This window comes from Acanthochromis polyacanthus, chromosome 6, assembly GCF_021347895.1.
Source record: "Acanthochromis polyacanthus isolate Apoly-LR-REF ecotype Palm Island chromosome 6, KAUST_Apoly_ChrSc, whole genome shotgun sequence".
Taxonomy (NCBI): domain Eukaryota; kingdom Metazoa; phylum Chordata; class Actinopteri; family Pomacentridae; genus Acanthochromis; species Acanthochromis polyacanthus.
The window spans coordinates 39,198,662-39,480,115 of record NC_067118.1 but is presented as its reverse complement, the minus strand read 5'-3'; the positions used below and the strand labels follow the sequence as shown (position 1 = coordinate 39,480,115).

At 41.5% G+C, this 281,454-nt stretch overlaps 7 protein-coding genes across 10 annotated transcripts; 3 read left to right on the top strand and 4 right to left on the bottom strand.

The window, feature by feature from the left end:
* Nucleotides 1-1,266: 1,266 nt before the first annotated feature.
* Nucleotides 1,267-2,617, bottom strand: foxl2l (forkhead box L2-like). Its single transcript, XM_022216744.2, has one exon. It carries the CDS (start codon nt 2,397-2,399, stop codon nt 1,635-1,637), a length of 765 nt encoding a protein of 254 aa, XP_022072436.1. The 5' UTR covers nt 2,400-2,617; the 3' UTR covers nt 1,267-1,634.
* A 54,169-nt stretch (nt 2,618-56,786) lies between these two features.
* On the top strand, nt 56,787-58,713 carry her9 (hairy-related 9). 2 transcript variants are annotated; one of them, XM_022216743.2, is made up of 4 exons: nt 56,787-57,125; nt 57,267-57,362; nt 57,473-57,560; nt 57,678-58,713. In XM_022216743.2, the coding sequence occupies exons 1-4, from the start codon at nt 57,018-57,020 to the stop codon at nt 58,256-58,258; spliced, it is 873 nt and encodes a 290-aa protein (XP_022072435.1). In that variant the 5' UTR covers nt 56,787-57,017; the 3' UTR covers nt 58,259-58,713. The 2 variants fall into 2 exon arrangements, with proteins under 2 accessions (XP_022072435.1, XP_022072434.1); XM_022216742.2 differs by having other exon boundaries at nt 57,675-58,713.
* Nucleotides 58,714-139,697: 80,984 nt separating this feature from the next.
* noc2l (NOC2-like nucleolar associated transcriptional repressor) lies at nt 139,698-213,757 on the top strand. 2 transcript variants are annotated; one of them, XM_051949123.1, is made up of 18 exons: nt 139,698-139,799; nt 188,226-188,363; nt 188,478-188,661; nt 188,741-188,987; nt 190,653-190,743; nt 190,854-190,932; nt 191,100-191,210; nt 191,294-191,407; nt 192,337-192,525; nt 192,943-193,082; nt 195,181-195,292; nt 198,602-198,715; nt 201,665-201,766; nt 202,641-202,784; nt 207,468-207,581; nt 207,827-207,962; nt 209,870-209,977; nt 213,456-213,757. In XM_051949123.1, the coding sequence occupies exons 1-18, from the start codon at nt 139,753-139,755 to the stop codon at nt 213,590-213,592; spliced, it is 2,307 nt and encodes a 768-aa protein (XP_051805083.1). In that variant the 5' UTR covers nt 139,698-139,752; the 3' UTR covers nt 213,593-213,757. The 2 variants fall into 2 exon arrangements, with proteins under 2 accessions (XP_051805083.1, XP_022048343.2); XM_022192651.2 differs by lacking the exon at nt 139,698-139,799 and adding an exon at nt 187,241-187,373.
* Nucleotides 141,565-148,287, top strand: LOC127534311 (PPARGC1 and ESRR induced regulator, muscle 1). Its single transcript, XM_051949115.1, has 3 exons — nt 141,565-145,316; nt 146,813-146,929; nt 147,216-148,287. Exons 1-3 carry the CDS (start codon nt 141,584-141,586, stop codon nt 147,329-147,331), a joined length of 3,966 nt encoding a protein of 1,321 aa, XP_051805075.1. The 5' UTR covers nt 141,565-141,583; the 3' UTR covers nt 147,332-148,287.
* plekhn1 (pleckstrin homology domain containing, family N member 1) lies at nt 149,215-161,959 on the bottom strand. 2 transcript variants are annotated; one of them, XM_022192650.2, is made up of 16 exons: nt 161,758-161,959; nt 159,971-160,061; nt 159,625-159,786; nt 158,646-158,726; nt 158,058-158,148; nt 156,097-156,230; nt 155,416-155,565; nt 154,240-154,320; nt 154,073-154,148; nt 153,676-153,821; nt 153,208-153,360; nt 152,273-152,515; nt 151,648-151,803; nt 151,150-151,386; nt 150,870-150,930; nt 149,215-150,037 (listed from the first exon to the last, which is right to left on the bottom strand). In XM_022192650.2, exons 1-16 carry the CDS (start codon nt 161,829-161,831, stop codon nt 149,853-149,855), a joined length of 2,121 nt encoding a protein of 706 aa, XP_022048342.1. In that variant the 5' UTR covers nt 161,832-161,959; the 3' UTR covers nt 149,215-149,852. The 2 variants fall into 2 exon arrangements, with proteins under 2 accessions (XP_022048342.1, XP_022048341.1); XM_022192649.2 differs by having other exon boundaries at nt 151,150-151,389; nt 161,758-161,958.
* On the bottom strand, nt 170,319-187,003 carry klhl17 (kelch-like family member 17). The gene is given in 13 exon segments (XM_022192653.2): nt 170,319-172,878; nt 175,178-175,359; nt 175,500-175,573; nt 175,717-175,805; nt 175,989-176,156; nt 177,011-177,155; nt 177,642-177,855; nt 177,993-178,109; nt 182,500-182,721; nt 182,846-182,967; nt 183,686-183,950; nt 186,849-186,970; nt 186,973-187,003. Coding segments are annotated over 13 exon segments (1,980 nt in total). The 3' UTR covers nt 170,319-172,649.
* A 1,523-nt stretch (nt 213,758-215,280) lies between the features above and the next one.
* On the bottom strand, nt 215,281-280,963 carry samd11 (sterile alpha motif domain containing 11). The gene is given in 14 exon segments (XM_051949122.1): nt 215,281-217,048; nt 217,302-217,412; nt 218,811-218,944; nt 226,306-227,096; nt 227,554-227,632; nt 227,923-228,038; nt 232,763-232,916; nt 241,573-241,633; nt 241,635-241,738; nt 246,370-246,462; nt 253,943-254,052; nt 264,183-264,358; nt 278,586-278,677; nt 279,778-280,963. Coding segments are annotated over 14 exon segments (3,006 nt in total). The 5' UTR covers nt 280,478-280,963; the 3' UTR covers nt 215,281-216,763.
* Between the last annotated feature and the right edge of the window lie 491 nt (nt 280,964-281,454).

Genomic DNA, 281,454 nt, shown 5'->3' with positions numbered 1-281,454 from the left:
GTTTGTACTGTTTCTGTTGCAAGCTCTTCTCCCAGAAAACATTTAAACTAAGCAGTGATGGTGCTAATGACTGGAAAAACTGCAGTGACATACTCAAAACACACGAGAACGGGGGGGCGTCATTGAACATTTTCACCTAGGGCACCTGAAGGTCTAGGGCCGGACCTGTTTTGTGTTAATAAAGAACATAAGCTTTGATATTTATGACAACTATAACCAGAATTTTTGAAAAAATACCCATATTAAATGTTAAATGCACAAACTATTGTGCTGATAATGGAAAAATGCTGTGATTTTTAAAATAGGTCACACAAACTTTATTTTATTTTTGGATTTTCATGAAAATTTTCAAGTAAAACAAACATTTTTTTTAAAGGTTAAGACTTTTTTATTTATTTTTTTTTTTACAGTGAGCACATCTTTTAACCGGAAAATTAACAATATCAACACATTTCTTTAATGTAAATGAAGGAAATGTTTTACTGTAATTTTATGGTAGCATTCTGGCAACCACACCTGCCAGAATTTCACTGTATAAATAACTTTTCTTTTTTTTTTAGCAGTGTACAAGAAGTTAAAAGGGCAGAGATTTAAATGATAGTATGATTGAGTGATGATGAATATTTATGCAGAGTCATATATAGAGAGAATATGCTACTAGTAGATGAACATAGAACATATACATATATAGATAGATAGTCCAAATGGCTAAAAGTTGCTCATGGTGCACTGTATTTCCCTTTATCCATGCCAATATAGTTTTTTTCAGTTTACTTGCCTACTAAAGTTTGCATCAGTTCACACAGGTAAACTTTTTTTAAGTTAAAGGCAACATTTTGCAAATATGCTTTGCTGAACAAGGAAACGCTTTATATTCAAACCATAATGTGCAGACATTCTTACACAAAGTAGTTCTAACTTTTAAAATACTGATGATTAACACACATCTTAACGTTTTTCTTATATTTACAAGATCCATATATAATTGCCCTGAAACATTAGCTGTATTATCTCCTTGACCTATGAGCCTGTCAAATGGCACAGCAACACAACTCTTTTATTATTAATAGTAATAATAATAATAATAATAATAATAATAATAATAATAATAATAATTGCTCTTTATAAGAATAGTAAGAAGAATAAAGAGTAGGGTTAAGTCAAAAAAGGAGATCATGTGATGCAAAAATAACATTTTATTTCAAACAAACATGATGTATTTTACATCAAGTAAACATTCAGAATCGAATAAGGAAACTGGTCAGTGCTTCAATGTCATCAACGTCTATAGCAGCTCAGAGAAACCAAGAAAAGAAATAAATAACATGGGAACAAATGCATGGGCCTATTATAAAATAATAATAATAATAAAAAAGAAATGAAAACACAGGTTTGGCTACTTAAAACAAACAAAAGAGGCCTCGTATTTAAATCAACTGTCCTTTCGCAGTTCATACAAAACGCCAGAAGTGATGAGAGAAAATTCTTTGGCTTCTCTTCTTGAGCTTGGACAAAAACCAACAGCTTATTTTAACCAATCAGAAAATAATCGGCTTTACCTGACAAACACATCACAGCTGCACTGAAATGCTGGAACAGGTGAACCGTGAGTCTGTGAGCTGGACGTCAGGACCTCAGAGCCCGTACTGGTCCAGGAGATGAGCCAGCGGCGGCTCCGGCTGCCAGCCGAACGACGTCAACTGCTGGTAGTTACACGCCACAGACACGGTGCCTCCATCCGGGCTCATCGGCTGGGTCACTCCCCCGTACGGATATCCGTTGTGGGGCACCAGGACGGGCGGGTGTCGGTGGTAGGCGCCGTAAGGAGGGTGGTGGAAGTGCGGGGACTGGCAGTAGGAGCTCGGCGGACCGCTGGGAGACGCGCTCCGGCTCATGACCGGGGTGGTCGGATACCCGGCAGCCTGGGACGGACCGGGCGAGCACAGACTCCAGGAGCCGCTTACATACGGCGGCAGGTAAGGCACGCTGGGGGGTCTGTAGGGTCTTCTCACCCTCCTCCTCCGCCGGTAGTTCCCCTTCTCGAACATGTCCTCAAATGCGGGGTCCAGCATCCAGTAGTTGCCCTTCCGGTCTCCTCCACTCTCCCGGGGCACCTTGACGAAGCACTCATTCAGAGATAAGTTGTGCCGAATGCTGTTCTGCCAGCCTTTCTTGTTCAGCTCATAGTAGGGGAAGTTGGACACAATATACTGATAGATGCCGCTCAGGGTCTGTCTCTTGTGCTGGCTGTCCTTGATGGCCATGGCGATGAGAGCCACGTAGGAGTAGGGAGGCTTCCCCGGCTGTTGGCTGCTCTCTTCCGCGTCTCGGGGCTCAGAAGTGGACGAACTGGAGCCGATGTCTAGGAGCTGCACTCTCGGGTGTTCCTCTGCATCCATGGCTCAGGTAATCCGTCCGTGCGTCCTGCTGAGTGTCCAAAAAGAGCTGCTGTGTGCCGATAAGCAAGGCAGCGCTGGGAGTGTGTCCGCAGGTGCAAACACTCCTCCCACTGTGCACCAGAGCGCAGCTGTTTCTGGCGTTTTTCATCTCACCGATCCCTCAGACACTTCATGCTACTGTATGATACTATGTTGAGGTTGAACCAGGGGTCACAGCACCGTGTTTCGGCAGCAGTCAAAACATTCCCGCACGATCAAAGACACTCTGTTTAATGGCCAGTTTAAAAAAAAACACTTGAAAGATAAATGAACCTTTGCGCAACTGGTTTAGACCATTTAAAAATGCTTCAACCCACTTTAACATTTCAAATTCAGCAACAGAATATAGAATATATAGATCTAACCCATAGTAAACAAATAAGCAGTTTTTTTTTATTACAAGCCACAATAAAAGTGTGTAATTAAAGTCAAACATTGTAAAGGAACTAAAATTTGTGAGTTCCAAAGTCAAACAATGTAAAACGTCAAATTACTATTTGTAAAAGTATACATTTTTGATGTGAATTTACAGTTTTCATAATTTTTTCAGTGAAAATGGAAATTAACACTGTGATTTTACTAGATATTATCTGTAATTTAACATTACAGGGAAAATCTGTCAAGTAGCGTTTAAAAAATGATTTACAATTTTTTCAACCATAATTTTTCTTTCAACTAACAACAGATATCTGTAAAATAACTACTTTTCTCTCCAGCAAACAGTGTCATTTTACGGTCAAACATTTTTAAAATAACAAATTAGATGTTATTTGCAGTTTTGACCAGTTATTGTAAAGGTCAACATGTAAAATAATGCTTTATTCTGTGCCATTGCAAGTTATTCAGCATTACAAAACACTGAAAATCTGGAAAATAACAGCCACTTGTTTAAAAAAAATGCATCAAAAAATGTGTTTTTACAGCGTATCACTTGCAAGTACCTTTTTTTTTTTTTTTACAGCTTCATACAGTGTTTCAACTCCAAGGCACATGATGGCTGGGTTTTTCCAGCACTTAATATGCTACAGGCAGACAAGTATGAGGCGTGCAGGTATCAGAGCCCAGCATGCCACCCACACACACTGAAGCCTGAACAGCAGGCCTGTCTGTCCGCCGAGGACACTAGATAATGATCACCTGCTCTCACCAGACAGTCTGTCTCCCCTCCACTGATAACTGGGAAACACTGATTTCAAAAGGTGAGCAACCGGCGGAAAAACAAGTATGTCTCTGCAGAGGATTGGAGGGCATTTTGAGCTTTGTTATCACTGTAAAGCTATTAATTGGAGTTTCAGTCAGTACGTTTGTTAGGCTAATGTAGGGGTCAGTATATAAGTAAGGGACTTTTGAAGTCCATCGGATATATCTTGCATACATTTTTATTAAAAGTAAAAAAGCAAATGTTTTTTTATGATCATGTTTTTACAAATTCCATAATTATTTATTAAGGAAACAATCACTTATTAATAAAAAAAAGACTGGATATCACTAAAATATCACCTGAAAAACCATCCAAATTTAAAAACAACCACCTTCTAATTAGATAAACAATATAAAATTATGTTATTCAGAAATTGTTTTGATTTGATTCTTTTTAATAAGTTGAGATAATCATGACAGGTATTTCTTTTTTGGCAATATATCAAATTTTATACAGAAAGTAACAAATTGTATCTGTGTCCCATAAATTACTTTGCACTAAGTTCCCCATTACAAAAACACCTCTCCAGGAAGTGTGTTAATTCCAGATCACATGACCTGCTCCACATGATGTCATTTCCTCCTGAAGAAAAGACTGGCCAGACTCCAAGGCTTTCTGACTTATTTAATATAAAGCAGTCAACAGGTTTACTGCAATATCTTTATACATAACTTTCAATTTCAATTTTACTCAGTTGTATATATAATATTTAGAAGAATCTTTCTGTAAAAATGCCATGTTGTGTTTGGTTATAGGCGGCCATGTTGATTTTAGACCCAAAAGCAGAAAAGATATCAACTATGATACAAAAAGTCCCACAATTACACACGTGGACAAAATTGTTGGTACCCCTCAGTTAAAGAAGGAAAAACCCACAATTCTCACTGAAATCACTTGAAACTCACAAAAGTAACAATAAATAAAAATTTATTGAAAATTAAATAATCAAAAACAGCCATCACTTTTGAATTGTTGATTAACATAATTATTTAAAAAAACAAACTAATGAAACAGGCCTGGACAAAAATGATGGTACCTCTATGAAAGATTGAAAACTATTTGACCAGAGTGACATGATTAACTCAGGTGTGTCATTTAATTGACATCACAGGTGTTTCCAAACTCATAATCAGTCAGTCTGCCTATTTAAAGGGAGACAAGTAGTCACCCTGCTGTTTGGTGAAAAGGTGTGTACCACACTGAACATGGACAACAGAAAGCGAAGGAGAGAATTGTCCCAGGACATCCGAAAAAAAATGATAGACAAACATCTTAAAGGTAAAGGCTATAAGACCATCTCTAAACAGCTTGAAGTTCCTGTGACAACAGTGGCTCATATTATTCAGAAGTTCAAGACCCACGGGACAGTAGCCAACCTCCCTGGACGTGGCCGCAAGAGGAAAATTGATGACAAATTGAAGAGACGGATCGTTCGAATTGTATCCAAAGAGCCCAGAGCAACCTCCAAAGAAATTAAAGGTGAACTCCAAGGCCAAGGTACATCAGTGTCAGATCGCACCATTCGTCGTTGTTTGAGCCAAAGTGGACTTCATGGGAGACGACCAAGGAGGACACCACTGCTGAAAAAAACTCATAAAAAAGCGAGACTGGAATTTGCAAAAATGCATGTTGACAAGCCACAAAGCTTCTGGGAGAATGTCCTTTGGACAGATGAGACCAAACTGGAGCTTTTTGGTAAGGCACATCAACTCTATGTTCATAGACTCAAAAACCAAGCATACGAAGAAAAGAACACTGTCCCTACGGTGAAACATGGAGGAGGCTCAGTAATGTTTTGGGGCTGCTTTGCTGCATCTGGCACAGGGTGTCTTGAAAGTGTGCAAGGTACGATGAAATCTGAAGACTATCAAGGCATTCTGGAGAGAAATGTGCTGCCTAGTGTCAGAAAGCTTGGTCTCAGTCGCAGGTCATGGGTCTTCCAACGGGACAACGATCCAAAACACACAGCCAAAAACACCCAAGAATGGCTGAGAGAAAAGCGTTGGACTATTCTAAAGTGGCCTTCTATGAGCCCAGATCTGAATCCCATTGAACATATGTGGAAGGAGCTGAAACATGCCATTTGGAGAAGACACCCATCAAACCTGAGACAACTGGAGCTGTTTGCTCATGAGGAGTGGGCCAAAATACCTGTTGACAGCTGCAGAACGCTCATTGACAAATACAGAAATCGTTTAATTGCAGTGATTGCCTCAAAAGGTTGTGCAACAAAATATTAAGTTATGGGTACCATCATTTTTGTCCAGCCCTATTTCATTAGTTAGTTTTTTTTAAATAATTATGTTAATCGACAATTCAAAAGTAATGGCTGTTTTTGATTATTTAATTTTCAATAAATTTTTATTTATTGTTACTTTTGTGAGTTTCAAGTGATTTCAGTGAGAATTGTGGGTTTTTCCTTCTTTAACTGAGGGGTACCAACAATTTTGTCCACGTGTGTATATATTGACCCATAGGCACTGATACGTATTCAAAGATAACATCTCAAACATTTATTTTTTTAAATAAAGTTCAACACAACACAGATTTAATGTCACAAATTCAACTCTTATCCAAGTAGTACAACATTTTAACCTGATATTTCATGAGGAACCCTCAGAAATATACTTTATTATCCAATGAAACTTACCATGATGATATGATAAAGAAATTCAATTTTCTGTTTGTCTCAAAGGTACAGTCATAAAATATTAATATTTCATTAATCAAGAGCTCTGCTTCACTCAAATTAAACAACATTTAGTTAAACTGTCTGCAGTCAACAGATTATAACTGTGATAAAGCCACACTGAAACACTTGAATAAGTAAAGCATCAGATAATATGATCAAACACAAAGGAAACAAAGCTTCTTTTAGTTTTGATGTGACATATAAGGCTAACTGATACGTGGGTATTTAGAATCATGAGATCAAAATACGATCCAATGGTTAAAATCATTATTAAAACTAAAAGTAAGGAACGTTACGGGCCAGCATTCATTGTAAGCTGAATTATTTAACAGTGGTCTGTTTGTCTCATGCATGCGATCGAATATGAGAAATGTGGGTTCAGTTGCAGGATGTTTTTCTTCTCATTCCGTATCTTCTTTTACTTTTCCCGACTCTTGAACAATGATCCTCACACATGAGCAACAATTAACGCTGCTAGATTCCTATGTCTCAGCTCCTTTCTGATTTCTCAGTGCAAAAAAATTTAATAAGTAAAGATGACAAAAGGCGAGTGGATGTGGTTTTGCTCAGAGAGAGAAAGCTAGATTTACCTCCTGATGTGATGCGAGCGAAGCAAGGCGCCAGTCTAAACACAATCTGTGCAGCTGAAACTATCTGAAACTGAGGAAGAATGCAGCAAAACTGCCAAGAAAAAAAAGATCATGAGCGCCGGATTTAGACATTTAGACAACAGGAGAAATGAAAAATTACAGTTTAGAGCTTCAACTCTGATCCAGAACAACAAAACAAACTTAATTCAACTCTATCAGGAAACACCAAGTGATTAAAAGCAAACTTTAGAATGACACTTTTACAATGTGTTCACTTCAATTTAATTTAGTTTATTTAAAGATTGAAATTTAGATCTTTCTTCAGTATAGTTCCATAGTTTTATAAATTCTGTACAGTGTTTTTTCTTTCTGTTTCTACATCAGTTAAGGCCCTCAAAGTACATCTCTGAGATCTATGTGACTTTATTTTGAAGGATCAGTTTGTCCTAGATGTTCTCTGGTTATTTCTTGCTCATGAAGAGTTGTAACAAACAAGTCGCACAATTTCTGTTGCCGGAGAGGATAAGTTGACGATGTGCACTTTTACACACAGGCAAACCAGCAATTTAAAAATGCAAATCCTTGTAGTAACTGGTCAGAGACTAATGACCCAGAACTTAGCAAGGGAACTAAAAATAAGCAGCTCTGTATGCTGCTCTCTTTGTTGGTGTATTAAATGATCATATCAGCATGTCATTGTTGAAATCACGAGCAAAAACAATTGTATACTGTTGGTCAACTCAACAATTTTTAATGGAATTACATTAATCAGTGAATGTAAACAAATGCAATAAAGATAATATCTTGCTAATATGATTTTTCTGCTAATATTGCATGAACTAGAAAGTTACTAAGCTGAATGCTTGAGAATCGATTTCTAACTTCATGTTCTTCTTGTATTCAAATACTTTTTTTAACTGCAACTACTAGAAAAAAATTATTTCAGTAAAAGTAAAAGGTAAAAGTCCTGCATGAAAAATCCTACTTAAGTAAAAAGTTTAAACAGCAAAATGTGGCTGAAGTTACATGATATAATTATATTATTAATAATGAAGCAACTACTTTATATTCACTTTTTTTTTTTACAGGAAAATCAGATAAATTTGAGGATCATTTATATGACAGAAAAGTAGATAAACAAATCTATACAAATGTGTTTTCAAAGTTTTTTGACTTCTTCTCCAATCTTCGGTTTTCTGATGAGATGTTGACACCTTTAATCATTTACTAAAATGAAACCATGTTAGACATTTAGACAGGGGGGGATAAAACCTTTGTTTGCCATAGAAACCGTGAGATGTCTGAAATGTGACCGTGATCACAAGCTGCTTTTGTAAGCCACAACATGCTGTACTTTTAAGCTTTCTATATGATCCACTGTGTGATGTCTTCATCTTAAAAATAACTAAAGCTGTTAAATGAACTCAAATAAATGAGTACAAAGCATAATTGGTGGGTTTGTTGTTTGTTTCTTTGCTTGTTGGTTGGCTGGTTGGTTGGTTGGTTGGTTGGCTGGCTGGTTGGTTGGTTGGTTGGTTGGTTGGTTGGTTGGTTGGTTGGTTGGTTGGTTGGTTCTCGAGATGAATGGAAAATGTACTACTAATACCATTAATAAACAAACAGATGTGGACTGTTTTTAGGAGAAAAGTTGATTGTGATAACTGAAATTACACAGTAACTCATTTATTCAGTTCAATTCTTTTTTAGGTATTGACAAACCAACCAACCAATCAACCAACCAACCAATCAACCAACCAACCAACCAACCAACCAACCAACCAACCAACCAACCAACCATCCAACCAACCAACCAACCAACCAAACATCCAACCAACCAACCAACCAACCAACCAACCAACCAACCAACCAACCAACCAACCAACCAACCAACCAACCAACCAACCAACCAACCATCCAAACATCCAACCATCCAACCATTATTATCTTGTGACACTCTTCACTATCTTTTAGAAAGAAGTGTTTTACTATTTGACTAAACATAAACTTCAGTGCTGCAATACTTTAACACATTGAGAGGGGCTGCTCTTTCAAATACACACTTTTAATTTGCATTCTACAGATCAAATTGCTACCAATATGTGAATATAGTGTGTTTAGTAGTAATGTGCTTTTCCTTGAAATTGAGCGATTTTACATGGAATTATTGCTACACTTCTGAACAGTTCTGCCTGCACATGTTCTTGGCGAGTTACCAGCAGTCAGGATGAGCAGTTGATAAACAAAAATAAATAAACAGAGACCTTTCAACTTGCCACAATCAGAAACATCCTCACAGTCATACCACAAATACCTTCTATGCACAGACGGTGACTACAACAGAGCTGCACTGGCCTGGGACACCAGCCGCTTTCAACAGATCATGCAGCTCAACACCTTCGCTTCTCTTCCTCCTGCATGCTGACATGTGTGCAATGATTGAAGGCTGCGAGTTAGTCTATGTGAGAGTGTGTCATGAGCTTACAACAGTTACAAACCTGTTGAGGTTGAAACAACAGGATGCCTTGATTTTTCTAAATGAGATGAGTGATTGCCAGCTGCAGACTCGCAGCTCCATACTTTAAAGTTTTTTTTTTTGGTTTACACTCCTGGAAGCTCATTTCCTGTTAGAGCTGTTTCTTATTTTCATATTTTGACTTTTCACAGTGGGGCTGCACAGTGCTGTAGTGGTTAGCACTTTCGTCTTGCAACAAGAAGATCCCTGGTTCAAATCCCGGCCTGAGCCCAGGTTCTTTCTGCATGGAGTTTGCATGTTCTCCCTGTGCATGTGTGGGTTTTCTCCGGGTACTCCGGCTTCCTCCCACAGTCCAAAAATATGCTGAGGTTAATTGATCACTCTAAATTGTCCGTAGGTGTGAATGTGAGTGTGATTGTTTGTCTGTATATGTAGCCCTGCGACAGACTGGCGACCTGTCCAGGGTGTCCCCTTCACCCGAGTCAGCTGGGATAGACTCTCACTCTCTTGTCTTCTCCAATCCAACATGTTCCCTTCCATGCAACTTTGAAGTCAAAGACAAAGAAAATGTATCCCTTTATAATACTACCAGCACTGTGCTTGATGGTAGATATGATGTTCTTGGGGTTAAAGGCCTCACCATCTCTCCTCTCCTCCATATATCTGGTCATTGTGGTTAGGAAATTAATGATTTATTTCATCTGACCAATGAACTTTCCTCCAGAGGGCCTCTTCTTTGTCCACATCTAGACTTCAAGGTTTAAGGTGGTACTCCTAGAGGAAGAGCTTCCTTCTTGCACAGCAGCCTCTCAGCTCAACCATCCATCCATCCATTCACTATATACCGCTTTTCCTCACTAGGGTCGCGGGGGGTGCTGGAGTCTATCCCAGCTGATTCGGGCGAAGGCAGGGAACACCCTGGACAGGTCGCCAGCCTGTCGCAGGGCTTCTCTCAGCTCATGTCCATGTAAAACACACTTGACTGTGGACACTAACACCTCTGTTCAAGCAGCTTCCAATTCATTGCAGACCTACTGTTGGTGATTCTTGGCTGACTTTTGGCCATCCTGACCAATGTGTTACCAGGTTCTGTGGCATAACTGTGACAGTTTAGCAAACAGTGTCATGTAAATATGTACTTGTGTATCTTACTATGTAATATCTGATAAACCATTGAAGTTTATTGTTGTTTTTGTGCTATGCAATTTCAGTTCAGGTGGATTTTAGAACATACCGTGGAGATCTGATTACTGAATATAAACTACATGGAGAAAACAAACTAATGTCCTCAGAGGGACAAGCAGGTATGTAATCTGACTCGTCACCAGGCCACCTGCAAAGCTGCATCAGAGATAAAAGGAAATGACAGCATGTGCCGGGGATTCTGTCTAAACAGAAGCACATGTGGTCGACCACAGCCGACTGCTTTACTTACAGTAGTCATTTCAGGCACCACTCCCAGACCTCCCTAATCCGTGGATTACCAGAGGGCCTCTCCGTTAGTGACAGACCAAACAACTCCGGCTCTCAGACAGACCAAAAGTCAACATGACGTTAAAACAAATTCAAAACATATAAATGTAATGTCATGTACTGCCATCAGTGCATGTGGACATTCCACAGGTGGTAAATATGACCGTTTTTTCACTCATATGCCATTTCTTGGTGGCTAAATTCCCCTTCTAGGAGTGGCTCTCGCTCAGGTGATGATTTACTCAAGTTCCCGTTGACCTGATCTTCCTCCAACAATGCATCTTTTCGCAGGGTTCTACATGACTGCCTGTCAACCAGCCCTGTGCCAGTCTGGTCCTGCAACCCACATCTCCAGTGAAACCACTCCCAACCCCCAGTCAGCATTGCTGTACGTCTTTTCCACTTCATCAGATCTGTTGTTTGACGCACACATAGTTAATGCTACGAATGACTCTAAATATATCCTAATGGCAAAGGTTTTCTTAATGATGGACTGATGGAGATAAAATGTCTCAGCTTCAACTTTAAGGTTAAAAATAACATTGTGACACTCTCCTGTCAATTATCAAAATAAGGCAGTTGCCAAGATAAAGTCAGCACAGATTCCTCAGTGACAGATTACACAGTGGAAACTCAACTGTTGGTGGAATGATCATCATCCACACAGACTTAAAAAAAACTCAGTTTAACCTTTAATAGCCTCACAATGACACCCAAAGTATATATTACTCAATTTGTACTTTTCAAGCACCTTGTTGAGAAATCACTGGACAGAAACAACCTCACAAGTGTTTCTGTTTGACTTGTCTCCTCACCCCGGATCGGCCTGCTGCCGCATGTGCGCTCTCCGTTTAAAGGTTGTTCAACAAAGTCATGCTACAATACCCTTCGCTCTCTCCTCTTTCCACACAGCAGCTGGCAATACACAAGCTGATCTGAGATAGCAGTGAGGTTTGTGACATCTCATTGACAAATGATTTCTATCTAGCTCAGAGCCTCTCCCAGTTGGCAGGAGATGTGTGACTGAAGTCAGATCACATAAGGACACTGCCAAATACTAACCTTGCCTGAATGATCAGTCTGCATGTTCCCACTTGAAAATATGCGTTTTCTTACTTTGCATGGCTATCTTTTCACGTTTGTTACTTTTACTGCAGTAATGTTTTTGGTTCCATTATCCTGTAGGAAAGCTACCCTTTAAAAAAAAGAGCACATTAAAATATCCAAGATCCCAAAATTTGAACTCGTTGACTCAGTCTACATGATTCAAACACCAATGGGATCACATACAGGTTGTAAATACACAAACAAAAAGACATGTACGCTCCACTTATATTTACAAGATCACATGATTCACTAAAAATAGCAATTAGCACATGTGCTACGAACCTACTGCAGCCACTACAGGTCATGTGGTCCAGATTTTTCTTCCGTTATGCTTCTATTGTATTTACAAAATGCATTTCTATTATTATTCTTTTTGGGTATTTTTGCCTTTATTACATATGAGAGTGAGCGAGACAGGAAACATGGGTACAAGAGTGGGGGAATGACATGCAGTGAATTGCCAAGAGCTGGATTTGTACCCATGACTGCTGCGTCCCTGTTCATGGGCCGCCCGCCTAGCCAGCTGCCTAGCCAACAAATGGACTTCTTCCCTTTCCGGGGTCCAGTGGGGTTGGATGTGCGCATAACTCACACTGCTTGCTTTGAAAGTTGTGAGTTCAGTAACTGTCCATTTGTGCCATCTTGTGGACATGAACAAAAAAGACAACTACATTCAAGTTGAGGTACATTTCTTTAAGAGTATTGTTTGTACGTTTTTGGAATTGCTGGACAGATAATAGTTAAGAGGCAGATGAGGAAATAATGGGGAAAACACTGAGGTATGACAATGGACAATGATCCAAGGCCAGACTGGAATCATTTTCAGAGCAGTTTTGTGTTGAACCAGTGGGGATGTAATGCATTAATATAATCAGTACATTTGTCTGTAATGTATTGTTGTTTCTAATTTCAGCAATCAAATTATACTTACGAATAAGTTACAGTCAGTGCTTTCATTTTGAGGCAGTGTAGCTGCTGATTCTGTTAGATGTACAAATAAACCTTGTTCTGAGCACATTTGAAACAGCATTTCATTAAATAGCAAAAAAGAAATCTCTCGTGTATGTCCGTTTAATCAGGAGACGGATTTGTGTTGATATGTGGGCATGAGAAAGGTTTACTGGTGTGTTACCTAGCAACTATGTGATAAAGCATCTGAGGTGATGCTGTGAAGTAAGGCAAAAAAAAAAAAGTATTGTAGCAAGTTAGGTGTCCCTAAAGTCTGGACACATAGGCAAAAATATAGTTTTTCAAGAAATTACATTTTTAACAACATTTTATTCAACATAGTAATTATTTAATATATTGATTTTAATATATATTTGATAATTAATCAAATATATATGCAATATATATTTAATCTGTAGGGCCAAAACTATTATAGCTGAGATTTCCTTTGGACTCAGACTTTAGGGACACCCTGTAGATTGTAGAAATGGAGATTGAGTTTCATCGTTAGTAATTTTAATTAACAAGGATCATTGCCTTAAAAAAGTAATGCAATATAGAAATAACATCTTAACCTTTATTGATCAGCAGAGAGGAAATTCAGGGGCAAAACAGAAGCACAAATAAAAAGAGAATAAATTTTAATAAAGGACAAATAACTGAGAAAAATTAACAAAAAAAAACAAACAAAACTTAAAACTATACACCAGCAAGACAGGAAGACATAAAACACATTTTTAACAAAAATGTTCATGTCATAATTTTGTTTTTATTGGTACTGCAAAATTACAAACAAAATTGAATCAACAAAAATAAAATAATTAAAAACAAAACGTTTTTTCTGCTTCAGTTGCTCTTCAAAAGTCTGGCAGCAGGTGGCAGCAGACTGACACTCTTCAGGACTGCAGAGTAAACACATAAATCCTTCCAATTTTCGTGAAACCTGAAGACACTGACTGAGAAGATGTACTATTACATCTTTTTAGATTTTCTATATACCTGAAATTTAGTAAATACATTAAAAATAAATTTAAATGTAATGTAATGTTTTATGTTATGCAAACCGAGAAAATCTCCTGAAATATAATTAAAGATGGCCATAAATAGCAAACTAAGACACTCTGGAACCTAATAATAATGTGCATCTTATATATTTTACTTCCACAGGTTTGTTTTATCTTGTGGTATCATAGCAGTGAATGCATTGTTTAATCCTGTCCAGAATTGCACCATTTTTATGCCAATCTTAACCTGAGACCTCAAAAACAACAACTAAACATGCAGGCTGGATGATCCTTTCTGTGCTGATACACTGTGGGGTGTAAGCCGTCACAGAGGTCATTCATACAAGCATGCATTCAAGCCTGAAAACATCTCGGTGCTTGAGGAATGTTTTGTGTTATGCACCGTGGTGTTATGCACTCAGTCTGAATGCTCCTTGACTCGGTGAGAAGTTTGGTAAACAACACCCACCGTTGGACATGGTGACCCCCTAGCTTTCTCCATTCCAACACGTCCCATTCCAGATAACTTTGAAGTCAAAGACAAAAAGAGGAAAATGTATCCCTGGGGTCTTTGGAATTCATGTGAGGAGCCACAAAAACAACACTTCATCACGGGCACCATTCAGACTGGTGATCAGCAATATATGGGGAAATTCAAATGAGAAGCATTGTGTGAAGGGGGGAAAAGCCAAAGAGATTTGTCTCGTCCGTGGCCCCTTCCTCCTTTTTAACCATCTTCTCATGAGTGACTTTGATGTGGACAAGATGATTGAAAAACAAAGCGGCGTGGCTCGATTCAATCCCAGCGGAGAATAGGTTGGTGAGATGAGTGGGTGGGCAGGGGAAGGCGAGGGGGAGATGCAGTTTCATAAGAGACACACAAGAAAATCACATTTCAGCCAGTGTATCAATCTGCCAAGGAGAGGAGGGGAGGGCGAGGAGGAGATACGGAGCTGGGCGAAGCGAGCCGGGTGTGAGAAAAGGAGCTCCAGTTGATCTGTCTTTAGAAAAGGCCCCCCACTCTCCTGCTGGGTCCTGCTCAGCTCTTGTCCTCCTGGTACAATGCTGGTGTAGCCGCTGCCCCCCCAGGAACACCCCCAACTGCCCTCCATGTGCTGGAGCTGCACCGGCAGGCTGGACCTCAGACCCCAGCATATGGAGGCCAGACCAAGGTGGCTGCTGTCCAATGTGCTCCCCAGCTGGGACTCTGCTGGAGTGGGCAGCGAGGCCTCGTGCAGCCACATGCTCTCTGCTGGCTCTGTTCACCCACAAAATGAAAGTTTCTGATGAGCTCAGACAAGCTGATGACAGGCAGGATTATAGCACAGTCCACCCAAGCTGTGGGAAGAAAAGCAAATTCGGGTGATTCCATCTGATATCATCAGGGGGCTTCTGATGAAATGAAAATGAAAGATATGAGCATATTAAAAAAGAAATATTTACCATTTCAAAACTCCAGAAATCTGTTTCTAATTGACTAAAGCTTTACCAATACTTTTGTTTTTGTGGTACAACTTGTCATACCTGCTCAATCAATCATGAAACTTCAACTAAAATAACTTTCTGATCGAGTATTTCACATAAAAAAGTTTTATATTTGTTTTGCTTTATACTTATTGTTCAGAAAATATCACTAATTTACTTCTGCATTATCATTTTCTTTTGCCAATTTGCACTCAAAGATGGGAGTTTTTGTGAAAGCTTCAATTTATTTTTCATATTTCAACTCACTCATGATCAGAAATTCTTTGATCTACTTGTTCAGTGCTATAGATTCTGAAATAATTGCATGATGAGAAATAATGGTGAAAGTTTCAGGCTTTTATCTTTAATAGTTTCTGAGTTACCGTTGTTTAAGCATAGCTTCAAATTCAATGCAAAAAAAAAATGCGCTGAAAGAGGGAAGATGGGCATTTTCTAAATATACTTCATTTTGGAAAGTATTTATTATATCAAGGTAATATTTCACGAATCTGTTTATAAAGTCTGTACAAAATGTATAACATTTAATAATATAATACAGTAAAAAAATATATATAGTATAATCGGTAACATTTTAAAATGTCTCAAAATTCCTAGATTAATGTGAAATATTTAGTTGACTTGTTTCCAACTATGTTTAAAACACAGAAAAAGACATCATTTGTGGCTTTCTATTAGAATGACATGATATGAAATGAGTATTTTTGACTAAACATAACTTGATTAAAACTTAATACACTACTTCGTCTGCAACCAGGATTTCTGCTTGATCCACCAAAAACAACAATTCCCATAATTCCATGCTACTTCCTGACATCATCAAGTTTTGATTAAGAGGCAGAAATTGCATACCATGTCTTTAATATAACTCTGAATCATCTTGAATGAAAATGAAATGAAAAGAAAATACCAATAATGTTTGACAAAATAAAATAAATACTAACAGCTCCACATTCATGTTCATGTCGCCATCGCTGATACACAACCACAGCACCAGCTCTTAAAATTTAAGCCCCCAAAACACCTTTATTTACGCTTTCACACATTCAGAAAGCATCTTAGTGCTGTGAATGAAACTATGAACCAAAGTACACTTGTCGGTAGCAGTGAGAGCTTTAGTTTTTTGGCCCGTCCTCAACCCCTCGATTCTGACATGAACTAATGTTGACTCATGGCAGAATATGCGGTCATTCTGATGCTAATGGCAGCTTTAACCACCTACTTAACCACGTAGCCCTCCGTCTCTATACAGCTCCACTCAGCCTGATCCCAGTGTGTGTGTGTGTGTGTGTGTGTGTGTGTGTGTGTGTGTGTGTGTGTGTGTGTGTGTGTGTGTGTGTATGTGTGTGTGTGTGTGTAGAGAGAGAGAGTAAAGAGCAGAGACAAAAAAGGAAAAGTGACAAGACGAGTGCACCAGGAAAAAGTGCACGTTAACATCAGTTCAGTATAATACTACGGTAGTATTGGGATGTTCAGTACAAACAAGGCAAGCTGAAGACGCTTTTGTTCATCGTTTAGCATCTTAGCGCTTTGCTTCTGTCACACTCCGGACTGTTCAAAATGATTAACGATCAGAGCGACCGTGCCTGTTACCTGTCTGGGTGGTTTTGGCTGTCAGGCTTGTGTCGGCGGAGACAAGGGTCACCAGTTAGCGCTGCCTGTGACCTTTAAATAGCAGGGGGACGCTTGCTGCTTGGCCTGGCATGCCACAATACAGTGCCGGAGCAAGGACAGGTGGTCATTAAAACTGGTGTAATCCCTTCCATGAATATCTCTGGGGCAAGAAGACAGGAAGAGAAAAGAGAAGGAGGGAAAGACAAAGGGAAAGCGACAGATAGGGCAACAGGGGAAGAGAGGGAGAGTTGAGGTGGGGAGCGTTTGATGCTTGGACCGTGGGGCTCTTTAGCACAGTCTGCGGGCCGCGCTTCAGAGCGGATGTGTTAACAGTTTCAGGCTCAATGGAGGGAGAAATCCCCACAAAGGGAGGTGTACAAATATTGTGGGAAATCCGTCCGCTCTTTAATATTTCATGAAGGCCCACAATCTATTCATGGGACTCCATTCCTTTGGAGGGGCCCACATTCAGGCTCACTCCGCGGCCTCAATGGGCAGCCCTTAATTGAGTGCCCGCTCATTCTTCGTCTCCCTGGCAGATTGTTCCCCATGAAAGCCCCTGCCTCTTCATCCTCCTCTTCTTCTCCCTGAGAGTGGCCAAAGAAAAGGGGGCATGCCTTGCTGGTGGTGCATGTGGGAGGGTAAAGGGAGAAGAGGGGGGTAGGTGTGGATCAAATATGATAATGTGGCAAGAGGGGATGGTAGACCGCAGAGAGGCGGGGGTAGGGGGCTAATCCTCAGGGTGGGTGACGGATAGGGTGACTGCATTCCCCTAGATGGCAGGAGTGTGTATCGTAGCATGTCTGTGTTGGTGGGGGTCTGTGGTGAATGGTTTTATATGACTGTGTGACTGCATGGTGGGAGGGTTAACGCTGCGTGGCACAGGAGGCGCAAGTTTGTGTGAATTTGCCTTTAATTTCTGCCCCAATACTTCAAAAATTGGAAAGATTCTAAGGAAGATGGGATCCAAAACGTACAACCAGAACATGAAATAGAAGTTAGATGAATGTTTCTTTATAATCAGTAGCAGAGATCCATAGAGTCCATCCATTATCTATACACCACTTAACCGTCACTGACCCGTTTTAGTTTGAAAATGTAGGAAAAAATCTATATTTTCACAGTGAAACTTCTGATGTCCACATTTTCAACATTTTTGGAAAATCTTTGAACATTTTTTGGTGACAAAAAGAAATGTTAAAAATGTTTCTTCAGAACATTCACAAAAAAAAAACAACCAAAATCCAGTGAATTTCACTGGATGTTCTTTAAGAAAATAGAAGTTTTACTGATATATATATAATCACCTTAGATATTTTTTAGGATTTTTTTGAAAGATTTTTACTCAGTTTTTGAAATTATTTACAAGAATTTTCTTGCCAAACTTGTTTTAAAAAAAAAAAACAACTTTTAAGAAATTACTGGAATTTTCTTCCTGTAGGTTTTGCAAATTTTCAGTAATATGTTGAATTTTTTTGCAGAATTTTTGGATTTTTTTCGGACAAGGAAACAATATGTTTTGGTGCCCGTAAATGAGGACAGCAGGAGGGTTAATCCTCATTAGCGTCATGGGGGAAATGGAGTCTATCCCCGCTGACTTGGGGCAAAGACAGAGGACAACCTGGACAGGTCACCAGTCTATCGCAGGCCTACATATACAGACAACCCAATCACACTCGCATTTAGAGTTACCAATTAACCTGAGCATGTTTTTGGACTGTGGGAGGAAGCTGGAGTACCCGGAGAAAAGTCATACATGCACAGGGAAAACATGCAAACTCCATGCAGAAATATCAGGAAGGCTGGGATGTGAACCAGAGATCTTCTAGCTGCAAGGCAAAAGTGCTAACCACCAAGCCGCTGTGCAGCACCCGTGGAGCTTATGTGTAACTCAGATGGACACTCACACACAGTCATCTCATTGTCTTTTTGTGTTTGGCATTCTGTCTCTTTGGTATGAGCTGAAACTTCCATGTTCTGGGAGACCTGTTTGTACAAATATCTTTCAGTTTAGAGCAGGTGTTTCATGATTTAAGTCCCTTTCAGACATGGAATATAGAACACTGCTGGCTTCATCCGTTCATTAAAGTGACGGCATTCTGTCATTAAGACTTAGTATTCCATTGTTCTTCACATCCTCATTTAGACATACCCCTCACAATGCTAGAGAGATCTGCAGTACGCATGAGATATTTGTCATTCAGGCGACATTAGACATTACACCAAGTGATTCATAATACATCATAATGCAATAACAGAGCAAATCTAAACTAACAGCAGCATATCACAACAACTAAATAACTACCAGGGTAGCTTATTTCTATTTTATTAAATAGTAAAACTCAGGACTCAACCCCAAGGACAGCCGAGATGTAACAAGCTATTTCCCTGGGTTCATGTCTTGAGAGGTGCTTGTGGATCCTACTGCTGTCTGATGCTACAGGTATTTAATAGACAAAGGAAATAGCCCTAAACAGCTGGAAGCAACAAACTAAACTGTGATTCTGTGTGTGGCAGCTCACCTGTCTGATGTAAAGACATGTCAGTCCACACAGTGTCACTTTTCTTTGGAGGCAACAAACTTCAGCTCCTGTTAACATCTGGTGGAGAAAAGAAAAACTTGGATTACATGCAGTGTTTGTGTGTAGAATTAATGTTATCGAGTGCTTGTTATTGCAATTTGAAGTTTTTCTATTATGAACATTTAATGTTGTAACATAATAGATTTTATACTTTGTGAGCTCTCTCTTTGACGCACTAATATTGGTGCAAAAAGCCTTTTCTAAATCACTTGACACAACTCAGACTACTGTTACTTGTGTGTGTGCATTCATGAATGTGATGGTTCTGGTCAGACTTGTGCCATATTGGAAGTAAAGGTGACATAGAAATGTTGCTTGGTCCCATTCAGACCAGCTGTTTACATGTTCTGTTTGCTGTCATGTTACCAGAATGGGATGCATGTCTTTATGAAGCCCTTCAGTAAGTTTTCCAAAGTTTGAAAAACAAGGAACAGGTGGAGACAGGTGTATTGGAATCAGTTTATTGTTCCCCCTTTTGTAAACAGCCCACACTTTTATATCACCTCTCTACCTTAGTGGTACAAAAAATACACATCAATAGCAACAGCTCCCATTATTCACCCAGCTCTGTGGAGAGGACAGGGATCAAGCCACCAACCTTGTGATCAGTGGACAACCTGCTCTACCACCTGAGCTACAGCCTCAGTTTGGTTTTTAAAGGCATTAGAGGAGATTTAATTTCCTACGACTTTGAACGTAGCATGCGCATGCGCACATACAACCTCTCCCTCACCCCCCTCTAACCTCCCCCCTCTTAACATTTACGAAGAAACGCAACCCTCCAGAAACTTGCGTAGCACTCGTGAAGTTGTCTTTTACGGCTGGGTCCCCCTGGATCTTTATCTGCCATTATGTAAAAAAAGATGAGCAAAACAAGTCGCCAGCTAACTACGAAGCTATACCAAAGCAACACATACAGAAAACACGTAAGTCCAAGGCGTACGTAATCTACGTAACTAGGCCTGAGCCGGAAGATTTTTGATTGACAGGAAAGGGAGCAAAGCAAACGCCTCGGTCCGAGCGCATTGATTGGCTGATGTTTTTCAGGTCCTGCCATGTCCACAGTTATTATTATTATTATTTTTTTTATTCTTTTAGAGACCATACATACGAGTCCACTAAAGGTCAGTATATTCATTTTATGTGAATCAGACAAATTAAACAAAAAAAAAACCCATCCTCCATAATGCCTTTAAGCTTCAGTACCACCTGGTGCTAGCAGTAGCTTAGCAGCACTGGAAAGGAAGTGAGGTAACAGGAACAGGAAGTGCTGTTCAGGAAGTGCTTATCCATGGGATGTAATCAGAATGAGAACCACACAGCATCAGTCCTCTTAATTCTGTGCCTGAAAGTCCACAAACCAGCTTCATCTGTAAGTGATCAGCTATTTACAGTTATATCAGCGTGTTTCTGTTACTGTTTCCTGGGTTGTGTACAGCAACACATTAGTTTAAGGTGGCAATGTTCCCTGACTAACAGCCACAGAAAGTTTGGAAATGGGCTCTCAGATCAGATGCATTAGTAGTTGGTGCATATATAAATCGTCTTTGCTGTTGTGTTTTCATGTTTGTTTGCAGTTTTATAAAGAAATACATGTATTCCTGATTCAGTCCTGCCAAACACAACAAACCATCTGTTCCTTTGAAGTTGCAATGCAAGAGAATATACTGATAAGCTAGAGGTTTAGCTAAAAAAACAATACAAGTTTTATTCAGGAAATTTGACAGAAGAGGACATTTAGAAGGCAGGAGGAATCTAATGACTGACACTGAGGATTAGAATGGAAATGGAGGATTCATTTTTGCTGCTATGTGCTATAAGCTAGAGAGGCTAAGTTGTTTGAGTGCCTCTTTAAGTGCCTTGTTGTGACAGACTGAATTCAGTGCTGAATTATCTGGCAACTGCATGAACCCCAAGTAGTGAAGCTTATAGAATCTCATGTCATTCAGTTTGGCGTCTTGTCACTGATGCATACAATCTTTGCACTACATTCACCCAAATACTTTTTACCAAATCACTGCTACATGATTTGACTAATTTCTTTTGGTCATCTGTCATGCTACACAAAAAGCAAGTTTCAGATGTGAGGAGTTGAAAACCCTAATGAACCCTCGATTGAAAGAACTAAATTTGGTTGTAACAGTGAATCAGATCTCAGTGTTTTTCAAACAGTGTGGATGAAGACCTTGCACATGAATGTTAAGACTCCATCATAAATGTACACCTCATGCCTGCACTGAGTGCTTCATCCGGCCTAAGGCAGCCTCAGCGCTGTGGCTCAAGGTGGACGGCCAGCTGAGAGTGTGACCTGAGGGCTCGGCTGTAGTCAAGGATCCTACGGGCCTCCAGCTGCAGCTCGGGCGCCTGATCCCTGATTAAAGGTCATCCTGCTCCTTCTAAGGGCCTGTAAGACCCTGGGAGCCTGTTTCGCTCCCAGTGACTCCCCTTCAGCGCTCCGATGTGTGTCCAACAGGCTTATGCCGGCTCATGAGGGATGCAGAGAACCTGCAGAGAGGGGAAATCCTCCACAACACTAACCCACATTCACACACAAGCAAGGAGCTGCACACACAAACACTGGATGCATAATTTATCCTCATGGTATCACGCCTGGTATCCAGCCCAAGCTCCCCTGTGGTGGAGTGTGGCAAAGCCATGCTAAATGGATTCTGCAGAGGAAGAGATTTAAAGCTTTCATAGTGCTCAGTATGTTCCAGGCGGCCGCATCTAGGGGCTTTGATGGATTGTTCTCTGGTTCATTTCTGGATTTTCTGAAAGATATTGTAGTAGCTGCGACCCGCTCAGTGCTGCCAGGGTTAACTGATATTAGGATTTAATTCTGATTTCTGTTTGACTATGCTTATAAGTGATTTTTAAGGGGTCTGGCCACTCTTGTAGCTCTGAATCTGGTTGTGTTTTGACTCTTTTTCTTGTCTGAAAAAAATCCAAAAAATTAGCAAAAGTATTCTCCAAATTTCTGAAAATTTGCAAAACCTTCAGAAAGAAAATTCCAATAATTCCTTAAACATTTTGTGGTTTGTTTTATTTCTAAAAAAAAAATCCCCCAAATGTGGCAAGAAAATTCTTGTAAACATTTTCAAAAAATGAGTAAAATCTTCCAAAAAATCCCAAAAATATCTAATCAGTAAAACTTCTAATATTCTCTTTAAGAAAATTCACATAAAAATCAACCAAAATCCAGTGAATTTCGATGGATTTTGGTTGATTTTTGTGTGAACGCTCTTAAGAAACATTTTTAATGTTTCTTGTTTTCCACCAAAAAAATGTTCAAAGATTTCCCAAAAATGTTGAAAATGTGGACATCAGAAGTTTCACTGTGCAAATATATTTGTTATTTTTCCACATTTTCAAACTTTAAAATGGGTCAGTTTTGACGTGCAGGAAGACACGAGGGTTAAGACTGTTTTCTTTCTGCTTGGAATCTCATCCACACTCTGCTTAACTTTTATTTATCAAGATAAAGGAAAAATTTATGCAAACTAGCCCATCTTGCCTGCAGCGTACACATAACTTCTTTAATCATGATTGGAAAATGCAGCTGTGTTTTGAGTCTTCTGCTAGCCAACATAGTGTTAAACAGAAGCAATATTGGAACAGACCTGGAACTCACTGTTGTACGAGAGCAAGGAAAAGGGAAGGACTTGAGATGAATGTTCTAATATGATTGTACTGTGCTTGTTAACCTAACAAGTGTAGATGATTAAATTCGCCGACTTAATCCTTGGCTTCAGGAACACTCTAATCCAGTCATGTCCGGATGTGGGACACTTTCACCATGCCGCTCCACTGGGCCTTTGTATCAGCAGGTATTAACACCACAAGTGCCGCCTTAGACTGAGATGGGCACAAGATTAGGGAAGTACTGACCGGCTCGGCTGAGTGCTAGGAAGTGGGGTTTTATTCACCAGTGTATAACTTTGTGCGACTTATTTCTACAATTTGTTCTTAGAATCTATTACAATGGATCAAAGAACATTTTTTTGTTTGCATTTCAGCAACATTCAGACACATATCCTAATTCTGTTTTTACATATGTCCTCTTTGATGCTTTCCTGTTGATTATTCAGTCCCCAAAGGTGCATGTGAGCTTCATTTGTCCCATCACTGGTCTATAAATTAATTCTGCTAAGTGGCAGCACACAAGCCCCCTAATTATTTATACTTTTACTATTGGGCAGGGTGTCACTTAGATAAACAGAGCGGAGGTTCATCTCATCTGGTCCACAAAAACCCAGAGTGTGCCGCTAGCAATGGCTCCGCTGAACTCTGACCCTGATGGGTCACGGAGAGCATTTGTCCCTCGGTAATTGGACAGAAGGGCCCTTTCGCTCCTCATTTAACCTTTGGGGTCCAAATCTTTTTTCCCCCAACTACCATAACGTCCCTGGTCCTGACCCAGTGTTTTCAGGCCTATCTTTCCACCCCCATCACAGCCCTTTGAAAGCTGGAGAAAAGCTGGAGTGTGCTTGCCCTGTCAGAGACAATGGCAGAGTTAGTGACCCCTGACCCCTCAGACTGAGGCCTTTCTTTCCGGATCAGGCCGGGCCTTTCGCTACGGTAGGTTATTGCTCCACAGCTTGGCAACAGAAAGAGGGTAAACACTTGTTAAGATTCTTCTTCTGCCGGCTCACCCCCCAACTTCTTTTCACTTGCGGTCGCTCGGCTTATATTTTTCTTATTTGGGGGGTTTGCGGGTCTGTTTACGGACGGACAGGAGCTGACACAGGCTCTTGTTTGAGTTTCAGGCAGCAGCTTCATAATCCATCATTCTGACAGCTCTTTGTCATCAGTCCAAAGGGAAACAGGAGTCACAGTTGCTTTGAGCAGGGAGGGAAATGCACTGGGCAAAGTAATGTAAATGGTTTAGACATACATCTGCTTGTGCTTTGAAGAATTTGGATGCTTTGTGGAAAAAGCACATCTTTGGACAAAACCATTCTGTTTACAAGCTGTTACATAGAGGCAGCAAATGTGTAAAATGTGGCAAAGCATGAAAAAACAAATCGGTCTGGAATGATATTCACAGGAAGTTTTTAGCTTTATTATTCCAAACCTGAAGAAACCTCTTTAGTTAGTGTTAACGTCACCGTGTCATGTTTCTTGGATTGCAGAAAGTTTATCTGTGCTGTTTTAAAAACACCCATACAGACGTTTAACTGACTGTACTGGGGAATAGAATAGAAATACTTTATTGATCCCCGTTACATTAGCAAGCACAAAGATTAAAGTGAGCACCGCCACAAAAAATAGTTAACTGATAAATATATAGGGAGAGAGATCCAATAAAGTAATATTTGAAAAAAGAAATAAGAAGAATATACTCAAGTACAAAAATGCGCAATAAAATGAAAGTATACTACGCCCAGAAAAATTAATTCACGATGAAAAAAAGAAAAATTAAAAATGTTTCTTAAGAACATTCACAAAATATTAACCATAATCCAGTGAATTTTGCTGGATTTTAGTTGATTTTTTTTAATGTTCTTAAAGAACATATTAGAAGTTTTACTGATCTATATGTAATCACTTAAGATATTATTAGGATTTTTTTGAGAGATATTTAATTATTGTTTGAAAATATTTACAGGAATTTTGTTGCCACATTTGGGGGATTTTTTTAAATAAAGCTTTTAAGGGAAGTTTTTAAGGAATTATTGGATTTTTCTTCCTGAAGGTTTTGAAAATTTTCAAAAATTTGGGGATTTTTTTTTCTGAATTTTTAGATTTTTTTTCAGACAAGGAAACAGCATTTTTTGGTGTCCATGAATGAGGACAACAGGAGGGTTAATTCTGAGTTTCAAGTTTTTCAGGATATTTTCAGTGTGATTTTCTTTTTCTTTCTTTCTTTTTTTTACTCTAAATCCACCCAGAAGTACTTCCTTTCCTTAATCTCTTGAGTGCTGCCCTGAATCCTTGCGTATCACTGCGGTGTTGCCGTGGAGACCCTCCCTAACGCTGCGCTGGTCACTAAAGAGACGACCGACCTGGTGTGTCCAGATGCTGAGCATGCGGTCGCGGCCAAAGCAGCATCCTGTGAGGTGGCCGCAGACATATGGGCTGAAAAGGGAAGGACTCCTCTGGAGCTGCTGGCCTTCTCCTGGGGGACAGAAGCCCATTGTCCCGGCCCTGCCCTCCATGCCACTTAATGGTGCAGAACAGCATTGTACAGTATTGTAAACTGCTTTCTGCTGCTTTCTGCCCTGTCGGCTCCTCAATAGCAGGGCCCTCTCCCTCTTTCCCTCTCACTCCCTCTCACTCAGTGGGTGTTTTAGTGCCCTCTTCTTTCATCCCTTTCTTCGGACACCTCCCCCTTTGCTGCTTTTGCTGGGTTGCTCAGTGTTCTGTTGAGTGATGGTCTAATTGTCAAGGAACAATTAAGCCATCTGATTTCTCCCCTCTCCTCTGGTCATGTCTGCTTTGTTTTAGAACGGGGCTGCCTCGGTACAGGAAAGGGCTGGAGGTCACTTCAATATCTGTCTGGGCTTTAGTGTAAAACCCTCATGTGGTTGTAAATGAGTCAAAACTCCCCCGATAGATGACCATCTACAAATGATTAGCATTTTTCTTGCCGTTTACTATTTTCCTCTTAAATCAATTAATAATATTCATATGTGTTCTGACTTGTCAATTCTTGTGGAGAGTCAGATCTCCCAAAACGGAGAGAAAGGTGATTTATTGGCCCTTGTCTAATAATCAAAATACATTCAGGCCTCCTCCTTGTAGGTCCAGTAAATCTGTCTGTGCCTCTGTAGACACCAAGAAATATGCTCCTTTTTAATAGACAGGTGAAGCAAACAGCTGGGGGACAGCTTTGCCGGGGGGTGTCTGTACACTTTCTCCCCCGTCATTCCTATTGTTAATATAATGTCACATCTGTGACCCTGTCTGCTCCCTTCTCCCATTTTGTCTTTCATCCTCTTCTCTGCTCATACTTTCCGCTCAATTTCATACTGTCTGGGTTCCTCCCTACACGTGGAGGCAGGATGAGCAGACCCTCATGTCTAATCCTGTTTTAATTTGGCCCTCCTCCACAGACAGGCTGCTATTTTTCACAGCCCACAGTAAAAAACAGGCAATTTAAACTAAATTCTCAGACATTTGGATTGAGCCTATATATGTGCATAATTTTACTGATGTTTTCTCACCGTGTTTTCAGTCTGTTGGTTGAGTGATCACAGTTTTTGGTGAATGTTTTTCATAAAGATTGCAGCAGACTGAAGGAGCAACAAAACTTACAGGTCTGCAGTTCTCAACAATATCTTCAGAGCAGCTCAGCATAAAAAGAGAGTTTACAAATATGAAGAAAAATATGCAAAACTGAGAACAGAAAAAATGTGATTGTAGATAAGACGGATCATTGACGGTTTGGTGACTCAGATCCTGTGGCCTCTGTAGTCACCATATCTCAGCTTATTGAGCTGCTGTGTAAGATTTTGGACTGATGTTTTAGACCGCTCTCTTCTCCACAATCATCAAAACATCAAATGAGGGAACATAATTTTTTAAAAATGCTGTTGAAGCCTCCAGTAAAGAGCCATAGAGACTTGAAGAATCTTTGCAAAGGAGCACTGAAGTTATTTTTATTGCTAGAGTATCTTCCTAAAACACAGTTATGAATTTTTGTGGAATATGTTGCATTGTAAATACCGCAAAGTTGTGCCTGGATAAAATATGGCCCCATTTTGTTAAATATTATTACCACTATTGTGTTTTTAGAAAAGACAGATGCTGTGTAGTATGGGGTGTGTATGATACTGTAGTCAGGATAAACGTAGTTAAACACACATCCAAATGCTCTTCTTTAACCAAGTGCCTTGCTTTTGAGCCTTTAGCGGAGATAAAGAATAAAGTATATGTAATATTCCTCCCATTTCTAATCTCATTATTTTTGTGAAAAACAATGTGACTGAGAAGCTATATCCCCTGTAGTCACCATATCTCAACTTCAACACATTAATCATGAATCCATAACAGTTAAAATAATCTCAGCCAAACATTTTTAGCAAGTCAGTCCAAGTATTGGACTCAATTAAATCCAAGTCACATAGACCCATATCCTAGTCAAGTCGAGTATTTTGGGCAGATTGGTCAAGCAAGTCCAAGTCCCCAAAACTGGGACAAAAGTCTCCCTCGGCAGACTTTATTCTTATAAATTAAAAGTATAAAGTTATTATCAGAGACTTAAATCTCGACCACTTTTAGTTTCTTTTGTAATGTGGCCCAAACACTCCTCGTAACACAAAAAGATAACATAATTCAAGCGGCTAATACTAGCTAGCGCATGTTAGCTCCCGGCGCTAAATGTATTTTCTGAGATTAGAAATCCGATTTACCTTATCAGTGTCAGCCATCTTCTCTTCTCCTTTTCGTCCAGAGGAAAGCGGTAGAAAGATATCATTTTATTTACATCATTTCTATTGTTGCAACACGGGACACAACACAGCACCATTATATCGTTGGTTTGGTAGGACACGGAAGTGACGTTTTTGGACACGATGACGTAGTTACTAGCCATCCCCATTCACAACACTAGAAAAACTGAAAACACTAAATTTGGTAGTTTCCTAAAAAAGTACATTTATTTTAATAATCTGCACATAGAGACTACAGCAGTTTTGTATGAACATTGTGAGCAGATTTATTGGTGTAATACCTAAACAAAGTTGTGTGTGATTAGAGCATAAAATACTGTACTGTGCTGGCTCAGAGGCCTTGGGCAGAGATAATGAGTGACGTAGATATCTTCCTCCTTTCCTTTCGGCTTTTCCCTTCAGGGGTCGCCACAGCGAATCAATTGCCTCCATCTAACCCTGTCTTCTGCATCTTCTTCTCTCACACCAACTACCTTCATGTCCTCTTTAACCACATCCATAAACCTCCTCTTTGGTCTTCCTCTAGGCCTCCTGCCTGGCAGTGGGAAACTCAGCATCCTTCTACCAATATATTCACTCTCTCTCCTCTGGACATGTCCGAACCATCTCAGTCTGGCCTCTCTGACTTTATCTCCAAAGCCTCTAACATGTGCTGTCCCTCTGATGTACTCATTCCTGATCGTATCCATCCTGGTCACTCTCAAAGAGAACCTCAGCATCTTCAGTTCTGCTACCTCCAGCTCTGCCTCCTGTCTTTTCCTCAGGGACACTGTCTCAAGACCAAACAACATAGCTGGTCTCACCACAGTTTTGTAAAGCTTTCCTTTCATTTTAGCTGAAACTCTTCTATCACACATCACACCTGACACTTTTCTCCAGCCGTTCCAGCCTGCCTGTACACGCTTCTTCACCTCTTTTCCACACTCTCCATTGCTCTGTACTGTTGACCCTAAGTACTTAAAATCCTCCACCTTCTTGATCTCTTCCCCCTGTAACCTCACTCTTCCACTTGGGTCCCTCTCATTCACACACAGATACTCCGTCTTGCTGCGGCTAACCTTCATTCTTCTCCTTTCCAGGGCAAACCTCCACGCCTCCAGCTTCTCCTCCACCTGTTCCCTACTCTCACTTCAGATCACAATGTCATCTGCAAACATCATAGTCCATGGAGACTCCTGTCTAACCTCGTGACGTAGATATAATATCCTGATTTCTAATATCATTATCTTCTTGGTTCTACGGTTAAGAATGAATATATCTGATCACAACAACTATTCCACCTTCTGTTTGAACACGTATTGCTGCATAACAAACCAAAGCCAGCTTACAGTAACTCAAAGTATGAAACTCAGCAGCTGAGAATTCTCTTTCTTTACTGTCAGTCTGACTATTTTCACATCCCAGCTAGTGGTTAATGATCTGCCTGTGAGGGCTCGCTGTGTGACAGCAGTGCAGGCCACTGAGGTGCTAATGAGAGAAGAGGACGGCCCGGCCTCCCCTCCCACACATGCAGCTCTTTGTCTCTTCCTCTGCCCCCCATCATTAGCTTAATGTGGCCCTCTCCCTCCACTAAAAAAGGTCACTGCCAGTTTGGCAAGGGTTCACACATGCAAATCCCTGCCCAGTGCTAATGGAGGTAAATGAAAATTAATTGATTCTCATTCAAAGGCCCTTTCAGCTGCCCGCTCTCCCTCCATGTTTTCTTAATATGCAGACGTTGCCTCTTCAACAATACGCGCTCTCCCCTCCACAGTTCCAGCATATTGCGGTGGACTTTCCATTGCTATGCAGAGTGGACGAGACAAAAGGGAGCAGAGGAGGGACATGCTCCTGACACCTGGGCATGTATGAGATGAGTACGTTTACTCTCTGACCCAGATTAAAGGCCGGGGTGTGGTCTGCTTGTTAAACAGTTAAAAGGCCACTATTGCATGTCAGTCATGGGTCCAAGGACCACAGATCCGGCTTAACTTTTTCACCTGAATGCCGAGGAACGAATTCCCACAGATGATTTTGCACAACCAAATCAAATAATCTACCATATGCAGCTATAAAGAGTCAGATTTATTTAATCTAGTTGAATCTATAATGTGTTTCTTTTACACATGCACAGGTTGTCAGTTTGCTAATCCATCTTGGAATGCAGTTGCAGTTTTGGTGTTTAGTTTGGTGTGACAACTGTGTCATCTGACATTCTCATCATTCTGATAAATATGACTGACTTATAGGAGCAAATCTGGATTAAATTCTCACAAACAGAGCTTCACATGTACCTTGAACACATGAAACGCCTTCTGTCATGTAGTCAAGATATGCATGTATGCATGGAAAGTGAAAGTTGTGCATAGCCTTTATTATATATTTGTTTTTAGGCTTGTTGTAGTTTTGTATTGCTTCGTCCATGCCTCATTTGTATCTAGCTGCTGTAAATGTCCCTACTGAGGGATCAGTGTCTTAAAATGTTTAAAAAGCATTGAGCAAGACATTAAGCATCACTCCATTCACTCATCAGAGTATTTTTCAACCTGCATGTGGAACATTTCTTCTGTGGCTACATGAAACTACAAATTTCCAGCCTAAGTTCTGCTTTTAACAGAAGAAATGAGGTTTGAAAGAAGTGATGACGAAGAAGGCAAGGAGACGCTAATTAAAGAATCGTCATCCAGCATTTATTATTTGAGGCTTGATCCATAAAGAGCGGAATAAACTGGCCACTGCTGCACTGATTTTGACCGTTTGTTTTAAAGTTTTTCCCACCTGCTATGTTGAAGCGTAGTGTTAGAAGGAGCGATGACCTCTTTTAACCAGATCTTCTTTCTATTTGGTCTTGCTTGTGTGCCAATAGAGAGTGTGATGGACAAATTGGGACTGTACATGTTACAGTTTGTGCACAAAATTGGAAGAAAAAACACTAAAAATGACCATGTAGTCCGCTGAGAGATCAAAAACTTCATCTTTGTTTTGTGGCATCTTGAGATTTGATATCGGGCAACAAATCAGCCCCATCAATGCCCCTCGATAGCTATGATAATGAACTACGATGGATGGAGATGTGACATGTGGGAGATAAGGAGCTCCTGGTCTGTTTGTTTACCAATCAATCGATCAACCTCTGCTTTCCTTTTGTGATTAACCAAGCTTCCTCTGCCGCTTCTCCTTCTCTCCCCCCTCCATCCCTTGTGAGATTAGTGAAACATTAACCAGACGGGGGAGAAGCGATGGTGATGAAATGAGCCTGGAGGGATGATGCCGTTGTTTTCTTCCAATGGGACAATTGTTCCTCAGCCTGTAAACTGCTACCCGAGGTCATCCAAGGGGTCGCTCTTTCAGCTCCGCTTTAACTTTTGATGAGACAGAGGCTCATTATGCTGATATACGAGACAATATTAGACAAATACACCCCCTGTCAAAAGTTTTAGGACACTTTCTCATTCAAATAAAGTAGAACCTGTCCTACAACTTTTGACAGGGGGTGTATCTACCAAATTTGGTACACATATGCAGCACATCAGGCTGAACAAAAAAGTCAGTGACAGCCACATTCCAAACCCAACAGGAAGTGAGCTATTTTACATTGAATGTCAGATTTTGCCCGTTTTTCATATATTTCTAGAGGGAACTCCTCCTAGGGGGAAACTCCAATTCACCTCAAATTGGGCCGTTACATACAGGAGGCCTTAATGATCCAAAGTTATTAAAATCTTTTTCCAAAGTCAAAGGGCGTGTCTGTGGCGGCCCCTGGAATTTTGATCCTTCGCCATGAAATTTCAAATGCTGTGTAAATGCCCTGAACATGCTCCAATCTGCCTGAAACTTTACATGTATGATCAGAGTCCTGCCCTGATCACATCCATATGATGAAATACACCCCCTGTCAAAAGTTGTAGGACAGGTTCTACTTTATTTGAATGAGAAAGTGTCCTAAAACTTTTGACAGGGGGTGTATATGACTTTGGAGCTCGAAAGACTGAAAATAAATGAGTGATATTGAGGGTTTTTTTTTTTGAAGAAACATGGTGTTTTTTGTGGAATTCTACAATTTCATTTAGCTTTTATCCAAAGCGACGTACATCTGAGAGAAGATACAACACAACGAAGGATCTAGTCAAAACAACCTGGATAAGTGCCATAAAACACATTCAAGTGTGATAATAGGACCTTGGTGTCTATAGGCAGTATGGGCAGTAATAGGAATTTTTATTTGTTTATTTTTTGCTTTTCTGTCAAGTACAAAGGTGTTCAGGAATTCTTGACCATCTTGCGTGAAAGTCTCATTGCCGGATGATTTTTATAGAGCTCTGTGAAAATCACACACGGTGTTTATCTCCTTGAGTGGGAAAAAAACACATCCCGACCTCCCAGGAAGTGCCATTCATATAAAACTGAATGACATTCAGCAGCTCTGGCCGGTGACAGATAGCTTTACATCATTCCGCCGACCATACCGTGAGACCACAGCGCCCATCAATTTAACAAGCAAAAATGTACAAAAATGCAAGCCGCCCTCCCCAATCAAACACCGCCAACACGCACTCCTCCACCCCACTCCAGAGTTCACACATACAAAATCAGACAAAAACCAACACGTTTCAGAATCCCAAACCAATCAAACCCAATAAAACTAACAAAGCTGGGCAAGTTTTTTGAGTAGGCTATGAAAGAGAACGAGAGATGGCCCTACAATGAAAGCCAGTGAAAGGAGGGCCATTTGCTAAGCTATCATTCATGAGGTATGGGTCCCATGCCTGTACAAGCTTGCTCCCAGCTCCACACACTTGTTGCCATTGTGACACGCTGGCAGAGAGAAGCCTCTGTAGTCTCAGGGATCAATTCAAACCCTGACAACACCACACTAAACCAGGGTGCCATTTGTTCAGAGGAACCCCCTGAAACCCCTCTCTCCCCATCTGTCAGGGGGCCTCCGAGGCACTTTGTGTCTATGTGTAAGTGTGAATGTGAGTGGGTGGGAAAGAGGGAGTGGGAGAGGAGGTTAATCAAGATTTTGGATGTGGATGGGTGTGGGAGGAGGAGGAGGAGTGTGTGTATGTGTGCGTGAGAGAGTGAATGTGTGGTAGGGGAGCACGGTCATTATGCTGATTTTCCTTTTTCTTTCAAGACGTTAGAAGAATACTTTCTTTAACGTTCTCTTTTTTTTTTCCTCCTTCAACCGGCCAGTCTTCTGCCACCTATGCTGCCCACTTTTATGCTTCGGCAAGGGTGGTCAGAGGAACAGAAATCTGGGAATCAGGTCAATTATGGATGGTGGCTTGCTGATAAGAGTGAAAGAAGGCGAGGAGGAGAAAGAGGGTTTATCAGGGGAAGCGAGTGAGACTGCTGTTTTTTTATCTTTCCGTTGAATGCTGCCGGGTCGGTGCAGCAAGCCCGGCGTGACCCGGCCGGCCTGTTTTGTCAGATCTGTTGTGACGCTCCTAACTAGATCTGTTCTCACACAGACCTCCCCCTTGAGTGCCACATAAACTTCTCCTCTTTTTTTTTGAATGGCGCAGCTCCTTCCAGTAACTTCACATGCATCCGTGCACACCTGCAAATTCTCAGCTTTATTTTCTATTTGTGCCCGTGCCATTGACGACACAGAAAGGAAGCGACAAAGCAGGACAACTATTTGTTCTTTGCTTAATTAAGAAACCTGAAGGGTCCCTTTCAAACGCTTCCGTGCAGCAAAACCGCCTCAAAGCACAACTCCTGTTCAGTTCACACATCCGTGGCCCTAAAAACCAACCGGGCACTGTTTCCCGCTGACCGCAGTATTCGATTGGGGTTTATGTTGGTTCTAGCTCACAATGGGACAAGTGGTGACCTCTGGCCTTGGCACTGACCCCCTCTCTTCCAGGGGTTAGGTGCTGAGACAGATGTGGGTAAACTTCCCCATGCGAACAAGAGAATGGGGCCCGCTTGTTAAAAGACTCTGTTTTCTCGCTCGTCTTGGAGTAAGTAAACCTCAAAGTAGAAGGTGGGTCTAACTGGTGAAGGTCTTGGTGTGGACTTCAAATAGCAGTGGGCCAGCTGAAGAATACAATAGATATCAGTGAGGAAATGGGACACTCGTGAAAAGAGATGTGCTTCTAATTGGCAGGAAAAATGTGTAAATGCTTTAATCATTTGGTGCAGCGTTACAAATCCTTCTTCTGCACTGAAAAGTAGCAACACTTCTGGATGCACATTGTTGAAATTTATATTTTCCCGAAAGCTAAAGCACTAAATTAAGTAAAACTTCTTATAAAGATCATCTAAAATCAAACGCTTCTGTTGACTGACACCAGAATTTATAGTTGCTTTTATGATGCAACACCAGTAGGTGGCGCTCCAGGTCTGAAGGCTATAAACTGGCATGACAGAGTTTGATCCATCACAGACCTGCAGGCTAAATGAAACCTACCAAATGATCCCTCTGAAAGTAAATAATGGGAGTTATCCACTAACTGAAAGTTAAAGGTCATTTCTAGCTTTGGAAACACAAGATGTACTCTGTCATACTTATTCTTTAGCTTGTTATGTTACATTTGATGCTTAATTCTCAATATATTTGACACTTTCTTACACTCGATTTGTTTTTTTCCTGAAAGCCGAGTGTGATCTGAAACATGCATGTAGCAAAGGGTAAAATAGAACATCTGTTCATTTTTTCTTTATTGACCACTGATCTACTGCAGTTACTGTTTTTTCTTTTCATGTATTACTCTTATTAATAGTAGCAGTATTTGTAGAATGAAGTTTTGTATGAGAAACTTTCAATAAATAACTAAAAAAACGATTTTTGGAGTTGAAATGAGAAAAACTACACAAGTAAACTATATACAACAGACTAATATAGCATATCGATTACAAGTTATCAATAGATTTTCTGATATTGATCGTTCTTCACTTTTTTCTGTGCTTTTAAATTCCATACTTTATTGGTAATTTCTTAAAAACTCCAAATTCCGCTGTGTGTCTCCTGAATTTGTTGTGTGTTTGTGCCGTACAATGACAGTAAAGGCTTTCTGATTCTAAATTATGGAACATTTAGTCTGAGAAGTTGTCCTCAATTTGGCAAATGTTGAATAAGATAAGCGATTTTACTAAAAATATGTTTCACATTCGTAGTTTCTCTGATCCTTGTGACTCATTCAGATAAGTAATTCATGTTGGATTAGTCTAATCAAAATCAGAGTCACAGAGGTTTTATTGTGAAGTAGGTCTTCACATACAAGGAATTTGATTTTAGCAGTAACAAACAGATGAAAACAGTAATATATAGATTTAAAAGTGTCCCCAGTAAGTGTTTGTACTTTTTTGCTATTTCATACTGATTTGTATCTTTGTTATTCTTTATGGAGTCCCAAAAGTCAAAGAGTTCAATTCAATTCAATTCAATTTTATTTATATAGCGTCAATTACAGTCAACTCGTCTCAAGACGCTTTACAGAACCCAAATGCCTGACCCCCAGAGCAAGCCCAAAGGCGACAGTGGCAAGGAAAAACACCCTTTTAACAGGGAAGAAACCTCGAGCAGAACCCGGCTCTATATAGGGGGGACCCATCTGCCTGCTGGCCGGGCGGGTTGAGAAGGACAGAAGAGGGCAAGGGGGAGGGATGGGAGAAGAGGGAGGGGTGGGAAAGCAAGGAAAACACAACACACATTTGGATACATGCATGACAGGATATGTGACACAGACAAAGTATAAGCTAACATTGAAAACTGACTCATAATTTACTCTTATGATGTACGGCTCTGACATTAAACATACTCCATATATAGCTAGCAGTAAAATTCAAACAGTATGTAAGTTAGCATAACAGTATAGTGAAGGCGATGCAGAGTTGACTGGTGGAAAAAGGGAGTTGGAAGCAGAGGGCTGGAGGAAGGTCAGCAGCAGCATCCCACAGTGGACATGATGGAGACTGGACCAGCTGGTGGAACATCAACCGCAGATCTGAAGCATCCAGCTCTGGGACCAGGGACACTCGGAGAAATAGCACAGGGGGAAACAGAGTGAATGTACTGCAATAACGGTATACATATTAAATGTAAAGGTAGATAGAGAAGGGCTCAGTGCGTCAAGAAAAGTCCCCCAGCAGCCTAGGCCTATAGCAGCATGACTAGAGGCAGAACGAAGGGACGTCCAAGAAGGAGTCAGCTGTGCAAATGAAGACACAAGCCGAACCCCTGTGGGTCAGAGGAGCATTTTATGCCAAGAATGTGTGGCCAAATTTGTCTGACTGGCAAGTAACGCTGAATTTCTGGTTTTGGTTGCCTGGGTTATCACCACTCATTTTTACATGCCAGCAAAATGCCAAGCCAGAATTCCTCTGGCTCCTGTGTAATGAGCACTGCTGAAAGTAATAATTAAAAGCATCATAAGACCCGGATACCAATAGAGACAATGGCTGAGAAATGTAATAACAGGCTGTTTAAATCACCCCAAATGGGACAGCCTGGTTGGGTTCAGGGGAGACCTTTTCTTCAGCCCTGCAGACACAGTCTAAAAATGTGAGGGGTGTCAGCGAAGGCAGCATCTCTCCCAGTGTGTCAGTGGGAGGACAAGAGCCCCGAGTGTCCTGAGTGTGAACCTTTCATTTTTTCCCCGGCCGAAGAGTCATAAATGTCTTGTTCCTATTGTGTGAGAACTCATCTCGGACATTGTCCCCCCGGCTCTGCCCACCAGTAGCCAATAAGAGGAACATGGTCTCCTATCGAGCAGCAGTCTAGCATTCCTGGCATTTCCAGTCGGCTGTCTGGCATAAGGTCGGAAGAGACACCGTCAAGCAGAGAAACCTTGTTTTGGTCAGTCTTCCCGGTGAGGAGGCAGCAGTTGTCTCCACACTGGAATGCTTTTGTCTTCAGAGCGATTTCCAAAATGCAACCAAAACAATTCTACAATTCTACAATTTCATTTAGTAGACGCTTTTGTCCAAAGCAACGTACAACACAAGCAAGAATTCAGACATAAGGAAAAACCTGTAGTAAGTGCAAAAGTGCTTCAAGTGCGATTGGTCAAAGGTGTTGCCATCAAGTTGCAGAAGATTTGCCAACCCCCCATTTTTTTTGTTTTTTTGTTTTTTCAACTTTGTCAGCGCTAAATAAGTGCTGGGTTTTGGAAACATGCTTGTTTTTACCCCGATGCAGAGACAGAAGCAGTGATGCAACCAGCATCTGAAGTCTTATAACAGAACGGTAACAGCAAAGATGAGAGGCAGACTCTGGTCCTCACGTCTGAGGCATTTTTAATGTCACGATGCATTGTAAACGTTCATTTATGACTTTTAGCCACAGTTATTCATTGATTGGATGACAATAACAGTCAAATTTATCCACATTTTTGGTTGTTTGAATGTCCATCCATCCATCCATTCTCTATACACCGCTTTATCCCCACTAGGGTCATGGGGGGTGCTGGAGTCTATCCCAGCTGACTCGGGCGAAGGCAGGGGACACCCTGGACAGGTCACCAGTCTGTCACAGGGCTACATATACAGACGAACAATAACTCTCGCAATCGCACCTACGGGCAATTTAGAGTAACCAATTAACCTCAGCATATTTTTGGACTGTGGGAGGAAGCCAGAGTACCCGGAGAAAACCCACGCATGCACAGGGAGAGCATGCAAACTCCATGTAGAAAGATCCCAGGCCCACCCCGGGATTTGAACCGGGGATCTTCTTGCAGCAAGACGAAAGTGTGAACCACTGCTCCACTGGGCAGCCCTGTTTGAATGTCCCTAAAGCAAAAATGCATTTTTACACCAACATGATTGCACCAGATCATTCATCATACTGCAGGGGAGCCTCGTGGAGTCCAAAGATTGATGACTTTAAAATTGAGCACATATCTCTCAGTATAAATCAGCACTGTAACGACAAGGGGTCATACCTAAATGTAGTTTATTTTTTAAGAGACCAAAACAGTTGAAAACCAATGAAGCAGCTCTAAACAGATCACATATTTTCTGCTTTCAGTAGAAATGTGTTGTTATGGAGATATATTCATATTTACTGACTGGACAGCACATGTTGATCCAATAATGCGGTTTGTTTTCTGGCTGGTTTTCCTATTCAAGACCGTCCCTCACAGTCTAATATCTTTCATCGCTGGGGTTCCTTCCTGCCTCCGCTGGTTCAGTCCAAATTAAATAAGTAGACGAGAGATTCTGCAGCTTCCTGGGCTGTGTCAGAGTCCAGCATGAATTACAGTGAATGAATGAAGCGAGTCTCTGGCGGCCTGACGCTCCGTCCTGTAGCACAGCGAAGGCATCCGTCTAATCAGCAGTTCAGTGGGAGTCTGAGCTTCAATATGAGCTCAACAGTAATTCTCAAGGAGGTAACCAGGAGCTTTCTGGTCCTTCTTCCAGTATGAGGTTTTGATTGATAACTTTCGCAGTGGTGCCATGTTCCTGCCTTTTAACAACAGTTTCCATGAAAATAAAACATTTCTTTTGTCCTTTATAACACTCTTTGTCACAGAAAGCAGATTATGTAAAAATCTGTGAAGTTACTGGTTTCATCAGAGTAGTGAGAGTACTTTATGTTTTCCTTTTTAAACCCTACTTTCTATAGTGAAAGTGTAACGTTTTGCAAGCAATATGAAAACAAACAAAAAGTTGAACAGTGCAAACGCAAGATTTTCTCCACTGTAGCTTGTACTTATCCTGCAGTTACAGGTTTGTTTGAACAAAAAGCTGATCTTGGAGTGCTAACATGCTCACAGGAACAATGTCAGCATGCTGATTTTTAGCAGGTGGGTCAATATATAACTGTGGAACTTTTTGTATTATAGTTGACATTTTTCCTGTTTTCAGGCCTAAAATCAACATATAACCAAACACCACATGGTATTTTTACAGAAAGATTCTTCTAAATATTATATACGTATACAATTGAGTAAAATTGAAATTGAAAGTAATTTATAAAGATATTGCAGTAAACCTGTTGACTACTTTATATTAAATAAGTCAGAAAGCCTTGGAGTCTGGCCAGTCTTTTCTTCAGGAGGAAATGACATCATGTGGAGCAGGTCATGTGATCTGGAATTAACACACTTCCTTGAGAGGTGTTTTTGTGATGGGGAATTTAGCTGAAAGTGATTTCTAGGACACAGATACAATTTGTTATCTTCCATATAAAATTTGATATATTACCAAAAAAGAAATATCTTTCATAATTATCTCAACTTCATAAAAAGAACACAATCAAAACTATTTCTGAATAAGATCATTTTATATTGTTTAGCTAATTAGAAGGTGGTTGTTATTAAATTGGGACAGTTATTTAGTTGACATTGATATCCAGTCATTTTTTATTAATAAATGATTGTTTCCATAATAAATAATGATGGAATTTGTAAAGATATAATCTTAATGAACTTTTTTTTTAAATTTTTAATAAAAATGTTTGCAAGTTATATCCCATGGACTTCAAAAGTCTCTCAACTATATATAGACCCATGTATACTGATATAATGTATCATAGTAGCTTACAGACATGTTTTAATCATCACTGAGCACAAAATACAGTTGAGGCTATCATTGATTTAGCACTGATTTATTTGGCAAATTAAAAAGGAAGTGGAAGATAAAAAAATTAGATCTCCAAAGTTAGCACAAGTCATCCAGTCAATAGTAAAGATATTTTTCTCAAAACTAAGAATCTCAACCTCACACAGTAACATATTTATCTATATCATAGATAATTGTTTTACACTGAAAAGCGCCAAAATACACATAATCTCATGTAAAACTAAAGCTAGAAAACTGCTATATTTTCATTAGATGGTTATTTTCTTTTAATTTGCTGTATTTATATACATCACCAAAGAAGTCATTCTTTGGGGACCAAAGAGCAGCATTTCTGAACAAAATGTGATCTTAGTAGTTCCAGTTAAAATGTTTTATTCTGGACTAAAAGTATTAAACAGACCAACCAACAGACCAGCACATTTGAGTCCCTATGGCTAAAAGCCTTGTGTTTAATGAGATGACGGCATTGATATCTGAGAACAAGGTGACATCACCAAAGAGAAGTCTGTTTAAGTAAAGAAATATGAGCCGTTGGATGATCTGACAGGTTCTAACAAAAGCCCTGTTTGCTCAGCTAACAGATGGACTTTGTGGTTCGTCTTTGACTTTGTCATTCTGCAGTTGTTTTGTGCATCAAAGGACTAGTAATATTGGAACATTCGGGTGGGACTGCGTTCTCTCATACCTAAAACAACGTTTTTACATAATCTGGCTGAACTGTTGCAGCAGTTTACACAGGTATGATTTTTAATTTGATGAGCGCAATCTTGTTAGTAGCATTAGAAGCTGCACTATACAGGAATTCTCTTTTAATCCCACATATATGCACAGATCTGTCATGAGAGTTGTGGTCATCTGACTCGCAAAGATTTCCAACATTCCTCACAGATTCTAGTTCCATTTGCATTGGAGAAATCTCTGCCTTCCGTCAGTGAATCCTCGTCCTTGCTCGTGTTTGAGGGGGGAAAGTTGATGAGGGACATTAACTCTTACTTGCAGCCATAAAATAAAGTGTTAAAGGCAGCAACAGACCATGCAGTGTGTGTTGGTGAACCCCGGGGCCCAGTGCTTTACCGCTCTGGATTTAAAGTCTCGTTACTGAGAGATTATTAGACTTAATCTAGTAAAGAGGAGCGTGAAGTTCCGATCACCCCGAAGGCTTCTGAGCTCCTTGGGAAACAGCAGGGGAATTCATGTGAGCCGGCCATATGCTGCCCGCTCTCTGAAGGGGGGAGGAAGAAAGAGGTGTGGTCAGCTCTGAAGTGAAGCCCATTCAAACATCACCTGAGGCACTGAGCTGGCAGGTAGCGGTCACAGTGGTTTCATGTGCTGTTGATGGAGCAGGGGGTCACCCGCGGTGTGGATCTGGCTGAGCGTCGCCCCCGGGGCAGGTGGGAGCTGGACGGCAGCCGAGCAGCGAGACACAGAGGCCGATGGGCATCATGGGAGCTCTTTGAACTGCAGGCTGCAGGTGGAATGTGCTCAGTCAGCAGGTCACCTTCTTTTTTTCATCCTGCTTAAGGGGTGAGCCTGGAGAGTCAAGCTGATGCTAATTGTCCTTGATGTGGCGGTTTGTGACTGAGATTTACTAGTCATCATGACCAATCCATTGTTCATATTCATCACCGGCCACCCAGAGTCTTCCTCTTTGATCTGACAGACACTCACTGTAGCCCAGGACGAGAAGTCTTGCATTCATTTTCAAAAGTAGATGGTGGATGTGGGTTTAAATGAAGTGGATTTAATGTGTAGCCTGATACGGTGTGTGTTCAGAAGTATGGATCTGAAGGATTTAAAGAGCCCGGGGGCCACAGCTGCTGATTTCACTAACTGAATAAAACTGTTTCATTCAACACTAATTCATTTGACTGAGCGAATAAATGCAAAACAAACACCATCCTTTAAGGCATATCTGCTAAACAGAACTGTTCATTACACGGTAAAATAAAGACAAAAGGTTCCTGCCCCTGGCGTTTGGATGGAGGTGTTCTCAGAAACTAAAATTAACTTCTCAAACTTTATTTTGTCTGATTCATGAGGAGATTTTTTGTTTTGACTAGTTCCGACAGTTGAAAACACCACATCAGTGAACAAAGTGCTCCCTGTGTTCTTAATTATAGGTTGAGAATGTAATCATGTTGAGACCATGCTGTTTGTTTGGTCGGGGGGGGAGAAGAATGAGTAAATAAACAGCTTATGACAACTGATTGACTGTCTAGCACTAATTATGGCTTGATGTAGAAAAATAGACTTTCCCAATATAAATCTGTAGACCCACTAATTAGTATGATTTAAAAAATACAGTCATTGTAAAGAGGTTTTCCTTTGCATTAGCTGATTGGACATTAGAGGTTACTTCTTCAATTTTTTTGGGATTTGTTTTCTATTTCAGTTTAACCCTCTGAACCACAAGCAGTTTCTTGGTGTTTTTTTTAACCACTGAGGGGTAATTTTTCCTCTATAATATAAAATCCTGCACCTCTGTGGAAACAGCACAACCATGGCTTAAAGTAAGCATGTCTTCCATGCAGTGTAGCAGTTTTAAAATGACATAAATCAGTAAAAAACTAGAAACCCCAATTCCTTTGAGTACTTCTTTTACAAACAAATTTTAAAATCTAGATTAAAGATGTACAATTTTACTCCCCCAAGTCCCACAGGTTTTCTAAAACAGGGAGGCTTTACATAGTAAAGATATTTTACTGCTGACAGTTCTCGTTTGTTTCCGTACTTGTCTACTGTCTGCTTTATATGAACACTGCCTGCAGTTCATCCCAATTTACCTAAAATCAAAATTTTTGGTATGTCTGTTCGTCACAGCTGAGTGTTTTGTGGCTTATCAGTTGTTCTGAGGAGCCCACAATTTTAGGTTTTTTACTAAATCTGGAAAGAGTGAGTTTATTTATTTATTTTTTTATCAAATAGGGCATGTGCAACACATTGTTTTTGATGAAATTTACAATTTAAGGCTTTATTTTGGTTATTTTTTCCAAAGCAACTGCATGTCATGAATGATAAATCAATGCACAGACAGACAGAAAGCAGAAAATTTTAGGATTCTTAGTTTTCTCAACTTCTGGTTCTGATGAATTGTCTAATTTTGACCATTTTTAGACTATAAAATGACTTGAAAGCCTGCTGGCAGGTTTATCTGACTTTGACAACTAACACAGGTTAGTTGATGATAATCACAGCATAACCGGCTCATCCAATATGAAACAACTTTACGTGACCTCATTTGAATATCTGACTGCATAATGTACAAGAAACAGTGAAGTCTAAGATAACTCATTCGTAGATTCTTATTCATCAGGGAGGCGTTGCTGCAGATAAATTTGTCACTTTTGAACTCATTCTCACTTCACTTTTATTGCCTGAAACCTTTGCACAGTCCTCTATATTAAATTCCACTGACCAGGCCGTTGTTTAGCTACTGTGTCGTCAAACAGCCGCATGAATCCCAGGATGCAGTCTGCTCGGCTGGAGACGCACGACTCGGAAGACTTGCTGTTCTCTCAGAGGAATCTCTTTGTGTCTCCTCAGACCAGGGACGGCTGACCACAGGGGTCCAGACCATCAGAGTATCGCAGTCCGACACAGCAGCATACCTCAGCATCACCCCCCACCAAAAATACCAACAACTAACCGACAGAGTCAACAGTCACACAAAACAAACAGGGCTGGGATTTAACAGTCTGAATTTAAGAGCTCAGCGGCTGATGAGACGTTGAATTTGCATCAGACTTCAAACACATCGTCCGCAAAAGATGCTCGTTTCCATAATTGTTTTCCAGACTGTTTGTGGTGATATCAGTACAAACGATTATAAGCTGTCTGTCAGGCTTTTATACCAGGGAAGTGATAAAAAGCGGGGATCCTGGTGGGACGACAGACAGAGGTGTGCCTTAGCAGAGGGAACAATTAAACAGATTAGAGTGGATCAGCTCAGGACTGTTGGACTATCTGTAAACTGTGCTGCAGCGGCCCCGGCCCCGCTGTGGGCCACAACGCCGCTCACAGCCAGCAGATCAAGGCCTCGGCCCCCTCGGCTCCCCTGTTGCCCCCAGCCAGCCTCCAGGTGGGCGCTGCTAATGAGCCCCGGTCCTCGCTCCGGCGTGGGCCTCTTCTTCCCAGGGTTGGAGGGGGGCCGCAGAGGGGGCAGAGGGGGTCCGCTGACTGGGTCAGCACCAGGCAGGGGGCTGGGGATGGGACAAGGACGAGGAACACAAGAGCGAGGGCTGAAAATCACACTTTTCAGACCTTATTAATGGTGAGTTTGTATATGAGTGTGGGAAGATTGAGTGTGAGGGCCTTTGCGAGGAAAAAGGTGGTGCCACATGGTGCATTATGAAACAGAAGTCCATTTTGTGCTCTTTGATCTGTGTTTATTGTAATTGACCACACACTACTCCGCTTGTTTGCGTGCTGCGTGAATGGGCCAGGCGGTAGGTTCTCTTTGCCTTTACAGTGTGAGATATTCCAGAGTAAACAAGCCCTCCCTCGTCCGCGACGCGATACAACAGACTCGCAGTGACTAATGGGAGTGTTTGTCTGATGCTGCCAGCCTCCACTTTTGTTTCCTGGGCTTTTGATGTGATTGATATGAGTGTTTTCAAAGACACAAATCGTCTCCTCCGCAGTGTTTGGGCCAAAATAAAAGTTGAAGGGAGGGTACGCGCTGTGGAGTGTGTGAATCTCCACATCACAGGGCAGAGGAAGGGTGGCAGCGTTTGGGGTTTAGAGGCGGCTTTGATGCCGGGCTGATGTTGGAGGTGACCACAAACATGGAAATGCAGTAAGACTTCAGCCGGCCGGCGATACAATCAGATGACTTTAACAAAGACCGACATATACAAGAGCTTCCTTTACTGTTTAAGTCTCAACATGAAAACTAAAACTTCCATTAACTTGTCCTGGTAGTCCTGGTAGTCTGCGTTCTTCGTTTGACCTCTGGCCTGGTGCAGGAATGTGCTGAGTTCAGACTAAGTGAAGGATCAAGTCGAGGATCGGAGCTCAACCTGTGGTGAACTCAGCATCCATGAGGAAAAGTGGTTTTTTTCTAATTAGCCAGGTCAATATATCATTGAGGGGCTTTTGAAGTCCATGGGATATATCTTGCATACATTCTTATTAAAAGTTTAAAAAAAAAAAGATTTTTTTTATCTTCATTATGATTCTCAGTTTAATTTAATCTTCTCACTGTTGGTTTACTCACTGTTGAATTATCTTCTCCATTCTACCAACTACCTTATGCGCCTTATTTCCACCTTAAGCACCTTGTATTTACTGAGTGAACCTACATATGTTTACATACAACTGCACTTTGTATGTAATTTTGGCACTTTGTGTCCATAATTTTTCCATATATGTTCAGCAATGTGTAACTCAGCCAATCAGCGAAGATCACTCTACGTTACATCACGGCATCTGACCAATCAGCAGAGGCCTGGAACCAATCAAACTTTCTCTTTTCTTCTCTTTCTCTTTCTTCAAGACGGACTTATGGCTCGGTCCTCTTCCATATTTGCAGCTGAAACGTCAAAACTAACCATGGCTAGCTGACGAAATTCACAAATTTTACAGTTGAGTAGCTGTGCTAAGTGATGATATGTAGATTTCTTGGAGTGTTTTTTGCTAAACCGCTAACGGGCAAGGAACCACATACGGTAACTTCATTGAATTTTGAAAAATGTCACAAAAGTAAAGAAGTCTTCTGTCCTCCAAAGACATTTGAGGGTTGAAGTTTTGAATTGCAAAGGATTTCAATGAGTGCCCTTTAAAGGGATAAGAGTGACTGTAACTGAATAAGTAAAATAGAAATAGTAGTGATTAAATCAAGACGTTCTAATCTTCCACTGTTCTGTCACTTCTGGTGTCTACTATCTAGAGCTTAAAACATTATCAATTATTGTTTTCCAGACTGTGTTTCAGGTTAGCGTAGCCTTAGCCGCTGTGAGAGGAGCTAATGTTCCTGTTCATGACAACATCTTGTTTCCTCTTCAGTATTTTGCTGCTTGAGAAACATTTCAGACCACAGAGTGATGACAGACAGAGAGAAGAGGCTGATCAGACCTGAAGTAGAGCTTTAATTCGTCAATGATTAGCCAATAATTTACTGATTCTGATAAAACACTGGCCTTGATAATTGACCTGTCTGTTTAGAGACGCCAAAGGTGAAGCAATGATCGAGTTCTTGAGTGAAAGGATGAACAAGAGACTCAGATATATCACCTCTTGTTCAGGACTAAATGCCTCAGTCTGTACTGAACCACTGAGTCAGTGAAAGAATCCATATTTTGGGTGAAATGAGTCAAACAAATTGCGTCCCCCCCCAAAAAAAGGAGTCATTTCACTCATCTCTGGTCGCCCCAAGAAGATAAGAGCTGACTAAAGAAGACTTCTATTCTCACCTCTTTCTAACGCCGCAGCCCAAATAGATCTTATTTTCCAAACATACTTAACAGTAGGACTCCCAGAGAACTGTAAAGAAACTTTAAGGTTTCAATAATCCAGGCATAATGGCATAAAACTGTTTAATAATACCTCATTTTTGAAATATTCCCTATCTGATAATAAAAAGTCTGTAATAAATCTGTCAGCCACTGGTCGTCCCTCAGAATCAAGAATGGGCAAAGATTGCGGCTTTTTTTTTTTGGTTCTCGAACCTCCTTTATGTGTGTAAAAAAAGAGTTGGTTTTACTGGGGCTCCATTTCTGCACGTGTTGGATCTCCCGTGGTGCTGGTCAGTCAGAGTGGAAAACGTCTGTTTCATGGGTTCACACCAACGCCATAAAGGAGTCTTTGTCACCCGCGAGCAGGGTCATCTCTCTTTTCCACCGGCCAATAAACGTCCACATTCTCCACCTTTCTTATGATTTTGTTTAGCTCACGGGCCCCGAACAAAAGTGCAAAGGCTTGAATTATTCACAGCGAAATGAATAAAGGATTAATTTGCATTGATTTCGCTCCTCCATAAAAGCAGTCATTTTTTTGGGGAAGATAAACCAGAAAGCCAAGGATTTCTTCAACCAACAAAAGTGAACAAAAAGATCAATGGCGCCTTTTAATATGGTATATAATCAGGAGGAAAATCTCAAAATTGGTGCTTTGTGTTATATTAGTTTGAGAAATTTTCCACTTGGTCCGTGGGCCTGAGAATGACTGACTTTTGTGTGGAAATTACGCTTTTGGTTGGCCACAAATTAAGAAAACATCAGTCTAAATTTGAATTAATTTGGCCTGTGAAGTTTTGGAAGGGCTCTTTGTAAATCGAAACTGGCTGAAGAGTCAGTATGTTAATGCAGCAACAAACGCTCCTTTTTTTCCACATTGTTTGTCTGTTTGACTTATTCAGCCGCATTCAGACACAGCCTGTGAAAAATCCTGTCCTCCTTTTAGATGTGTTTGGTTTGGCTGGAATGGATTAGACACAAGCTCAATTTGAGCCAAAAGGGAGAAAAAAGCAGATTTTCTACCTAATTTTTCTGTGTGCTTTTTGGTTGTTTGCAATTACACTGACATTTAGCATAAAGGAAAAGGAATTTTGATGAGGGCATTTGTTTTAAAAGGTTTTATAGATGTAGTTTTGGCTCAGAAAGTTGCAGCACAGCTCTAATTTTCATGGCATATTAGAAACAGAGAAACAGAGCTGTCCATTTTTTGGCATCCTTTGTCTTTATTAACCCTCGTGTCGTCCTGTGAGTCAAAATTGACCCGTTTTAAAGTTTGAAAATGCGTGAAAAAACATATATTTTCACAGTAAAACTTCTGATGTCCACATTTTCAACATTTTTGGGAAATCTTTGAACATTTTTTGGTGGAAAAAAAGAAATGTTAATAGTGTTTCTTTAAGAACATTCATAAAAAATCAACCAAAATCCTGCAAATTTTGGTTGATTTTTTTTGTGTGAATGTTTTTAAAGAAAATATTAGAAATTTCACTGATCTATATGTAATTCACTTTATTTTTAGGATTTTTTTGAAGATTTTTACTCATTTTTTAAAAAATATTTACAGGAATTTTCTTGCCACATTTGGGGTTTTTTTTTCAATAAAACTTTTAAGGAATTATTGGAATTTTCTTCCTGAAGGTTTTGCAAACTTTCAGAAATTTGGGGAATTTTTTGCTGAATTTTTAGATTTTTTTCAGCCAAGGAAACAATATTTTTTGCCCATAAATGAGGATGGCTAAAACTATCTGACATCAGAAGGTTCAAAATCTGCTGTCTGTCGCGTGCAAAACAAGCCAGTAAGAATAACCAACAGGACAAATCAAGGCTAACAGGAGAATGTGCACATTGTTGCACTCAGGCAACATTTCTTTGACACTAAGTCGATTTTTTTAAATTTTCTTTGCCCTGCACGTTTGATCCTTTGTCTTTCCCTACCCACCCTCTGTTTTAAATCCAAGAGCCTGCATGCAGAGGGATGAGGGGGTTGCCAGTCCCATGGAGCGCAACCTTGTTCCCGAGTGCCCAAAAGGCCCATATCTGTCATAGCACATTCCACTGTGCAGCTATGAATGAAAGTGCTGTGGTGTGCCCAAGCTGCAAGTGTGGGGCTCAAAGGCCTGCTGAAATGCTGTAATGTAATTATGTGGACAGTCTCTCAGATCCATTAGCTTGAAATGGTGCTACGGCTCCCCCCATTCAGTCAGTGGGCCGCCGTGTCTTTTCTAAGGGGGGGCTCTGAAGTCATCTGAAAAGACCTCCTCTGTACTCATTGTGCTCATTGTCTTTGTCAGCCTGTTATTAGTGGGGGAATCAAGTTACGGCACTCGGCTGAAGACGACTTCAGAGATTTTACCGATACAGGTGGGGGGTATATTCTTAACCGGGTGTCTGTGCAAATCGATCAGAACAAATTTGAGGGAACAGAAATGATTTCGCTGCAGCATCGAGAGTTTTCTAAACTCTTGCCTGCTTTACTGATTCCCTCCAATCACTTTTCATGATCGAAACTGAATGATTTAAAGTGAATTATATCAAAGAGTACATGATTAATAAGGAATTAATAACTATGTATCTGTGTTGAAGACAAAGTTGTTTTTTAATTAAACATCATGGCTTTTGATAATCAAAATGAGCATTATAATTATATGACTACATCTTTTCATTCCAAAATAACCAAAACAATCTCTCAGGAAGCAAATCTAGGTACTTTAGCATATCTTAATTGCATATTTTCTCCATTTTACTAATAAAACATGTTTCACCAAGAAAAGAAAAGGTGCATTCAGTGCTCTATCACTTCAATTAGCAGTAAAAATGTAACAGCATCTGGACTTTCTTCAGAAGGAAAAAAATAATGAAATAAGTAAAACGGTCACGTCGTGGGAAATGTAAACGCTACAATCTTGTTTATTTCACTTAAAAACTACTTAACAAGTTGGCCATGAAAACAGGACTCTCGCCCAGGCAACTAGATAAAAGTGCAGATTGCATTAGCCTTGTAGTTTACAAAACATCTCTCAAACATTTATTTAGGAATCAAATTAAAGGTTCCAGCAATTTCTAAAATTCGATTTAGTGCTTTGTGTTTACCTAATCTCTGGCATTCACACAGACACCAGTGGAAATGTCCAAATGCGTCACTGCACAACTTTAAAGGCCTTTCCCATGTATTGCAGCCTAGTGACCCATTCTAAATAACCTATATCATTGGGGAACTGCTGTTTATAAAGGAGTCCATTGGGACCTCTGCTGAAAGCCTTTTTTTTGGGTGGAAGCCTGGATGAAAAGTGCAAAGAGGAGGATAAAGAAAAAGTATAGGACATGTCAGGACGCCTTTGGAAGGAAAACAAACTGCAGAGACCAATGTGAGTTGACTTAATCTGATTAGACTAACCTCATCAACAGCCCACTTAAAAGGGAGAAGAAAGCCCTGAATTGGGGCGAGAAGCAAGAGAAAAGGGTCTCTCTCTGTTCAGAAAGCCACAGAGGCTCAGTGAATGCACCACATTGTACTGGACATGCTGGTCTGCAGATGGCAAAACGACAACAAGCCGCTTGAAAAGTGAGGCAAATATAATTGATCTCAGGGTTTTTTTTTCCCCTTGCAGGTATGAAAACAGCTAAGGAAGTAATGAGATTAAGGAAGAATAAAATGAAAGTCCGTGAAAAAAATACCACTTTCCCTCACGTTTGTGGTGCAAACACGCAGCTTTTGAAGCCTTTCACTGAATGCACCCATCCCTGTAATGCCATGAGAAATATTTCCAAATTCATAGTAATTTATTCAGATTGTGACTTCTTAAAAAGCACCCTGCAGTCCTGGTAATACATCAAACACGGAATAATTGAGCAGGAAAATAGCTGTTTTAATGCCAGCACAATTGATGGGTGTAAAAAAGAATGTTTTTAATACATCTGGCCACTCCCAGATTTAGGAAATCCCCAGCAACAATGCACATGGAGTATCTTGGCAGCAGAAAAAGTCCCTTTAGATTGTGTGCCAAAAGGAGCACATATTTTTAACCTTAATTCTTTAATATTTAGCTTAATCACACTCTATAATGAAGCACCAGCCCCTTGTTTTTGGCGTTGTGCAAATCCCCCTGCTCAGAGTGTGTTGTGAATGCGGCAGCTGCAGGTGTCCTTTCACTCAGGAGCTTAGATCTGCTGCTGTTGGCATTCTGGCTTTGCTTGTTTCAGAAACCTCGCAGCTCTAACTGCTGCTGACGGGAGCTTTGAAGTCCTGCTGTCACCTCTGATGTGGAAACAGAACTTTAAATGACTGTGTCCTGATCGTCATCACGTATCTGGATGCACTTTGCGTCACAGCTGGTGCTTTGTTTAAGTAATAATTGTAAAACCACACTGAAAACACGCAGCATAATTAGTTTAAGTCCTACATTATAGCACTGCTTAGTTAAAATAATATAAAGGTCAATATGTAATTGAAGGACTTATGAAGTCCAAGGGATATATATATCTTGCATGCATTTTAATGAAACGTATAAAACTAATGCTTTTTAATGTTCATTATGATCATGTCTTTATAAATTCCATAATTATTTATTATGGAAACAATCACTTATTAATAAAAATGACTGGATATCACTAAAATGTCAACTAAATAACCATCCCAATTTAATAACAACCACCTTCTAATTAGATAAACAATAATACAATGAGCTGATTCATAAAAAGTTTTGTTTTTGTTATTTTTGTTAAGTTGAGATAATCAGGACAGAAATTTCTTTGGCAATATATCACATTTTACATGGAAAATAACAAGTCGTATCTGTGTCCTAGAAATCGCTTTCAACTAAGTTCCCCGTCACAAAAACACCTCTCCAGGAAGTGTGTTAATTCCAGATCACATGACCTGCTCCACATGATGTCATTTCCTCCTGAAGAAAAGACTGGCCAGACTCCAAGGCTTTCTGAGTTATTTAATATAAAGCAGCCAACAGGTTTACTATTATCTTTAGAAATAACTCAATTTCAATTTTACTCAATTGTGTATATAATATTTTAGAAGAATCTTTCTGTAAAAATGCCATGTGGTGTTTGGTTTTAGGCAGCCATGTTGGTTTTAGGCCTGAAAACAGCAAAAAATGTCAACTATGATACAAAAAGTCCCACAATTAAATACTGACCCAGAGGCAAAATTAGTGAAGTGTTTAATGCAGAAAAAGTCGGATTACTATAGCTGCCACTGAGGACACTGAGCTCATGTTTTATGCATGTTCTCTGAAAATTTGGGTTTTTATTTGACCTCTGGGGAGTTCTCTAAATAAAAACTTACACATGATGAGCATTCATGGCCTAATCCCTGAATTAGTTTTAGATTAATGACAAAATTAATGAATTATTCATTGACTCACCAGCAAAATTGTAGATTTTTAAATAATAATTAGTTCCTAATGGTAGGAAATTAAATGTTTAACACTATATTGAACATGAAATAATAATTAAATTTAATAAAGTTGCGACAAAACAGCGCAGGAAAAGGAGACAGCAGGGAGGAAGATGTGAATTATAAAAATGCTCAGGCTTAATATGTGCACGAATACAGGAAGTCAGTTGTATGGAACACTCAGAAGCAGCTTGGATGAACGCTGCAGGCTTGAAACAAGATGCACCGAGGCAGCACGAAGCCTGATCCACATCTGCACTCTTAATCCTTAAAACAATGAGTAAGTAGAGCGGTAAACCAGTAAAAGGCACAATATTTAGCAGAGAAGAAGAAGTATAAAGGAGTAAAAATTCAAAATACACAAATACCTTATTACCTTGGAACCTTATTTTTGTTTTTAGTCATGTGTCGTACTTACATCTTATCACTTTCTGACTAAACGCTGCATTTGTTATGCAATTTTGTTTTCTGAGCAATATCTGGCAAAAGAGTTGTAGTTTTGTTTCGTCTTACCTCAGATTTATACTTGTGTAGAAGTACTTTGTATCATACGAAAAAAGATCTAAACACATCTAATATTGTATTAAATTCTCTCCATTCTTGTTGAACACAGGGGAATAAGTGTTTGTTGCTCCAACATACGCATCTCTGCAACAGAAAGGATGTCATGAATCAACAAAGTAAAACTGCCATTATTATTCTATTTATCTGTTCACTTCTCATACATCTTGGATATTCATGTACCCTGCATACTTGCATGTACTTTTTATATTAGGGCGTCAATTCAGCTCTTACAGCTATTTCACTTGAACATTTTACATGGCGCTGCTTCTTTTGCACATCTGTTTTGGTGTTCAGCTGCATTTTGTTGGATTAGTTCTCTGTAAACAGACACTCAAGTGGAATCTAATCTAAAACTGGAAATAATAATGGGCAGATCTAGAGGGGAGTCACAGACCAGAAATCACAAGTCAGTAACGGGTCGCACGTCTGCGATGCACGGAGATGCTGAGGTTGTCGATGCTTCTACTCTGAAGGGTTCGGTGAAGTTGGTGGACATTTTAGACAACAGGATCACTTGTCAGACATCTAAAACATCGTGTGTCAGATTGTCAGTCATAACATGCTGTCTGAAACTGTTTCTTAAGAGGATAAATAGTGGAGTTGTGGGCATTGAAGTGCCTGGCTTTGGCCCCATCTGACAAACCAGCGTCTTGTTTTTTTCTTGTCATGTTTGGCATCGTGTCCTCTGAATAAAGCTGCATTTGAAGGTGGACTTTTATAATCACTGGTCAAAGGAGGATTTGTGTGCTGGTCACACTGTCTGATCATTGTCCTTTAAAGCCTCATCTGACAAGGATGTGGATTACCTCAACAGTCCAGAATTTCCTCGACTGATGAGCTGAAATAACATTTTGGCTAAATGTAGCCGACTCTAACACAGATTTTGAAGTTTCTACGTGCGAAAACAGCAGTTACACACTCCCTTTATAGTTTTGTTTAGTGTGTAAACTAAAGTAACATTTCCACAGTTGTAGCAGGATCCTGTTTTGTTACTCAAATATCTGCAGCATCTGAAACAAAGCCAAGGCCGCCTCACCAGGCCTTGTAGCTGCTCGGTGTCGGGCCTTCATTGAGGTAAACACATCTACCAGCACTTGATTGGGGAGTGTGTATAAAGGGATTGTCCAGGCAACACCAGCTAATACAGATATAATTGACTCTCCTTGTGCATTCTGTGCATGGATTTGGAGAAGTGCACGGACTCATTGTACAACAACAAATTAAGCAGGCAGCAGTCAAAGGGAGCTGCTGAGCATTCAGCGAATCCGGACAACAGCCTGAACTCTGCTAAATCTGCAAACACAGCTTCTCCCTCCGTTTGGCCACTTTCATCTCCCCCGACATCTCCTCCTGCAGACCTCTGCCTCATAAAGCTAAGTCAGAAAGCAAGTGCTTTTGGCTCTTGTCTGGCGAATTTTGATCGTCTATTAAAAAACGGCAGCTTGTGATCTCTGCATTCCTCAGGCCGATGTTGTCGGCGTCGGCTTTAATGATGCTCTAATGACGGAGTTGCACAAAAAGTTTCTTTCAGCTGAAGAGGAATTCTTGCTTTCTTTGTTGTCTGAGTCCGGATCTTTGAAATGCAAGGAGTGAAGAGGGGCGGAATTATTGATGGATAGGGTTTGAAATAGTTGTCAGACTTGTTCTGACTTCAGATCAGGTTCAACAGGTGCTACTCCACCTATACAGAATTAATAAACCAAAATCCCATTAACTCCACTGCTGCAGGGAGCAGTTGTGTAATCTGTGCGGACTTCTGTAGAATTAGATCTGCTTCATTTGGGCCGATCCGAAAGCAAATAAAGGCGATGTGAACCCAAGCACACACAGCTGGCCCTTGAGACTCAGGATCCTGGGTAAACAAGTGTCCGGCATGCCTCAGCAGAGCTCACCCATGGGGGGACATGAGCCACTGAACAATGACTGATACTCCACTATAGACTGGATTGATGCAGGGCTTAGCAAAGTTTTATTACATTTGGTCTGTTGCAATACACTGCGGGCCAGGAGAGGATCACAGACTTTGTCATCAGTTTTAAGATTACTATGACATCCTCGCCTCCTTAGAACTTGTAATGCTCCTTTTGTTGCTCCAGGCTCACGGACTTAACACGGAAATCTGTTAGAAGCTTGAATTCAGTTGCAGAATCATGAAGATTTACTGGCCACTGCTGCATTATCTGTGTTTTGCACTGATTTTAACCGCTTCAAATGTGACTTTTTACTCGTTTTTAAAATATCTATTAGTGTATTTAGTAGCATTTGTGAATACTGCTGCCTAGTAACTACTAATCATATAGTCATCACAGTTTCTTACTCCAATCCACTAGTTATTGTGTATCATCTATTTTGCAGCAACTTCAGACAAGTTCAGTGCCTTAACAGTCTTTTAAATTTTGTTTCCATTTAAGTAGCTTTGATGCCATTTAAATCATCTTGTTCCTCACTGTCTGACAGTATCAACCTAGCCCAGCTGTTAATTAACAGTATATATGAGATAAATACTCATGTGCATGCTGTCCTTTTCTGAAGCCAATTTAATCACATGAAAATTTTCTAGATGTATCATTTAAGTTTCAACATCGTCCAAACTAACATATCTGACATGTTTCTAGGTTTTATTTTAAACTTCTGTAGCTTGTTATGAAATTGAATTAAGGTATTGATGCAGGTAATAGATCTGAAAAGACTTTGCTGCAGTACAAGAAAATGTACAAAGAAAGACTAATTGAAATGAAATTGTAAACAATATTCATGCACCGCACCAAAATCTGAAAGCAGCATGCAAATGGTCTTCTTTTCTGACTTACAGCAACAGTTTTTAGTGTATTTATGCAGACAGTTGTAATACTTACTGACATACAGAGCATATATGAGTGTGTCCATGTTTTATTTGACACATTCATATAAATAACATGTATGTAGACATATTTGACATTTAAAAGACTTTCTTTTGGTGGGGACTTTTGGTAGAAACAAAGCATCAAGAGTACACATTTCTTTTTGTAATGATCTCATACTTTTTAAGTTTTACTTCTGTTCTTAATTTATAGTCAAATGCATGGTTAAAAACACTGTAGTTATATGCTGATTACATCCTTAAGTGAAAAATAAATAAATAAATATCATTTTGCATTTACTCCATTCCATTCTTGTAATAACTATGCTTTAATGCAGGTTTTACTCTTTCCTTTCGGCTGAGATGTGCCACCTTGTGGTCGATCTCAGGAACGTGACCACAAAAATGTCTTTTCCTTGTCTTTATATAGAGGCTTCTTAAAAATTAGATCTTATACTCGTTTATATACATAAAAAGATCAGTTAAGTTAAAGAACAAACTTGGAAATTCTGGGTACTCTTAAGGAAAGTATCTGCAGAGCACATATGACCACAAGAAAATCATACATCTCATGTAAAGCATCCACAAAAAATACAATTCTGCAGCAACACAACGTTAAAAATATAGTTTACCACTGAATTCATTCATGAAAGCTGTAACCTTGAGTACATGCACTGATATATTTTGTTAAACATCCTTTCATCTATCATATTAAGTTGGTTAACTTTTATAAAAGGAGTCACTAGATGGCGCCGTTCTCCTTTCACACTGCTTTAAACAACGCATCCACATCGTTGTGATGGAAAAGACATGCAGAGAATCAGATGTTGGAGTTCTGTGTTTTGATGGATACATATAAATCTAATACCTGCTTGCATTTTCTTCGAAATAGAATCTAATCTTGCCTTTATTATGTTGTGGTGACAAACTTTTAATGGCAATATTGGACACTGCTGGATTCTCCTGGAAACTTCAATCAATTATTTTATTTCAGTAGAACTAGACAGTGCACTGCAGGTTAAACTGAAAGCCCAAGCAGTCTAAATGTTCTCCAAATCTATTCTATTCTATTCTATTCTATTCTATTCTATTTTCGTTAAACATAATGCTTCCACAGCACCAGCCCTGACATTAAACGTTCCTCGGTCCGCAAGCTGTAATCTGCGAGTTTTGGCACGCGCTCTGCGTAGACCGGAGGAGACTGTGCGTGAATGGCACGCGGACAGATGTGCCCTCCTCCTCTTCCTCCTCCAGCCCCCTTTGAGCTGCTCCCGCGTCGGGATGATTGACACCGAGCTGTCTCGGCAGCCAATCAGAGCGCGCTTTGCTGTATTTGCATAAAGTGGCCTCACGCCATTGGCTCTTTGCGTGCTGCTGCAAACCGCCTCGCGTGCCATTACAGATGTCTTCTCCTTGGAGGCAGAGGAGGCTTAAAATAGATAAAGGCTTTATTTGTTTACAAGTATAGGGAGGGGACAACATATAAACATCCTAGAAATATATGTATCTATACAGTAATATTCACTCTTTAGCTTGGGCATGGCTTTTACGCACCGTTGGTACAATTTTACGCACGAACTAAACTGCAGCCAGAAAACAATGCGATCCTGTATTTCATGAAATGCACTGATTTCGCCACATAAACAACACCCTGTCAGAGTTTCGCTGCTGCCCGCACTGTAAAAGTCAATGCAGACCCCGCATTCACACTACAAACACACACACAACATTTTTCACGAGCAAGGAGCAAAGTTGGAAGCAAACATCCAGCGCATTCCCCCCTTATCACCTCACGGTCCGGCCCGGCCGCGGCTGCTCGCTCCGCTTTGTTGTTTGTCCCTGCAGGGCTGATTGAGCAGCGCGTGACTGACGGCCCGCGGGGGTGTTGTCCAATCAGCGGTCTGCCCCGCGCCCAATGGGTGAGTCCTCTCTGCGATTGGCTGAGGCGAGTGTGGGAAAGAATGCAGAGAGGGTTTCACACGAACTGGGAGCACGCGAGCCGTCTATAAGTAGCGCGGCGGCGTGTGTCGGCGGCAGAAGTGGAGAGTCGCTCCGCGCACGGCTCACCGCACGCTCCTGCTCTCATCACATGACAGCGCAGTGATCACAAGCGGCACAAACTGCATCGGTGGAACAGTCACATCTTCTATGACCTGCAGTGACTTTTTATTATTATTATTTCCCTCCTCCGCTTCCAAAGAGGATTTACTTCTTTCCGCGTCTTACTCAGTGTGATCAATAATGCCAGCTGATACGATGGAAAAGCAGACGGCATCTCCCATTGCCGGGGCTCCTGCAAACGGATCCCACACACCGGACAAACCGAAAAACGCCAGTGAGCACAGAAAAGTAAGGATTTTATTTGTTTATTTTTGAACTGTTGTGTGAGGAAGTTTTGTTTGAAAAGTTAGTCATTTTGATGCACAGTGCAAATCTATAGCTGTGATTGGTAAACAGCGCATTTATGTGGAATTGTTTTATTCTTTGCAGTCGTCCAAACCGATCATGGAAAAACGCAGAAGAGCAAGAATTAACGAAAGCCTGGGACAGCTGAAGACACTCATCCTGGACGCACTTAAGAAAGATGTAAGCGTTCTTTTCATCTCTTTAAATCAACACTTTATTCTCAATACGCGGTTATCTCGTCTCAAGTGTGACTTGAATATAAACTCAACTTTTCACGCTTCTTCTTGCAGAGCTCCAGACACTCCAAGTTGGAAAAAGCAGACATCCTGGAGATGACAGTGAAGCACTTGAGGAACCTGCAGCGCGTACAGATGAGCGGTAAGTTTATTTAATCAAACGAGACATTCTGAAGTCAAGACTTCGCAGAAAGAGTCCCGTAGCTCACATTTGTCACCGATATTCAACGTCTTTCTTTTTTTCCCTCTTTGCCAGCAGCGCTCTCAGCAGATGCCACTGTCCTGAGCAAATACAGAGCCGGATTCAACGAGTGCATGAACGAGGTCACCCGCTTCCTGTCCACCTCAGAGGGGGTGAACACGGAGGTGAGGTCGAGGCTCCTCAACCACCTGTCCAGCTGCATGAGCCAGATGATGTCCATGAACTACCCGCAGCAGGCCCCGTCCCAGCAGGCGCACCTAGCCCAGCCGCTCCACGTGCAGCTCCCATCCACTCTGCCCATCAGCGGGGCAGCTATGGCCTCCAAGCTCAGTCCTGCCGAGGCAGTCTCCCCCAAGGTCTTCGGTGGGTTCCAGCTGGTGCCTGCAACCGACGGACAGTTCGCTTTTTTGATCCCCAACCCGGCCTTTGCCTCAGCCACGGCCCCTGTCATCCCCCTTTACGCAAACGCAGGAGTGCCTGTTGCAGTTAACGCTAGTCCGGTTCACGGCAGCTCAGCACCGACTGCAGCATCACCGGTCCACGGCATGACGTCCTTCTCCGGGGGGTCCCAGGCGGTCAGCCCGGTGGGGGTCAGCACTGGCTCTGAGAGCAGCGAGCCTGTGTGGCGGCCTTGGTAGTTTCCGTGGTCAGAGACTCATGTGAAACCAGTTTGCATTATTTTTTTCAGTTTAGACTTTTAACTGACTGCACACACAACTGTTGCAGGGGGTCGAACCTGTGACTTTTCCGCTACTGGATGGTAACTCTAACCACTTAATACCCCCCCCAGTAGTTCTTGTTGTTTCGTTTTATGGAACAGAGGTTGCCTTAAATGGCTCAAGTTTTTTGTTTTTATATATAATATATTGTTGATTCCAACATTTGGATGTCGGTGGTAAACATGCAGATTGAAGATTTATAGAAATGTTTTTGTTATGAAGTACTTTTTATGAAAAGGTTTAGTTTTGTACAAAGGTCTTATTGATTGTTTTACCAAAGCTGTGTTTTATATTCTTTGTTGATTTGTGTTGAAAGGAAAAGCTGAAGTTGGGTGGTGACCCATTGTTTTAATAAATGAGATTTCAGAAAGTCATTTCTTGTCTAAAGCCTGTTTCTATCACATCCTTGTTGATTTGCTGTGCTTAATTCTGTCACTCTTAAGTTTTTTATGTCGTGCGTAAAAGTTACATTTAATGCATAAAAGTCACACTGAGAATTAGGTTACAGGATATAACTTTGAAACAGACACGCAGCGGTTATGATTAAGAGCAAAAGGATGCTGCAGTATATCGATTAAGTTCCCAACTTGAATTCCTTCATTGAATAATCTACTAGGTTCTAAGTGGCCACCTTGTCACCAGTTTGGTAGGAGCTCTTTACATCTGGCCCTTTGGAGAATGGTCCAGGGGACAATAGGAGTGTATTTTTCTATTGCTATAAAGGTAATTAAAAGTTTGAAAAGGGTCTCATCCTGTATGCAGCGGGAGCTTTAAGAAGTCTTAAACCCTATTCATGAGCCTGGGAAATGTGCTCGGGGGTTAATGTCACTAACAGATTGCCTCGGTGAAAGGAGAATATGGAAGGATCCTCGCTTTCTTTTGTGTATCAATTGTTCAGTTCCACTCCCAGTGGGCCTACACCTCAATAAAGGAGGGAACTTGGTCAGACTTTGCTCTCATGGCAGGGAACGTTGACAGAAACCAGAGCAGATAAATAAACCTGCTGCAAGGTGACGTGAAACTTGATATGGCCTCCCCACAATCACTTCATGTTTCTCACAGTAACTGACAAGATTATCTGAGTTGATCAGTTTCCAGTCATTCTGTAAACTACATCTGTGTAGGAGACTTTTCGTCACAGCTCTACTATTAAAGGTCTCCATCTCTGTCCAGCTTTCTGTTTATCCCTGGGTGTAAACTTATTTTCCGCCGGTTGGTGGGGTTCGGAACTGAGGGCAGTGTTCCCTGTCGGGGCATGGCGCTAGCCGTGTGTCAGCCACTTGCAGTCAGCGGGCCCCTCTACTTGGGATTAGGTTACAGGCGGTCAAAACCCCTCAACATTTAATACTCCACCGGCGCGCCTTGGGTGCGTACGGCTGGCACAGGCCAAGACGGCCTTTAAGTGTTTTTTAGCTCTGGCCACAGGGACATAAAAGATAAACAAATACCAGATCTTAACGCGTTTTTCAGTACTAAATATTGAGGCTGCATATTTAAATTATGTGCACACAATTATTCAGAAACCCAGGCTACAAATACAGCCTGAAACTTTCAGAGGTTGTGCAGAAAATAGTTTAATATGACATGTATTTATGTAAGAATAACAAAAAACATATGAATGCAATTATAAAAAGCAACTTTGCGGTGTGTTTTCTTTTTTTCCAGCATCCTGTCGTTGAGGACCAGTGATGGGTGTGTTTTTTTTAACTTGTACATCGCCTGATATTAATGTCCCATTTACAGTTGAAGTGCCATGGTAATTCGTGTACTTGCCTTCTCATTTTTACCCCCCTGGGTGCCCGTGCCCTGCCGATGACACCGACAGTAAATGGCGTACTGAAACCCCACTGTCAGTGACGCTTGAGCAGCTTCCTCTTGCAAGGAGGCATACTGAAACACCAGTTGGCAGCATGTGTGGGTTCTGCGGTTGTTCTACTGCCTTCGCGTCTGAGTTAATAGTTCAGAGATGCCTTTGTGGAGCTGAGGTCGTGAGAACCGAGCGAACTAGTCTGCCTGCGGCCGGGCACAGCGCCAGTCAGTAAATCCCCGCTGGCAGTCCGGGTCGTGCAGCCGCTCTGCGGAGGTGAGGAGGCGAACACACACACGCGTGGCCGCCAAGAAGGGCGCCTGGTCCGGTGTAAACATGAGGGACAGTGGGGGGGACGAGGCTCCAGCAGTGGAGCTACACTCCCAAGAGAAGTCAGCTGAGTCCAACTTATTTTTATGGCAACATATTGTAAACTGCAAATCAGGGCAAAGCTGCTGCGTCTCCTCTGGTTTGTTAGGAAATATGATAAGAAATGCCAAATTCGCACCGTCTGCACCGAAGAACCCTGAACAGAGCAGGCCCACATGAAGTTAAAAACAACTACAAGGGAAAAAAAGAACAAATTATTGCACTAAATAGAACAGAGAGGTCATAAAAAGCAGGCTGTTAGTTTGCAAATGAAAATAGTGCATCCACATCTGCAGACGCGCATTGTTTGTCTACACTGCTCAGCTTCCTGAGCTGCAGCTCCAACCTGCTGCATCGAGGCAATTTGGATCATCATTCTTATAAAACAGGCGGGAATCCTTCTCTGTTGATGAAAAGGATTCCTACAGAGGGCTGGATGTCCCTCAGGGATCTGCGCAATCACGTCCCATGGGAGAAGTCACTATTGAAGGGGGGCAGGGGTCATCAGAGGAGCCACAAATTATCATTCTCATTAGCGACTGAATGGAGGAACGCGCACAACGTTGCCGCCAAACTTTTAACATCAAGTCTCCCTCCAAAATCTCAGTAGCTATTGTTGCATTAGGCCTTGCTTAGGTGGCACTTAATGCCTTTTGTATGGAGTTTCTATTGCAGGATGCTACAGTTAGAGCTGCAGCTTTCAAACAGGCCTGCAGCATCTAATGATCTCCTCCAGTCTCCAGATTTTGCAACTTTTTCATCAGACAGGTGGCTGAAAATACACCTGACAGCTGTTTAAAAGCACATCCTGCACACATTTTATTCTAAAAGTCTTTCACTTTGTTGATTTCTTGACTGGGATTCAATGAGTCACATTCCTCAGGTTGACAATGGATTGTTTTCTGGATGAACCTTTAGGGAGGTGTCTTTAATGGAGCTCACATTGTTGAGCCGTCTTTAATTTCTAAACCTGTAACAGCCAATCCGGTGTCATGACGTGCCAAGAATGTTTTAATGACAGCCAAAGAATTAAACAGGTGATGATTTCCCTGTTTCGTTCTTCCTCACTGACCAAAGACTAAACATCAGTATATGTTCTTCCTTTTTAAGCCTGTATACTGCATTTGTTTGATTCTTCACAGCAGCTTGATCACTGGAACCACTCTGGACTCAGAATGTTGTTTTCTTTCATGAACATTAGCTGTGGATTTGATTAGTAGTGGATTATTTGAGAGACAGCTCAACTAGTCTGACTTTCACATGGATGTTTTGCTATATTTGCGTCTCTGTCTGCAGACGCTGCAGCTATAAGGACAGAAGGAAATGTTCTGCATGCTTTGGCTGCAGGTTCTGGTTGGAGAAAGGCGGGGCTGGAGGAGCGTGTACATGTGTCAGAGTGTGTGTGGACACTCCTACTTGCACCTGTTTTCTTGAGAATCGGAGAGGGTGGTGGTGGATAAGGACGAGGAAGCAGGCAGATTTAGAGGAGTGGTGAGATGATAAAAAAGGCGGCGAACCTTAGGAAAGAGCAAACTGGACACATGTGCAGGTGTTTGCTTTAAAAGGCACGAGGGGCAACGATGCACACAGCAACCCTGAAGATTAAGTAAACAGATTATGAGCTCATTTTTCTTCACTGTCACTTCGCATTTGACTCCCTGACACCTTATTAACAGGTGTTTACTTCTTATGCTTTGCCTGCTTCCTCCCTCCCACCGCCTGCACTTTTTTGGCTCCCTCCCAGCCTCCGTTCTGCCTTTGTATTTATAGAAAGGGACCACTTATCCCTGCGACTGGGTGTGAGGTGCTGGGTGTGTGCAGACGGAGGAGGTGAGGCAGGGTGGGCAGACGCACTGGGACGTGTCGAGCCTGATCGGATATCACAGGGTCCGGGTGCCGCGTGGGCTCCGTTGATCCTCACCGCTTGTCCACAGAACGTATTTCTGAGGCCAGGTTTTGCTTTTCAGCAGCTTCTTCAGTTTCATAGCATGAGGCCCGCGGCTTACAGCCTTTGCCACTGGTGCAGATTCCACAAGGGAAAGTAAAGGGTCCTCTTGACAGGCGTCATCCTGCAGACTCCTAGGTGGCCTTGAAGGAGCCCCGTCTTCATATCGGGACACATTTTATTTATGTTTTTATCTACCGAGGGGTTGTCCCTGTCTTTCCCCCGCTGCTTTAGCACCTGTTGCTCTATTTTTGCTCTGGTTCACAGTTCAGCAACACTAGTCTTAGAGGTAAATGCTTAACTAATGGTGGCCTAATGTGGAGGATGTGAACATGAAACGGCGCGGAGACAAAATGATGTTGACACCCATGGATTTTTTTTTAGAGCTTTAAAACAAATTTTCCAAGATAGCGTTCTCATATCTCAGGATAGCATTTCCTGGGATAGCATTTTTCTTGATCTAAGCATAGAGGAGATTATGTTTTCTGAAGCTCTCTGTGGCAGTTGTGATTTGGGGTTTTATAAATGAAACTGACATGACCCAACCAGATTCAAACATCAAGAAATTATTGTTTTTATTGTTGAAGTTTGAAGTTAAATACACATTTTTTGAACAAATTATGCCGTAATGACATATCTGTTGAACAAATAAGTTTATTTTTGGATCATGCAAATCTGTCAGTGCAAAACATCATAACAATGTTGCAAAATGAATAGAGTATAAATGGTATAATGATGGAAGTCTCATTGATAGATCATGCAGTCTGATCACTGTTGTAACAAATGTAAATGTGGATCAATCCAATCACTTTGGAAATGTAAAAATCAATGAGGTGACTCAATATCACCACCTAGTGTATGAAGCCTCCCAACGTGATACTGAAGTGTGTGTGTGTGTGTGTGTGTGTGTGTGTGTGTGTGTGTGCGTGTGTGAATCACTGTCTCAATACATGCCCTGGCTTGTCCTCAGTTTGACACTTGAGAGGCTCATGTACGGTTGTGTGAATCATGTGTCTGTTCAGGATGCCATCGTCTGTGTGTGCTGTTTGTGTGGGAGTGTGTTTCAGCCTCTTCCTCTCCTCTGTGTGTGTGTGTGTGTGTGTGTTGTGGGTGAAAGCTGCGTTTAAGTTGTGTGGTCGGGTGACTGTGAGAAACAGCCTTTGACCCATTTCACTGCTAGATCCTGCAAGATAAAGACAGTACATATGTGTTTTTGCAGCCACTGTGACGCTGGTCACCGTTGTTGGCTAACTGCTAGGGGAAGCGGCGTATCTTGAATATTGATTTCCACGCTTCTTTGCAAGTTCGTCTTTATTAGCCTCTCGTTTGTCAGTTTTTGCCGATAGAGAGTGATGTGGACGTGAGATTTACTGTTTGTGTTCGAAGACAAATGTGTATTTGCTGCAGTGCAACGTTGACAGAGTCGCAACACAAAGAGAAACGGTATTTATTTAGCATGGGAGTGTTCACACATTACCAATTAATTTCCCCCCTTTGTCTATACAAATGCACCAAACTGCACATCAGGTGTTGTTCAAGCTCAGTTTCAGTTTGGATAATCTTTGTCTCTTTACCAAAAGTGCAAAGGTGGCATCCTTCGCATTTTCCTATCAGATTATTAGTGGAAGATGAAGGAAACCCAGTCCTTGGTTTATATTTAGCAGATGAAATACAAGCATGTTTGTCAAAAGGATATTCTACTCTGGGATGTGTTGAAAAGCCTTCTTTCCTGATCAGCTATCCCAGAGCGCTGAGACCTGTGGTCCCCTCTGGGCCCTGGCTAAGCTAGGTGGTGACAGCCGCACTGTTGCAGGAGAATTATCACTTTAGCGCTGTAGAGAGGGGGGCATTGTCCCCTAAACAGGATGTCCTGGTGTCTGGTCTCATCTCACATGGGCTGTCCTTTGTGTGCCTCTCTGTCTCTGTGGATGTTGAGGCAAATCCTGAAAGCAGATGTGAGCAGGATTCCAAAAAAAAGTTTCACCTTTTTTTCCTTTTTGTGTCAGTAGATCAGCCTGTTTTGTCACTTTGTTTTTTTTAACCACCAAATTTTCCCACACATAGAAATTGGCGCAAAATGCCAAGCAGATACTGAAAATGTGGTGGAGCTCATGAGCTAACGTTAGTGTGTCAGTGTGTCGCATGTGGCAGCGAGTTAGAGATGAGCTCTTGTCTTTATTTCTTTTTTCTTTCTTCCTCCCTCGCCTCCTCTTTTCATGCCCTGGGAAGGTAAACACTCATCCTCTTTGCTCTTGTTTTTCTTGTGGTAACTGTTGAACAGTGTGTGTTCCACTCGTGGTTTTATTGCCTGGATTGTCATGCAAGAGGCAGCCGAGACAAGTGTCAATAAGTGGATGGGCTCATTGCAAACAAATGTGCTCAAAGAAAAAGAGAGAGAGAGCAGAGAATGCAGCTGGGTACACACGCACGCACACACTCGCACACACACACGCACACACACACACACACACACACACGCACACACACACGCACACACACACACACGCACACACACACACACGCGCACACACACACACACACGCACACACACACACACACACACACGCACACACACGTTCCTGTAGACTTAACTCTAATCGTAACTGCTACTTATCTAACCTTAACTCTCATCGTATCAAATCTTCCTGCTAAAATTTAAAGCTGTGTGTTACAGGGGCTTGCTTTTGTCTCCAAAAAGTAGGCGAGTCCCGACATTCTGACTGTTTGAACAGATTTACATCCTGACAACAAACGCATGCATAAACACACACAAACAAATGGCTTCTTAATACGAGTCCCAGTAGACATTAGTCAAACATCACTGCACAGCACAGGCAGTTGTCATTTACATTTTTTTAAAAATCCCTTTGGGACATAACGTTCTAGTAGAATGTCTTCTAGATCTATATAGGGCTGGGCACCAAGGGCAATTATCAGTGTCACATTTTGAAAGTAAAATTACCTTAATTTCTTTAAACGGTCACAATGCCCTGCAGCTTCTTTTTGCATGATTATCACACGTTCTTTTGAAATGACCTGGAACAGCCTTTATGACACAATCACCAGGTACTGTTAAAATACAGTAGTGAAGTGTTAAAGCGTAGGTGTACCTTCAGCCCTTCAGTGTGCTCAACCTCATTAAGCCTTCATTATACCCCCTTACAAACATGCGCACAGATGCCTACAGACACATATCATAACCGCTTTTTAAAGACTCTATTGCACAAACATGCAGTAGGTTGTGTTTATGTATTCTGTGCATGCACACTACTATGTGTTAATGTCTTCATAGTGTGGTCACTGACACAAACTTTGGGCTACTTGTGCTCATATGCAGAGCTCTCGTGGACTTGTGGAAATGACAAAATTCACATTATCAGATGCTAGGCAATGCAAATTTATTTACACACGTGGACAAAATTGTTGGTACCCCTCAGTTAAAGAAGGAAAAACCCACAATTCTCACTGAAATCACTTGAAACTCACAAAAGTAACAATAAATAAAAATTTATTGAAAATTAAATAATCAAAATCAGCCATCACTTTTGAATTGTTGATTAACATAATTATTTAAAAAAACAAACTAATGAAATAGGGCTGGACAAAAATGATGGTACCCATAACTTAATATTTTGTTGCACAACCTTTTGAGGCAATCACTGCAATTAAACGATTTCTGTATTTGTCAATGAGCGTTCTGCAGCTGTCAACAGGTATTTTGGCCCACTCCTCATGAGCAAACAGCTCCAGTTGTCTCAGGTTTGATGGGTGTCTTCTCCAAATGGCATGTTTCAGCTCCTTCCACATATGTTCAATGGGATTCAGATCTGGGCTCATAGAAGGCCACTTTAGAATAGTCCAACACTTTTCTCTCAGCCATTCTTGGGTGTTTTTGGCTGTGTGTTTTGGATGGTTGTCCTGTTGGAAGACCCATGACCTGCGACTGAGACCAAGCTTTCTGACACTAGGCAGCACATTTGTCTCCAGAATGCCTTGATAGTCTTCAGATTTCATCGTACCTTGCACACTTTCAAGACACCCTGTGCCAGATGCAGCAAAGCAGCCCCAAAACATTACTGAGCCTCCTCCATGTTTCACCGTAGGGACAGTGTTCTTTTCTTCGTATGCTTGGTTTTTGAGTCTATGAACATAGAGTTGATGTGCCTTACCAAAAAGCTCCAGTTTGGTCTCATCTGTCCAAAGGACATTCTCACAGAAGCTTTGTGGCTTGTTAACATGCATTTTTGCAAATTCCAGTCTCACTTTTTTATGAGTTTTTTTCAGCAGTGGTGTCCTCCTTGGTCGTCTCCCATGAAGTCCACTTTGGCTCAAACAACGACGAATGGTGCGATCTGACACTGATGTACCTTGGCCTTGGAGTTCACCTTTAATTTCTTTGGAGGTTGCTCTGGGCTCTTTGGATACAATTCCAACGATCCGTCTCTTCAATTTGTCATCAATTTTCCTCTTGCGGCCACGTCCAGGGAGGTTGGCTACTGTCCCGTGGGTCTCGAACTTCTGAATAATATGAGCCACTGTTGTCACAGGAACTTCAAGCTGTTTAGAGATGGTCTTATAGCCTTTACCTTTAAGATGTTTGTCTATCATTTTTTTTCGGATGTCCTGGGACAATTCTCTCCTTCGCTTTCTGTTGTCCATGTTCAGTGTGGTACACACCTTTTCACCAAACAGCAGGGTGACTACTTGTCTCCCTTTAAATAGGCAGACTGACTGATTATGAGTTTGGAAACACCTGTGATGTCAATTAAATGACACACCTGAGTTAATCATGTCACTCTGGTCAAATAGTTTTCAATCTTTTATAGAGGTACCATCATTTTTGTCCAGGCCTGTTTCATTAGTTTGTTTTTTTAAATAATTATGTTAATCAACAATTCAAAAGTGATGGCTGTTTTTGATTATTTAATTTTCAATAAATTTTTATTTATTGTTACTTTTGTGAGTTTCAAGTGATTTCAGTGAGAATTGTGGGTTTTTCCTTCTTTAACTGAGGGGTACCAACAATTTTGTCCACGTGTGTAGCTCAATTCAGGCACAAGATAATTCAAAGTGGTTTACAATGGCAAAGAAAGAGATTAAAATCATAGAAATAAAACATTTAAGCAATAAAATCAAAATAAAATTTTACAAGAATAAAACAAAGAAATTAAAACTCAGATACAATAAAATCACTTTAAAGTTACAGTGCAGTAACAGTAACAGTGCTGGGGTTAACCCTCCTGTTGTCCTCATTTACGGGCAACAAAAATTGTTCCGTTGTCTGAAAAAAATCCAAAAATTCAGCCAAAAAAATTCCCAAAATTTATTTTTAAAAAAAGTGTGCAAAATCTTCCAGAAGAAAATTCCAAAAATTCCTTTAAAATTTCCCGTAAAGTTTTATTTAAAAAAAAAGCCCACATTTGGCAAGAAATTAAAAAAATTAAAAAATAAATAAAAATTGTAAATATTTTCAAAAAATGAATAAAAATTTTCCTAAAAAGTCCTAAAAATATCTAAAGTGATTACATATATATCAGTAAAAGTTCTAATATTTTCTTGAAGAACATTCAGAAAAAAATCAACCAAAATCGAGTGAATTTCGCTGGATTTTGGTTGATTTTTTTGTGAACGTTCTTAAAGAAACATTTTTTTTTAGCATTTCTTTTTTCACACCAAAAATACTGAAAATGTGGAAGTTTTCACTGTGAAAATATAGATTTTTTTCCCACATTTTCAAACTTTAAAACAGTTCAATTTGACCCACAGGACAACACGAGGGTTAAGTCAATCAAAGGCAACAGTAAATAAATAGGTCTTTAACAAAGCGGCTCAGAGTTTTACGAGACCTGCAGTTTTCTGGAAGTTTGTTTCAGATCTGTGGAGAATTAAAACCTGAAAGCTGCTTCTTCATTTTTGGTTCTGCTACTGTACTCTTGTGTTCTTGCAGAAGAGGAAAGTGTAACTCCAGCCTTAAGCCCAACTCATGCTTTCTGTGTTTGCAAGTATCCACAAAGGTGCATGTGATGTGAACTTTGTCATCCACCCAAAACCACGAGGATGCTCTGCTGACATCCACAAGTAGCCCAAGATTTATGACCGTACAGAATGCAAGCATGCTGACTTCACATGCCCCAGAAAAACAAGTGATGCCTAAAACAAATGCTTGTCCTGAGGAGAGACTGTATGAGGAGATTCTGCGTCATCATTAAAAGAGTTGTAATTAAAGGAGCTGCTCCCAGACTTTGGAGGTTCCTTAATAAGGAATAATCACACTAAAATCCACCCAATCTGTAGCTATCTGCTGTAGACCACTTTAATTTAGTGATTCAGTAGCCTATGCATTAGTAGATAATGTAACTTATACAGTATTATATACAAAGAAAAGATCATCTTCATTTCACTTGTAGATTTTTTTTGTACAATAGACACAGTCACCTACTTTGGTTTATCCATCAAATGAGGTTTTTGCAGAACGCATAAACTGAAATAAGATTATTAATACTGCTCAATGTGAATTATAGGTCTGATAATCACCTGATTCTCACTTCCTGTTCTGAGCTGCATCGTCACATTGTGTTCGATCATCTTTGTGTTCTTTTCATTTGCATTCAAACCCCATAGAATCTTTGTTTTCGGTACATCTTGTGATCTGAATGTTGAAAATGGCAGAATGGCTCCTACCAGTGATGCATGGAGATCTCACAGAGCATCCCTATTAAAGCTTCTTGTCAGACTTCACATATTGACCCATGTGGTCTTTTCTTAGATACATTCACTGCTGTTTCAAAGTTTGGGGTCACCCAGACAATGTCATGTTTTCCATGAAAACTCACACTTTTATCCATGTGCTAACAAAACTGGACAAGGGTTTTCTAATCATCAATGAGCCTTTCAACACCATTAGCTAACACAATGTAGCATTAGAACGCAGGAGTGATGGTTGCTGGAAATGTTCCTCTGTACCCCTATGGAGATATTCCATTAAAAGATTCCAGCTGGAATAATCATTTACTACATTAACAATGTCTGGGCTGTACTTCTGATTCATTTAATATGATCTTCATTAACCCCTGTGTCGTCCTGGAGGTCAAATTGGCCCATTTTAACATTTGAAAATGTGGAAAAAATATATATTTTTATGTCCACATTTTCAACATTTTTGGAAAATTTTGGAACATTTTTTGGTAGAAAAAAAGAAATGTTAAAAAAAATGTTCCTTTAAGAACATTCACAAAAAAATCAACCAAAATCCAGCGAAATTCGCTGGATTTTGGTTGATTTTTTTGTGAATGTTCTTAAAGAAAATATCAGAAGTTTTACTGATATATATGTCATCACTTTAAATCTTTTTTGGATTTTTTTTGGAATATTTTTGCTCATTTTTTTTGAAAATAATTACAAGAATATTCTTGCCAAATTTGGGTTATATCTTTAAAAATCAAACTTTTAACTTTGGAATTTTCTTCCTGAAGATTTTGCGAATTTTTAGAAATTTTTGGAATTTTTTGGCAGAATTTTTGGATTTTTTTCAGACAAGGAAACACTATTTTTTTTAATTAACAGGAAGGTTAAACGAAACAGTTTTTCTTTCAAAAATTAAAAACATTTCTAAGTGACCCCAAACTTTTGAGCAGTATAGTGTATATTAGTTAAAAGTTACATCTGATGTAAATGGAAATTTCAAAACGCTTGATCTCTCAACACTTCCAGCCTCTCCTGCTCACATCCGTCACCCCGCCGTCATGCTCTTATCTCTGCTGATATAACAAACATCTTTTTAGTGGCACTTAGCGGTGGACTGACAGAAGGTAAACAGAGCCTCTGGTGGAACTCTGTCTGCTGCCGCTGATCGCTCTGGGATGGATCACCCGTCCAGCACAAGCACTCGTCTCCAGCCATGTTCCGCTCTCCAGAAGTGAAGAGACCGGGCCTCATGATGAATACACCCGTGATAAGATTAGCACGGGGCAAACACACACATGGGGCACCGTCTCGTATGTTATTCTTAGTCGTAGGCCATTCATGAAGGCATCCCTCCCTCTGTGAATGTCTGGTCGTGTGTCTCTCTCGTCATGTCTCCCTGTCTCCTTCTTTGTATGAGATGTTTGGGTCTCTCTAGTGCCAGTGTGACTGACCTGTCAGAATAAGTTAGAGTGTTGGTTCAATGGAATGACAAAAAACACATTTTCCCAGTTTCTCCTGGAGCTATGCAGACAGTTTAGGTTTTGCTCGCCAGTGAAATATCAGTATCTGATACGTCTGTCTCCACTTTATACAACAGAAGTGAATAGAATTCTGTTTTTTATACACACTGCATTGGAAATTGACATCCACAAGTTGTTTTGTTCAGACAAAGTGTCTCCGTTATTACTTTCTCTCACAAACCTTGAGTGAAAAACTTTCTCCCATGACGCTGTTTTTGTTTAAATACTACTAGGGTCAATAGAATGGTTAGTATGAAATATTTGTCTCACTTTAGACCACGTTGTATGTATTTGAGCGCTCTTCTTGATACAGTTATACTTTGCTTTTCTGCAGCTGCTGTTTGCATGCACAGAGCTACGACCTACGCAGGTTTTACCGATTTCACTGTAACTTGAATTAAGTAATTGGTGGGGAATAGTAGAGAGAAATGCTTGTTGTTTGGCAAATCATTAGCAGGTATTGAAAATGTAACAGTCACCTCATAAGTTTATGCATTAAATCAATAAATTATCAACTTTTGATATTAAGTTAGACTTTATTTATTTAGGAAATCTGTTTCACAAGAGACACCAAAGAACCTCCATGTACACAAGATCACATCAATGATTCACTTAAAACAAGCACCACACATACATACCAATTAATATTAATGGATATTATTGAAAATATAAGTTAGCAAGGGTTCACAGTGCAGTCATAAGCTGCAGACTGGAAGCCAGACTTTCCCAGTGCAGTGTTTGTATGAAGAGTTTTCAAATCAAATGTAGTTTCAAATCAAGTTGATTTCTGCAGAACATTCAAAACAACCTGGATTGACCACAGTGATGTATGTCAAGACATAGAAAAGACAAGATAGAAGTTATAAAATCTCAATTTAAAAAAGTAAAATAAGCAAACTAAAATTTCAAAAATGCATAAAATAGTTAAACAATGCAAAATGTTCTAATTGTAAGTTAAAGTAAATATAAGATACTCAATAATTTAAAGCATTGAAAACTAAATATAGTAAAAAAAAAAAACCCAAAGGCTTTAAAACATGTTTGTCTAAAAATGCCAATGGAGGACGAACTTTAAATTGCAAAAGTGAGACTGTTTCAAAGTTTTGGAGTTGCTACTGCAAAGACACAGAATTTACATGGATGCTAGCTCATGCAAGGACTTCATGAACACATAAAGTCCTTAGATTAGTTATGTTTTAATCTGCCAATCTTCTCTGTGTTGTGGTTTGTGGTTTGTGGTTCTGAACTAAAGAAAAAAAAAGCTGTATGTGTCAAATTCTCATAAATGAAGACACAGATGAACATCAGTGATGTCCATTCAGCTTTTTCACAGTGGTGAATGTGATTGTTTTCCTTTGTAATAAATCAGATCACACAGTGGTAAAGAGCGTCCAGTGGTTAAAAACTAGCAGCAGTTTTTAACCACAAAACAGTGCACTCAGTATTTGTAGAATGCTTCATCTGCTTTAGACAGCTTTAAGTGAAACAGAGATCAAAAAGCAGCTTGTAATCTGGAGGACAAGAAGCTTGAAGTTACGTACAAGATGGTATCATCAGCATAAAACTTTACTTTATCCTGAAGAGTTACGGTATTGGGAGTAGTGCAGGATGTGGAACAGTTGTTTGGTTTGGGCTGTTTCACTTCCCTTTGGATCTGTCTGGAAACCATCTTAGGTCAAACAAGACTTTATCTGTTGTTATCTTGGTCGACGGTTTGGCTAGCTAGATGGGCAGCTAACAGCCGAGCAGCAAAGTGGCTAATAGATCAACAGCGTTAGCATACAGGTCAGGATTCAGAGAGGTGAAATGTAAAGAAATCCAGCAATACAAGCATCAAGTTTAATATCTGACTTGGTTAATGTTATCGGTGATTCTGGCTCTGGTAGAGTTTGTTATTTGTTCTGTTCATCCAGAGAAAAGCAGCACAAAATATATTTCAATTTCAATGTTTATTAAGATCATTCATAAAAAAAATTAACCAAAATCCAGCGAATTTCGCTGGATTTTGGTAGATTTTTTTGTGAATGTTCTTAAAGAAAATATTAGAAGTTTTACTGATATGTTTGTAATCACTTTAGATATTTTTAGGATTTTTTGGGAAGATTTTTACTCATTTTGTAAAAATACTTACAAGAATTTTCTTGCCACTTGCCATTTGGTGATTTTTAAAAAAATAAAACTTATAAGGGAAACTTTTCAGGAAATATTGGAATTTCTTCCTGAAGGTTTTGCAATTTTTTTTATTTTTATTTTTTAGAAATTTGGGGAAATTTTTTTGCTGAATTTTTTGGATATTTTTCAGACAAGGAGACAATTTTTTTTGGTAAATGAGGACAACAGGAGGGTTAAATATACATTTTAAGCACCACAGGGAACATTTCAGTCTCCTCTAATGTAGCAAATGTTTCAGAGACATTTTAAAATGTAGACAAATTAAAACGAAACTTGTTGCAGCTTTAAGAAAAATATGGTGCCCTGCTTTTTTGCTTTTTTTTTTTGCCTTTTTGCGTGAACTGACCCTTTAAAGTGCCCAGATAGAAAGAAATCTTAAGGTTTGTCTGCGTGTGTGTGTGTTGGCGTGTGCGTGTTGTGATGTGTGTGTGTGTGTCAGATGCTCGGCCACCCCCTGCAGTGTCGTTCTCCGCTGACTGACAGCACCAGTCTGGCTGTACAATAGCTGATCTTTGCTCTGTGTCTCACTGTATAAACACTGAGTGGGACGGTTCCCTCATGCAGAACTCCAGTATTGATCACTTCTTTGAGATCTCACAGACACAGTCATTGTCCTCTGCCCCCTTTTCTCTCCTGCCAATCAATAGCTCTTTGTGTTGATTTTTACTCACTGACAAATCACTCTGCCCCGCTGCCTTTGTTAAGCTGTCAATCAAGAAGAAGGTGTTGCTGTATCTGATACTCAGTGGAGTGTGGGAAGAGTCCGATCAGTACTAAATAGCAGGAATTATCTGATCCTGATGGCTACAACTGCATACATCTTGTGCCAACATTTTTCATCTACAACATATTGAACATTAGACATTAACTCACTGAACCCAAAGACATTTTTACCACTGTCACATTTTTATTCAGTTTGGGCCCATTTTTCACTGCAGTATAAAATCCTGCATGTCAATGGAAACAGAACAATTCTGATTAGAAATAGAGAGAAGTGATTAATGTACGCAGCATAAAAATTTAAAAGCCATAAATCATTAAAAAAAGAAAGTCTCATTTCTTTGATTATTTTGCAAGTTCCCACAAGCGTCACCAATACTGAAAAAGCAGGATCTACATATTATAGATGTTTTACGACTTACTTTTTAAATTTATTTTCATTCGTCTCTGCTCTGCGTAAACACAGCCTGCAGTTCAATCAAAATGTCCTTGAATTTTTGCCACATCACCACAGCTGAATGCATTTAGGGTTCCAGTAAAGACGACAATTTTTTTTTGCGTGTTTTGCTTTTTTTTTTGTAATGGTAACAGTTCATTTTTGGTGAGTTTGTAAATAAGACTCATAGAGTAAGGTGCTTTCAACAAAATATCACTGTTTTCAGCTTAGATTTGGATACATTTCTCAACTAAATGCTAAAGATGAGTAGTTAGAGAAGTTTTTAAAAGCTGAAAAAGTGCTAACTATTTCTGTTTTGGCAATTTCTGGCTTTAATAAATGTAATAATAAAAAGATAACATGCCTGTGAAAGCTGTCGCTGGTTTTGGGGATCCAGACAGTTAAATGGAATATAAACTTTTCTAAGCCATAGAATATACACCATACACAATACACACGTCTTAGATTACACAAATCACATGCATTTAATTAATCAGATATTTTGACATTGTTTTGTACCTGTTAGTAGAAATCTACACCCTTCATGGACTACCCTACAAGAATCAAATTCTCCCCACAAAGCTAATTGCAAAATAACAGCTTGTACAATTATCTTCATCCTCTAGTTCTGACAATGCAGCGCCCATCATGCTGTCAGGAAATAAAAGTCGTGCGAGTCATTAAACCCCTTTGTCTAAATGAGGGATCTCTGTTCCTGGGAATGTGACCTGAGGCCCGGCAGAGCGAATCAGAGAGGCTTGATCTGAAGCTTTCACCTAATGACATTAACACACCACTAAGACTCATCACAGGGCGGAAATGAGTCAGTCTGATGAACCTGTTAGCTACTTGTTTTCGTGAAGCTGTCTGTTTTTAGCCCGTGTGGGGCATCTGTCTTTGTGTATGTGTATTCAAAAGTCTTTGAAACTGATGAGTGAGGAAGCTGTGAAGGCATTTCCACATTCTGGTCAGATTAAAGTTTTTTTTTTTGACACTAATACAGTCTGCATAGTGTTGATGTCCACATTTTCACCATTTTTGGGATTTTTTTTTAAACATTTTCTGGTGGGAAAAAAAGAGAAATGTTCAAAAAAATGTTTCTTTAAGAACATTCACACAAAAAAATCAACCAAAATCCAGCGAATTTCGCTGGATTTTGGTTGATTTTTTGTGTGAATGTTCTTAAGGAAAACATTAGAAATTTGTCCCAAAAAATTTGACATCATTTCACAGGGCAATAATTTTGGCAATTCTTGTTGAAATAAGCCCAAATTTTCACAGAATATACAGAAACAGATCAAGATTTTATATGTAATGTTTTATTTTTGTTCTGTTTTCACGTTGATCCATTTTGCGTCTTGGAATATGCTGATGTTGATGATGGTCTCCCAGATCCTTTAGCTCTGCATAACCAGCCTTCCTCTTTAAATTTTTGGTACCAAGTCCAAATTTGTTTGCAAGTTGGTGAATTTTTACAAATTTTGCATTGAAGGCACGCTGCACAGTCTTGGGTGACTGTGCGAGCGTTTTCCAAGACGCAAAATGACGTCTCTTTGGGAGTGAACGGCACGGCTCAACCTCAAAACTGAACAAAAATAAAAACATTAAATATAAAATCTTGATCTGTTTCTATACATTCTGTGAAAATTTGGTGTTATTTCAACTAGAATTGCCAAATATTATTGGATTGTGAAATGATGTAAAGTTTTTGGGACACCCTGCGTATATGTAAACACTTAAGATATTTTTATGATTTTTTTGGGAAGATTTTTAGTCATTTTTTGAAAATATTTACAAGAATTTTTGAAATAACACTTTTAAGGGAAACTTTTAAGGAATTATTGGATTTTTTCTTGAAGGTTTTTCCCAATTTTTCAAAAAATTTGGTGAATTTCTTTGCTTAATTTTTGGATTTTTTTTCAGATGATGAAATTATTATTCTTTGGTTCCCATAAATGAAGACAACAGGAGGGTTAATCACATTGCTATCAGATTATTTTTTTAGCATGTATTAACCTGGAGGACTCTGCTCTGCTTGTCACAAATCAGTTCCAGCAGCTTCTCACTGCCACTAACTCTCTCATGCCTTCATCATGTTTTGACAATTCATGGATACGTGCCATCATGGATGCACCTTGGCTTCCCAAAACGTGTTCATCCCATGCTGCAGCCCTATTCTTTCACATATGGCCTGCTGCCATGAGTCAGCAGCGGCGGTCAGAGGTTTCCACTCCTAGACACAACAGTCTATCCGGGAAAAAACAACTCTCTGATGCCTCAGTCTTCCTATATTGTCTGGGATGATTCCGAGTCGGGAGAGGCTTATTGTTTGGATGTCTTTGTAGTGCGGGGCCATTGCTGCGGAATGTGGGGATTTCCTCCCTCGCGGGTATTTTTAGATCTGTGTGAATTCAAGAGAGCTCCGCATAATGCTGTGCAGTGTGGGGTCCAAGGGTGGGGTCTGTACATTCATAGACATGTGTGGGAATCTGCATGTCTGCTCATCTGGTATAAAAAAGTTTGGACACACTTTCTCACTCAAATGAATGAGAAAGCGTGTCCAAACGTTTGACTGGTAGTGTGTATGTATGTGTGTGTGTGTGAAGTGTGGAATGAGGACCATCGGTGAAAATACTTCGGATGCCCCTCGACCTGTATTTCATTTGAAGTTTCACAGTATCTACCCAAGTTTTCCCGTCTGACAGCCCCAGATTGGCCTGTAAAGTGTCATCTGAAAACACGTCTAGTGTAGACTCTGCTTGTTCGCTGAAGTGTTTCGACGGGGTCTTCACCGGGTCACCTGGGGGTCCCTGACCTCCCAGGGTAATGTTCTTCTCCAGGTTTCTCTCTTTGACAGCAGTCAAAGGGGGCGTCCATGCAGGGGACGACTGGGCGGATGGTTGGGGTGAAATCAGGGAATAGACAGGTCATATCCAGAAGGACCTGTCACCTCCGAATCAAACCCAGAGAAGATGTTCTTCCGGGTCTCACTCACACCCTGTCAACTCAGCTGACATCAAGTGACACTTTGGCTTGACCTGTCTTCTCCAGAGTACACATTCGGTTGTCAGAAGCATTGTATGAATGGGTGTGTGTGGTTGTGTGTGGGTATTTGAGGGGGTAGATTCTTGTGGCATCATCTGTAGTTAACCACAGATTGTTCGCTGTCTCATTAGAAGAAACATCCAAAAACTGATAATCTGCAAGTTGCTGATCTGCTAACGAAACCAGTTTTACAAGACTAAGAATGGACTCTTGTGGTTCTGCGAATCAACATGTTAACAAGCTAACTGTGACAATCTTTACCATGTTCCCTATCTCAGTGTTAGCATGAGTACATTTGTATGATTTTGCAGACTTCATCAGAAAGCTACTGGACTCATTCATTTGAGTAAGGTTCCTGAAGACTTTTCGCTTCTCATTCAAGACTCTTCAGTTCTGAATAAGCCTCTTTGATGAGAGAAGTCCAGTTGTTTTCCTCTCACCCTCGTAGCACTACCATGACTCAGATGACTGAGAATCTACATGGATAGATTTTTGCAGACATTGAGAGGATTCACTAGATGAATTAAGAAATGATCATCAGCATCACTAGGCTTTACCTTGTGAAGAACCATGAATATATCCTGACATTTCTTAATGACAGTCTATCTAATAGTTGTTGAGATATTTCAGTGTGGACCAAATAAATGGACTTTTAAAGACAGTGAATTGAATTTTACAGTGTCAGTATCAGAATTTAGGGCTACAGTTAGCAATCCTTCACACTATCTGTTGATCTGTCGACTAGTTTTAGATTCTAATGATATAATAGCTGGTCTACAACCATCAGAACATTCTCATCCCTATTTCTTCAGATTCAAGGCCATGTTTTCACCAGATTTTAATTCTATGAAGCAACTTTGAAATAGTTGGCTTGACAAAACCAAAACTCCCATAGATTTTGAGTATTATGATGGGGTTGTCAACTTTTTTTGTTAACCAGGTTTTCTTCAACAAGATTACAGATATGACATATTAGATGTTAATAATATAAGAATTGCTGATTTAACCCTTACAAAGCTATGTTTCTCGAGAAGTACATATACTAAAACATATACTAAAACCACCTAATCCATAAAAATATCGATCAAGTCTTGCGAGGTCGCATTGTCATAGACGTTCGCCATGTAGAATTTCGGCCGGTACGCGGCCCCGATAAGAGCTTCATAATTGCGGCTTCGTTATTACGGCTCATACGGCTTTATCGTTTGAAATAAGCAAATTTGGGGCCAATGTTTATATCTTACCAAACATACGGGTGTGTGCATATTATATGTTAATTAGCCATCATAAACAAGTCACATGTGTTGAGTCGAGAATGTTCGGTTTCCGCTGTTTGTATGAGTAAGCGTGAACCGAGTATACTCGGTCCCGGCTTTTTAATGGTTAAACCACAAACTCTGAACAGAACCTCCTCTGGAGCAGGTTAGCTGAGCAGCATCACTTTTCATGGTGATGTAGCATCGTAAAGGAGCCAGTTTTATGACGCCAAAAACTGTGACTTTAGCAGAGCTGTCGTATTATCCTTACATTTTTATCATTTAGTTGTTTTGTATTTGATCTCTAATCAAGTAATCGATGGACCGTTTAGTTAATGGTGAGCTCTCAGTTTCTTGTTTTTGTGTCTTTGGCTAGTGTGAGAAACCAGATCCCTGTTTTTAGGTAGACATCGAGCATCTGCACTGCTTTAAGTGAATGTTGCCCCCATATGGATGAAAGCAACCCTCCTACCATGCAAAGCCTACAATGACATCACCACATATTTCTGTGGTGAGTAATGAAGCAGGTCGACTCTTAAATGTCTTGTTCACACACTGCTTATCTTTCCTAATGGAATTGGACCTCTTCTACCCACACGCCTGCTCTGTGAGGGATTTCCCCTTTGAACAATTGGTGGGTCTGTGCTGAAATCGGTGTAGATTAACTTTTATCTTAGCATCACGTGGCCTCCACTAGATTAAAAATCATATCTCACTAGTAAAGGTGAGATAGGAACGCAGACGGCCATACAGACAAACTAAAATAAACTTGTTTTAACTAGTGATATACCTTTATGCTTCTGAAAATAAGTAATATTTGTCTATAGTTTCATGTATACTCATTTTCCACAGAGTAACATGGTAAATCACCAAAGCATGTCATATCCACAATATTTAATAAACTTGCATGAACTCTGTAAGAAAGAGCGCATGTGCAAAGATAATAAACATGAAGAGCAGAAGTATGAAATCATTTTAAAAAAAGGAAAAATAAATCTTTTCCTCAAGATGTTCAGATCATCTTTTGCAGTTTACTTAAAATTTTAAGTCTCGCAATTGTGAATCTGAGAATCTATATTATATTACTACATTATTTTTTAAAAAGTATTTATGTAATAAACTAACATGCTTGAACAACCGTTTAAATTCCTTCCCAGTAGACATATCAGCAGCAGACGTAAACAGTCTCATACATGTGAAGTGTTGCAGGCGAGTTGAAGGAACTGGCATATGCTTCATTCCATTACTTCTTTAAGTTAATGCTTTTTGCCTCCATCTCTTCTCTTTCACCTTAAACAAAAAGAGGGGGCTTTAATGTCCGTATTAATGTAGAAGCAGGTGGTAAAGAAGCCTTTGTTAATCACTTAATGATGAATTCCCCCCACTTTACATGGTGGCTTTTTCTCCATCCGCTTGCTTCTTGTGCATGGGCTGCGGAAACTTTATAAAAAGTTTATCTTACCATGAAATGAGTAGGCACGGATAAATGGCTAACGTGGGGTTTTGTCTGTCAATGCAGTCGACCTATTGGGGGTCCACCGACTGGGCAGGTTTGGACCATATGTCATCATTCCGACCCTTTGTGTGGGCGTGTCTCTGTGGCAACCGCATCAGCTGCGGCCATTGTGTGCCGGGATTCAATGGCCCATATATTCATTGCAGGGCTGCCATGGGCCTCGCAACAGAAACAAATTGATACATACAAGCCCCAGCCCCATTTGGCTTGCATGACACATTTCGAATGGGCGAAAAAAGGACATTTTAGTCTGTTGAAAATCTTGAGAAAAGCTTGGTCTCCATAGCGACTGTGCAGTAAAAGCGGCCATGGGCCATTAAACTCCAATCAGATGTAAATTTGGGTTGCCCCCAGCCTCGAGGATGGAAAGCCCCCTTCACACAGTAGACACAAATTAAACAGTTTGTTTGCCAATTCACATGTCATCTTAATGAGTTTTTATTCGTTTGCCCTTTGTTTAAATGGAGAGAATTACAAACCGCCATTGATTTATAATATTGGACCACTTCAGCTGTCTGTACATCGACTGTCCATTATTCACCGTCAGTCAGGTGGTTAAAGAATACAAAGGACATTTTAAAACCTGTTAAAAAAAAAGTTAAACAAGAGCCAGAGGGACAATCATTGGATCAACCTTACAAGATAATTGAATCTTTAGGCCAAGTCAAGTATTTTTTTGCATGCTTTATAAGTTAGGAATTAATGAATTAATTAGTGCTATTCCAATGTTCTTATTATTTATTACAATCTAGATGTATATTGCACTGACGTAAGCGGTAAATCAGTGTGTCTCTGCCTGGATGACCTGTTAGGAGGTTGGAAAGGCAGACCTCATGTTTCCCTGTAATCAAATTTTCTGTCCAGGAACCAATGTTCTCTGCTCTGTCCCGCTGAAAGCCACTTCTGTTTCCAACACTGTAAACATGGCATGAGCAAGCGCTTCATGTCAGAATACATTATTATTATTATTATTCTCCAGAAAAATGCCCTGTAACACAGGAAGCAAGTTTTAATGGAAAACAAGCAGCCACGGGTGACACTGTCTCCAGGACAGGAAGCAATGTGCCCTTGTGATTGGGCAGAGAAAATATTTTGCTTGACTGGACGGCTGGAGGTTTGTCCGAGCTTGTCGTGCCACGAGGCTCGGCTCAGTAACAAATACAGGCTCTGATGTTATTGTAATAATCAGAATTATTATGTTTCACGTTGCCGGGCTTCAGTAAAAGTACAGGCCAACAAAAGGGGGGAAAATTACCGGAGGATACGTCTAGAGAATAAACACTTAGCTTGCTTTTTATTATCATGTATTATCACTAGGAGGGGCGAATTCCTCTGTGATATAATTCATATTAGCCGTAGGACATATGGCTCGACCTAAAAAAGTATTACAGCTTTTACTGGTACCCAGTGGTAATTACGGATAATAAATCATAATTATGAGTTACTGCTGTTGTAGAAAAGCATGCCGAGGAGCAACATTGCTGCAGAGAAACACGGGACAGAGAGTTACTGAACAATTTGAAATGTATGTCTGAGGATCAAACAGTTTGAACACAACGGCTTTGAAGCTGATTGATCAGTTTGACAAACCAGAAACACAGATGTAATGTGCAACAGGTTATGATTTGGATGTGACTTTCTCCACTTCTCTGCCAGAGTCATGGAAGCTACACTAATTGTTGCTTCTCCAAGTGGATCGCTGTCAGAGCATGTGAAAGGAAGAACAAAGAAAAGAGCAAAACCATGACTGCTTCTGATGTTAATGAGAAATAAGTGTGTGGTCCTGTTGTTCTGCCTGTTTTCAGGAGGCTGCCGCCGGCCTTCTTTTCTCTCGCCCGATACAGTAAGAGCTGCTCTGTTATGACAACACCGGACAGGCAGAGCACAGCGTGGGCTTCCACTGGCTCTGGACCAAGCTGACCTGGGCCCTGACATTACCAGTATAGCTGCAGCCTCCCTGTTGCTACGCCATTGTTGCACAGTGTGGCTAACGATGCCCCGTCTATCTGTTATGGTGTCTTCCACGCAGGGCAGGGCCAATGCTAATTTGACAAAGGGATGATTAACTACAGCAGCCACAGGAGCAAAACGCCTCATTTTCATGTCTTATTGTCTCCAGTGTCCAACCTCCCAGAGAGGTTTGACTGCTCTATTAACCACTAATGTCTCTTGGGGATATTTATACAGAAAAATGCTACTCAGGACTATGTACTGACTGACGATTGGGTGATTTTTAAATTCTGTCTGAAAAATAGTGAAACAAATTGCTGTCTATTTGGCTGCTCTAACATTTTTTTTTCTAAAATTGCTGAACGTGGCCACTTTCTAATCATAGATGCCATCATAGGTGAGTCCTCAAACAACTGTGAACAAATTCTCATTCAGACCACCCAGAGGATGGAAGACTCTTCCTTCTTCCAAGCTCCAACCAGGAACTAACAACCAATTTGAAGGAACTCATCACCATTGTAACTTTTAAAAACCGTATGAAAGATCTTGCAGCAACTACTTTTCACGCTTGTTTCAATGTAAATTCTTAATCCTGTGCTTTAATCTAGCATGCATTTTATTTATTTTGTTGAGTGAGTTAGTCTGTTTTTTAATTGTTGCAGTGTTGATGTCTCTCAGGCTGCTGTTTTGGCCAGGATTCCCTTGAAAAAGAGATCGTTGTATCTCAACGAGACCGACCTGGTTACCCATCGTGTTGTCTTAACATCCTGTACCCTCCCCTTATCCTAAGGGTCGAAGGTGACCCGCTCTCTAAAAATTAGCAGCTTAATTGAATTTTCAACCAAAAATTAATCTTACATGAAGAACCAACCTGTCATGCATGAAACGCTTAGGGAATGTCTGGGTTTTTTCCTCTTCAGAAGGCGGAAAGACTGTTTGTAATCAGTGGACTTCACTCGTTTTTATTACATCACACGTTATAACTGTTTTCTTTACAGAAGTAGAGGTTTATCATCACTAGTATATTGCTGCTAAAGGTACTGCACAGGTGTAAACATTATTTGTTTAGCAAGAGATAGTACCTTTATGTCCTAAGAAAGTACCAGAAATGTGCAGAAGGTAGCTTTAAATGCATTTTTAAAGGGAAACAACAGTATACTGTATACTATACAGTGAAATGGAAAACTAAAAAAGTCATCTGCAAAATACTAGTCTTCTCACATCTTTTGAATCATTTCTCCCACCACAAAGTGCAAAACCTACAACAATAATAAGAATTTCATTTTCAGAGAAGTTATCAAATCTCAAGTTGAAAGAAGGTCATTTCTGGGTTTTCTGTGCTATTAAAGACACAAACACAAGGATTAAATAAAGGCTAAATAAAAATAAAAATTTAGCCCACAACTCGACATGGGGGACGGAGAAATTGCTGGTTGCATTGAGGTGATGAGTTTGTGATGTTGCACGCCAGCAGGCCGAAGAGAAGTTAAAGTTCCAGTATCCTGCCATCATCAACTGAGACCACGAAAGCTGCTGCCACTCAGCAGAAGTTACACATAGCGTTGGTTTAAGTGTACATGCTTTTACCTGAAGAGGTTTTCTAGTTGGAAATCCATTTCCTGGAAATTAAAACCAACAAATTTTACAGTCAAATTACACAAAGATCAAATAAGTTGCTCAGGAACTATTTATGTTGGACTTTGGCAGAATGAGAGGGGCCACGAAAGAGGCAAAGAGAAAGACTGACAAGGAAGCAGGATGCTGTAGTGTCTGGCCGTCTGGTGTCCACACACAGCCTCGTCTTGTCCACTGGTGGCTGTGGAGGATTCATTAGGCTCCACGTTCACTCCCCCTTGCACATGAGTGACAGGTCCCTGCAGCCAGTATCATCCCTTCCTCTAAAGCTCCACAGATCATCCCACTGCTCTCTTGCCCATCTGGCTGCCTGAACCTAACAAGGGGTGTCCTCCAGCCATAAGGGTGCACAGAAAGAGGAGGAGAGAGGGAGAAAAATAGTTAAAGACTGGAAGATCCCATCAGATTCTCCGTGGTCCATGGGCTCCAATTATTCAGAGCTTATCTTTTCAGCTTGGCTGATCTCCAAATGAATAAAGTGCGGGCCGTATTACTGCCGGCCGGGTGCACCTCTAAAGAGGCTGAAGGAGGATCAGGGATGTGGGTTACGGTGTCAATCTGGCTCTGACCCCCAGGGTTAGGGAGGTGACGTTATGGAGTCACAGTGGCCAGGCATCCCCTTGTAGCACCTCCATTTAGAACCCGTCTGGATAAATGGAAAAGGGCAATCACATTAGAAGAGGTTTTCACCATTTTAAAGCAGAAAAAAAAAGAATGAAAGAAAGAAATCTCTAATCGCAAAGTGGGTGACTCTTGACTTTAAAATCAGCTCCGAGACGGTGGCTGGAAAAGGTAGAAGTCAGAGGGTTAAGCTGGCACAGTAAGTGTTGTGGTTTGTGTCAAGAGCTGCATCAAAAGCACTGAAACAGATGGCAGATACAGACTATTTAACTAAAAGGTGCATGACGAATGCTATGTTTTAGTGAACAATATTGGAAAACCGTCATAGAAAGATTTCTGAAAGCAAAGCATCCATAAGTAGGTTGTTTCCAAAACGCAGTGGCCTAATCAGGAGCATTAACTTTTGATAGCTCTCTGTAATTTACTGTGATTTGCTTTCACTGTGTTGGTGTTTGCATCTTAACATTTTCATCTTCACTTTCTGACTGATGCCAAGTGAAACCAAATGTGATCTTTTAATTTATGCTCACAGAGAGAAAAGATGAAACTTAAACCAGTAAAATCAGTGTTGGATCTACATCTAAATATAAAACACATTGTGGAGCTTTTTACAGCAAATATTTCCCCTTAACAAAATCTCTGCAGTCATCAGAGAGGACAGAACTCCACAAAGTTTTCCAGCATCGCTAGAACTGTACTCACAGTGTCAGAGGGTTTGCTGGATGTTGGGATTTTGCCACACCTCAGGGTTAAGTGAAGTGACACCCACTGGGCAAGTCCCACTCTGCACTTGGCGCTGAGCCGGGGCACAATGGGAGACTGGTGGTCCTCCATTTTTGCGGCGGCCCTTCCATCCCTGAGAATCTCCAACCCTCAGATCTACCGACAAGTGCTGCTGATCCCTCGCTTTTCTTCTGCCTTCATGGAGATGGCGGGGAGATTCTCATGCCACCGCACAATGCCTAAACAAGCGGGTATGTCTAATTCAATTAAGTCCACAAGGCTGTGCCAAGTGGGCCCTGGTCCCGTGTGACAGGGATAATGAGCGGGCAGAGAGGAGGACGAGGAGGAGGAGGAAGGTGGGGGCTCGGCGTTGGCTTGTATGGAGCTGAAGATAAAGTCTCGCACTCATTCAGATGTTCATACTTCATCCTTTTTATTTTCCACTCAGGGCTTTAATGTTTCCAGGATGACCCGGCTCATTTAGTGTTGAATGGAATATTTTGCATTCCAGCATTGCCGTGCAAATGGGCTCCATGAGGGACATCGAGGGACTGCGACCCCTGAATTCCACCAATTCAGCACTTAGAAACGTTTCCAAACCTGGACTCTTTCCTCCGCTGCTGCTGCTGCTGCTGCCGAGGACAGTTTTCCACACAAAAGGTGTGTGGAAGAAGGAAGATTAAAAGTCTTGACTCAACGAGTGACTCAATAAACACCTGGACAGAAAAGCTGTCTTTGTGATCCCTACAGCTCTTTATCCCCTCAAGTTTAACTAAGACTCTCAGACGTTGAGCTGCATATTTCCCCTTTGTTGCTAATGTTGTTACATAATTAGGGGCATTAAGATTAAGGATATAAAATCTTTCCTTTTCCATCTGTCGTATTTAGCTGTGACAGCGTTCTGGAAATTCCCAGCAAATAAAAAATGATTTCATTCAAAAAGTCAAGTTATTTATATTGCACATTTAAGTCAACAGCACAACAGCCCTTTATGGACTGTTTGAATTATTGATCAATCAGCGAAGTCTGGTGAAGTTATTATAGATTGACAAAATGTCGCTAATTAAATTTACTACTATTTTAAGGTTAAGCCACGTGGTTATGGTTAGGGAATGATTGTGGCTGGAATAAACTAATCCAAACCACCATCTTTTCATAACCCAAACCTGGTTGTTTTGGTTAAATCTAAAAAAAATGCACGATTATAGCAACGCCTGATCAGAAAAGACTGATTTAATAGTTTTGAAAGGCTTAAAAATCGGTGTTGTCCTTCTGATGGTGGTGTCAGAGCAGAAAAAAATGGAAAAACTGTGTTTTCTGTTGAGGATCTGTGTGTGCAGTTGTAGATTCCTGTACAACGAGAATGTCCCTCTAGGGTTTTATGGCATATTGTTAAAATTAAAACCATTAACTTTGAAAAAAAAAAAGCCTGTGTGTGTTTAGAAACCGTAATGACATCCACTTATCCAGTGTCAAAGAAGAACGCTGCTAACTAGCGTGGCAGTCATGGGTGACAAGGAGTCAGACGCTCCTTAAGAAAACCTGCTTTTCTGCATTTTCAACACTTTTGACTTTCAGCTGGGAACTATCTCAGACCTGAGAGGCTTTTAGTTTTGCTGAAAGTCTCCGAGGACTCCTGCTGCTCCACTGAGACCCTTGTCCCCCGACGGGCACAAAAAAGCCCCCTAAACGTTTGACTTTCTCACAGAAACAGCTTGCTAAATGGCATTTCTGTAATGGACTCCTGCTAGGGTTCATATGCGTTGTATAGCCACGTTGCACAAAGTTGAGTCAACACGATTACCATGAGAATGCCCCCAAAGAAAGGCCCAAAAAGGGGTTTTTTTTGAAAAAAAAATCTGAAACTATAGAATTCTTTGTTTTCCCCGAGAAAAAAAAAAGATGAAAATCAAAGACATCGATGGTCATTTTTTTTCTATCGGAAAAGTGCTGCCCAATGAATGTCTTATTTACATGCCAAAGGGAAGGTTTGTGGTTTTAAAAGGATGGGAAAGCAGGGGCCTCTATTATGGCGGCGCTGGTCGCAGAGGCCGTGGCTACCGCCGCAGCCTCCCTGCCAGGGAGCGGTTAACAAGGCCTCGGCTGAATTAAAGAATGGCAATGAGTTTTTAATTGGTGACACATTATATTTATCAAGCTGACAGCGGAGTGACTGCACTGGAGCCTTTCTTGTGTTGTCCTTGTGTGCGCATTACTTCCCCCAAGGTGCCCCTGCATGATACCCCCTGTCTGGTGGGGTCCCTCACGTGTGAAGAAAGAAGAAAAACATAATAATTGAGCATCAACTTGAATGATAACACTGAATTATTCATTAGGGTCTCTTAAAGTGCTGGATAAATCAACCCCCCTCTCTTCTTCTTCTTTTTTTAACAAAAGCTTCTCTTTGTCCCTCCGTCCAATCACGCCAGTTTAAGGCTTAGCATAAGGACAAATCCTTTTCAGTGCTTTTTGTCTGTCGTGACAGAAGTTCTGCTGCAGGGCCGGAAAAGTTATTAACAAGTGTTTAATATTTGGATGGGAGTGTTTGGTCACCTCTTCTATAATGGCGTTTATGTGTGGCCCTCCTATGCGCAGAGCAGCCGGTGAATTAACACTTAATAATGACACTCTGTGTTGCTAATGTGACCATATGCCATGAATGTATTTGAGTTTCAATAAAGTTCCATTATACAGCTTTTATTATCAGGATCAATGTTATTAAACACCCTTTTAAAATGTTCATTCACTCAACAGGCAACTGTCGTCTGCTGTTAGGCTAATTTAACGTTTAACTTTATGCACGCTGCATGGGAACTTTGAGGACCGACTCAGTCTTATGATATATTAGATGTTTATGTTTTATATAATGTCGCCCACTATACGCTATGACTTTTCCATAGATGTAAGTTTTCATAAAGCACCACAGACACAGTACAAGAGATTGGGGAGTTTGTAAGAAAATGTGAATGCTTTGATGATTCAGCATTCAGATTATAAAAGCTGATTTGTAAAACTTTCATATTGTAATGAAACTGAATTAAAATCAGTGCATAATCCTCCTCCAGATAAAAACTGAAAGCAAACAAAAACTGTTCAGGTGCATGAAAACGTGAGCGTAAAGACAGATTTGTTCAAATAAAGTGCACCTAGTGTAAAATGATAAGACATAAACACACATTTCTGTAAACATTTGCAGTGAATGTCTTTGTGTCATGTATGTGATGTGTGCTTAATGCCAGACACCAACTTAATTTAATTTCCTCAATAAATTCTACCCATCCCACCTGAGGAAGGAGGTCAGAACACTCCATCACTTCTTAAACTTCAAATTACTGGTTGCAAGAAACACAACATTGCGCTTCGTCCTCTGTTTAACTTTATACACCGCTTGTTTTCGACTAACAGCAGGTCCCCGACAGTTTTAGAAGAAATCCTTTTGTTGTGTTCAGGGCGTTCCTACAGCGAAGGGGGGTGAAGACTGGAGGTCCTGGTGATGCTCTTCAAAATACTCGTGAAAAGGGAGCAGGGGCGAAGAAGGCCTAATGAAATATTTAAGATTTAGGCTAAAAAGGGGCTCTGAAAAACGTAGCAACAAAGGGGTCGGCCGAGGGCCTCCATTGTCCCGGGACCTGGCGGAAGCAGGGGCCAGGCCGCTACAGATGTGAGGAGCCCATATTGAGGCGGGATGTGGAGGCTCTGCTCACAGCTGTGTCGCCGCACTCCCGCCCAGCCACCAGCCCCCTGCCTTTGTGAGCCTTTGTAAGGTCCACAGAGTGGCGATTTTACACCGAGCTGATTGCACAGCAACGGCTTTGTGTCGCCAACAAGAAGACCCTGCCCATTCCTGACCATCGGCGCTCACTCCCTCCTGCACCACAGAGTCACACATTCATCCCAATCCCATCAGCCCACACAACCTCGTAGCGTTTTATTATCTGAGGATGACAAGGTGATGAATCCCCTTCCCGTCGGCCAATATGAAGTGAGGCGAACAGTCTGGGGAGGGGAGATCTCTCCTCCTGGCTCCTCATGCAGGATCTGCCTATTTAGCGCTTAACTGCTTTTGATTAATGGAGAGTCCATTCTACAAAACATATGCCGTTTTCAGGGCCCAATGAGGGGATTGTATTTGCAGCTTATTTGGGTAAAGATGTCACAAGGTCACAGAGAGCCAGTTCAGCCACAGAATGAGTGAAACAAAGAAAGAAAGTGAGCTTTTGGGTTTGTAAAAGAGCACTCAGACATATATGTGGTGGAAAGCATGTGTTTAAGTCACTGGTTATGTGGTCAAAGAGAAAAAGAAGAGGAATTTTACCAAGCAACCATTCAGCGGTTTTGCCTTTTTCTGTGGATCAGACCGCAACATTTTTATTGACTGTTTGACATTAAGTCATTCTCTTTACTACACTGAAAGTAAATTAAGCCTAATTGGTCTTTTATTGCACAAACCTGCTGCAAACTGCACGTGCTTTCCCTCAGAGGTGACTTGATCCCTCAAATTTGAGTGAATCCTTCCTGAATGCTCGGCCGTTCCCTCTAAATCCCTCCGGTGTCACTCGGAGCTACAAGGCGAGTTCAGGCGTGAGCACAAAAAAGGGTTCAGCAGCTTAACACCAGCCTTAACACATGACTCACTCCATCCGGGCTCATAAAGTCTCCCTAATGGGGCTAATGTGGAGGACAATATGGCCATGCCCCGGAGAAACACTGGCTCAGGGGCTCAGAATAATGCAGCTCACTTGTAACAAATCAAAAAATATCTGTTAGTCTACAAGTTAAATCGGCAAAGTCATGTTTTGAATTCAGTGAAATGATGCAAATGCTGTTTCCTTGACTCAGTTAACTAAGACAAAGGAGGTAGCATGTTGCAGTGGCTGTAATCAATGGAAATGTTATGTAAGTAGGTGATCTTGGGCGGCAATATTACTTTTTAATGCCCTCTTGTTATTTTTCCTTACTTTTTCCTTACTTTCAAGCACCATTTGGAACCGGATCCATGCAAAGAAACATCTAAAATGTTACCATTATGCTTTTTTGCATGTACTCACACTATTCTACTTAATTTTTACAAATGCAGATATCTAAAATGTCAGTGTGTGGCTAAATGAAGAGGCTGAAAGGAGAATAGAAAACAAACAGCCAATCGAAAAGGAAAAAAAGAAAGAGAATTATCCTTTTAAATGCTCAAAGACCTAAATTCTTAATTCACAGCGCTATTTATTTATTTTTTACTAAAATACATTTTCAAATTCAGAGTCATTCTATTATTTATCTCTGAATTAATGTATTTTTAAACTACATGTGATTGAGGTTTATGTTCTTCACGTATATCCTTTTTTTAATTCAAACTACAATGATTCATATTTTATTCCTTTTACAATTACTCTTTTTTTATTGCCTATAAAGTATCAATTATATCTGTCATTTATTCTACTTTGTTTGGAGATTTATTTTTCAGTTTGTAAACAGATTTATTAGCATTTGTTTTTACTGTATAATAAAACTTTTAAAATGGCACGAATCCTGCATAAGTTACACCAAAACTGTCTGCATGGTTACACACCATTGAAAATAAGGGAGAAAATGTGCTTTTTGGGGAGTAAATTTGAATAAACTGGCTCTTTCATTCATAATTTAATGAGATCAGTGGCAAATTCATCTATTCCACAGGCTGGTTTTTGAGCGGTTTTTCATCCTGTGGTGCCAACAGGGGGCTGGATTGGGGTGACATCATTGAAGCTGGAAAGCTTTACCTTTAATGACCCCGCTATATTGTGTGTGTTGGGCCCTGAGAGTTATGGAGAGACTCATTCCACTGGGATGCTTAATAGCCGCTAATAGATCTGAGGCTGGTGGAGCAAGTCGGGCTGCACTCAGAGGCTGATGCAAACCAGATGCGGGCCTAACTAACCCGTTAGCCTCCTTGTTATTAAGCAGGGGGTTGCTAGCCGCTCTCCTCTCGGTTCGCCTCCCTCTTCTCCACAAAGACCTGTCACGTTTAATGGCCTGTTGGCTGAGTGGGCTCCTGTAGCCCTCTCCAGAAGAAAGCCCCGCGAAGAAAGGCTCGCGGTCAGCTAATGCAGCTTAATATTCTTTAAAAAGGTTCGGGGGACAATTAAGAGAGTGTTTCCCATGGTTCTCCCCCCAGCGGTTCGCCCATGCCTGTGCAGCAGCTCGCCTGTTTGATGGACTCTGAATGCATCTTATTGATGGGGGTCAGAGATTAGAAGCAGCCGTGCGAGTGGAGGAGGGTGAAAAGAGGCTCCCACACCGGCCTCAGTGTGGCCCAGACACACCCACAGATAACCGCTAACAGCTCCTCCACTTCTCTGTCTGAGAATCGTATTCATCTGAGCTCAATGAGTGACTGAGTGCTGCCTGTCCTCTCATACAAACTCACAGATTCCTCTCATTTTTTCAGCGTCACATCTTTCATCCCTTGCGACAAAAGTTTCAGAATGCTGTGCTGATGTATTTACTAACACCCTGAGAGGGTTTAGTTTTGTTCTAAAATGTTTTACCAACGTCCACTTTCAGTTCCTCTTAAGGGTGAAATAACATTCTGAAGAGTCCCATAAATATTTGTGGATGACATCGTTTTGCCCCCCAAAGTTCTTAACCCTCGTGTCGTCCTGCCAATCAAAACTGACCCGTTTTAAAGTTCAGAAAACAGAAATGTTAAAAATGTTTCTCAAGAACATTAACAAAAAAAATCAACCGAAATCCAGCAATTTGCTGGATTTTGGTTGATTTTTTGTGAATGTTCTTAAGAAAATATTAGAAATTTTACCGATTTAATCACTTTAGATATTTTTCAGATTTTTTGTAAGATTTTTACTCATTTTCTGAAAATATTTACAAGAATTTTTTTTGCCAAATTTGGGGCATTTTTATAAATAAAAATTTACTGGAAATTTTTATGGAGTTATTGGAATTTTCCTCCTGAAAGCTTTGCTAATTTTCAGAAATTTGGGGAATTTTTTTGCTGTATTTTTGGATATTTTTCAGACAAGGAAACAATATTTTTTGGTGCCCGTAAATGAGGACAACAGGAGGGTTAAAAGATTTTACAAGTGTTGTGTTCTTTCTCTGCTATTGCAAAACTTTGTGGGGTATTTTACAGAAGAACATTCATAATTTCTTACCTCAACAACATCCTCAGAATACTGCAGAACACAAAATGTTTGACCTTTTGGTTCTATATCACGTTACAGGAACGTTTTATTTAAAAAAAAATGTCGTCTGATGCCTCAGTGACATCTTGCAAATATTTATTTGACGTTTTTAAAGAATATATCACATTACAGGAATGTTTTATAGAAAAAACATTCTGTCATATGAGACCTTAATACTATCTTGCAAACATTTTTTTAACACATCACATTACAGGAATGTTTTATAAAAAAAAATTCTGTCATCTGAGGCATCAATAACATCTTACAAACATTTTTTTTAACATTGGTTTTGGATCTTGGCTTTATAACACAATATAACAACAACATCCTCCAAGCATCATCTGAATGTTTTAGGCAAAGGAACGATACTTGAAATCATGATTATCCTGAAAATATCCTCTGAACTTCACATTAAAACGCTTCTGTGTCAGAACTTGCAGCTAATGTTGACTAATCTTGTGAGAAACTGGAAAGCAAACGGACCCTCCTGCAAAACTCCAGGAGTGGCATGAGGACATCATGTTTCCTCACCTGTGTTTGTCCTCACATGTCCTATCCGTCATCCGGCTGGAGGAGATCTGCTCTGGCATGCAGCCGGCGTGCAGATGCCTCATGTCTGCATGTGTCGGGTCGTGACCTCAGCAGCAGAGTTACACTTAAACGTGCAGAGAAACCGCGCATTCTACCTGACAGACGAGGACGATACTCTGGCTCACTTTACTGTAACCTCCGCAGGCTGGGACGTGTCAATTTCTTCCACAAAGCAAAACAAACTAATAGGAAACACAAAAATTACTGCTGTCGATTTACCGCATCAGTGAACTGGTGTGACTCATGACAGCACGCCTTTCCAGTCACTTCACTCCTTCTGCACCTATTTATTTGATGGCATGTGTGCATTTGCAGCGATGCAAAGCTTTTAGATATTACGTCTGTGATACTGAAGTGTAGAAATAATCACATACTTTGGTTTTGTTCCCCCCCGATGCACCATTGTATGTTTATCTCATAGTGGAGATGCTCTGCTATAGGATGGTCCACCTAAAGCTGGAGCTGACCGTGCAGCAGCAATTAGAGGAGTGTTTTGGGTCAAGGAGAGAGCGAGGGTTTTGTTTGCCTCCATCTCATGATTGAATGGCCATGTATAGGAGCATGAAAAGAAAAGAAGCCAATTAAGTGAGGGGTGGTTTGATTTTTTTGTCCCGTGTTGTAATTAGGCCCAGGCTTTAAGAAAGTTCCTTCAAGTACCTTATGGGTTGTTTTGTTGGCCATATCATTAAGGACCAAAACGATCTGCCCAGGTGCTCACCGCCTGAATATGCCCGGAGATTATGTAAAGAAAAACTACCATCCACAAGCTTTTCGGAGCCTTGTAACACACTCTCCTGGCTCATACATGGCGGCATGAGTGGACTCCTTAAATTCTGCCAATCAAGCCTGTTCAAACAATGACAAACATGCTTTACGTTCGGCTGATCAGAGGAAATACACGGACTTGATGTACGTTGGAGTGGGGCTCCACGCTGAGTGCGTTCTTACAGAGATGCCCCGTAAAATGAGTGTAATTATTTTTGTTCCTTGGACGTTTTCAAAGGCACTTCAGAGCTTCAGTTACCTTTGATGGTGCAGAGCCAGGAAGTGAGTCACATGCAGCGGTTTGAAATGCACAGCTTCATTCACAACCGCATCCAGTCAACTAAAGTTTTTCCATCTCCACCGAGACAATTTTAGCACATCACTTTTTCCTTGCTGTCCTTCCTGACTCTTGAATGAAATGTTTGTCTGAAGTATACAGTAATTCATTCATCTGATCTTGTGTCTTTCCCTTACAGGCTGCATGTTAGAAATAATTAGTCGGTAACTTACTGTCTGACGGATGGATTCATTGATTTCCTGCTGACAGCTGATAGTGTTTCTACGGTTTTTCTCACACATAAAGTCCCAGCTGTGTGGAGCGATTAGCCAAATTGACCCACACCATGACAGACCAAACAGGAACCATTGGCATGCATATCTGACCAATTAATCAGATACCATGACCCCATAAACTCCCCACCCTGACACACACATGCTGACACACTCCCTGCTTCCTGACTCTGGGAAACCAAGAGTCCGGCAGCTGCTGTCAGAGTGGGCGGCTTGAGGGAGGGGGGTAGCCGAGGGGCATGGGAAGGATTTGAGTGTGCCACGTTAATAACTCACAAGTGGCCTCGGCCCGTGGTCACTCTGTCATTAATGTGCCACCGCGCTCCTGGCATCCGACCCCAGGGTAACATTCCTTAGTGTAATGGGCAGCAGCTGGACCGAGGTTTCCGGGAGGACAGCTGAGAACAAGCAGACCGTGGGGAACTCCCACCATTATCACCCCTCTGAGAATCCAACCTGCTGCCTTCCTCCCCTCTCATTAGTCCCTCCCAAACCAGGAAATCATTTCAGAGCAACTGTTTATGCAGAGGAAGACGAGACAGAAAAGCGTTTGTTTGGAGTAACACAGCCTACAAAGGTGGAAGAAGGCATACGTCTTGGTGAAACCTTAGCTGAGACTTCTTGTTGTTGGATTTCCTCACCATCTGGTGACAATAAATAGTTCTTGGGGAAAACTGTGTTGAAAATCCCGCATTTAGTCTCAGTTGTCTATTTGTTAAACAATGGAGATCCCTTTTCTTCAACTCCCCAAAACAGGTAGTCTATTTCAATGAGTTAAAACCTGACAGAAGTTTAAATGTCAAAGATATAACATTATCATCATCACATATGTGTTACTATACATAGATATATGTTTGATTAAGTGTGCTGATGCATAAACAGTGAAGCACACTTAATGTTATTCCTCAGGCTTATTCTTTTAGATTCTTCAGACACAATTTTCAGCCCTCAATTTGAGAAAACCCATACAAATTATATTGGTGTGCTATGACTTTTGGTAGTGATTCTTCATACTTTTTTTTTTTGCAAAATTCAAAACTGCACTAGAAAACCCTTATTGAAATGGTCGGACAACTGCCAAAACAAAGCCATCTTTCAAGCCCCGTTCTGGCGTATTTCACAGTAGAAACTTCATTCAGAAGGGCTTCAAATGTTGTTCTTTTAAATCCATGTTATGATATGTTTCATGGTTTTTGCCCAGCTGGAGTTAAAGTTTTATTTTTTTTTTGAAAATCCTGAATTTTGCCTCAGTGAGAGTGTGTGATGAAACCTGTTTTATTTTTCAAAATAAAATGTACTGATATGAATTTTACCTCGTGTGCAATTACAGCAGAACAGATTAAATAGCAAAAGCTGCATTGGCACACTCAAAGTTTCTTCAGAAATGTTCTTGTATGCATCTAGAATGCACAAAAACAACAGAGGTCTGTACACAGACCGAACCTTTCCTTCTCCTGAAAACACTGAGTTTGGAAAACTGACCCTGACAAAAAAGAAAGGAAAAAAAAAAACTCCACTGCGGTTTAACTCATTTGCCAGGAGTGTATTTTTTCAAAAGCACCTTCTTTCACTGTGCATGTGTACATAAGAAGTGGGGGCTGACACACAGACCTCGCTCTTGGCTGACGACCAGTGGCCGGAGCAGCGTTGGCAGCAGGATCGTGAGAAACAGGGGGGCGACACCCAAATGTCATCACAGCTGCAAAACTGCTGAGCATAAAAGCCAAATTACAGAAATATGCACCCCGAGGCCTCCCGACAATGAAAACAGAGGCGCGTTTGAGTGGCTGCTGCCCAAGGAGTGCAGTGGAAGTCGTCCTGCGTTATGTTTCGTGGGATTTACGATGAGCAAGAAACTCCAGATTCCACAGCTGCTGCCAGACATCAGGGCGCAGCGTTGGTGGCTGTGTGGGAATTCATACTGGTTCATCCTCGCTGTTATTGTTCATCCAGCCTGCTGCCCAATGAATGTGCCGTTCACATACTGTATGAGGGAGGAACTTTATGACGGTTATGCAGGCGTTTATCCGAATGACATGGATGCTTTGATTCACAGTAGCTTGGATGCCTCGATCTGCAGCGTGTATTATGAAGACTTTTTGGAGAAAGCAGTTATTTCTTGTTTTATCAAAGTGCAGTTGTGTTTTGCAATTAGAAGCTTGACACAGCGGCTCTTTGGCAGGAAGGCCTAATGCGGTTAGGAGGTCATGTAAACTTGTTGGGGGTGGATATATGTGTCAAAACAAATCCATGCTGCACTTCAGACTTTTCTTCTCTTGTCAGATCAAGCCGGACCAGTTCACAGATATATAGAGGAGACTGATTTTAAGTCCCTGAGCTGCCTCTGTTGTCTATATGAGCGTGGAGATTACATCAAATATTATTGTTCCAGGTTTCAACACTGCCAAAAATCGTCATTACATGCGGTAAAGAATACATAAGCTGTACAAGACTGCACTGTATGTTCTCAGTACCTATGCGACTAATGATTTTTGTACTTTATGGGATTGTAAAACACTGCAGCGATGCACTTTAGCCCTCTGTACGGGGTGATGTAAGAATTATTCCCATTTTATAAGGTGACTTATAGATTTGAACCTTTTAGAGTCTTGATCAAAATGTGTTAAATATGAAATTAACATTTATATTTAGCATTTATATTTATCATTTATGTCTGACATTTAATACATTTAACTATTTAAGATATTTCTAAGATGAGAAATATTGCAGTAAACGTTGTAAAAGGTCACCAGAAAAAATCACACTACTTGTTTGTACATGGTTTGAAGCTAAATGTGACAAATGTTGCTGTTTTTTTTAGCATGAGCTACTTTACAGACGGCACCCCATATAATATTAATGAATGCAACATAATACAATGAATCATATTCAGTGTTTCCTCTTTAGTCACTCAGTTGTCGTGCACCACAACAGCAAGAAAACTACCACTTCTACTTCTGCTATATCCATAAAACTCTGTAATATAGCCTTAAATGGAGTCCAAATACAATGTAGGAATAAATAGTTCATATTTTCAAATATTTTGACATTAGAACCACAACTTTAAGCATGTATTACATGCAAAAAGCAACAAATATTACTGTCTCAAGCACCACCGTTTTTTTTAATAGAGAAAACTTTTCTTCAGTAATTATAACAATGATAACAATGATGGCAAAACAAGTCATGACAAAAAGAAGAGTATGGTGTGGGACTTTTACCTTCCTTAATATTGAGGCTGCATGACTGCACGACTGTCCTAATCCAGCGATGCAGCAGCATCCCATTGTCTCCACTGCGCCGCTACTGCTAACTAGCACCCACACCAAGTGACTTGTACTGCTGGCCTGGCTGGTGTTCACGTCTGCTTTTAAAAACATCTTCTGTGTGCAACAATATACGACCAACTTTGCCGCTATCAAGGTACTGGTACGTCTCTGTGCTCTTATAATTTTTCATAGCCGCACCATCAACACCCAGGGATAGCACAAAGTAGTTAAAAATGTCGCCATATGAGATCTCCGGCCACTTTCTCATGTCATCAACCCACGCTGACATCGTCGATGGATGAGGGAACGCAAGACCATCCGTTCTCCTCATAAAACTTGCAGTTTGTTCCCATTTTAGAGCCCCTGGTGTCGCGTCTGTTGACATTTTGATGCTGTAACTCTGCGGAGCCGGCTACCCGGAAAGTGCTGACCGGAAGTGAGAAGACAAAATGCGGAACAACGAAGAATTAAAAGTGGGCGGGGCGAAATAAGGTGAATACCTCAAGAGGTGATAGTGAGTCGCCGTAGCGTCCAGACTGCGGATGAAGTGGATGAAGAAGTAGCGCTGAGTTAACATTCATATATGGAAGTAATTGATGCTAAAGTTAGCTGTTTATTTACACAGAGCAGTTAGAATAGCTGTACACTGATTAGCCACACCATTAAAATCACTGACAGGTCAACACTATTGATCACGTTCTTACAATGCAATGATCTGCAGGGAAACCTTGGGTCTTAGAATTCATATGGATGTTAGTTTTACACGTACCACCCAAGCACAAGCTCACCCCTTCATTGCAGTGACGCTTACCAACACCAGCGTTCTCCCCTTTAGCCGAACATTGCTCCCCACAACACCACAAAGACAGCTCAGAGAACACAACAAAGACCCCAAGACAGTGACCCAACTTCCAAACTCTTGAGATCTAAACCGAACTTGGTGTCCTTAAGATGCATCAAAGGAAGTCCAATCCTTAGTAGCTGCTACCCACAGGACCCAAAGTGTCCAGTGGCAACATCACAGGATGGGTCCCTTGTCCATTGCTCGATAAGTCAGCACTGTTTTGTTGGCATGAAGGGAAACTACACAATATTAGATAGGTAGACTTATTGTCGTGGCTCATTTGTGCACATGACTAGTTCAATTAGCTCATCCTGTAGATATCAGCAAAACTGAGACAATTAAATTTAGCAAACAAACCTACAGCGCCCCTAGAGGTCTGGCATGTGTTTTACAGCATTTCCATGCGTATCAAGTGCATTCGTATAGACGCATAGATTTTCTGAGACGCCTTCGTCTTTACGGCGTTTTGTCTTCGTGTGGACGGGGCCTAAGGGCTAATGCCACTGAAGAAGATTATAAGATAGCAGCGTTATCTTGACTGGCCCTCCTCAGTTTGGCACAGGCCAGAAAAACCAGATAGCTTACATCATAAAATCTTGATTTTGGCATTTTTATTTGATAATAATGAGAAAGACAGTGTACATGTCTGTTTTTCTAACCTCAGTGAAGTGAGTATTGTTGGGAATGTTAGAATGAGGACAGACTGGATGCTACATTGAGTTACAATCACCTCTAATTAAACTAAAATACTTACATTTTTCTTTACATTCTAAGCAGAAACTTCATATCTTAATGGTAGATCCAAATGCATCTGGAGCCCATTATATGTATATGCTCGGAGAAAAAAAAAACAAAAAACTTTTCATTACAAAAATGTACTTCTCCTATAGCTCTGTGTTTGCAGACATAATCCTGCAAAGTTAAAACAGCCACGGTGCTGCTGTCAGAAGAAATAATAGACATATGTGTGTATTTACATATACACAGGTGTGTGTCTGTGTGTTTGTGTATGCAAGCGTTACAACAGTAACACAGTATAGACCGGTGTTTATTTGCGCATAAGAGTGAAGCTGGGAAAGTTTGAGAGAGGCAGTAGCTGGGCGGGCGGCTGCAAAGGAGGTAGATTTGTGGTTTGGGTGAGTTTGGGGTGTTAGCTATGTGAGCTTAAGGAGGTGGATGAGGAGAAGGAGTGTGCGGCAAAGAGAGCGAGAGAGAGAGAGAGAGAGAGAGAGAGAGAGAGAGAGAGAGAGAGAGAGAGAGAGAGAGAGAGAGAGAGAGAGAGAGAGAGAGAGAGAGAGAGAGAGAGAGAGAGAGAGAGAGAGAGAGAGAGAGAGAGGGCCTGTGCTTGTGCCTTTCAAGGTGTGTTATTTGTTCAAGGCTGTCCAAACATTTACAGAGCGCTGGCAGTCCTGGAATGCAGAGGCAGGGCTGAGACTGAGAGCAGCAGTCGTGGGAAACCGCTGCTCTCCTCAACCTCTGCAGGCTCGTTCCCCCTCGGGCAGAGTGTCAACACAGACAGTGCCAGAGATGTGTGGGCCTGATAGTGACAGGTCCCGTCAGCAGCCACACACATGCACACGCACGCATGCACACACACATGCACACGCACACACACGTGCAGTTCCAGCAGGCACACAGCCGGGCTCATTGCCTCGCTTGCAGACTTCCACACATTAACAGACAGAGGCAGAAGCCAGAGGCAACCACTCTCCCACACACACACACACACACACACACACACACACACACACACACACACACACACACACACATTCATTTAATTGTTCATTCAGACACACATTTAATTCTTTAAGTCTTGCGAAAGATAAACAACGGACTTCAATATTTCACAACTGTTTTGACTCGGCTTTTGATTCCAGAAACTGTATTTTATTCCACCACGTGCACTTGAGTTTTGTCACGTCCTACATGTCCTCAACAAGCAAAAACTGTCCACCTCAAACTTACCACCTTATAAAGCTCAATCCATTGAGTGTCTGGAAGAAATGCAAGGAGGAATATATATACTATTGGTTTGTTCAGGTAAATTGAAATACAAACTCCAGAAAAAAGCACACTTCTTTGTGGTACCAGGATCAACAACGTGCAATGTGGACACATATAGTAGTATATTGTATTTGTTTCACCTTTTGTCAAATTGTGCATTTATTTAGCACTCCTGTTGTCCTCATTTACAGGCACCAAAAAATATTGTTTCCTTGTCTGAAAAAAATTCAAAAATTCAGCAAAAAATTCCCCAAATTTCTGAAAATTTGCAAAACCTTCAGGGAGAATATTCCAAAAATTCCTTAAAAGTTTCCCTGAAAAGTTTTATTTTAAAAAAATCCCCCAAATTTGGCAAGGAAATTCCAGTAAATATTTTCAAAAATGAGTAAAAATCTTCCAAAAAAATCCTAAAAATATCTAAAGTGATTACATATATATCAGTAAAGCTTCTAATATTTTCTTTAAGAACATTCACATTAAAATCAACCAAAATCCAGCGAATTTCGCTGGATTTTGGTTGATTTTAATGTGAATGTTCTTAAGACACATTTTTAACATTTTTTCCACCAAAAAATGTTCAAAGATTTCCCAAAAATGTTGAAAATGTGGACATCAGAAGTTTCACTGTGAAATTTTTATTATTTTCCCCCACATTTTCAAACTGTAAAACAGGTCTGCTTTGTCCCGCAGGACGACACGAGGGTTAACCTGAGTAAGGAAAGCAGAAATGGAACGTCTCAACAACCCACCTGTTATTGCTCCAGTCTGACCGAGGTGATGCAAACACGTCTCCAGGTGGGCCCCTGCTGGTGCCAAACACGAGAACCAAGCCTTGTTGAAACCCACACCAGGAAGTCAGCTGTCACTGCTGAAGCAACAACCTGCGATAAAGCGGCGACTTCAGAAAGCTACCCTCGAGTTCACGACGTCTCCGGGTGTAGAGCAAGTTCACTCGTATCTCGGTGTACCTGCTCTCCGTTCAGACACAAACACCTCACGTCCCAGGTGAGATAATGCGTGGCTGACTTGTTGAACCTCACACCTCGCGCTGACCTCACACGAGCAAATAAAACCCTAATTTTGCCACAGCCATGTTCCATTTCACACAGAAATACAGAGCGACACAGTTCACCTGTGTGAGTCAGTCTCTTTCCCTATGAATAGAGACAGAGCTGAAACCATGACAGTCTGCTCCACATGTTGTTATTTTAGTATTTGAATAGAACATTTATGTGGCAGCAGGAGACTGAGCCAGAAGGCCTGTGGTGTCACAGGTAGATTTAAACAATTCATAAAATATGGGGCAGCTCTGGAGCCATGAAACAGGTCAGCTAAACACCACTAAAATCAGGTCATGATGACTTAACATGGCATGAATAGAACCAAGCTGACCCCGAACAAGAGAAAAACTGAATACAAAAAAGGACACATGTACAGGCCGAAGAAAACACTGAAACACTACTGACTAAGCGACAAACTAAACAGAGCAGGGCAACATTTTTATCATTTCAAATCAACTAACACAAAGGTATCCCGACTATTAAAGAAGTAAAAAAAATCTCTGAGGTGGAAATCCCAGTTTCCCAGAAGATGTGATGAGCACTCAGAAGGGCCACATCCTGTTATTACCAGCTCTGGTTCAGACTGTGAATCTTCTACTCAGGCCTGCCAAGATGTCCTTCCAGCTGCAGCAACCTGCAACTCAACACTGGTACTTTAAAAGAAACACAAACAAGAAAAATTAAAGTCACTTAATTGTGTAGGAGTCCCCCTGGAAAAATGCACAAGAAACCAGGACTTATTATCTGTACATAAATGTCTTCTTGAGGGACTTTTTGTGTTAATTCAGGGGATGGTAATGATCAATCTTAACTGAATAATTGCTGTTAATAATCTAATTAAAATATGTTAAACCAGTAAGGCTGAAGATGATGGACATGCATGTCAAAAAATGTATTGTACTTTAGCTGCAGTACCTTTTGGTTCTACTGTTTATGATGGGAAACTGCAGCTCGTTTGGTTTGTTCAGTACAGAAGAAATGCTAATGCTGTAACTCATGTTGTTGAATGAGTAGTTTTGTGATTCAGCTGGGTTGTGTTCTGATTTTGATTCTTGTGGATGGGTGAGACAGTTTTCAGCGTATCTGTGCCCAAGAGCTTTGTGGGGTTTTACTTAGCAATGGGCCACCATGACAGAGACTTCTGCAGCGGTTAATGGACTCCAGCTGGCGCTAACATGCAGAAGGTGAGCTCAACATAACCTCAGTTATCATGTAACGTAATATTCCACCTTAGATTGCATATTTCTGAAAAATGCAGCCAGTCTGCCTTAAAACATTAATACAAGAAACACTTAATTAGGTCAAATGTAACTATTTTTACACAACTAAATGTTACAAATTAATGTAATAAGATACTTTGGTCAAACAAACTTAGTTTATGTTTTTTTAAACTGATAACATCCATTCACATTTGTTGGTTTTACGAGTAATTTTATGTTTTCTCAACTTGTTTTGTAGAACTTTAAATGTTTTTTTTATCAAAAAAAGAAGAGAAAACTTAATGATTAAACTTACAGCATGAAGTAAGTGGGGTTATTTATTCATTTTTTTTACACTAAGTTTAAGAACCTCAGATATATGTGCAAACAAAACTTTCTTAAATTGTGTAATTTAAGTTTTTAAGGCAACTTGGTCATAAATTATTTTTTTAGGTTGAACATTTGATTTTTGCAGTGTGATGTTGTATGAATCAGTCCAAGCTACTCTGTTTGTTTTTCATCAACATTTTTCCCTCCAATTTTTTTTTCCAGTATCTTCCACTGTGAGGAGATATTGAATTTGAGTTTGACAAAAAGTGTATTGGATTAGAATTTAATGCTCCGCCTTCAAGTACAAACCGTAAAGACAGATGTGTGAGAGCAGAAGCAACATTTAAATCATCGTGTGGCTGCAGATGCTGCCATCACAGTGACGGCTGTTTCCAACCACACTGACATCTTTAAAAGGGCTGTAAATATCAGGCTGTCCACATTAAAATGTCAGAAGGTAAAGAAAAAGACAGAACTGTCCTGAGAGCTTGCCAAAGATGGATATTAAATGTGTTTAGCTGTTTTCTGAAAGAATATGAAAAACTGAATAAGCGAAAAAGAGCTGAAATCAAATTGGATCAAAATGTTTTAGCTGTCAACAACGGCACCTTAGTGAGTACAGACAGCCAAAATAGAGAAATAAAGGAAAGAATCCTTCCCTTCTTACTTCTTAAAGCAGCAGTGATTGTGATAAGTTGTGTGGGAACCAACCAGCATCATTTGCCTATGTATTGGCAAAATAGCCACTGTTTGTGTACACATGACTTCAGGTTGGCCCAGCAGCTGCTCCACACAAAGGCAAAGTGATTGCTTCCAAACACAGACGCACAAGGTGTTCAACGACACCTCACATGTACGATACTTGCAGAGTCTGAAGGTATGACTAAGCTTAGTGAAACTTGCTCATCCTCCTCTTTGTCCTCGTGTCTGGCACACACACACACTTCCCAGCTCCTTGTGCCCTGCAGCTCCATACACCTGCCTGCACCGCCGCCGAGTGTCGTGTTTCAGCGATGAGGCAACGTCCAACCAATGAGCTGCGGTGAGAACGGTTAGGGAGTGTGGTGGGAACTCTCCTCCCATCTCGGCTCTCTCTACCTGGGAACCCAAGCGGCCTCAGGGAGGGGCCACCCGGCCGCCTGCTGTCTGAATGAACACCAAACAAAAACTCTCAGCAACAGGTGAGTTACACGAGTCACTGTTGGTTTTTCTATTCTTTATCCCTCCCCCATCACTTTTTTTCCCCATTCATGACTGGCACACTGCTTTACATTTTGGCAGGATTGAAAAAAAAGGACACAGAGAGAAACAAAACAGTCAAAGTGTGGGAACTTTTCCTTGTTCCTTTTTTCTTCTTCCAAGAGCTTTTATCAGTCTTAACTCTGCTTACACAGGTATTTGTACACCTGTGGCTCGGATTAGTGGCTCAGCTTCTTCATTGTGTGTAAAAATAAGCACTGTCAATTTTTTTTTAAATTCTAGCTTTCTGTGTGAAAACACATTTAATCCTGTGCTGAACAGCTGTTAAAGCTTGGATTTTCAAAGCCAACTGTATTCCTGTTTTACCTCAAACTGCTCGTGGACATCGAATGGAAGAACTGCTGATGAAGTTCTGTGCGTTCAGTGTTTTATGACTTTATGGCAGACTAAAAACACACTGAGTGAATCTGTCAGGTTGCTCTTGACAGTTGTTTAAAAGGCTGACTGCAGATTTTCTTCTCAGAACTGAATCCCTGTCGTAATAACACTTCCAGATGAGCCAATAAATCCAACAGTGCCTCCCTCAGTATAGAGAAGAGTAATGCTTTCTTGAAATAACATCCAGCCTTTGCATGCTCTGGTTGTTTGTGACTGAATGGGAAAAGGGTTTAGAGACGAGAAGAGGAACACAAGTTATTAGATGTACTTTTTTATTATTATTTTTTAACACCACTCACAAAACACAACATAAATTAAAGCTCAAATTTCATTAAATAATTTTACATTTTTTTAAATTAATAGTAGTAGTAATATATAAGACATTTTATATATGTGTGTTTAAAACATGTTTGAGCGGGTACCGGAGGCTCAGATACAGGAAATGAACGAGTAGACAGATTTGCAACAACAACGAATTTATTCACAGAACCAGGAAGACGACAAATAACAAAACAAACACAAAAGCTAATGTCAGCCCACTGTTGGTAACACCAAGGCAGGAGAACTAAATAAGGGAAATCTAACTAACAAAAACTAAGCAACCAGAACTCTGCATTAAAACCCTAAAGCTCAACCCAAACTGCTGTTAACTATAGGGAGCTAACACAGCCGCTATGCTAACCTAGGGAGATGAGTATAACCTGTGTCGTATGACACCAGGGCTGGGGGAACCTTGCTGCCTCTGGGGGGCTGACAACAGATGATTTTCCTTGACCCAGCGGAATCCATGGAGGACCAGGAGCAGACCAAGGAGCCAGACGAGTCAGGTAACCAAATGCAACATCCGGCATCAAACGACAACTGATGACGATTCTTATAGGACGCCAGGACCTGATTAGCTGGCCTCCACCTGCACATGATCTGCTGATGACCGATGACACACACCTGGACTCCTCATTAGCACAGCGCACACCTGTAGGAGAGAGAGAGCAAAGCCTAAGCTGTGGCTGTAACAAAACATGTGACTTTGCATGTTTTAACACCTTATTTTGGAAAGAAATTAACAAATTCTTGCCATCTGCAGATTGCACTTTAAAGAAAAGAGCCTTTATTTGTCACGTTGAGATAAAACGGAATAAAATGTTCCCTCTCCAGACTTTACAGCAGAGCCTGGAAGCTGTCTGATCTCAGACCAGCTCTGTGTCCCGGCAGGGCCATACATTCATCATGCCTGTTCGCCTGTAGCGGGAAAACAAAATACATGTAAATATAAGTAAACGGAGTGCGAGATCTCCCTGGTCGATAGAGTGTTTTGAATTTCATTATGCAACAAACTGTCCAGCCGTTATAAAGGAGGTCCGTGAAAAAGAAGTGATCGCTGGATGTGATAAAGATGAAATGTAATACTTTACGCCACCATGAATCTGATTGTAACGTCCACACTATTAGAAAGGCCGATAAGAGCATTTATGACTATTTGCTTGGTGTCATAAAGGGAAGTGGGCTGTTTGATTAATACGAGCAGCTGGCTGGCTCCAGGTTCAACACATCCTGATGTGGCATATAACTTACAGAGGTGGTAATGGGCCGGTTTATCTACTAAAATGTGATCTGTCACACATGTGAGATAAGCAGAATTATGACTAACACATTCTGCATTTCCCCCAAGTGTTGCGTTTGATGTGCACGCTGTGAAAATGTGGGTGAGTGATGCTTTTGTTTTCACCAAAGAAATATTCACTCGGCTGACAAGATGCTATCTGTTAATGTGGTTTATACAAAAGTGTAAAACTGGTTGGTTTCCTCATTCAATAAAACATATAAATCTTGCTCAGATTTACGCTGCAGGGATGGATTCTACTGAGACTTCACCCATTCAATCAGTGGATCAGCTCAGCAGTTTTTCTTTTACGTGCATTTTTTTTCAGTAGTCTTGCCAGTGAAACAAACCAGTAAAGGTTTAAGCCCCGTTGAATTTACCGCAGGATTAATAAAGTATCTATCTGTCTGTCCGTCCGTCCGTCCATCCGTCCATCCGTCCGTCCATCCATCTATCTATCTATCTATCTATCTATCTATCTATCTATCTATCTATCTATCTATCTATCTATCTATCTATCTATCTATCTATCTATCTATCTATCTATCTATCTATCTATCTAATTATAAATACTGTTGCACCTCGACTGTTTTTGCTGTGACTCATCCAGATTTCCACAACAGTTCCAACGACACAATCTAAAAATCTGTCGTGAGCGAACTGACAGCCATCTACGTTGGACTTGATCAGATGCTGCCACTCCAGTCGGAGGTCATCAGTGGTCAAAGCTTCCTCCTCCATTGTCTCTATTTACAGTCCATCCTCTTTAAACGGCGTTATTGATCTTGGCCTAGGTCGCGGAGGTTTGGCATTAAGGTGGGGTGGGGTGAGGATGCAGAGGAGGAAGCTTCCCCTGGGTGTCTCCAGTGCCAGCTTCCTCTGATTTAGCATTTGACCCTGCTCTTGGCTTTACTGCTCAATGCAGCAGCCTTATTTTCAGCACATAGTCAATGGCTGCTAATATTTAGAACCAAATCCCGTCGCTGCTCTTCAACAGAAGCTTAGAAATACTGTAAACAAACACACCTGAGCTACGTGAGGCCAAAGGTGTGGAGGTTCATTTTTATGTCATTCCTTTTCTCCATTTTCAACAGGTGATTGTTGTTATTTTATTGTCCAGTCCATTAGCGACACTGCTGCCATGAGCCGGGGCTGATAAACCATCTGGCTGGGCTCCTGAACAGATAGCAGCCTCTTAATGGAGTGAAAAAGTAAAAGCAATTAAAGCTGCAAGCAGCGTTGGATGGGTCCTCGCATCCTTGCTGGTCGGCGAGCCCATGCATGTCCACCAGGTGGCGTTTCGACCAAGAGTGCATGCCAAACTGTGAACTTGATGAAGGTTGGTCTCTGGTTACGCATGTAAAATTTCAGGCGGATAGGCGCATGTACAGGCTAGTCATGGAGCTTTTCCTATCCATCCACCAGGTGGCACTATGACTGAGAGTGTATTTTGGCCTATAGATGTGATCAGGATTGGTCTCTGATCACACATGTAAAGTTTCAAGCAGATCGGAGCATGTACAGGCTAGTTTTAGAGTATTTCCTTCCATCCAGTAGGCGGCGCTATGACTATGGCTTTAAATTAGCATGTGAATGTGATCAGGGCGGGACTCTGATCATACATGTAAAGTTTGAGACAGATCAGAATATGTACAGGCTAGTTATAGAGCATTTACTTCCATCCACCAGGTGGCACTATGATTATCTCTGTATATCAGCATCTGGATCTGATCAGGGCGGGACTCTGATCATACGTGTAAAGTTTGAGACAGATTGGAGCATGTTCAGGTTCAGTTACACAGCATTTCCTGGTTCATGGCGAATTGTAAATTTCCAGGGGTCGCCATTTCTACGCCCTCAGACTTTTGCGGAGCATTTTTTTTTTTTTTTTTAAATTCCTTTTTATTGAGCATCAACAGTATGATACATAATCACACAAACAGAAGAATCACAATGCCCGTGGTTATATTTTAACTTTTCTCCCACCCCCAAGAACATGTTGGACACCAATCCATAAAAAAACATATGATTAAATGAGATGAAACTGGATATGTAAAAGGAAAAAAAAAAAAAGAATATATATATATATCCACAAAAAATAAATAAATAAATAAAAGACAACCTATGCCTAGACTCACCAAGATTGAAGCTGTGCACTAGCCCCGACATGGTTTACATGGATTCAATCATAAACACAAATATTGATGCGAGATAGCCGCAGAGTGGTCATTAAGTGGGTACAATTTTAAGTTTATTTAGATGTTTCAACATTGGACCCCAGACAGTGAAGAATTTGTCCCTGGAACCCCTGAGGGTATATTTTATTTTCTCTAATTGTATGAACTGTGTCAGGTCGCTAAACCACAAAGATGCTTTCGGTGGATTTTTTGATTTCCAATGCAATAGTATTCTTCTACGTGCCAGCAGCGTCGTAAAAGCAATTATGTTTTTGTAACCTTCCCGTGTTTTCTATCTGAGGTACCAAATATGGTCATAGCTGCGTTGGGTTGAAGGTCTATATTCAATGCTTCTGACAATATTTTAAAGATGGCAGACCGATAGGTAGCCAGGGCTGGACACGACCAAAACATGTGTGTTAAATTAGCAGGAGAATTTTGACACCTGTCACAGCTTGCATCTGTGTTAGGGTAGATTCTAGCCAGTCTTGCTTTGGAGTAGTGAATGCGATGTAGAATCTTGAATTGTATAATACTTAATTTGGCGCAGGAAGTGCTGTCATTGACTCTTAGAAGAGCACTCTCCCAAGTGTCCTCTTCCAAGTCTTCCCCAGCTCATTCACCCAGTCTGCTCTGATCCTTGCCAGTGTTGTGTTTTTTAGGGAGGTCATACATTCACTAATCCTTGAGATAAGTCTTTTTGAATTGAATGGGGATTTCAACAGATCATCTAAACCAGAAGGTAATGTTATGTATGGAAAATTGGGATCCTGATGTTGAAGGAAGTGACGGACTTGGAAATATCGAAACAGGCTGGATTGAGGAAGGTCGAATTTATGCGATAGCTCATCAAAACTTGCAAAAATGGAGTTTATATACATATCCTTAAAATTATGAATGCCTCGTCTCTGCCAAAGTCTAAATTCCGAGTCTAACCTAGCTGGCTGGAAAAGGTGATTATTATGTATGGGACTTAGATAGAGAAGGTTTTTAAACCCAAAGTTCCGTCTAAGCTGAATCCATATTTTGAGAGTGTTTATGACTATAGGATTATTAGTGTACTGTAAGAAAGAGATGGGAAGATTGGAGGTGACCAGGGCTCTAAGAGAGGTGGAGATGCAAGATGCAGCTTCAAGCTGACACCAGTCTGCATCAGGTGTATTGAGCCAATACATAATTTTTTGGACATTTGAGGCCCAATAATAATGACAAAAATTTGGAAGGGCTAAACTACCTTGATTTCTGGGCCTCTGCAAGAGTTCTAATCGTATTCTAGGTTTCTTCCCGTCCCATATGAATGAAATTAAGGCCTTATCAATAGATTTAAAAAAGATTTAGGAAGATAAAGAGGAATACATTGGAACAGGTAAAGAAACTTGGGGAGCACATTCATTTTAATACAGTTCACTTTCCCCGCTAAGGATAGATGAAGTGGTTTCCATTTCTTCAGGTCTAATTTGACTTTATCAAATAGTAAACAAAAATTTTCTTGGAAGAGATTTGCATGTCCCGTGTAATATTAATGCCCAGATATTTAAAGCCATTTCTGGACATTTTGAATGGTAGAGTACCATCTTGTTTTGCGGAGCATTTTGATAACTTTTCATCAGGAAGGACTGTTGCATATACTGGCCAACTTTGAGGTCTCTCGGACTTACCCCGGATGATTTATTAATCAGAAAAAAATTACAGCTAATTCAAGATGGCTGACTTCCTGTTGGGTTTAGGGTGTGGCCGCGATTGACTTTTTGGTGTGTCCTGATGTGCTGCATATGAAATATTGTGGCTGTAGATGAAATGTCGTGGCAGTTGGCCTAATGACCACTTTTTCAATTTTACAGGGGGCGCTATGGAGCCATTTTGCCACACATGCCACTCACATAAAATATCAAATTTTTTCACCAGTCCTGATGTGCATGCAAAGTTTGACACATTTTGGGGTATGTTTAGGCCACCAAAGTGAAGTTTGAAAAGACGGGAGAAGAGTGAAGCAGAAGAAAAAGAAACCCTAGGGTTTCAATAAGGTCCTTCAGCACCGTCGGTGCTCGGACCCTAATTATCCTTCACTAGGGCTAAAGTCATTATTCTGCTGTCAAACTTGAGTCCACTGAATGTAAATAAAAGTTCCTCTTCTGGGATTAAGTTGAGCAGCTAAATAGCAGGTTCAGACCAGTACAGGCTTTTTTTAGCATGGACAAGTTAAGCTGTGGCGTGTAAAGGACTAACCTTGCCAGCAAGTTGATTTCTCGCGATATTTGTGAGTTCACAAATCTCTCAAGAAACCATCTTGCCCCGCTCCTGCATTCACTGTTCGTACAGAGCCAAGTTGGCACGGGCCAATCACGCAGCAGTATTCGTGTGTGGGGCGGGATATCCGGGTGTGAAGATGACACCAAACGGCAGTAGATCAAAACAAACATGGCAACGGAGGACAACGATCGCGTAGATGCTGCTGTTAAGTCAGTTTTAGCTGAATCTCCTATCGCTTCTTTGAAGGAAGAACAACGAGAGGCGCTTTACGCATTTCTTGATGGTAAAGATGTTTGTGCTTTTTTAGCTATGGGTTTTGGTAAGATTTTAATCTACCAATTGGCTCCGCTCGCTGTGAAGATCCCGCGATTGGCTAAAAACAAACCTGTCAGAGGCGGGACATACTGTTGCATTGTCCAATCCGTGCCTCTTTCCTCTGAACGGATTTACATGGAGCGGTCCCAGATTGATATTGTGGAGTACTATCAAGTACCCCACAATTATTAATCTGGCTATTGCCAGGTTAGTAAAGGACTCCTTAATGGTCAGTCTCTACAATAAAAATGGGAAACTGCTCGGTCAGGATCACTCTGGCTGCACTGAATGTACATTATATGATGTATGATCAACAGCTGGTGCTTCAGATCTATTTATTTATTCAGCTTACAATGAAAAATCATCTATCACGTCATTATGTCTGGGATGCAGTGATTTTTCTGAAGTGATTAGGATCTTTTTAATACTATTCTTTGCAATTCTGAAGTATAGAAAAGCTTTCGTTGGTACAATGCTGCTCCACCTCAAATCATCAGATTTTTTCAATAATTTCTGCTCGGCCAGTTGAGATTTTATACGAATATGATATAAATATTTATAAAAAATATCTGTGAAATGTTAAATATACATCAAATATATCCATTTTCTAAGATAACTATCATTATATTTTTTCTCACATTGAATTTTTATTGTTTCAACAACAATATCTCTTTATCTTTAATTATAAAAACTTGAAATTTTCCCTGTTTCGCATGATAACATTATTTCAGAATACATTATAACATGATACGATATATAATATTGTGGCCAAGTATTTCATATTTTAAAAAATATTGTATTTGTTTTGTTTTGGATTGTTTTTGATATGCAGCTACATATCACTACATGACTTCTGTATCAACATTTAAAAATAAAATCTGTGCTCAAAGATGGGATTTTACATGATAACTTCTTTGGTCATATATATTTAAACTCACCCATCATAATTTTATTTACGTGTCCATATTGCAGAGTCTGAGTCAGAGTCATGATGAGAAATAACGGTGAAAATCTCAGGTTATATCTTCAATAGTTCCTGAGATACTGTGGTACAAACATAACCTCACATTTCAATGTGCAGGACAATTCCCTAAAGGAACATAAAGCAAAACAAAAAGACATTTCAGCACAATTAAAAGCATTAAATAAAGAATAGAAAAATAAGATAAAACGCCACAGTGCTGTTTAAGATATTCAGATTTAAGAGTTTTATGGGAGTTTATTCCAAATCTGAGGTGTGCAAAAACTAAATAACTGTCTCAAAAAAACTAAAACGGTTTCTTTTTAACTTTAGGAACAGAAAAGGGACCTCTCAGACGACCTGAGAGGCGTGGATTGTTCACAACGTAGCAGCAGATCAGAGCTATATTTAACCCAAAAACCGTTCAGTGCTTTATTAACCAACAGCAGGATTTTAAAATAAAATCTTTGGCAGACAGCTAGACCTCAGAAGTGGAGCGATGTGATCCACTTTCTGGTCTTAATGCGGACACAAGCAGCAGCGGTCTGATTGATTTTTTTTTTAGAGAGATCCTGTTACAGTAGTTGAGTCGACTAAAAATAAATACATGCTGTCGAGATTCATGTCTGAGTCTGTGACCGCTCCGAGTTTTATAATGCCATGAGGATGAAATTCACTGCTCTGAAAGCTCGTCATGGTTGCAGTTATTTATTTATTGATGATGGTGAGGTGTTCAGTGTAAATGCAGGGTTCAGGCTTGAGATAATCTGGCAGTACTGTGCATATTCATGTGTTTTACTGGCTGGGTAAATACAACATACACCTGTTTTTTCTCAGCGTTTTCAGTGCTTCCGTGCATCTGGTCCTTAAAAGGTGATGAATCTGTTCTGCCTTCTGCATGACAACCGATGTTCAGTCGCCATTAAAAGTACAAAAAGCACAAAGATATCAGCCTTTGTGTATAAACGTGTGTCTGTGTGTGACTTCAGCCTTCAGCATCAATTGATCTGACAGGACGACAGACACCTAAGTGTGAAAGAATCTCCCCTCCTGTTTTACTGCAGCCCTCAACAGAGCCGCACTATCCACTCGACCACCCAATAAAAACAAGTAAAAGGCTGACATTGCACTTCATTTAACGCCGCATGCCCTTCCCTCTGCCTCCAGCTTCGGCCATTGTCATCCACGGGGACTTGGCTTTGTTGAGAGGTTCATGTTGTCCATAAACTAAAACTCCAGACAACAATAGATGGGCAGCTGTTTCCTGGGCAAGGCGATGTGTCCGACCAGCAGGTGCTTTCTCATGATGTCATTTTTTAATGTAGCTAATGTAGCTTGAGTTTCCAGGTGACAAATGTCATCCTGATGTTTCTCCTCCAGCAGAGCTAAATTCTCGAGTGACTCCGGCTTCATTCTTATTTTAGATTTTGGAAACTGATGGTTAATAAATATCTCAAATCAGCATCAAGATCTTCATACATTTCTCCACACTGACTCTCATGAGAAGCACTCTTGTTTGACATTAATCTTAATGTAAAATAGCTTGAACTGAGCTGAAATTCGAAGGTAGGAAGCCCTTTAAATCGACTCAGAGGTGAGTGTGTAAATGGCTCAGTTGATTTGGCCGGGCTGAGGAGGTTGTGCTCTCTTTAGAGGATCATTCACAGTGAGGTGTCAGGTTTTGGACTTGAATTTTGTCCTGCAGTTCCCAGGGGAACAGCGGGAAACAACTTCATCCTACATGCTGGCTGACATTTGACTCATTTGACGTTGTATCAGTTGTTACATTCACACAAAAATATCCATGCTTGATTCCCACTAAGCTGTTTGCACAGCTGCTAAAAATGAATGTTCCACTAATATTCCCTTTGGCTGTGGATATTCTGATTTTTTTTCTAAGTTTTCTGTCTATGGTGGACTTGTTTGACTCTGCAAACACTGTTTCCCTTTTTTTTCTTTCCTTTAGCCACCTTCCTGAACAAGTCAATATTGTGATGTTTGTGGATAATAAACAACCTGTTGATATCCAAGTCTTTCGTAAAAGGTGTGAGATTCTCTGTCTGACCAGAAATGTTGGCTTTTCTGTTGGAAATGCATCTCGTTTCGAGGTGTGCAAACTGTTGGCTGGTCGATTTGTGTTCAATATCCAGAGCTGATGGTAAATAGAGAAGCCAAACCCCCAGTTGAGACGAAGAATTTTCTGAAAAAGTCCCTGTTTGTGTTGTTTTCAAACTTTCCTTTAACTCCACAGTTGGTATCAGTAGCAGTGAAGACAAACATGCTCTATTCAAACCCTCAACTGCACTGCTTTCAAACTTCAGCCTGCTTTTCTTTACCTTTCTGACCGCTCCTTTCCCCTCCCTTTGTCCTGCGTCTTTCAGCCTTTGGTTTACAGCAGGTCCACGGGGGACAGAGACGTGTTTGCTCGTTCTCTCACCAGAAGGGGCTGGCAGAAAGCTGGCAATCAAAATGAGCAAATATGTTCATGCAAAGTCAACCTTCCTGAAGGGAGCTGTCAGTTGTTTGTTAGCGTAGAGGTGTAGGATGTGGAGGCCATGCTGTGACCACGCTTGCCCCCCTTTTACAACTATTGCATTTCTTTTATGTGTGCACACTCGCCACGGTGGCAGATGCTTTTCTCGCTACTTGCATTGTAGCTTTTATTCTCCTCACAAACGGACAATGCTCACACTTCCCAACGTGTCTCGGTTCAGTCTTCGTTGAAGAGGCACTTCAGAACTTTCCAGATATTGCGAGACGTTGTTATTTATTCCATTTGTAAGTTTTAAATCTCGTAGTTGTTGTGTATTAGGATGACTAATGACTGAATCTTAGCTTAAATCATGCAATCTTTGTATTTTATGGGGCATTTTTCTTCTCTAGAGGCACATTGTCAGCCACAAGGCAGCATACCTGCATCTGTCACAGATTTAGAAATGGAAAACCAGCATCATTCAGCAGTAATTCAGACTGAAAACAGACCCATTTTAAAGCAGCACACGTTCATGCTGATGTTTAAAGGCTCATCAGTCACCAAAATGCTCAACAATTTGTAAACAGGAGTTTATTACTTTACCAGGAACTGTGAGCTTGTACGTACAGCACGTGAGAACCTCGTGTGATGATTTTTATTCATTGTGTTGCAGCAAAACCTTGTGTCTGCTGGACGATTTTGAGTTGTTTTGCCTGAACCAGAGTCTCTTGTTCAACCCTTGGACTGATACCCTTAAAAAGGATTCAGTTTCCTTGTCATTGTACAGAGCACAACAAAATGCATTCTTGAGCGTCCAACATTCTGATCAATAGCCCAAAGCCTTATTTGCAAACCTCAAATGTTTTTTTCCACACAAGACTTTTTAAATATTAATGATTTTTGTGTCATTTAGACATTTTTACATAAATGTTCCTCAGTTTATTTATAACTCCTATTATGAAATAAATTTCAGCTTACATTGCTTTCAAATTTTGTCAAGGATCAGCATTTTAAGGAAGTCAGGACTGAAAATGAGCCTCAGGCATCACAGTTTTAAGCTTCATATCTTCCTTCTGTTCCTGAGTTTTGGCCAGAAAAGTGTTTTGGCAGAACGTGATGATGCCACGGTGGAGCTGACCTTTAACCTTTTCAGTATAAAAAGTAATGGCTTCGTCATTTCATACTATTAGACATTTCTTTGAAATTTTGTCATAATTAACAAGATAAGGTAAACTTTATTGATCCTTCACTGGGGAAATTCACATTACACCAGCTGGACAGAGATAAGGCTGAAAGAGAATTACAAAGTACAACAGGTCTAAAAAATGAAGTTAAAAAAAGGTCTACATAGACAATGCTAAAGACATGGTGAATCTACATATGGTTATGTACAGTATGAAATAGTGAAATTTACATATGGATAAATACAAGTATGCTATGGTGAGCTTCTATATGGATATGCACACATATGATGAATTTACATATATACAGGTATAGCATGGAGGATAATGTACCCACAATTCTGTTGTTGCAGTCAAAGAGCATTATTAGCGGAAAAGACCAGTGGTTAACATGATATTATTACATATGAAGAGCTGTAAGAGAACAGTGATGTAACCCACAACTTCTTGAGTTTTAAACAAAATGGTGTTATGTGACATCACAGCAACTTTTAACCTTTTACCATCAGAATATAATCAGTTCATCCTCGAGAACGTTTGAGCCAAATTTGAAGAAATCTCTTTAAGGTGTTTCTCACAAGAATAGGGCTGATGGACAAATAAACCAAAAACATAATGCCCACTCCCCACAGCTGCCACCAATATCAAAAGCTTGTTAGAGGATATGACAAATCTTTATTATTATTATCTTTAGTGCTCGTGGGCCTGGGATCTTTCTGCATGGAGTTTGCACGTTCTCCCTGTGCATGCGTGGGTTTTCTCCGGGTACTCCGGCTTCCTCCCACAGTCCAAAAACATGCTGAGGTTAACTGATTACTCTAAATTGCCCGTATGTGTGAATGTGAGTGTGATTGTTTGTCTGTATATGTAGCCCTGTGACAGACTGGTGACCTGTCCAGGGTGTCCCCTGCCTTCACCCGAGTCAGCTGAGATAGACTCCAGCACCCCCCATGACCCTAGTGAGGATAAAGCGGTGTATAAAGGATGGATGGATGGATGGAACTTTAGTGCTCGCTCAGCATGCATCATCAGGAATTATGCAAAGCAGTCCAGATAGTTTTCATAAATAAGTCATCTCATCTCATTAAGGTGTATTTTTTACAGCCTCTGCTACTCATGACCTTCAGCAACATGTTCTGCTTGATAAGACAACCAGAACTCTTATTCGTCTGACCCTCTCTGGAACTGACTGTGCGTGAATTGAAACCCAGCTGGTCTGCTGACACACTGGACCGGACGGTCTGACTGGTTCCTTTGTGTCCTGCAGCAGTAGAACAGGTCTGCTCCTGTCCATGAGGTCATCCAGGTCTCCAGTGGCTGAATCGACCCACTGACCTGACTAGAAGGAGAGCTTTAAAAGACAACACCACACTTGTTTCTCCTTTACAGACACACTCTAAACCAGATTTATTTAACTGTCTGTGCAGTGCAGTTGTTATCAAACCAGCAATTTTTATTCTCCTCTACATGAGCTGTTTGATCTGTTAAAGGTGAATTCAGAGATGTAATATTGCACCTACTCACACTGACAAGCAATAAAAATGTTGTTTGCTTGAAAAGTAAGGGGGCTGAGTAAACCTTGTTAGACTATTTTATGACACAGTTTAGAAACAAGTGTCTCTAAGTAAGTACATCGCACGCTTTTGCCACCTTTGTTGGCCCGCTGGTGCCCAGCAAAGGAAATGTGTCACCTCGCAGTAACGTGTGATTTCACACACACATGACGGCTAAGTAATCCTGCCGGCTAAGTAATCCATTAACAGTGGAAAAACAAATATACAGGAAGTCATTAGAGTGTCGGTTAATTCCAGGTTGAGACAATATACTTATCAGATGATACGAATCACAAAGTCAAACTGTTTACAAAAAAGACAGTTTGAAGTTTTTAGTGAAAAGATACCCCTTTATGTTCCTTCTTCCTCACTGCTTCGCGTTCCCTCCCTGTCTGCCCATGGAGGAAGTGACTCCTTGCAGCAGCGTAAAGGTCTGCCACCTAATAAAGTTTAAGGGGGAACAGGCAAAAGAAAGCAGGGAGGACCAGAGGAGAAAGCAAAGAGGAGGGTGTGAAAACACTCAAGAAGAACGGTTTTACGGCTCCACGTAAACTGACGTGATTTCAAAAAGAATCCCATATTCCTAGAGGGCTGAAAGAGAAAAGACAGAGCTGAGGGTAAAAGGAAGAAGAATGTACTGCTGGGTCATTCTGTGTGGTTTCACCAGATGTCATGATATCTACAGGTATGGCTCTAAACTAGACCTTGTGACACAAAAAGGGAATTACACTTTTTTGCTTTTCAGTACTTTAATTTGGGATACAAGTATTAGTAGTCATTCCAATGGTAGTATTCTGTATGTTTTGTTCTTTTTGAAATGTTAGTTGTTAAAGTTGACTACCTTCAAAAAGTGTAATGACATGTTGACACCCATTTGCAATACATACATGTAATTATAACATACGCATACAAATTACATGTACTAACTTGAATTCAGGGAGCTCTATAGTAGTTTATGGCTGATTAATTTAAAAATAACAACAATAATGTTGAATTTTACAGTATCAGTGCAGTGGGATTAAACATGTTCAAGTCAATTGTACAATGTCATGTTACAAGCAAAAGAACCTATACCTAAGTTATAACTTAGGTATACCGAAGTTATACCATTACACTTTTTGAAGGTAGTCACCTTTAACAACTAACATTTCAAAAAGAACAAAACATACATAATACTACCATTGGAATGACTACTAATACTGGTATCCCAATTTAAAATACTGAAAAGCAAAAAACGATTTTGACATCACCCATGCCATTTTGAGTAAGAATATCTCAGTAACTACAAATATAACCCTGCTGCTTTTTTACAGTGATAGAAGACAGATGGAACTGTCTTGTAGAAAAATTTGGGGTCTCTGGTACCTGTCCCACACTGAGATTTTTGCCACCAAAAATAGCCAATTAAAAATCTCGTCCAACTTTGTGAGCTCATATTTTCCAAACTGAGGTACCTAGAAAGCTCCAGTTTGCTAAGTTATCACACACGTTTGTGTAGAATGGAACCCAGGGGTGTTAGAATACTTCTGTGAAGTATTTCTAGTACTTTTAAGGTCCCAAACTCCACTCGTGAGTAGGTATCTCTTCATTTTTAGCATTTTTAGCAAGCCCCCATGGCCTGCAGAGTGTAGGGAAACACCTGGGGATGTTTGTGGGGCACTAGCTACATGCAGAGGCCTTGTTTACCAACTCACAGCTCTCTGGCATGTCTAGAGGCTGAGAAATAACCACTTAAAGATGAAAAAAAAAACGCTGGCGATGCTTTTTATAGCCGAAATTCTGAAAATTTCAGACCCCCACAACTCAGAAACTATTTGAGCTACAGACCTACAATTTTTCATAGAAAGTACTTTTGTGACTATCTAATGGCATGCAAATTTAAGACTAATTTGAAGATGGTGCAGCAACACCCCCAAGGAATATCTGGTAATTTCACCTGGAATGACCCTGCTGTAAAACAGCTGTTCTTCACTTTGACCCACTGAACCTCTGAACAACAGACACAGAAGTAAAATTTACACGTGGAGAGATCCTCAACACATGTGATGTTGAGGAGCGCAAAACATTGTCACATAATAAAATGTAGACATAATAAATAGCTTATTAAATACTCATATTTTTAATGTATGATTTGTGTATTCTATATTATATATACTTCCATCCATTATCTATACACCGTGTAATCCTCATTAGGGTCGTGGAGCGGCTGGAGTCTACCCCAGCTGACTTAGGACAACGTAGGGCAAAGGGCAGGGACACCTGGACAGGTAACACTTTATCACAGGGCTACACATACAAACATACAACTCACATTTACACGTATAGACAATTTAGAGTCACCAATTATCCTCAGCCTGTTTTTGGCCTGTGGGAGGAAGCCAGAGTACACAGAGAAAACCCACACATGCACACAGAGAACATACAAACTCCATGCAGAAAGATCGCTGGCCAGGGTGCAAACTTTGGATCTTCTAGCTGCAAGGTGACGGTCTAACCACCAATCCACTGTGCAGCCCTATAATATAGATGTATATCTATAATATAATTTTAATTGTTTGAATAATTTCTTATGTTACAAATGTCATGTGTTGATACTTATCTTTTGAAAATGCAAACACAGAATAATCACAGTCAGTTTGAGGCTCCCACTTATTTGTTCAGATCTTTATTAAAAAAACAACAACATTTGCATCATTTGCAGGCAACAGTGTCTGAAGGGATCAGAACAATTTGCTGTTTGTATCTGTCTTTGTCTTCTTAAGCTCCCTCTTCATCTCCACAACCCGGCCATTTTTAAGCCAGACCAGACCCTCTATCTGTGGGTTTTGTTCTATGAGCCTCCTGCTGGAAGCTGAGCCCTAAGACAAAGCCCTGTTTACACTAATGGCCCACTAGGCCTTTTGCCACAGAAACAAATAGCAGTGGGGGGAAGTCAATAGAATTTAACATTTTGACATTTTTCCTCCAGCTCTGAAAACCAATATTGACCCAGCTCCCCTGCATGGCTGTCTTTAGTCCAGGACCTTGGCATACAAATCAAGCCAATGCAGCCAGAACCGCAGGCAGCCAGTCGAGGGGTGAGGCCAACAATAGGCTGCCCAGGATGGGGCTCTCCCACTGGGCAGGCAGAGTGGCCACTGTCCCTGGTCTCAAGCTGGTCCACAGAGGCCTGATGTATGAAAGAGCTCATGCTATCCCGCCCGTTTTAATGATTCCATCCGAGCGGACCAATTGTGTCTGTACTCCAGACCCCGCTGGTGAGTGAGGTGGACAAGTAGAAGGGACAGTGGGGGCGCTCACATGTGCAGAGCAACCCCATAGCGGGCCAGTACTTCTCAAAGGCCAGATTACAATCAATTAGAGCCTAATGAGCGGGAAGCCGGACTTGTAACCTGTTGCAGCAGGGTAGTTGTTTAGAAAGCTCCCAGTTGGCAGACACATCAATAACATCTGAAATAGCTCCAGACTGAAAGCAAGACGCAGCAGGAAGCGCCTGAGTGCGTGGCCATCTATGTCTGAGTCCGGCTTCTGCAGCTTTTCTCAACCCGGCCATGTTGTGCAGACGGAACAGGAACAAACAGCAATACAACAGGTCACTTTAAAGCATACTTTGCTTTGTGTGTTTTTTGACTTCTGCTGACTCTTTTTTTAGTCATTCGGCCTTATTAACAAGGCTCATGGTAACAGCTGGGTGACCCGAGAGCTCATGCAGAGAGAGGTAACAAAAAAAAACCCATTAGAGGCATTCATAAACAAAGCAATCAACAGGTTGTGTTCTCCTTTCTAGCATGTGTGCGTGAGCCTGCCTGTGCCAGCGACTGTAAAAGGGAGGACTTAAGCTTTCACCAGAGAAAGGGCAGAGTGTGGGAGCATGTGTCTCGGCACGGCGGGGGAGCTCGTCCTCGGACCGATCTTACCTGCGGAGCCTCTTTCTCCACAGGGAAGCTTCTTTACATGGCAGGTTGGCCCACCGCGGGGGAACAGGGGATGGTCATATAAGAGAAGGTGAAACAGCAGGAGTAAAAGCGACGCTGTGGCCCGAGGTGAAATCAGGAGGCAGTTGAGCTGTTGAGCTGTGGGGGCAAGTGAATGTAGACGTCCTTTAAAATGCTCTCAAACAGGCTCATACCTGACACACCAACTGTGTGTTCGCAGCAATGTCAGACTCTCTACAATAAAGGTAACTAACCATCCACACATCCATTAGCTGTACAGTTGTATCCTATTGTGCCCAGATAAATAATACACTACCATGTCTACATAAAAGTGTGAGCTACCAGTATCTTTTCGTGTCGTCAAATGGAGAGGAGGCTGTACTTTTCAAACAGTCCTGACATCTGTTGGAAGATGATTATTGATTCCTACCAGCAGCCAGTTATGGTTTTAAGTGTGCTGTTTCTGTTTCTAAACCTTCCCAAACTGTGACAATCTGGTGTCAGATCAGAATTTTTGTTGTATTTGCATCTATAATTCTTCAGTCAAAGCAAGAGCCGATGCTGATGTACCTGAAGAGTGCCCATTTGTGTGTTTCTGCACATGATTACATGAAAACTGCTCAGTAGAATTTTATAAAACTTGGCGAAGAGGCTGCGTGTGCATACAGGAAAAATACATAACATTTTGGATTGAATTGTGGCAGAGAATGCACTTTCCAGGCACAGAGCTTTGGATGTCTTTTGAAGGCACCACTGAAAAACAAACCCTTGCTAGTTCATAACATAAGTCATCTCAACACACTTTACATAGTAAGGTGAAGATTTTACACAATTATAGTATTGATAGACACCCCACAAATCAAAAGATTCCCTTTTAGCAGCTCTTTTGTGACAGTGGGAAGAAAAAACTACCCTTTCGCTGGAAGAAGCCTCCAACAGAACCCACTGGGATGAGCGTAAAGAGAGAGACAGAAAAGCAAAGTAGATAAAACTCAAATAATGCACAAGAGAGCAATAAACAGCGGGGAGGTTGGTGAGGCCAGTAACTGCAGGTCAGAAATGGATGTTCTATTTGGAGGACCTGCTCACTGAGTTATAACATCTATTGTGGCATAAAATATAAAGACCCCGAATGAACCATTACAAACTTCCATTTGTTGTTTAATATAATTGCATTTTAAGCACAGTTTGACCCAGTTTTGTCTATTTTCTGAAAATGTGTGCTTTTGTGTAATCTGCTCTGTTCCATAGGTAATTATGTGATTCATTCTGTCACGATGCCCATACAAGCGCACAAACAATTTGTCAACAGAAATAGAACTCCTTGAATTACACTTGAGATATATTATGTTCAAAATACCTCCATATCTACTGTGGAGTGTACTTCATTTACTGTCCACCGATGTATCTGAGTGGGAAGGTGTATTCACTGGTGGCCCTAAAAATTTCACAGTGGAACGAAAAGGTTGGTCATTTCAGTTTTATGTCCAAGGGTGTGCAAATAAAATCTGTTATTAAAAAAAAAGTTCCATTTCTAAGCAAACAAAAAAAGTATGATATCCTATGAATGTATGTTGGCTAGAATTAACAATGAAGAGGACCATTTTAGGAGGGCCTGGGAACGTATTTTCTTGGAGGCAGGGCAAATGGAAAAACTGTTGACACAGTGTTGATGAATGCATATTTTGGTGGTTTGAGGGGAAATGTTGATTTACAGAGAGTCTTTGTATATGTAGATGGTTCTATACTGGAAATACTGTCGGTTCTTGGTGTCAATGTTTGTTTTTGTGTGTATGAATAAATAAAAACTTTAATAACAAAAAAAGTATGATATCTTTCACAATATCCGAAACAACTCATTCTTACCGGACTTAACAAAATTAGACTGAAATATTTAGTACATAAATCCTCACATAACAGCAACAAAATATGAGATAGCCTTGAAGTGAACTTCAGGAGACCATTAAACTCCACTCTGTTTAGCTCTGTTCCATTGTGTTCTGTTGTGCTGCCATGATTTTGGAAGATCTACAGTGAAAACCAGCAGCACGTTACACTCTTTTCCTCATTGGACTCACATTTTTTGTTAGCTGGCAGACCTCAACACCTCCACACATACTGCTCAACATGAACTCAGCTCATTATCTTTTAACTGTAAAACATGTAAAGGCCTCGACTGAAGCAGTAGCTGAGTATTTGCAATAACCGATCTTTGAGCCCAGAAGGCCGACGGAGACCGACTCTCTCCTTCCAGTGGGATGATATTAAAAAGACCTCACCACTTTAAATCTCCGTCTCCACATGCTCACCTTCCACTGTTGTGATTGATGTGGGAATGCTCACCAGCTCCAGCCGATCATGGTAATATATGATGCTGTTAGTTTCCTCATGGCAAGCGGTTGGGTAGCACCAGTCACCACTGTGCGGAAACACTTTTAATCAAGCAGAACCTACTGTGAGAGCCCGCGCCCCGCCCGGCTCCCCACCTGCCAAAACCGAGCAGTTCACCTCAGCAACCTCAAAGCGACGGCTAGTATTTAGTAATATCGTGTGGCGTGTCCAGCAGCTTCTACTATAATGTACCCACTGACAGCACTAACCTCTCACAGGCCTGCTACCCCCTTCTAAGGTTATATTACAACACAGTGGGAGCTCTGAGAGAGCAGAGGACGGGAAGCGGTGATTGTTTGGAAGTTCTCAAGACAAGCTGGCTTGTTCCCAGGCTACGGTGGGGGTAGGCTTTCTCCCAGCATGCCATGCTCTGTGTAGTTTGATTAAAACTGAAGTACACAGGGTTGCTCAAGTATATGGTTTTTGTTGGCGCATTTCTTCCAACTAGCCATCACCCCCAGCTTCTTGAGTCAGAAGTGCCCACACATAAAAGCTTGCATTTTGACCCTCCAGACCTTTTGTGGGTTTTCCCAGAGTCATTGTTCTAGGAAACATAGTGTAGGCGACACTTTTCAGAGCAAAACTGTGTTTGTGGTGAAAAATTATGCTGCGTGGCAGAACTGACAGCATGCGAAGGTAATTGTTCCGTGATGAAATACTGCAGGGCAAAGCAGGCCACAGTTTTGCAACATAAAGTATCGCTGTCTGGATCTGACGGAGACGACGCATATGTGGGAGATTACAGAGGGCTCGTTTGCGTAGGCGTCGACCAGAATTACAACGTTGTTACAGTCCACTGTGGTTTAACAGTCACAGAAGATGAGGACTGGCAGTGAACCCAGTTAGAGTAATGATGTCACCATCAGCAGAAGCATGGCCAAAAGCTGCAGGTGCTTCTTTCGCTCAGTTCCTCTTCATGATCACTGGTCTTGGATATTTAATTTGTTTCTTTAGTATCTTTAAACTTCCTCAAAACAAAAAGGTCCTTGGGTTGAATCCTGGTCCTGATCCATTCAGTGTGAAATCTAATTATTATTCGACAAAAACTGCATTTAATGTAGTGATGTGGGTCAATGACTGATGTGTTGCAGTATATTACATGCCATTTAAAGCCCCTTCACAAATGCAGATGATTGATTTTATCCATCTCTTAACATCCATCCATCCTCTATACACCGCATTATCCTCACTAGGGTCATGGGGGGTGCTGGAGCCTATCCCAGCTGACTCGGGTGAAGGCAGGGGACACCCTGGACAGGTCACCACTCTGTCACAGGGCTACATATACAGACACACAATCACACTCACATTCACACCTACGGACAATTTAGAGTAACCAATTAACCTCAGCATATTTTTGGACTGTGGGAGGAAGCTGGAGTACCCGGAGAAAACCCACGCATGCACAGAGAGAACATGCAAACTCCATGCAGAAGGATCCCAGGCCCAGGCTGGGATTTGAACCGGGGATGTTCTTGCTGCAAGGCTAAAGTGCTAACCAGTACACCACTGTGCAGCCATGCAATTTAAGTGATGACATTTATTTCACTGTACAAGATGCTTAAAATAAGTCTGTTCACTGTTATCAATTCCTCCTTCATTACAATCCCACGTGATTTTCTCTTCTTCTTTCTCGTAAGGATCGTACATCAGTGACCATATTACACAATACAGAAATTTTCCAAAATGTCTACATACTTTGCATCATCTCAAATATTCCCGGTTGTTGGTTCTTAATTGTCAACTCATGGCATGATCACTTCAAATGATTTCTAACTTAACTACAATGACTGTTTCATATCATACCAAAAATACTAGCAGCTGGGTGGAAAAAGCTTCTCAGTTTAGAGATAATGATTTCTGATGTTACGTGAGCACAAAATCAAGCAATAATTTCATCTGATCAAAAATAAGGTTTACACCATTTGTCTGAATCCAGCTTTGCTTGCAGGAACATCCACAAACACGTAACACAGCAGAAGTAGTTAATCAAGGCTAATTATCCAGAGTGATGCCAAGACTAATAGTGGAGGTAAACGGCTCAAAAAGGGCAAATGCAGGGCAGCTTCTGAGTCGACATAACGGGAGGCTTCCTTGTTCTTCCCATTCTGTCGACAGTGTGTGGATGCATCATAAGCCTGAGTCAGTCTGCAGTCCTGACAGTCGGAGCTGATTATTCTGCAGTGTGAAAGGTTTGCAGCTCTGAGAGGTTTTAGGAGCTGGCGACATTAGTAACACCGACCTCTGACCGTTTGCTTTTGTTGTGCCTTATTGAGTAAGGAAACGCATCGGCCAATGCTTCTTATTACCCTTTCTGTTATGGCAACTACCGAGCAAATAAGCTTCAACTTGCCTCTTGTTACCTAAGCTCTCCATTTGGCCTCTGGCGTCATACAAGTGAAGAGTCTCTTTCCTTGGAGAGCTGCACTCCCCGAGACCCAGGCGAGCACAGGAGCACTTGTCAGGGACCTGCCGTATTGTAGCATGAATGGTGCGGCCTCAATGCAAATTCTTCCACACTCTCAGGCGGCAAAGGCCAGCATTGACTGACTGGTTGTGTTAATTTAGCTGCCTTTCAGTCCTACTTGATCCACAGTCTTCTGGACCTCAATGGTAAAAGAGTTAAAAACATCTGAAGTGTCAGCGCAAGAATGCACCATTCAGGCCTGAAGCGACGCATCACGAACAAATGTCAGGCAACAAACAACCAGCTGTGGTTAAACAAACCTGGGAGGTAAGCAGCTACAGTTTACCTCACTGCTCATTTCTAACCTCACGAATGGTTTCAGAGCAGAGTCATTTTAACACGTTGGGGGATCTGCATCAACAGGAAGCAAACAATCTGCTGATTTGAGGGAGGAAATATGCAGCTGTTAAACCACAAATGGAGTCGCGGAGTGACGGTTTTTAATTTTTATTTTTCCTGTGCCCTCTTTTGCTCTTTCTGCCCAATGGCAAATCTGCATAGAGGCTCAGAATGAGGTTACGCAGGGGATGGCCCGTGTGCCCTCAACAGCCCAACGCCCACTCTCGCCAGCCGGCTGACTCAGATCCAGAGGGCATCCAGGGTACAACACACAGACAAGGCATTTAACTCTGAAATTGGTTTGTGTAGACGCCCGTGCAGAGGCTGTACAAGCCCAGTTGTGATTTACAGGCTGCTTTTGACAAGGTTGCAACCTGTGCCGTACGCCTTTTCCTTACTGGGGAGGAGACACCCTGAAAACTGACTTCATGTTCGTGTTGCAGCCCAGATCTAAAGATAACGCTTTTACAAGGGGCGAGGTGCCTCTTATGAGCCCATTACTTCATGGGTGCAGAATCTCATCTGACTGCTGAAAAATGACATTAGAATCATTTTAAACTCGGAGAACATACACAGAGCCGAATAAAGCTTATTCTTCACTGTCTGTGTCTGTTTATTTTCATGGAGTTTTGCTTTTGGCCACCTGATAAAACAGAGTCCAATATTAAACATCCGTATAGTTTTGTTTTTGGCCTCCAGCAGGAAATATGATTCCTACTAAATGCTCCACTGTGTTCACCAGTTATCTGCTGTCTGGCCTTTGGCACTGAGCAGCCAAAAAGGGGTTACATAGGGCTTTCTCACTGAAAACAACTTCTGTTGCTGGAGACAAAGACTGAACTAGAAAAGGAAACTTGTGGAACCCAGTCTGCCTCCTAATTCGTCACATTCTGCCGCTTTGTCAGTACGCCTTGGCATCACATTTAAATGCACAATTTTTCGAGGCAAAAAACAGCCCAATACACATCAGTGAAACTCAGAAATAGCCAAATATTCTCTACTGTTGTTGTGACTGTTACTCCTTTTTAGGCGACGAAATGCCTGCCTTGTAACATGTGGTTGTTGTTGTGAAAGTCTGTATTTTAACCAAAAACCATGATCTTTGCTTAATCTTAACCAAGCAGTTTTGGCGCCAAAACGGAAGTAAGCAGCAAGTGAAAGCGAGACTCAAAATGAAGTAAAATATAGTGAACGGGACACGATTCTCATACTCCTCCTCTAAATTTTTGAAGCTCTTTTAAACTGGCGAAACATCTCCGCGTGTATTGTCGTCAAATATTAACCTGGATGGCACAGACGTCAAACAGGATTTAGTCCATATCTCTCAGACAGAAGCAGCTTTGACGAAATTGCAGGATTTGACATCCTGGTAATGAGAACGATAGTGAGTTGTGAGCTGTAAAACAACACACTAAAAGAAATGAAAGTGCTCAGAGTTTAGAGGAGAATCCACAGAGCCACGTGATTTCTAATATGAGAAACTTCTTACGTATTACCAATAATCACCTGATCCATTTTTAATAGACAAAAATCAGTTAAACTATTGATTTATGACAGCTTTAAACCCACTGTAACTAATTTCTTGAGCACTCTACGGCAGTGAAAACAAGCTGGGAATGCAAAACTGACATATCATTCATCACCATGGCAAACTTAAGAGCAAACAGTTCCTATTAACACATGGTAAAGCTGTATTTAATGTTGCTGTTGTGTCCCAGTGAAGGGGATTTTAACTACTTGCTTTTAGGTTGTTTACATCAGTAACAATTCATCCTTCCTTATCATAAAAAAATTCACAAGTGAAATCAGCAAAGTAGCCAGAAAAGACTTCTGTGAAATGGAAACACTCAATGGAAGTACTTCAACTGTGTGGTTATGTAGTCATTTATGCTCTTGCGCATAAAGAATGAGAAGGTTTTCTTTTCATTTACTGTGTTTTTTGCACCTCCTTGACTGTTGAATTGTACTGTCGCCTTAATATGCAAGTCACAGCTTTGCAAACAACATGTATACGCTGACACTTAAAATAGCCTTTCATGTTTGTTGGTGCGTGGTGCTTTCTGTACAGATGGCCTGTAAAAGTTATTCAGGTGGTGAGAAGTGGTAATAAACGAGGTCAGATGGTTGTGTCATGATATGTTACCCGCTGGCTGTGGTGAGGGCGGCACAGAAGCCTAAGCGAGCGATGAGACGGTCGACAGACAGCTCAGCAGCGCTCTGAAGACCTGTGTGGAGACTTACAGGAGGTGAGTGATGCACTGAGATGCGATTGGTCTCACCACTTCCTATTGTTCCCCCTGTCTCTGATAACCTCCGTGACCCAGGCCAAAGGAAGGAAGGCCGTCGCTCGGTTTGTGGCGGTGGGCTTGTCAGCTCTTTGTCCTCTGATAACTTATTAACCCACAGAGTCCTCTGAGGGAAGAATGATTTCTCACATGGCTCGCCGTATGGTTAACTGAGAGTAAACAGCTTGTCGGGTTGTTTCTCTGCAGAGACGCAGCGACATTGACAAGGATGACGAGATACTCTTCTAGGAGAATGAAAACAAACAACATTAAATTCCATACTTACATTTCAGATAGCTTTTTTTTAAATCAGATGCTTGAAAAGCAGTTTGATAGAAGGCAAACAGTATATAATCTGCGAGGATATCTTGAATTTAAAGTTCCGTTGGTGTGTTCAACTAGAAAATGTATGTGTGTGTCGGTGAAAGGGGTCTGGCTCTGGAATGGTATGAAGAAAGATTATAGGCAATGCCCTACTCTGCACAGTTTTAAAAAAAAGTATAAAGAGAGAATTTTTCTGCAATATTGTGTTGAGGAGGGGCATTAAATGTTGTTTAGTTATATAATAACGGATCTGGTTGTTGCTAATTGTCACTGTTGTCATTGTTCATTTTAGTTATAAACTGCATTGTATTGCATTTCTTTTTTTCTTCTTGTTTCTTCTGTTTTTCATGTATGACTGCACTTTATAAAGCATCCTACAGTGTATATGGGAAAAGGTGGATTAATGTATGTACACTAATCAAGGTCAAGTTATTGACTGATGTTACACGCCATTTTCGCCATTTGTAGGTGTTGTTATTGATATTGATTGATGACTTCACCTCTGGACTTCTTTTCTTTTTCAAAAACTGGACTGGGAGGTGCTGCAGGCAGCGGTTGGTTGTATGGGGGGGTAGGCGTAAATAAGCTTCAGCTTCAGCCTACTCCTTTTATTTTTAGCTAGATATGTATTTAAATGTTGTAAATCTTTAAACTGGCTAATGTAAATTGCTCAAACGAAATAAATCACATAATCAATCAATCAATCAATCAATAGATTGATTCTTTGGTCTACATCTGTAAAGATAGTTTTGACTTGCAACATGACTTCTAATTGATTCTGAACAATTCATCATATTATAAGATAACATCATGAAGTAGTAAAGGAAACAGAGAGAAATTCAACTGCCATCATGAGGGTTCTTCAAAAAGTTTAGCCTCACACAGAATTAAGGCATTAACTCATTATTTCACAGCAAAACTGTATAATATTATGCCTGATAAAACTCAAATGTTTGAAGCAATCAAAGAAAACAGGAGAGGGAAGCTTTGAGCTGTCTGCTGTTGCTCCAGGACGATGCATCCGTCCACACAGCTCAGGTCGTGGAAGCAGCTAAATGTGGCTTTAAACTGTTGCTTGATGCATCTCACTGACCCAAACTGCACTGTCTGACTTCTGTCTGTTTCCCAAACTGAAATCCCACTTGTGTGGTCGCCATATTCAGAGTGATGGTGACGTCATGCATGCTTTTGAGGAGAATCTGAAGGTTCAAGATATGACCTTCTTCTTTAAAGGGGTACTGATGCTTTGATTGAAGTTGAAGAACACAAATAATGCAAGAACAATCTTCCTCCTGTGACGTTTCTGGTGAGGCTGAGAACTTTACCCTCCTTAGAGCTGGTCTTTGCTTTGATTCGGTGCATGTACGCAGTCCAACAGATAATGCTGATATTGTCACAGTCACAAGCTGTGTGAGCAGTCATGCACTAATTAACCCAGCTGATGAGGCCTGCGGGGTGAATGCGGTCGGGGCAGACGGAGATGAGGACACACCAGAGTCAGACAGGGTCACTCAGCACCTCAGGCACTGATGTCATGTGTCTGCTGCCTTAAATCGTGCACTGTTCAGCTTCGCTTAAGTGTAGGTCGCACTTGGCCTTCTTTTCAATCCCTTCAGCTGTTTCACTTCAGAGGCAGAAGAAGCAAAAATGGACCAAATTGTTTCACGTGCAAAGAGTCAAACTGCCTAAAGTCTGGAAAGCTGAAGGAAGAATTCAACCGGCTGTGTGGAGATCTAAAAATACCTTTGCTCCAGCTCATGTGTGAAAATGTGGTTGAATGCCTCTTGGAGAAAGGGAGGGAAGCAGTGGAGATGGAACCAATATGTGTCATTAGTTAGTGTGGCAGACCATGAAAGCATCACTTGTGCAGCATTAAGTTCTCACCCAGTTTCTCATCAAAAACAACACGTAGAGCACAGATGCTGATCTTAAAGCAGTTTATCTTCCACAGATCTCAGACAAAGCCAACTGTACTGTCACTGTCATGCTCGCTTACATGTCCATAGAGATTTAACTGGAACAGCTACGAAAGCTGTAAAAGTACAATGAAATGATCGAGGGAATATTGTTTTGAGTCATCCGATTTCAGCGCTGATGGTATTATAGTTATTTAATATGTTCTCAGGAGAAATGCAGGGGGAGCCCGTAACGCTACAAGGGATTAGGAGAACTTCTTTCTCAGCTGGAACCTTTAGAAAAAGGGTGAAACAACACAAATCAAACTGTCATTGTTCGTTTGAGAGAATTGATATATTTTGCTGCAATTTACAATAATTCAGTAGAGCTTATTTGGATTTTTGGAGGTCACCTTTGAATCAAGGAATACATGCATTTTACATCATTGTGCGCCTAGAAATTCTGCACTAATTCTCTGTTTACAGCAGTGACACATCATGACTTACAACTATGCAAATACAGTGTGTGTAATCATAGCTTTTAATTACTTCACTACTGTTGTAGCACACAGTGTAATTGTAAAATGTAGTGGTGTAATTTAAATTACATTTTTTTTGTTAAATGAGAGATAACTTGCATAACTACAGACATTGTGAAAACAACGTAGTTGAATTTTGAAATATATATATATATATATATATATATATATATATATACACACACACACACACACACACACACACACATATATATATTCATTGATGTCATTACTTTTGCACATGCTTTCCACATCTTCTCAATTAAACATTAAAAAAGCAAAAAAAGAAAGAAAAGAGATTACACATGATTACATTTTAGCAATCCTGCTGCCAGATACTACAGGATTTTTATCTTATTTATTTTTGCTTTGTGTTTGTTTGTGTTTTTTAAATGAAGCCAACAACAACTTTTAATCGTTTTTAAAAACTTTTTTTACAGTGTAGAAGAGGTCTAATTAGGCAAATAAAGTAACCCACTCGTGTGTGTTTAAACGGAGGTTGTGTAGCAGCATTTTAGATAACCGAAAGTTATCTAAAATTCCTCTTTGGAGCTTCTAAAGTATGATTTTATTATTATTATTAATAATAATGATAACAGTTAATGCATTGGTGAAGCACAGAGGAAGTTAAAATGAACTACATCCTGTCAAGGCGACATTCTGCCGCTATACAGGTGCCACTTCTACAAATACGGAGCTTTATTAGATTTAGAGAAGATTTTTCAGTGTTGTATTGTTACTTTAACTTAAGTGAAAGACAAGAATGAACACATAAAATTTCAAATGCCAGTGTGGTGTAGCTGGACTCAGTTTGCTGCTAAACGGTGGTTGCCGTCCGCCATCTTGTGGTGAACATGAAGAACCGCATCCATCAATGGAGGTTATCAAGGTCGTCTCGCCGTTAAAAACTAAATTACCTTCGTGTTTTCACGCTGAATTGTCTCTTACGACAAACAGTTCACGATCTAATGTAATGTACCACAGTGTGATAAGGTCGTCGGTTTATCGTGAGTGTAAATAATGAGGCCTGTGGGAGTTATCACTCCAAAATGAGCTAATTCTGTTCATCAACGTCGCCCGGGGCTCCGTCTTATTGCTGCAGAACAGACTTTCTGACATGATCCCCAAACAAGTCGATGCGCTGACACTGCTGCGACATTTGAGGTGAGGACAATGATGTTTTGACGTTTTACCTGATCACATGTCACTATTATCTGGACGTTTACTAATCCTCCTGCAGGCGAGATTACAGCCCTGCTAAAGCTCAGTGTGGGGCCAGACTAGTTCCTGGTGTTAACAGTCTATTATCTTAATTATTCAGTTGAAATTTAACTGACGCTCATAAACCGTCACGTTGAACTGATTGAATTCAAATTAGGCTGAAGTGGAACCTAAAAACTTGTTGAACAGAAAATAAAACTGAGAGGTAATTAACTTAAGTGTATCATGGAGTGAGTTTAAAAAAAGGGAGCAAGAGATGATTAGTTCTCAATATATCTTCACTTTTTGAATTTGTGTAATTTTCTGTCAAAGTTATTGAGTCACATCTCTACTGAAAAAAATCTTAATATATTCATAGACACTTCCTGGTGTTTAATTATTACTCTTTAAAACTAATATATACTGTTTTGTAGAACTTTTTTCACCATTATCTCATTGGATTTTTAACTGACACGTACAAAAACTGTCATCTTAATTCAAATTAGACCTTGAGGAGATCAGAAAAACTAACTGTGGTGCTTTTGTTAGTATTTGCTTTAAAATCACCAATGTAACAGAAAATCTGTGACAACTTGAGCAGAAAACTAAATCAAGAGGTAATGAAGTCCAGTCTGTCCCTGTTACTGAAGCACATTTTCACTTTAGGAGAAAACGTTCAGTGAAACCCATTAAAATAACATCTCAAACAGAGGCTATTAACTAATATGTTGGATGATTGCCAACATATTTCTAAACACAGCCTAGTTTCTAATAATTAGTTAATTCTTTTACTCCTATTTACTGTTTAATGCAGGGGTGTCAAACTCATTTTAGTTCAGGGGCCACATTCAGCCCAATTTGATCTTAAGTGTCCCGCACCAGTAAAATCAGAGCATAATAACCTATAAACTCCCATGTTTTCCTTTGTTTTAGTTCGTAAAAGTACATTCTAAAAATGTTCACGTTTAAGGAATTATCTGTTTCCAAAACATTACGAACAACCTGAAATTTCTGAAGAAAAATAAGTTCAATTTCAAAAACATGCCTCAGTTTATCAATTACACGTTACAACTTGCAGATAACAGTGGATCTGCAAAGACACAAAACATTTTGTCACAGGTATCTGGAACTAATGGAGTGATATAGTTTATTACTTTTTGATCAAAATGACATAAGTCAGACAAAAACGGGATAAAAAACAATGAATGAAGTCAAACACAAACTGATAAAAATAAAGCAAAAACAAAAGGAAGACAAAAAAGAAACACAAGACGACAAAAATGAGAAACAAAACAACAAAAATGAGAGACAAATGGCGAAAGTCACACAAAAAACAAAAACTAGACAAAATATGACAAAAACAAGGCACAAAAGAGCAATGAGCAATATAATATCTTTCTTTATGATCAAAACAACTTGTCATGGTCTAGAAATTATTTTAAATTCATAGTTTTACAAATTTACAGTTTGCAGTTAATGCCTTCTCTGTAATTTTTACACTTTACAAAGTTGTCCCACAGGCCGGTTTTGGCCCATGGGCCCCATATTTGACACCTATGGGGTGTCAAACATGGGGCCCATCCATCCTCTATACACCGCTTTATCCTCACTAGGGTCACGGGGGGGGGGGTGCTGGAGTCTATCCCAGCTGACTCGGGTGAAGGCAGGGGACACCCTGGACAGGTCACCAGTCTGTCACAGGGCTACATATACAGACACACAATCACACTCACATTCACACCTACGGCAATTTCGAGTAACCAATTAACCTCAGCATATTTTTGGACAGTGGGAGGAAGCCGGAGTACCCGGAGAAAACCCACACATGCACAGGGAGAACATGCAATTCCATGCAGAAAGATCCCAGGCCCAGGCTGGGTTTTGAACCGGGGAGCTTCTTGCTGCAAGGGGAAAGTGCTAACCTGTACACCACTGTGTAGCCCCTTCATTATCTCATTCTTTACTAATTTCTAACTCTTCACAGTCAAACCTTCCTTTAATCAGGCAACATCAACCTGTGTGGCATTTGGAAACAGCCTGTACGCTTTCTAAACAGTCTCCAAAGGCCCAAAATACAACTCTTTGTCTTTGGTTTGCGACCCTTTGCTGTAATTAAGACTTTGCGCCCCTGTTGGACACAAAAGATGCCACCTGCCGAGGATGCCTGGTGATGGGACACAAACTCCTTCTCTGTTTGAACATCGTGTCACCGAGCTGCTGCTGCTGAATGTGTTTGTTTACTGGGCTTTGTTTAATTAATGCTGAATGGCCAAGGCTGGCGTTGTAAACAATTAGGGAGAAATTCTGTCGCATTAGAGGCTGTGAAAGATTCCAATCTTAACTCCGCGAAACTGACTCATAAGAGGTAATCCTGTTGATGGAAACAGAATCCCACCCGTGTCAAAACGGCCCGCTGCCCCAGGTGCAGCCTCCACACAGGCCCTGGCTTGTCTCCTTTTATTACAGCTGATGAATTGAGAGGACCCTCTTGGGCATGCAGCCCAGGCTGTGGTTTGACTAATTAGAGGGTCTGTTTTCTCATAAACATCTATAGCGATGAAAACTAGGCAAATAAAGGCTGTAGTTACAGCCTGTGAAAATGTGAGATGTGAATTCTGCTGACCACAAATTCTGCAGAGCGACACTGTGGAGGGAAAGCTGGCTGCAGTTTTCCACATTCTGACTGTAGATGCAAACTTGGACTCCATTCAGTTTATTTGTAGAAGCACTGTCAACAAGCAGCTTTTTCTAAATTGCCAATAAGGATCCACCACCATTAATTAGTACATTCAACTGCAATTAAGGCACATTAGGCATCTGTTAAGTGCAGTTTAACAGCTGATAATGAGCTCGGGACTGATTGTTATCTCAGTATCTTTAAGTGTCAGTGACATTTTGACAGCAAGGATGCTCCCGTAATCACATTGTCTTTACTAACTCTTACTGATAGCTGTAAACAAAGACTCAGGCTTCCCTCAGATAAGAAACCCTCCCTAATGGTGGATTTTACATTCATGAGAAAATACATTGTGGTTTTTATCCTGACATCTGTGCTGTAAATTCAACTAGCTAAGACTTTAAATGTCTCTCAGTGCCCCCCATAATGTTCCTTTTTTAACTTAATTGAATTTGTATTGTCACAATAGATGTAAATGAGCAGCAGATACATATCAGGACTGCAGATTCAGTTAACATTTAAGCTGTAAAATGCAGAGTTTTGGTTGCTGCTTTCTATTATTGCATAATTTAAAAAGTGTTTTAGAAGTAGTAACTAATAGTGTTATTTTTTCTTCCTGAGTTTTTGGGTTGCCAGATTGGAGAAAATCCCAGTTAAATGGAGTATCCTAAACTCTTTAAACCATAAGGAAACCTTCTCAAACAGTCTTCCACCTTCTGGAAAAAAGTCACAAAACATCCATTAATTAATGACTTTTTAATGCTTATAGTTCCATATTTGGTGCCCTGTTTTAGTATAAGCCTTTGGTGATGTCATACTTAGTTGTAGGTGCAGACCTGATGTTTGTCTTTGATCTGGCAACCAAAAGATGCCCTTATTGAGCCACAAAGCCTAAATAAATGATGTATTCGGGCTTTGTGGCTTTAAGATCCCCACCAACTATATTTTAACACAATAGTACATTAATTTGAATAACTACCGTCACATTAAAAATTCTCATAACTATGTCCATTCACAGTGAAAGTGTACTGAGGTCACATTTGTTTAGGGTGACCATATTCTGTTTCTCTGAAAGGAGGACACACTTCCAGCTCGCGTGCGAAAAATTTTCAGTCCCCCCCATTTTTAGGGGTTTTCCGTGGGTCAGGGGGCTTTCTGTGCTTCAAACTCAGTTAAACAGATATTCTGAATTCCCCAGAAAAGAACACTTTACCTGGATATACAGAAAAATAGCCCAAAACACTCACAAACAGTTGCTTTATAAATAATATATTTATTAATTTAAAGCAATTCTCCTAAACAATATAATCAGTCACATACAAATATGGCATGCTCTAGTCTTTAATAGTTATTGACTCAAGTTGTGTAGGAACACATGTATTCAGATATTTAACAAAATAAGAAATAATCATCTCTCTTAAGTCTGACATTTACACCTTAGTTAGGAAAAGTGAGGGAGAGTACCATTCTTCAAAATAACCTCCCAATTATCAATTATGTAAAAATAGAAATAATGCCTCAAAATATTAAACAAAAAGAAAAAAGAGAGGTAGCCTATTCTTCAATGTTCAGTTAGCCCATTCTTCAAATAATGTGTCTAATGGCAAATGAAAAAAATATAGAAATAATGCCTCAAGTCAACAGTCCTTTTTTTCCTTCTTTTTCCTTTTCTTATTAGCTACAGAGACATAAGTCCTAGCTTTGCAGACTGTACATTCTGCCTCCCATTTGACACGACCCGGACGAAAACAGGGGTACTTTTTTCGCATTTCATCAGTGAAATGACATTTGCGTTTCGGTATTTTCTTTCGGTTCGAGTGTTCTCTCGCAATGTGCCTACCTGCCTGTCAGCCTGGGAGGAGTGAGTGAGTGTGGAGCGTTCCGGGGTTCGGCTCAAACTCCGCCTCTCAGAGCGTGTTTCCAAAAGAATCATTCAACGTGAATGGTAACCGACTTATTAATATTTATGTCCGTCGGATTACCAGCCAATCACGAAGCGCGTTCATCAGCCGGCTCATTAATATTTATGTTCGGCTCATTAATATTTATGATAAGGGAAAGTGCCGTATCCGTAGGCCACGGGCTACGGGTACGGGTCCGTATCTGTAGACACTACCATGATAAATACACTGGTCTGTGACACGCTCAAGCTAGGCAAGATCAAAAACCCGGACATTTGAAGGACTTTATAAACGCCGGCCGGACAGGCCGGACAGCCTCTCAAAAGAGGACATGTCCCGGCAAAAGAGGACGTATGGTCACCCTACATTTGTTGCATGTTGGACCTCGACCAGCTTCCAAACACGTTAGGTTATTGATTAAACCCCTAAAAAGTGTCTCTTTGTGTCAGAGTTACAGAGAGCTGCACACTGTTCCATTAACTGGACAGTAACTAAACATGTCCGCTTCATGAACACGGCTGTGATGGTCGCTCTTGCAGAACGTTCTAACCGTGATGTTGGTAACCCTAGTAACAACTGTAGTTTAAGTTGAAACACTTCATGTTAGGATCTTGCCCTGGCCCCTGTCCTTCTTCCCCCTTTCTTCCTCTTTTTCCTCCTTTCTTGTTTCCTGATCTGTTTTGGTTTTGTCCTGCCTTTTTGGTTCCCTGTCTGTCACCTCTCCCTCATGTCTCTCTCTCTCCCTGACACTCGCCCTCCTGCTCTACCTGCACTCTACCTACTGATTACCCCAATGACTGTCAGCTGCAGTAATTAATAAACTCAGCTCACCTGTCCACAAGCTCTCTTCACTATTGAAACCCTGCTCAGTCACTGTCGGACCATAGAAGCTGTTTCCCCACCAAACCTGCCACCTCTGGACTGCTACATGGACTCTTATGCCCCCCCCCCCCACCTCCCTTTAGCTTAGTTGTTGCTTCAGTTTTGTAGATTAGTGTTTTGGAGTTCTTAGGGTTTTGCTTGTACAGTTTTTGGTAGTTTGATTTAGTTCTGTCCATCCATTTATGTATTGGTTGATTATTTGGTTTAATAAATCTCCTGTTATTTGCTTGTCAGCCTGTTTCTGTGTGTCTACGTTTGGGTTCTCCTGCAACACTTCACCCTCATATTGTACATACAAAAACACAAACATAACACATAATCTAGCTTTTCAAATGGCACACTCATCATAGTGCACACATTTAGTTTTCTGTTGTATATTAAGCATTGTTTTATTAAGTTGTACAACTCTTGTTTTACTGGTGCTGGGTTATCCTATGTTCTACGACTGGTCATCTGGCTGGTTTCGGCCAAAAAAGAGGCGTACTGTAATATTTCATTGCACCACCTTTATCTTTGAGAACGACACATTTGCTGTGGCATCGATAACCTTCTGCAGTGTCACGGCATTTATTTCTGTCCAGAGTTGCGTTAATTTTCTGCCAAGATCTTGCATTGATAAGTCGGACCACTTCTTCTCCAGCACATCCCAAAGATTCTCAGTGGGTCTGAGGTCTGGACTCTGTGGAGGACAATCCACGTGTGAAAATGATCTCATGTTTCCTGAACCACTCCTTAACAATGTGAGCCCCATGAATCCTGGCATCGTCCTCAGAGAAGAAAAACTCCATCAATAGAAAGACCTGTTTTTTTTTTTTTTTTTAAAGTATACTTAGGTCAGGGGTGTCAAGATCTGTTCCTGGAGGGCCACTATCCTGCATGTTTTAGATGTTTCCCTCTTCCAACACAGCTGATTCAAATGATCAGGCTCGTTATCAGGCTTCTGCTGAGCTTGACGATAAGCTGATCATTTGAATCAGGTGTGTTGGAAGAAGGAAACATCTAAAACATGCAGGATAGTGGCCCTCCAGGAACTGAGTTTGACACCCCTGACTTAGGTAGTCAACTGACCTCATTCTTTGGGAACATAATGTTGCTGGACCTGACCAACCCCAAATCATAACCCTAACCCCCACAGGTTTCTAGGTACTAGCCATGAAGAGTGCATCACTTAATCTGCCTCTCTTCTTACCCTGATGCCCCCCTCACTTTGGAACAGGGTAAATCTGGACTCGTCAGACCACATGACGGATCACGTTTCTTCCTGGAAGACGATGGTTCATCACTATCCCGATTTTAATAATGCATTGGACGGTTCTTAACCTGAGTTTAGTAGTTTCAGAAATCTCCTTAGTTGTTTTCTTTGCTTGATGCAGGCCAATAATTTGATCCTGAGATAGATTAACATCCTTTCCATGACCACAGGATATGTCAAGAAATGAGAAGCTCCTCACTCCATGAGCTAGGGTTAAATAAATTGTCATCACTGCAGTAGTTATTCAATTGAATCCTCCTACTTATTTGCTTAATTAAATCCAGGTGGCTACTTTCTTTTTGGACAGGCTGTGTGTATCCCCCTTTTGTTCAGTGTTTTTCCGAGTTTGTTTGATCAGTGCATTTATTTATTGTTGCTTATAGCCTTTGTTAAGCTACTTTCTTTTGACCCTTTTTATGTGCCCAAATTTATTGTTGGTTGTCACTTTGTCATTTTTTGGGGGTGAACTGAAAGTCCTGTTTTTGAACTCCTCGTGCTTTGCTGCTCGCTCGCACAGGTCTGGACTGCACCAAGACGTCAACAGATAGGCACACAATGTAACTGTACTTTGAACAGTGATTCAAGAAGTGTTTTTTCCCCAATTCTGCACCAAAACTGTTTCAAAAGCATCACGGAAAGCACAGTTTGTGTGCCAAAATTGCAGACCTTGCTCATTCGATTTGCTCTGCCGTTTCACATCTATCACAAACTGAAATGTCAAAATAATTTTTCACATTTTTTTCTCAAATTATCACAACCCAATAATAAATGTAATTACATTTTTTTTGTTTTTTGAGTCCTAAGCAATCAGACAATTTGAAAAGATCTGATTTTCTACCCTCTCCAATGAAATCTGATTTTTTTTTTTGTCTTTATTTCTGCTGTTCAGGTTCAGAAGAGTCACAAGTCTCATGTGAGCTCCAGTTTCTTCTCTCAGCCTCTCCTGCAGTGTCTGGAATCTACCCGCCATGGGAAAGACTTGGATCCTGTCATCCCATAATGACGCACCAGTGAGGTATCAGCTGACTGACACACACCTCACATGACACCCATATCTGCTGAGGGACTGCTTTTGTAGCTGCTGCCAGCAACGCTACTGCAGGCATTGCTGGGTTTAGAGCTCATGATCAGTTATTTCATCACAAATCATGATGAATACAATTGTCTCAAAACAAACATGAATAACTTTTAATACAGATTTCACCAGTATGCTGCTAAACACAACAATAGCAAAAACTAAAACTACTGTGTAACCAGTTTAGCAGTTTGCTAGTGGAATAACTATTTAAAGTCCTGAAATGTTATACCTCTGTTGGAGACTGCTGCTGTAAGAACACTGTGTGTATTACGTGATCAGAAGTACCACTCTATATTTATCAAATCATGGGGCATGCCGTGCTGCATGTAAAAGAACGCCCACCAAAAGGACATTCAGCATGTTGCTTGCTGGGACACTGACCTTCATCTCCTGCAGACCAGAATCACAACTGAAGCACAACAGGTAGGAAGCATGTTTGGATGTGCAAGCACAACAAGACCGGTAAAAATACAATAAAAACTAATACTTTCTATATACGTATATATTTATCTAATACCATTACTTGCTGTTTTCAGTCTAAATATTTTCACTTAGCTTAATTGTTGATAGAGAGACGAGATTTAGTTTGCGTTATATTATGTTCCATTGTACCGCATAGCTAGATATTATAGCTAGTTGTTGCATTGCATTTATATCAGTTACATACTTGAAATTGTGCTGAAAAAAGGACGTTGTGATAAAATCGCTGTGCATGTTTTTTAATTGCACGAGTGGCTTTATCTGCTAATTGATTTAACTTATTCCAGCCTAGGTTTTGTATTCATGCTTTTAATATGGCTCATCTAATGCTTTGCAGAAAAATTAGTTTATAACGTTTATCATCAATTTTTAAATTACTTCACAAATGCACAATTATCTCAGTTTAATTTTTAATCATTCACATTTTAGTTGTTGTCTCGGGAATAAATAAAAAATTACACAATATTAAATTTTTGTTTTGCTCTGGTGATTGGATGACGTCATTCGGGCCCATGGGGAGAAATGTACAGCCAGACATGGACCCAGTAGTGTAGTCAGATTATCTGTGTAACACATCTGACCATACAATAGATTATTTGCTATTCTGTTTTGGAGTGTGGAGATGTAAGTGACCATTACTCAAAGACTGCAGCTTATAGGTCTGATTAATCAGAGCAGCAGCCGCAAATGCTTTTCTGAGGAAACATACGCAAATAAATGAATGACTTCAACAATTATGGTATAGAAAAGACAACTTTGTTATAATAATGTTAGAGATAATGTATTGTTGTGAGCAATTTTTCAAATACCGAACATATTGTATAGCTGATAGATTATTGGTTGTTATATGAGTCTGTAGCTCCCCTGACTGCTAATGGTACACTCCAATCACAAGCACAGAATATGTTGTATATGGAAAATTTGAATCGAGAATCATTGTTTTGTTTATGAATCCAATTCTCAAACAACTCAAATATAGCAAACAAAAATTAGACTGAGAGACTGATCTGTTTGTGGACTAATTTTAAAAAAAAAGGATAATAAAGGTTTCAATTCTGTTCTTTATTTAATTGATTTTAATTAGTTACCTGTGCCAGAATATGCTTATTTGGTGTTTGCGTTGAGAACTATATAATGCTAAAGCTACCTGAAATGAATTAGTCTTCTTTTAAAAATGACTATTCTTATGTTACAGCGCTTATTTTTCATTTTTTTGCAGGTTGTATTGAGCCCAAGTCAAAATGGAGGACTTTGAATACAGCGTGGAGATCTGTGACCGTGACTGGGAATGCTTCTTTGCAGAATGTGAGGAATGTAATCTGCTTCCTCCTTCATTGGCAGGTGTGGATGACTCGGGGATGAGCGACATTGACGATACAGGAGCCGTTCTTGCTAAAAGGGCTCAGAGAGCCGAGCTAACAGCAGGCTTTTCAGAGGCTGACCGCCCTATTGATGGACCCCCACACTGCGAGGGTTCTCCTGTGGATCATTACCTCAGCAAACACAGCGTTGGTGGAATGGAGAGCGTCCTCTCGGGCAGCGAGGAGGACTTACACCTGCAGTCTGTCAATATTTTCTTTGAAAGGCTGAAAAGTTTCACAGAGGCTGAGCAGCCCTCAGAGCTAAGCCAAGAGAGAAATGGAAAAAACAGAGAGGCAATACAAGAGGAGCACCGGTGTAGTGATGGGCAGAGTGCCAGTGGAAGTGCTTTGCCAGAAAACATCCCCAAGTTAAACTTTCTGCCTGCCAGGGGTGAAGCAGCAGTTGGCAGTGAGACGTCGAAGCCTCTCGACACCATCAGGAGCATAAATACAATGGAAAAAGTCGAGGCTGAGTCCAACGTTTCTCCAAAACCTGCAGCCAATAACTCAGAGCTCAGGACTAACAAATCAGCTGCAATAGAGTTATTCATCAGAGATGAAGCCTGCACAGAAACCAGAGTAAATGAGGTAATACATCAGTCTCATGACTCACCAGGCAGGGTCGTCTGCTCAGAAACAGCACACACTCACAGTGAGGAAACGTGTGCGCCTCTGGATGACGTAAAGCAGCAAGTTCTGCTGGCACCTCTCAGTGTAGATAATATTAAATGGGGGGAAGACCAAACCTTTAATGTGTTACAGTCAGATGGAGCAAGTACAAACAAAACAGTGAGCCAAGAATCATCCCCGTCTGCCTCTATCAAAAGAAAAAGGAGAAAGAAGAGGCGGCTCAGTGTGGAGCAGGGTGAGGGGGGGATTGGATCTGAGAGGCAGGTTTCATTAAAGCAGAGTGATTCAGAAGAGGAGCGGTATGCTTTAAGACGAGGAACAGGTCTGTGCTTATCTGAGGATTTTAATCCATTTTATGTAAATGAACCGCACAAAAACCCTCTCAGTCCTTATTCAGTCACCAGCAGTTCCCCAGTGGGTATATATGCTCAGGATGTAAAAGGAAATGATCTTTTTCACTCTTCTTCTCTATGTGACAGCGTAGTTAGACAGAAAAGGTGTACAGCAACAGGCTCTGCTGAAAATATATCAACTAACAATAGGTCGGTATCCCCGCTGAGTCAAACTGATCACAATTTGATTTCTGTGCCAAACAGCAGTGCTAATGTAGCAAGAAATTTACAGCCTCACAGCAAGTTACAGGTAGAAGAATTGGCAGGACTGAATACATATCCTGGAATCCCAGTTTCAATTAGTGAAGGAGTAACTGCGTCAGATGTAACCAGAGAAAGTCAAAGACAGAACGTCAAAGCAGGGGCTGTCCAGCAGCCTGATGAAATGAGACATTCTGTCAGTGGCTGTGAAAATGATCTAAATCTAAAATGTTCTCCAGCAGAGGTCGAATCAGGAGCTCACAGTCTGTTATCGTGTGTAGAGTCAAATGCTCCTGCTGTGGAAGTCAGCCAAAATGACAAACTATCTGCTGCTATGTCAGTCCTGGCCAGAGAAGCTGGAAATTCTGGCAGGGACGAGCACACACTGTGTCAAAAGGAGGCTGAGCCCCAACAACAGCTGGAAACTGACTGTCACAACACAGACCAATATAGCACCCCACTGGAAAAGACTCAGTTTTCTGTGTCTGCAACTGCTGGGATTATTTCTCACGCTCTGAACACAAAACCTCAGCAGTTCAAAGCCGAAGCGTGTCCATTCCAAGATGACATTTCCAGTGAAGTGACCTGCACTAATTTGACTTCAGATTGTATTCATGCACTGTCAGATAAAAGCTGTTTGTCTAAAAGTCCGTCCAGCTTAGAAATAGATAATACTGTAGCGCAAACAGAAGTTCAAACTTTGTCTAAATTTGATATTTTACCAGAGAAAAACTCAAAAGCTGAGAGAACTCAATCAGCAGCATCACAAATGAGGGTTTTAGCAAGTAATGATCAGACGGAAACCACATTCTCCCCGTCTGAAGACTTACCAACAAGTCCTTCAGATGTCACGCATGTGTCGTCCTGTTGTACTCTGGATACAGAATCTCTCATGTCACTCTCAAATGAAGGTTTCACCGACATGTCTGCAAGTTCTTGTTCATCTGTCAGCGAGCACGATTCTGAATGTCGAGGAGAAAAGAAAGCACTAATCTTGGCGAAGCACATGGAAGAAGATGCTACATCTGAACCCAGAAGTAAACCAGGATCAGAGTGCGACCTGTTGGCTGGAAGAGTAGATGCCGTCACAGCGTCCAAAGCTGAATGTAAACCTGAAAAGGAAGTACACTCAGTGTTTGCCATGTCTTCTTTTTGGAGTGAGATGGAAAAGCTGACGATAAATGACATTTTGGGTTTACGAATGAGCAGCAAGAAGAGAGCCCTCCCACCTCTGCAGGAAAGTGAGGAAAGTAATATGTTTGCGATGACGGACTCCGGCTTTTTTACGCCACTGGATGATTTCAAGCCCGAGCAAAGCAACGAGGACACATCCAGTGTTCTTGGTTCTGTAGGACCAAGTTTACATTCTTCCCCTTTGAATAGTGTGATGTGGGAGAGTGAACCTGTCCCGGTGAGGCGAGGTGCAGATATTTACCCAGAAAATATGATGTTGACATCTATGGCTGACACTTCCCAAGCTGTCATCTCTGAAAGAACTCAAACGGGCGTCAGAAAGATTTACAAAAATGTCAGTGTGCAAAATTTACACGCCCTGGAATCTGAGTCTTTCAGCTACAGACAGAAAGGTGACACTTTACAAACCTTAGATGAAGGAGAATCGGAGCATTTCACTGAGGGATTTGTGCCTAAGCAAGAAAGAGACGCTGCCTCCTTGTCAGACACATACCACGTCTCTCTCACAGATATATTTCAGTACTTCTTTGGAGGAAAACAGTCTGTTCCCAGCCAGTCAGCTACAGATAACATAACCGCCTTCTACACTGATGGAGATTCTGTCCCTGAAACATATGATCACTTTTTTTCAGAGTTTGATACAGAAACATTCTTCTACCCTCTCATCACAGATGAAGATAAGGCCACAGACAAACCAGTTCCCATCTTTTCCTACTCTCGCTCAGCTAATAGAAATCTGCAGTACCCAGAGGCTTATGATTATTTCTTTGCATCATCATCGTCTGATGATTCCTCTGTGGAATCTGATGATGAAGAGAACAGCAAACCTGTTAGGGTGGTATCCAGATTCAGCCATAATGCAAGCTCAGCACCAATTTCAACGGACATATATGAGAATTTTTTCACAGATAACGACGTCAGACAGAATTTCTTCTGGAAAACGACACTCTCCTTCAGGAGCCTTAATTTTACAGCATCTACAGGCCAGATGTCGACATCAAATTCTCTGTCTCCTGTACCTGTGAAGCCAAGTAGCAGATCCCTTCCAAGGACTGTTTCTCCACTTAATGCACTGGGAAATCAAGATGTGGCAATTCCAGATCCACTGCTGTATCACTTGGAGGAAAGGATCTCCAGACAGCTGACGCATCGGCCTTTCAGATACGAAGATTTGCAAACGACCGTTTCAAATCCAAGTAAGTCGTTTTTAAGACAGTGATGCAAACATTAACTATAAAACGACTACTCAGTGACTTTTACCTTTTGCCGTTACCATTTACTGCAGTTTCCAGTGGTAGAATAAGTGTTCAGGTATCCTTTACTGGAATTAAAGTTTGTTTGTTTTTTTCCCCCCTCATCCTCGCCACTCTCCATTCAAGTATCCTGGCTCTCAGGAGGTGTTTAGATATCAGTGTTGATGGGTATCTAGACAGCTGATACAGAATCACAAAGCACAGCTTTTACAGGGTTCCAGATACTTTCTGCAAATTAAAACCAAGATGTTTCCATTTGTTGTGCATAAAAGATACATTTTTCACATTTCTGCTTCTGGACATTTTAAGGAAAAACAGTAAAACTAAAGGGACAAGATGATGTGATAATATAAGCAGGAGTGTAGCACCATGACTAAATCTTAAAATGCAAGATTGGACTTGAGACAAGTGTTGTTTATGCCTTCATCCTTTTTTATACCCACTAATTCAGATCAAGCCTATTCTAGTCTGGGCTAGGTGAGGTGAGACAAATCAATTTGGTTTTACATACACCGCCAATGAGATGTTTAAGTCTTCTCTTGCACAAAACTCACATTTGAAGCAGTTCTTAGGTGCTTTACATCCTGTTGAAATAGTTTAAAAAAAAACAGTACATTTCATCAACATCGAGTGATTACTATCCTTGGTTAGACCACTTTAAGTCCTTTTGTGCAACTCTAATTTGCGTCACTACCCTAATTTTAATGAGATGTCTCTGAAAACATCATGAAGATTGGCGGTAGTGTCTTTGTTAAACCAGTCTTTGTTAGGTATATGTACGTATAACTTTCGTTTAAACAATATGTCATATTTGTATTCCTCACATGTGGTCACTTATAATGTAGGACACGTTAGCCAGTCAGCTGTTACAGTCATGACCGGGACGGATTCTCTTTCCTCAGCTGTCAGACGACACTGACTGACTGCAGGCACGTAGTGATGAAGCCAAGAGGGATGGTAGTACGTGATAACTCGACTTCACTCAATGAGTGTCTTCTCTAAGCTGCCAGGAGGGCGCAGTAATTCATGATGGGCTGTGAAGGAAAATGAAATGACCTCGTCTTCAGCAGGCTTTATGCATACATAAATCCCTTTTCTTAAGCTTTAATTAGGTAGTAACTCATAACCTGCTAATATGACATCTGTTATTCAGGGCTCATCTTTAAGAATTATTTTTAAGGCCACAAAAGTCACATTTTCAGTGACCAGTGGCATCAAGCAGCCTTGTTTGTTTACAGAACGGTAGACTGTGCATGAGTTAGCCGACAAAAGAGGAAGTCCTGACATTATTGGAAGCCTAACAGCTGCTGACAGTTCATTACCGATTGTAATGTCCCTGAATTCCCAGTGGGCTTCTTTGTGAAAATGTAATAATTGTTATCTTTTGTGTTGTCTGTTCATGAACAGCTTCATGATTGAAATGTTTCCTATCTGTACAGGGTTGGATGCCTCACTGCTGCCCCTTAAACAGTCAGATATGTGTCTGGTTTGTATTGCATTTGCTTCATGGGTGCTGAAGACTGCAAATCCACAGGTTGGAGATGCCTGGAAGGCTGGTATGTATGATCATTTGGAGTGTTAATGTAATTTAATACTATAGAAAACCTGCAAATCTTGCTTTTTGATTGTTCGTTCAGTCACTGTCTCTATCTGTGCAGTGTTAGAATTTGATATTGAAATTAGTACATTTGAGTTTGTTTAAGGACTGCAAGGATGATGCTGTAAAATCAATAAATATTGGCATACAATTAGCAGAACACTTCAATAGAATCCTCCTCAGGAACGTAAAGAAATTTAAGAGTCTTGTGACTAATGTGATGACTTTTGTTTGCATTTTCACAGTTCTGCTGGCGAATGTAAGCGCTCTGTCAGCCATCCGATACCTGCGAAAGTACGTCAAAGTGAAGGCAGCAGCCGGTGAGACGAAACCGCATCAAGCTACACTGACTGATTCTTGATCAGATTCCTTCTGGCTCTGAATACGTCATGATTGAAATGATTCATTTTTCCATGAAGACCTGAAGTGAGCTGTTGCAGGACCTGAGTGCTTGAGAAATTTCGATGGGTTGTTACATGTTTAGTTTCATTCATCCTAATAGTTGTTTTATTCTTGTTCATGAGCAAGGACCATCAATCAATCAGATGTGCAAGATTGTTTTTAAATGAGAAGTAAGATAAGCGACCTGCAGTACGGAAAGGCTTAGATGAGGATCAGTGGCAGTTCCTGAGCTGACAGACCCCCAGCAGAAAAGGAAAGAGTCAGAAGTAGAGGGATGGAAGGTGGGGCATGGCAAGAACAAACAGGTGTGTAGGGTAGGTAGGCATTTATAGGCATATGGCAAGAAGGGTAGAGTTAGAGGTGTGGTCCTTCTCCTAAACTTCAGATAAAGATGTTACCTCTAAATTCTTATAATTTGACCCCTTAAACATCTGAAAGCATACATATAAAAATATAAAATGACCAAAGTCAAGATGAGACACGTTTAGGTGAAAGACGGCTTTCGAGATCTGTAAATAATGTATAAGTATGTACTGAAGAGAGACTAGAGGCAGCTTTACTCAGAGCTGTACAGACTTGAGATGATAGATGGGCGTGTGATAAATGGATTAACTTGAGGCACGTGCAGGATGTAATTTTATGTTGCAGATGCTTATATGCGCAGTTTCTTTCTGACAATTATTTCACAAATGTATTGCACAGGTGCAATATTTAGCACTGCAATTCAACAACACTCCCTTAAAAACATGTAACTTATTTTGGGGACAGCATGCTGTGCCAGTATCGGTTGTATATTATGTTCAGGGCATTTTATTGTCATGATGGGTCAGTTATAGATGACTGTTCAGTATTGTCATGTGGGTTACACTGAGTTCTTTGTCTGTCAATTTAACTACAGTAAACTGTCTCTTTGAATTGTGTGCTTAGTGTGTCATTCAAAATGAATTTAAACCCTCCAAACACTAGAGGGCGACATAAACTCATGTAAGGACCTGAACTGGAGGGCCAAAATTGTGAGCTGCAGTTTTTTAGATGATTAGCAAAAAAAATATTTTTTACTACAAGCACCCAGATTTTCACTTCAGGCTTCTAATTAATGTAATAAATTACTAAGATGTGCGTAGTCAACCTGCCTAAGTTGTCAGAGAAGAGCCTGCCAAGAATTTCTATTAAAGGATCAAATTTTTCTTCAGCAGATGGCAAAATTGAGTTAGAAAATGTAACAGACAGTCCTCTCACAAACACTCATTTAGATTTTGGTGCATATGGATAATCGAATACATATTTATCTAAAATCCTTTGCTAAGTCCTACACAGATTTCAAAGGAATGTTGTCTGATCAAAAGGGCTCTTAGTTTCCCTTTAAAGTAGTAATGCAGCATGTCTTAACATTCACGAACTGTTCCTTTAATTTAGGTGCATAGATGCCGAATAATATGTCTCATAAGATTTTGACAATGCTCTGTGCAAATGAAGGAAAAAGGCATGGTGCAGCCTGTGGGGCCTTCTTTGTGTGCAGATGTTAAATTTAATGATATGGTTTGATTTTTTTTTTTTTTTACATTAACTGGTTTGAGTAAAATGATGAACTTAAAAAACTTGAGCTCTGCTTTGGCACAATTGCTCAACATGCAGTTAAGAAAATAGAAAATAGTCAAGAAGATAAAGCCGAAGATAATATAAGAGTTAAAAGTGTTGTTAATCTGTTTTTCTATGTTCTGATGGAATTCTAACAGTTTAATGAACTGTTAACTACTTTTTCTTTTTCAAAAAATTAGTCAATATACTTATTTCCTATACATCTGTACATACAAGAGTATCAAGACTGCATCAGACACAAACTGGTTGATAATTTTTTAGTTTTATTTGCAAATATAAATAAACACCTCAAACAAAATGGAAGAAAGTCACACGGGTATCAGTACTGTACAGTACTACTAGTAATATTAGCACCTTTAAGGCAGTCACTTGAATCTACATCTATTCGCCTTGAGTGTAATATAATAAATGTACAACATTTACAAAAATATACATACATTCTCTACTATAACAAGCCCTGATGGAATGCTTTTTATAGCTTCAATTCGAAACAAAAGGAAACGTATAACAGTAAGCAAAATAGACAGCCTGTTAGAAAATCCTTTAACTCTTAGAAAACCGGAGGTACAACATATTAAACCTTTGACAGTACAATACAATAAAAATAACATTAAAGTTCTGCTCTTTTCTTCTTGAATGCTACATATATCAGACCTCTGTGGTTTTTCACGTTCATATTGTTTTACTACTTGCCATTTCCTTTCATACCTGCATTTTCTGCTCGACTACCTCACCTCTAACAAAGCAGTTCCTGGGATTTGTCAGTTCCTACTGTACACAACAGCAGCAACACCGGCTGTGCTTGTTGGCTTTTATTATCCCTCTGATAGAGATCTGTTGTTTGCACACGTCCAGACGAGTGCCGGCGCTATTGTTTTGTTTTATGACCATCTCTGCTGGGTTGCCATGGCACCAAGGCCTCTGGCCCCAAAGTCTAATCCCGTCCAGTGTGTCGAAATTCCAGACCTTGGCTGAATCATTCCAGTATCACAGTCGAAGTCCCAAATGTTGTCATAGTCAATTTCCTGGTCATCTGGTTCTGTGGGTTCGAGGTACGAATGGTGATCTATAGGATGAAAGAAGATTCACACGCTTTAAGTTTCAAGCCATGAAAGACAAAGCTCACTCTGACTGAATAAACTTGCACACAGTCCCACAGTTAATCATAGCGCGATTTGCATTGTCACATAATATAGTCGGTTACTGTAAAACCAGTAGGGTAGCATGCCACTGTTACTGCACCTTCACTTGCTATTTATGTTCAGAGTGTATAAAAACGTGCAACCCGTCAAATGAAATCGTTGCACATCTAAGAAATAATCTACAATCAGATAATGGCTAGGGTTGTTTCGTATGCGATAAGAACCTTTAGATTGGTGTGTCCAGTTGTGTGCTATCACTCACAGCGGAGGAGTGAATCCGGTCTATGAAACAGTATTCTCTTACACTAAGGACATCCGGCCAAGTGGCGTTCGGAGCTGCACTAAGCTCCATTTCATTGTCACATTTGCTGCACCTGCGATTCTGTAACCTTTGACCTTCTGTCTACCTGCTGACAGACTGAAGAGTTCAGTCAATCCGAATGCATGCAGTGTTAGATTTATGGTGTAATGGAGAGCAAGCAATGCGCTGTGTCCTTGGTGGTATTTAGGAAGGCGGCTCACTGTGCTGACTTTCATAACTCACAGTTGTGTGGAAATATGATCCTGTAGTGTTTAAAATTTGAAATTTGTTGCTTCATAGAACTCTAAATTTATCCAGCTCTGCCAGGATATTAACACTCTGCATGTGACAAGATCAAACATCTTTAAGGTAAAGATGTTTTTATCAGGGCTTGAACACTCTTGAACACGTAACAGAGGAATGTTTCATCAAGTTTACATGCTTTCAATTCTTACCTGGTGAGTAACCATAAGGCATCTGAGCGTTGTTCCTCACGGAGCTCGACGGGAGGAGTATCTGCCAACAGATGTGAAAACAGAGTAAGTTACTTCCCGCGATCAACTACAACAAACACTCTCATGTTTCCCGAAATGTTTTATCTGAAACACCTGTTCACATATCACCTGCGGCACAAGCGCATATACTTCCTTTACCACCATGGAGTATTTCACTCTGTACCACAGCATTCCAAGAAGCTGGAGTGTTCTGAGAGATGAGTGTATCTGTGCTTCTCACCTGCTCTGGCACTTGGCTGGGCAGAGGCAGCAGCTTTAGCCTTGCCACGGCTTCTGCTCTCTGCTCTGCTTGGCTTTGAGGCGTCTCCATCTCCAGGCCCAGAGCCTGACCCAGGGAGTTGGTCAGGACCAGGCTTCTCCTGCAGCGTTTGCCCATGGGAGGGGTGTGGAGCTGGAAGGAGGAGGGCAGGAGCTCCTGCTGGTGGTGTAGAAAGTGGATCGGTTCATTCCAGCTCTGCTGCTAAAGAACAGATTGGGACATTTAAGAGGAGTGCTGCTATAAGCTTGTAAAGTAGGAGTGATATTAAGGATTTGGCTAAATTTGGCAGTTAAGGTTTTTCTATGTTCTGGACCTGCTTTCTTGTGATTTTACAAAAAAAACAAACATGACCATAGTGGTATGTGGGTACATTTATATATGTGTTTGCACAGCTCTGTATCACACAGGCTGCACAGGTGTAAATTGAAGCAATGGATCCAGTATCATTGACCCACTTACCACCGGCCTGGCCTCATCCAGAGTGTTGATTTCAGGGCTGCAGGGCTCATCATACAGAGGCGACAAGGGTTGTCGTGGGGCGCACATGTCTGAGTGGCGCTGGGGGGTGTTGAGGGAGTTGCTCAAGGATGTCTGTGGAGTACTCCAGCTGTTAGACTGAGGATTTAAACAGAAACGACAGTTAGTTTACACCATGAGAGGAAAGACACATCAATCACCAAGTTCACCTCCGTCTTTCGATTTGTCACACTTCAAGTCATAGACGCAGTAAACAATTACATAATCTACAAATAACATTGGCCTTTACGATATGATTAATAAAGTCATATCTTGGGTCACTGCCAGATATGATCTTAAACAGTGGCACAGCAGAGATATATAAAGATAAGTACAGTAAATGTTTTTATAATTGAGATTTAATTCCTTGCGCAATTGAGTGGCTCAATCTTTCAACTTCAGTTTGTATAAATGCCACTGTTACTCTGTTAACGCCATACACATGGTGACCCTCTCAGCCCACTGCTTGGTGCATCTATTTTAGTTACTGTGCACATGACATGTAAAATAAGTCAACAGTCTCAAAGGGAATATTCAGTTATCAAGTTAAGACGTCAGACTGGATTACCTTGACAAGCGGGGCTTTCTCCACCCGAAGTGGGTTGACACGATGTAGGCCAGAGTAGGGTGTGCTGTACATCTGCGACAGCACTGAGCTCTCTGCTGGCTGCAGGTAGGAGCTGTGCTGGGGGGAGGAGTAGCGCTGTGACAAAGGTCGAATGTCACGCTCGGGCCTGGTGTGGGAGGACATGCTGTTGGTTCTGCTGCCCAGCCGGGCAGTCTCAGTTGAGGAGGGACGGCTGGAGCTGTACTGTAGGGAGAAACAATGACACCCAGAGAAGAAGTCAGCAGAGAGTTGTGTTTTTTTTACAACAGAGACTTTAACACCTGAGTCCTATGGGAGAAAACAAACTGTCTTCACTCTACAACACTAGTTTTCTTGTGTTTTTTTAGCAAGCAGAGCATGTGAGAAAAAAGTTTCCATTAATTTAATTGGTAGAGTGGTAGCTCAGATCTGAAGGTGAACAGCAACATTTCGTCTGGGCACTCAGCCCTCTCCACTTTAAGATAATTGGATGGGCAGACGGCCTGCATGGCCCCTCTCCTGGGGGAGTTTGGTCAGATGTCCTGATAATGCTGAGTGCTTCAGTACTTCTCAAAGAGTCTGAAGTTAACAGGCAAACTTTTCACTCCTCAAGCAGAATCTCAGAGTTTCTTATTTCTCCGCATTTAGAAGTTGTTTTGATGGTTCAATGTTTCGCAAAAAATGAGCTTGAGGATCAACACCTGAGTATTTGTAACAGGAGCGCTTTGGTCTGTAGACATTGCTTAATAATTAACTGTGCTAAAGAAAGGTGTTGCTGCTCAGCTCCACCAAAACAAACAAGTCTTTTATAGCGGTCTACAATACCTTGCTACCATATTTAAACCTGGGTCAATATTGTAGTGTTACTGTGTTTGATTAGGTTTATTATTTTAAGAACATGTAAACAGCTGACTTACACAGAGGGGCTCAGAGTATCCGGGGGAGAGAGGGTTCTCCTCATGAACTGGTAACTGAAGGTTTAGGGACCCATGTCCACTTGTTGACTGGCTGAATTTATGATGATCTATTTTTCTTTGACTGTTTCCACTCCATCTGTCAAACTGTGGGGCCTGGAGATAAAAGGACACAAAAACTTGATTAAAAATTCAGCTGCAAGCAAAGTCTTTTTATAGACTTCTACTGAACTGGTAGTTGTAATTGTAGTAGAGGTGGATGAAGTCAGTTCATAATCATTCTCCATGTAAATTTACAAAACAGGTGAGGCCAGATTGTCTGTCTCCTTTATCACATTTCCTCATACTTAACTTCACACCACCTGCAGGATCACAGAAGATATCGCTCTATAGTTATATATAGTTATGGATCATTAGCAGCTGTGAGTAACATCATTTTCTGCCTGTGAACAGAAGCAAACGAAGCCTCACCTCCTTGTTGGTCGGCGTGTAGATGATGTCATACACGGGGGGCGGGGGACTGAGAACGGGCACGTCAGCAGCTTTGAAATGCTGGATCCAGTCACAGAACTCAGTCCTATCCAGACAGGAGACCACTATGGGGTTGATCAGCTTCCCTGAGAAGAGAAGAGGGGAGGACAAAGGCCGTCATTTGGTCCACTTGCTCACTGGAATGTGCCATAGCAAGATTGTTATTCAGCAGGGATAAAACCCACTCATTCATGGAGGGGTTACACTCTGTGACGCGAGCAGTGTCACGGAAAAGGCCATGTTGCATCAAACATACGCAAGAATGTACTCATTAAAATCCCTTTAACATGTTAGTTTAAATGACAACATGGAAACGAGACTGATTCAGTGTATTTACCTTCAATCATAAAAGTGTTAGGCTTGACGTCTTGACAAGGCGTGGTCACCGTAATCATGTTGAGCGGAAGTTTTCCCTGTAATCACAATGACTCTTTAGCACACCTTCCTGATGCAAACACTCAATATACTGGAAGAACAGCTCAGGATGTGATAAAAGTTTGGTACCTTATAGAAGAGTCCATCATTTTCTTCTGATAGGATGATCAGGGTTGATGGATACATCACCAGTAGTCTGTCACTCTGTTCCTGTGGACATACGATCACAGTTAGCATTACGCAGTGTGTGTGACATGTAAATACTTGTATCTAGTTGCAAAGTTCTTTCATTCCAGTTTAACACTTTTCTACCATCTATTGTTTTATTATCTTGTGTCAAAGGGTACATTAGATAAAAATCAGTTTCAGTCAGAACTTTTTAGGGCTGCATGATGGTTTAGTTCCTTGTTAAGGGTTTCTGTTTTTTAAACTTTCGGCAAGTTTTGATACTGTGCAAGACAGACAGGCACCAAATGCATCTAAAGGTAAGAAGGCAAGTGCTGATAACCCTAGTGGAGATAAGACTATGGCTAGCACAAGGTACAAAGGTAACCGTGGGACCTGGTGCAAACTTGAAGCAAAAATGCCACTCTTATCCTTTAATACTGTGTTGTGAGGCATGCTTTAAATCCCAGTAAGAGCTTCAGTCAAACCAGTTAGCGGGGCATTTAAAGGTGCGGCAGACTGAGAGTTTATGTTTCCTCTCTCTCTTTGGGAGGGTGTGTCCGGACAGACAGCTGACATTCCAGCTGTGAGGTGAGTCGAGTCACTGCGTGAGCCCAGCAAATGCCTCTCACACACCCAGGCCCTAAATCTCACACACTTCAATCGGGCTGCCGCCGTTTCCCACAGTGAATTAATTGCAGATTTTCATGCAAGCTGTGTCATGACTACTGTTTTTATTGGCTGCAACGTGAAGCTATATTAGCATCGTTTGTTTGTGTTCATGTCTGCTTTGATTTGCATGGAGTCCTTTTTCATCAGGTGGCTGCAGGTATTTGACACTGTTGTGCACTGTGTCAGAAAATAATGATAATAGGAGACGTGCAATTTGCCAAAATACGGCCTCCGCCCTCTTCACTCACTCCTTACATTGTGTTGAGGTAATGTGTGCATTGCCCAATTAGAAAACTATGTGTGAGTCACCTGGATTTAGAGCTGCCTTTATTCACAATGTGAAAAATTCCCAGGGTTTGCAAACATGTATGTATCATGAGTTACAGTCTGCTGTACTGTACATTTCCATAAATGGTGAAACGACAAGGACTAATGATTCATTCCTGATAAGTTGCAGTGATGTCGTACCTGACAAGGCAGGTGTTGTAGTCGGACTTTCGTTACATAGGTGATGGGGCCCAGGCTGTCCCGCTGAGAACCCTCCCACTCGTAGATGGGTTCTCTGTTGATAGAGTTTCTCAGTTCCTCTCTTCCCTCAGCAGTCTTGTCCTTGTTTAGCTACAGTAAGCACACAGGGGGTTACAGGAGTTAGAAACATCACAAAGTAAATATGAAGAGCTCTGCCCTTAAGTAAAGTTAAACATGTTGATTTGGCCTCTTTCCCTGGAATGCCACTAATGTTTCTTCATCTAAAATGCTTCTAATCTTGAGGCTTATAAAGGAATCAGGAGCTCATTTGTTTTCTTCTCTCGTGACACATCTAGGTTCATGTGTTTCGTCAACCTTCTCCCAACCTGTGGGTGTAGAGTCAGCACTTTGTGCAGATGTGAGGGTTAGTTTGATGCAGCCCACGATGAGGTCAAGGCCGCTCCCTAGTATCCAGGCCTCAGGGAGAGGCAGCAGTGGCTACTGACTCACCAAATTTATACACTCACACACATCCTGCCTCATCAGAAGTGGCTAATTCACCAGGTGCATTAAAAAAGCTAAAATAAAGAGTTTAAATTTGGAAACAAAAAGCCACGAGAACTTTTTATGCAGCCTGATGTATCTACTTCCAAACACCAAAAATGGTGTTGCTGAACTTACTTTGACTCTGGTGTAGTTTTCAGGTGCGATTGCAGTTCCTCCATTAGCCTCAATGTTTTCTTTCAGCAGGCCAAACCAAAGGTCCATCTCTTCTTGGTTGGCGCAGTAGACAATGATGGGGTTAAGACTGACACCTGCAGGGTGTAAAGGTCACAAGGTTAGTAAGGGAAAGTGTCACCCAGGTTTCTCTTTCTAAGCTTTTTTTCCATAAAGCTTTTTGTCACGTTAGCACATCCTTACAGTTCACACTCTTGGAAGTTATGAAACAAATACACTAAACGTTAACATATGTTCAGGACAGTAAACCACATTTAAGACCTATTACAGAAAAGCCCCTTTGACCTGCTGTGTTTGGCATTTAAAGACTGTAAGAGAGTCTCCCTCCCACAAACTGCTAAACCCAGGAGAAATGAACCTTAGATGAAGAGAGCTGGACTCTAACTCTATCAGTCCCACACATACCAGAGATAACCAGCACAGATAGTCTGTTTCATCCCAACCCTGTGGCTTTGTACTGTAATTGTCCGGAATCACGGGCTGTCGACTGCTCCTTAATCATCAGCTACTTTGGACTCATCTGTTGACTTTTCTTTTCATTCCAGCTCTTGATTTTAGACATTGACCACAGCACTCCCTCACAAAGTTGTCGTTTTACTCCCTATAAAAGTGTTGTTTTTTTTCTTTTACAGTTCAAGCAAGGCGAGCATTGTGAAAACTCTCATTCAAAGTTTCGTTCACTTTACAGAGGTCATTAACTATTGTTTAAAGTAATTATCCGTTATTATCTAACTTTCATAGCCGCATTAATTCAGACCATGTGAAAGCTTCCAGGAATTTTCACACATCCGCTTGTGATGTATTTGCTTCGTCACCCTCTAACTCACCAATACCACATTTTTTGGCTCGGTGTGAGGAAGAAACTGGACTCGCAGAGGAAATCTCTACCTCACATCTCTTACTTGACTCAGAATTTCGTCACGCTTCGTCCGCATGTTTCCTGTCAGTGATGCCTCCCATAAAGTAAATAAAGTTTTGCACTGAACAATGAATAGAACGGAAATATAATACCTTGAAATAGCAAACTTGATCTGGGAAATTGCTAAATCAATTCCATGAGAAAACAACCAAAGTGGGTCAATATTGTGACAGCAGAGATTTCGGTAAGATAGACGTACAAACACAGAAACCTTACACCTTTGTGAATGGGATGGACTTTCCACACATTGGATTGTTTTTTTGCTCAGTAATTTAACATTAATCCCTGACTTTTTGTTTCCCACGCAAGGACCAAAGCTATTTAATCTTCATGAAAAAAATCTAAAGTTCAAAAGCTAAGTGGCATTTCTAACAGGCATTAACCTGAGCAGTTTTTGGAATGTGACCATAGATTATATGCGGTGACACGGCTAAGAGCGGTAGCTGGACTTTCCTGCACGACAGCTGGACTGACTGAAGTGCACCTGTTGTCTAACAAGCTGGGCCTTTAAGGCTGCTTTGGCCCTCTGACCGAGGGTGAAGGGGGTCCAGCTCTAGTTAGTCTTTGCTTTGAGTGGAGGTGAAGAGGTGAGGGGGCCGGTCGCGGCACCTTTGAATCACTGGAATGTGTTAACATAGGAAATGCTGCAGCCTTAAATAGTGTGTGTTTTCTAGGCTTTTTTTTTTTTTAAAGTGAGGAGAATTTTTACTTTGATCCATAACTGATGAGAGACAAACATAGTAGCCCACCAGTAGAGGGACAAAATATAAATAGTGACAGATTTTGAGCATTAAATTAAGTTAGATAAAAAGTATTCTTGCTTCTTTTCTAGTGTGGCCACCTTTGTTGACCCACTGGTTTACAAAGCTCTTGCCAGGTTCAGTCTGAGTGATTGATTAGCTGATTCAATGCAGCCAGTAAAACAAAACAGGTTATTAAGACATACCAGGGCACGGTGCCAACACTATAGTGAAGATAAACTTACCGTTTATCTGAAAGGCGAATTCCTGGGGTTGGCTGTGATTGCAGTTCTGTTGCAAGTTGCAGATGGTGAGTTCTTTCAACGGAAGAGTCCCCTAAACACAAAACAACACAAAAGTTCAATCATGCTTCCTTGGACAAAAACATCCTTTTATTCAAAAACTAAATGTAGTCATTCCCCTCGACGTTATGCTCGATTTAAGCTCTAAACTTTAACCAAAAATTAATCATCATGACACCGAGATCAGCCTTGTAAGCCAATGACGTATTGATGTCTGCCCTTCATATACCACCATCTATAATCTGACTAATACTGTATACAGGTGCTTAGCGGTCTCTTTTTGACGCAGAGTTGAGTTTTCAGCAGCTGCAGTGAAGCGATGATTAATGGCTGCTCACGCTTTATGAGACAAGTGAGGTAATAGAATCATACTTTGTTTACCAACATAAGGCTGGTTGGCAAGGTACGGCTGTCAGATGGTATGCTGACATAACAAAAAAACGGATAAAAAAATAAGAGCTGACATAGTGATAAACTATATATTTGAAAGAAGAGACGAGACTGCGTTGAGTTAAAAAAAAAAAATTCTACCTGGTACGTCAATCCAGTTGTGTTGTTGGAGACAAAATGAAGGTGTGTCTGGAAGAGATCCAGGTAGCAGTCATGTATGTCCTGCAGAGAGAGTAGGAGAAGGTGAGAGGTATGTTTGAAATGTCATGCGATACAAATTTAAATTTAGAATCTGTGAAACCTGCTGGTTTAGTGTTGATGAACTGAAACTTCGCATGCACATACAGACATGAAGATTCATGTTACCCTCAGGTTTAATTTCTTTTTTGATGTTTCTGTCGTGAGGAGTCAAAGATTGCAACCGCACAGTAATCTGCAGAATAGTTATTATTTAAACGTCAGCAAAGAACTATGTCAGACAGATATTACAGTTTTTTGTACTGTAACATTTTGTTCTTGTATCGTTTGCTGATTCACAGAGCGCTGACGGGAAATTTGATTTTGCGGCTTTAAGTTCTTCTATGCTGCAATATGTTCTCCTGCCACTGTGTTGTTACTCCATCCATCAATGTTTTCTCTTCACTTTTTGACAGAGTTGTTGTGTCACTGCTTTGATAAAGTGCTGTTCCCACCGTGTGGAGCCGGCACATCCTCTATCAGTACGTGGGATCAGAGGAACTCTCTCTACCCTGAGGTTTTCTCTCGGAGATGTTTCGCAACCGCAGCAGAAACAAGCATGTCCAAACACAGGCTGCGGTCCGCTTTGTGGAAAACTGATTGGATTATTCACAGGCAGCCACCACGTCAAAGCCAGCAGCTAGTTTCAGTCTGCTTGGTGGCTGCAGAGCAACATCCTGTTCCTCTCCACCTGTTTTTCTTTGGCTTTGACACTCACAGGGTTCACATTGATGACTTGCATGATGTGTCACTGTAGGCTTGGTCATTGTTTGAAACCTCATTTACCACAGAGAGGATTACACAGCCTTATCTTTGTTTTCTTATTGTTGCTTTCCTGGGATTTCAACATGCAGCTTGTCAGAAGTTGTTTTGCTTCACTCACCTGGCAGTGGAGGAAACGGAAACGGACTTTGGAGCTGTGAATCATCCGTCCGTAATTCTTCACATTGATGCTGCTCTTTTTCCATCCGCTGGCCGGGTCGTAAGGAAACGGAGGATCCCATTTTATGTTCTCTATCGTCTGCAGATCTTTGGGGGACATTTCCTGCAACCAGTCATATTGTTAGTAAAGATGATGAATAAACCCTTGAGGCCTGGTGTTAAAATCATAAGAGAGGCTGCAATAAAAGTCTAATGGCACACACTCATAGAAGAGCAGCTCTCTTTGGTGTGCAGATGGTTGAATTCCATGTTATTGCCATGTCCTACGAGCTGAAAGAGTTTCTTACCTTCCTGGGGGTGACCGTGCACAGGATATTGATGATGCTGTTGGACTTCTCCTGTCCCTCTTGGGGATTCTTCTTGCGAAACAGGCGACTGCTACAAGTGATAGAAGAAATCCATGTGTTAGTCCTCACTCTCCATTGTTTACCATCTATTCCATGTTTGCTGTTTAGTTAATTGCAGTGTCAACAAGAACCTTTTCCTGTTTATGGGAGTTCACTCTTGTCTACTGTTGTCAGATGGACAGATGACCTAAAATGTCGTTTGCTTGACTGTTTTGCACTTTAAATTCAGAGTAGAGTTTTTACAGCAGATTGACGTTTAATCAAATTGTGTGTTTCCTCCTAAAAATCAATCCGAGTTCCTTCCTTTGTCCTTTTTCCATCAATGCCAGCTATTTAATGATAAGAACAATCAGGTCTTGTCTTCCTGATAGCGAGGATATGCATAGGAAAATCACCATTGAATGTCCCTCTTTGTTTTGCATGACCCTCATCTGTTACCATTAATGTCACAACTTTATGAGGAAGCTGCAAAGATAAGGCCCGGGGACTGCTTTTACAAGTGCAGCTTGTAGTTTATCTGCTTATCTGTACATATGTGTGCCAGTGTCCTCGGTGCAACAGCGCAGGCTTTTGTTTTCATGGTGGGAATCAAGGACTGTCTATTCAGGAAGTCCATGTTCAGCATTAATCACTAATCAGTGTCTGGTGAAAGATGCTGTTCCATTTAATCTCTTTGTAAAATTTACTCGTACACGGAGAAAAATATAATTAGCACACACTCCCGTGCAATTTGCAGTTGAAATGTGAAAGAGGAATGCATTGTAGATAATAGGCAGGTAGTGGATTTGCACACCCAGCATTCTCCAAGTCCCTGCTGTGGCATTCAGCACCACTCATTCCCCTTCTCTGTGGGGAATACCTGAGCCTGGCCTGATTCACCGACACAAAGACTTAGTAGGGTACACATGAAACAGGAACACTGAATGTATTGTTCGAGCTGAACCATCGATCCGTCTTGGAAGGTGTGTCAGTGTTCCAGGTTCAGCCGTTAATTTTTTAAAGCTAACGTCGCCTCAACTCTGTTTTTATATGAAAACTAAAATGTGCATGGCACGTTTGACAAAACCAGACCCTGAATCATTACACAGCACAGGACAGAAGAGTGGAGTTGAGGCTAATTAGAAGCAGATGTGTTAGTCCAGTGGAGGTGGCTGTACCAAGTGCAACATGCCCAGGCATATAATCCTGGAGGATTAAAGAAAATTGGAGAGAAAACCAAGTATAACGCAATAATGTCAGACATTTCCTGTGTTCATGTTCAAAGCCTCCAGGACAGATCAGTACAAGCCATTATCTTGTATATCATTAATCATAAACCAGATCTTATTTAATAACTGTAATTGTGATCATGATAATAAATGGGGTCAGGTCCTCATTTTTTTTTTTTTTGGAGGGAAACAAGATTCAGTGACAGCTGGCAGATCGTCTTCACAGAGATGCAAAGAGGAGGCAAATGGTAACTGGATCATTGACACCGTTGGCCAGACGGGCACCGCTGAAGCACGACTTTGGGACTGTCCTGTATTACCATATGATCCTCACCCCGGCCTCACGAAATTCACAGCCTCTGTTTAACCCCACTGCTCAAACCCCGAAGAAATACCAAGAATTCTTTCCACCTGAAACACGCTGTCTAAAATAACTAACTACCGTCAAGTTCATGACATGTGCTCCGTGTACTCTCTGACACAAGTACAGAATACCTGCACAGGCTGAGCTGTTCCTACCTGTTTCTGCGTATGAAGCTCTTGCTGGAGAACCTGAAGTTGTGCTGGGGGACACATGACATGCTGCTCCCCATGCTGCTGTGCTCTGTGGGGCTTTGCGCTGTTCAGTAGAATAAAGTGTACTCCCTCTGTGATGGTTGACTGTAAATCCAAGAGTGCAGTGTGCTCCCCGCTCAAGTCTGACTTGTACTGAGTGAGAAGTGGGCAGGGTGAGGGCTGTATGTGTCTGCGTAGAAGGGGTGGAGTTAGTGTGTGTGATGAATAAGCAGCAGGACCTCTGAGTGAGTAGCCTCTGTCTGCTAATTCAATCCCAACAATGAAGGCAAGGGGTTCAGGCAGAAGTGTGCCATTTCACACCTTCCAGGAGCCAAATGGAGCTCATTGTCTGGCCCCAAATGCAATCAGTGGTCACTAAACACAGTAGATGGTGTGCGTCAATCAGAAGGGAAGATGGGAACTTCTCCTGACATGTCCAGACATGAAAATGCCTCCACACTTAAGTATTCTATTTCTTACTTGCCCTGATACTTTCAACACATTTTGAAACTGAAGTATCTGGGATGCATTGTATTACAGTAAGTGTGGCTGCAGTTTCTGTTTCGTAGTTTTGAAATGAACCACAATGCGTTTCATATGTTTAACCTGACGAGGTGAACGTGTCTGGTGTCACATTGTTTTCAAACATGAGCTTCTGTGTCAGTGAGATATGAGCAGAGGATGGTTTAAACAGGATGCTTCTGAAGTCAAAGGCCAAAATTTTCATAAGGCAAGAAGAGTATGCAAACGTATCTTGTTTGCATTTTAGGTAGTTCTCCCTAAATACAGTACCCACCACCTGAAAGTAAGCACAAGACTTAAATAAACCATTTGATTTTTAAATCGGCGTGTCTTTTCCTCACATATCTTATGATGTATTAGAATAAAATAAGGCATCCGTTTTAAAGTAAACTGTGGAGTCAGTCACATTAGCCTTTTTACTTTCACATTTAGACATTTAGGAATTAGGCCGATAATAGTTGGTTTTACGTTGCAACATTCATGACTCACACTATTAAACATGTAATTTTCCAGAGCAGATTTTCTTTAAGTGGACAGTGACAAGCAGTCAAATCAATCAGACGCAGAAGTCAAACCCTCGTGATCACGTTGAGCTGGCTCATTAATGAGGTCATTGTCTGCGATGAGCTGCTGCGATCTCGTCTCAAAACAAGATGTGTGCTAATGCGGTTTGCCAGTTAATCCCAACCTGTTGAACCAGTTGTTAAAACGGATACACCTGAGGCACCAACAGTCATCAGCAGCTTCCCTGTAGAGCTGGTGCCGCTTCCAGCCTCCGACATCGTTCTCTAAAACCCCGTTTGAGTGGTCGAATAATTTTATCAACAAAAACAGACTTTCATTGAATGCGAATGAAGTTAATATAGCATCTTGGTGAGAGACAGACAAGATTTAAGGGAGACCAGATAAGGAAGGGGTTCAGATAAGGAAAAACTTTTAACTGGGAGAAAAATGAATCTCAGGAGGAGCCGTTTCAAGTAATGTGAATTTGGGTGGCAGTTGCTGAGCCACATTCCCTTAACACATTCCCTAACCTTCCAGGTATGCAATGTATCACAAGGAAAAGCATCAACTGACATTTTATTTTGGGGGTGGGTGCTTCAACGTTTTATATTAAATTACTAGTTAGGAGCATGAATCTGTACCAATGTCTACTATCAATTTATGTACGATTCCCTATTTATTTTAAACACATTTTCAGTTTTTACTGAAACATTTTTGCAGTAGCATTCACCAGAAACGATTCAAAGAGAACCAAGGGAAACTGACTACGTCTTTATTTTTAGACATTTTGGATTGTAAGCCTGTCTGTGACAATCCTTACCTTTCAACTCACTGTGTATATTTTTGGATTAGTTAAAGCAATGAGAATATTCTACTGAGTAATCCACTAGATTACTCTGTGATTAGTGAAATTCTGCCAAAAAAAAATGTAATCATACACACTACCATTCAGAAAATTTGAGGTCACCCAAGCAATTTCATGTTTCCCATGAAAACTCCCACTTTTATTCATGTGCTAATATAATTCCACAAGGGTTTTCTAACCATCAATGAGCCTTTCAACACCATTAGCTAACACAATGTAGCATAAGAACACAGGAGTGATGGTTGCTGGGAATGTTCCTCTGTACCCCTATGTTGTACCTATGTTCCATTAAAAATCAGCCGTTTCCTGCCAGAGTAATCATTTACCACATTAACAATATCTTGACTGTATCTCTGATGAATTTAGTGTTATCTTCATTTTAAAAAAAACTGCCTTTATTTAAAAAATATGGACATTTCTTAGTGATCACAAGCTTTTGAACTGCAGTGTACATCCACACAAAAAGCCCCTTTATCTTCATGTTTCCATCATCATGGAAAACCAGGAGATGCACCTGATAATGTGTACCGTCACAAAAGTGACTCACCTGTCTCACCAGCCAGGAAAAAAAAACAGGATTTTCTTTTCACTGTACGCTCCCACAGTATAATGCTTGTGTTTGAATATCATCCAGCCTTTGCCAGTGTTATTCTTTCCCAAGAATTTCATCATCCATTGTACAACAAGGCCACATTATAAACACATAAAGGCGAGATAGATACAAATATTTCCTGTGAGCTTTTAGGTCCTACTTTAAATTTCCCACCAGTTGTGTTTCCCTGATTTCTCAAGAACATGGAAGGATTAGAAAGACAGTCACAGTTTCCAGACTGTCATTACTCAACAATCATTGCAGTTAGAGGGACAAAACGTCTTCTTGCTGAAATTATCAAGATTTCCAACCCTCCTGGCCGTAGCTGATTACATAGATATGAAATACAGTGATCTGATAAGATGTGGTCTAAAGCCCCAAAGCATGAAAGAAAATTTCAGTCTAATGGGATCCACTTTGATGACTGAATTGGTGAGCATTTCATCATTCTTGTAAATTTCTGAGACTCCAACAAGCAGATAGTGTTATTCGTCACTAATTTCAGTAGTTTTGTACAATCGAGTACGGCATCAAAAGTACCTTTAAGGAGAAACTGGTACAAACTGTGCTGTTTTCCTAATTCTATTTAATTCTATTCTATTTTCATTGTGTGAGAGGCAGCACTTAAACTCTTGTGTTGCCAAAAAATGTATGCAGGGTTTTTCCCGTACAGAGGAATTTTTAGCACGCTTAAAAAAGTTGTTCTTTCCCAGAAGGAAATCACTAATGTCAACATGAGAGGAAATGAGAATAAGAAATCCAATTTCATTAAATGAGGCTTTTTTACTCCAACATAATGAACATTTTAGTTTGTCAAATGAAAAAATAACAGGAAGATACATAGATTTCTGTCAAATAAGGTAACACAGAATCATTGCCTTTACTGTATGAAGAATGATCGTGTTTACCGCTGTGCAGAGTCACCCTGTAAATGTCTATTGTGAGTCAGGAAAACCCCTGGTATGTGGCCTCGTGCAAAGTATCTTGTTTTAAGCAGCAATTACAGGACACATGTGGCTACGGCACTTAGTTTTAGTAGCAGCCACATTGCGGGTATGTTGAATTTACTACAGAACATTTTCATCCTACAGGTTGTGCCTCATTGCTTGGCTAGAAGAGGAAATACTGAGAGATTTACCAAAAGAAACATCTAAAGCGCTTTTCAAATGAGTGGTTTCCCAACAATAGCCTATATAGTTGCTCACTGAAATTAGCAATAGTATTATTTAATGTTTTAGTTTTTTTCCCAATATGTGCTTATCAAAAATATATGTTACACTGATCTCCTCTATTTTACTCGATCTGCGTCACATCTGATCAAAAGTTCGTCTTGTTCCCTCCATGTGTGGTGGGTTGAACTTTGGCTCTCCCCGAGAAGTCACTCATTTGTGTTTATCCAGACTCGGTGGGTGTCAGCAGCGGTGCTAAAGTCACACCTCAGGCCACTAAAACGGAGTCTGGATATGAGGCCCCCAACATCGGGTGTCCAACAGAAAATCTGAGGTGCCAAAGTTCTCACACGCGACCACCATTAAGGAATCTTAATTGGACCACGGCACTCCTTTGAAGGCAAGATCAGTCTAAGTCAGGCCCTGTCCACACGAAGACGAAACGCTGAACAGCTTCAAAAACGATCGCCATAAAGACGAAGGCATCTCAGAAAATGTGTGCGTCTACACGAATGCACTCAATACGCGTGGAAACGCTGGAAAACACATGCCAGACCTCTGGGGGCGTTGTAACGATATGACGGAAACACGCGCAAACAGAAGAAAAAAACTGTGGGCATACGCACTTGCAGCAAAAGTTGTAAACCGAGAGCTTCATCAGCACATTTGCTACACTGTACGCTACCATTGTTGTTGTTGTGGCCGCGTGTGGCGCATGCGTGTCAATGAAGTTATGAAACTGCGCATGTGTGTCAATGAAGATACGAAACTATGACGCAAGCGTTTCTGAAAAGCAGCGGATCGCCCGTACACACGGAGCTGCATAAACAGCGTTTCAAAATCTTTCCACTCTGGAACCCGTTTTCAAAAATGATCGTTTACAGACCCCCAAAACGCCGTCTTCGTGTGGATGATACGCAGATTCGGCAAGAAACTTGTGCGTTTAGACCTCGTTTCGTCTTCGTATGGATGGGGCCTCAGACTAACAGTTTTGATTCAAAATTAAGTTGCTCCCTGTTTTTGTCACGTTTAATAAAATTAGAGTAAACAGGACATTTTTTTATTTATTTATTATATAGACATAAATACACAGTATGAACATTGGTGCTCACTCTTTGATTTGACCTTTAACTTACTAATTTTATTCACTTTCATTTACTTCTGTGGAAAACAGCCGTGAGTCAGAGGGATGAGTTTGAACAGCATGTTGGATAGGTTTTGTATTCCTTGGAACTGTTGGCATGGGGAAAAAAAAAAAACGTCGTGAGAAGGTGCCCTGGTGCCCACCTGTAGCGCCTTTGGGCTTTACTTGGATTTATGACCCAGTAATCTACTCCAGGCTCTGAGCTGCCATTTTCATTATTTTTTTTAAAATCAAGTCCGACAAATCTACCATACTTCCAAAAGAATGCATGTGTTGTTTAAACATAAGAAATTCTATGTTGTATATAAATAAGTAATTTGCAACCGCATGATCAAAAAACTGTTTTGTAGAGACAGTCAGAGGTAGTTTTGCCAAACAAATACCGCAAATTGTTGAGGTTTTGTTGCTATTTAAGGGCACTTACTGTGTTTGTGACTCCAACAGGGCTTTAAAAATGAATTTACTCTCCTATTTACTTATACTTTTTTCATTCATTTTATCATCTACTCCCTCATTTTCCTGTTTTTGGATCTTGGCCTACATTTATGCATGTACCCTATTTCATCTTCTGGGATGTGTGTCTCTCTGTAAGTGACCTTAGATCTGAATATCTTATAAAAATGGTTTTGTAAGGCTTGTTAAACCACTTTCATCAGCTGGAACTATAACTTAAGTCATGTATGTAGCACTTCCCTTTGAATTGTGACCTACAGTGGTTGCTGTCAGTGTCTGTAAGTCAGAGTTATAAATAGTTTTGATGGTGTTGACAGATTTGTATGAATTTTAGATCTTACGTAGCCAGTCAAAAAGTGTATGGGCCTTTCACTGTAGGCGCAGTGGTTGAGTTGACACTTGCAGAGAGTGACAGCATCTCCATGGCCCGATAAGGCCTGTGCAGAGGCTGACACTAGGGGAAAGAGGAGAGGCTGCAGTGGTAGGAATGCTGGGAGGACAGACCGCCCCCCAGATCAGCTGCAGCAGCTCTTCCACAGTGAGCACATTCATGTAGACAGGTTGTAAACTCATCAGCATCTTCATAGCAGCGGAGGTGACCGATAGCCGCAGCAGAGACACAAATACAACTTTCCGTGTATCAATCAAATCCTACAGCGTACGCTTACACACACATAGAAGTTACCCGCTGTGTCTTCAACGGCGGACCGATTCTTTTGTTTCTTTTTTAGAAAAAAGTTAAATAGTACACTAGATCCTGAATCGGTGTGTAGCTGGGGTTTGGAAACTAGTAGTGACTATCTTTAGTATTATTAAACGTAATCATGCTCTAAGTATTAGAACAGTTTCCATATTTAGGGGCTTTTGGGAATGTAAACAGAACATGTAATGTTGCCATGGAGTCACTGTATTAGCAGTGGGTTACAACTTGACTCCTGTTTTCTTACGCTCTGTATTTGCTTAGATATTGTCAAACTGTCACCATTAAAACTAAATTAAATTTAAAAAGTGGCTACTGTTTCCAGTGTACCCATGAATATACATACAGTTGTCTCTGGATCATGCTAATGTTGAAGAAAAAGCAAACAAACCTGATCTTTTGCTGCGATTTTGTTTCTTCTTCAACATTTATTTATAATTGACATGTGAGGTAATTTCCACCTAAAGTGAAGGTCACATTGGATCTTAAAATTTTTATTTCCTGTGCTCAGATTTGACTGACTATGGGTCTGGCTTGGAAGGAGGATGAACATTAATGCAAATTGTAGTTCATGCTTCATGTCTCTTCCTCTGTGCTCCCTTCAACCGGAGCTCCTTCAGTTTTTTTTAAAAACATCCGGTCTATAGAAATTCTCTCCGCATTATTCAGAGTTCCTCTGTTGTCCATCCGGCTGCTGTGTACAGTCCAAAGAATTTTTACAACTATATGCATCACTTCCTTGTTGCGTGATCAACATTACTGAAAGCACTAAAACCAGCAGCCACCCAGTTAAATATAGGTTAAATATACATGAATGCTTATGTAACAGCCTGAGCCTGTAAATGAACAATAAAGGTTACCCTGGGTAATGTCTGGAGAACTTCCAGCCAACTTTGTGTTAATCTGGTGTTAATTGTCACCATTAATGTCTGTGTAACCAATAAGATTTGATGCTATTTTTTTATGACAAGAACATAATTTTTTAAGCCACTTTAAAGTTTTCTTTAAACAATTACGCTTCCAAGTTGTCTTTCATAAATTGTAGTGAATACTGCAATCCAAACATGCCATTATATATATGACCGTATTTAAAGTTACTTTGCCCTGTTGGTATTACTGAAAAGAAACCCGCACATGCGCATTTATATTAAAAATATACGGTTAAAAACTGATTAGCCTGGTTTAGTGTCAGTTTTTATTTTTTAACACTTGTGCAGATTAAACAATAGGGCTATAACATGTTAAGGAATGACCTTCAGTGGTGCTGTTTTTCCAGTCTTTTTGCTCATCTAAGCCAACTGATGGCTCTCTGGAGCTTAATCTTTATTCTACACTTACCGATGTTTATTTTTATTTACAGATTTAAAAGAAAATACATAAAAACGTCAAAAGTACAAAACAGGCTCATTTACATGTTAGGCATGAAATAAACTCTGAATAATCACAAGTAGTTCTTTGTTATTTTATAGATGAAATGGTTCAAGTTTAATACTGTTAATTTAATAATTTATGTGTCTGTGTCTCATTTATTTATTTATATTAGTTATATTTAATTGCTTTTACACATATAAATGTCCTTTATTAAACATTAGAAAGCCAACAAATACATGTGATTTCATATATAATTAAGCTTATAAAATAATTTTAATTACGGAAAGTTGTTGTATTTTTATAAGATGGTTATTTTCCGCTATTTTGCTGTATCTGTTGGTGCCCACCTGCTGAAAATTTTATTTTTATTTATTCTATACAGTGCAATACAATTTATTTACCTTATTCTTGGCAGGAAAACAAGTAAGCGTGTTTATTCAAGTGTCAAATTATTCCTTTAGCATTCTGAATATTTGTGGTTTATGCAAACGCTTAACATCCGACACTGTATAAACAGTGTTCAGCATATCGGCAACCATGATGCGTTTCTGTTTTTATAATCTGCCACAAGCAGAGCAAAGCCTCAGCAAACACGTACAGATGGTTCTTCCTGTGTTGTCCTTGGAATATACTGTTAAATGAGCTCTACTTGCAGTTGTAGCCTTTGTTACTGTCTTTGAAAAAGCTGTTGGTGTTTTGCATTTTGCAAATGTGGCCTGTACTTGTAGGTGTTTGTAGAGAGCAGTAGTTCACGGGGCTGAGCGAGCGCAGAGGCAAGCCACAGGTGTGAATGCCATGTGACTGAGGTCAAGAAGGGTAAAGTGAGAGTGTTCAGCTGTCTGCTTAGATCACAGTGAAAGAGGAGCATGTTGGGAAGGTACCAAGGAACTGTGTGTAGTAAGCCTAGCAACAAACTTTGATAGCAACACAACTTTTAGTATGTGTGTCTGTATGCATTTTTATTGGGAGTTTAGTTGCTTGGCTGAACCGCAGTGACGTATAGCGAGCGTGAGATTTACACAGTATTTACAGGTGGGGAGATAAAGCCTGCAACTTTTCAGTAACTGGATATGTATTCTGTGTGTGTGTGTGTGTGTGTGTGTGTGTGTGTGTGTGTGTGTGTGTGTGTGTGTGTGTGTGTGTGTGTGTGTGTGTGTGTGTGTGTGTGTGTGTGTGTGTGTGTGTGTTCAAACACACCAGGAAAGTTATATCACATCTGAAAACATCTTTATTTCATTTTTTTAAAGTGTATAGTATTGCTTCATTTCGCAATAGTGCAAAATTCAACATTTTAAAGTCCATCATAAATAGCAAACATAAATAAACAATTATCACAACATTAAACACAAACTAAAAAAAAAAAAAAAGCTACAGTCACGTTGAAATTGCACAAATGGATTTAAGATAGCTTGAGCTTTTTTTTAAAATTTACATTTCGATCCACAGAACGGAGGCCAAAGTCTTATGTGGTTATGTGCGCCTTTGTCTTAAAGTCTGTCCCTGACTCACATCGACTTTACGGTTTAACGGCATCCTCTTAAGGCCATCACAGCTCCCATTCTACTGCGTCCACTCTTACACACAAATGAAACATAAGGTAGTTTTAGATAAACAGAACCGGATCAACAAAATCCTTCAAAATAAGGAGAAACGGCAACTTCTCAGAAGTCTGGAATGGTTATCACTGCACTGCACATGAACTAAAGTGAACCCAGACTCACAGTTGAGTCAAAAACAAAAAAGAGTCAAAGCAATATATTTATTTTAGACATAGCAGGTTGACTGGCAACTTTCCCAATTCACTCAACACAGGTTCTACAGCCAGTATGTTAGTGGTTACCTGGAGTTGCTTCTATTTTAACTTAATTGAAATGGAGTTGGATCAATTTCAACAATGAGGTAACAAAACACCGATGGACGATGACAGCACCAAGTGTCAGCAACATTACTCATTAGTGTCATGTGTTGATATATTCACGGTAAACTAGTAATTGTTGCTTTGATGTAAATGTAAGCTATCACATGTCAGAAAAACTACGTCCCCCTCCGTGTTTTTATTTGACTGAGAAGTAGAATTAAAGATAATAGAGCGTTCTTTCTTTAGCTGCTCAACAGGTTTGCAGGAAACTAAAGCCGTTTTCATAAATGTAGCGGACGTAAGGTATCGTGTGAGGTCATGCTTGTGGCAGTGAAGAAACATTAAGAAATGCAAATGAAATGCTGCACGTCAAAATGCAACAGTCAGTCCTCTTAACCAGGAGAAACTCTGAATGCACACAGATTCAACAGCTACCGCTCTCACACCGAGACATTCTCTTTGTCATTTCCACTGACGATATGCACATCACATCTAAATAAGTATATTAAAAACAATCTTAAATAGGCATAGGTCTGATCTGTTTCCTTCTCTAAGCATCTTTAAAACAGAATATATTAGAATTTATACATTTTTTTATAAATACATATACTTCAACATAACTCTCTATTTATATATATATATATATATATAAAAAGGATTCAAACTCATTTACAGTTCTGCTTTTCTATGTTGTTGGTGTCCATGCTTTCTTGCAGTATGAGAAGGGTGTATAGCATTGCCTGTTACTGCCACCTAGTGTGGCATAGCAGCACTACGACGGTTTTTTTCCTATCTTTTTGGGAATCGGTGCCAATACGTAAACATGCATGGTACAACCACTAAAAAGCTACATTCCAAAAGTAAACTTTCTCTTTTTTTTATACATTATTGCAAAAAAAAAAAAAACTCCTGACATCAAAGAAAAACTTTGCAGAGGACAACATCAAACCAAAAAACATTTACATCACACATAACAGAATTGAAAGGCCCACCATGTTTCACGACAAGTGTGTCAAACACTGCAGTGGTGTGGAAAAAAAGTGTGGTTTGAGGAAAGACTGCTCAATGTTCACACATCTTTTTCCAGGAATATCTTGAAGAGAGTGGCAGCTGGTATCTGTACGGTGGAGTTAAAGCATCCAGACCAGATATAGTGAAGTCCAGAATTAATGGTACCATGGTCAATAGCAGCCACATTTGATAATAAGAACATTATTTAATTTTTTAAAGGATGTTGCGGATATTATTTATTTTTTGTCTTTTATGAAAAATCAATCAGGCTTGAGAGGTTCATCTTCATCCATATCAACTCAATTTCTTGGCATTCATCAATATTTCTACAACAATAGTGTATTAAAGAAAAAGAGGAGAGGAGTTACTTGTGGAATATTTCATTTTTTTAAAACTTGCTAGTTTGTTTTAGATCGAAATTCATCATTTATGTTGTGTATTTTGTCAAATGTAGCTAGCTAAATTTCACCAGAGTGCCACTAATTCTGAAGCGCACCGTGCCAAGCCAAGAGCCTCATTCACATCCACCTTTCTACATACATTTACCTGTCCACTCCCAACGCTCTTCCTCTTCTTCCTCGTCTCAAACCGAGCAGTTGCGTCTCTTCCCAGAGCCAGTCTGGGCGGTAGCAGCAGAGGCTGAGGTCAGCCAAACGGTGACCCCGTGTCAAAGACTGGTGGAGGAAACCGAGAGGGTGGGCGAGGAGGGAGGCGGGAAGTTCAGAAGCTCCAACACGGCGACGCCTACGCTGCTCCGCCGCGTGAACATGCACGAGGCTGCAACCCATTTGTTGCTGCGTGGGTTGTATTTTTCAATGGAGTTGAGACTAGAGCTGCCGTCGTTACCTCCCACTGCGTATAACCAGCCATCCATAGCCACCAGATCATGAGTGCTCCTAGGGAGACAAATAAAAAATAAATCGAATTCAGTATCTAAATTCTGCATGTGCTGTATTGTCGTATTTTTAATACAGCATATTAAGATCAAATTTTCCATGTCTTATCTGGAGCTAGTAGTAATCTCTATTCCTTCTGCATAGACAGAGTGCAAATAAAAGCCCGCACCTGTTTATTTACACTGAATCTAGCACTGTCAAATTATCCAAATGTAGTTGACTATTACCAATTTAATTGTATTTTTCTGTTTATTTCGTGCCCTCCATTAGTTTTAGATTAGCGGTATTAGCATCTTTGACAGACACATTTTTCCTGCAAATCCGCCAAATTGCCTCCTTCAAGTTATTAAGTTAAAACCAAAATGTGCCCTCAGGCTTGCTGTGGTGTTTTGGCTTTGCAACTAAATCCAATTTTATGTCAATAGATGCTCATTGAAATGCAGTTGGTGGAATATTAGAAGTTAAGCGCCTTAAGATAAACATTAAACCGGGGGAAGAGGACGGGAGTGCAAACGGTGGAAAGCAACCTGGAAGTAGTGATTGAAACATGACATTTCTGTTAGTTTCATGTGGCTGAATGGAAACAGTTCAAGAAAGATTATGAAAAATGATTGTCGCTGCCTAAAAGAACTGCAGTCATGTAATATTTACGAAAGGCCTAATTGGATACAGTGTGGGTTTTGTGTTATATTCACAAAAAACAATTCTATAACATGAACATTATCAAAAATTAGATTAAAACACTGAAAGATGACAGCAGAGATGAGATGTAAGCTACATTTTAATTGTAAAAATACTAAAAAGGAGACCAAGGACTCCATTAATATTACAATAACAAATCAATTCCTCACATCCTACACAGTTTATGTGTAGTTATTAGAACAAAACTGTTTTAATCCTCATTTTCAAAAGTCCTAATCGTGACAAAAGGGGATTATTTTCGCCAACACAGTTATTTTCACACTGGCGTGGGTGTGAGTGGCTTTGGAGGCGTGACAGATTAGTGGTCAATACGGTGTGATATCTTGCACTGTGTAAATGGAGTCTCTCAGCAACTGGATAAGAAAAGCACTCAGAGCCACACAGCTGATTAATGCCATGGGTTATTCATGGAGCTGCACAGTCAACTGTTGTCAGGTTTTCCTGCTCCTACAACATACTGACTCACAGGCAGCCAAGTGTGTGTGTGCTTGGTGTTTGTGTCTGTCTCTCGTAGCCCTGGGAACACAGTGAATCTGCTGATGTGATCACAAATCCAGGACTGCTACAGCTCTAAATCTCCCTCCACGGTGCAGATTCTGTTACAATACAATGGCGTGAATGATAATGACTTGCAAGACAAGTTTCGGCTTTCATCTTTTAAGAAATTTTAAAAAACAGCGACTGGTTTGGAAAATAGGTCATTTGATGTTTATGCCTTAAGAAGGTTTAGCTGGTAAAGAAGACGTCCTAATGCCCCGAATCCCTCGCTTTGAACAGTGAAGATTTACCACAGAGCTAAATAATTCAAGCCGGGGTTCCCTTTTTTTGTGATTTTAGATCATACATGTGCTGGCTTCACCGTCCCTCTGACTCCCACTCCTCCTTATTTCCCTCCTATCTTCATGCCTTTCTGTCTGTCCGGTGCATGCAAATGTGCACTGGACACGACAATAGGAGCTGATCTTTGGTGCTTCTTAAATAAAGACCAGCTGAATTGATATCCTCTCCGCAAGATTTTACATTTGATAAAAACACAAAAAGGAGACTAAAACCTAGAGAGTCTTTTAAATATTCAGCATGTCATCACCGTGAGTTGAACCTCTGCACATGGAGGAGTAGAACTGGGTCATCCTGAAGGCTTAGTCGGTTGAGGTGCGTCTTGTTTAATTAAATTCCCTGGACTGATTCCAGGTCATTTGTCATCTCCTCTATTGTATTTTTGCTCTCTGAAGTGCACGACTTCCAAAATAAATTAATAAAAAATGCTGTTTCACAAACATAACAGACTGCCTTTGAAACATTCTGCACAGACTAGAAGAATTTAGGGAAATATTTACCATTGCAGTATTAAAAACAGAAAAACATTTGACAACAAGTTACTTTCTTACATGCTCTTGTGTCTTGACTAGAAGGTCCTGCAGATCATGCGCTTATTTCTGCAGAGCTCATATCTGCTGTTTGTTGTTTTTACAGCTACAAATGTAAAAATGTTTTCCCCGGTGTGCAGGTTAGCTTCACTCCTTTCCTTACTAGAATTCCTCTGAAAGGTCACTGGACCTAAACTTGTCTGCTCTGTTAGTACTAATACGAGGCTAACCTGCGTATGTTCATGGGGGATACTCCCTCCCAGGTGTTGGTCTTGGGGTTGAACCTCTCCACAGAGTTCAGACAGCTGGTGCCGTCGTTGCCTCCTGCGACGTACAACATGCCGTCCAGCACGGCCACCCCGGCACTGCTGCGCCGACTCAGCATGTTGGCGATGGCTGTCCATGTGTTGCTCTGTTCGTCCAATCAACAGAGGGAGCATTGGTCAGACAATCACGCTCTAGATTCACCCGTAGTGTGTGGTTTTGAATGCAAACACTGAGCTGATATAAACACAGAAACAGCTTATGGTGATAAATTTAACAGCAGTTTACCTGGGGGTCATATTTCTCCACTGTTGCGAGATGCGAGGAGCTGTCGTAACCTCCCACTGCATACAAGCTGCCATCTGGAGGAGAAAAGGGAGTAAACAGTGAGAATGTAAATATTAGCAGTGGCACACCAAGGTGGTACCTCCCTCCTGATTTCAGATATTAAAATGTAGATGGTGAACTGTAAATATTTAGTAGAACAGCTTGTTTGTGTTCCCACCCAGAGTTGCAACTCGTACGTATCTCCTGCGAGTGCTCATGGCAGCAATTGAGGTCCACGTGCTGGTGAGAGGATCATAACGCTCTGCACTGAAAGAAAAGAAAGAGGCTTGCATTCACAGTAATGACCCTTCAAGGCTGCTTTTTAGACCTCAAGATGATCAACTAAGGATCAACAGGATGAGATGACGAAAATGAGCAAACTTTGGCTTAAATTGAAGATCAACATGTTCAGCATTCATCCGCAAAAATTAAAAAAATATATGTCTTTACCTATTAAGACAGGAAGCTCCATCATAACCTCCAGCAGCATACAGCAGGCCATGCAGGACAGCTACACCCAAACAGCTCCGTCGTGTTCCCATGGAAACCTCCGGTTGCCAGGCGTTGGTGATGGGGTCATAAGACTCCACGGTTGCAAGGTCTGAGGTGCCATCATAGCTGTGGACATGTGGATTGAAATAACTCAGAAAAGGCTTGAATTGAAGCTTGTGACCTTGAATTGTCTAAATAAATATGCAATCCATAGTGAACAGGCAGGTTAGAGGGGCATTCTGCATTTCGGAAAATCTCTCACAGCTTATCAGAAATTCATTTTTTGGTCTTTATTTGGTTTTATTGGATTGGTTAGTAGAGAGGCAGACAGGAAAGTAGAGAAAAGAATTTGGGGGAAGACCTGCAGTAAAGGTTCGTGAGCTGGAATCAAACCCATGACAGCTGCATCGGGGTCATGGGTATATACTGCATAATATAAGCCCTGTTTATGGCTCGCCTGCTCAACCAGTTACGCTGCCTGGGCACTCCATTCAAGTTCATTTTACATGTAAATTATTTACATGTTCCACCTGCCAACGCTCCCTCTCAGGTGTAGTTCAAATCACAAGTCACGGCATGAGGTGGAGTCCCAGATGAAGTAAAGTTTCAAAGGTTAACACTATCGTTATCATTGTCTCACCGGACATAGGATGCAAGTATAAACATGCCATTTTCCACTTACTGTCAGGCAACTTTCTTTTCCTTCCAATGTCCATGTTTCTACTTTCTTTTGCTAGCAACCGACCACACTGAAAAAGTTTTGCTTGTCTCCCTGTTTGCAAATATTCCATCTACCACTGTTTTCAGGAAAAACTGAAACTGCATCATTTGCTTAGCTCCACCCACACCAGCTGTGATTGGTTTGAAGACACACAAACAAGCCAGAGCATTTGTTTTTATCCCCCATAGCAGAGTAATAGTCTGATGGAGCCAGATCATTACCTTCAACAGAATGTAAGACTATGGTTAGCATCACTCACCCTCCAACAGCATAGAGCCTGTTTCCGATGGCTGCCACGCCCACCCGTGCCCGCCGAGTGGACATGGACGCCACCATGTGCCAGCGGTCTGTCCTGGTGTCATACGCCTCACAGTCTCCATGGATGGCAAACAGGCTGCCACCCCCTAGAACACACAACCAAACATAAGTATGGATGAATAAATGTTTTAACGTAGAGCAAAAATGTAAATATTATAAGGAACGTTTTGATCTTGGTCAGAGAAAGCCATTATTTGAGAGGATTTTTTCCCAAGTTGTGGGGTTTTAGACAGTGAAAGTCAAATATGTTTATAGTCCTTCCAAATGACCATGCTGGAAGGCAGAGTGAAAAGCTGTCTGGCATAGAGAGGGAGGAGACGTAATTTAATTTACTAAGGGGCAACAGTGCAAAGTAAGTCTGAATGTGACATTGTTGGTTTTGGAAAGCTACAGCTAAAGGTTGATACAAACCCCACTGCCCTGTTAGAAAGCTGTGGGGAGTTGGGAGGGTTCCAGCACTTCTGACCATCCAACATCCAGTTCAGACAAACTATAAATCACATGCGAAATTTTAATCTAACTGATGTGCGGTCTAAGTGTACCCTAATGGGTACCTTTAGGAGGACACTGACCAACCGCGAAGAGCACAGGACTGGCGCCCTCACAGCGTCGAGGGCGCGTCCGGCTGTTGCTCAGGACTCCCCTCTGCTCAGGCATCAGGTGGTACTTTAGAGCCTCGATCAGCAGGTCCTTGCACTCCGAATGGTGACGCACCAGCAGCTCCGTATCAACGTTGCTCATCAGAAAGTCTCGCCTCAACAGTGGCAGCCGCACGCACTTCATCAGCTGACAGGGGGACAGAAGGAGGGTGGGCGGTGATTTTAGGTCAAAGGGAAAGGAGAAACTGTGATGGAGATGTTGTGCAGGGTCAAAAATAAACAAGAGCTGAGAATTCTTCTCAGTTGACACAAGGAAAGACTTACCCAAGGTACGTGTTGCCTGCGTCCGTCTATATCATGTTTCACCCAACTCAACACGGCTCGGTACACTTCTTCTTCAGATGGCACATTGAGATTGTCACTGGAGATCAAATCCAGGACCTGGACGGAGAGAACAAAGCAGATAGGTGGAGTCATTGTATACCGTGGCTTATAAGAGCAATCTTTTAAAATTCAGTATCTCGGTGCTTTTAATTCAGCTTCGACCATCAAATGGCACACAGAAGCATTTGCTGCTGAGGAAAGAACAACAAATGAGGCAGCAGTATTCTGGCCCAATATGTCAACACGTAGGAAGTAAACTGCAGTGGCCACAGACCGAATTAGTCACTGCATGTTGTACCTGATCTTGCCTGCTGAACTATTGCTTCTCTTCCTTCCTCCTCTCCTCTGTCTCCTCTGAATTTGCTTGATTTGTTTGCATCATTTCAAAATGACACTCAAACATAAATAATCAATTCAAAATAAAGTGTCATTTTGATGCAGACACACATAAATGCTTGTGGTGTTATCTTACAGTCTGTGTGAGTAATTGCGCTTTGATATATTTCAGGAACCACTACTTGTGCATGAGTATATCTGTGCACAATGAATGCTGCAGTCTGAGTGGCTGCCTGGCACTGTTCCCAGCTCAACCCAAAGCTGGTAGAGGTGGGTGGGGCCAGAGCCGCCAGCTGCTGCTGCTGCTGCTGCTGCTGCTGCTGTCTTGCCTGGCTGGATCAGGGCAACAGTTAGCAGCCCTCCAGGAACAGCTTCTACTAATCCACAGTCACACAGAGAAATACTGCCTTTGCCCCACCCTGCAGTCCCTCTTACCTCCGCATGCACATACTGCATCAAATCATCTCTAACAAAAGTGTGTAGAAGAAATAGAAAATAAAAATTGTCTATCTTTTAGTGCATTAAATGTCCTTGTATTATAGCAGAGCAGCAAGAATGAGAGAAATATGAATGACAAAGGTTTCGGGTATGTCAGGGTGTCTTCATACACGCAGTAATTAGGGTGTATCCATCGCACATTGTCTTCAAAATGTCATGCAAGTGATGCTGCACAAGTAAAAGATCACCAAAGACGGCCAGTCACAATCCTGCCATGTCTTCCCACTTCCTTCACAGAACATGGAAAGAAATATGGGGCATATTTCACAGCTCTGTGATCTCAGAATCCTTTGGAGCAGTCAGTACATAAATCCAGATCTGGTGCAGATTTATGGCAGGGACAGGGCAGCTGCACACAGAGTGGGGCGGTAAGCCAAAGGAAAGACGGAGAGAGAAGAATGGAAATGAAGAAAATTGTCTATTTTTAATCTGCCTTTATGCAGCTTAACTTTCACTGTTTTAATGGACTGTGCCCACACACTCACATTGCAAACTCAGTCTCACGGCTTTGAAGGCCACAGAATGAGGGAAGCTTAGCGTTTTATTCTCATGGAGCTTCACTTTAGTGCTGTGGGAATTGCTCTTCGGAGAGGTGCAAAGATAATGGGAAAGTGATGCTGGCAGCTGTTTGTCACTTCCTTTCACTGCCCGTTTAATTCACCGTCACCTGTTAAGGCTCTACGGGCGTCTGCTTGAAAAAGATGTCATTTCATATAAGAACATACATAGTTATGGGGCCGTTTCTTGACATATGTTCATACCGCAGGAGCTTTCCTCAGGGAACAGCATCATTTTGAATTAGGGCCTGAATTTACTTCCAGCTAGATGGTTTTATGGTGCATTCCAGTTGAAGCAGTAAGTCAGAACTTTTGATTTCTCAGTTGGAAATTTCAACCGAAACACCCCTCTGTGGAGTCTGATTTCTAATTTGGAAAGTCGGAGAAAGCTGTCGTATTACATTGTTTTGGACACTTCTGTTTTTTTTCCCTATTTAAATCAACTACAAACAAGTACTATGCAACTTCTATCTTTAGACATGCTGCTACGGTATTTTTCATGTGCAAATACCACATAATGTGTTGCTATTAACTAATATTACAACAATAACAATGGTTGACCCTAAAACAAAGGTTTCCTGCAGGTGTACACCCTGGTTTCCCTATTCGTTGTATTGGAACACGATCGACTCATGTTGTACGTCATTCCCAGCGATTTCTGAGGTCAATGGAACGCTTTATTATTAGTTTGTATTGCTAGCATTTTTTAGAGTTATACACCCAGCACGCTGAAAATCCTGCAGTTGCAAACATTGTGGTTTGATTCTAGTTTGTGGCCGACAATAATCAGGAGGGATCGTCTGAGAGATTTTACGACTGATGAATCTCTAAGGTTTGCTGCCCAGTTTTTGCAAAGGATGACATTCAGAGGAAATTTGGCCCAGTCTCAATGACTAAACCCTCACAGACTTAACTGACGTCATGGCTGCAGTGTTGGATGTAGGAGTTCATGAGGGCTTGAAATGGTATAAAAAAGGAGGAAGTGGACTGACTGTTGCTTAAGAGCAACACCTTGTCATTTTAAAAAGAATAAAAGTGAATTTAGACCTATGTTTGATACATAACAGTGTTGAAAAGTCTGTGTTGGAGCCTTTATGCACATGAAGATTTGACAGCGGGCCAGCCCTGAGCCCTCACACTTAACAGGAATGTGCCTCAAAGTTCATGAATCTTTGATTGTGGTGATTGGGGATAGGTGTTTGAGACCATCATGGTTTGTACAAGTCAGCGGAGTGCTTTGTTTAATCTTCCCAGGTTGTGGCTCTACTGTAAAGTCATATTTCCTCCATGTGACAGTTCTAGACATTAGCTCTTAGAAAAGGTAATAAAACTCAAAAACCACCAGTTGAAAATAATGCTCCATTTTTAGGAACATCCTGGTCATTACACACCTTCACACTAAGATGCAGCCAGTATAACCACGGTCTGATGGGTTGGGTGTCTAGCAGCTGGATGGATCTGTGTTGTAAACTTGCATGGTAAAAATCTATTTTTATTGTTTTTTTGTAGCTGATATAACCTTGAAAGTGTAAAGTAGAAGCTGTTAAAATACGAAAATGTTTACCTCTACTATTTCTCAAACCTTCCCGCAACTAGATAGGCTCCCAGGATTTGAAAGATTCAGGGGACATGTGAGACTTTCATTAGTTTGCTGAAAAGGGACCCAATATGGAACCTTCAAGTGAAGGTTAACCTGACAATTTGGTAGTCAAACTAGCAGGGCAAGGCAAGTTTATTTGAATAGCATCTTTCAACAACAAGGCAGTTTAATGTTATTTACATAAAAGGCATTAAAGGTTTGAGTGAAACTACACACAAGATGATAAAAGGCACATTTAAATCCAATGTAAATAACTCACATAAAATGACGAATGAACAAGAAGCTAAAACCAATAAAACATTCAAATAAATTTAGAGTGCAGTTACAGTGCAAGGAGAAATATGAATAAATAATCCCGGTAGTAAAAGGCAGTGGCCAAACGAAAAGCCATGACTGAAAACAACTAAGAGTTGGAGCAGACCTCAAGCCTTCTGGGAGTTTATGCCAGATATGTGGAGCATAAAAAGTAAAGGCTGCATTCTGTGCTTAGATTTCACTGCAGAAACAGAAAGCAAACATGTCCTAGATAAATCTGAGAAGTCTGGAGCTTACTGACAAACTTCAGGCCCCCTTTGACTAGAGGATAAATGTATATGTTGGGCTTTGAAAGGATGGATGAATAAATGTAAGCTACACTTTCCCTTAAACCTTGGTATTGTTATATCGGTAACAGTAAAGCAGAAAAGCCAAGACAGCGATCCTTATTGATACCTCAGAGCGGTTAAACAGTGCTGTTCACTCTATAAACAGAGCAGCAGCTGTGGAAATGTCACCAGCTCTGCCTAATTACCACTTCCAGGACAGGAACCACAGTGTTGCCACTGCTGAGCCCAGCTGATGAATAAGTGATGGTCTGGCTAAGTCGATGTGCCAGATAAAGTAGATCATAGCTGCAGAGTGGAATGATAAAACCACCAGAGACGGTGATTGAGGCAACAAGGAGGGAAAGAGGAGAGGTTTTGTGTTTAAAAATGCAACAATATGCTTGTGGCCAAAAAAAAAAAAAAACGTGACTGATCTGGACAGTGGCAGCTGATAAACAATATCTAGGTACAAAATTTGCTGCATTGCTCTGTGGTGTTTATGGTTTGGCATATTTTTAAGCAATTGGATGCATTAATCAAGCTGAAGTGAGGGAAGCACCAAGCTGTGAACCCAAAGGTCAATAACTGTCATGGATTTGGAATAAACAACATTTTAAAGTAAAATGACTCTCGACAGTTCTCACAAAGTAATCCAAATGAGGAAATGTCTACGGGCCACTGGCTTTCACACACAAACTTCCACATTGTAACACTGCCAAGTTCATGGTAAACAAATTACTAGTATGACCGACAAACAGAGGAAGCAGTTTCCTGTGGGCACTTTTACCGACAGCGGTTTACTTCCCATCACTTTTTTTAAAGCACCAGTTTGCAGAGGTCACAACAGGAGACAGAAGAAGCATCAGCCCTACCTGTTTCAGTGGCAGCAGCATGAACTCCTCTGTCTTGGACACCTCCACAAAGTGCTGCAGGACATACTTGTGTGCTGACTTGAGCAGGTCGCTGCAGGAGTGTGTGTCAGCGAAGCCTCTGATGCCCAGGCAGTTAGAAGGGTCCAGCTGGCTGAGGAGGAACTTACAGCAGGCGTCCCGCACCCCATTGAGCTGCAGCAGGCTTGCTGCTGGGAGCAACGTCTAAGAGGAGGGCAGTTACAAGTGGAAATGCACTGAGTCTGTGGAGTCTTTGTGCTTTATAGGGGTCAAATTACAAGTCTAACTTAACAGTAATGCTTGTGGACCTTAAAAACTTCCACTATACCTGCACGTTGCCTTCTCCGACCACAATCTCTGCTGTGTAGGCGTATTGGACCAACTGCTCCAAAGCCTGAGGATCTATGTCGTGAAGGGTCACGTGGGTCTGCCTGCTTTCAGACATCTCATCTGCATGACCACACAGAACGAGAGCATTTTTCCTACAAGTTAGAACCAATAAAACTCTGCCTCCCTGTTCAGTCATCCCGACACGCAGCTTCTCCTAATATTTACAACGCCGCTGCCAAATGTCAGCAGAGCTCGTTTGTTGCCGTCCATTTAATCAGTTGTTTTAACTGTGTGAGATCTTTGAAATTCCTGAATTCATACACGCTCGCCCACCCCGATTCCTGCTGTTCTCTGTTTTGATGGTCAAATGTTTCATCTAGTGTTAGCTATCAGACTCAAACACATCCACTGATCTTTTCAGGTAAAATGAGCTAATTAGTGACCGGGTCAGACGAGAGGAAGTCCGGCAGCTGAGTCTCCAGTTAATCGACTGTCTAGAGACACATTGTGCCCTCACAAAGATCCAGTGTTGGGAGGAAATCTGAGACTCACACACCTCGTCTGACCACCTGTGTCCCAGAGAGGAATAAGAGGAAGGAAGCAATGATGTTGAAAGGATGAAGTGGCATTCGCTGTACGCGCACACACACACACACACACACAAGTTCTTATGCCATCAAACTCAAAGCAACACAACAAAATGATGTGCAGTCAGACATTAAGAGCCTAAAACATCTGAGGATTACCAGATGCAGATTTTTTGGGGATTTCAGGCATGAAAACAGGCAGAATGTGTGACATTTAATTAGACAAAGTGGACAAGATGGACAGGACTTACTGGTAAACATAGCGTGGAAGTAGGGGCTGCAGGATGCCAGCACCACTTTGTGCGCCTTGATTTCTTTGTTGGAGACATGAAGCACAATGTCACACAGCAGACCACGCTGTCGCATCCTGTTCATGGACACGAACGAGTCGTGGTAGTGGCGCTTCGAATTATGCGAGATGCTGTGGCCATCACGGTTGAGCAGCTGCATGCCCCCTTCCATCATGGTGCCGGATGTGGCGGTCGTGGCCTCGTGCCTGGGCCGCGCTCTGGGCAACTGAAACGTGAAGAAAACCATTTTGACATCAGTGAAAACCAGTATCAGTGTGTTGACCATAATCATCTCTTATCATCAAAAAAGTTTTAGGAGCCAAGTTTATCTGTAAAAAGGCAGGTGTTACGAGAGGCGTCCTGAGCAATCATTGTATTTATTGTTCCAGTTATAGCAGCCATCCTGTCAGCTATGACAGGAAGCCCTACTGGCACGATAGAAATCTGACTGCAGTCACAAAGCATAGTAGGATGGCTGGCCTCATTATCTGACAGTCAGTGTCAGGACTGATTAGACGTCAGTGTGACAATTAGAGTCAAAAGCTGAACATTCTTAGTTAATGTGGAATTGAATCATTGCAGGAAATTCATCTGTTGGACTGTCTTGATTTTTCTGATTGCAGTTTCTCCAGTCTAGCCACTTTAATTGCACCAAGATTAGCCGTGAACTCCCCTCACCCTGCTCTCGAATGAACACCCTTCAGAACGTTGCATAACCGTCATCATGCAACGTTTTAGAAGTTATCTGATGAATATTTAGGTTTCACTAAGAAACCGCTGGGATGATTTAAAGCAAAACTAAATCAGAAGAAGCCAAAAACACATGACAGGAATTTTAATCACATAATGCTGAATTTGATGCCGAAAAGTGCAGAAAACCAGGCTTCTGAGCTTTAGCAGAACTTTAACTTTGGCTGACTGGTGTGGAACAACTGCTCAACGATATAAGCTTAATTAACAGGAATGATGCCCTGATCATGAGGCGAGCCGGCCGCTAAATATGGGAGCGGATCCAACAAAAGAACTACTCTTTAGCGGCCCCACCTCCACAACTACTTACATTCTATACGGTGGATGGCCTGAAACAAACTCATCACATGACAAACATGACAGCTACACAACACACAAACACTTTATGGTTCTACTTAATGTACTCAATAATCCACATATGTACAACGCTGATGCTAAACTGACACATTTACATTTTTATTGTTGTCTATTTGTTCATTTTTCTCCTCTTGTTTGCAAATTTATGTGTACATTTTGTACTTTGGTATTTCTCGTCTTGCTTCTTCCACGTCTCATCTGTATCTAGCTCCTATAACATCAATTTCCCAGGTGAGGGGTCATTAAAGTTTATCTTAAAAAACTTCACTAGAAAATAAAAATAAATGAATAAAAAGAAGGTTTGAAAAGTGTTTATAAGGCAAGGTAATATCCAAAGGAAAGCCTTTACAATGAAAATTAGTTTTATCCCGAAGTGGATAAAAAAGACCATTCCATGACACGTAGCCTGCAATTTTGAGCGAGCGTGTACTAGAGGGTTATAAAAAAAAATCCACACTCTTGTAGCAATGCTTGATTTTTTATTTTGAATTCATTTTTCATGCCTGCAAAGAGATGTATATGGAAATTACTCAAGCTTAAGACTGTCAAAACAAATTTCATCAGTGGAGAATATTGACTACATTAAAGTCCAAGACAACACAACATTCAAAACTGAAACAACATATTACTGATCCTGATGAAGTTCACTTTCTCACATCAGTCACACACACAATTCACAGAGTATTTGTGCATCATCACAGTGTTGTCATCTGCTCTGAAGCTCTCTTTCAAACACATAGTGTCCACTGTCCCACTGAGCACCATCTCAAATGTCATCCCAGCTGCCTGGCGACTAGCTTCAGGTCCCATTTTCCACAACACAATGGACCATAAAAACACACCAGCCATGGCCCTGTATGAGGGAACAATCTGTTCTCCTGCCCAAGGGAATAACAGGAGACAATGCTGCAAATTGAGACATGGATACACAGGAGGTTGAGACAGATGTGACAGCACAATTGGCACAGTGAAAGCTAACAGAGGAAAGCACTTCATCCCAGGATTGTGTCTCCTCTCCTCTCTGGTTCAGAACCTTGGCTGGCATCCACAACTCCTTGACAGCAGTGCACACACAGTCTCCGTGGACACACACATGTTTTGGGGCAGAAGGATGCTTCTTTTTATATATGAGGCTCCTGGTGTGATGAGAGGAAACCCCAACCCCCACTCCATCTATTTTAAATAAGAGCAGCTATCAGCTGCAGCAGCGGCAATAGAATGGATGAATGTGTAATTTCTTTACCGGTGGCTGTGTTGCGGTTATCCTTGGATACGGTGTCTTCCTCGAAGTGACGGCAGGTAAATCAACAGCTGTCGCAGTCAGATTGGTTTAAAATTGGTACCATCGCCCGGCTCTCTGTCCACATTCTGACTCTAACATACGAAATATGAAGAAAGCCTCTGTTTTGTGCTGTATGTGGTTGACGTCAATGCAAAAAAAAGCCTGCATGAAAGCTGACAGCGGTTTAAGGTGGAGCTGTAGCTGCTGGAGGAGGAAGTGGCAACGCTGCTCATGGTGTTGAAATTTCAAGCACCGGGAAAGAAGAGACGAATATTAAATACACTCCAAGTTATTTTATTTGTGCGCAAAGTTGATGGTAACAATTTATGGTCCTTTTTCATTAGACATGACATACACGACCTTAAGTGTCCGCTTTTGTCTAGCCAGAGTACGGAAGTGCGTTCGATAAATTGGTCTGCTCTTCCACGAAGGGCGGGGCTTCATACTAAAGTGCTTTGATTGGTCAAAACCTGAACCATACTCCACTTCGGTTGACCCAAACAACAAATCAAACACCCACCGACTCACTGACTCGAACTCAGCATTCAATAACATATAAATCCTGCTGTTATTTCCGTCTACCGAAGAGCAATATCAATGTCTTTATGAGTCTAATGCCTAACTAAAGTAAATGTCACGGTTGTTTAAATCACAATTAATAGTCTCCGTGTGTGCTAGCAAGAACAGCTAATGTTAGCTAAGTCTGACAGAAAAATCAAACCGGACAGCACTCACCACCAGCCGTCGTCGGTGTCGATTTGACAGCAGTGATTTCCTCCGGTTTGTGAGCTTGCCCAGCTTTGTGGTGGTGTAAAGTAACGGACAAAAAATGAAAACGGAAAACTCCCGGGGTCTCCAGCTCCGTGTGTCCCGTGAATGCAGCTGATCATTGAATTTAAAGCTCACGTGTAGCATCAAAACACTGCTTGTTCTTGTACGTACGGCGTTGACAGTGAAAATTTCGAGGGTGGTGTGAACGCCTCGCCGCCGGCTTGTTTTCTTATTCTGATTTAATTATGCGTTACATGTGAGCAGTTTTTGTGCTTTAATTTATTGTAAAACGCTAAATTAATACATTTATTCAGCATCGGGTCATAATAAAAGTGATTTTTTTCGTTTATACAGTAAAAAATGCTAATCCATCACTTCGCTCAGTAGCCGTGAAACATAAAACCAATTCCGTCGTTTTGCACCGAGGGATTCTGGGTAATGTGGAATAGTGTCACGTTTGGAATCCAGCATGGCAGCGAAACAGAAAAGGTGTGTGGCCAGTTTCTTTTTATTTAGCTACATATAATGAAAATGTACTTTTATTTAACGGCGCTGTTAAAAGTTAAACTGTTGACAAGTCTGTCGTGAAATTTGCGAGGCCAGTAAGGTTATTATTGAAGCGGTATGTTTATGTTTTAACCATGGTGTTAGCATGGAGCTAACTTAAACGCCAGCTACATGTTAAGTTTGTTTTCTGTTCGTCGTGAATAATCATTTAACAGGTGTTAAACGACGTTTGCAGCTAAGAAGGGAACTAAACAATAATATTTGTGAACTGACGCTGTTTACTGTACAACTTGTTGACCACACACATGGAGTCATGAAGAAATGATTAGGCCACCCTTGTTTTCTTAAATTTCTTTTTCATTTTAATGGCAGGTACAACTAACGGCACATTTGTTTGGAGAAATATAATGATAGCAACAAAAATAGCTCGTAGGAGTTTAATTTAAGAGCTGATATCTAGACATTTTCTTTGGTTTTCTTGATAAAAAAATCACTTAAGTTCTTACATCAATAGCTATGACATTGTACTGCCAACAACAGCTTTTTGGCATTCCATGTTTTCTTTTCTGTATGTTTTAGTCACATAATACACACAGGAGTTAGTACTTGATTGTATAACCAGTGTTTTTGATGACTGCATCTATGCGCCTTGGCATGCTCTCCATTTACTCTTTGGTCATGCTCATTGTGTTCTTCAGGTAATATGCCTTTAGTGGTCCTAGGCATCGAAATGAACAATAAATTGAAACAAACAAAGGTGGTCTAGTATTTTTTTCCATGACTGTACATATATGTTAACTTATTTAAGTTGTTGAAATGTTGTCTTTCCTGTAGGAAACTAGAAGACCTCACTGTAGATGAGTTCCTGCTTTCAGGGTTCGACTCTGCAGATGAAGATGAATCTGAAGAAGAGACCCCTAAACTGAAGGGGCCCAAAAAGAAGGAAAAATTGAAGTCTGCAGCCTCTAATATGTGAGTCCTTTGTTAATGCATAGTAACACACTGTATCACTGCTGGGATGACAATGAGAATAACACCAAGCTTTTCAGTTTCAGTTATAACACTGGTGTATTTCTTTATTTACAGAGATGATAAGAAAAAAGGTAAGGCCTCTCAACACAAGGAGCAGCTGTCCAGATTAAAGAGCAAAGATCCAGAGTTCTACAAATTTCTGCAAGACAACGACCAGACGCTTCTAAATTTTGACGACACCGACAGCTCTGAGGATGAGGACGAGAAGAAATACCACAAATTACCATCTGCCCTGCAGGTAATCCAACTTCTGGTGTATGTGGTCATGAGTCCTGTTGAGAAGTGAAGATGTTAATACTCAGATGTTTTGCATGTAGGAGGCCAGCTCTGATGACGACGATGATGATGATGATGAAGAGCGTCAGAGAGGTTCGAAGAAATCCAAGCAGGAGGTGGAGACTATCAAAGTCACAGATAAAATGATTGAAGACTGGAAAGCTGCTCTGAAGAAAGAACCGACTCCTCGTCTCTTCAGAGAAGTCACCCAGGCCTTTAAGGCTGCTGTCGCCACGACGAAGGGTGAAGGAGGTGCTCAGTGTCGCTACAAAGTGGCCGACAGTTCAGGTAGGTCCTGTTCTTGGTTGGGCACACCAATCTCTCTCAGTGACACGGTGCTATGCAGAATGGTCTGGCTGCACCTCATTGTCTTACAGAGGGGAAAAAGCTTTGCTCCAGTGTTTTTCTTTAAACTAATCACATGCATATTTGACAGAGCTCAACTAAGGACTCAGCAATCATGACAGGGGAATTATTTAGTGGAACACTTTTATGTGCCATTTTGCTTTGGCAAAACTTGAAATTTTCAGTGTGGTATGTTGGAGGTTGCAGTTTGTAGACAGCAGAAAGGTAATAGACAGTCAAATGAGATGTGTGGCCAGTGGCAGGCTTAGACCTGAGGGGTATACTACGAAGCAAGTTCAGCGTAGAAGCCCCAGACTTTACGAGTATTGCAAAGTTGGCCTTTCTGCTTCAAACTCTGTGCACGTTTACATAAGAGGGTACTTAATGCATCATTTGACGCTTCTTCTGCACAAAATAAAATGATCGTGTGCAGCACAGTTTTGTCGCCCCCTAGAGCTTTTAGGTAACACCAAATGAAGGTAAAAAGCAAAACTGTGTTTAAATGGTCAAAAATAACAAGGAAAGGCATAGATTTCTGTCAAATAAGGAAACAAATGATCGACTCATTGTCTTCACTGTACATGGACTGATCTCACTGTTTAAGATAGTCACTCCCAAAGACCCGTTTTAATCCAGAAAAATCCCAGACGGGCCAAACATTCTCTGATTCCTTATTTTAAATTGTGAGCATTTGCAGTGTGCTTTTATTTTTCTTCTGTAAATTGAGCATTTTGGGGCTTTTGACTGTTGTTTGGACAAATCAAACAATTTTAGGACATCACTTTGATTTCAGAGAAACTATCAGAGCCATTCACTATTTCCTGACTTTGTGGAGACTAAATGGAAGAAAAAGATTTATTATGAAAATCCTCAACATATTTAGCGCTCTCTGAGACATTTTTGATGTGCACTCAGTATCAAAAATGATAGTCGAGCTATATAACACACCTAGGGTGACATGAAAATTTCATGTTCAGTATTGATGATTATCTCAATATAATACCACTAATTAGCAAGGAAATGCTCCATGTGTTTGTTAGATCTAAAGGTTAAATAATATGTTTTTGTGAATAAAACCCTGAATGTAAATATGTTTTTTTTACAAGAAAAAATCCACTGGGAGTCTTTTATCTAAAAGTAACATTTTCAATTTGCGAATAAACCTAAAGAATATAAAATAAAGGCTTTATGGTTCTAAACTGTCACTTATTTTGTGAATTAATAACTTGATTGTCTTCACAGCCAACACACACCAACAGTAACAGATAATACTTTTAAATGACAGACAGAAGATTGGGATGTTTAGCTGCACATAATTAGAAAAATAATGAACAAAATTATATAATTTACCAAAGTGTGACTGATAGTGACAAACATATTGGTATCCTAATAAAGATCTTTTTAAAATATGTCCTAGCAGTTCACAAATCTTTGCAGTAAACATTTTGTTCAGTATTGGTGCAGTTTGAAGGAGGACATTATTGTGTTAGACATGCAATTTTAATATTCAAGCCTTGTATTATTATAATTATAATAATATACAAAATATTTAGAAATGTTGCATCCTTTGTAAATATGCATTAATAATCTTTTTTGTTCTTTCTGCAGTGTTCAATGCTTTGGTCCTGTTCTGCATCAAAGATATTCATGTGACCATGCAGAGGATGCTCAACCTGAAGCCGGATAAAGACCAGAAAAAGTATGAAGCAAGCATTACATCTGCAGATCTCATCTTTTTGCTTATAATCTCAGTGTAGCTGTGGAACGGCTGCTCACTCCCTGCTCTGTTTTTCCTCTGTTTGATGTCAGACTAGTGTTCCCTTCATCAAGTCCAAAATGGCAGAAGAATCAGATTGACATCAAGATGTATCTCAGTGGAGTTGTTCAGGTTGGTTTTCTGTCCGACTTGTTTTCCTGTGAGGCAGATATCATGATACACAGTAAATAAAGAACACAGAGATGTTTTCTGTCTTTGAGAGAGCCGAATGCCTGCCCTAATGTTTTCTTCCTCTTCCACCTTTGCGTCCTGAAAAAAACCATCCTCTCCACCTGTAGCTGTTGTCCTGTCTAACGGAAGCTACGGTCATCACTGCTGTCCTGAAGCACGCCAACCAGCTCGTACCGTATTACCTTTGTCTACCCAAACAGTGTCGTCACCTGGTTAAGGTAAGTGGTTATGAAATGTGACAGATAGTGGTCTCTCAGTGTGTTGTTGTTTTTTTTAACCCTCTTAATATTTTTGTGTACAGCAATTACTGAAGCAGTGGAGCACAGGGGAGGAGACGAGTCGGGTTCTCGCCTTCCTGGCCCTCAACAAAATCTGCAGACACAAGCAGGAAACGTATCTTAACCCTATTCTCAAGGTGAGCGGCTTGAATGAAAAGCTAGACAGCGAATCTGAATCTAAAATGGACCAGAAGAGGGAATTTGCTCGGTCAAGTCAAAACGCAATCACAAGGAGTTCACCTTCGTGTCGTCCTGCGGGTCAAAATTGACCCGTTTTAAAGTTTGAAAATGTGGAAAAAATATGAAGAGTTCATTTGCAAAACAGAACTCCGTTTTGATACATTTTCGGAAAGCTTTTTTTTAATTGTTTACTTGAGATAAAATCAATCCAACTGAAGTTGAGTGGATTTGACTCAGTAGAAAATACATGACATAATAGAGAAAAATACATTATTAGTGTTATTATTATTATCTCAAGTAAACAATAAAAAATTTGTTTTGAGTTTTCTGAAAATTTATAAAACGGAGTTACCTGTTTTTTCAAATGAACTCTTCATATATATTTTCACAGTGAAACTTCTGATGTTCACATTTTCAGCATTTTTGGAAAATCTTTGAACATTTTTTGGTGGAAATAAAGAAATGTTAAAAATGTTTCTTTAAGAAAAAGAAAATAGTTTTACTGATATATAAGTAATCACTTTAGATATTTTTAGGATTTTTTTTGAAGATTTTTACTAATTTTTTAAAAAAATATTTACAAGAATTTTCTTGCCAAAATTGGGGGATTTTTAAAAAACTTTTAAAGAATTATTGGAATTTTCTTCCTGAAGGTTTGCAAATTTTCAGTAATTTGGGGAATTTTTTGCTGACTTTTTAGTTTGTTTTTTTTTCCAGACAAGGAAACAATATTTTTTGCTGCCTGTAAATGAAGTCAACAAGAGGGTTTATGTGTTTTCTTTTTTTGTCATTTAAATCCACATCTGGACTTTACAGCCAGCGCCAAGTTGTTTTTCTCTACAACATTTTGTTCCACTCTCAGGATGGTTTTTCTTTCTGTTTGCAGCAAATGTACATTTCCTATGTACAAAATTGCAAGTTCACGTCCCCCAACGCGCTGCCGATGATCAACTTCATGCAGAGAACTCTCACAGAGATGTACGCGCTGGACACACAGGCCACCTATCAGCACGCCTTCATCTACATCCGACAGCTGGCCATCCACCTCAGAAATGCCATGACCATGAAGAAGAAGGTTGGTGTTTAGCAAGTGTGTGTTTTTGTTCACTGAGATGATCTACGGATGTGCTTTTGAAAAGGCGCACAAAGGCTGTTGCTTCTAGTTCTGCTAGATGACAGGAACACAGCTACTGGAATATTCTTCTTCTGTTATTTTGTGTTTTAATTTAGGAGCTATTCTTGTAGGTATATAAACTATCAGTAAATGTTTGCTTTCTGGGTGCTCATGTGGAGGGAACTTAGAAATATGACTGGAGACATACAGAACAGTATGCTTTAATAAACTTGATGCATGTTAAGTCAAGGACAAAGTTTGATTTTTATTGAGTTGATATTGATTTAAACATCTGTGCTGAGTGTGGCTCTAAAGTAAAAAGACAGCACAAAGCTGATACACCAGCCTGATGTTTGTGTTTTGATTGATTGCAAACAGGAAACCTACCAGTCGGTGTATAACTGGCAGTACATCCACTGTCTGTACCTGTGGTGTCGAGTCCTCAGCACCCTGCACCCCAGTGATGTGCTCCAACCTCTGATCTATCCGCTCTGCCAAGTCATAATTGGTACTATCAAGTGAGTATGCAATTTTATTATGTAACCTGGAGCACATGTTGGACCATATGCAGGAAAAATGTGCAAAAATTTCAGTTTCTTGCTTCATCCGTCTACCGCTTTAAGCACATAATCCATTATAAAGTGTTTACCATGACGTCTGGCACCACACGGTCAGGTAATGCTAGTTTTGATTGAAAGTTCTGCATCTGCAGTAATTAGTGTTAAGTTCAGGTTTATTGTCAGGAAGGTTTATTTGAAAATGTGAGTGTAACCTTTGACTTATCGTTGTGAAATCAGTACCTCCTGTAGCTCTTTCCTTATAATCTGGCAGTCTAAATCTGTTGTACAATTTTAAATCCGACAGTTTTTGGTGATGTTGGGAGATCTCGTTAGCATTGAAAGTGCTTTTTAAAGCAGCCGCAGTGCCCACAGTCAAATGAATTGACAAGAACTGAGAACAATGCGTCTCATGTTGCAACAACACAGTTTGAATGACACACGCATTGCCGGCAAAAGGTGACAAATAAGAAAATGGTGTGCAGCCCACAGGACTGCAGCGGCGCTAACACTTGGTGGGTGGGGATGGATAATTATAAAAGTGAGGAGATATATCAAGACTGAGTAAGATTATTGCATATTAAAAATGCATTATAGAGAATATAAAGCTGTAAAAAAAAGGAGCTTTAAAGTAATGTAGAACGTTATTCACAAAGTTATTTTTCAGATGCACAAAAACTCGAACAGGACTGAGCCATCAGTGCATTTCTCTGTCACTATGCTATTGTAATTAAATTGCTATTTATTTATATAATTGCTAATGTTTGCATACCAGCTGTCTGTGTTTTAAAGATGTCTTTTGGTCCCTGCTGTATGTATTTACCTGAATCTTTGGATTCACAGCCAACAGTAGTGGTGACAGAAGTGTAAATCAGTCATTTGTTCATCATTTGCTACCTTCCAAACTTGTGGCAGAGAAAGTTGTGGTTGCTGCCGGGCCTTTGTTTTTAAATGTGCTGTCTAACATACGGCCTGTGGGCCAAAACCGGCCCGTCAGAGGGTCCAATCCGGCCTGCGAGATGATTTTGTAAAGTGTAAGAATGACAGAGAAGACACTGACTGCAAATTGTAAATTTGTAAAACTATAAATTTAAAATAATTTCTAGACCTTGAGAAATTGTTTTGACCATAAAATACTATGTTGCCAATGGTTCTTTTGCCATTTTGTGTCTCATTTTTGTAATATTGTAACTTCTTTTTGTCTGGCTTGTGTTGCTTGTCTTTTTTGTCATTTTGTTTCTCGTTTTTGTCATTTGTGTAATTTTTTGGTCTCGTTTTTGTCATTTTTTTGTCTCGCCTGTGTCATTTGTCCATTTTTTTTTGTCGCTTTGTAACTTTTTGTCTCTTTTTTGTTTTGTTTCTTGTCGTTTGTCTTTTTTGTCATTTTGTTTCTCGTTTTTGTCGTTTGTGTAGTTTTTTGGTTTCGTTTTTGTCGTTTTTTTGGTCTTTTTTTGTCTCGCCTGTGTCATTTGTCCATTTTTTTTGTCGCTTTGTAACTTTTTGTCAAATTTTTTGTCTCTTTTTTTGTTTTGTTTCTTGTCGTTTGTCTCATTGTTTGTTGTTTAGTGTCTCGTTTATGTCATTTTGTCTTTTTTTTGTCTGACTTGTCATTTGATCTTAAAGTACAATACTATATCATTCAGTTCCAGACACCTGTGGCTAAACGTTTTGTGCCTTTGTAGAAACACTGTGAACTGTAAGTTGTAATGTGGAAATGATAGACTGAGCCATAATGTTGTTGAAACTGAACTTATTTTTCCTTAAAAATTTCAGGTTGTTCATCATGTTTTGTAAAAAGATAATTCCTTAAATGTGAAAATTTACAGAACGTGCCATTTTGCACTAAAACAAAGGAAAAATTTGGCATTGTGGTTATTTCTAGGTTACTATGCTCTGATTTTACGTGTCCGGCCTACTTGAGATCACATTGGGCTGAATGTGGCCCCCGGACGAAGATGAGTTTGACAGCCCTGGTCTGACATATTTGTGAGAAACCCCCACGTGGCTGTGCATGTTGCCACCAGCAGGGGGAGACACTGACCACTGTTTTGTCTTTCAGATTGGTGCCCACAGCAAGATACTACCCTCTGAGGATGCACTGTTGCAGAGCCCTCACCCTCCTGTCTAGCAGCACCAAAACATTTGTCCCTGTTCTGCCTTTCCTCGTGGAGGTAAGACTTCATGTCATCTCCGGTTACGACCGAGTAGAGCTGACGAAATCAGTGCAGCTTCAAGAGAGTTAAGTTTCCGACAGCTTCAGTCTGAAATCTTTCACACCAGTGCACAGCTGGAAGCTCTCAAATGGTTTAGCGTTTTCTGCAAACAACAGTCAGTTGGTTGACTTCGCCACAAATGGAAACGGTGCATAGGTAGATGTGATGAAATGTTCCGTCGGTGGTTTGCTGTGGAAAAACATCAGTGGCATGCGAGATGCATTTCGGTCTCAACGGCCACAACTGTAGGAGCTCAGGAGGAAACATATCGAAGGGTAGAAGGGAGCGAGAGGCACCTTTTGTTATCAGACCAATCACAGGTCACCAACTGACAGCGTTTTCTCTGGGTCAGGTGTTAATCACGTGTTTCTGCGGTGTGTGTGTTTGTGTGTCTTTCGTGTGTGAACGTGCGCAAGTGTTTATGCATGCTGTGCGGCTTTGTTGTGGTTTGCTGGAGGAGAGCAGCGCGCTGGTGACAGCGGCTGGTTCGTCCTGCTGGGAGTGGTCAGTGCCTGCATGTATATATATGTGCATGTTTGTGTGTGCATGCAGCAGTTTGACCAAAGTGATAAAGGCACGGTTGTGGTTTACACTCTGGTCCTAACACGCTGTGCAGATCACATCCTTTCTGCCTATGGCCCACTCCCCACCTTCCCCCCCCCCCCCCCCCCCCACTCTGAGCCCCCTCCCCTAAACCCCCAACAGCAAGCTGTGTTTATTTGTGACGCACAATACTTCCTGTGTTTTTTCTCCTTTACTGTTCCTCTTGTTAAAGGCAGGCTGAGGTACGCTGCTACTGTTTTAATTAGAGCTACAGAAACAGCCCCTTCCTCCTGTGTGTCTGTGCCTGTGTGTGTTCTCGTATCTCCGAGGGGGGTGTATGATTTGGAGCTTCCTGCTTCAGTAGCTGTGCATGTTGTGTGTGCATTGTGTGTGTGTGTGTAGTGCACGCGTATGCATGTGTGTGAGCGCACCAGGGTTGGCCCATGCCTTCCCACTTCCCCCTGGCTCCCCCACAGACCGCCACCACATCCTATGTTTGTACAGACAGCACCGGCCAGGAGCGTTGCTGAGCTTCGCACACAGAGAACATTAACGACCACACACACACACACACACACACACACACACACTCGCTCACACTTGCACGCACACAAATGCACAGAGATACGGGGAGTCAGAAATAGCTTGATACACAAATACAAGACAGAAATTCACTTGCGCACTGTGGGCAGATGTGAAAGCTAAAGCTTGTAGACAAATAGCCCACACGTTGGCTGGAATGTACTTTCACAGACTAAGATAGAAATGTGTCATCTCAGTAGCACTGCAGTATTTAAAATGAGCTGTGTCTAATGGTAATTGTCAAAACACTGTCAGCGTTCGGCGGATGAAATGTGTTCTGTAGCTGTCATGTCTCTGAAGAATAGGAAGAGGGATATAGATTTATTTTTATGTACACAAAATCCGACTAAAGACGCTGGTATGCGATGAAATTTTCATTAAAAAGTTTATTAATCACATAGTTTACTGCTTACTGATTGGTTTTGATATTTGTAGGCCATCATATGTACATTTTTTATAGATTAGATCAGTATGTGACGTGATTGGATATTGGAGACAACAGGTAGATGATGAGTATCTAAAAACTGTCTGTTGTTAAAGCTCTGAAACCCAAACCCTGTCAGTAGGCTCTAAAAATCATGTTAGTTTTTTTTAAAATCCTACTATTCTATTCTATGTATCAGAGCCAGACACTATAGGAACAGATTTAATTGTTCTTTTTTCCAACGGTTCTTCATCTAATATTTAGGGCTGGACCCGAATGTCCGAATATTCGTTTGCTACGGCGGTATCTGGATATTAATTTTGGTATCCGAATATTTCACTTTGGCTCATCTCGGCTCCTCCATACCTGTTTCTTACCATCACCCGAATGGCGGGGTTGCTGCCGACTCTGACGTCACGCTTCACTTCGTTGCATAAACACAAGACAAGCTGCTGAAGACCTCCGCTGTTTGTGAATTCTTCAGTTTAACTGAAGACAAAACGAAGGCAACATTTGGACCCGGGAGACCAGACGAAGGGATCTGAATATTCGGGCCGTCTCCGGACGTTACTGGGCGGAATGAATATTCATGTCTTTAATAGGGCCTGAATATTCGGAGACCAGAATCCACTATTTGGGTCAGCCCTACTAATAATCTGTGACCTGTTGTGCAATTTTGAAAAAAATCTTCACCCTAAAATCATGATATTTCATTCATATCACTTAATTTAATTATTTGCTGTAAATAAATTACTTGCTTAAATTAGATTATATATGTATATAAAATTATATAGGGGGAAGGGGCTGTTTCTGTTTCTGTAGTTCTAATTAAAAATTATATATATATATAAAAAAATCTGTGTTTTTTTTGCACAACTGTGAAGCCATGACTGACTCAGTTGCAACCATCAGTTATGTTACAATAATTCAGTGACTTTTCAGCTGAACTGCAGCCTGTGTTTACATTGAGCAGATAGAAGACAAGGGTGTAAACAACAAAAAGAAGAGAGGTCCGAGGCCGTCCATGAATTAATAAAGGACTTTTAGGAACTCGGAGTGCCTCGGACCTCTCTTCTTTTTACTGATTGAATGGATTTTTTCCACTAGATCCTGAAGAGCACCCGTTATACCTCTCTTTATCCACTGATGCACTCAGCTTTTGCCTGTTTTTAAGGATGTAAACAAATTCAAAATGTAAATCGTGGAATATATATATAGTGTGTAGTATCACAGGCATTTTCTTCTGTTTTGGGAACACCTGCAGACACTTGGAAAAAATGTTGTATACCCATATTTTAGGTGTTTTCAGTTTTTGTAAAATTAATAATTAGAGAAATTCAACCTCTGTATTTACTTTATTAATGATACATGGCATTTTTCCATTTTTTTAACTTGAGGCATTTTTGAGTTCTCTCTACTCATGGTCATTGGTTGCGGTGCTTTTATAGAAGCGCAGAACTTTATATTTCAGTGAAAAATGAGCCCACAGCGAGTTAAACGGAAACAAAGAACGCTTAGAGACTGCTTGGTGTCTGGTGGGTTAAAATGCAACCCAAAACAGAAAACAAGGTTTAAAATATTATTAATAAATCACTACTTGTACTTGCTTTGGGTTCTGGGTTCATGTTTTATTCTGTTGTCTGAAGATACCGTACATCATACTGTTCCACTCAAAGGATCGGAGTTCAGTTTTGCCATTTTGTGCATTTCTTTTATAGATCTTCCAGCAGGTTGACTTCAACAAGAAACCTGGACGAATGAGTAAGAAACCCATCAACTTTGCAGTCATCCTGAAGCTGAACAAGGTCAACCTCATGGAGAAAGCTTACAAGGTGAGTTTTACTGTGAACGTCGGTGTAGCTGCAGATTATTTCCTTCAGAGCTGGGAAAAGAGCACATGGTGTTTGCTGCCGTATGTGTCTTTACTGCACCGAGAAGGAGCAGCTGATTAGATGAGTGCTTCAAGTCTTGGTTATTTTCATGCCGCCCTGTGACACCGCGTGTTAGCTGGCGTGTGTGCATAAGGGGATTGAGGGCAACGCTGAAAGCCCCTTGTCGGGACTCTAAAACTGGCCCTGAGTCGCCACGCTCGGTGCTGCAGCCAAGAGGATTGTAGCACGGCTCTCTGGGATTATCCCCCGCTCTCCGCTCGCTAGGACTGTTTTCACTGCTGTCACCTGGGCAGCTGCCATGATCCCCTGCCTCGTAAAGTCTCTGCAGGCCCGACCGAGTGATCTGCCTGAAACCCGAACACTTCTTAGGTCACAGAGGCAAGAAAAGTTTGCATTTTTACCGACAAAGAGAGGCAGCTGGATTTGTAGCGCTGTGGATGGCGTGTTCGCCTCTTCTGGCCGAGGGGTTATTCTTTGATCACATCTGTATTAACGGATGATTTACACTGTTGTGCTGCGTGTCTTGGCTCTTCAGTTGGCACCACAATGGTTTTGTAGTGTTTGTTGATAGAGAATATAACATAAAGGGAATTAAAGAAGGGATAAATTTCTTAGTGTAGCGTGTTTGTCAGTTTGATTTTGTTGTCTATGAATCTCTTATTTAGTTAAACCTAGCTCCTAGTAATCACATTAAATTGCTCTTTTGTTTGTCTTCATTCATTCAGTTTAACATTACAACACAAGTTTTTGGAGCTGTGAATTATTTTAGTAGAGGCGGGAATCTTTGGGCACCTCACGATTCGATAATTACAATTCAGGGGCTATGATTCAATTCTGCAACGATTATTGATGCATCTTTCTGTATATTGATGCACTTTTTCATAACGCACATTTCTTTTTGCCTCACTAAATAAGCATTCATATTTTATTTAAGCATGACGCGGGTTACATAGAACGGGGCTCTTATGTAGTTCGCTTCCGCCGTCGACGTTGTAGAAGCCGAAGCGTTTCCACACGTCTGGTTTTAAATTAGAAGGAGCTATTCAGATCTCACAGCGAGGTGGGTGGTGCTCAGTCATGTTTGTTGATGCGTACCACGCTTAGTAGTTCCGCATTTTTTTTAGAACCTTCTGTATTACTTTAATTAACAGATGTAATCGAAAGTTGGACGTTTGTGAAGCGATTCAGATTCGTCCACGTCTGAATCGCGGTGCATCTAAGAATTGGAAGTTTCCTCCACCCCCAATTACACAGGGGAACACTTTTTCAGTAACTTTGAGTTGCATTGGATATTTTAACTGATTCTGAAGGAGTTTTAGGCGCTGATTTCAAATCTGAAATTAGTTTTTCTCTACAAGCTCTAGTTTGTATGCAATTTGAGGTTAATGAAATTGTACAAATGTGAACTTACGTAAACCTCTTCCCCAGGCTGAACTGAATGATTCAGTGCAGGATTTGGGTCTTACAAAGAAAGCAGCAGAGCTTTTGGCATCAAGATTACAAGGCAGAAATCTTGTTGATCACTCTGTTAAAGTATCATATTTCAGAAAGTGTGACCAGCTTTTTGTGACCTTCTTTTCAGAAGACAGACAGTTTGTTTACTGCCATGACATCCCAGGGCTTGTCAAAGAACTGGGTATACCTTACTGTAGTCCTGTAGCCTAGCCATGCTAAACCCATGTTTCTGATGGCACAAGGGCCTAGGGAAGCTCGACAGGGAGGGAGGCGGGCTAAAATGTTGTCTATCAAATCCCTCTGCAGCAATTGGGTAGGTATACAACCAATCAACGCAACGAATAGGCTGACGTAGTTCCGAGAGCACGGGCAGATTGTGGCTAAGTCCCATTAGCTTCCCAACCAACGGAGCCGCGGAGCCAACTGGTATATTAAGGATTTGCCATATCCCGTCGGCATAAGTCCAAATACGTCTTTCTTCTCAATGAAACACTTCAGTGCCGTCCTTTGTTTATCTTTCAAGTTGAATTTTAGCTTCAAATCTTTAAGGGCTGTGGCCAAAGCCGAGTCGAAAGATAACTGTTTATTGTGCGCCGGTTGTTTCTGTCAGAATCGTCACGCCTCTGTCGTCACTTCGTTACGCCTGCCTTCTGACTCTACACTTCATGGTGATTGGTCCGGACAGTTTTAGGAGAATCCAGTCTTGAGCCTTATGGAGGGTAACTAGACCCACCCTGGCAGAGAATTAAATTCGTTGCCGTGGGTTGTCTAGCGCGGCTAGGCTAATAGTCCTGCTGAATGGAGACTCTTTTTAGATGGTTCAAAACGCAGTCTAAAGTGTGTTCTTTTACATTAAAAAATAAATAAAAATGTCAAATTGCATAAAATCTGTAGCTTGCAGACAAAAACCGACTTCAGATTTGAAATCAGCACACTCAAATTGACTATAGGAAAGTCCTTTTTTTAAATGCAACAAAATGAGTGTTCCCCAGTGTTATCAGTGAACACACTTTGTTGTGGCAGTTGATTTCTTATTTTTTCAAAAATCTCACATGTGGGCAGAAATATTAGACGAATTAGAAGACCTTATAATGTATTGGTATTAGGGCTGGACCCAAATATCCGAATATTCATTCGCTACGGCGGTATCCGGATATAATATTTGTTCCGGATATTCGGATATTCGTCTTTAATAGGGCCTGAATATCCGGAGACCAGAAACCACTATTCGGGCCAGCCCTAATTGGTATATTGATCCAAAACCAGAGATTTAGGTGTTCATTGTAGACGTGTTAGCTGTTAGCACAGATGTTCTTGATTTGCTTTGCTCTCTGAATTCAACTACAGCGAAAAGGAAAGTCATAACCTTAATTTTGGACATCAGTGTAAAGTGTGAATATTGTTTGTAAGTTTTGCTGTCCTGCTGTATTTTAGGACGGACTGATCGACCAGCTGTATGACCTGATACTAGAATACTTCCACACTCAGGCCAGCTCCATCGGCTTCCCTGAACTCGCTCTGCCCACCATTATTCAGGTAATGCAACCATTAAAGCTGATCTGGGAATGGACTCAAGTGTTTTAGACCTGCAGAAATGAAATTACTTAAGCTTCATCGTATCCTCTAAAATTTTACAGGATAAACGCGGGAGTCACAATTAAATTGACTGCCTGATGCTGAAGTAAAATAAAGACGCAGCGACACTCGATATCATTTCCAGAGTTTAAATCCTAAACAGATGATTCAGGATTTGCCAGACTGAGGTTACGTCCACTCTGATACGTTTTCACCATTTTAAAATAATTCGCGAGTGATTTAGCAGTGTGTAATTTAAAGCAATTTACATCAGTACTGACATTCCTGATTATGCATATCACACAGTAATTCACATTCTTTGGACATTAGAAAATACAATGGAAGAAAAACACTGATGGCAAAAAGTATGATGAGGAAGTTTCTTCTCTTTGATTGACAGTGAGGAGGAACATAGTCTGGGAGTCGTGGTCACGTAATAGGGATGTGGTCAATCACGGAAGGACAGTTGGAGACTAATACAATCCAATCAGGAAGAGAACGTGGGTGTTTGCGTCATCATTTCCAAAAGTCACAGTCTCTGACTGTCCAGACTGAAATGCAATTCCTGACTAAGATGCGGTCAGCTGTGTCTATCAAAGTCTCAGTGTAGGGGTCCTAAAATGCCTGGTTAGAGTGGATTTAGACACAGATGTGGGGAAATTTATTTTCTAAAATGAAAACATAGTGATGTAAATGTCGCTGAAGCTGCCTGCCTCAGGGGAAACGGCCACAAACCCCCTCCTGCTCTGCCTGAATGCATCACATGGGCTGACAGGCTCATCCTTTCTGCTGTTTCCTTCTTTTCTCATGCCCCCACCCTTCCATGTTCCTGCAGCTGAAAGCATTCCTGAAGGAATGCAAAGTGGCCAATTACTCCAAGCCGGTGCGCCAGCTGTTGGAGAAGGTACAGGAGAACAGCAGCTACATCACAGGACGGAGACAGAAGGCCGCCTTCGGAGTGGCTGATGCCGCCGCTGTGGTGAGTGTGTGTGTGTGTGTGTGTGTGTGTGTGTGTGTGTGTGTGTGTGTGTGTGTGTTCTTGTACTTGCTACATGGTGAGTACCATTTTCTGCATTTAACTATCAAAGTGGGGACATTTTTACAAAGTGAGGACATTTTGGCCGGTCCTCACTTTGAAACAGCCATGTTTGAGGGTGAAGACCTGTTTTTAGAGAACAGGTATGAATTGAGGTTTGGTTAAGGTTAGGGTAAGGATTAAGTTTAGGCAATCAGTTGTGATGGTTAAGGTTAGGGTAAGGCTCTAGGAAATGCATTACGCCTATGGATGTCCTCACTAAGATAGAAGTACAAACGTGTGTGTGTGTGTGTGTGTGTGTGTGTGTGTGTGTGTGTGTGTGTGTGTGTGTGTGTGTGTGTGTGTGTGTGTGAAAGACAGAGGCTGCCTTGTAGGCTGCATTTGCAAAATTTTACCTTTTCTGTACATGTGTTTTTCTCTTTCTTTGGCTTTACTGTTTCCTGATGTTAAGTTAGAAAATTAGTTGTAAATACAGGGAGGGGCTCTTCCATCAAAACACAAAATTGTATAAAATTTTCCCAGTATGGCAAGGGCTTATTTGGTCTGTTTTTGTTTCCCTTAAACCCCGGCGTTACCAGCTTTTATGCCCATGTACAGATATTCAGTAGGTCATCTCAGCTGCAGGAACACCGCTGGTGAAATCTGTAATAGCAGGTAGCTGTTGTCGTCACGGCTTTAAGTATGTAGCATTCAGGCGGTTATTATCTGGCACATTTAAAGCATTTGGTGCCGAAACATTTGCAGAAAGAGAAAGCTCGTTGCAGAGAAACAAAGTAAAAGCCTTTGCTGGATAACGCTGCAAAGTGTGCTGAGATATAATGTATATATTCAAGTAATCTGAAGGTGATTATAGCAGTGAAGAGGCAGAAACATCATAGGGGAGTGAGCTGTCATGCGTATATGCTCTGTGCTGTCAAGTCCTGCTGCAGGTTTGACCATTTCTCGGGTCAGCTAACTGTCAGACTCAATGCACAAACATTTATAGACGTTTACACTAAATTTAAAGCGCTTAAAAAATACTTATCGCCGGTGACTGTAAATAGGTAAAGTACATCATTTCCTTCTAAACTACCAGCAACAAAAAAGAAAAAAAGTTAAACACTCTACATTCCAAACAAACAGGTGAACAGGTTGGACTTAAGGATGTTTTTTCTCAGATTGCAGGTTACAGAATCAATAGAAGTATTGTAAACTAGAAAAGCTCTTGGAGAGCGCAGTGTTCCACCAAGGCTGCTCAGTCGTTGTATGATTTGGGACGGATAAGTCAGCAGGATCGCAGTCATGTGATCGTCAGCAGGAGGCTGATGTAGTGTTGTCATGGTTACAGTGCTGCTATCGTGAAATGATACAGAAATCCTTAACAAATCTGGACTATAAGCCGCATCACTGCCAAAATCTAATAATCACTTGGTCCTCGTGTCATTTCTGACCTTCCTGAAAATTTCATCCAAATCCATTAGTCTGTTTTTGAGTAATGTTGCACACAGACAGACAAATAGAAAAACAGAAGGGCAAACGGACGGCAATCATCACATAACTCCACCACGTTTCTTGGCGGAATAATGTTTGTAATTATAAAAGCAGCAGAAGGAAAGTGAAATTACATATCGCATGGTCATTGCAGTATTTCACCTTTTTAAAAATGTTTGTTTTCAGTGTACAACAGTAAGAAAACCATGGAAAATAAGTTTTGTTTTACATTTTTCTCGAGCACAAACTATACAAATTCACAGATTGTTGTGTTTAAAGGAAAAAGCTGTTTATTAACCAATTGCTTTTTAATCTGTAAGCGTGCTGTGTCGGATCAAATTCGGTGCGTTAGGCCAATGTCACAGCAAACTCTTGGGCTGCTTTTTGTTGCCTGTCTGCCTCTAGATACAAATTAGCCTGACATAATGTAAAACATGTTGAAATGTAGCAAAATGACACCAAAGTGTTTTAAAGTGTTGACGTTATTGGCAACATTTCAAACTGTCAGTTGTTTCTTCGAAGTACTTCTGGTCACCAAAAGACAGAAACAGCTCAGTCGCTTGCAGATGGACACAAATAAGATGTCGTTATTGAATGTTGCAGAAGCATGTTTTAAACGACTCGTAAAGCCTGTATGGATTTAACTATTTTGTCATTATGGAAGTCAATTTTGTATCGTTAGCTCCATATTTAATATCTAGCAGGCCATAAGACAATACATTTCCAACACTGGTTAGAATAAATTACAGCCCTGCTGAGTAATAATTATTGGTTCTTGTAACCATGTTTTATGATTTACCACATCATATATGACATTATCAGTTTTATTGCTGTTTCTTTCCATTGAGAGTTTCATTACACTGAGACTAATCATTTTAATTTGCTGCAAGGCGCTTTATTAATTGACTTTAATGACCTTATGTGACCCGGATTCCACCTATTTGTCAAATTTAAAAGCTGTCAGACTACTTGGTATGTTTATGCTGGTGTTACCTCAAAAGTTAACTCTGAAGAAGCTGCACGCTGTTTGAAAGTAGCGCTAACACAATTCTAACACATTATGTTGATACAACGGTTTTTATGCCCAAATTAGTGCCACTCATTTACTCAGTTCAGCGTTAATTTATCACTGTATGATTGCTTTAACCCGTTTATTTAGAAAGTTTAGTCTTTGAGTAAATGTGACATTTAATATAAAACACCGATTCACTGCTTTTTATGTAGACGAGAACTCAAACTGATGTTTCATAACTGATATAAGTGTTCAGCAGTAACAGACAAAAACTCTGATTGGAAATTAATTAGGCTTGGAAGTGAGTGTACCCTAATAGTCTCTCTAGCTAATACATAAATCAGACCTAATGAGGAGTTGTTAGCTGTCATCTTTTGGTGAGGTGGTACAAGTTTTGATGGCTATATTAGGTTTACAAAAATAGATGCTCAACAACCAGCTGACTTGATCTACTTGACTTGAATAGTCATACATGTTTGCAGATGTTTCTGGCACAATATAGCAGTTGTTTCTACAGCTGCATGTTTTTTTTAATTACTTCCATTGAAACGCTGATGTTTTCTGTGCTGTTTGTCTGCAAGAACCACAAAGCCAACTTTCAAAAAACTTGGAGGGTCAAAGCACGAGCCCTTTCTGTTCTGGTGTGGATCTAGATATATATATATATATATATATATATATATATATATATATATATATATGTATACTATATTTAAAGGACTTTGACCTTGGTGGAGGGCTGCACTCTGCAGGTGTACTTGTAGTTGTTGCTGTTATCACTCATTCTCAGGTGGTGTCTTACCTGAACATTCTAGAAAAGCCCCACAGAGCAGAGAGTTCTAGTTGCAGGGCAAAGATAGCTTTCTACTGAATGACAAAAACAAGACCGGAAACTTTCCTTTTGGGCCCTGGTCCAGTAAAGGTCGGTGCTGCAGGCCGTCGGACTGCAGAGTGTGAACCGCTACAGGCAACTGTTAATGGAGGATACTTCCCTGTATAAACTCTAAGAACGACCCTGTGGTTATTCAAAGCTCTTATGGGCCTTTGAACCAGAGGCGCCGCTACTCTAATGAGCAGCCATTAGTGTGTGACAGAGAGATTCTCTTGTCTCTGTTGACTTGCTCTTGTTGTGTTACCTGTCTACACACACATGCATGTTTCTATGTGGCTTTGCTTCCATGGAGTCTTGATGTGTACTGCTGATGAATATTTAAGAGCATTTAAGGATGAAATTAAAGAGGACGGTCTTTGTGTAATTTTTGCTGATGAGATTGTGTGTGTGTGTGTGTGCACGTCGAAGTCTGTGTGTTAACTGAGAACAACAGACAGACAGACAGCATGGCACCGTGCCAGCGCCTGTCGCCACGGCTCTCTGCTCAGCGGAGGCTGTCACCATGGCATCGACTCCCTGGTATCGTGGCAGCAGTAGAGGTGTCACCGCAGGCGAAGGAGAAGGGACGGCCCTGCTGCTGCCGCTGTGGAAAGGCCACGGCCCCCCTCCGGCCACCAGCCCCCCACTGACATGTCACCCAAACTGAGAACTAGCCTAATTAATGCTGCCCTGCGTCCATCCAGGTTGCACTCTGGTGTTGCTTGTCTTTCTTTCCTTCATTCGTACACAGAAATATTTAGTTTTGTTTGTCTGAAACTAATCTAGAAGAAGCGTTTCTTTTTCCTGTTCTGTCTCGTTCTTTGCGCATACATGTCACCCATCTTAATAGCTGCACAGCAAATTGTGGTAAATGTGTTAAGCTAACGGGCGCAGGAGGCCACGGTCTGTTCGCTCTATTGAATTTGTTGGTCAGATAATGCGATTGGGCCTAATCAATATCATCCACAAAGACCTTTAGGGCCTGGAGAAGATCTCCCCTTTCAGACTCCTTCAGCCTGTTTGTTTTCTGCATCCTCTGACTCCCTTCACTGTCTCGACAGTCTGTCTCTGGTCAGTTGATGTGAAGTTGCAGTTGAAAGCCACATAAAATAAGATGATTTTCGAGCGTGAGTGAACCTGTTGAAAGGCTTGTCTTACTGGGTTCTGAAACAAAGCCTGAATCTTCAGGCTTAAGAGGCTTTTTGTTACTTACCTGTCCTGTCCTCACCTGTACGTACATTCACCGTCAAATATTCTGATCACTTTCTGTCAGGCGGCTTGGGAGAAGCAGGTCCACGAGGAGGGGACTCCGCTCAGCAGGTACTACAGCCAATGGAAGAAGCTGAGGGAGAAGGAGATCCAGCTGGAGATCTCTGGCAAAGAAAGGGTAATTATCCAGACAAAAAAAATTCTAACATTTGCCTCATCCTCCCCAATCATAATGAATCACTTCTGGTGTTTTCTTTTATGAATGTCAGTGTTAACCACAAGATTTGCTCTTTTACATAAATCATGAAACAGTCATGCTGTATAGTAGAACGTTTTACTGGCAGAACAATTGTTTTGTGAGGATCATCAACGCCATCAAAGCAAGCTTGTGCGCTAACTCTGCCAATTTTGTGTTTTGTGAAGATGGAGGATCTGGACCTCCCTGAGATCAAACGGAAGAAGATTCAAGAGAAGAAGGCAGAGGACAAGAAGGAGTTCAAGGATCTGTTCCAGTCTGACAGCGACTCAGACGGAGATGATGCAGGACTCAAAATGAAAGGCAAGCTACTTCTCACATACAACTTCTCCTCAGACTTTGAAACTGGCCTGTAAAGGAGGCAATTTGTGGCCTAGTGCTGCAGCAGGCTGTGATAATCTCCTGTCTTGGCCTCTAGGGGGCTGTATTTTCTTGCTACAGTGCAAAAGCAAAGTTAAGAGGTGATGACAGTTCAGCCTGATTTTTCTGCTCTTATCTGTTCATGTGACACTCACTATCTGTAAAGATTCGGCTACATGAAGCAGATCACCTGCAGCGTGGTTACCGCGGGGCCTTCAGATATTAAAACATGCACAGATGCTGTTTCTGTGGAAATGAAAATTAAATCCCAAATCAAATCTCTGCTTATCAGATAGTTTGGTTCGCTCTCCGCCAAGAGCAGCCGTCGGCTTGTTCATCTTTTAACCCCCGCAAGCCTCTTCGTCTCGGGGTCATCCACAGGTCACAGGCAGCTGCAACCTCGCTTTTACAGCTTTACACTCGGACACGCTCCAAGCAGAATAAAGCCCTCCGCAAGGTCACAGAGAAAAGGAGTAGGCGGCAGGGGGATTTTTTTAATGCATCTGGACTTCATTGTAGGGAGAGTCCCCACAAACGGATGGGCAGCTGCCGGCAAGCGCCCCCCACCCTCCTCCTCCTCTTTCGTTCGTCTTTCCACCCTTCGTGCGCACACACGAACCGAAACCCCCCCAACAGGAAGTACAGGCTTGGATCCCAGCGGGGGTTCCTAATTCAAACCAGCCCACTGGAACAGCCAGAGGTGGCCGCTCCCACTCCTCTCTCTCTCTCTTTTTTCTTCTCTCTTTCATTCTACCTCTCTCGCTCTCTCTTTTTCTGGCTCTGCAGACTTCAACCAGCTGCCCCCGCATGTCCTCGCAACACGTGCGCGCACACACACGCATATCTACTGTGGATAGCACACAAATGCACTGCCGCCACCTCGTCGTCCAGTCTCGCAGAGCCAAACGCTTTTGGGCAGCTCACCAAAGCTCTTTGTGGCCTCACACACTCCCGGAAAGAGGGGGAGTTTTGAGAGGAGGGGGCTGATGATTTAGATTGATGCTTGCGTGTGCGTGCGCTGTCAGCGTGCGGTGGCAGTAAGTCATCCAGGTCATTTAGGGGCAACCTCGAAGGTACTACCGAAATCTGCTCGCACCATGTGAGCAGCAGAGTGGGAGAGGGCGACAACGTGCATTTCATCTTAACTCCAGAAGGGAAGGGAAGAACCTGATGTTTGAATAGATGTGTGTGTGTGTGTGTGTGTGTGTGTGTGTGCTTACTGTATAACTATGTGTGTGTTGGTAGTGTAGCACACAGAGGAAGTAGCTCTGTTTTGCTTCTCTCTCTCCTCCACGCCCCCAGCCTCTCATCACACCTCAACTTCAAAGCCCGTGGACCCGAGTTGTCCCTTTGGCTAGACAACACACACACACACACACACACACACACACACACACACACACACACACACACACACACACACACACACTGTACTTTGACGATAGCGCAACACAATTTCAGACAAACTCTCAACTTCTTTCCTGCGCGCACACACACACACACACACACACACACACACACACGCACTCTGCCATCATCATCGTAGCTGTGGAACCTGCCTGCTATCTCCATTTGCTATATTTAGGCCGTGAGCATAAGATGTCTGAAATTGCCGGTAGTAAACTGTCATGGGTGTTTGTGCAGCAGCAGCGGCGCCTGTAATCGACTCTCAGTTCCATCTCAGGAGGAAATAGACACTTCCAGCTGCCTCTGATACCTGGCCCACATATCCACGTCTCCAAAGTCCTCAGACGTCAGCAATGCACCAGTGCAAACTTGGGAATGACTGAAGAAAGTAACACTTGACAAAATTCGGTGCAATGTAAGGTTTTTCCTCTGTCTCTTCTCAGGTAAGAAGAGCAGCCGTGCGTCAGACGACGACGATGATGAGGATGATAATGATTTGGAAGATCTGTCTGACCTAAGCGATGACGAGGGGATGGAGGGAGGAGAATCAGGTTGGTACAACATCAGAGTCCAAAGAGAAACATACTAGTATCTCACGCTTGAACAATTTTCAGATATTTAAAATTTTATTCTTGTGGACTGTTTTCCCAAGTTTTATGCTATACGTACGACAAAAATGAAAAACCCCAGGGCAATATGACTTAAATATGAAAGTACCGAGAAGTGTTTCACAGGTTGAACAGTAAAATATAAAAATAAATAAAATCCAACGGTTTAACCATCGTGTCTTCCTGCAGGTCAAAATTTACCCAATTTAAAGTTTGAAAATGCGTGGGGAAAAAAATTATTTTCACAGTATAAGTTTTGATGTCCACATTTTCAACATTTTTGGGAAATCTTTTAACATTTTTTGGTGGGGAAAAAAATAAACGTCAAAAATGACATATATGTAATTATTTTAGATATTTTTTTGGAAGATTTTTACTCATTTTTTGAAAATATTTACAAGAATTTTCATGTCAAATTTGCGGGATTTTTTAAAAATAAATCTTTTAAGGAATTATTGGAATCTTCTTCCTGAAGGTTTTGCAAATTTTTCAGAAATTTTGGGATTTTTTTTTTCTGAATTTTGGGATTTTTTTCAAACAAGGAAACAATATTTTTTGGTGTCCATTAATAAGGACAACAGGAGGGTTAAAGTTACTGTATTAATACAAACACTGCAGTAGAAATTCAATGCGACAAAAATCAGTACGCCTTTCAGTACTGAGATCCAGATATTTTACTTGTTCAATACTGCATGTGACCATCTTTCCTTGATGACAGACTCAATCCTCCTTGGCAGCGATGATTCCAGTGTTGCTCAAATTTCAGAAGAGATATTCTGCCATTCCTCAAAAACAGTTTTTTAAGCTGCTCTTTGCTGAAGGGGTTGAGTTGCTCTATCTTTCTCTTTAAAATACCTGGAAGGTGTTCTGTTGGATTCCAGTCAGACAACATGCTTGGCCAGGTCATAGTTTAAGTTTTATTGTTCTGTAGAAACTCCTCTCATTTTAGCAGCGCGCTTTGGATTGTTATCGTGCAGGAATATTCCTCTTCTGTCAGGTTTATGGAGCCAGTTTTTTGGCAAATCTACAGGTATAAGTGATTCCATCTCTAAAAGTCAACTCTCCGACCCTTTTCGCCCACATGCAGCCTCATATGATCGCACTCCCACTTATGTGCTTCACTGTCAGGACTGTGCAGTCACTATACCAGGTTCAGCCGAACATCCTGGGTCCCATCTGAGCCCAACAAATTTATCTTGATCTCATTTGACGAAAGAGTCTGCTTCCAATATTCATCAGGCCCCTATAATGTTTTTTATAGCAAACTTTCATCTTGTATTTTTGTGCCAAAGAGGAAGCAAGGGTTTATGTCTGTGTAGGTTCTCATTCATCCAGGTCATGGTTATCCAAAGTAGTTAAATAAATCCACTGGACTTTAAGAAAGTTCCTTGAAGATGTTTCACCTCTCATCCAAGAGGCTTCTTCAGTTCTGGTGGTGGTTGGTGTTGCCTCAGCTTTTAAACCTCTGTGAGGTGTGTCCAGGGCTGTTATTCCAACGACCCAAAACCAAAACTCATCTGACTACTCAACGATGGTCGTTGTATCGGTGAGAGTCGTTGAAATGATGTCACTGGGCCCTCGTGTTCAACGACTCTCACCGATACAACGACCATCGTTGAGTAGTCAGATGAGTTTTGGTTTTGGGTCGTTGGAATAATAGCCCTGGACACACCTCACAGAGGTTTAAAAGCTGAGGCAACACCAACCACCACCAGAACTGAAGAAGCCTCTTGGATGAGAGGTGAAACGTCTTCAAGGAACTTTCTTAAAGTCCAGTGGGTTGATTTAAACTACTTTGGATAAGCAAGGGTTTCTTTTTGGGCACCATCTACAGATGATGTTTTCCACTGTATTTCACACTATCTGAGCAGAAATATCAATTATCATTTCTAACCCTCGTACCAAGTCCGAAGCAGCTGCCTGTTGGAATTTTTTGAACAGATTGTGATCGTAGCAGAGTGTTTATGGTGTCATTTTATAAGGACGGTCACTGAAGCTCACTGTGCCTCCTGATTAATGATGGAACCGTTTTCAACTTTCTGGCTTTGATTTTCACTTGGTCACTGATGCTCCTGTGTTCTGTTCCGTCTTTGTGAAGTCTCATGATCAGATTTTTGGGTTTATCTATCGAATTCTTTTTTTATATGGAGTCCTGATGCAGACATGCAGATCAACACGGATCATAGGACCAGAACTGAGAAAGTTGTGGTGTTCAGAAGTCATTAAAAAAAAATCTTCATGCAGTTAGGCTAATTGGAAATTCCAAATGTACTCAATTTTGTTTTGTCGTCACAATTTTTCTAACTTGTCTGTCAGTGATCATGGAAATATTTACTTTTGTAGCATTGAATTTCTACTTGGTGTCTTGTATTTTCAGTGAAGTCTTTCTAAAGTATTCATTTCAGTTTTCATCGGAGCAGATAATCTGCTTGTCAACTTAAAATAATACAATTACTGAGAGGTTTTACCGTTTTGAATGACTTGACATTTAGTTGGTGTTTTACTGGGTGTTCTATCCGTACATACAGACTCATTAGAATGGAAGCTGGATGGTACTAGGGCTAAAACTTTTGTAGAGCTGCCGAATTAGATCATTAATCAGTTTGTCAATTGGCAGAAAATTAATTTGCGTGTTTTAATAAATGATTAATTGTTTTTGTAATATTTCGAGCATGAGTCAGATATCTGATTTTAGCTTCTCCGATCGGAATTTCTAATTTTGTTGGCTTTTATCTCATTAAAACTAAACAAGCAATTAAAAAATGTCACTTTTTAATCTGGAAAACTGTGAAACACATTTTCTTGCTGTCTGAAATTACAGACAGATCTATCAATAATGAAAATTATTTGTTGCAGCCCTGAACATTTGCATAAAAATGAGCAATTTGTACCCTGAAATGAAAACTATGTGCGTCAATTCAGTCCATAGAATGAATAAATTCTGTACAAACGGGAATGAACACAACAGGAACATGTACTATTCTGCTAAATAAATATAAAGGATATCAAATAAAAAGACATCTGTTTAACAAACTAAACCCGAAATATATCAGTTCAGGGAAGTCTAAAAGCCAAAGCAAAGATCGAATGGTATTTATTAAATGAAATAAATTTGATAACCTGCTTTCTTTGGATGAGTGGGTGATAAGTGATGTTGTGGTGAGAATATTTAAGTCCAATTGTGTATTTGTCACAAATTTAAGTCCTCCTTTGGCCGCCCATGAGTGGAGGCTGATGTATGAACAAATTATAAATATAGCATAGTAGTAAAGCACAACTGTAATCGGATAAAGTAGATCTTCATTGTTTCATTTGGCTGAATCTCATTTATGTCCATACATTATACCTCCTGATACCCGCCTGGTTTGATGTTTCCATGTGGCTGAATGTGAAGTAACCGTGATTCCTGTCTGTATTCCAGATGATGACGATGAGGAGGAGGAAGGAAATAAAAAGACCTCCAAGACTCCTCAGCCGCTGTCCTCCTCTGCTCTGATAAAACTGGCAGAGGGAGACGAGGATGTGGTTGAAGACCTGGAGCTGTCTGACGATGACTAAGACTCATGGATGTTTAGTGTTCTCCACCTTTACCATCTAGATTTACAGTATTTTTGGACTTCTTGCTATTTTCTTTGCTTTGGAATTTTGTATTGCTCCACATGTACAGTACAAATAAGTTCACGATGTAATTTTATTAAATACAAAAAGGCCCGAGTTCAAGAATCCTAATCGTCTTTTCTTGATTATTTCTTTTAAGGTGCTAATGAACTGAAGCGTGCATATGTGCATGCTAATGGACGGTTGCACCTGAAACGAGTCATTTGTGTCCTCTGTGCTTGTGCACACCTGTAGGCACCCTCAGGCTCAGGAAGAACGGGCTATTTGGAGGGGAGCTGTGAGCCTGGCTGAGCCGGGCCGAGCCAGGCTGGGCCGGCCAAGAGGAGGGGGTACAGAGAGGCGGGTGTTGAGCCCCGAGGCAGCAGTGCTGTGCCAGGCTGGCAAGGTGGCGTCTGATGCTGTGCCAAGACTCTCTGCCCAGGTGGTAGAGCAGCAACACAGGCTGGTCTGTTTCTGTGCCAACTCCTCACCCACCCCCTGCCCAGTCCACTGTCTTCTCTGCCTGTGTGTTCACATGCTCATATGCGCCTTTCCTACTCCAACTTCCCCCATTTTCTTTCTTTACTTCACTGCACCGTTTTCCAAAAATGCAACACGAAACTGAAGGTGATTCTGGCCTTTTGTTGGGTGAACAATTACTGCACGCATTCACTGGTGTACGACACAGAAGAGGTATTTAACCCTCCTGTTGTCCTCATTTACGGGCACCAAAAAATATTGTTTCCTTGTTTGGAAAAAATCCAAAAATTCAGCAAAAAAAAAAAAAAAATCCTCAAATTTATGAAAATTTGCTAAACTTTCAGAAAATTCTAATTTTCAGTAAGTTTTATTTTTAAAAAAAATACCCCAAATTTGGCAAGAAAATTCTTGTAAATATTTTCAAAAAATTAAAAAAAAATCTTAAAAATATCAAAAGTGATTTCATATTCATCAGTAAAATTTCTGATAATTTCTTTAAGAACATTCACATAAAAATCAACCAAAATCCAGCGAATTTCGCTGGATTTTGGTTGATTTTTATGTGAATGTTCTTAAACATTTATTCCACCGAAAAATGTTCAAAATGTGGACATCAGAAGTTTCATTGTGAAAATATATTTTTCCCAAATTTTCAAACGGGTCAGTTTTGACCCGCAGGACGACACGAGGGTTAATGTGACCGTAAACGCCACAAAGGGGAGAGTTGATTTGAGAAGCACTTCTGTGTCATCACATTTCCTCTGCAGTAGTTTTCAGTGAATTCAGAAGTTTCTGGTGCAGAAGCCCGCCTAAAGCGAGGGGAAGTCCCAGCAGAGGGTGCAGAGCGTACAGCTTTGAAGGAGGAAGGTAAGCGTGAGTGAGGGCTGCTCCTGTGTGTATGTATGTGTGGGGGTATATGAGGAGGGTCAGGTTTACCCCCACAGGCAGGGAGGCCTTGGCCCGCGGCTGAACCTCACGCTCTGACAGCTGGTGTTGACCTGAACTGTGCCCCCCATGGGTCGCCTCCCCCTCAAACACACACACACCAGGAGACCATGCACACCCTCCTGCACATTTTTAAGGAAGAAGCACAAACACCTGAGGAGGAGGATGTGTACATTTGTCTGACGCAAGCACACAAACACACGAGAAAAACGGAAAGCAGAGCGGTTTCTTTAGGATTTATTTCACCTGTGTGGTGAATAGAAAAATAGGATGAAGACAAAACTTCTGAAGGGAAATCTAGAGACCATTTTTTTAATTCATTGCTTGCGTAGTTAAAAAAAAAAAAATCCATAACAAATTTGAAACATTTGCATTAAGAGCTTTGTGCCTTTCTTTTCCCTGCAACCAAGAGAAAACAAAAGTATCTTTGGAATCCATCTTAAGGGCTAATTTTAATACATATCATAATCTGCTTTATCTACTACATCAAAAGTCCTATAAATATTTTTGTCCTCATATTTATATGCTGAAGTAGCATTCGAGATTGGAGCGTCTTTTTTTTTTTTAATATTACACTTTTTTAAAAATGGCAGAACAAAAATTATGAACAAAAGTACCACCAAAGTTCAGCAAGTCACATTTTTCAGTAAAGAAAATCTTATTCGTGCAACTACATTTAACAAAAAGTAAAAGTACCACGTATGTAACCTTCAGGATATTTTCATCTTAAGCATGATTCTGTACAATTTTGCATGTTTTTCCTACCTCCCACAGTAGTCAACACAAACGTACAATGACATAAGCCATACACACCCATAGCCGCCATCGAGGCTTCTGCATTTCAGCAACATTTAAGCCTTTGTATGTCAGTAAATGACAGCTCTACCTGTGTCACCTCAAATAGAGTCCATCATGTGAGGCACTAGCCTAGCATTCCCCTGTTGAACCAGTCTTTCTCTGAGACCATTAATGCAAAAAGAAGCAGACACATTGTGAATTCCAATTCCACACATCCGGTCATCTTTGGTATCGGGACAGTGGAATGCATAGTTGCAGTGATAAGAGGGAGCTGGTCAGATCTAGTGCTGCTCAGCATATGTTTCAACTCCAGCCGCTAAAAAGACAGCGCCACGCTGCTGTTTGGCCTCGGGAAACACGCGAGAAGGAGGGAGGGGGGGAGGAGGGGAGAGGCGTCTCTTTTTAATTCCTGGGCTCTGCAGGGCTTGTGGTGAGAGCAGTCAGAGAGATAGAGACAAGAGAAACAAAGTGAGTGAGCAGAGCTTCCTCCAGCCCAGGAAGGAAGGAAGAGTTTCCGCTAGCGTCTGACTGTCTGACTTGCAAGAATGTCGCATTTGTGGCAGGGCTTTGCTCCTTTTTTTGGCAGGCTGTCTGTGACCAGCTGTCTCCTTTTCCTCCTTTTTCTCTTTCTCTGTTCCTCTGTCGCTTCACGTTTCTCCCTTCCAACCCAGTTTCTTTGGATTCTGCTCGGCTGCAGCCGCTGCAGAGAAACTCAGCTGATTGGTTTGCCGGATACGGTCCATTATCGTCCAGTTGTCTTTTATTCCAGGCTAATATTTTCCCATAAATTTCAGCTTTATTGCCCCAAGGTGGGGGGAGTCTGATAAATGGGGCCCCGGGAGTCAGTCTGATTTAAGTTACCGCCTTTATCCACGATGCTTGAGACAGGTAGCCCCTGCCTGTACGCCCCTACGAGGGAGTTTTGGCCTCGTATCTTCCCGCTACGGCTGAGCTGTTGCCGTTTTCTTGCTTGGGTGAGGAGCACCCTGGGGTGGGACCGCTGTAGGGAGAGGAGCTGCTGCTGGTGGAGGTAGGTCGGTGTGGCAGGGACAGCGAGAGCGGCAGCGGGGTGTCGGACGGCGTGGTCAGGGTGTCCCGATCCCGATCTGGGGGTCGCAAGGCCGCAGAGGGTGGAAACGGGAACGCCAACGGGAATCCTGTCATGTAGAAGAGCCTGCCGACACGACGCGCCACCTGAGGAGACGGAGAGGAGATCACATGACTGTCAGTTCGACCTGCGGAGCTTCCTGCGATGGAACTAATGTTGTGTTGTGAAGAGAGAAGAGGAGAGGCTGCAGTCTGTGGGGCAGGCTAGTTGAGGGGGATCAGCTACGCTATGCTAGCAGTTTGCCTCGGCCCTACAGACGGAAACGCACATTCGGACACACACGGCTCCACGCAGTCATACACAAAAACACACACACTCGCAGGACTGTGGTGTGTGTACCTGTGAGCGGATCTTGAGCGCGGGCCCCAGCTTTAGTCCCATGGTGGTGAGCAGGTGCTCCTCAGTGAGCAGCGGCAATGTCTCTCCATCAATGGCCTGCTCCCGAAACACCTGGCAGAGACACAGCCGCTTCAGCCACAGCCCCGGACATACGCACAAACACAGAAACATCCGACACACAATCCTACACATCCAGACGCACACAAACTACACAACGGTGACTCTATTCCAAAATGTTACATACCCACTCTGAGAGAAACAAACTGAAGATTGTCATTCAAAATTTAGGAATGTGGATGATCTGGTAGTGGCATGTGTGTTCTAATAAGGTTCAATGTTTGTTTGTTTTTTTGTTCGTGCATGTAAAGTGTTACTGTCGATTAATAATTTATCCTGTGTGACTCCAGTATGAGATGAGAGGGAAAAATTCTAGTTTTGTTCCGTGCAAAAATGACTTAAGTTCATCTGAAGCCAATAAGAGGGAATTTCGTACTGAGAGAAGTGTATTTTTATATTGACATGAAGCATTTTCCCCACCATCTCTTGTACTGGAGTCACGTTAAGCAGGAATCACTTCACATGGCAGCAGTATTGCCATGTGAGTATAGGTTTTAACCCTCCTGTTGTCCTGTGGGTCAAAATCGACCTGTTGTAAAGTTTAAAATATATATATATATATATATATATTTTCACAGTGAAACTTCTGATGTCAACATTTTTGGGAAATCTTTAAACATTTCCTGAGTGGAAACCAAGACAAAGTTTAAGAAAAAATTTAAGAACATTCACAAGAAAATAGACCAAAATCCAGCAAAATTTGCTGGATTTTGGTCTATTTTTTTGTGAATGTTCAAGAAAATATTCAAAGTTTTACTGATAAATATGTAATCACTTCAGATATTTTTAGAATTTTTTTGGGGGAAAATTTTGACTTATTTTTTAAAAATATTCACAACAATTTTCTTGTGAAATTTGGGGGATTTAAAAAAAAACTTTTAAGGAAATATTGGAATTTTCTTCCTGAAAGTTTAACAAATTTTTAGAAATTCTGGGAATTGTTTTGCTGATTTTTTGGATTTTTTTTCAGACAAGTAAGCAATATTTTTTGGTGTCTGTAAATGAGGACAACAGGAGGGTTAAGACTGGAAATCTAACATATTTGAAAATACTTCGGGATGAACGGGATGGTTCATTTTGGAATAATATTCAGCTATATACGCACAAAAACGTTTCATTCACACAAGCTACACATTTACACCTACATGCACTGTTAACTCGGCCTCATTCACACAAAAGCCCACACATATGGCTGAAATCGTGACCGTTCATGCAGCCACACGCATTCACTTGGAAAAAAATAGTTTAGTGCTTCTACCTAAACAGAGAGATGCCTTTGAAAAATACTACAGTAGGTTGGGAGTATGCATTTTATCTGTACTTGTGTGGTTAGTAGTCAGCCTGCCCCTGGCCTCCATCCCCTTCTCTCTCTCTTTCTCTCTATGTTCTCACCTGTGTGTATTCAGCACATCCAGCCAGGCTGCTTATGAAGCCACACACATCCTCCACACTCCACTTGCTGATGTCCTCCGTGGGGTTTGCTGTGGCCGAGTCTTCGCCATCCATGAAAAGACCTCCCAAAGAGCCTGAAGAAAGCAGCAGCGGATGAAAATCATTTGTCAGTATATACATCAGTTACAGAGCGGTTGTGTGTTTAAAATATTTTCTGCTGTATGATAGAAAAACAGAAAATGTCTTGAGTTAATCTTATAGTTTATCATTGGAGCCTGTCAAAGAAGAATTTCTGTCACCATTTGGGACAGACAATAAAGTCTATCTGTCTCTGTCTGAGTTCTTTTCCAGTTTATTGTGTCTAAAATTTCACAAAAAACATCATAGTTTAGTATGTCGTCCAAAATATGAGAAAAACAGAGTTTAGTATTTGGTCCAAAATATGACTAAAAACATCATAGTATGCAGTCAAAAAGTATGACCAAAAATGTAATAGTTTAATATGCCATCCAAAATATGACCAAAAACATCATAGTTTAGTATGTCGTCCAAAATATGAGAAAAACAGAGTTTAGTATTTGGTCCAAAATATGACTAAAAACATCATAGTATGCAGTCAAAAAGTATGACCAAAAATGTAATAGTTTAATATGCCATCCAAAATATGACCAAAAACATCATAGTTTATGTCGTCCAAAATATGAGAAAAACATAGTTTAGTATTTGGTCCAAAATATGACCAAAAACGTCATAGTATGCAGTCAAAAAGTATGACCAAAAACGTAATAGTTTAATATGTCGTCCAAAATATGACCAAAAATGTCATAGTTTAGCATGTCGTCCAAAATGTGACCAAAAACGTCATAGTTTAGTACGTCGTCCGAAATATGACCAAAAATGTCATAGTTTAGTATGTCGTCCACAATATGACCAAAAACATCATAGTTTAGTATGCCATCCAAAATGTGACGAAAAACGTCATAGTTTTGTATGTCGTCCGAAATATGACCAAAAATGTCAGAGTTTAGTGTGTCGTCCAAAATGTGACTAAAACGTCATAGTTTAGTATGTCGTCCAAAATGTGACCAAAAATGTCATTGTTTAGTATGCCATCCAAAATATGACCAAAAATGTCATAATTTAGTATGTCATCCAAAATGTGACCAAAAACGTCATAGTTTAGTATGTCGTCCGAAATATGACCAAAAATGTCAGAGTTTAGTGTGTCGTCCAAAATGTGACTAAAACGTCATAGTTTAGTATGTCGTCCAAAATATGACCAAAAATGTCATAATTTAGTATGTCGTCCAAAATGTGACCAAAAATGTAATAGTTTAGTTTGTCGTCCGAAATATGACCAAAAACGTCATTGTTTAGTATGCCATCCAAAATATGACCAAAAATGTCATAATTTAGTATGTCATCCAAAATGTGACCAAAAACGTCATAGTTTAGTATGTCGTCCGAAATATGACCAAAAACATCATAGTTTAGTATGTCGTCCAAAATATGACCAAAAATGTCATAATTTAGTATGTCGTCCAAAATGTGACCAAAAATGTCATAGTTTAGTATGTCGTCCGAAATATGACCAAAAATGTCAGAGTTTAGTGTGTCGTCCAAAATGTGACTAAAACGTCATAGTTTAGTATGTCGTCCAAAATATGACCAAAAATGTAATAGTTTAGTTTGTCGTCCGAAATATGACCAAAAACGTCATTGTTTAGTATGCCATCCAAAATATGACCAAAAATGTCATAATTTAGTATGTCATCCAAAATGTGACCAAAAACGTCATAGTTTAGTATGTCGTCCGAAATATGACCAAAAACATCATAGTTTAGTATGTCGTCCAAAATATGAGAAAAACATAGTTTAGTATTTGGTCCAAAATATGACCAAAAACGTCATAGTATGCAGTCAAAAAGTATGACCAAAAACGTAATAGTTTAATATGTCGTCCAAAATATGACCAAAAATGTCATAGTTTAGCATGTCGTCCAAAATATGGAAAAAACGTCATAGTTGAGTACGTCGTCCGAAATATGACCAAAAATGTCATTGTTTAGTATGTCGTCCAAAATGTGACCAAAAACGTCGTAGTTTAGTACGTCGTCCGAAATATGACCAAAAATGTCATAGTTTAGTATGTCGTTCAAAATATGGAAAAAAAAGTCATAGTTTAGTATGTCGTCCACAATATGACCAAAAACATCATAGTTTAGTATGCCATCCAAAATGTGACGAAAAACGTCATAGTTTTGTATGTCGTCCGAAATATGACCAAAAATGTCAGAGTTTAGTGTGTCGTCCAAAATGTGACTAAAACGTCATAGTTTAGTATGTCGTCCAAAATATGACCAAAAATGTCATAATTTAGTATGTCGTCCAAAATGTGACCAAAAATGTAATAGTTTAGTTTGTCGTCCGAAATATGACCAAAAACGTCATTGTTTAGTATGCCATCCAAAATATGACCAAAAATGTCATAATTTAGTATGTCGTCCAAAATGTGACCAAAAATGTAATAGTTTAGTTTGTCGTCCGAAATATGACCAAAAACGTCATTGTTTAGTATGCCATCCAAAATATGACCAAAAATGTCATAATTTAGTATGTCATCCAAAATGTGACCAAAAACGTCATAGTTTAGTATGTCGTCCGAAATATGACCAAAAACATCATAGTTTATGTCGTCCAAAATATGAGAAAAACATAGTTTAGTATTTGGTCCAAAATATGACCAAAAACGTCATAGTATGCAGTCAAAAAGTATGACCAAAAACGTAATAGTTTAATATGTCGTCCAAAATATGACCAAAAATGTCATAGTTTAGCATGTCGTCCAAAATATGGAAAAAACGTCATAGTTGAGTACGTCGTCCGAAATATGACCAAAAATGTCATTGTTTAGTATGTCGTCCAAAATGTGACCAAAAACGTCATAGTTTAGTACGTCGTCCGAAATATGACCAAAAATGTCATAGTTTAGTATGTCGTTCAAAATATGGAAAAAAAGTCATAGTTTAGTATGTCGTCCACAATATGACCAAAAACATCATAGTTTAGTATGCCATCCAAAATGTGACGAAAAACGTCATAGTTTTGTATGTCGTCCGAAATATGACCAAAAATGTCAGAGTTTAGTGTGTCGTCCAAAATGTGACTAAAACGTCATAATTTAGTATGTCGTCCAAAATATGACCAAAAATGTCATAATTTAGTATGTCGTCCAAAATGTGACCAAAAATGTAATAGTTTAGTTTGTCGTCCGAAATATGACCAAAAACGTCATTGTTTAGTATGCCATCCAAAATATGACCAAAAATGTCATAATTTAGTATGTCATCCAAAATGTGACCAAAAACGTCATAGTTTAGTATGTCGTCCGAAATATGACCAAAAATGTCATAGTTTAGTATGTCGTCCGAAATATGGAAAAAAACATTATAGTTTAGTATGTCGTCCAAAATATGGAAAAAACGTCATAGTTTAGTATGTCATCCAAAATATGACCAAAAACGTCATTGTTTAGTATGTCGTTCAAAATATGGAAAAAAACGTCATAGTTTAGTATGTCGTCCACAATATGACCAAAAATGTCATAATTTAGTATGTCGTCCAAAATGTGACCAAAAATGTAATAGTTTAGTTTGTCGTCCGAAATATGACCAAAAACGTCATTGTTTAGTATGCCATCCAAAATATGACCAAAAATGTCATAATTTAGTATGTCATCCAAAATGTGACCAAAAACGTCATAGTTTAGTATGTCGTCCGAAATATGACCAAAAATGTCATAGTTTAGTATGTCGTCCGAAATATGGAAAAAACATTATAGTTTAGTATGTCGTCCAAAATATGGAAAAAACGTCATAGTTTAGTATGTCATCCAAAATATGACCAAAAACGTCATTGTTTAGTATGTCGTTCAAAATATGGAAAAAAAAGTCATAGTTTAGTATGTCGTCCACAATATGACCAAAAACATCATAGTTTAGTATGCCATCCAAAATGTGACGAAAAACGTCATAGTTTTGTATGTCGTCCGAAATATGACCAAAAATGTCAGAGTTTAGTGTGTCGTCCAAAATGTGACTAAAACGTCATAGTTTAGTATGTCGTCCAAAATATGACCAAAAATGTCATAATTTAGTATGTCTTCCAAAATGTGACCAAAAATGTAATAGTTTAGTTTGTCGTCTGAAATATGACCAAAAACGTCATTGTTTAGTATGCCATCCAAAATATGACCAAAAATGTCATAATTTAGTATGTCATCCAAAATGTGACCAAAAACGTCATAGTTTAGTATGTCGTCCGAAATATGACCAAAAATGTCATAGTTTAGTATGTCGTCCGAAATATGGAAAAAACATTATAGTTTAGTATGTCGTCCAAAATATGGAAAAAACGTCATAGTTTAGTATGTCATCCAAAATATGACCAAAAACGTCATTGTTTAGTATGTCGTTCAAAATATGGAAAAAAACGTCATAGTTTAGTATGTCGTCCGAAATATGGAAAAAACATTATAGTTTCGCATGCCGTCCAAAATATGACCAAAAATGTCATAGTTTAGTATGTCGTTCAAAATATGGAAAAAAAAGTCATAGTTTAGTATGTCGTCCACAATATGACCAAAAACATCATAGTTTAGTATGTCGTCCAAAATATGGAAAAAACGTCATAGTTTAGTATGTCGTCCGAAATATGGAAAAAACATTATAGTTTCGCATGCCGTCCAAAATATGACCAAAAATGTCATAGTTTAGTATGTCGTTCAAAATATGGAAAAAAAAGTCATAGTTTAGTATGTCGTCCACAATATGACCAAAAACATCATAGTTTAGTATGTCGTCCAAAATATGGAAAAAACGTCATAGTTTAGTATGTCGTCCAAAATATGACCAAAAATGTCATAGAAAACTATGACATTTTTGGTCATATTTTGGACGACATACTAAACTATGACCAAAAATGTCATAGTTTAGTATGTCGTCCAAAATATGCCCAAAAACATCATAGTTTAGTATGTCGTCCAAAAACATCATAGTTTAGTATGTCGTCCAAAGTATGTCGTCCAAAATATGACCAAAAATGTCATAGTTTAGTATCTCGTCCAAAATGTGACAAAAACATCATAGTTTAGTATGTCGTCCAAAATATGACCAAAAACATCATCGTTTAGTATGTTGTCCGGAAACGGACAAAAACGGGGGCCTGTATAGCTCAATGGGTTAAGCAGGCGCCCCGTCTATTGGGGCCGATCATTGACACAGTGGTCGATTCCCGCTTGCGGCCCTTTGCTGTATGTTCTTCTCCCCCATTTCCTGTCTCTTTTGCACTTCAACTACAAAATATAGCTGAAAATCGACCTTAAATTAACTAAAAATGGACAAAAAGTCATAGTTTAGTATGTCGTCTAAAAATGGACAAAAAATGTCATAGTTTAGTATTTCATCCGAAAACGTACAAAAAACGTCATAGTTTCGTATGTCGTCCAAAAATGTAGAACAAACGTCATTTCTTTGGCCGAAAATGGACAAAAATGTCATAGTTTCGTATGTCGTCCGAAAATGGACAAAAACATCATAGTTTAGTATGTGGTCTGAAAATGGACAAAAACGTCATTGTTTAGTATGTGGTCCGAAAATGGACAAAAAACGTCATTTCTTTGTCCGAAAATGGACAAAAACATCATAGTTTAGTATGTTGTCCCGAAATGGACAAAAACTTCATAATTTCGTATGTCGTCCGAAAATGGACAAAAAAACGTCAGTTTAGTATGTCGTCCGAAAATGGACCAAAAAAGGTCATAGTTTAGTATGTCGTCCGAAAAAGGACAAAAAACGTCATAGTTTAGTATGTCGTCCGAAAATGGACAAAAAAACGTCATAGTTTCGTTTGTCGTCCGAAAATGGACAAATAATGTCATAGTTTAGTATGTGTCCGAAAATGTGACCAAAAACATGATAGTTTAGTATTTTGTCCAAACATGGCCAAAAACATCATAGTTTCGTATGTCGTCCAAAATTTGAAATATTACTCAAAAATGGACTCACAGATTTTGATGAAATTTTCAGAAAATGACACAAGGACCAAGTGATTAGATTCTGGCAGTGATGCGGCTTACAGTCTGGATTCACGGATTTGTTAAGGTCTTCTCATTGAGATAGTGGCATGACTGTAACCATGACAACAAGTGAACACTACCTCAGCTGACTGCTGACGATCGCGATTGCAATCCTACTACAAATCGACTGCTGCCAACTTATCAGAAATGATACAAGTGTTACAGATGGAGGTAGTCTGTAACCTCCAGCACTCCTAACGACTCTCACTCAGTTCACCTGTCCTCATTGCACCCAGCTGGTGCTCATCAGCCTGGGTAGTCTATAAAAGGAGATTTTTTGTCCCTTAGTTTGATGTGTGACAACAAAGAGCCAACACCTTCAGTTGGTTTCTCATGGTTTTTGTGATGAGTGTTTTTGAGTGTGTGAGATTGGTTATGTGTTTTGAGGGAGAGGGTAAATTCTAGAGTTTTGTGAGGGCTTATCTCCAAGAAAATGGTTGCACTTAATTTTTTCCCCCACCAAACGATTCTTCCTTTGTTTGAGGCCTCTTTAGTTTGCTTTCTTCTAGCTGGAGCCTATCTCAGCTGACTCGCGAAGGCAGACCATGAACAGGTCGCCAGTCTGTCGCAGGGCTACATATACAGACAAACAGTCACACTCACATTCACACCTACGGGCAATTTAGAGTTATCAATTAAGCTCAGCATATTTTTGGACTGTGGGAGGAAGCCAGAGTACCCAGAGAAAACCCACACATGCACAGGGAGAACATGCAAACTCCATGCAGAAAGATCCCAGGCCCACCCTGGGATTTGAACCGGGGATCTTCTTGCTGAAAGGCGAAAGTGCTCAGCACTATTCCACTGTGCAGCCCCTGTTTCAGTGTTCAGTGACACCAAATTGATATTCACTTTCCATTGATATCAAACAGAGAAAAGCTGCAACTTCTCACAGTGAGATCTAATCAGTGAACGTTGACTATTTTTTGGTACCAAAGTCAATCAAAATTGTGGTGTGATAACATGTTATGATTATTGGCTAAATGAACTAATAAGTTCAGCTGCACAGACTGGATTTGCGTCTCATGTTAAGCATTTTCTTAAGTTTGCACAATAAATGTTTCAACTGCAGTTATGTTATCCTGCATGAGGACAAGTGTGTGTCTGTACTGCATGTATGTGATGTGAACAAACGTGTCTGTACTGCATGTATGTGATGTGAACAAACAACCCCTCCTCCCTCCTTTTTGCCCACGTGGCTGTGCTGCTGGTAGGTCACAGTGGGGTCAGATTCAGGGCTCCTAACAGGGAGAGGTCTCCACACTGGAGACATCCACACAGAAAGTGACGCTAATGGGTTTCACATGTCACTTTTCAGCCCAGTGTGTGTGTGTGTGTGTGTGTGTCCGAGGCTCTCACCCGTGTGAAAGTAAGGGTTGGCGTAGGGGAATCCGAACGGCAGCGACTGGGCGTGAAGAGCAGGCAGCGGCGGAATGAACCCTGGAGGCAGGTGGTACTTGATATCAGCCTTGCCCAGTCCAGGGGTGAAAAGGTGGCGACTGGGCGACTCTGTACCTGCTGAACTACAAGGAGCGCTGAGCCGGCCTGAGCTCTCTCCTGCCTCCTTGGCGCTGTCACACACTCCCTTGCTGCCAGTGTCTTTGCCCCGGTCTCTCTCCCTGTCCCTGGGTTTACTGCTGGACTTGGCGCTGACGCCCTCCTGCCTCTCCTCGCACATCTCTGTCTCACTGTCTGAGTCCTTCATCTCCTCATCGTGCATCTCCATTTCAGCCTCCCTTCCTCTGTCCTCTCTTCCTCCTCTGTGATCCCCAAGACGGAGCTGCGTCTGGGGGCCCCTGCGAGCTGCCTTCCTGGATTCGGCATCCGGCCCGGCGGTGGAACTCTGTGCCTGGGTGTCTTTTGGTGTGCAGGACGCTCCGGGTTGTTGCTGCTGGTGGTTGAGGGTCAGGAGGGGCGTGGCGGCCCCATGGCGAAGTACCAGCATTGCATTGGAGCGGCGGGCCAGTTCCTCGCGGAGAGGATGGCCCTCTGGGATGTCGTGGAGGCTCCGCAGGGCCGGATGGTCGGGGGGCAGGCCAGGAGGTAGAGCTCCCAGAGGGTCTGAACCCAGCAGACGCTGCTGCTGCTGCTGTCGCTGGTGGAGGTTTTCCAACTCTTTCTGTCTTAGCAGCTCGGCTGACATCTCAAGTCTGAGGCAGAGAAACACACAGACTTCAACAAACAGCCCAAATGTTTAAAATTTCACATTTAAAACGGCTTGTTTGGCTCCAAAACCCTTCATCGGGCAAGTGATCATATTTGGTAACTTCCGCACACATTAAATATAGCGTTGCTCTCGCCTCTCAGTGAAGTCGAGGAGCATTTGGTTTTCACGCAGCCAATCAGCAAAGATCACTCTACATTACATCACACTACATTGTGGTATCTGACCAATCAGCAGAGGCCTGGAACGTATCAAACGTTCTCTTTTCTCTGAAGTTGGAAAAAGATGGACGGCTTGGTCCTCTTCCTTATTTGCGGTCGAAATGGCTAACTATGGATAGTTGACGAAACTCACATTTTACGGTTGAGTAGTTGTGCTAAGTGATGATATAGACACTTCTTGGAATAATAATCACTTAATTACTACACAGTGGAAAAACACACCTGGCCAGGTTCTGCTTCCTCAAGAGCTCCTGTTGTCGAGCAAAGATCTCAGCTTGAGCTGGTTGGAGGAAACCATAACCTATGACACAAACAGCAAGAAAAAAAATATTAAGTGACCTGTAGTGTGTTAATAATGACACAAAGCAATGAGCAACTTAACAAAAAGTACACAAATTTTTATGTTTTTATCTGTTTACCAGGGGAAAAAAACTTCTAAATGTAATATCCTTCAACTGTTACACCTTTTTGGAAATTTTTAAATAAATAATTGAATCTCCTGGTTTGACACAGAGCCCAGAACTATTCCTTAATTTTGTTGTAAAAGTAAAAATGACAGTTTTCTGTATTGTGCAGTAACTGTCCACTCACCAGGCGCCTGGCAGAGAGCAGAGGGCATGCCCAGGAAAGGAGGCCGCAGATGAGGCCCTAAGGCGATGTGAGGAGCGGTTGGAGGCGACAGTAGAGGAGGAGGATGGGACAGTTCTCTGTGGACACAAATACAAAAAAGACAACATTCATTTCAATTTGGATTTATCAGTTAAAATGACAAAAGGGTGGAGGGATGTATAACACACGGGTGCCGACGCCAATGAAATAGTTTTCCCCTCACATTCGGAGTTTTTCTGTTCTCAGCACATCTCGACTCTTTCTTGGTGAGTGAGTGTGTGAGTGCGCACGCTGCCACACCAATGAATGCGGTGTATTTTTATCAGTGGCGCTCCAGAGGCCCCCATGTCGCCCCAGTGCCTCATCAGTCTTGTCACGCCGCAGCAAGCGCCGCTGGCCATTGCTGTACCCTGGACTGCAGCCTTTCCTTCCCCTGCCGCCTCACACACACTCACACACACACACACACACTCACACACACACGCTCATGCACAGCTCTGGAGCCACACACATAATGAGGGCTGAATGCACAATGCCAGTGTGTCATGCTCCGACAGCTGGGGCGGCCCCTGCGTCTTGACCGGGGCCATGGGCTGAAGGACCTTCTAATTAACACTCATCCCTCCTCTTTTCTCTCCCATTTTTTTTAAACGCCCTTCTCCCCGTTTCCCTCCCTCTCTCCCTCTCTGGGCCGCATTGAAGCTGGTGAAAGGATGGAGCGTCCTGCAACCTCTACTTCTGAAAAGGCCTCTCTATTATTGGCTTCATCTTTTGTCCTCCTCGAGGGGGAAAGGTGCCTCTCACCTTTCTCCCTCTTCTTCTTGTCTTGCCCATCTTTTTTTTTCTTTCATGGTCTTCACTCCCGTCTCTCTAACTCCTTCACAACCTCTGAAAATCTGCCTTGCTCAGATTTTCCTCCACTTTGCCTCTCGCTGTGTTTTTTTCTCTCCCCTCTTCATCCTGTCTGTTTATCCCAACCTCGTCTTCCCACTTCCTTTTTCTCCCCTGTAATCCTTCCATTTTCACTCTTGCGTGCACATCTTCAGGGGTTTTGAAGAAGCACTGAAGAATCTGCCAGAGGAGCGAGGATTATGCACTCCGACCCTCTGACCCTAAGCCCGGGAGTGGATGATGATGCCAGACCACAGCTGTTTCCAGGGCTGTTGGTGAGCTCCCTCTCCGGCTTCCTACCCACACCTCTCCTCTCCTCCTGAGCTGCTGCTATCACACCAATCAGGGCTCAGCTGTGTGCGACTGCCGCTGCACAAAGGCATACATGGGAAACAAGCTGAGGAAAACAACAAAGTCAAAACCAACACTGGGACGCATGCAACCGCAAATATTGTTTTGCAACCGTGTTCAAATTAGCCAGCGCCTGCATGTCTCCCGCCTCGCTAAATGGTGAGGGAAGAGAGAGAGAGAGAGCTGCAAAGAGGGAGGGCACATATGCAAGAGCTGGGAGATGAGATGGGGGGTTGGAGCCGGTCCTGAGAGGGAGGTGTGCGTCTGTGGAGGGGGTGGGGGTGGGGAGGGGAGCCATCCATCGATCGACTCCGCCGCTGAAATGTTAATGCTAATCGTATAACCGCTCTCTCCGGCAGTGCCTCGCACTCCAGTGGCAGCTCCAATTAATCTTGGGTGAGGGCTGTGGCGCGTGACCCTGGAGCCGCGAGCCGGGGCCCTGCTAGCCGCTGCTTATGTAATTACACCGCCCCGTGTGTAATCACCTGGCCTAATCCCTCAGGGCTAGCAATTAGCCTTGCGACGCGCAGTTCCACTAGGCTACGCTAAAGCGCCCGCAAAACTCCCATCCACCCCCGCCACGGCTCCCGCATGCCAAACTCCCTTCACGCTCACCCACCCCTCCTTTTCTGATATTCCCTCTTTCTTCCCCTCTCCTCGCGCCGCCTACCCTTGCCTAGCGTTAGCCCGCAGATGAATAACGGTCAATTAAAGCTGCATGACTGGGGCTGCCAGGCGTCTGCGCCACCATAATTAGGCCTAATCACGGGGAGTGAGAGAGAGAGAGGAGAGAAAGAGTGTGCGTCTGACACTCCCCTCCACTCCCTTCCTCCATCGCTCCCTCTCTTCCTCCTTTTATAGGAGGCAATTTTGAGGGAGGAGTGGCAGACATTAGTCGTTTTGCTCTGGGGCTGTGTGTATGTGTGTGTGTGTGTGTGTGTGTGCGTGTTTGTGTGTTAACGTCTGTCTTTCTCAGTGTGGTTTTTCTTTTTGCACCATCTCTGCTTTTTGTTGGCAAACCACTGACATGCTATAAAAAGAAGAGGCGAAAACACTCACCTAGTTTTTGAATGACGCTGAAAACAGGCAGATGCACAAATGCAAGGTGGACTCATAATCACGCCAAAAAATATATTATATGACTGTATTTTGTGCTGTGTGTGTGTGTGTGTGTGTGTGTGTGTGTGTGTGTGTGTGTGTGTTGCTGCTGTCTCTCAGTCTCTGCCTGCAGTGAGGCCAGGGGCTCCTGGGGAATTCACTGGTGTGTGGCGACCTGTCAGAGTGGCGACAGCGGTCCCGTCCCGCAGCAGCCCAGTCTGTGTGTGTGTGTGTGTGTGTGTGTGTGTGTGTGTGTGTGTGTGTGTAGGTGCGTCTGTGTAAGTGTGTGTGACAGGGCTGCCCTTAATGACTGGAGCGTGGGGGGATTAGGAGCGCCGCGCGGCCGCCTTCGGCTCCTTCTCCGCAGGAACACATTTACACAGGAAGCTCATTAAAATGGATGAGGCTCCCTCCACGCTTGCTCTCTCTCTCTCTCTCCCTCCCTCCCTCCCTCGCTCGCTCAATCCCCTTATCTCACACTCTCTCGATCTCCTCACTCCCTATTTTGGTTCATCTCTCTCTCCATCACTTTGTCATCTCGCCATCTCCCCTCTTCCTCTTTCGTTTCCCTCTCTTCATCCCCGTTTTAAGCTCCCATGTTTTCCCCTTTTCCTCCCCTCTCTCTTTGCTTTCCTGCATCGCTCCCCCTATTTGCCTTGCAGATGCTTGGTGAGCTTAGTGCCATTTAAGGCCAGACAAATGGAGCGCCAGGCTCTAAGCCCATCGAGCAGCCCTAATGATTTGTTTTTAACAATGGGCCCTAATGGGCCCCAGATAATCAATGATGAGGGGTCGATGGAAAGGTGAGCCACAGAGAGAGTTAGAGCGGGAGAGAGAGGGGAGAGCTTCCATCTCTAACTCACTTCCTCGGCCACGCTTTTTATTTTATCGCTTTTTTTGCTTTTACTCACCAATTATCTCAATTTTAATTTTCTCATCGGTTTGCACTCGCTACATTTTCACATCTTCGTTTTCTGAGGTTCTGTGTGTTTTCTGGGTGGTTGGTGCAGTTTTTGGACACACATGTGCGATACATACCCTAAAGTATGTGGACATTACACCCGTGTGATATTGTTAAATGTGATATTTTAAGTTTATTGCCGTTAATTTGCTGCTACAACAACCTGCACTCATCTGGGAAGGTTTTGTAAGGAGAGTTTGGAGCACGATGAGGAAAACAAATCTATATAGAAGAGGGGCTTCAATAAACTGTTGTCATTAATATTTCCTTCAACAGGGAGTGGGAAACCTAGACAAAACTCAAACTGTGTCCACATACTTTTGCTCATATGTGCATATATAAGAGCACATACGGTGCACTATCATTTAGAGTTTGTACCATCTTTGTCTGTTGCTCGTTTCTCTCTCATTTGGAACATGGCACACGTGATGGCAACATGTTTATATTAGCACCTCCTTCTGTTTTCATTCACTCCAACATATTGAGAGTGAAGGGTTAAAGGAAGCAGGACAGAGTGAGGCAGATATGGATAGATGGATGGATGTAGGAAGGAAGAGGCTGAGGCCTAGTTAACTCTCCCCGGTCCTATGTGGCTAATTACTCTGTGCTGTCGGAGAACGGCCGCGGCTCGCTGAGTGCATTCATGCTGCACCACTGGCCTCCCCCTGCCTCAGCGTACGCATATAGGCGCACAAATTAGCAGACATATTCACACAAACAAACCCAAATTCAGTCCGCACAGATGAGCACGCATGCAGGCCGCCAGCTTGAAAAATGGAACAAACAAACACACGCGAACACTCGGTCGCCTCGCCTCCCCTCCCCTCCATCCTCGCCTCAACACACAAAATATATACACCCCCACAGCCTCCCAGAGCTGCACCACACAGCGCCTGGCCGCTCTGCTTCCTGCTTACCCCCCCCCCCCCCTCCTCCTACCCTTCACCAACCACCCCTCTCCGTCTCTCTCTCTCTCACACACACACACACACAAACACACACCCCCCGCTGCCGCACCGCCGGCCCATTATCGATCCCCCACCTCTCCCCGCGCCACATAAATAATCGACAAGCAATTACCCGCCCACTCCCGCTGCCCCCGGCTTTGTTTGGGAGGCGCAGGGGCCAGCGCTGGCGGGGGGGAGAGGAGGGAGGAAGCGCTGGCGTGCAGGCGTGCAACTCCACAGTGGTAGCCAAGAGGTTATTGGATCCTTAGTTTAGCCATGCATGTGGAGATGCACATGCTCGCACGCTGAAAAACACCAAGAGACGGGATCCGGACGAGGAAGCTGGGAACGGGTGCGAGAGTGAAAAGGAAAAGCGCAGTGGTGTGCTGATGCGAACTGGCAGGTGATTAACTCGGTAAACTCGCATGTGTGCGGAGGATGTGGGTGTTGGTTTTTTTAATAATGATGATGAATAACTCCGGTGCTGCAATCAGGGCCGGATTGCAGCTTCAACAGTCGACTACAGCGAGGTTTAGCACTGAGATCGGGGGTGTTTGCTTGCTTGCGGTTTTACCTGTCGGGGTAATGCGCGTCCCGGTGCTGCGGCAGACCCTGTTTGCGTCTCTGGCTGGATGAAGAAGAGCTTCCCGCCGAGGGCAGGTGAGCTTCTAAGGCCGCTGGATTCCTCACCGCCGCAGCCAACGCCTCCTGGCGAGCACGCAGCATGTCTGGATGTGGAGCAAAGAAGGGGGAAACAGTCGAAGGAAAGAGATGAGAAGAAGGCAGGATGAAGGTGATGAGGGACAGAAATGAAAGAAAGGATGGACTCAGAGAAAGGAAGCAGAGGGTAGGGAAGGATGGAGGAGATAAAAACAAGTTTAGAATCACGTCTATGCAAAGATATGAACAGAAAAACTAAATTCTTACATGAACCCTAGCTCCATGCTACAGGATTAGCAGTAGTAGAAGGAAGTAAAGCACTGTTAAAAGATATTTATTGTCCTGTAGTGATGGATGTGAGGCTCATAAAAACACCCAATAAGTCATTTTAAAACTCGCATCGTTCCTCACATTAATCCTGAAAATGGTCTTGCAGACACCCGGATGTATGTGAACACACAAAGATAAACCAAACACACATTTTGGCAGAGGTGTATGAAATTAGCACACAGTGTTTAAACCCATCTGCCACGCTTTTGGAAGTGAGCTGACTGCTTTCGAGCAAACGTGAGAATAAAATAAACAGGTGGATCTGAGATAAAATTTGAAAAAGAGAGAAATTATGACTTCTGTGATAATGTTTTCAAAACAAACAACATGCGGTGTGTTTTCTTTTAGTACGAATCGGTCAAAACAAAAAAAAAAGAAGCGACTTCACACGGCCGGCCACGCGGCGTTTCCACCCCTCCCCACCTACCATCCCCTCTATCTCTGCCTGCCCTCTTCCTCCACCTCCTGCCCTCGACCGCTCGCCTCATTCCATCTCTTTCTTCGCTCATCCTCGCTCTCCCTTTTTCCCAGCAACCCCGGTTCTCTCTCGCCCTCGCAGGAGAAGAGGGCTCATCATTATCAGCCAGGCCAGGCCACACCAGGAGACATGGCTTCTAATGAGAGAAAAATCCATCCTGCTCTCTCTCCTCCCTCTCTCTCTCTCTCCTCCCTCTCGCTCTCCCGCTTCAATCTATCTCCCCCCCCCACTCCCCTCCACCTCCCAGCTCAACCCTCCACCACCCTTTTTTTTAATTAGACAGATCCCTTGGGAGCTAGGGGCCATTTCCGCCGCCGGTACGGGTGTGATGTGTGTTTCTGTGTGTCTGCGTGATTTAGGTGCTAGCGTGTCGTGCCCGGCTGTGTGTGTTTGTGTGGATGTGTGCGTGTTTTATGCGTGTGCGTGTCTGTGTGTGTGTGTGTGTGTGTGCAGCCGGAGCCGTTGAGCGGGCGCCGGGGTGGGGGGGTGAAGCGACAGATATTAATGCGGCCTAGCTCCGGTGTATCGATCTGTTTGCTGCGCCAGGCCGCAGGGGACTCGGCTGGCGGCAGACAAGGGCGGGTGTGTGTGTGTTGCTGTCTGTGTGTGTGTGTGTGTGAGGGTGGTGGTGGTGGTGGTGGGAGGCTGTGAGAGATAAGGGAGGGATCAGAGGGAAGTGAAGCCCCAGAGCATGCACGCACACACTCACACACAGACTGCTGTGCGCTTGCATACGTGGTGCAGCGGTGACACGGCGGAAGCGTTGATCCCCATGAGTTTCCTATGGTCACATTTCCATGTCACCAATTATTTGTCTATGACAGTTAAAGGAGTGCTTCAGCAGTTTTTAGCATTGCACTTCCATAACTTCCAAGCGACAGATTAAAAAAATAATTAAAAAGGAAAAAAAGACGGTTAGAATCGATGCTGCAGAGGCAAAGACATCCGGAGCATCCTGCCGCCTCGGTGCTAAACATAGAAGACGCCGTAACTTTTGGCTTCAGACCTCTGAACTCCAAAAGCCCACCGGCAGATTTGAAAGGCTTGTTATCTTAGCTGGAGTCTGGAAAAGCAGAAACAATCACCCAGAATTTCTGCTTTCCAACGGTCCTTGAACTTATCATGTGCAACTGTGGGTTTCATCTAGAGAAAGGAACCGAATGCGAGCTTAAAATCATGATTTTCCATCAAAATCACTTTTTCCTGCATTCGTAATTTTAAAATGTCCTCAAAATCCACCATTTGCACCCACAGGATTCTGTACAAAACTACTCCCCAGTGCAACAGAACATCTACACTTAAAATCAGGATGCTTTAGTCTCAAAAAACATTTGCTCTAATCAGATTCTGTAAAATAAATAAATAAAATCCTATAATCCTCAGTGGAAGCTGTGGCTAACCCAGCTACAACCAGCAGTCGAAAAACTAAAATTCTGGGACTTTTTGGCTGAACTGCAGGCAGTGTTTTACACAAAACAAGTTAAAAATCAAAGCAGAAATGTGAGAAACCATTTTTTCAACTATTGGTAACACCTGTGGGTGCTTGGCAAAATGTGGTGCTTGTTGATTCTATGTTTTTCTCTCTTTTTTGTGACATTAAAGCCGTTCTACTGCAGAGAAGACACGTTTTATTTCTCTCTACTTCTACCCATTGTTGTGCTGTTTTCATAGAGGTGCGGAGCTTTATATTACAATGAAAATGTGGTGACAGGAGTTAAAAAACGCTGACAAACTGCTTGGGATTCAGAAGGTTAAGTCACAAGACAGAATCCCAGTCACTAGATTCTATACTTCCCATCATGCCTTGGGCTACACTCTGCCTTATAAACCCTGACACCTTTTAAACTCCTCACAAGCAGCCTGTCGAGCAGCTTTTAAGCAGGCTGAGGAGTTCTTTGTTGTTAGTAAACAGACTTTGTCCAGGGGATGTGTCCAGGATTGTAAATATTCTGAGATTATGCGTCCAGATTTCATCAACAGACCCCAAATGACCAAAGCCGTGAACAAAACAAAATTTTTCCCCTCATTTACAGATTTATTTAAGTAGCCCTATACACCGCAGTCAATTCCGCCTGAAATTTCTGCTGAAGTTCACTAATATCCATCCATCCATTCTCTATACACCGCTTGCTCAGCGCGAGGTGCACGTTCACGAAAACTAGCTATTAGTGGATTGTTTACTGATTTCAAGACATGTTTTGGACAAAATATTTTACTGGCTTGTTTCGTCTGGATGTCCAAGGTTGGATTATGGCCGTTTTTTGTGGAATATTTTCATCTGTGACTAGTTTTGAGCCTTCAAAGGTGAGTTGTGCTGTTTACGTTATTTGTTGTTTGTTGGAGAAATGTGTTTATATTACCCGCTGTGGTAATCACTTCTGAAAGTGGTTTATACCGGCGGATTCATGAGAATCTAAGCTTTCCATGGGTGTATAGTGTTTGTATAATCGCGTTTGCACCTTCAGACATTTAAGGAAATGCTTATGCAGATCTCAAAGCGTCCCGCTGGCGGGCAGGTGAAGCGCAACGGGTTGTATTTTGTCATTTGAAATACTAAAATATAGTCTTTTGCCTTCTCATTACTAAGTTCTGCTCATTTAATTTGATTTAATTGCAGATATTTAGTTGAAAAACATAAAAATCTGCTCTAACAACCCAAGATGTGAGCTCTCAATGGCAGCCATGGCCTTAAATTTGACAGGTAAAATTGATGAAGTGCTCCTTTAAATCCAGACAATACAAGCTGTCGAGCTAAAGTCCTTATAGGCAAGTCTCGCCTCTCTGGAGTCATCTTGGTAAAACACCTCCAGGCAGTGATTCTGGGCTAACAAGCCCAGGCCTCTAAATGAAGAGGAGAGAGCCACATCTGCAATTTCAATGGACACTGGGACATAAAAACTGCATATATAGAATTATAAATCAAATCGGATGAAAAGAAACCCTTAAAAGTTTGGCGATTTGCTCCAAATAAGGTTAATAATAGGACTTTTCCCCCACTTGCATCAGGATAACATGATTTTTGGGGGCAACACGTGTCGTATACCTGCCATGTTTGGTGTTTTGGAGTTCTTATGTCTCTAGAATAACCTGTAGAAATGCTTCATTTGTTTTGATGGTTTCTATTATTTCTTCCATTTCTCTATTTATCCCGTCGATGCTTCTCTTGAACGTTGGGTTCATATTCTGCTCTCTCGCCGCCCCTCTCTCTAATTCTCTTTCATGTAAACCGAGAGCAGCCGGGTCACCTGGGGCTCTACCCTTCTGTGTGAGTCCACAGCACTCGGACTCACAGTTTTCTCCTCTCAAACTCTTGTCTCGTGATGCAGCTGCTGGAACACAAGAGGAGAGTCCCTCTGACTACAAATTAGAGTCCTAATTGAGGACACACAAACACTTACTTATTTTGGGAATTCGGGCCCATTCCACTTATCCCTCTTTTGTGCCACCCCATTTTTCTCCCCACCGTCGTTCCTGGAGTTGGGCCTAAATCCCCTCAGTTAAGCCGGGTTTTCCTCAGCGCGAGAATGCAGGGGAGCGCTTTGCTGATACAGCTTGGCCGGCCTCATGATGGATTTGGTGGACTGGCAGGTACACAAAAGCCAACATCCATCCGCTAAAGCGCACCATACACCAGAAAATTAAGCATCTTTTCAGGAAAAGGCATTTACCGAGTATCACCGGCTCACGCAAGCTGTAAATATGAGGCGAGTCTGTCACACTGAACGTCTTTGTCCTCTGACCAATCGTCTGCTTGAGTTTTCTACTTTTTGGGGCCGGTGCTAAAGAGATGCTGCGTACAGCTCCGTGTTTCAATGCCGCCTGAACTGCAGGAGACAAAACAGACGAACGCACCCTCCATCCCACCCCTCCTTCCACTTTCATCTGGATCTCTACCCCCACCTCTCATTTTCTTTTCTCCCTCCCCTCGCTCTCCTTTCATCATATGAAGAGGGAGGGAAAGCCCTCCTGGCCATTTCTACAACCCCGCCGCCCCCTCCACCTCCGCCCCCCCAACTTCAGCCCCTCCACTCCTTTTTCCCCGACTCTTCTTTTGCCCATCAGGTCCAGGGAGAGCCTCTCAAACAACACCTTGCACCAACACATCCACGCACACACCGAGGCAACATGCACACCGAGTTCCTCTTCACCCCCGCCTCTTTCACGCACACACACTTTCATTTTCTGTGCCCTGCACTTCAAACACATGAAAGGATGCTCTGCGGGGACCAAGGCTAAAGGGAGAGTTGGCGGTAAGGAAAAGGAGGTGGAAGCGGGGAGGGGGTATAAAAGCAAGCTTGAGAGGGAGATGTATAGGAAGGATGAGGGGCCCTGGGGGGGAGGGAGGGAGGAAGGGAGGGGAGGAGCGGGTCACAGGGGGCCCCATCGGAGACCAGGTCAATGTCAAGGGGCTCTCGCTGAAATGATTCACGTCAGCCTCTCCAGAGACAAAACAGCCATCCCTCCGTCCCAACTCTTACACTGCTGATGTCTGAGTGTCAGTTTCTTAACGAGCGCCACCCGTTAATTGGAGAGAGGGGAGGGAGGGTGTGCAGGTAGTGTGATAATCCGTTTGGAAAATAAACCTGCAAATAGAGGAAGCTGCCAGGTGCGGCAGGAAGGAATATTAGCAGGCGTGGCGGGCGCTGCTGAGGCGCCCATGGGTCCTCAGCCACTTAGAGGTAAGAAATTCTTACCAGGAAGTTGTGATTTTAACGGTAGTTGAATTTAAGAGTGTGACAAACAAACTGTAAACTTGTATATATGGATGTTTTTTCTTATTTTTGCTCCAGGAGGAGTTATTTATGCACTCTTCTCTCATCTCTTCTCCTTCGTCATCTCCTTTGACCATTCTTCTCTTCAGGTTTTTTTGTTTTTTTACTCCTATTCCTGGTGTCTCTTGCTTGCTTCTTCTTCTTTTGCACGTAGACGACTTTTAAGTGTGCCTTGGAAGAAGAATGCACGTGTTCAGAATAAAGGATTGTGTGGAAACTATCAAACGATTTGGAATGTGGAAGTGAAGAAAGGCAGCGAGTCTGCGTCTGTACTTCGCCAGAACGCCTGCCTCAAAACCGACGAGGCTTCTGGGAAAGGAAGCCAGCGATCAGACTGAGCCCTGGGCCGTAAAAAACTCCCACAATGCACTGCATTTTGCCTCCAACTCCTCTAAGACACGGGGAAAAGGCAATTAAAGCATTTATAGGCTTCGCCCCCTAGATTTGCAGCCAGCAATTAAAAATCATTACTAATCAAATAAAAATAAAAGTAGCTCAAACTACAATTCAGCCGGAGCATCGATTGGATTTATGCTACTGCGAAGGAGCTCATAAAGACTGGTAGGACTTAATGTTACATTCTTTAGAAAAATGTGAGAAAAAGGTTAACATTTAATGGCCGACACAGTGAAATGAACATAAAGCCAACTTATAAAACCCAAACGAGGAAACTTTTCTCATTTTCTTTTTTCCCTCCGTCAAACTACAATTCTCTCAAGCTAAAACCAGTAAATTTATGTCTGTAGAATCTGAGTAAACGTGTGACACGCTGGTGGTTTCCGGGGTGTTGGGAGATTTAGAGGGTTGGCAGGCAGCCAATGAGAGCTCTCGGATCAATCACGCCGTTGATGCATTTGAAGGCTTGTGGGTGTTGTTAACAACGGAGAGTCAGGGTGGTCAGAAATCACCCTGAGTGACACTTTGACACTGGGTGGGCAAGCACCGCAAATAGAAATGTCAGCCGTCTCCATGGCTGGGGTTTTACAATGGCAGCAATGTGGCACACCTTAACATGGTGCTCTGAACACAGCGCTACACTCTGGGGTTACAAAGCAGCACTGCACCTCAGCGACTTGGTGACAGGTGATGAGAAAAGGGGTGTTTTTTTCTAGGAGCTGGTGACGTGCCTCAGAAGGAAATTCTTTTAGTCTGAGGTAAATCTCAAGTTACTTAACAAAAAAAACTAAGGGAAAATACATCTGGATCTTTCAGGAGTGGGTTCTTACTGATAGAGTAGGAAACATCATGTAGAATTTTAACTGCACTGAGGTACGTTCGTTGTATTAGGCCTGGGTGATAAAATGATGCCGATATGTTTGGACGTATTTATCATTCAATGGAATGTTAATAGTTTCCTTTAACCCTCCTGTTGGCTTCATTTACGGGCAGCAAAAAAATATTGTTACCTTGTCTGAAAAAAAATCCAAAAATTCAGGAAAAAATTCCCCAAATTTCTGAACATTTGCAAAACCTTTGAGAAGAAAATTCCAATAATTCCTGAAAGTTTCCCTTTAAAGATTTTTTTAAAATCCCCCAAATTTGGCAAGAAATTTCTTGGAGATATTTTCAAAAAATTAGTAAAAATCTTCCAAAAACCCCCGTGAAAAATATCTAAAGTGATTACATACAAATTTGCTGGATTTTGGTTGATTTTTATGTGAATGTTGTTAAAGAAACATTTTTAACATTTCTTTTTTCCCACCAAAAAATGTTCAGAAATTTCCCAAAATGTTGAAAATGTGGACATCAGAAGTTTCTCTGTGAAAACATAATTTTTACCCACATTTTCAAACATTAAAATTTTGACCCGCAGGACGACACGAGGGTTAAATGCATCAAAAGCCATGAAAGCAAATAATGAAAACGTGAAGCTCAGTTGCATGAACAAACCCTAGGTTGAGCTCCCTGCTTCCTAAACTGTCGGTCAAACTTTGATAAAGGAGTGTGCTACTCTCTGTTGCTCTCACTCTTGACTTCCATGCAGGTCTCATGAGGTGTGCTCGTCTGCCGTCCATCCATGCAGGTAGACCTCCTCTACTGGAGGAACCAATAGTTGCCCCTCTGAGATGGACTTCAGGATATAAAGACAACCACCTCCACCTGAGGCCTGCTTTGAGGGCTGAGGGACTAATGCCAGGGCAACCAGGTACTCTGGGCCTTAACCTTAATATGGTGGCTATTTTTATTGCTGTGGAATATTAAAATTATCACCTGTGCACCTTAATAGGTGGATTACAATGGCTCTGCCAACTGTCTCTTATCTGCTGGGTTTTTATTGAAAAAATAGGTCATTAAAAACAAATATCAACCGATACAAAGTTTTCACCTATGTCACCCAGCCCTGTGTTATTATTCTGATAATGATTAGGGATGTCTGATATTATCTGCCCGATATCGGCCTAAAAATGTAATATCGGTCAATATCGTTATTGGTTTTTTTTGCCTATCATGAAAAGCGATAAAACAATGCCTGGATTTCGATGGCATTTGTTCACAGTAGGAGGAAGGGATGTGAACTGTTGTGTCAGACAATTTTTTTTAAATTGGCATTTTTTCCATAACTTAAGTAGTTTTCTTATTTGCACAGATGATGCTTACATTTGGAAAGCCTTGCTGCAATTCAGATAACACTTTATTTATCCCTGAGGGGCAATTAAATTGTGTCTAGTTTTTGTCATTTTCTGCTTCATTTCTGTCATTTTAGGTTTCGTTTTGGTCATTTTGTGTCTCAGTTTTGCCATTTTGAGTCTTGTTTTTGTCGTTTTATGTCTCGTTTTGGTCTGTTGTGTTGTTTTGTCATTTTGGTTGTTTTTCTCGTGTGTCCGGTTCTTTTGTTTTTTTGTCTTTTGTGTCTCGTTTCTTTTGTTGTTTTTTTAATATTTTTTGAGAAAGCATCCAATGGGGCGTCACAATAAAATTAGTCATGATGTGTTAATTTCCTCGGCAGGATATATGTGATGTTACCTAAAATTAATTGAACATCCCACACATATATCAGCATCGGTTGATATCGGAATCGGAAATTGAGAGTTGAGCAATATCGGCATATCGGTTATTGGCCAAAAAAGCCAATATCGGACATCCTTAATAATGATGATGATGTCTACACACACACACACACAGATCCAGAGCCTGTGGACTGACCGTGGCCGGGCAGACCCATGCTGCTTGCTAGCTGGTAGAGGCGTTGCTGCTGCTCCTCGTTAGGACCCCTGCTCGCTGAGCGCTGACATCATGCGTCTGTAGTGCTCCTCAGGGCTCATGTGGCTGTGACTGCTGCCCGCCTCCACCACCGGGCTCTGGGAGTTTTCTGAAGAGAGAAGGGAAGCATTTATCAGAGCTCTAAAATGATGGTATTAACTTGTTATCTTTGTCTTGTACAGTAAACTAGATTTTCAGCCCGTGATTGTGATGTTCACATGTATTTCCTTGTCGGTCGTGTCTGTGAGCATCATTCACTACTGAAGCTTCAACTCATCTGTGGCTCCAAATAGCAAACAGGACCCACATTCAGAACATTTTTTGATTTCAAGACATCATAAATCAAACATCAAATCCTGCTGATTATCATTCAGGCAGTTCACTCTAAAACAGACAAGATAAGAACTAAATTTAATACTAGTCAGTCTGACTTTTTCTCAATGGAGAACTCGTTCACTGCTGTCCAGGAGCCATCTTGCATTTTTTGCATATTAATACCGAAAATGGGAAAGGAGCGAATGTTTTTCTGTCACATTTGGGGTTTTGGACTGAAAACAGATTCATTTTTAGGATAATTAAGTCTTAAAACATTACAAACTTGCATTTTGATGACGTTTACTGCTTTTGTAGTCAAACCAACCTTAGTGAAACGTCAGCCGGAGGACGTACTTTTACACAGATCAGTCGTTACGTACATGACACTGATGGCCTGGAAGCCTCGACACATAAAGCTGCACACATTTACCCATGCATTGTTAATGCCCTGAGCCTGACCCCGTTGTGAACTCACGGTTCCACAAAGCACAGCAGCATCCATGCAAATGCTGCAAGGTCAGAAGCAGAGTTGTTTTGCAATACTAAATTTTGACCGTATGTGATACCAACTACAAAAAGAAAACCCCAAAAGAGCACAAACACTTCCACCGCTCTGTGTGTGTGTGTGTGTGTGTGTGTGTGTGTGTGTGTGTGTGTGTGTGTGTGTGTGTGTGTGTGTAGCTCCTGTGCTGTGTTTAAGGTGTTGTGAAGACGATGTGGTGTATGATATCTATCTAGCTGTCAGTCCCCATACTTAATCTCTCTCTCTCTGACCTCCCTCCTCCCCCTCTCTGTCAATAGTAACATGATCTAAGGTAAGGGTGGTGGGGGATATGGGAGGTGGTTAGGGAGTTAGAAGAGGGAGACAGAGGAGGAGGAGGAGGCGAAGGAAAGCAGGGGTTATTTTTACCACCCTCCTCCTTATTGAAACCTGAGTCTGGCCCCGGGCAGGCGAGCAGGAGTGGCGCTGAGGAGCGGAGGTGGGGTGGAGGTGGTGAGGGAGGAAGCGAACACGCAGCATCTCTGTCTCCACTGCCAAGCTCCAGCTAATCCACCCAAGGTCCTCCAAGTGGATGTGTTTGTGTGTGCGTGTGTGTGTGTGTGTGTGTGTGTGCAACCAGTCTGTGCCTGTCTAACTTTTCCTGCTCTCTAAACACAGCAGGGGGTGCCGACTTTGCAGCTGAAAGAAAAAACAGACATCATTTACGCAGCAGCGGCATCCGATCTCTCTCCGGCTCCGTCGGTCCGCTACCCTCTCCGCCTCTCTTTTAGTCCATTTCTCCGTCTGCATTAGTCATTAAAGGATAGCGTCTGTCGCCAGGCTCGGAGGCAAGAAGATAACACACAGTAGATAACGCACAGACACCAACGCACACGCACACAGGTGCCGAGTCAGGCCTTGGGTGTGGACAGAGCTCAAGGTTAAGACTCAGGATCAGCAGTGTTTTTGAAATGGCTTAAATGCTCCTCTGTGGACAGCAGCCTGCGCACACACACACACACACACACACACACACACACTTCACACACACACTTCTTTATCCGCCTTGCTTATGTGAATATGCAGCAAAGGGAAGAATATATGGAAGGCGTATACGGAGGCTGTTTGATTTAACCCTTGTGTCGTCCTGCGGGTCAAAATTGACCCGTTTTAAAGTTTGAAAATGTTGGAATAAATACATATTTTCACAGTGAAACTTTTGATGTCCACATCTTCAACATTTTTGGGAAATCTTTGAGCAATTTTTGGTGGAAAATCAACCAAAATCCAGCGAATTTCGCTGGATTTGGTTGATTTTTTTGTGAATGTTCTTAAAGAAAACATTAGAAGTTTTACTGATATATATGTAATCATTTTAGATATTTTTTAGAATTTTTTTTATATTTTTACTCATTTAAAAAAAATATTTACAAGAAATTTTCTTGCCAAGTTTGGGGGATTTTTTTAAAATAAAACATTCAAGGAAAATTTTTTAGGAATTATTGGAATTTTCTTCCTGAAAGTTTAGCAAATCTTTTGAAATTTTTGGATTTTTTTTTCAGACAAGGAAACAAAGTTTCTTGCTGCCTGTAAATGAGGACAACAGGGGGGTTAAAAGCCAGAGAAACTAACCGCGCATACTCAGAGAGGCACGAAGAAAGTCAAAATAACAACACACAAGCCCCATTTGCCTTAAAAGGAAGCCAAGCCTGAGTACACAAACAGACTTATAAACACGCACGCGCTCTTCCCAACCAATAACAAACCCATGCATCTTTCAGAAGCGGGGTTGTGACTAAGTAAGACGATAATGGCCAGGAATGAGTGCTTCTATACACAGAGAAAGAGGAAGAGGCTCCAGGCGGCTCTGATGTCAGTCAGAGGTCACCCAGTGGTTAAAGGTCAAAGCTGGACTCATGCTGGGCTCCACACACCTCCAGCTGCAGATTTACTTGTCTTTCTTTCGTCTAAATGTTGGACAAATGTAAAATCCTACAGTAACATTTCACTAGCATATCCAGTAATAATAATAAGGGTGTGTGCATGTGTGTTGTTGGTGTGTCTGCAGAGATAATGCTGGACGTGTGGTGAGCTGCCCTTGGCTTTGCTGCTGTATAATGCATCAGTCAGGAAGTCTTCCTCGGGAGCCCAGAGGGACGGACTCGGTGGCTGTGCCGACTCCATGCCGGGCGCCCGGTTTCACACCACACGAGGGAGATATGAATAATAGAGGATAGCGACCGGATTGCAGCTCTACAGAAGGGGCATTGTCTTGCCAAGGTGTGCCTTGTCAAGGTCCATCATTTATGCTGTGCTAATTTCGCCCGGAGAGCAACCGGAGAAAGTGTATGTTTACAGCGGGCATGTGCGGCTACGGATATTTCTGTGGGTTTGGAAGAAAGCAGACAGGAAACTCGCCCGTGCTCTGTTTTCCTGTGAGAGGATCAGTTCGCTCAAATCAGTTTTCATTTATCTCCAACAGAAATGGCTGAAAGTTACGCCTGTAGGCTGCCTGAGTAATTCAGGCTCCACACGCGAGAAGAAAGGGAAGTTTTTTTTTCAGATGGCACCAAAAATATCTAATGTTATGAAAGCAGCAGCAGGATCTCTGACAGAATTCTGCAGAAAACTAAAACATAGGAGCTATGCTTTGGTAAAATGTGTGAAATAACCCTTTAGTAACTTCCTCTAATGCAGAGGTGTCAAACTCATTTTGGTTCAGGGGCCACATTCAGCCAAATTTGATCTGAAGTGGAACAGTAAGATCACTGCATAATAATTTATAAATAACAACAGCTCCAAATTTTCCTTTGTTTGCAATTATCTTTTTACAAAACATCAACTACCTGAAATATCTTCAGAAAAATAAGTTCAATTTCAGCAATTTTATGCCTCAGTTTATCATTTAAACATTACAACTTCCAGATCACAGAGTGTCTACAAAGGAACAAATAATTTAATAATCACAGGTGTCTGGAAATGAATGATTTAGTATTTTACTTTATGATCCAAATGGCAAAAGCCAGACAAAAAAATAACCAAAAAATTAGACAAAATATTACAAAAACAAGACACAAAGTAACAAAAAAACAAAAATGACACAAGAGAGACAAAAAAATCCAAGAAACATTGAGTAAAGTGAAACACAAAATGACAAAAGTACGAGAAACAACAAGCGAGACAAAAAGGAAACACAAAACGACAAAACGAGAAACAGAATGACAAAAACATGACACAAATGACAAAAGTCAGAAAAAAAGACAAAAAAACAACCAAAACAGGACAAAATATTACAGAAATGAGACACAAAATGACAAAAGAACAATGAACAATCTAGTATTTTACTTTATGATCAAAACAACTTGTCATGGAATTTATAGTTTTACTAATTTACAATCTGCACTTAATGTCTTCTCTTTAATTTTTACACTTTGAGGGCCGGATTGGACCCTCTGGGGGGCCGCTTTTGGCCCGCAGGCCGCATGTTTGACACCCCTGCTCTAATGCATATATATCCTGCTGGTGTGTAGAGAAAAGACCGGACTCACAAACCAGAGAGATGACACTGAACTGTGTCTTCAGGTACATCAGAAAGCAAAAATGCTTCTGCAGCGGCTTCCCGTTCCTTCACGTTTCAAACTGCCTCCCTTCCCAACAGGGAAGCTGAATCAACCAATCTGCTTGCTCGGCTCACATGAAGCAGCTCTGCGGGCCTCTACAACCTGCAGTTACCCATAACTCCTTTCTCCACATAGGTCTGCAGAGACATTTCCAAATATCTTTGAAGAAGCGTGATTTGGGCTTAACACACAGATCACCAGCAGCTGAATCAATACGGCCTCATTTCTCCTCCTTCACTCTGGAACTTCCATCTTTTCACCTATTTCCCTCCAGTAAATGGAATGTAAACACATCTGTGGCGTCTCACACTGTAAAAGTCTTACCTTTGGGGGAAACGCTGCGTGACTTCTTGCTGTCAGAGGGACACTCGCTGCTGCTGTTGGGAGAGAAGCTTCTCCTCTTGCCTAGACGGTCGTCTGTAAACACAAAAAAGGGAGTCAGCAAAAAGAGCAAAGTAACGGCCTGCTGTTGCCACTCTGCTCACCTGTATACATCACTGCTGCTTCGGAAAATGCAGCATTACAGAGAGAAAGAGTGAAAAAGGTGCAAAGAGGAGGAAAAAGTGACGGGTGGAGAGAATGAGAAGGAGCAGGCCACGGGCATGTGGAGATGTGGCTGCTCTGTCAGAGATGAGAGGAGGCCCTGCGCTGCCGAGGACGACAGATCTGCCCGCTTTATTCACGTTTGTCTGTGTGAAGGCAGCGAGGACGGGCTCTGCCTCCTGCAACATCTCAGTCTGTTCTCAAACGTTATCACCGTCCTTCCTCTCCTTGCTCTCTCTTCTCCGCCTTTTTCCAGATGTTGGCACAAAAGCCTGAATGTGCAGCAGAGCCTCTCAGCAGCTCTTTGCCGACACTACGTCTACATCATGTGTTTATTTTTAGTTTTTGTACCTCCACAACAGACACCCGCTCTCCCGCTGTCCTCCCTCATAAACACTCCGGTCTCATGTCTCCATCTGCTTTCCTTGTCTTCCCTGCTCTCCTCTAGGTGTGTTTGAACCCCATCAGGAGCTCTCCTCCCATTAACACCCTCCTCATCTTCCTCCTCTTCCTCCCTGCTGGACCCTTTCCTCTACCCCTGCCACCAAAGAGGAGCATCTAGTGTACAATTACAGCCTCCTCCTCCCCCCTCCTCCTCCCGGCTGCCTCCTCCTCCTCCTCCTCTCCTCCCCTCTCATCTCTCTCTTCCTTCCCGCCCCATCACCTCCACCTCCACCTCCCCTTCCCCTCAAACACACCTCGAATCAATACGGGCCTAATCAGCGAGGGAGGGGATGCAGAGCACATCGCATGCAGCGCCGGCAGGAAGGAAAGAGCCGTTTGTCATTGCTCTATCTATCTCCCTCTCTCTCTTTCTCTATTTCTATCTCATGCCCCTCTGATTTCTCTCTAACGCCGTTTCTTCCCTCACATACACAGCCAAGACAATGGCAGCGACTGCTTCCCTTCTTTCTCACTTCTCAGTACGTATTTTTAGGGATTGGGGGAGTGTTTTTTTTTTCCTCCCTCAAGGAGAACGGCTCCTTTCTCTCTCTCTCAGCCGCCTCTCTTTTTCAACAAAGCAATTTTTCATCATTTGCACAGCCCGTGTAAACAGCACGGAGAAACAATGAACGGGGGGGGTTAAAAAAAAACAACTCACAAAAAAAACGTGATTTCATCGCAACATCCACAGAGTTTTCTCTCATGTGTCCACCTCTGATGCCATCCTAGCGAGGGGCAGTTAACAAAACAGGAGTGACGTCTGACCTTTAGCCCATAACCTATCACACAAACTTCTGTCCCTTTCCACTCTGGCAGACAGACGGAGATGGGCATGGAGACAGATTTAGATGGGACTCTGAGGATTTTGTTGTGCTGCTGAAGGAGCCTGAGAGGGCGAGTGAGCACGGCGGAGAGGGAGGGAGGAAGGAGGTTCACTAATGATCCGGTGTTTGATGTTGCCTCTCAGGTCCTGAGGAGATCCACCTCCTATACGATCTTAAAGAGACAGCAGGGGATGGAGGGGGGAGCGCTAATGGACATATACACACTGAATGCTTTTTGCAATTTCTACTTTTTTCCTGCCATCATTGTGTTTTCCATCTCGTTTTCAATCACGTTTCTTTCATGAATCCTTTCAAAAAAAAAAATCAGGAAAAAACCACTGAAGGTCTCCATCTATCCTATTAGTGAAATATTAACAAGAGGCAGAGAACACCCCCCCCCATTAGTTAAACCCCCTCTTCTACCAAACACACACACACCCACAGCCTCTCATGATCAAACACACACACTCGAGTTGTCTCTTGAGCCGACCTCACTCAAGACACCGCGTCTCCTGAGCGAGTGCCCGAGGGCCAGAGATTTGAGGGCGGAAAGCTTTTAAAGCCAATTAAATGGGGCTTCTTAGAGCACCGGCGCTCCCTTTTTATGCCGAACACTGAGCTTCGCTAGCATCCATACTAACCCTTTTACTCCCACTAACGCTGCTTACAGTCAAGTTTGCCTCCCCGGGCCTCTTCCTATCACCTGCTCGGTAATATTGCGAAGGAATTAGCGGCTCTGGAGTTATATTTCAGCATTAAGGCTGTGATTTAACTGTCAAAAACAGTGCAATTATTGAGTCCAGATAGTTTTAGCGGCTTCATGGTCAAGCAGCAGTCGGCAGGCTAACTTTTTCTTTAACCCTAGTGTTGTCCTATGGGTCAAATTGACCCGTTTTAAAGTTTGAAAATGTGGAAAAAAAAAAAATGTTTTCACAGTGAAACTTCTGATGTCCACATTTTCACATTTTTGGGAAATCTTTTAACATTTTTTGGTGAAAAAAACAACAACAAATGTTAAGAAAAGAAAGTTTCTTTAAGAACATTCAGAAAAAATCAATCAAATTTGAGGAACTTTTGTGCTGAATTTTTGGATTTTTTTCAGACAAGGGAATAATATTTTTTGGTGCTGTAAATGAGGACAACAGGAGGGTTAACAGAAGCAGACCTAGCCTCCTTGCTACTTAACCTCCTCCTTATCTGCTGTTTCTCCCACTGAGGGAAAAAGATGGATGAGAACGGAGGGACAGGAGGAGAAAGAGGAAACAGCGGGGCCTAAAGACTCCTCTTTCATGGGACGCCACCAGGGCGAATCATCAGGCAGGAAGAGCATCCACCACCCCTCCTCCTCCACTCCGACTCTCTGACTTCCTCCTCTCCCTCAAACTTCGTGCCGCCTCCTCCTCCTCCTCCTCCTCCTCTCTCCATCCCATGGAGCGTGTTGACAGCTCAGACAGCCAGACTCCTTAATTCCTCTCTTACTCCGTTAATCTGTCATCTTTATCAGGCCGAGGATGGGGTGAAGAGGCGGGGGGGGGCTGCGTGGAGAGAGAGAGCGGCTGGGTGGAGGGGGAGGCGGGTGACAGGCGGGGACGTGGGGTGGGCCGCCAGCCGCAGCCCCCCGATCAATCTCCACATTACAGCTGACAGAATGGTGCTAATAACTTATTGATCCCCCCTCCATGCGCCGGGGCCTCCGCCGGCCCTGAAAGCCCTGCCATTGATTGGCTTACGGGCCGATGCAGCTGGGAAAGGGAGGGGAGGACGGACGGGGGAGGAGGGAGGGTTTGAGGAGAGGGGGAGGCTGATGGGAGTTGGGGTGGGAAGCGTTTGTGATCATGCTAAGTGGAGGATGCATCACCAACAACAACAACAACATGCAAAAGGTGCAGAAATAGTAACAACGCCACATAAAGCTGGAGACTTGGACAGTGAGAAACACAAATTTGGAAGAAAGAGCATGTAAATAGATGATGGAGCGTCAAAAATATGGCTGATCTTTTAGTTCTAATCTGTGATGTTGTCATTTAGAACACAATAAAAGCTAAACCTACCAGCACTTAATGGAAACTTCTATTACGGTGTTTCCTTCTTGTACAAACACTCTGGACAGGCAAAAAATATTTTAAAAAAAGTTTTAAAGTACTACTAAATTAAAGTTTAGGTTTCTTTTTAAAGTCAATCCACATGGAATGAACACTGAATAAAACATCTATTTTCTGTCCTGAACATACAGTCAAGCCCGAAATTATTCATACCCCAGCCAATTTTAAATTAAAACTACTGTTAAATGTAAATAAAAGCTGAGAAATAATTTTTTTCCACAAAGATGCCTCTTGTACACAATCTTATTATCTTTTGGAAAACACCTGTGTCATTTCCAATCAAAAAACAAACAAAAACTTGCTGGTTAAATATAACTAAGTTAAAGTCAAAGTTTGCGAGGGGTATGAATAATTTCAGGCTTGACTGTAACTTCAAAGTGTTTTCGGTCTCATACGGAGTTAAAAACAAGCTTCCCTGCACTGTGAAAGTCTCCCTTTGTCGTCCACTCTGCATGCTGTTTAATGCTAAGAAAACATAAGGTATAGAAATGTTTTTTTAAAGGAATAAATAAAATACACAAAGGAAAACACTACACAATATAAAAGATGAAATATCCATGCGAGAATGAAGGATACACGCAGTAAAAACTTGTAACTCACAAATAAACTTTTGCCATAAAGTAAATTCTAAAAAATTAAATTGTTTATAAAATTTAATGACCTTCTGTCATTTTTTCTGCTTTCTTTGTCAAATCTTTCAGTCTGTCATTCCAGCTTTCATCTGCCTTCTTCTGCTTACAATGACTGTTGCTAGGCAACGACTCAGGCCAAAATATGCATATTAATATTCCTATCAAACAATACACAGTTCATAGGTTGCTGAAGTTTTAAAATCCTAAATTAATACTTCTATGTAAGTATTAGTCAAATTTGAACGTTAATATGACTTTAATCAAGTGTTGCTTCGTGATTCGTTACGTTAAACATCAGGGATGAACAGAGAAACGGTGTTTGGAAATTATCCATTCATCCTCTATACACCGCTTTATCCTCACTAGGGTCGCGGGGGGTGCTGGAGCCTATCCCAGCTGACTCAGGCGAAGGCAGGGGACACCCTGGACAGGTCGCCAGTCTGTCACATGGCTTGTTTGGAAATCAAAGAAAATGAAATCAAACTTGAATTGAATGATAAAGGCCTCAAAAACAAGTGAGGCTGTGAAAATAAGATAAGGGTTTCCTTTAAGTACTCTAACAGGAAAGATAAACTATTTATTTTCAATATTCACTCAGCTATTTACCTTAGTCATCTCTGGATTTTATCTCTTGGCAGAGGCGTTAGCATGACTTTTAGAACAATAAGTCTGACAAACCATTTTGTTCTGGCGGTGCAATTACATCCCTGTTAAGCAGTGGGATGCTTTAAAAATATGCACAAACCCACATTTCCCTTTTCGCTTCGGTGTGACAGAGCTAATATCAGCACAGATCCCGGAATGCTTTCTGGTGTAGAATTACCTTTCTATGCTAATCATGTAATAACTAGCTGGTAATACTTTAAAAGCCATCCTCACTCACAATCGGTTGGAAAAGGAAAGGTCTTGCACAAACACGCTGGGCTGCAGATTCACACGCAAGCAAACATCTAAAACCAGGCCTTTAAAAACCACACATGGAAAGGTGCGCATGCACAAACACACACAAAAATGTGCTCAAGCCCCAAACCGCCGCTACAACCCCCAACCACACACAGGCTGTAACTGCCTCTGGGAGTCTGAGTGCAGGGAGCAGAGGAGAGAGAGAGAGCGGCGGCCCAAAAACACCTTATCTGCCTGTTTGAGTCTCCGGTCTGACCGCAGAGCCACAGTTTACAGTCTCCACAGGCAGCCAGACTCTCAGCGTCGGCGCCCCTGCTCCCCCCACCTCCCCCGCCTCCCCTCCTCACAGAGCCTCTGAATAGCCAGTGGCTGGGGATTGAGAGGGAGGGAGGGAGGGAGGGAGGGAGAGGAGAAGCGAAGGAGGGAGGCAGCCCTCCTGTCTGTCCCTCAGATTTAATTAACGGCCCACTCCGGCACACAGACGACCCGGCAAGCCTGCTTCCCTTTCCTCCTGACCCACACACACACACAAACTCGTGCACACACAGACGTGCACACACACAGCCGACCGCCGCCATACTTGCTGCTTGCCCTCCCCTGATACCACCACCGCACTCATTCATCTCTCTTTCTTCTGTCGCTCCATTTCCAAATGTTTCTTCCATCACTGAGTTTCTGTCTCTCTCCCGGCCCTTCGTTTTCCTTCTTCTCTTCCTTAACTTCTTGCCTGTCCGACTCACTTCTCCCCCACACACTTCGTTGGTGGAGGTTAAACACTTTTGGAAGACAAGTCAAATAGTAGAGTTGAGTGACAGCGCAGAGTAAACACAATATCACGGCTGCGTTTACCGTCTCCTCCATCTCAAAGCCAAATAATCCACCGCTCTGAAAAACTCCATGCACATCTCACCCACCTAAGTATTTGCACGCAAATTTGAACCTGTGTTGATTTTGCGTAGGCACGCATCTGTATAACTATGTGTTATTTGTGTGTAATTGTGTGTTTGGGAATGTGTGTGTGTGTGTCTAATTTCACTGGCAGACAGAATTAGAGCCAGTGGCTGATCGGATTGGACTTGTTTACAGACACGACGCGAGCCGCTTAGACAGCCTGTTAAATCTCCCTTTAATGCTCAAACGGACAGATTTTAGGGTCTTGGACCCCCTATGGCAGAGGCCACGCTGTGCTCGCACCTCCTTCATCCTCACCTCTATTCCATCTTGTGCTCCCCCATTTTAAAAAACTAACAAGAGCTCTGATTTCTCCATTAAGCTTGCCGGCTGATTAGGCTAATAAAATGGTGGGAATCTGTTCCAAACTGAGGCGGCTGTTGAGAAATCTAATACCCACCACCTTCCCTTCCCTTCCCTTCCACCCACAATACCTGATATCGGAGGCGCCGTATGGACGACTAATCTGGCAGACAGAGGAGATGAGCGCACAGAGAGAGGGTATGGAGGTGTTGGGTCTGGGGGTGATTATGGCACTCGCTGTGCCTCTGGCTAATGGGATAAGAAGGGACAGGGTCGAACTCTGGGCAAAGGTATGGCATTTACTGATAAAAGAGCAGCCCTTTCTTTTAATTAAGGGTAAATGCATTTAAGATTATCTAGTTGATGTTTTCAATTCAGAGCAAGCCAGCATAAATACAAGTAAGACAGTTTTTTTTTTTTTTTATCAAATTAGAATTGCTACAGTTTATGCAAAATTGAAAAAAAATCTTCCAAGAAACAAACTGAAATATGCGATAAATTCAGTCAGAGATTCTAAACTGATTAATTCTATGCAAAGTGTTACAATTGATCATACAGCACACTACACAAACACATTGTACGTCATGAAAATTTTCGTTAAACACTGTATAATACATTGTATAATGACAATAAAGCATATTCTGTTCTATTCCAAATAGGCACACAGAGGCCGTTTGACGACCATATGTCTGCGATGGCTGCACAGCATCCTGATACAGGCAACTTGACAAATATCTGTGATTAAAAGCAGTCTGTGCTCTGTGTATAAGCCCGAAGAAAAGCTCTTAGCTTAGCACATGCACACCATGGTTCCTCTGCTCACATGAAATTGGATTAATGGCAAACAAAGCTATTTATTCAGAGGTAATTTAAAACAGGGGGTTTAACAAAAATCCTGGAGTGCGGCAGAGAATGTGGGAAGAACATTAAGTAATCAACTTGAGAGCGACCTTTAGGAATGAGTAATAAGCTTATGCTGAAGTCCCCCAATCACACAAATTAGAGTAAATTAAATGGGTAATGGAACGTTTACATGTGTTACAGGAGACGTAAAGGCGCATAAATCATGAGGATAGAGGCAAAAGAAGATGGAGAGAAGAAATATAAGAAGGGAAAGAGGAAGAAAGAGGACACCTTATGCTTTAGCGGCGTGATACATCAACACTGACAGGCAGACAGCATGGTGGGATCCTACCTGTGTGTCCAGTACTGCTGCTGTGGTCAGAGGCTGACTGGCCTTCGGGCATGCCGTGCTGTCTGGTGTGGTGCAGGTTGGAGATAATTGTAGAGAGGTCACTGTCACGACTGTAACACACACAGGAAAAGAGAGGGCGTTTAAAAAGCAGCCACAAACAAACTTAATTCCACCGTGCCGTCCAAATCGGTACGTTGAAAAAGCAGCAGCGCATTAATTCCCACCATTTCACACACTACTTACCGCGGAAATTCTCCATCCAGACAGGCCTGTCCTCTATAAAATGCACACCTTCACGAGGACTCGGCAGCTACAAGTGGCTGTCCTGTCAGCTGCATCTTAGCTGTGAGCTGTGTAATACACTCTGACAGACTACCGTATCCAGCACTTTCGGGTCTCATCCCTACTCATCTTCCACACTAAGATGTATTAATGAACATATTCACAACTGGTAAGTGGTTTAGCAGCTTAAAACCTGATTATGGTTCTTTTAAAACTGTGGTTACATGCAACTGTTTCAGAGAAATATGGCAAGTGAATAATGTTAAAGACACACGAAGAACATTACAGATAAAAACACATATCCATCAGACCTTTAATTGGTCTTATTTGCTTTTCAGGAATGTAGTATTTAAAAGAGAACAATAAATTTGAAGTACGTGAGACTGGAGATTGAAAAGCTACTTTTCTGTTGTCATATTAACACTTCAAGAAGTGTTTCTCAATCGCCCTGTCCTGCCCTTCAACACCCAGGGGAGGAGCAAGAGGAGGGTTTTACAGATTAAACCTCAGCTCTGGTTGGAGGTGTCCTCTGTCCTTCCAAATTCTGCATCCGCTGCCTTTCTAAACTCTGCACTCCAGTGGACCCGCACAACTGTGTCATGGAGGTATTTTATTTGCAATCTGATTATCATCCTGATCGCATTAAATGGCATAATGTTGGGAAATAGCCGCTTAGCATTTAAGGGTAGTATGGCAGCCGAGCAGCACAAGTGTTCAGTGCGACGGCGGGCAGCTTGTGTGGTAGAAAAGGTACAGGGCTGAATATTTTAATAGCTAGCAGTGTAAATGTAATTTACAAGTAAATTATTGTGACACACGCCTGATCCGTGTTGCAGCTGATGTTCATGTTGAACACTTGTAGCGTTATAATGCAATGTTCTGCTGGGAAACCTTGGATCCTGACATTCCTGTGGATATTACTTTGACAGGTACCACCTAAACATTATTACAGGCCAAACACACCTGTCCATAGCAACACCCCTCCCCAGCTACAATCGCCTTAAACCAGCAGGATAATACCCCCATCAGACTACAAAAACTGCTCAGGAAAGGCTCAAGGAACACGACCAAGAGCCCACAACGTTGACCCAGCATCCAAACTACATGGGATGCACCAAAACAAGCCTCATCCACAAAGAACCCCAAAAAATCAGCTGCCAATATCCTCCTGCAGACGTCCCCCATCCATCCAACTAAAGGGTCGGAGCTGTTTTGGAGGAACAAAGTTATTTTTAATATTAAGCAGGTGGTTTTAACGTTGGGGTTTATCAGTGAACGTGCTCCATAACAGACTGTTCCAAAGCCCAAGAGAAGAGGGAGGTTTTGGCACGCTGCTGTTCTCTGAAATCATGCATCGTAATGTGTAAATACTCATGTCAGTTTCATGCTATCAGCATCCCGCTCTCGTGTGAGCAGGAATCTCATTTGCAGGCTTAACTGGCAACTTTATTGAAAGCAGAATCATCTATGAAGGGGGTCTGGTATGACACAGCAAGCACAGTTTATGGGACAGAAGCAGTAAATGGTTCTTTGCTGCCACCACTATGACGAGGCCACACTGTTTGCGGCTGCTGGATTTGGGTTTTTACAGTCTCATGATTACAGGCTCCCGCTGTAATATCAGGCTGTCGGTCGCCAAGCTGTTTTCCACACGCTAACAGAAAAGATGAAGGGTAGAGCTGAAGGCCTCATGCTGGCCATGCTGGCCTCACCAGTCACCTCTCAGTAGCAGAGAACCAATGAGTCAGAAAACAGTCTCAGACAAAACAGTCGCCATTGGACGCTAAGCAAGGAGACGCTTGATTGGACTGTGACTGCAAACTTTTTAGGCTAATGATAGACTTCTTTTTTAGAGTGCAACCTGCTAAAATTAGTAGCTATCTGCGTCTGAGAGGCCGATGGTTTTGGGAAAGCTTTTTAAAATGGTGCTCAAAGTCTTATAATAAAGTATCTGCGTCACCCAGTGACTCCAACCAAACACCATCACACACGCTGCAGCTACACTCATCACTGTGAGAAACTGCAAGCCAAATCCATCAGTCAGCCAGCTGCATTATAACACCACCCTCTGTCCATCATTTAAAGTGATCATGATAATGCCATCCTGAACTTCTCAGAGGGGTGATGGGGTTATTATCCCGTGGCGAAGTGGCCGCTCTAAGCCATGAACAGCAAGGACATTGTTAGCTGGGTAATTAGCACACTTCTCCTGAGCTGTCCCGCCTCAGCTCGGGCTAATGAGGGCCTAGCCCTATTCCCACCCACCTCTGCCCTCCCTCAACCCCCTCCTCCTCTCTTTCTGTGGGTGGAGGCAAGGTCATACTCAAGCCATGGAAGATGGAGAGGGGGGTGGGGCTGCTGTTTAAAACCCAGTCACCTGAGTCAGCGCTCCCTAAGGAGCTCCTAAGGCCGGGGTTAGCTGAGAAGGACGGGGGTTTCGGAGAGGATGGAGGGGGGTTATAATGTGGCTGTCGGGCCTGATAGCTAAGAAGGACATGAGCCGCCTTCTTATCGCCCAGGTACACACCGGAGACAATCATCTCATCCACAGCTCATCCCTAAACCGGTCAATACTGCCCCTTCATCGCCGGACACAAAGCAGACACACTGACCCAAACACCGGGGTAACTAATACGTGTTATTACTCACAGGCTGTCATGGATACTGCTGCTGTCCAGCATTACTGATTGTATCAAACTCTCTAAGAATTACATTTCGACTAAGGCTGACAGTCATGCTAACATTTTTGATATTGGGGCTAATATGATATCTGGGATGTGATAGTGACACCAGCACACAATGTCTAGTCTTGATATTAGCATTTCAAATACAGTTATCATATTGCCGAACCCAGTCTCCACTACTCTATATTAGAATTGCAAACATGTTTTTAAAACTTCCAATGCAAATGCAACTTGCATCTGTTGCTAAGGCTCCAGAAAATGTCCAGCATTCATTAAAAACTAGATCTTTCTTTCGCTAAGAAAAGGTTGGGCTTCCTCCGACCAATAAAGTACGAATTACAATTCAAAACAGTCCAAACGACATGAAAAGACTCTTCTGCTGGCACCGGGAGCCAGCGCAGTGTAAATGCCTGGCGGTGCCCTGTTGCGGCGTTGGCACGTGGAGTTGAGGTGGCATGGCTGGAGGTCACAGTGTGAGCTGGCAGAGGCTGGCAGCCCGGGCACCCTGACGCCATGTCTCACACCACCGCTGGGAAAGTGCTGACAGACAGACAGCAGGGATGTGAAGGTGGAGGAGCAGCGAGAGCGACGGAGACCGAGAGGAGAGGGGGAGACGGTTCGCAAGTGCTGTGCAACATCTGGCGCTCGCAGGTTTACTACCCTCATCTGCTAAAGACAACAGCCCGAACACACAGCCTGCTCCGACCTGCACAGGTGGCCCACAGCAACATTCAGATACTACCAGGTAATATGTAATATTCAGCAACAGAAGCAGGGTGAGGTATGATATGGGCAAAATGCTGAAAAAAAGAGGGACTGAGCCAGGTTTCCCTCCAAGTCTTTAATGGAGGAAAACACCTGTACTTCAGGACACATCAAATCTAAAGCGGGATTATGGAACTGCTCAATATACATTTTATGCTTTGTCTGATTCCTCTGTGAAACGGAAACACCGATTGTAATGCTTCTCATAGCTGAATCGAAAGGCAACCCACAACTGGGAAGCCTGCAAGCATGGATGGGGTAATGAATAAATACAGAAATAGAGACATAAATAAATAAGAGTAGCCCAGCTTTACTTCTCCTTGTTGTTCCACCGCCGTACAGGCTGACATGAGGTCGATAAAGCAGCCAAGGGAGGAAAGAAAAGTACAAAGGAGATAGAGTATACAGTAAGTCTGCCATGTTACATTTAGCTTCTCCTGGAAACACGACTGACTTCTACTCTTAATTTCTCTTCTGGCACATGAGCCGCTGTTATACGTCCAATTTTTTCAACAGTTAAAGGAAACAATTGAACTGAAAAAGGAAATGATTTGTTATATTTACAGTATGTGATGTAATTCCTTCGTTCTTTCGCCGTGCACACTGTTAAACTCTTATTATCTCCACTTGATTTCAGCGGGACATGGCGAATAATAAACACTGTGTTCGTTACATGTGGAAATGATGAACGCTTCACTTCCAGCCAAATCGGAGACTAGACTGCTGGAACGCCGCTGACCATCTTTTTGTTAATCCCATGTTTTGACAGCGACTTAAGAGACAAAACACTGTTCTGTGTGGAGACAATGAGCGTCTTGCTGCTAGCCAACGCCCAATCAGCTGCTAAACTGCTGTGACTCCGTTGCCATGGCGAACGCGCGTAAACAAGGCCAAAAATTTTTGAAGCGGAAAGCTCTTCTAAAAAGCTATAAAACCTCCAAGCTCACTAATTAGTGCTTAAGGGGAGAGCCATTTCCAGTAATTTCACACTGTCCGTGACCCCTTACTGGCATAAGGCAATGACACGGTTGTTCAATAAAGCCAGAGGACAAAATGTCAAACGCAGCAGACGTACAGCAGCTAACTCAGCATCAGCGTCTCTCTCTCTCTCTGTGGTTTTTGCGCAGATTTAGTGCAGCATTCCCATTAACAAATATGAGGCAACGTCGCTCCATGAAAAGACGTTTTCATGCAGAGAGAGCGACTGTGAAGGGAAAATGAGAAAACGGAGATGTTTTTGTTCATGTAAAAGAACGTCTTCTTTTTGCTTCCTCCTCTTATCAGCGTGATACTCCCACAGCACTGCAGTGTTTTTTTTCTTCTTCTCAACGAGCACTAAAACTCGCACTCGCTCAACTTTTCACTGGAGTAAAGAAAAACACAGCTGAAAGCTCAGGTCTTCCAAAATTGCATCCACTATAACTTAAACTGTAACTTTGCTGCTGGGGACAGAAATGCCAAGGAAAAATCAATACGACAGAATGTCAGTGTGTTCTAGTAAATTCACTGTGTTGCTTGTTTCAATCAGCGTTTTCCCCAGATGAACAGAAGAACACGGGACAAGAAGAGGTGTAGTATTAGACCATACGACTTGTTTGATGTATTTGTTGGTCAGAGCTGAAGGTCTGCAGACAGCTTTCCTCTTCCTACTTAACCTAGTGAACCCAAGAACCCTCTAACAGGTTTGAAAGGCATGCTGTATTTTTAAAAACTGACAATAATTTCAGTATTTATCAGAGATGGAAGCTGTATAAACAGAGACGATGGGAAAATGTTCAACTTTCTGCCAGCGTTTGAACCAATAGTTTGTAAAAATTAACCAAATCTCAGCCAGAGGATTCCAGTGTGGGATGAAAATTACAGAGAAAACGTTAACAGCAAATTGTCAAACTGTAAAATTTAAAATAATATCTCGACCATGACAAGCTGTTTTAATCATAAAAGCAAAATACTAGATTGCTCATTACTCTTCTGTCATTTGGTGTCTAATTTTTGTAATATTTTGTCTTCTTTTTTGTCTTTTTTGTCTGACTTGTCATTTGTTTCATGTTTTTGTTGTTTTGTGTTTCCTTTTTGTCTCACTTGTGTTCATTTTCATGTTGCTTTGTAACCTTTGTCTAATTTTTGTCCCTTTTTGTTTTGTTTTTTCATTATTTGTGTCGTTTTTGTTATATTTTCTCTTGCTTTTTTTTGGTTTTTGTCTTTTTTTGTCAGAATTTTGTCGTTTTCATCATACAGTAAAATACTATATTGTACAGTTCCTGTAACTAAATGTTTTGTTCCTTTGTAGACACTCTGTGATCTAGAAATTGTAACGTGTAAATGATAAACTGAGGCATAACATTATTAAAATTGAACTTATTTTCAGAATATACTTCTTTTTTGCACTAAAAAACAGGCAAAACTGGAGTTGTGGTTATTTATAGGCTGCTATTTTATGATTTTACTGGTCTGGCCCACTTCAGATCAAACTGGGCTGAATGTGGAACCTGAACCAAGATGAGTTTGACATCCCTGTTCCAAATTACTAATTGAAAAAGTAGCCAAAATATTAAAAAAATAAAAATAAAAAAAAAACCCTCCACTTATAACTGAGGAGCCATGACAGACTCTGCTGCGATCGACAGTCACATAACAAAAACTCTGAGACTCTTTGTCTAGCTGGGTTGAACTGCAGGCTGTGTTTAAACATAACAGATGGGAGACAAGTAAGAAAACTAAAAAAAATAAATAGTAAAATATCGGTAGTATGTAGAGTCATCATGTTTTCCTATACTGGTTATTTCTGTCTTTGTAAAATTGTTTTACACTTCTAGCTTTTGTGGTTTCCATAGACATGCAAGACTGTTTGTTGCACTGAAAAATGAGCCCACAGTGAGTAAAAACTCGATCGACGCAAAAAGCACCAAGAAGCTGCTCGGGTTTACAAGCGTTTAGCTAAAAATACTTTCTTCCCCTTTGTAGACGGAAGCATTTGCATACGAGAGATCAAGCAGGAAATGACCTCATGGCTGATCGAAAGCCTGAGAGACTGTCTGTGTTTGTTTTGGTGGGGGTTAATAATGAGTATGGTGAGGATTTTTTCTTCTAAAGGCTGCAGGCTCAAAGGCGGACGTCAGCAGGTGTAACTTATGAAATCCACGACGCTTGCCAGGTGATTACCCAGACTCTCAGTCAGCACTTTTCAATCAAAGCCTTGTTATCTATGGCCAACTGAAACAAACACTGAGGGAGGCTTTGTTCTGCCCTTGAGTAAGACACTAAAATCCTGACGCTATCCTCCCACAAAAAAAAAAAAACACCCCATAGGTTGTTTTTGATAGCAGCTTATTCAAGCCACAGCGTCGTCGCAACAGCGGCTGCAGCAATTATGACGGGCGCGAAGGAGGAAGTGAGGCGGCTTAATTATAGATCCACAACACTCACAGAGGGAGGAGGTCGGGGAGGATGAATGGATCAACAAAACATTGGGCTTTAAGGCAGGAGGAGAAGTTCACATTTCTTTCAACTATGACCGTTCAACAAACTGCATATTTAGCCCATAAATCAAATCCATAAATCAGTGTCAAGAAATTCAAGTGAAATACAAACAATCTGCAGCACACACACCAAACCAATACCAAACTACACACCCTCTAGTTCCTGTGAGTTTTGCAAGAGCGACGAGAGTTTCTGCATCTGACTGTGATAATGATTATTTGGTTAGCTCCACGGCTCGGCAGCTCTTCAGTCTGTAGGTGGTCTCTGCTTATTCAGCAGGACGAATGCAGATCTATGGAGCGCCAAGTAAACCAATTGTCTATAAAGCCGGTGACTATTAAGGCTAATCTGATTAGAAGAAGGTGGGCTGTCTTGTAATGAACTTTGGGGCAGCCCAAAAGAGAATGACATTCTGTTAGAGCAACACTTGTTGAAACTGACAGGCGAAATCAACTTCATGCTCAACAGTCAGCCACATGAACAAACCAGAAACCAGGCAGCATTGAATGTTATGCAAAATCACTTTACATCTAATTTGTATTTACTCTACACTCAAAAACTGGAAAATTGAGTCCAACAAATCTCCTAATGCAATGCTACCAGAAGTTAAATAGTTGACATGTGGCACATTTGATGTTCCCGTTCAGATTAAAGTACAGTTACAGTAGGCAGGTTCCTGCAACCGAGTGGGTGTGACGGTGCTGCCGCCAGCCCTAATGATGTGAGGATGAGACAGCACAGATACACTCACACATGTATACAGAGGCCCTGTATTTTTCACATCCATTGGCCAAATCCAATTTGTTAAGACCCTTCTACGACTCACTTACGAAGCTGCGGTCAATGGAAATCACATTTCCATGATTGGACATCCCATTATCCTGCTCGTCCAGACCCACATTGCGGGATAAAGCAGGGCTGAGACGGATGCCCACGACAGACCGGAGCTGCGGCTCCAGCGAGTCCGTCGCCTTTCAAAGGGTAAAAGCCTGACATATTAGTCATAAGTGTTCTTTAAATTCATTATCATCTTAGCACACCAGCGGCACAAGTGTCAGGGGGAGGGGAAGCCCTCTTAAATGAGGTTAGTGGATCCATTTAAAGGTTCACAGTTGCTGCGTTGTCCGCCGTGTCACACGCAAGTCTCAAGACATGAAAAACATCCCCTCCTGTAATGAGGTTGCACAAGCCGCTTATAATGCAGCTCGGGACTTGCTGAGGTTAATCAATGAACACATTCGGCATCATATGTGTCATCATCTGTCTGATTTCTGAATAATACTAATCTGTTTACATATAGGGGGCTGCACAGTGGTGCAGTGGTTAGCACTTTTGCCTTGCAACAAGAAGATCCCGGTTCAAATCCTGGCCTGGGATCTCTCTGCATGGAGTTTGCATGTTCTCCCTGTGCATGCGTGGGTTTTCTCCGGGTACTCCGGCTTCCTCCAACAGTCCAAAAATATGCTGAGGTTAATTGGTTACTCAAAATTGCCCGTAGGTGTGAATGTGAGTGTGATTGTTTGTCTGTATATGTAGCCCTGTGACAGACTGGTGACCTGTCCAGGGTGTCCCCTGCCTTTGCCCGAGTCAGCTGGGATAGACTCCAGCATCCCCCGCGACCCTAGTGAGGATGAAGCGGTGAATAGAGAATGGATGGATGTTTACATATAGACCAAGCAACAACACAATTTGCATGATAATTATTACAGACTAAAAAGAGCAAATAAAGAAATTAGAATCCCATTTTGTTTCCGCTCATATTGGCCGTCAGTGACAGCTAGTGCTCCTCAGAGACCATTTCACTGATCTTAATGATGTGGCCTCACTGTAACCCTCCATGTGAGTGTTTGCATGGATGAAGATGTGAACAAGACAGCTCATGTGAGTTTCAACAGGTCTTTGGTTAATACAGTCCACATTCTCTGACAACCGACGGCATTTGTATAACGCCCAAAATTTCCTCATTGTCCATTATTGTGGGAAATTTTATGCACATTTCATGTATTTAGTTTAATCTTTTAATGCACACAGTTGTGGCATTTTTATTGTAGTTTGTAAACAAGTAGTTCTCAAAAATAAAAATAAAAATGTCCCTCCTGAAACAAAACATTCTTGCTTCCCTCCTGATTTGATGAAAATAATAACAAGACTATAGAGTGAAGAATGAGGATCCAGAGACTGACTTTATAGTCCAACATGCATCTATATAGTTTATAGATTCAGCAGTTTTTATCACTGCTGAAATGCTTCTGAGGCAGCATATTCTACTTTTTTTTTTTATTAATCGCAGCTTCATTGGATCTCTGTGTTCTTCACTTTACAAATTGACATCAAAGCCGATTCTAAATCTTGTCATTTCATTTAAAATGTCCTTTACGCCAGACGTGAAGGTGCAGGAATACAGCATAATGACTAACGATAGATGTCTTCTATTGAACACTCTTGGATCAAGCCGCTCCCTCACGTAGCGAAGGATGGGGTGAAGCAGACAGCGGTGACTCAGGTGACTCAGTCCTTCCACATCAAGTCAAGACAGATACACCGAGACTTGGCAGCAGCAACAGAACACAACCAACAAACCAATTAACACTTTGGAAACTCAACAACTTCCATCAGACGTCTCCGTACCAAGAGCCATACGTATATTTTTGAAACACAGCTTTGCCTGTTTGTCTAAAAAAAAAACAAGTCTTCAACACCTCAGTATTATTCCCAAATCACTACTGATGAAAATACGACACGAATCTGAGGTGCCATTACTTTTTTCAATCCGTCTGCTATTAGACAGGATCTGAAGGGAAGCAAACAAACACAGAACTTATTACAATCAATTATTTTTTTGAAACAAGTGACACCTTGGAGGCTAGGGTGACATTTTCTTCACGTGGTGATTTCACTACGCATTTTCAGGCACAATAAAAGCTGACGCAAAACTGTAATTAGTAATAAGAACAAAAAAAAAAAACAAGAACAAGAACAGACATGGGAACCAAAAGTGAAACAAGCCGGTGCTACACGGAGGCCTTTACCTCTTTCTCATGATACTGTAATGCAGCTCGTCCTCCTGCTTGATGTGGGCATGATCCCCGCTGGCCCGCTCGCTGCCCTCGCTGTCGTCACTGCTGAAGATGGAGGCCAGCTCCTTCTTGGGCACCCGGTTGGGTGGAAGGGGGATGGTGCGTTTCTCTGCCAAGCGCCCACGGTTCTGCAAACCATGTGACACAGAGAAGAAGACGCTTTAGCAACAGGAATCACTAAACATCAGTTTACTGCACCCACAAAGAAACCTCTTTCTTAAGTTGCAACTCATTGAGCCCTCTCTTCAAACATGCAGATGGCACAAATTAAGACTCCAATGCAAACATCTTCATTTGGTTTTGCATTACTGTGTACTGAGTTTGTGTTCATACTGGATTAGCTAAATTGATTTGAGAAAGCTCAAACTCCAGTTCGATTAAAAAGACATACAGTAGGGCCGAATATCCCGAATATCCGTTCGCTACGGCGATATCCGGATATTAATTTTGGTATCCGGATATTAGACCCCCACCCCCCACCCCACCGGTCGGACGTTACTGTCTTCCCTCAACCTTAGGCCCACATCGGCTCATAGCGGCTCATCTCATCGTGTGATCACATAAACATATACACATATCTACATATGTCTATGTGATCACCCCTTCCTCCCCCCAGACGAAAATATTCGGAGCTCGTCTCTTCGCTGCGCCTTCGGCCCACTTCGGCTCATCCCGCCGTGTTCTTCGGCTCATTTCGGCTCATCCATTTGTGTTTATTACCACCATCTGAATGGCCGGGTTGCTGCCGACTCTGACGTCACGCTTCACTTCGTTGCATAAACACAAGACAAGATACTGAAGACCTCTGCTGTTTGGGAATTCTTCAGTTTAACTGAAGACAAAACGAAGGCAAAATTTGGAACCGGGAGACCAGACGAAAGGATCCGAATATTCGTTCCGCCCCGTCAGACGTTATGGGGCAGAACGAATATTCGGAGGCCAGAAACCACTATTCGGGCCAGCCCTAATACTTAGCAACTTAACTACTAAATTCAGCACTTTGTATTTATTTATAATGTCATTTTGACCCCAAGTAAAATCTTATGCCGTCATATACTTTTATAAAACAAGGTCTATTTGGCCTTAAATTCCAAAATGAAGGGAGAAATTTGTGGTAATGGGTTGGACTGAAGTCAGGTTAAAGGTGTAGCACAGAACTGACTGACAATTTACACTATATGCTTTAAATAACCGTTAAACCAGGCGGGGTCATTTTCACCCCAGAGGACAAAAGGTGTATGACAACTAGGAGGACATTATGATGTTAAGTGAAATGTAGCCCCTAAGCATCACGTCTGAAGTTAAAATTTGTATGAATACTAGCTAGCAAGCAGTGATGAACAATTCAAATAGTTAGCTACAAGCAATAGATAAATATTTGAAAAAAATAGCTTAAGATAATGAATAAACACTTGAGCTATATAACTAAACATTTTCTTAATCTGTTCAAATTAACATTTAAAACATGATGGCTGGTTTCCATTAGGAAGCACATGAACTTATTATTATTATAGACACGAACATAGTTGAGAAATCAGCATTTAACGCTTCATATTGTATTAACTGGGTATTTCTGCTGAAATATAGTAGCCTTGTTTTGGTACAAGCTGTTCCTTTCTACAGCACCAAAGAACAGAAGTAGTATTTCCTATTATTTTTCTGCTCTAAAACCAAACTGATGGGAAAAATAAGTTGGTTGGCGCATCGGGTGTTTATTTTGCTCCAAAGCTGCCAGAAGTTAGCAGAAAAAAAGTAGGGATTAAGACGAGAGCGTGGCCCTAAGGGTGTTAGGAAGTGAAGCTGGGCGACCTTTAATGTGACCTGAAGAGGTCACTGCAGATTAACATGGTCCTATCACAGAGAGATGGGAGAAAAAGGGGGGAGAAAGAGGAGCAGAGGAGGAGGAGGGAGGAGTGAGAGATGGAGAGGGTGGAAGAGAATTGAAGTCAGGGATAGGAAATTGGAGAAAAGCAAGGGAACGTCGGGTTGAGGAGAAAAGTTAACAGGGAGGAGAGGGAGAGCAGACGTGGGTTTGCTCAGGAGAGAGAGCAGAAGAGGTGAGAGAAAAAACAGAAATAAAAGAGAATGTGGTGAGTCAAAACATGAAAGACAGAAAGTCCACAGAAGGAAGCTCTGTCCAGTGTGGGAGAGTGGACTTGGATTTGAAACTATATTCCCCCTTCTCTCTCTCTATGTGACTACATCTCTGCTCTTCTACTCCCGGACGCCTTCGAGCCCTGCAGCTATCCCTTCCACCACACGCAACCCCACACTCCTCCCCGATCCCTCCTTCCCTCGCTCCATCCATCCCAGGAGGTGCAGTAGCATGAGTGGCAGGCGGGGGCAGGAGGAGGGATTTGGGGGCTCCTAGCCAAGAGGCAAACAGGTGCAGCCCTTCTGGAGTCTCTCAAATGGCAGACATTAAAAAGAGTTGGGGGGGCAGAGAAAGATGAAAACATCCCCCAGGATGAGCAGGCCACAGAGTTCTGCACATTTCTCTCTCTTCTCCTTCTCTGTGTCTTGCTGGAAAAGAGTTTTATCCTTCTTTCTTCTTTTTTTCTTCTTTCCGTTGCAGCTTTCTACAAGTTCTGCTCCGGCATTTGAGGACAGTGGATCACTTTCTGATACTTCTGCTGCTTCCACACAAGGCCTTGCTGTAGGAGTTTAGCTCTGTGGGGCTCTGACAGAGCATTAAAACGAGGAAACAGGAGCAAAAACATCACGTCAGAGCAGCTCACTTTTATGGGCGCAGCCACAGTTCCATCTGTCAGGCACACACATCTGGAAAAAGCAACTTATCCACCTCTAGGTCTGCCGTCTTCACACTGTCAGGGCGAACACACACGCTCACCCTAAACCATCACATAAACGCATGCATGCTCTCACACACTAAACTGACACACACCTGTTCGTGTTCCTTAGAATTCCCCTCCAAAGCGGGGGATTTTACTTGGAGCGAGCCGGCAACACGGTGTATACAAGAATAGTTTGTCTGTGAGCAGTCGTGACTGTGGCTGTGTGTGTGCGTGTAGACAACCACCCACATGGCCGTGACATACCCAGGCTGACAGCCCCCCTCCCTTCCTCCCTCTCCTCTCCTCCCGGAAAGCCCCAATCCTTTCTTTAGTGGCACTGACGCAGAACTGGGGGTGAGCTCCCACTGCTTCCGGCAACACTTCCGCAGCACGGGGGAGGGCTCTCTGAAACAAAACATGAAGCAAAACACACCCCTGGCAGCCCACGTAGGAGCGCTCAAAGGAAGGGCGCCCGAGCGCTCGGGCTCATACGTGCACGCACACACACACACACACACACGGGCGTGTGCGCGGAGCTGAGGCAACCTTACTGTGTGTGGTCAACCTCCTTTCAGCCATGGAAAAAAGTCTCTCATAAAAGTCCCACTAAAAGCACCTCTATGAATATCGCCTCCCACGCTTTCTGTCTGACAGTCAGGCAGCCAAGAAATATCTGGGCTTCGCATTTAAAAGCATAAAAAAAGGCACACATGCATATGCACAGATGCACATGCACGGGGAGATACCGATCGACTGATTGCACAATCTAGCCTCGTAATAAGAACGTTCACATCAGCACACGATCTAAACATTTAGAGGCAATTCCAATAAACTCACAGATAATCTCCTTTATTTGCACTCATTTGTTAATATAATACACAGACCCACGAACAGATCATTTATGACGTACTCAGACTAACACTAGAAACTGAACTTGAACTGAGAACTCTGAATGATTCAGACAGATTCCTGCAAGTTTCATGCTTCAAGAGCAGTGCAGGTGTTCAGCATAGTTATACAACCTAAGTCATAGATAAGCATGGGATTAAAGAGCCATGCTGACTTATCAGCATTACCCAAAGAGTGGTTTTTTTTATCTTTTATTTCAATTAGGGCAGAAAATTTGAGGCAAGAAACATTTAGTTAGCATGGTGAAGTAACTAAACTGTTATTGTCAACTGAATGGAAATATAATATATACAGTGATGACAATAACGATATTCTGCTCAAAATATATTCAATTAACCTGAAACATAAACTTAGAAAACATAATTTTACGTTCATTCAGCTTAAAACCTCCAGTTTTTATTTCCAAACACAAGCTGTTCCGACTCGAGTTATTTCAACTTAAAATGATGAGTTGAGTGAACATATTGTTGAACGATGTTTTTTTTAAAGAAACGAAAGTGAAATAAGACTCATCTTTGTAGCTCGAAAAACCAACTCGTGTAAAGAACTTGCTCTGCATCTTTAAACCATGTTAAATTAAGATATAGTTGTTTCTTTAGTAAGGTTAACTTTGAATCCAATCCCTACTGTTAAACAGTTTATGATGCAATAACTTGAAGCAGTTTGTATTAACTCAGCTACCAAAAGGTTCCAACACTTGCAGCTGAAAGTTCTTCATGTTGAATGAAGAACTGATTCCTTAAAAAACTGAGAAAATGAGAAGAAGTCTATAACTTATTATTTTAAGTTGACTGAACTGATCATCTAAGTTCATTTAGTTCAATATTTTGAAGGCAGCGGGTGAACAAACCTACATGGTTTACAGTGTACATTTACTTCACCAAACTTAGGGAATTTATAATGGAGCAGTTCTGCATATAGCTGTCAGAGATGTGACATTAAAGTTTACTGTACCATAAAATATGCAATGCATGTTTAAGCAGGGCCGACCGCAGCTGTTTTGGCCACTGGGTCAACATGTTGCTTGCAATATGCTCACAATGTACTGAAAAGGCCTCAGGAAACAAATTTACATGTTGAAGTCTTTCAGTTCGTGGACGTATACTTTTCTTTTTGGCTCAGTTTGTATGTTGTACTATTTTGGGATGACGATTCAAATGCACCAATTGCCACAACATTAAAACCACCTGTCTGATGTTGGGGAGGTTCCAGCTCTGACCGTTTGGATCCTGGGGCTTTCTGTGGCAATCAGATTGGGGGTTTTGGAGTTTTAAGGCTACTTCAACACCTTTATAGCTCTTGGTCGTGTTCCTCGAGGTGTTCCTGAGCAGTTTTTGTGATGTAGCCGGGGGAGGCCATTGCCATAGGGGGTGTGTGGTCTGTCACAGTATTTATGTGGGTGGTACGTGTAAAAACTAACAAGTAACATGAATGCCAGGACTCGAGGATTCCCAGCAGAACACTGCATTGTAATGAGATTATATATTGTCTTCACTTTTGTAGGCAAGTATGACAAAGATGTTGAACTGAAATTGAGAAATATCTGGAGGATATCTGAGAAAAATGTGCAATTTAGGTTTGGTTTGTAGTTGATGACCATTGTAGTTTTAGCTGATCACATTTTTTTTAGAAAAGCTGCTGCAACAATCTCGAAAAAAGCCCACAAAATCCTGGAGGGACTGGTTTTTGAGTTCAGAAGTCTGATGGACCATGGGGAAAAGGCTGTTTCTGTATTATCATTCATAAATAGATAAGGGTAACACGGCTTAAACATCTTGGTGTGCTTACATAAGCAGCCGTATATGCTCCTGTTTAATGTCCTGAATTCATTAATTCAAGCTTTAAAAGCAACAAAATGCTCATGTGGCAGGAAAACAAATCATGTTAATATCACAGCACTGGCCAGCCAGGATGTTTAAATTCAAGCAGGAATTATAAGGCAAGCGTATGTTTTCTTTCTAAATTTATTTTAGACTTTTAAATGAGCTCTTGGTGGAAAAGAGGGCTAATAAGTGTGTACGTGTGTGTGTGTGTGTGTGTGTGTGTGTGTGTGTGTGTGTGTGTGTGTGTGTGTGTGTGTGTGTGTGTGTGTGTTTGTGTGGGTTTTCTTCTCTTTTTTTCCCTCTTTCTCCTTGCGTTATTTCCTGAAAGGTGCAGTGCCCTGCCGCTGGCTCCAACCAGCATTAGCGAGCACACACAAACATCCACCCACATGCACGCACACGCATGCACACACAAACACACACATGCACGAACACACACAGCAGAAGCCGCCCGTGACATTCCTGCAGCTGCGGCGCTCTCTCTCCCTCGCACGCGCCCCCCCAGCGATCTCCCTGGGGGACGAATGCCTAATGAGTCACGCGCCTGTCTGCCGTTACCTCGCAGCGTGTGTGTGTGTGTGTGTGTGTGTGTGTGTGTGTGTGTGTGTGTGTGTGTGTGTGTGTGTGTGTGTGTGGAGGCGGGATGGCGGGCCGACTTGGCGCGAGCACTCGGGTAAAAAGAGGAAAAGGCGGCGGGAGAGGAGGAGGAGGAGGAGGAGGGGAGGAGGGGATGAGGAGACGACAGAGAAGGAGAGAGAGAAAAAAAGAAAAACTGAGCGTGAGGTGGGAGATGGGGGCCTCGGCGGTCATTACGGCGCTAACATAAGAGCTCTGAAACACGGCCAAAACAAACAATTTGTCTGCCGTGTGTGTGTTTACGTGAGTCTGAAATCCAATTCATCACAAAATACATCCCACCCCACCCCACCAATAAAAATTAAAATAAATCTTTGTTTAGTCTCATCTCCTCATCTCCGACTCGAATGCGCCAAAAAAAGGCCGTCCTGACATTTCCACAGGTGCATCCAGGAAAGGTGATTAGCTCCAAATTTGTCAGATGCTCAGTATGCAAACCAGCAGAAGTTTGTGAATAATCAGATTAAGGTAATGGTTTGATTAAAGTGTTTACATGGTTCACAGTAATCAGATCCCCCCCACCCCACCCCCCCGCTAACCGAATAATAAAGTTTATATGATTTGGTTGATAGTCGGGATGATGTCAGGAAGGATTTGCGTAAAATCGCTTATTGGAGCCACGAAATAAGAGAAAAAAAACTACAGATATGCTCTGATGAATTCACAGAGCACATTAATACGAGCTCCATTACTTCCTGCATCATTTGTGACATCAAAGCTGCTTTACTATCATCCAACAAAAATAATTTTCTTCACCAGGAGCTGCTACACTGTTTGTTGATATTGTTTGCATCCACTGTACTCCGTGACCTTTCTGGTGCATGTTGAGAGAAAAAACGTGCTGTACTGTAGGCTACAGATCACAGTCGAGCTTTAGATTTGCCTAATCTGGTAATAATCAAATTATTAGTGTACACAAAACAGAAGGACTCAAGAATATTTGTCAATAAGCTGAATATATGGAAGGAGATTATGTTAACGTCTTCTGACATAAGACTGTAATGCTCATATAGATATTTTTATTTACAAAAGTAGAGGGAAAAACACATTTAAAGTCACGAAAACCCAACAGTTCTGCGACACTGTGTTCATATACACTGTAATAATTACTCTGCCAAGGACCAGTGGAGTTATGTGAGGATCAGCGTAGGTTTGTCTGTCTGTTAGCAACATTACTTAAAAACAGACTAACGGATTTGGATGAAATTTTCAGGGAAGGTCAGAAATGACACAAGGACCAAGTGATTGGATTTTGGCAGTGATGTGGTTTATAGTCTGGATCCACAGATTTGTTAAAGATTTCTGTATTATTGCGAGATAGCGGCACAGCGTCACTGCAGCCATGACAACAAGTGAACATTAAATCAGCTGTCTGCTGAAGATCATATGATCGGGATCCTGCTACTGACATACCGGGACTTATTCATCGGAAATAACACAAGAAACAATTGCTAAAATTGTCGGGGTGTTTCTGAGTGAAACCGTTTTCCTTCCATCCTTACGAGAATTTCTGTACTTTTTGCCAGCCCCTAGCATTAATTTTAAAAAAGCGCCTTCAAAATAAAAGCATCGAGGGAACAGTTATTTTAACACCAGCAAAACAAAGCCTTGCAAAAAGTGATAACTGATCAACAGACCTTTATAAGAGTAATTTGCACATATGTAGGTCACACGATTCGGTATCCGTACATAATGTACACATGCATAACACACGCCTATGCTCAGCGCAGGGACATTATGTTTGTGGGTACATCTATATTAAATGTCCACGTTCTATAGTGCCAAGATTTCTGATCATCAACAATAATAATTTAAAAAATGTTGCATTTCTAGAAAAATATGCTTAGTTTTTGACAATGCCATATGGGGGACTGAACAGCCCTGGTGGAGTACTGTGCTCTGAGTGCTTTTCTTGTTATTAATAAAATCTTTCACTTTATTACGCAAATTCTACATCAGTATTTTATTCATTTTCCACTGAGACAGTATACATGATGTAGGTTTATTTCTGTAACATGAGACGACTCCTTTATAAATCTCATCTTGTTTCCTCTTATTTTGACAATTCAGTCATCAAAGTTAAGTTCCTGCATGCTTGTGTGCCTGTCAGCCTCTAAAAAATCCCAAATATCATGAACAATATCAAATCAATAATGTCACATTGCTGTTTGTGACAGTAAACTCAGGACACACTGACATGTCTGTACAATCTTCTGTCACAAACATTCAGCAAAGTTTATTTAAAGCTGCAATCTGTTCTTTAAGGTCAAATTAAAGCTGCTTTAAAATTAGTAAAGGACTTATTTGCCTTATTTTTCCTGGAGTTCAGCAAAAAAGGCAAATAAATACTGTAATCAATCAAGTACCATAACTGCAAATGCATGTATTCTTACTTAAAAGATATAAATCACACAATGGCATCGTCAGCATAAGAATTGAACAAATGCAACATCACAAATCTGATATTTCATTTCTGAAAAAGTGGGCGCTTCAGCACAGATGGATGTATTAAATCACTAAACAACACTACAGATCTTGGCTTAAACTTTCCAGTCGGGTCAAGTATCGGATAAATTTTTGCTCGAAGAAGTTATGTAGACAAAAGTTATGGGTCGCAGTTTATTTTAGGATCGAGATTCTGAATTGGTGTTAAAACACTGCCGGAGCGGCTCCACACATGCATTTTCACACATACCGCGCAAAGAAATGCAACTCTGAGATCATGCACCAACTTTATCGAGCAAAACTCCTCACAAGTACAAATGTATTTGGCGAAAAATAAATCTGGATTCTGGGTAGCGGCGAGTGTGGATGTACAGGCTTTAAGGCAACACTTGGTTGTTGAAGGCCATGTGAGAGAAAGAGAGAGGAGAGGAGAGGAGAAAAAAAAAGTGAGAAAGCACCGTAGGGCAGACAGGCATGCGACCAAGACCGATGCCGCCCCAACACACACGCATGCAGATACGCACACGCATGCTCGGCCCCCATGCACCGAGCCGAGCGGGCAGTTGCAGCCCAGTGGAGCGGCACAAGGCGGAGGGGGAGGCGGGACGGGAGGGGAGCGGCGGAGGGAGGAGGCGAGGTGCACACAGGGCGAGAGGCGGCGAGGTGGAGGGGGGAGGCTGCCGGCTCGGCGCTGGGAGGTCAGTGCCGGTGCAGTCAGGCGTGCGAGCGCGCCTCCCGCTCTCCCCCCTTTCCCTCTTGTTTCGTTCCTCCTTCCTCCCTCATTCTGTCTCCCTCTCGGTGTTTGTACAGGCCCACCGAGGTCACCGCAGGGGAGCCTTACAGACAGGTAACGACTGCGCCTTTCTTCCCCCCTGACAAACGTGGGGGGAAGCGGTGGCGAGGATGAAGCTGCGGTTGGTAAATTCAGCTGATTTTCGGTCCTCCCAAGAGTTTCATTCGATCCTGACAATTACTAGAATCTCATTCAGAGTTCAGCAAGTCAGAAATTAACTTGGACAATTAATGCACTTTCCACTCAGCTACGCCTCATTTATTAAATAGCAGCAATGTGAAGAATGAGCACGAGTTAAGTTGTGGATGGAAAACCAATACAAAATGTAATAATCCTCACTTATGCCGGCAAAAAACAGACACACACATGCGCTTGTGTGACTCAACTGCTCATTTTTTTTTGTACATTATTGGCAGTAAATAGAACAAACAACAAAAAACATCCTGTATATTTACCTCATTGGAGACGATGACAATCACCAAAAACCTGATATAACTCAACAAACCTGGAGAATTTTGTTTTCTAGTAAAGCTGTGGTTATGTGTGTTTGCTTGAGGGTGCTGATGGACGTGCAAAAGTCAAACTATGACACTATGACACTGACTGCAAAGGTCTAAAGTGGCAGAACAAGGCTGCACAAACAAACACACTTTTCTGTGCACACATGTATGCAGAAGTTGGGACGATATTCAAAATATATCCGCCCTTCCGTCATCACGTTAAACCACATTACGCTGATAAACAAACATACACACATGCATCCACACATCGTAACACAAAGCATCCACACAAGCAAACACAATGAGCTCTCGATCTCCTGCATCGTGCTGCACTGGACACTAGTGGAGGCTAATGGCTAATTTGCTAAATTAAACACTATATTTTAGCTGAATAATTCATGGACAGAAAGACAACAAGAGGCACAAACACACTTTCGCACGCCCCTGTGCTTGAACTGTCGCTGTATTTCTGCGTGTCAGACACGCATTCCCGTTCGTATCGATCTCCGGTGACTCTACGTAACCGGAGGCACACTTAATATCTAATGTGTCCAATAGGCAGAGAAACACACATGAGAGAGCACAAACACGCTCGGCACACACGCACGGTTCTGCACACTTCTGGGCCGGTGACCGATTCCTGCGTTACCATAGCAACGTGGCATCAGCAACACGTATGCACAAACACACAACGCACACACAGGAGAAGCATCAAACAGAGTTAATCTATAAAGCCGGCTCAAGATCAGCTTCTATTATGTCACTCGATGTGATGCATTTTTTCAAATTCTCCTTTCCTTATTAACCCCATTGGAAGCGGTATTATGACAGCATAATGAGACGGCACCAGAAGTTATAGGCTGAAAGCGTGCGTGTGTGTGTGAGTTTGTGCGTACGTGCGGGTATGTGTGACTGTGTGTTTAATTCCACTTTGCGAGAGGAGCCCTTGATTGGAGGAGGTCTTTACGAGCCGGAGGAGGGGAGTGCAATTTCCTCCCGGCCTCCGCCAGTTCCGCTGAAATAACAGAGCAGAGGAAGCCCAGCTCTCCCGGGAGGAGACACAGACACGCACAAACACACAAACGCACACACACATGGCGAGCCGGGGAGCAGGCAGCCAGCGTCAGGCGTGCAAACAATCACGGGTACGCACGCAAAAGGATGCAAATGCAAAGTCGCCCAAACATATGCGCAGACAAAAAACACAAATACGCAGAGCAGGGAAGGAACCTCAACAAGCAGGCGTAAATCTTTAGTATTAAGTTGATTACACGCAAAAGACACAGAATAAGAATCTCACAGCTTCTACTGCAACAACAGAAATCACTACTACATAAAAACAGGCCTAAAAGAGACACCTCTGCAGCAGCATACGTGGATTTAATTTAACAGCATGGATAAACAGCATTATTTAAACTCATCTTAGTTCAGGGGTCACATTCAGCCCAATTTGACCTCAAGTGGGCTGGACCAGTAAGATCAGAGCATAAAAACTTATAAATAATTCCAATTTTTTCTTTGTTTTAGTGTAAAAAAAAGTACATTCTGAATGTTCGCATTTAAGGAATTATCTTTCTACAAAACATTATGAACAACCTGAAATTTCTTTTTTAAAAAATAAGTTCAATTTCAGCAACAGTATACATCAGTTTATCATTTAAACATTACAACTTCCAGATCTCAGAGTGTCTACAAAGGAACACAACATTTAGCCACAGGTATCTGGAACTGAACGATGTAGTATTTTACTTTATAATCAAAACATCAAAATTCAGACAAACAAGACAAAAAAACAAGACAAAATGCTACAGAAATGAGTCGCAAAACAACAAAAATGTGACACAAAACGACACAAATGTGACACAAAACGACAAAAATGAGACACAAAGCAGCAAAAACATGAGAAAAACAACAAAAGTCAGACATTAATAGACAGAAAACAACAAAAACAAGACAAAACACTACAAAAATGAGACACAAGATGATGAAAATGTGACACAAAACGACAAAAATGAGACACAAAAAACAAAAACAGGAGACAAACGACAAAAGTCAGACAATAAAAGACAAAAAAATTAACAAAAATATGAAGAAATATTATAAAAATGAGACACAGAACGACAAAAACGAGACACAAAATGACAAAAGAACAATGATCAATCCAGCATTTTACATTATGATCAAAACAACTAGTAATGGTCTAGAAATTATTCTAAATGTATAGTTTACTAATTTACAACCTGCACTTAATGTCTTCTCTGTAACTTTTTCACTTTGAGGGCCGGATTGGACCCTCTTGAGGCCGGTGTTGGACCGCGGGCCTCATGTTGGACACCCCCGCTCTAAACTGTAGCGTGGAGTCATAGTTCAGTGGGTGTCGTGTCGTTCTGAACAGCCTGAACTCAGGCAGACGCAGCAAATTAACTTCCATGATTTCTGTGCAGGCAGGTGAAGCGTCTTCCCACCAGCTGCTGTGCTGTTTTCTTTCTTTTTTTTATGATCGCTTGCCTCATGCCTATAGCGAAACAGGATCACTCAAAGTTCAGCCGTCAAACTTTCAAAAATAAATGTCGGCATGAGGTAATTTGTGTCAGTAGGCAGGAATACAGTGTGTGTGTGTGAGAGAGAGAGAGAGAGAGAGAGCTCATCAGTGAGGGAGTGCTGGCTGCCATGCCCTGAGGGGAGGCAGTGGGGAGAAAGGGAGACGCCAGTACAGGCCATACAAGTCCCGCCGCCTTCCCTCCTCCGCCTAACCCTCGCTGCTTCGCATGAAACTGCCAGCATACTTAGCCCGAGTGTGTGGATGTGTGTGTGACGGCGCTGTTCGCTCGGCGGGTTCGACTTTAGGCCGGAGAAGGAGAGATGGCTTCAACAACAACAACAACAACCTTGAGGCCCTCATATCTCTGCTTACGTCAATAACAAAGTTTTCTCCGTCACAGCTGTAATTGAAGTGGAACTGTACGAGCCATAGCAAGCCAAAAGCCAATCACTCCGATATCTGTAATGAGCCTAAACATAAGCAAACACGCCGAGATTCTCAAATCCTTCTGCAAAAAAAAAAAAAAAAAAAAACATAAAAATAGGACATGGGTCTTTCTGCTGTCTGTTTATCCTGCCCCCGACCTCCCTCAGGTGATTTGTTTTGCTTCAGGCCCGTGTGTTAAGGTGCAGGTCTTCATTCTTGGCTGCAAAAAATGTCACCAGTTTACCTGTATCACTCAAACACCTCCGGCTTATCAAAACCGCCTTTGCCTTGCGTGCCTCGCACACAATAATCAGCAGTAGCCACGCTCAGTAGCTCGCTAAGCCTCTTACACCCTTCCCTCAAGATTAGTGCTTGGGAGCGACGACAGATGCGCTCTGTGGTGATACACACACACACACACACACACACACACACACACACACACACACACACACACACACACACACACACACACACACACACACACACACACACACACACACACACACACACACACACGCTCACAACCCGCTGCACCTGTGTGAACAGATTTGGCGGCAGTGTGCTCGCCTCAAGCTGACACACACACACACACACACACACACACACACACACACACACACACACACACACACACAGCAGTGATGCCATAATCGTGACACACCTGCAAGGCCTCAAGGTTTGGCGTGGTGCCCCTGGCCGAGCCCTGAGGGAAGCACAAGGCAAACAAAAGTTCAACAGCCAGGTGAGGAGGCTGAGTCAGAGAGACGGAGGAGTCTGACCGACGACACCCGACGTGGAGCAGACGCACCGGGCGGCTCGACGCCTCCGAATCAAAAGGCCGTTTGATGCCTCTGTGAAAGGCTGGAAGTGGATTTGATATCCATGCTGAGAAAAATTACCATCAAAGTTGACACGTGCGCCTGTAGGGTCTCCACCGTCAAGGTTACAGAGACAAAGCTTTAACATAAACACTAACACGATCACCCACGACCAGAGTAAAGCTGAGTGACACCACAATAAGAAAACTATATAAAATATTAAACAGCTTTTACACACGATGCACTAAATATAAACTCTGGGTAATGAGGGAAAACATGATAAACAGGAGGGGATAACTGCACACTGATGTGTGATTTACAGCTAAATACATAAAACTAACATGACTGGATAGAACAGTGGAGGAAGAAAAAGCTTTTATCTTTAATCAGACTGAGGACAAAACTATCAAAAACGTCTCTGCTGCTTTACTATAAAAGAAAATAACTTATAGATTTTAACACAAATATCTGTCAGCTCTGTCTGGAGACACTGAGCTCTTTGCAACCATCACCAAAAATGACCACCACAGTTAACAACAATCTTTTAACCATTTAAATCCAATCCAAAGAAGTTCCCTCAGATAAAAACCGTAGCTTCCTCAGGTTAACTTGTGGACACAAAAAGCACAGCAACGACAGTGTTACAGAAGATAAAATATTCTCACCACTGGAGATGAAATTCGACAGCCGGGGCAGTCGCAGATTGGAGGGTGCACCTGTAAGATTCCTTTGGACATAAGAGTCTTGAGACTTTTTCCTAGAAACAAACAAGAGAGAAACATTCAGTGGATTTATAGCAGCTGAGGTCTGCTTCTCCTCCATGACATGTGATCAGGTGAGCTCATCATGTCAGGGCACAAATATTACAGAAGAATCCGGTTAAAACGCATCTAATAGAAAGAGTGGATAAGTGAAGGAGTCAGAACCTGCTGACAAACTTCTCTCTATAGATATTTTTTACCAGAAAGTCTAGTTGTAGCCAGAGTCCAGTGTGCTGAGCCACAGAGACAGAAGCCTTCTGTCATCTGTCTATAGGAATCGCTATATCAAACTATAAGGCTATCATTTTTGACCTGGGGGCGACACCCTCCCCCCCACGCACATCTTGATGCGTGTCAGTTCTGCCTGAGTAACCTCGTGTGTGTGCGTGAGTGTGCGTGAGTGCGTGCGTGGCGAGAGGGCGCACGCACCACGCTAATTACTGCATAAAAACGCGGTGCTGTAAATGTCAAAACAAAAAAAAATGAGAAGCAACCGGAACATTTTACCACCGATGACCTTGTTTTTACAGAAATACCCACCAAAGATGAGTCTCAAACAGCAGCTGATCGTTTCATGTTCAGCTTTTAAAATCAGAATTGGCTGCAAAATACGCTCGTTAAACACTGACTGATGTAAAGTGGCCAAAACCAAATGATCCCTCTCATGATCAAGTCTGTTCAGAGCTCTCAGTGCAATGCGTAAAAGTGAAAACACCCAAGCACAAGTGCACCTAACGGGAATCCCACAGTGGCGACGGGAAAAGAAGAAGAATATTTTGAACCGTCGCACTTTTTAATTATCTCAACTTTTCACCTCAGTCCAGCGCAGACAACTCCAGATGCCCCGGCTCTGGTGTGTGATCGCAGCCCAAACTCTACGTCAAAGGCTCGGAGGGGATGTGGAGGATATGCGCCTTTTCTCATCCGTGTCCTTACGCACTGCCTGCTGTAACCCTTTCACTCCAAAACTCAGAACCGAACCACGAGACCCGAGTTCGCAGCCACAGCTTAGCGGCGTCGATAAATGAAATGATGGCAAAGTGTCCTGATCTTTACGCATGAAAAGCGGAGAAAAGTGAAGGGTTTTCGCTCTTACCTTTGTGTCTAATACTCCGCTTCCAGTCTTTGGCAGTCTCTCGTCCACTGACAAACTGGAACTCGTTGGGGGTGAGCCACTCGCCCCTGTATTTAATTGAGGGTCCCTTACTGCCCTGACACAGTTTATTGATATAAAGCAAAGCCTTGTTTTCGCCGCACTCCACCTCGATGCACGGCTCGCCGTTGTCGAAGAAGGGCTGAAAGTCGGGGATGGAGGAGAACCGCTCTAGCATTAAGTCGTCCGTGTGATGGTGGAGGTGCTGGTGATGCAGCGCCGAGTCGTGGAGCCCCAAGTACGCGCGGTGATGGGCGAAAATGTGGTCGTAGGGCGGCGGATGCGGGGTCACCACGGGGATAGCAGTGGCATTTAAAGGGGCCAGGTATTCGGACTGGTTGAACGCGGTCAATGCCATGTCGTCTCCATCCAGCCGCTCCTTTTTGATGGCAGGCATGTTAGTGGGAGCCGAGCGCCGGTAACAAGTGAAAAGCTGCTCCGCCGATCCAACTTGAGCGTCCTCTCCGCCTGTGAGTGGGGCTGACCCAGACTTGGAGACGCGCCGCTTGTTTTTACGCAGAGTCCCCGTGTCGCCGTGAGACAGCGGTCTGGCGAAGTTGCCGGATAGATTCCCATTCAGTAGTTTCCAGCTCGCAGCGGCAGCAGCGCTCTCCGCCAGCCTCACAGCTCCTACCTCCCACATTTAATCACACTCGCTCTGTTAATACCTGACATGCTGGGAAGCCCTGAGCCCCTTACATTCTGCTACCTCCGGTAATCATTACCAGTCGCTGCTACGCGTCCTGTCTCCTATTTCTGTCGGATTTTTTTTTAATTTTCTAAAACAAAAAAGTCAAATATTTTCAAATTTCGCTCACTAAATGTTTAAATTGTGTGCTATCTATTGAAAAAAGAAGCTTTTATATTCAGCTATGGGGAGTTATGAGGAAGCACATGTGGCCAAGATTGAATACCACAGCCAAAAAAAGATAATTAAAAAATAAACTGATATTAGTGCATTCTATCCTCTTACTTAAACCATATGCCACTAATCAGACACACAACTCATGAGGCTTAATATTCCGGGGTATTTGCGCAACATTAATGCAGTTTAAAGTTTGGAAGGAGTTGTTAGTTTTTAAACCCTGTGTATGTCGCTGAAGTCACGCTGAAGTTCACAGACCCAGACCAAACAAGATTTGCACTCTCCGCCGCTTCTCAACTTGGCCCATTTAAACAGCGGAGGCAAGGCGAGAGGCACGCAGGCACAGGGGGGACCGCGACGGACGGCGCTGCGCTGCGTAAAATGGAGGCGCCGTCGTTAGTGAGCAAGAGGAAGTAGACCGAGTTCACATATTAAACTGAAACTAACACTCACTGCAGCTCTGTCTTCAAATTTACACTTCATATTCTTATTCTAAATGAAGAAAAAAGTCGACATCAAACAGGATTACGTCATTGTACGCCATTAGAATTCATTTTTGGTATTAATATATCAACAAGCCAGTAAACAGGGAGGGTTTACACATTTCCTACAAGTTCTGATTATGCTTGATAGGAAATATTTCAATTCAGAACGTTTTAAGGATATCTCTCATTTCAAATGATGTTGCTATGAGCTTTAAAATTTGCATTTTAATATTCAGAGAATGTTTGGAGAGAGTTGTTGTTCATTAACCA

What these genes read in the sequence shown, in the direction of transcription:
- foxl2l (XM_022216744.2), bottom strand. Translation starts at nt 2,399, where the DNA reads ATGGATGCAGAGGAACACCCGAGAGTGCAGCTCCTAGACATCGGCTCC.
- her9 (XM_022216742.2), top strand. Translation starts at nt 57,018, where the DNA reads ATGCCAGCTGATACGATGGAAAAGCAGACGGCATCTCCCATTGCCGGG. An exon ending in TGGACGCACTTAAGAAAGAT is followed by an intron (nt 57,363 to 57,472) that starts GTAAGCGTTCTT and finishes TTCTTCTTGCAG; the next exon opens with AGCTCCAGACACTCCAAGTT. An exon ending in GCAGCGCGTACAGATGAGCG is followed by an intron (nt 57,561 to 57,674) that starts GTAAGTTTATTT and finishes CCTCTTTGCCAG; the next exon opens with CAGCGCTCTCAGCAGATGCC.
- noc2l (XM_051949123.1), top strand. Translation starts at nt 139,753, where the DNA reads ATGGGAAAGACTTGGATCCTGTCATCCCATAATGACGCACCAGTGAG. An exon ending in GTCATAATTGGTACTATCAA is followed by an intron (nt 193,083 to 195,180) that starts GTGAGTATGCAA and finishes TTTGTCTTTCAG; the next exon opens with ATTGGTGCCCACAGCAAGAT. An exon ending in TCATGGAGAAAGCTTACAAG is followed by an intron (nt 198,716 to 201,664) that starts GTGAGTTTTACT and finishes GCTGTATTTTAG; the next exon opens with GACGGACTGATCGACCAGCT.
- LOC127534311 (XM_051949115.1), top strand. Translation starts at nt 141,584, where the DNA reads ATGGAGGACTTTGAATACAGCGTGGAGATCTGTGACCGTGACTGGGAA. An exon ending in AACGACCGTTTCAAATCCAA is followed by an intron (nt 145,317 to 146,812) that starts GTAAGTCGTTTT and finishes CTATCTGTACAG; the next exon opens with GGTTGGATGCCTCACTGCTG. An exon ending in TGGAGATGCCTGGAAGGCTG is followed by an intron (nt 146,930 to 147,215) that starts GTATGTATGATC and finishes GCATTTTCACAG; the next exon opens with TTCTGCTGGCGAATGTAAGC.
- plekhn1 (XM_022192649.2), bottom strand. Translation starts at nt 161,831, where the DNA reads ATGGGGAGCAGCATGTCATGTGTCCCCCAGCACAACTTCAGGTTCTCC. An exon ending in AGCTTCATACGCAGAAACAG is followed by an intron (nt 160,062 to 161,757) that starts GTAGGAACAGCT and finishes TATCACTTGTAG; the next exon opens with CAGTCGCCTGTTTCGCAAGA. An exon ending in TAACACTTTTATGATTGAAG is followed by an intron (nt 153,822 to 154,072) that starts GTAAATACACTG and finishes TTCTCTTCTCAG; the next exon opens with GGAAGCTGATCAACCCCATA.